At 45.8% G+C, this 240,523-nt stretch overlaps 7 protein-coding genes across 47 annotated transcripts; 1 reads left to right on the top strand and 6 right to left on the bottom strand.

The window, feature by feature from the left end:
- Window positions 1–15,940: 15,940 nt before the first annotated feature.
- TMEM275 (transmembrane protein 275) lies at window positions 15,941–27,665 on the bottom strand. Its single transcript, XM_045371622.2, has 3 exons — window positions 27,334–27,665; window positions 16,972–17,073; window positions 15,941–16,679 (listed from the first exon to the last, which is right to left on the bottom strand). Exon 3 carries the CDS (start codon window positions 16,590–16,592, stop codon window positions 16,059–16,061), a length of 534 nt encoding a protein of 177 aa, XP_045227557.2. The 5' UTR covers window positions 16,593–16,679; window positions 16,972–17,073; window positions 27,334–27,665; the 3' UTR covers window positions 15,941–16,058.
- An 878-nt stretch (window positions 27,666–28,543) lies between these two features.
- On the bottom strand, window positions 28,544–34,626 carry KNCN (kinocilin). The gene is made up of 4 exons (XM_045371628.3): window positions 34,359–34,626; window positions 33,247–33,315; window positions 32,497–32,571; window positions 28,544–31,123 (listed from the first exon to the last, which is right to left on the bottom strand). The coding sequence occupies exons 1-4, from the start codon at window positions 34,507–34,509 to the stop codon at window positions 31,044–31,046; spliced, it is 375 nt and encodes a 124-aa protein (XP_045227563.1). The 5' UTR covers window positions 34,510–34,626; the 3' UTR covers window positions 28,544–31,043.
- Window positions 34,627–40,685: 6,059 nt separating this feature from the next.
- Window positions 40,686–87,516, bottom strand: MKNK1 (MAPK interacting serine/threonine kinase 1). Of its 23 annotated transcripts, XM_074007575.1 has the most exons (15): window positions 87,450–87,516; window positions 76,992–77,159; window positions 68,659–68,759; window positions 67,274–67,625; window positions 66,042–66,143; window positions 63,332–63,429; window positions 59,357–59,436; window positions 57,716–57,789; window positions 55,008–55,112; window positions 51,384–51,439; window positions 47,976–48,071; window positions 45,919–46,113; window positions 44,755–44,919; window positions 43,529–43,572; window positions 40,686–42,080 (listed from the first exon to the last, which is right to left on the bottom strand). In XM_074007575.1, exons 5-15 carry the CDS (start codon window positions 66,139–66,141, stop codon window positions 41,849–41,851), a joined length of 1,245 nt encoding a protein of 414 aa, XP_073863676.1. In that variant the 5' UTR covers window positions 66,142–66,143; window positions 67,274–67,625; window positions 68,659–68,759; window positions 76,992–77,159; window positions 87,450–87,516; the 3' UTR covers window positions 40,686–41,848. The 23 variants fall into 23 exon arrangements, with proteins under 23 accessions (XP_073863676.1, XP_073863669.1, XP_015291945.3 ...); XM_074007568.1 differs by lacking the exon at window positions 67,274–67,625 and having other exon boundaries at window positions 86,995–87,516; XM_015436459.4 differs by lacking the exon at window positions 67,274–67,625 and having other exon boundaries at window positions 87,234–87,516.
- A 3,117-nt stretch (window positions 87,517–90,633) lies between these two features.
- MOB3C (MOB kinase activator 3C) lies at window positions 90,634–108,101 on the bottom strand. Of its 4 annotated transcripts, none has more exons than XM_045371616.3 (4): window positions 107,913–108,101; window positions 96,208–96,675; window positions 92,895–93,097; window positions 90,634–92,576 (listed from the first exon to the last, which is right to left on the bottom strand). In XM_045371616.3, exons 2-4 carry the CDS (start codon window positions 96,623–96,625, stop codon window positions 92,547–92,549), a joined length of 651 nt encoding a protein of 216 aa, XP_045227551.1. In that variant the 5' UTR covers window positions 96,626–96,675; window positions 107,913–108,101; the 3' UTR covers window positions 90,634–92,546. The 4 variants fall into 4 exon arrangements, with proteins under 4 accessions (XP_045227551.1, XP_073863761.1, XP_005543532.1 ...); XM_074007660.1 differs by lacking the exon at window positions 107,913–108,101 and adding an exon at window positions 99,991–100,141 and having other exon boundaries at window positions 96,208–98,348; XM_005543475.5 differs by lacking the exon at window positions 107,913–108,101 and adding an exon at window positions 99,991–100,141.
- ATPAF1 (ATP synthase mitochondrial F1 complex assembly factor 1) lies at window positions 101,588–150,943 on the bottom strand. 14 transcript variants are annotated; one of them, XR_010578703.2, is made up of 13 exons: window positions 150,598–150,943; window positions 147,851–147,959; window positions 141,887–141,937; window positions 141,306–141,368; window positions 136,880–136,930; window positions 135,638–135,685; window positions 128,975–129,070; window positions 127,005–127,112; window positions 119,796–119,869; window positions 110,746–110,851; window positions 109,530–109,647; window positions 107,913–108,434; window positions 101,588–102,604 (listed from the first exon to the last, which is right to left on the bottom strand). XR_010578703.2 is itself a non-coding variant. In XM_074007640.1 (11 exons), the coding sequence occupies exons 1-10, from the start codon at window positions 150,927–150,929 to the stop codon at window positions 110,776–110,778; spliced, it is 1,008 nt and encodes a 335-aa protein (XP_073863741.1). In that variant the 5' UTR covers window positions 150,930–150,943; the 3' UTR covers window positions 108,211–108,434; window positions 110,746–110,775. The 14 variants fall into 14 exon arrangements, 7 of the variants coding, with proteins under 7 accessions (XP_073863741.1, XP_045227532.2, XP_045227528.1 ...); XR_010578705.2 differs by having other exon boundaries at window positions 108,348–108,434; XR_012420547.1 differs by lacking the exon at window positions 109,530–109,647 and having other exon boundaries at window positions 108,348–108,434.
- A 3,829-nt stretch (window positions 150,944–154,772) lies between these two features.
- TEX38 (testis expressed 38) lies at window positions 154,773–157,101 on the top strand. Its single transcript, XM_074007671.1, has one exon. It carries the CDS (start codon window positions 155,520–155,522, stop codon window positions 155,976–155,978), a length of 459 nt encoding a protein of 152 aa, XP_073863772.1. The 5' UTR covers window positions 154,773–155,519; the 3' UTR covers window positions 155,979–157,101.
- A 566-nt stretch (window positions 157,102–157,667) lies between these two features.
- On the bottom strand, window positions 157,668–200,108 carry EFCAB14 (EF-hand calcium binding domain 14). Of its 3 annotated transcripts, XM_005543466.4 has the most exons (11): window positions 198,897–200,108; window positions 197,282–197,430; window positions 188,893–189,038; window positions 177,557–177,655; window positions 174,261–174,371; window positions 172,055–172,159; window positions 170,825–171,016; window positions 169,259–169,345; window positions 166,969–167,080; window positions 165,778–165,903; window positions 157,668–161,134 (listed from the first exon to the last, which is right to left on the bottom strand). In XM_005543466.4, exons 1-11 carry the CDS (start codon window positions 199,079–199,081, stop codon window positions 160,959–160,961), a joined length of 1,488 nt encoding a protein of 495 aa, XP_005543523.2. In that variant the 5' UTR covers window positions 199,082–200,108; the 3' UTR covers window positions 157,668–160,958. The 3 variants fall into 3 exon arrangements, with proteins under 3 accessions (XP_005543523.2, XP_005543524.2, XP_073863659.1); XM_005543467.4 differs by lacking the exon at window positions 170,825–171,016; XM_074007558.1 differs by lacking the exons at window positions 169,259–169,345; window positions 170,825–171,016; window positions 172,055–172,159.
- Window positions 200,109–240,523: the final 40,415 nt, after the last annotated feature.

The following is a 240,523-nucleotide window of genomic DNA, read 5'->3' as shown; positions in this document are numbered from 1 at the left end:
CTCAGTTGTGGCTGCTTTGGCTCCACCTTCTTCCCCGGTGCTCCAGAGTGCCTGTGCAGGGCAGAGAGCCAGAAGAGGTGGCGCAGGCACGCACCTGGCTGAGATTTGGGGGAGGTGACAGTCTCCTCTGTCTGCAGATTTCCTGGTAGGAGAACCCAGCAGGCCTGAATGTATGCAGGGAGCTGTCTGCTAGGCTTCCCAGGGGCGGGCCCTGACCTCCCCACTTCCCAGGTCCACCCCAGCAGACGCATTCCTCTCTCCCCAGCAGGCTGAGGATTAGGGCGGGGAGCGTCTCCCTTTCACCTTGTCCCCTGCCTCCCTGGGAGGGGCTGAGAGATCAAATATCTGCCTCAAATCTCCCACTGCTCCCTCCCCTGGCCTGAGCCATTGACTGTCTCCTATGTACTTCAGCCCCAAGGGACACACCTTCCCTGGCATAAAGGGCACTCTGGTAACACTGCAGTTCAAATCACTCATGCACTCAGCATATACAGAGCACCTGCTGTATGCCTATGCCTGTGCTGGGAGCTGACTACATAGAAACAAGTAAGGAAAACAATACAACACAGGGTGAGATGGTGTTCAAAAAATGGAGACCTTGGGACAGGCACAGTGGCTCATGCCTGTAATCCCAGCATTTCGGGAGGCCAAGGTGGGTCAGGAGTTCGAGACCAACCTGGCCAACAAGGCAAAACCCTGTCTCTACTAAAAATAACAAACATTAGCCAGGCGTGGTGGTGTGTGCCTGTAATCCCAGCTATTTAGCTACTCAGGAGGCTGCGGCACGAGAATTGCTTGAACCTGGGAGGCGGAGGTTGCAGTGAGCCACTTCACTACTGCACTCCAGCCTGGGCGACAGAGCAAGACTCTGTCTCAAAAAAAAAAAAAAAAAAAAAAAAAAAAAAAAAAAAAGAATATCTGTTTGGGAGCACAGAAGAGGACCCCTAGCTCAGTCTAGGGACATCGGAAAGGCCCCTTGAGAAGGAGACTTTTGACCTGAGTCTCATGGGTCGTGTTCACCAGGAAGTCAAAGAGAAGGGTGCCCTGAGAGAGGCATAGCTCGTAGAAAGCTGCAGGACTGAGCCAGCTTGCCAAAGCCCTGAGCCCTGAAAGAACAAGGGACCTGTCCGGGTGGGGCTTGAGGATGGTGGGGTGGTGCCAGCCGGTGAAGATGAGGAGGGAAACAAGGACCTTGGACTCAAGCCCAAGGGCCACGGCTGTGGGAGGCACTGGAAGCTATTCCCAGTGAGGGAGTGGGGTGATCAGTGTGTATTATAGTAACCCCCACTTTTGCTGCATGGTGGCTCATGAGAAGGAGCTGGGGGCAGGAGATCAGAGAGGAGGCCAGTATCTGTCATGTCCTGGTGAGAGGAGGGTGGCATCCATCTGGACTAGGAGAGGGAGTGGGGAGCAGGGGTCTGATGGATGAGAGATGTCGGACAGAAAATCGCTGTGGTGATTTTAGCAGGATGGGGAGGATTAAGGGTACTTTCGAGTCTCTGGCCAGGCAGTAGGGTAGATGGATACCCCTACTCTGTTGAGGGGAGTGAGTGTCCGAAAATGATCCTGAGCTCAGGGTAGTCTTGTTTGCCTTCGATTTACTCAAGGGAAGATGTAGGGTCTGTCTCTGCTGCTGACACACTTTCTCTGTGCCTGGCACCTTACACATAAGAAGTCTCTTGGCTGGGCATGGTGGCTCACTCCTGTAATCCCAGCACTTTGGGAGGCTGAGGTGAGCAGATCATGAGGTCAGGAGTTCAAGACCAGCCTGGCCAATATGGTGAAACCCTGACTCTATTAAAAATACAAAAATTAGCCAGGCATGGTGGCAGGCACCTGTATTCCCAGCTACTCAGGAGACTGAGGCAGAAGAATTGCTTGAACCCAGGAGGTGGAGGTTGCAGTGAGCTGAGATCCCACCACTGCACTCCAGCCTGGGCAACAGAGTGAGACTCTGTCTCAAAAAATAGTTAATAATGTTAATAATAATAAAAAGAAGTCACTTAATCCTTACACAACTCTATGAGGTAGATACTATTACTATCCTCATTTACAGATGGGAAAACTGAGGCATAGAGTGGTTAAATAACATGCCCAGGGCCACATAGCTAGTCACGGGCCAACCAAAGGATGAACCTGGCTGGCCTCAGAATCCATGCTCTTAGCCTTGATGGTTGTCACAGGGAGATGGTGAATGAAGCCACGTTGCTAAATGAGATTACACAGAGAGAAGCAGAGGATGGGACCTCAGGGAAATGCTGACTACGAAGAGAAGAGGAAGCTACTGGTGAAGCCAGGATGAGCTAAGCCTGGCTTGCTGTTTACTGATGGCAAATAACTACCCCTCTTTGGTCTGCAGTTTCCTCTTCTGTTGAATAGGAATCTTTAACCGGGTCCAGCCTGCTTCCTGGGTGGCTCAGAGGAGGTAAAGAGGAGAAGGCACTGGGGAGGCTGAGAAGCTGAGCAGTTCTGGGCCCAGCATGCCGTTGGTGCTCAGATAGCCCATGGTGGGGGAAATGGGAAAGGTTGGGGGCTCCCTGAAGCTTCTCCACAAATTCCCCAATTCCCCATTTTCTCTCTCTCTTTTTTTTTTTTTTTTGAGATGGAGTTTTGTTCTTGCTGCCCAGGCTGGAGTGCAATGATGCGGTCTCAGCTCACTGCAACCTCCACCTCCCAGGTTCAAGGGATTCTCCTGCCTCAGCCTCCCCAGTTGCTGGGACTACAGGCACTGACCACCACTCCTGGTTAATTTTTTATATTTTTGGTAGAGATGGGGTTTCACCATGTTGGCCAGACTGGTCTCGTACTCTTGACCTCGGGTGATCCACCTGCCTTGGCTTCCCAAAGTGCTGGGATTACAGGCGTGAGCCACCGCCTGGCTGAGCCACAGCACTCGGTAATTCCCCTTTCTCTTAGGCCTTGGCTGCAGTGTTCTTGCAGCTCAGGGGTCTGGTTCCTTAGGGGCTCTCGGGGAAGGGGCCCCTGCTGAGGGGGTCTGGGGGATGGACCCCTTTAGGGCTGGGCACCTCCCTCATCTCTTTCCCACAGAGCTGCTCTGGGCTGGAGCCCTCCACCCCCATCACTCATTCTCCTTTAGCTTCTGGGAAAGCCGATTAGGAGGTGGCCTTCTGCCCGCCCCCCTGACAAGTGTGTCTGAACTTCCAACAAAGGCCCTCAGAGGGTTGCAGAGGGAGGGCTCGGCACTGGGAACCTGACACCACTGGCCCAGGATCACCCCAGCAGCCTAGGAGGCAGCTCTGCGGGGCTGCCCACCCCACAGCAGGCAAGAATGGCACTCTGACTTGGCCCCACAAAGGCCTGGGGGCTGGGCTGGAGCACGTTGGAGAGGTCTTCACCTGGGATCCCCTCACAATAGGCAAAGCAGCAGGGCCAGCACCCAGGAAGGCATGTGGGAATAGGCATACACAACCACACACTGACAGTCTCTCACACACATTCCCCACACATTCACAGCACACACGCACACACACATCCTCACACCCCTGGGACATGTTGACTTCTGCACTGGACCACACAATCCCAGGGTGTCTCCCTGTCTCTCATGCCGGTGTACACAGACCTACTGCAAACCGGCAGACATACAGTCACGCTCTGTCACCTGATGCTCCACACACCTGCTCCACCCCCAGACATGCATTCTCCCCAGCTTGCTCACACTCCAGACAGCCCCCTGAATGCTCAGTGGCACCAGATCCCCTCTACAGATGGTCTCCCGAGCCACACTGCTGGCTTGGTGCCCACAGAGACTTGGTGGCAGCTACCCTATGCTTGTGGAAGATGCCACCCAAATGCCCACATGAGAGTGAGATGCTGGTCCCAGCTGCCATGTGAACACCCATGTGCACCAACCCACACATCCACCCCAAGGGCCTGCCTTGAGCCCACTTCTTCACAGCATGCTCCCTCCTGCAGCTGCCTCATGAGCGTGTGACCCATGCAGTCACACACCGTCCTGGGCTCAGAGGGCCCCATGATGTTCTGATGTCACCATCTTGAAATCTTTACTTTTTAAGCAAGGGGCCTTGCATTTTTATTTTGCCCTGGACCCCATGAAATATATAGCTGGTCTCACTCACATCCCATCTCTATTTATGTATGTATGTATGTATGTATGTATATATGTATGTATGTACGGAGTTTTGAGACGGAGTTTTGCACTTGTCACCCAGGCTGGAGTGAAATGGCGCGATCTCGGCTCAGTGCAACCTCCGCTTCCTGGGTTTAAGCAATTCTCCTGCCTCAGCCTCCCAAGTAGCTGAGATTACAGGTGCCCACCACCACACCTGGCTAATTTTTTGTATTTTTAGTAGAGACAGGGTTTCACCATGTTGGCCACGCTGGTCTCGAACTCCTGACCTCAAGTGATCTGCCTGCCTCAGCCTCCCCAAGTGCTGGGATTACAGGCGTGAGCCACCATGCCCGGCCCACCCCATCTCTTTCAGCTAAGTCACTGGCCCTTCTGTGGCTTCAGAAACCCAAGGCCTCCAGAAAGCCCTCGCTTCTCCCACCTGCCCAAGGGCCTCCACTTCCTCTTCCAGCCGGGGTTTCCCTTTCCACCCCATTCCTCACCAGGCAACTGAGTGTGAGGGGTGGAGGGAACTACCAAGAGCATCCTGTCTGTCTACATGCCTCCTCCTAGTGTTACCCTGGGGCTCAGGATTCTCCTTGGTAAAGCGGGGTGAATGGTAATGCCTACTTCAGGGTTCTTTGTGAGGAATGAAAGATAACATCTGTATAACACTTAGCACAATTTTGGCATTTAGTAAATGCTCAATACTTGCTGCTTTTTTTTTTTTAATTTGTTTTTATTTTTATTATTTGAGACGAGGTCTCACTGTGTTGCCCAAGCTGGTCTCTAGCTCCTGAGCTCAAGTGAGTCACCCGCCTTGGCCTCCCAAAGTGCCGGGATTACAGGCATGAGCCACGACGCCCGGCCAATACTTGCTTGTTATTATTGCTCTTATTACATTATGATAAGTGCCGCTAAACAAAAATAGACTCAGTTCCCAGCCCTATATATAGTCTAGTGGATAAAATGGAGATTACTCAAATAATCACACGTATATCCACGTAAAGGAACAGGGGTAAATGAGAAGTGCACATGTCTCTGACCTCGAAGGGCTCATGGCTAACAGGAGAGGCAATCTGAGGCTAGGTTCAGGATCAATCTAGGGCAAGACACAGCTCAAATAGAGGTCAGAGCTGGAGCTCAGAATGGGCCATGGCAGGACTCAGTTTGGGGCAGGGCTGGCTCAGCCTGTGACTGGTGCCAAGTCAGTCAGTTTCATTTCTAGCACTGACTCACTGTGGACCATTTGATAAGCTGCTAGGCTTCTGGGAACCTCTGTTTCATCATCTGTGAAATGGGGAGACCTCTGTCTACCCCCAGGCTTGTGGGAATTGAGTGAGGTAATAATGGAAGTGAAGGATTAAGCTTCTGTTGCCACCACTAATGACTCTAAGCCTGGCCTCCCCTCCCAGGCCAGGGAGGCTGCGTGGCCCTCACCCATGTCTCCCGCTGTGGGAAACTGCCACCTCAGCCCGGGATCCTTTCCAAGAAGAGTCTGGAGATTTCACAAAGCCCTCTGAACAACAAAGGTTGCAGAAGTGATATTTCCTCCTGGGGTTGACCGCCCCGTGGCTCCTTTATCTTGGCAGCCAGGCTTGAAGAGCTGTTCTTGGAAAGAGCCTGTGTGGGTGTGTGTGGGTGCACGTGGGTGTGAGTGTGTGCACAAGCTGCTCTGTGTTGGTCTCACCGAGCAGGACGATAGACCTGCAGGCCTGGGTCCTTCCCAGGTCACCCTGCCCATCCCCTGGCCTCTGCACAGCATGTGCTGGGCAGCCAGGAGGGGGGGAACACATTCTTTTTCACCTTAGGATTCTTCTGAAGAGAACTTCAGGACACAGGAGCCCCAGTGCTTCAGGAAGAATCTGGGTTAGCTGAGGTGGAAGCTGCACGACAGGGGGCTGAGGAGGAAGCTTGATGACAAGGGAGAGGTGAAGGGGAGATAAGGGCAGGTGCTCATCAGCCCGGGCCTCCCCCGCTCCCCCCCGCCCCCGCCGCCCTGTCTCCTCAGCCTGCACAGCCCCTGTGGAGGCGGGGCCCGCGAGACGTCTGAAAGGCTCACCTCCTTCAGGTTTACCTTCAGTCTGCCCTCAATAAGCTGCCTAGAAAGGACTGCACAGCCTGCAAGCCCCAACCTGCCTCTTGGACTGTGGGCTATTGGAAAAGCCCCTCTCTGGGCCTCAGTCCCTATTTGTTTTTTAAAAGACAGGGTCTCACTCTGTCACCCACGCTGAAATGCAGTGGTATGATCACAGCTCACCGCAGCCTCACCTTCCCGGGCTCGAGCCATCCTTCCACTTCAGCCTCCCAAGCAGCTGGGACTACAGGTACGCATCACCACGCCCAGCTAATTTTTGTATTTTTTGACAGAGGTGGGGTTTCACCATGTTGCCCAGGCTGGCCTTGAACTCCTGAGCTCAAGTGATCAGCCAGCCTCGGTCTCCCAAAGTGCTGGGATTACAGGTTTGAGCCACCATGCCCAGCCCTCAGTCCCTAATTTTTTTTAAGTGGGCTTTGGACAACTTCTGAGCCTGATTTAAGCGCCCCACCCTGCCGGGTTGGGTGGAAGCCATAGATACATAGAAGAATAACTGAAAAAGCAGTCATTCTTCTGTCTGCCTTGTCACCTCCCTCTCCCACACTCCAGCCACCAGGGGCCTGCAGAGCCCAGGAGGATGGACAAGGTGTGGAGGTGGAGGTCGCCTACTGAAGTGCCAGGCCTGTCAAAGTCTGGCCATTTCTGCTTCAGGTTCTCGGAATAGACATCCTCACGGGTCTCTAGTTCGGCCTCCATCTGGGGAGGAATCACTGATACCCAGCTCCTATCCACAAGCCTGAAGGGATGGGCAGCTCACTACCTTCCAGGGCAGACTGCGCCAGGGCTGTTGGAAAGTTCTTCCTCATGTTGTCTGAAATCTGCCACCCAGTAGCCTCCTTATCAGGCCTGGCTTGACCTGGGAGCCACACAGAACATGTCTATTCACACTGTTCTGCAGTGTGTCACCCAACTGGCGTGGCGCCTCACACACTCACTGTGCCCTCTCCCTGGGTACCTCTGCTCTGCCGGTCTCTCTTCCTCGGGAGAGGCTTCACTCTTCAGAGTCTAGCCACATGCCACCGGCTCCAGGAAGCCTTGCCAGATTATCACAGGGGAGGGAGATGCCCCTCCTTCTCTTGATGCCTCTGGTCACTATATATGGTTCTCAACCACTGCCAGATGGAGCTCCCTGGGCAGAAGCTGGCATGGCGTACAGCCTGGTGTGGAGTTTGTGTCCAATCAGTACTGAACTTGTTAAATTAACTGGGAAGAGCCTGTGAGGGACAAGCTCTGCTGAGGGCCTCAGGGAACCAGGTTTCTGTCTGGGCCTTGCCGTGGCTTTGCAGTACAGGCTTGGGAAGCCCTGGCTTTTCCTGGGCCTCTGTCTCCTGCGTAGAGGTTGGTCAGGGTGGTCCATACAGGCGCCTTTCTCAGACAGCCTTGGTTTCCGAGAGTCTTGCTGGGTTTTGTCTTCCATATGATATCATCCTGTTTCCTCAACTGTTCCATTCAGAGCTTCCTCCTATGCTGGGTCCTCCTGGCTAGGGTTGCAGATGGGGCTTAGAGGTCATCAGAGGGCAAAGGCACAGCAGCCTGGGGCAGTGGAGTGAGAGGATCTCCTGGGATAGCAGCCAAGGACAGGTGGACCCTCTGTCCTTGCAGGCCCTGTCGCTTTTCCTGCCTGCCTCCCTCATGCCAACCTTGAGATGAGACTGGGTCCAAGGCAGCGGCCATGCCACAGCCTCCTCTGTCTTCCAGAGGACATGGCCCTGTCCTGGTACAGTCTCCTAGTCCTCAGCATGAATGTCCAGAGTTTAGGGACCACGCCCCAGTCTTCGTGAGGTGGATGGGAAGTCAACATTAGCTGACTGAGCACCATCTGTGTGGAAGATGCAGCCCTGTCACTGGGAATACAATGCTGAGCAGGACAGCACCTGATGTGCGAGGGGGAAGACAGACAACAAATACAGAAGCAATGGAATGTACCTTTGGCAGGCCAATTAAAGCTTATGAAGACACTACCACTACGACCAGGAGGGAGGTGGGGGCTCAATGTATGGCTGCAGGAGACAGATGGAATGACTAGACCAAGAGTGTGGCCAAGATGACCAGGCAGCGCAACTGCCAGGTGGACAGACGTGAGGAAAGAGGCTGGCCCAGGCCTGCAGGCAGGACTGAAGGCTCCTGGGGGAAGGGATGGGGTGGGGAGGTGCGATCTATTACGCTGATGACTCTGGGCCCTAATCCTGTGCCAGGCCCGGCGGGTAATGTGTGTGTAGGGGGAGGGGAGCACCCCTGCTGGGGTGTAATTTCACGCTGAAGGGCCTGATGGGGCATCCCAGGGACTGATCCTTTCTGGATCAGAAAACCCACTTCCCTTTGTCGCATGCAGGGCGATTAGCGCCTTAACCCTTTGTGGGCTGGCCCAGGGCCGGCCTCGCCCCATCTCACCTCCAGCCCCTTGGGATCTTAGCTCAGAGCCCTTTGCCTTCAATCCAGCCAATGCCCCAACCTGGTCTTGTCTGCAGGGAGGGAGAAGCTGTTGACTGAGGAAAGCCAGGGGCTGGATTATCAACTTCTATGTCCCTGTTCCCTGGCACCTAGCTCCCCGAGGCCCTAGTGCCCCCAGAGAAGTGAGCTCACCATGCCATCTTTTCAGGTTCCTCTTCCAGCTTGGATCAAGTCCAGTTGCCTTCAGCAAGCCTGGGGTCTAGTCTAACCCTTTGCCTTGTTTGGGAATACCCCAACTCACAGCATTCCCACATACGCTTTAAGGGGAGCTCACTACCTGCTGGCAACACAGCCAATACCTTCCATTCCCACTGACCTCTCATGGCGAATGAACACTGACCCCAGGAGGCCAGGACCAGGCCTCCAGCAACATCTCAGAGACATCCCTGGCCACTTTGTCCGACAGCAGCATTCCAGGACTGGGTAGGTCATCACAGTTAGCCCCCTGCATCCATCCCCTCTTTTGCTCACGTACTCTGATTCTATTCAAAGACTCACCAGGAAGCTGTCTCAGCTTCTTTGGCTCCAATGGGTTGTCCCCTTCCTCGGGGAAGTCCTCTTGGTCCTCCCAAGGCTAACTGCAATGCATCCCTGGGGTGGCTTCCGCAGGTTCTCCCCTCGGGAGCTCCCCTAGGGTGGGGGAGAAGTCAGGGACCAGGCTGGGCCTCCCCTAAGCTCCCCGGGTCTCTCAAACCCCAGCCCCATTAAAAGAAAGCCCCTAAATGTTATTTACACTTTGGAGTCTTAAAAACCATTAACAAAAGCCACTTAATTCAATTATCTTCCCGGCTGGCTCAGTTCTCAGTTCTGAGTGCCAGCCTCCCCTTGTCGCACCCCCACCCTGCCTGTCCCCCCACCACTGTCATTGTGTCGGGCTAATGAGGTAAACTGAAGCGAGCCCTGTCCCCCCTGACAGGTTTATGAGAATTTAATAAAGCGTGGCCGGGACCAAATGAGTTGCCTCAGCCTCGGAGAGCTCATTGTCTTTAGCGTCAGCGTTTTTTGACTCGAGCCGCCCCCCTTCCCCGCCCCAGCTCCTGCCTGGCTTGGCCCCCACCCCCGCCCTCGGTGCCTCCCTAGGTGAGCCTTGAGGCTGGTGGGCCCTGCAGCGGGAGGGCACCCAGGCTGAACCCTGGGGATGGCGGAAATTAAACTGGTCAGTGTGCCCCGGGGAGGGACTGTGCTGTCCTTTGCCCTCACCTACCACACCTTCACGCGCTGCAGACTCCAGGAACATAGTGGACTTCCCACACAGCTGCCTCGTGCTCCTATGTCTTGGCGGCTGTCAACCTGAGGCCCTGCTGGAGCCGCCTTGAGCCTGATTCACCTTGTCTTGCCTGTTTGGAGCAAGCAGCCAAAGTGAGCTCCCAGAGGGAGGGGCTTCTCTTCTGGCCAGGGTACGGGTTGGGGGCATGGGGCCCTCAGTCATGGCCTGGTTCCACCCCTCGCATGGAATGTCCCTCCTCATTTTCCTGGAAAGATAGCAAGGGGTGGAGCACAGACCGTGGAGCAGAAGGGAGTTGGAAGTGCAGATGAAGAGGCTGCCAGTTGGGAGGCTCCCCAGAGGGACAGGCCGGCAGAAGAGGCCCCACACCCCCAGCTGTGGAGGGTACCTTGAAAAGGTACCTAGCTGCCTCTCAGGGGTCCAACACCGAGGAGTTTCTGGACCATTTGGAGACCCAGAGTTCCTTCTCTCCACAACAAAACTGGTTCCAGGAATCACTTCCTTCTGAGACTAAAGCTTGGCCTGACACAAGAGCCTCTTCTGGAAGGTCCTTAGCTCACTGGGGTGTTGGGAGAGCAAGTCTTAGGGATCAAGGCTCAATTTGTGACCATGATAAAAGCTCAGTTGTTGTCCAGGGTCAGGATACAATGCATATGGATCAGGGTAAGTGTTCAGGTTGGCACCAGATTCAGGGTCAGACTCAGTGATCAGAGTTCAGAGTTCAGGGTCAGGGCTCAGTCTATGGCCCGAATAAGGGCTAATATGTGTCCATGATCCAGTCTGTGTCCAAGTCAGGGTTCACTATACAGTAATGGTCAGGGTTTAGTCTATGGACCGGGGTCAGAGCTCAATCTGGGATCAAGGTCAGGGTTTGATGAATGGACAGGCAGGGTCAGAGCTCAGAGTGTGGTTAGGGTCAAGTTCAGTCTATGATTAAGGTCAGGACTCAGTATGGACTGGGGTGAGGGCTCAGTCTAAGATCAAGGTCAGGGTTTAGTCTATAAACAGACTCAGAACTTATCTGTGACCTTGATAAAGGCTAAGTTTCTGTCCAGGATCCAGGCTCTCTCTGTAATAAGGTCAGGTTCCAGGGTTGGATGAGTCACTTAGTAAATCTGAGTCACCTAATTGCCCCTCTTCCCCCAACTCCCTTGATCTCTCCATTTCGTAGGGCCTTGGACCTTAGAAGAGGAAAAGGCGAAATTGTGCTTTCTGGTTGGGATGAGTAGTGTCTATTTCCTGCTATGTGCCCGGGGTGCCCTCTGGTGGCAGTCTCCAACAGTGCCGATTTCCTCAGGCTTGGTCCCTCCATCTGGCCATCTCCTACTTTGGGGAGCCTGGCCCTCAGGCTGGTCCTTCGATGCTGATCTAGTCAACCCTTCCTTCCTGTGCCACCCCACCTCCCCACAGAGAAATAGAAAACTGTGCAGTTGGTTGGGGGAACTCCCATACATATGAGATCTTCTCCCTTCCTGCCCAGAGTTAGGCATCTTGACAAAACCATATTACTGGGGGCCTGGAATCTCAACTGTGCGATGAGATCCACACCTTTTCCTTCTTCCTTCAGTCCACAGGTGCTTAGTGAGCACCTACCTTGTGCCAGGTGGGCACCGAGGGTGCAGCAGTGAACAAAGCAGAAGTTCTGGCCTCTTGGTGCTCACATTCCACTTCTCCCTAATCCCTCACTCCTAGTCCACAGCTCTCATCAGGAAGTCTCCTGGCATCACAGAAGGCCGAGTGGGATTCAGAAGTCAGCAACACGGGCTCCCTGCTCCCCATGGAGTCTGTGGTTAGACTATTCTAGCTTCTGGGTTCTCTGTCTTCCTCTCTCCTCGGAGTTTCACCACCACCCACATGCCGACAGCTTCTACGTGTCCATCCTAGCGCCTCCTCTTCCAGAACTCAGGGCTGTGGCTCCGGCTTCTGTGGGACAGTCTCTCTGGGCTAACAGGTCTTTTGCCTTACCAGGATGTCCCTTTTTTCCCCAAAACCAGATCCTCCACCATACACCGTGGTGCTCAAACCAAAATTTTAGAACTTCCTCAGGATTATTCTCTTTCATGCCCCCAAAACTCCCCCAACAGGTGCAGAATGTGTCCACTCCGAGCAACCACCCTGGTCCCAGCGCCCGTATGTCTCACTGCTGTGACCTCCTAGCTTGCCCCTCCTAGCTTTGCTTTCCCTCTTGCACCGTGCCGCCCTGTTACTTCCACACAGCAGGTGGAGCAGTCTTTACCACCATCAATCAGATCATGTCACTTCCCTGCTTAAAACCCTCCAGTGGCTTCCATCTCACCAAGAATCAAATCCTAACTCCTCACCTGGGCTTACTAAGCCCTCCATGAGCTGAGCATTACCCCCTCCCCACCTCTCCAGCTTCATCTTCCACCTCTGTCTCAACAGCCCTTCTTTCTTGTTCTGACACACACAGGCCAGTTCATTCTCACCTTAGGGCTTTGCACTGGCTGTTTCCTGAGCTTGAAATGTTCCTGCTCTAGACCTTTGTATAGCTGACTCACCATTCAGAGCTCAGCTTAAATGCCACCTCTCAGAGAAGATCCCCCAACCATCTGACAAGTCCCTCTATCTATCACAACATCCTATGTAATTTTCTGTGTAGTGCTGTTCACTAGCTAAGCTTTTCGGTGTCACTTGCTCACTTACTTAATTCTTTATTGTCTGTCTCCTCCAAATAAAACGTGAGCTCCCTGAGAGCTTGTTCATCATTATATTCCCACATAGCAGGGAACCCAGCAGGGCTCAGGAATTCTTAATTAGTGAAAAAACGATTCTAAGGCCAGGCACAGTGGCTCACACTTATCATCACAGCACGTTGGGAGGCCCAGGTGAGAGGACTGCTTGAGCCCGGGGGTTGATGATCACCCTGGGCAACATAGTGAGACCCTGTCTCTACAAAAAATTAGCCAGGCATAGTGGGGTGTGCCGGTAGTCTCAGCTACTTGGGAGGCTGAGATGGGAAGATCACTTGAGCCTGGGAGATTGAGGCTTCAGTGAGCTGTGACTGTGCCACTGCACACCAGCCTCAGCAACACAGAGAGATCCTATCTCAAGATAATAATAAAAAAAGGTTCTTAGTGGCGGCCCTCATTTCTCCTAGAGGGAGAGAGTGGGGGAAACCTCATTTCCTGGCCCCTTAATGAGCTCCCTTGTCCGGGCCAGCAGTACTTTCCTTGGGGAGGCAGGGGCCACTCACCACCTGTAGCACCCTAGAGCCCCCCAGGCCCTGGGGAGTACCCCTCCTTTAGAAGGACCAGTCCTGTGTTCCCTACCACAGTCCGTGTGCCTCCGAGGATAGGCCCTGGTGCCTCAATTCTTAGACTTTCAGGTGCTAGGGTGGGAGTGGGAGGTTTTACCTTCATTCCAGGGCCGGTCTGCAGCATCCCTGCAGGAACTACTGGTCCCTGCTCAAATTCCCCAAGGTCAGGGAGCTTGATGCTTCTGCGCTGTCAGAATCATGTCCTCTCCTTAACAGAAACCTGCCGCCCAGAGGCCCTTTCAGGGTCTGGAGCCTGCCTGGGAGGGGCCTGCAGAGGTGTGAGACAGAGCACGCCCTCCAGCCTCACCCTGTGTAGGAGAGTGGGGCTTCCCTAGGGCCTCGCTGGCCATATTGCCTTAGAGGGGCCTGTCCCCGGGTGTCACCCAGGGAAGGGGTGTGAAGTGAGAAGTCCCCACTGTGGCAGACTGGAGCTGATGGGAAAGTGAGCCCTGGGCACTGGATGTGGAAAATCTCTTCTGGTGTGCCTGTGGAGGAAGCGGGGCACAGAAAAGACAGATGATGACCTTCAGCTGGGAGTGTAAGTGGAAGCGACTCCAGGGAGCCAATGTCCCACCTTCCCTTCCCTGACCCATTCCACCCACACCATTGATCCATGTCCCACTGCCCTGAGTCCTTATCGTAGGCTCACTCTTCCTCTGCAGCAGCCAGGCTTGCAGAACAGGATCTGGAAGTCTTGTGGGGGAAGAGGAAAGAGAATGTAATTCCAGGCATCTAACAGCAGGTGGGAGAGGGGTTGGGCTGAGCCTAGCATTGCAGGGCTAGAATCCTAAGGTGGTAGGAGAAAGGTGGCTCCAACCACACCCCAAGGCTGCACCAGCGGTGGCCCCTCTCACCTACTGCTCTACCACAGCAGCAGCTGGCATCTGAAGCTGCAGACCAATGCACCAGAAGAGACACGACTGGAGCATGGAGAAGTGGTCTTCCTACACACATACAGGGTGGGTTGGGGAGCTCAGAGAAGAGGTCAGCAGCTGTAGGTACTGGGTACTTCAAAGGTTAAGGCCCATTGACACATGCAAATTAATAGAGATGGCCTGCTCGGCACCTGCTCAGGCAGATTTGCTCTTCTTTAGGTCAGTGGGAGAGGGGGAGACAGCAGGAGAGGCAGAGGTGGAGATGGCGCCAGAGGAGGGAAGAGCCCAGGGCTGGTGGGAAGTGTCTGGGTCATGGCAGAGTAGTACCAAAGCCTGTCTTGTAAAGAGAAAGGGAGGCTGGTGATGAAGCCAGGAGTGGATGGGCAGGGAGTCATAGCCAGCTGGGGGTGGTGGGCCAGCATGTGCCCCAGTCACTGCTTGCCTAGGTACCTGCATGGAGAGGAAAGGCTGGCCCAGAGTTGCAGTGTCTTCTCCTCAGTCCCCTGACCCCTCTTCTTTTTTGCAAGGCAGCCCCTATTCCTCTACCTGGCCCCCTCACCCACCCCCTCACCTGAACAAACCACAGACTGGGCCCAAACTCAGCAAGTCCAATAAGACTGGGCAAAGTGTCTGGGCTTTGCATGGCCCCGTGGAGCACTTCTCCCCTCACCATCCCTGCTCAGTGACCATGCCCTCAACCACTACTGCTGCCCTCACACCTCCACATGCATGTGTGATGTCAGACTGTTACCCAAACGCTGCCACTCCCCACCTCTTACAGGAGCCAGGCAATCACACCCACAGTCACACTCCTATGTTCATCCAGTCCCCCAATTTGACACACCTGTTCCCACATTCACAGGCACACAGTCTTAGATACAGTCTTTTGCTCACAGTCACACACTCCTCTCTCCTGAAGCCCTCTTCTAGGTCTCCAAGAGGGGCTGGTACCAGGATGCTTGGGCACTCAGCCACAGGCTGGGAGGGCCCCAGAACCCAAGGTGCTCAGCCAGAGGCCCCACAGCCAACCCTCCCTCCCGGCCTGCACTGTCACAGAGGACTGACTCCAAAGGCGCTTTATTGAGGAGTGAGGCACCGCAGGAATGCATGGTGTGGCACAGTCATGGTGGGTGGGGGCCAGCATTGTTGGCAGTGAAGGTCACACTAGGACTTTCAGGGCTGCAGAGGCCCCCTCACCACTCACCTCTGTCAGGGGCCCAGTCTCAGCTATCCCTGCTCCTAGTCAGACAGCAAGGGTGGGGAGTGCTCACCCCAGCCTGCTTCTAAGGACCATCCTGGCTCAAGTCAGAGCCACAGTTTCTTGGCCAAATGAATCCCAAAGGTCATGTTGGGGTAGAAACAAGGAGGGTAGGGAGGGGCAGGAGAGGGGGCTGCAAGCCCTTCACTGTATGTGCAATGACAGAGACAGCCCAGGTTGACATTTGTCCCTTCTTCCTCTCTTCCTCCCACCTTCCGGGGGGGGGACTGACACTGCTGGTGGTTAGCCCCTTCAGGGTGGGTGCTCCTTGGTTCACAGTGCCCAAATGCCAGGGGGAGGTTGCAGTGTCAGGGTTCGAGGGTCCAGGGGCCTACTTTCATAAACCTGGATGGGTGAGGTTTAGTAGGGACCAGAGACCCCACCTAAGGGGCCAAGGGTCTGCTGCTCCCTTCTTCGGAGTGTGACCCCTGACACCATCACACGTTGTACCCAGGAGTTTGGGAGATGGAAACGATGAGGCCCCCTGCGCCCAGCACCAGACCCTTGTTAAAAAGAAAGAAGGAAGAAAGGAAAAGAAAGAGAGAAAGAGAGAAAGAAAGAAAGAAAGAAAGAAGAAAGAAAGAGAGAGAGAGAAAGAAAAAGAAAGAAAAAAAAGAAAGAAGAAAGAAAGAGAAAGAAAGAAAGAAAGAAAGAAGGAAAGAAAGAAAAAGAAAAGAAAGAAAGGAAAGAAAAACTTTTCTTTTTTCTTTTTCTTTTGCCCTCTTAAATGGCACGGAAGGAAGGGGAGTGAACCCGGAGAGCGGAGTCACGGCGGGGCCCTGGTCCGCTAGGGGGCGGCCCGCTCCTGGGGCGGGTTGAGCTGGACCCCTTTCGAGCGCAGCGCGCAGACGGCCACGGGCGCCGGGGCCTCCAAGGCGAGGGTGCTGGGGCCGGGGCTGGAGCGGCCGGAGGACGCGGCTGAGACTGCAGGGCTCAGCTGCACTGCTGTGGTGTCCTGTGCTGTGCGCTCGCTGCTCTCCATCTCTAGCGCCACGGGCCCGGCGCGGCCGCCCCCCTGGCCAGGGCCCACCGCGGCCGCCGAGCGCGCGCCGGGCGCGGGGCCCCGGCGGCTACACACGCAGCAGGCCGCGAAGAAGCCGAGCGCTAGCACCAGCAGCCCCGGCCCCACCACGAGCAGCGGGTTGTGCCCGGGCAGGAAGGAGGCGAAGGCGCCCGCCAGCGTCACGTTCACGCCAGCCAGCAGCGCGCACAGACCGCAGGCGCAGCACAGCGCAGGCGACTGCAGGCCCGGCCCCCGGCCCCGGGCGCGTTCCGCGGGCGCCAGGACCGGTGGTCCCTTGCTCTTTTCTGCCGGCGGCATCGGCCTGCGCACGGCGGACACGCATCAAGCTCCCTCTTGCCGCCGGCCCGGAACAGCCCAATTGCCAGGAGCCGCCTCGCGCTAGTCCTGTGGGCACACAGCAAGAGGGCGGGGTCAAGCAGTGTGTCTCGACCTCGAATCCTAGGCTCCGTCTGTAGCTACACTCAGTGCCTGGGTGGGCAGAGGTCATCTTGGTCAGCCCCCCGCCTCTGTCTCTGGAAAGCAACAACCCATCCCATATGGGAAGAGTCTGCTTGTTGTATCCCCACCTAGTTCCGGGGGTCCCTCGTGGCCAATCTTGCCATCCTCCCTCTCTCGTCACTTTTTTGTTCTCTAAACAGACACCACCCCTCCAACCCCTCTCCTCCTGGAAGCCTACCTGGACTCATTGAGTGAGAGAATGGCTGGAAAGTGCTCAGCACAGTGTCCAGTTCAGCTTAGGTGCTCATTACATGATCATCATCGTCTTCAGTAACCCTAACTAGAAGGCAAATGGCAGCTCTTGAGATTTAGACAACTCACTCCCTCAAGTGGAAGAGGCGTTGGAAATGATCTGACCTTGCCCCTCACCCCCACTCCTACCCTTTTATTCAGGTGAAGAAACTGAGGCTCCCAGAGGTCTAGCAGTTTATCCAAGATCCAGAACCAGGACCTGAATGACCATGCGACTTGGCCTCAGCATCCCCACCCTAGGCTCCGGTAGGTGTAGCAATGACACTGACTCTTCTGAATATCAGATGAGGCCCTGGAGTGAGTGGCCACGTGAGAGTGAGGAGCTCCTGATGGTTCAGATGTTCAGTGAGAGGGCACAGTTCCCACATGAGATGGGTTGGGCTGGAGCAGATCTAAGGCACCAGGACCCTTTCTAGACCAGGCATTCTATTAAATTCCAATCCTATCTCCACTCCACTCCCTATTGTTCTACTGTTGAACCTGGATTCAAAAGTCTAATTGCTGGATGCTAGAATTCCTTTCTAGGATTCTCTAGATGTCTCTGGTTCTAGGATCTATTGCTGGATTCTAGAATTCTGGAAATACATGCAGAAACAAGAGTAATAAAATTAGAGTCTAGGGATTTATGACTTCTATTTGAGAATTCTGTTCTATAATGCATAAGATCCTAGTTGGTACAAAGGCCCTCAAAGGATGAGATCTTAGCTAGTGTTAGAATTGTGGGGAAAAAATGCCAGAAAAGGGTCCTGGATGGGGATGAAAGGGAAGTAATCAGATGGTACTGCGGGTCTAAGGGGAGCATGCAGGGTGAGGAGCAGGGAGTGAGTGCCACCTTCACAGGGGGCCTGACTCTCCTGCTTCCGTCTTACCTCCTGTAACGTGGGGCTAATCATAGAACCCACCTCATAGGGTACAGTGATAATTAAATACTTTAAGCTAAATAAAGTGTTTAGAACAGTGAGAATTTAATAAATGTTAACCATGCCCTTCTGGTGGTGGTTGACAGAGAAGGGAGCCATGAAGTCTCAAATCTGGGAGGCTGGTCATGTTGGGTCTGGAAACAGAAAAGTTGGGCTGTCTCCCAGGTGGAGGTACCTTTCTGCGTGTCCAAACCCTATACCCAGTGGGGTTGGAGAAAGCTTGATGACTGACTGAAAATGAGGGCTAGTGTCAGATCCTTCACTCTCGACACACAGGATGCGCAGGTCAGAGGGCTTGAAAGGCCACCTCCAGGCCTGTCCAGAGCTGATGACTCCAGGGTTCCCTCTCCTGGCACCATGCTGAGAGGGGGCAGCCCTACTGAGATTCCAGCCAGAATCACCTTGTTGCCGTACCAAGCTGGCAGGAAGTCAGAAATCCCCAAATCTTAGCAAATAAAGCACATGTTGACTCTTGAGGGCATCTACAGACCAGTTTCCTCAGGGAGCTCCTCATCTGCATGAACATCTGCTCTCTAACCTGCTGTTGATGGTTCTGCCAGCCAGGGATAGCAACCTCTAAAAGGGTACAGCAATGTATAGTGTGAAAAGCACTTTTACATCCATGATATCACAATCTCTACTACTGCTTGATGCCTATTAATAGTCACATTTTGGCCGGGTGTGGTGGCTCACACCTGTAATCCCAGCACTTTGGGAGGCTGAGGCAGGCAGATTGCTTGAGCTTGGGAGTTTGTGACCAGCCTGGGCAACATGGCGAAACCCTGCATCTATTTTTGTTGTTGTTGTTGTTAACAAAAAGAATTAAAAAAAAAATTTTTTTAATAGCCACATTTTACAACTGAGGAGACTGAGGCTCAGAGAGGGAAGTGGATTGGGGCTCCGGTGGCTGGACTGAAAGGAAGAATAGACATTCTGAGACCAGAGTCAGAAAACAGATAAGCTGGCTCACACCCTACACAATCTTGCTTAATTTTATAGAGAAGGATTTGATCCTCAGGAGGGTCTGTGAGATTCCCACATCTTCCCCTTTTAAACCTCTCCCCAACCTCATTCATCAACATCTGACATTATCTGACAAAGGCAGGAGTTCCCTTCTGTGGGGAGGGCTCAGTATGAGGATGCCCCGATGGAGAGGAGGGAGTCTGGCTCACCTCACTTCACATCAGTCTCCTGGAAGCTGATATTGGATGAGGGTCAGGGAGGCCCTGGCCGCTGGAGAGTCCAGGGATCTTGCTTCTCTCTCTCTCTCTCTCTTTTTTTTTTTTTTTTTTTTTTTGAGATAGAGTCTTGCACTGTTGCTTGGGCTGGAGTGCAGTGGTGCAATCACAGCTCACTGTAACCTCCGACTCCTGGGTTCAAGTGATTCTCTTGCCTCAGCCTACTGAGTAGCTAGGATTACAGGCACCTAACACCATGCCCAGCTAATTTTTTTTTTTTTTTTAGTAGAGATGGGGTTTCACCATGTTGGCCAGGCTGGTCTCGAGCTCCTGACCTCGTGATCCACCTGCCTCAGCCTCCCAAAGTGCTGGGATTACAGGCATGAGCCACCGCGCCCAGCCAGGATCTTGCTTCTTTTCCCATATGGGGAAGACTCTCCTTTGCCTTAGGGTTTTAGCAGTTTTACTGTGATGTGCCTCAGTGAGTTTTTCTTTGTATTTATCCTACTCTGTAGATATTTGCTTTATATGTATCCTTCCTCATGCTTCTACAATCTGTGGCTGCATCATATCGCCCCCTAGTTCAGGAAACATTTCAGCTCTTATCTTTTCTCTGTTCGCTTTCTCCTCTCCTTCTGGGACCTTCAATGCATGTATGTTCAGCCATTTGCTATTGTCCCATATGTCTCTTTTACACTTTATTCTGTATTTTCTAGCCCTTTCCTTCCTTCCTTCTCTTTATTTCAGTCTGGATATTTTTCTACTGAAATATTTTTTTACTATCTAGTTTACTAATCCTATTTTCACATGTGTCTTCTCTGCTGCTAAATCCATCAATGGATTTCATTTGTTATAACTGTTCAGTTCTGGAATTTCCACTAGATCCTTTTTCATAGATTCCAGTTTTCTATTTAAAGATTCCCTCTTGTTATTAATTTTCTTGAACATATTAAACCTTCTAGAGTCCATGTCTGAAAACTCCAACATCTGGATCTCCAGTGGGCTTGTTTCTATTGTCTGTTTTATTGCTTTTGTTCATTTGGTCTTATCTCCTGAAATGCCAGATAATTTTTTATTGAATGTCCAACATTGTGTATAAAAAATTATAGAGCTAGCATGAGGCTTTGAATGATATTATCTTCCTCCAGAGGGGATTTGCTTTTGCTTCTGACAGGCTCCTAAAGAACCACAGGCCACTGTAACCCAATCGAAGATTATACTGATTGGAAACTTTGTTTCAGTCTTTCTGAGTCTAGTCTATATCTGGTTAGCCATTAGTCCTAGAGTGTTGCTTTGGTCTTCCCAATAAAAACTGTAGGTGTTTAACAGTACCCCTTCCCTTTTTAGGCCCGGAATTCCAATTTGACTCCCCAGTCTCATGACCTCCTACAAACTGGAAAATGCCTTTAGGGAAAAATCAAAATCTAGTATTACTTCTCTCCACAATCTTGGCCCCCTCAAGTCCTCACTGCCTTGGTAGCTCTCCCATGCCTTTAAACAGATTTCTTAAATGCTTAATCCAGCTTTTAAAGTTTTATCCTCAGCAGGTAAATTGGTCTGATAGAAGTTAGTCTACTTTAGCCAGAAACAGAAGTCTAGATGATAATCTGAAATTAGCACTTATAGATCTATAACTCAGTTATGCTATGCTAAGCACTTATAATAATATCTAATTTAATTTTTACAACATAAAATTAACAAATTTTTATTTAATTAATTTAAAATTAATACAACATTAAGTATTACTATTATACCTCTATTTTACAGATGAGGAAATTGAGACACAGAAAGATTAAGTAAACTCACCCCAAACCACTCAACTGCAGTGGTGGTGCCAGGATTTGAAATCTGGTGTACTGATCCAAAGCCTGTGCTCTCAACCTAGCACAGTGCTGGATTTGCTAAATGTTTGTTGAATGACTGAGGCACAGGCTTTTCTGAGGCCCTGTAGATAAGCTCCTGTAATTAGAACTTACACTGCTCAAATGTCAACCACAGAGGAAGACAGGTTTTCTCTGGTTCAAGGAAGGTAAAATTCACTTTGCTTCTTCCTTGGTTTAGCAAACTAGGTTCAACAGAAACTAATTCCAGCCCAGGGGCTGAGCTTCTAAGTGCTAATTGCTAATAAATGATTGATTCTTATCTACTCCTGGGAGGCACAGTGACTATAAGACAAAAGGGTCTCTGCCCTAGGCACGCAAAGGACTAAGAACATGTAGGTGTTGGGCTTATTCCTGAGGTTGCCTCCACCCCGGTTAATGGGGATCTAGGAGTGTGCAGGGATGAGGTGCTGAGGCTGCTCAGCTGTTGTAATTCAATTTGTACCACCATTTCATCTGGTGAACTGGGGGCTCCAGCTGCTGCTGTTGTAGTGTTGGTTCTGTTTTGTTGTGGGTGTTCTGGCTAGCTCTGTTGTGGGGTCCTTGGCACTGTTCAATAAATCTTTCTGGTTTTCCACTCTACTGAGCACATGTTAAGATTGCACTTTCTGGCTGATTTGTGATTAGGTGGCACTGTGTGATGTTCTGGCCAGGGAATTGTGACACGTGCCACTTCCAGGCTGGCCTATTGGATTATGGAAGCAGGACTCTGAGTTGATGCTATTGCTCTCCCCAGTCCTCTAAGCCCCTTCTACTTCATTCCAAGCCCAGCCTTCAATCCTAGTGCCTGAGCAGGAGGGAAGGGCATTGCTCTGACTCTTGAGTTGCGAGGACTGGAAGACCTTCACTTTAGTGAGTACTCCGAGTTGCTGAGCCCCTAAATCTTCAGAAGCGGGAAACTGAGGCTTGGAGTAGAGGAGGTCTATGGCCAAGCCAGGCCAGAACCAAGCCCTTTCCCATCCAACGAGGGTTCTGAACACTGCCATTCAGCTGCCCACGACCCTGGCCAAGCAATTCACCCTCCCTGCTGCCCTGCCTCTGGCTAGGGAGGCCCCATGGTCTCTACGTGAGGAATCCAGTCCACAAGCAGTTTGCGGAAGGAGCAGACACTGTTTGGGCAGCCTGGGAGAGCTGGGGTCCGTCTCTGGGCCTTAGTTGTCTGGATGTGAAGGGAGGAGTATAATGAGGTTATTGTCCCCAAACTGAGGTCCCTCGTCAATCAATCTGCTGCCCCACCCTCAACTACTTGAGGTTCATAAAGGTGGAAATGAGGACCTGTTTAGAAGTTACTGTCAGTGTATCAAAAGGTCTCATAAAATCAACATTTATGTATACGTATACATATAAATGTATATGGCTGTACCTGCGCATTGTACCAGATTATTTGCTTTAGGCTGGGATTCCGTTGTTTCCCTGGGAAGTCAGCTGCCACACAGGGGTTCTGGTTGAGGGGGAGGGACACTCATATTGAGCAGCAACTCTGTGCTAAGCACTCTCCCTACATTAGCACATTTAACCTTCAGCTCACAACCCTGTGAGCTGTTGCAGTCCTGCTCCTAGTTCATAGTGAGGACACTGAGGCTCAAAGAGGTGAAGGGACTTACTTTGGTTTATTCAGCTGCAATAGGGAAAGCTGGGATTCAAACCCAGTTTTGTCAGATTGAAAAGCTTATGTTTTTGGTTCATTAGAATTGCTGTTTACTGAAAGGTATAGAGATGTTTGCTTATTAAAAAAATTTGGGCTCAAGGGGGTGGTCCTCAGTTGGTGAAGGCAAGAGCTCCTGGAGAGGGAGTCTCTGTCCGAAGTCCCTTCAGGTCAGCAGGTCAGCCTGCACGTCCCCTGTACCCCCAACCCATGGTTCTGGGATGTTTGTGTTGCATAAGAGCAGTTGCTTGACTAGAGGTAGCTGCCAGGCCTCCTGGCTCCAGATTCCTGGTCCAAAGGCCCAAGAGCCTCTGGGCGTAGGGGCTTCAGTCCAGACTTCAGCCACTGGCCCCAGCCCCTTGTCCTCCAGGGGAGGCTGAGCCCCTCACTTGCTCAGTCTGAGCTCTTTACTGCTCACTATGAACTCCTCTGTTCCTTTTAGTCTTAGCCCTTCTGTTCCCTCTCAGTCCCTGGAAATCTGGGCCAGCCCTCTTCCCAGCACCTACATCCTCAGGAACCTCCCACATCACTCTTACTCATTGCCGGCTGGGGCTTATTCACTACCTTGGGAACTCTCCGCTTCTGCCAACTGAATTCTGCAAACCCAGAGCCCAAAGAGCTACCATCACCCTCACCCTAGCCAATCCATGGACCTGTCCTCACCATAGACACATGCATATACATGCATACTCACATGTGTGCATGTGCGTGTGTACACGTGCGTGCACACACACACACACACACACAGAGTCTTCAAGCTGGAAATAAGGTTTGAGGGTGAAGCCTGAAGGTGTGGCTTTCTAGCTCCTGTGTCTGATTCCTGGGATCTATCATCTTCCTTCCTGAGCCCATGTGCCTGCACGAACACACACACACACATATACACTACAGACACACACGCAGTGACTGGACATATCCAGAAATACAAACACAGATGCATAGATGCATTACACACACAGAGTTGCAGACACAGGCCAACATATGACACACTGTCAGTTGCCTGCCTATCTGATGGAGATGAGCTGCTGTCCTGGAGACTTCTCCTTGCCTGGAAGTGTGAGGGTGGAGGGAAGGTGGTTGAGAGTAGGAACCCCCCGGGAGAGGTGATGGGTGGATAGGAGTTCCATTGTGGCTGCTCTGATGGTGCCTACCCATTCACAATGGGTCTCCATGCTGGCAAAAGGCAAGCACTCACCATTCCCCTCACTGGGGCTCAGCTTTGCCATTGGTGAAGTGCGAGATTGATCTAGATGATCTAGATGGTCTAGCTGGCTTCCAGCACAGCTGAGAGGCCCCAGTGGCACAAGACTCCGAAAGCTTCTTTGAGCAATCACAGGTCTGTGTTGGTTAGACCGAGCCTTTGTAACAATCCAGGCAAAGATGCTCCCTTCCAGTCCTTCCTGGTGCTCTTGCACTTCCCCAACAGAATCCTCAGGCCACAGTCCCCAGCAGGGGTTATATAGGTGGCCAGACTGGGATCTCTAACCTCAACCTGGGCCTCTGCCTCTACCCTAAGCAACTCAGCTGTCTGGAGCCAGCTGGAGGGGTGGAGAGAGAGGACTTCAGACTGGCAGGAGTGGAACTGCCCTTCCTATCTGTCTCCTTCCCTTCAAGGCTCTGGAACTAGCTCCACTTCCCTCCCCAGCCTGAGGAACTTCAGCATCTTTTGCCCAACCACCCAACCCCTCTGCCCTCTTAGTTTCCTGACTTCTCATCTCCAATGCTCAATTCCTTCATTCCACCTCAGCTACACTTCCTCATACCTCATCACCTTCAGGACTTTATCACCCTTGTCATCACCCTGAAGCATTCCACCTCTGAGAAACCCTGACACCCTACTCTCGACTGTAACTCCACTGCTACCTCCATACAAACACGGCTACAGCACAAACACTGTTCTAAGCCATATATGTGTGTGTGTGTGTATATATATATATATAATTTTTTTATTTTTATTTTTTTGAGATGGAGTCTTGCTCTGTTGCCCAAGCTGGAGTGCAGTGGTGCAATCTCGGCTCACTGCAACCTCCGCCTCCCAGGTTCAAGTGATTCTCCTACCTCAGCCTCATGAGTACCTGGGACTACAGGTGCACACCACCACACCTGGCTAATTTTTGTATTTTTAATAGAGACGGGGTTTCACCATGTTGGCCAGGATAGTCTCAATCTCCTGACCTCATGATTTGCTGGCCTCAGCCTCCAAAGTGCTGGGATTACAAGCATGAGCCACCACGCCTGGCCGCCCTTTATATATATTAACTCATTTAAGTGCCATGACAACCCTTAGGTAGCACTACTGCTGCCACTAACTTATGGATTGGGAAACAGAGGCCCGAGAGGTTAGAAGAATCGCCTAAGGTCACAGACATCATGGTAATATATGGCATAGCTGTGATTCAAACCTAGGCTGTGTGTCTCCTAAATCTGTGCCTTTCATAACCCCACACTGCCACTGGCTGTAACTGTTCTTTGATCTCATGCAATCCCTGGACCTCTGCATTTTTCTCCATGATCCTCTTGCTTCCACTTCTGTCTGCATCTACCCAAGAACCCAAACTGACTTATTTCCATTACTCTCTTGCAACTTAACTTGTCCCTTTGTCCTTCTGCCAAAGCTGCCAGCAAAGCCTCAGTTGCAACAGTCTGGCTTTGTGCCACCTCAAGTCTATGCCTAAACTGCTAAGCCTTGTAGGTGAAAAAACCACGGCTGGGTGGCATGGGCTGTCTGTACATCCACATCCCTGGCATCACTGTGATCCTTAAGGATACTGGGAAACCTCCCACTTCCTAGTCTGAGCTCACCAACCCGTCACTGGACCGCACCTCCCACTGGATGCATCTAAGAAGGCCTCTCCCATCTCGAAACAAAACCCTCCTTCAACCCCACATCTGCCTCCAGCTAACACTCTGTCTCTTTCTTGAAAGCACTGTCTACAGTATATATCTCACCTCCTTGTCAAGAGCCAGTCCACTCCAGTCTGGTTTCTGCCCCATCACACCACAGACTCTGCTTTCACCAAGGCCACCAGCTGACTCCTTTTTGCTGAATTCCATGAACACTGTTCAACTCTTAGCTAACTTGACGTCTCCAGAGCTTGGGACCTACTGAAGCCTCCCTCCTGGAAACATACTCTTCCCCTGGGATACAGTTCCCTCAATTTCATCTTCACCTACAGAGCCCACAGACCCAGCCAGAAAATCTGGGCTTCATCCTCAGCTCCTCTCTCCCCAGGCTTCCCTCCACACATTTGCCATCTATCACTAAGCCCTGCAGACTCTCCCCTCCAAGCGTCCCGGAATCCATCCCTTCCTCTCTAGTCTCATCACTGCCCCATCTCTCCTCCTAGGATCCTCACAGCTGCTGCCCGGCCCTGCCACCCTCCTCATCCCTGCCTTGATTTTGCTTTTGCGGGCTGACCTCACCAGGTGTGTGAGCTCGCTGTGCCTGAGCCATGAGCCTACTTGCTCTTCCCTTGGCTGACCCCAGCTCTCCCTTCAGAGTGCAGCGGGGATGCTGCTTCCTTCCTTCCTTCTTTCAGATTTCCGAAACTCTGCAAATCAGGGCTCCTCAACTCCTGATACCCTCATGGTGCCATAACTCCTGTATCCAGGTCTGCAGGCCCTAGCCATCTTCCTTGAGGGCCAAGATTATGTCCACCTTGTTTGGGTGCCTGCCTCTCCCCAGGTGAATATGGGTTAGATAAATGGCCCAGTGAATGTTGGTTAAGTAAATGGTGGGGGGAGACATTGGTCAGAGGGGCTCGTTTTCGGCCCTCCTGGCTTCTCCTGTCTCTTGGATTTGAAGTTGTTCTGTGCTCTCTTCTCTCCCATCCCCTCCTCACTTTGGGCTTTGGGGCGGACATGGAGGGGACAGGTGAGATTCTAGGGCAGAGTCCTACCCAGTTCAGAGCAGGGTGGGGTCAGAGTGGAGCAGAGGAAGCCCCGGAGCCGCCAGTGCCTGCGGAGTGTCTCCCCTTCTCCTGCATCCGTCTCTGTCTTTCTCAGCCCTGTCCTCTCACGGCCACAGGTTTTTGACCGCTTCTCCGGGCACTACTCCTGTCCCCTGGAGCTCAGGCTGGATGGAGTCTCTTCCGCGTTCCAGTAAGTGTCCCCTCCTCAGCCCCCTCCCGCCAGCGTCCCACAGCTCCTTCACTTGCCTGAGCCGGTCCGTGGACACTCCCCTGCGGGCCTGACCCGGCTGACCCCTGAGCACCCTGGGTCAGCAGGAAGGAAGGATCCCTCCAGCGCAGGACAGCCAGGAGAGAGGCCGGGCACCCCCTCCGCCGTCCGCTGGGTTCTAGGGCCTGGGCCGGCGCACAGCACGGGGGTTGGAGTTGGGGTCGCCCTCTCCCACGCGGCTGGGTTTCCGGGCGGGCCGGGGGGTGGTCCTGGACCGAGCAGCTTGGAGACTCTGGATCAGCAGGTGGGTGGGAGAGGGCACCCCGTCCTGGACCCCTAGCCGGTGCGGGCAGGGCAGAGACGCGCAGACCCGCTCCCACTCGGCTCGGCTCCCCTGGCGCAGCCCCCGCAGCGGCGGCGGTGGACTGGGAGGGGCCAGCGCGCTGGCCTGTGCGGGTCCCCAGCCGCCTCCCGCAGCCCCCCTCCTCCAAGCGTTGGCCGCCGACCCTCAGCTCCCCTTCAACCCTGGGCGAGCGGGGTTCTTACCATACACCTCCCCTCTCCGCTCCGTTCCGTCCTTCTCCCCTTCTCCTCCAGGCTTCGCGGTCTGCAAGCACCCTTGCAAATAACTCCTAGCCCACCCACACCGTCTCGTCCGCACTTTCCGAGAGCCAGGCACGGATATATTGCAACTCACTCTAGGGCACGGATACAAGTCGAAGTGGCTCTGCCTTCAACTTCAAATGGATTCTCCACCTTTTCAGGAGCGGGGCTGGAGCTGTGGGGCAGGGGAGATGGGGAATTTTTCCAGGGATGGGCTTGTTTTCAGCATCCCTTCCAATTAACCAGCAATCCTGCACCCTAGAAAGGGGTGTGGCCACGAGCCTGTCTAGCGGGTGACTCTATCTCCTGGTGGTGTGTGTAGGAGCTTTTTGGTTTGAGGGCTGGGGAGGGAGTGCTGGGCAGCAGGCCCACCTCCAGGCTGGGCTGTGTGGGAGGGAAGACTGAGGTGCTGACTTTTCAGACCCTGGAGGAGTTCAGCTGAAAGAACATCTCTCCAGCATCTGCCTTCATTCATTCACTCATCCATTCATAAACCCTACTGCAGCCTTCATGCTGACAGCGGCCCTGTGGGGAAGGGCTACCATATCCTCCCTTTGCATCCAGGGAAAGCCAGGCTCAAGGCCCCACAGCCTCTTGCCCCAGCCCCTGGGAACCAGGATGTGAGTCTTATCTCCAAACTCCAGCCCCAGCCTAGGCAGTCCTCTTCCAGGTTGGCCCAGCAGGCATGCGACTTCAAGGAAGCTGCTTGGACCAAGCACTCTCCACCTTTGGGTCACTTGTGTGTTCTCAGCACCCAGCCCAGGGCCAGGCACAGTCATAGTCACAGTCCTGGTGTGAGAATGGCTATTGGAAAGAACCAATTTCTTTTCTTGAACAGACTACTGGAAGAGCTTGGTTCAAAGACCTGTCCCTGTCCATGCCCCTGTCCCATGCTGAAATATTGGAGGGTTCTACTTCTCCCTAATGCTACCATACTACCCATGCCAGCTGGGCCTGACCTCACCTTTTCTCAAAGTGTGAGGGGGAGAAGCCACATGTCTCCACATTGACTACTCCTGTGACTATGGGAGTGGGGAGGTTGAGGCTGGGGATGTACTTGAGGAAGATGTATTGTGACATCCACCTGGGCTGGAGGGAACATGTTTCAGGAAGCCCACAGCAAGGAAAAAGAGGAACTAGAGGACCAGGCTCAAGAATTTCCACTCAGTTTAAGGGTCCTTTGAAGCCTCACCCAGTTCTTCCCCAGTGGACATAGCTCTTGCTGTTGTATGTTTTCATTCCTTGATTTATTGCACCTGGCCCCCAGCATCTGTCTGTGCCTGGCCCTGCCAGGCACTGGGGATTCCGTAGCTCCATCCTGGGGAGAGCTTGGCTGAGAGGGGTTGATGGGCAGGGGGTAGGGAACCACCGTCTCCACAGCTCAGGCTCCACATCCCTCACTCCCATCCCCTCCACCCTGGGGCATCTCTAGGGCACTGAGGTGAGGATCGAAAAGATGGATAGGAGGAAGGGTCACCTCCTGATTGAGGAGGGACCAGCAGCCTGAGCTATTGTTGATGATAATGAAGGAAAAGAGAAGGGGCAGGGAATAGGCAGCAATCGGGTGGAGAGGAGAGAAATTCAAGGAGAGAAAGTTGCTTCTCTCAGCTGAAGGAACCGAAGTCTCTACACCTGGCCAGCATTTGTGGAAGGCAGCCCCTTTGTGGAGGTCTGTCACGCTGTGGTCAGAGAGCTGATCCCTGCCGCCCGTGCAGAGGACAGCAGAAGATAGAGCCTTGGATAGGGAGAGATAGGAGACCTGGCTGCAGGCCTGGCCCCGTGACCTTTCACCATGGGACTTGATGAGTCCTTTTTCCAGTGGGGCCTCAGCTTTCCCGTCTGAGATGGACTCTGCTGCTTCAGAAAACTTTGGTTTTCCCACATCCACTGGGGTGTCTTCTGGGTGCCTGGCCCTCTGCTCCCACTCTCAGGAGGGGAAACAGACAAAGGCCACTCAGAGTGATTGGGCTGTGAAGGAGGGAAACCCTGGGGCTGGGAAGCACAGTAAAGTCAGGGGAGGCGTCTAAGAGGAAGTGCCATCTCCACTGATCCTGGGAGAAGGACACTATTTCTTATTTTTTTTTTTTTTTTTGAGATGGAGTCTCGCTCTGTCGCCCAGGCTGGAGTGCAGTGGCACGATCTCAGCTCACTGCAAGCTCCGCCTCCCGGGTTTACGCCATTCTCCTGCCTCAGCCTCCCGAGTAGCTGGGACTACAGGCGCCCGCCACCGCGCCCGGCTAGTTTTTTGTATTTTTTAGTAGAGACGGGGTTTCACCGTGTTAGCCAGGATGGTCTCGATCTCCTGACCTCATGATCCGCCCGTCTCGGCCTCCCAAAGTGCTGGAATTACAGGCTTGAGCCACTGCGCCCGGCCAAGAAGGACACTATTTCTAGCTTGTCTTCTGCTCACTAAACCAGGCCAGAGGCCATATGGACAGGGCATCTCTGTAGAGGTTACACAACTCTGCCTGGAGGGTGCAGGTGTGGAGGGAGGAGCAGGGTTTTCTGTGAGGCCACACCTGGGCCTCCTTGCTCCACACTTGCTCTACCCATGGTAGATGGGACTTTGAAGTGGCTTCCCGGGGAAAGCCTAGGAAATTGTTTTTACATTAAATTGAAGCCATTGGCATTTATTAAGCACCTACTGGTCTGGTGCTAGGCACTAGAGCAGGGGCAATGTTCAGTAGACTTAAGTTGGCTTAATAGTTGTTTTGTGAAAAGGAAGACTTCAGCCCTGCCTGAAAGGTGGCAGCAAGACAGAGATTGGCAGAAGAGAATGAGGAGAGCACGTGGGTAGGAGATTTTTTGAATGGGGCCTTTAAAAGTGGGGAGTCTGATAGGCAGAGAGAAGCAGGGAGGGCCCTGGAGAACACAGGGCAAAGCTTGGAGACAGGAATATGTTTCGCTTCTTCAGGGAGCAGTGAGAAGATCGGGGGAAGAGAGAAGTCAGATCACAAAAAGTCTTGAGTGGTGGAGTTAGACACCAGGGGTCACAGGGCCGGGCTCAGCTGAGAAGTCGCCTCCTCTGACCCCCAGGCAAGGTTGTTTGTACCTGTCCCTTTGTGAGCCCCCCAGAATCCCCCATCTGATTTGCTGCTGCCCAGAGCCTGTCCCTGAGGAACTGCCAGGAGATTTGATATTTGAAAAAGAATCTTGTCTAGCCCCTCTATTGGGCTAGTGAGCTCTAGAGCTCCTGGGCTAGACCGTGGGGGTGGAGGGTCCTTGTCTGTGGTTCTTGTGGGCCTGTGGTTCACTTCTGAAGCCAGGTTAGAGCAAGGGACTGGGGCATCCTGGTCATAGTCAGGGCCTTGGACCCCAAATTCCAGAGAAACCAATCAGTAGATCGAACAGGCAACAAAGCTGAGCTGTAGTCCAGAAAGAAAGGTCAGGGCAGGAGCCTGAAACACGGGAACCCTGTGAGGGCATCCAGCAACACCTTGCTCCAGGCCCCAGCCCACACCAGTGGAATCCATTTTCGAGAGCCTTGGCCAGGCGAGTGCAAAAGGCTCCATTCCAGACGCTGTTCCCAGCTGCTCTGGGGTCTGCAGGGCCTGGCGTGTCTCCGGTTTGGGTTTTCTAACCCAGGAGGGCACTGAGATGGGGCAGCAGGCAGGACGGGAGGGCAGGGAAGGGGCAGCCCCTCAGACTTAGCCTCAGCATTCCTCAGCCCCCCGGGTCCCTGGCTTCAGCTTCTCCAGGGTCCTGCTCACGGTAGACAGGCTGCTGCGGGCTCCTGGGGGAGATACCAGGGACAAGAACTGCCTCAGTAGACAGGTCCCCATGGAGTTGTCAAGGTCAGAGGAACTCAAAGGGACCCAAGGCGGGGGTGCCCGGTGAACCTAGGCAAAGCTGGGATAGAATGGGGAGAGGGGAACATCCCAGGTGACAGTTTCAGCCCAGTTTAAAGAGGTACCTCCAGTCAGGATGGCTTTCAAGAGGACAGCAGCATGGGCTGGGGGTAGAGGCAGGACCCTGGAGCCCACTGCCTGGTTTGAGCTTCGGCTGCAGAACTTCCTGGCTGCGTGGTCTTGGGCATGTCATTTAATCTCCCTGTGCCTCGGTTACCCCATATGTAAAATGAAACTAATGACAGTACCGCCCTCATGTGGTTGTTGTGAGACTTAAAAGAGTGAATAATAGATGAACATGGCTCAGAGCAGTGTCTGGAATGGGCCCTTTTGCTGAGTATTAGCCATCCTGCCACTGGTGGCAGAGACTGGGCTGGGGCCATCGTTGAGAAACTCCTGCCCTGGAATTTTTCCAGGTGTGGGGTGGAGGAACAAGGAGATGCCCAGTTTGGGGTACGAACTTTAAACTGGGGTGGTTAAAACTAGTACCCAAAGCTGGTATGCATGGGTGCCCCTTTAAACTGGGCTGCAACTGTCCCCTGGCACATCTCCCCCTCCCCATTCTATCCCAGCTCTGCCCTGGGCACTGGGCACCCCAGCCTTGGGTCCCTTTGAGCTCCTCTGACCCTGGGGGAGTTGGGAGAGGGGAGTGGGAAAATAAACTGAGGCATGGGACCTGGGGGAGGGGGAGGGGAGGGAGGGGAAGAAGCAGGGAGGTGCCCTCATCCCAGTGTCCATGCTGGGCAAGACAGAAGCCCTCAGGATAAGCAAGAGAAGATCAGTTCAGCTTGGAGCAGCAAGGGTCTGACTGCGCACATGGGGAAACTGCCAGCAGTACCATCCCCCTGCACCGAGGAAGCCCCTTCAGGATGCCGCTCAAGGCTCCCAGGCCCCACAGAGCTGCTCAGTCAGGGAGGGGAGATGAAAGACAGATTCAGGCTGGGTGTGGTTGCTCACGCCTGTAATCCCAGCACTTTAGGAGGCTGAGGCGGGTGGATCACCTGAGGTCGGGAGTTCAAGACCAGCCTGACCAACATGGAGAAACCCCGTCTCTACTAAAAATACAAAAATTAGCCAGGTGTGGTGGCACATGCCTTTAATCCCAGCTACTTGGGAGGCTGAGGCAAGAGAATCGCTTGAACCCGGGAGGCAGAGGTTACAGTGAGCCGAGATTGTGACATTGCACGCCAGCCTGGGCAACAAGAGCAAAACTCTGTCTCAAAAAAGAAAGATGGACTTGGGAATTTCTGAAACTTACCTTCCTTGTTGCCATTGGTGCTGGATCTTCCTTCTCCATGGTCTGGCCCTGGATGGGGATGGATTCTTAGGCTTCCTGCAGGATGAGAACACCCCAAGCCCTCCCTGGTTACTGAGCCATTCCCCAAATCAAGCCCAGGTTGGGAAGGGAAGTCCTTCTTGCTGTCTAGTTTCCATCCCTGATGCTGTCTTTGCTCCACTGCATTCCTTTAGATCTCACATGATCTGGGCTGATTTGGGCAGGAGAAAAAGAACTGGGCCCTTGAAGGAGAAAATGGCAGATCTTTTAGGGAAGTGAGGTCCTGGGGAGAACTGGGGCCATGGAGAGCCCCATAGGATTGGTGGAGATGGCAGCCTGTATTTGGGGAGCTGAAATGAGGTGGGAGCTATGCAGAAGCCATGGGGTCTTAGGGGAAATAAAGGATCTTTCATGGGGGCTCAGGGATGAAGAGGGAGTTATTTAGAGATATTGGACGCTTTGGGGAGTCATAAAATCTCTCAAGGGAGATGGACTTCCCGGCTCTGAGCTGGTTCAGGCACCTTTGTTGCAGGCACCGGGCTGGATTCTGCTGTGCTGTAGTCATGGCAACGCCTGCACAACACACACACACACAGCAGCTCTAACACAGACAACTAGAGCGGTCTCATATATGGGCTCAGCCTAGCCGCACAGTGGATCACAGACGAACACACAAAGGGTCTGGAACAGTCCTTGGCAGAGGGGTCTGCTGGGGTCAGGGAGAGGCCTCACCTATGGTAGGCAGGATGTGGTCCAGGTTGAACCGAGCCTTCAGGAAGGGGTAGGCCAAGATGAGGAACCCTGAGAAGAGACACAGGGGGTTCTGTGATGGGGAGGGTCTGGTGAATGTTGAGGCTGTGGGTGGGCTGGGAGCCTGAGGGGCGGTTTGTGAGATATGGGTGTGCATGGGAGGAGCACAGTGTGCAGAGTTGGGACTGTGAGTGTGTAAATGTGAGCCCGTGGGTGTGTGCATCTGGATTGTGGGGGGCAGTGCCTATCTGGGGAAGGGGCTACAGTCTGTGAAGGCCCCAGCTGCCTGGCTCCACCGTGCCTAGGTGAAGAGCAGGTTGCTGGAATGAGCCTGGCTGACAGCACTGCTGCCTCTCTGCCGTCCCCATGCTCCCCCAGGGCCCCCAGGGCCAGACTGGGCGCTTGTCCTCATCATGCTGCTCTCTACCCAGACCTGGGGAGCAGGAGCAGCAGAGCCAGTCCTGCGTTGCCTGCCCCGACTTCATCCCTCAATGAGCATCTGTGCCAGAACCTGCAGGTGTAGACACCCAAAGTCCCCTAGCCTGGTGCTTCTGGTCCTGCTTTTGGCCTGGGAGGGTGGGGTGGGGTAAGGGATGGCATTCAGCGTCACTGAGGGGCCATCAGTGTGCCTCGCCCACACAGACAGATAGATGGACACAGCTGCTGTGGAGGCAAACAGGGAAAGAAGAGGAAACCCTTTTTCTGAGCTGGAGCCTGTCTTGGCTCAGAGTCCTCAGGAGCTCTGTCCTTTTACCTGCCGCCATCAACCCCCTGTTCTGCCCAGATAGGCTGATGAATCCCACCACAAATCCAAGAGCCTAGAACTTGGGGCTGGAGAGCCAGTGGGAGCTGCCAGAAAGGAGTGTGACAGCCAGCTCCCCTTCTTGTCTCCTCCCCGTGGCTGGAAGGAGCCCCAGCGCATCCCTCCTCTCCCACCTGTGCCCCTGATGGCGGTCTTGCTCACACCTCTAGCTTCCATTCTCCCCAACTGATTCCTGCTGACCCAGCCCTTCCCTGTTCCTTGTTTACCTGACCATGCCCCTGCCCCCACCTCCAGAATCTCCCCTCCCTATCCCAACCCAGCCCCTGCTCACCCAGAACAGCAGCCCCGATAAAGACACCGCCCATGGCAGCTGCAGCCTTGGATACGGAGATGCCGATGATGACGCTGCCAGCCACCAGCCCGAGAGCCACGCAGGCCAGCTGCAGGCAGTGGAAATCTCTGCTGCTGATGGGGATGTCCATGCAGGCCCACAGGGGCACTGCCTCCGGCCGGTGCAGTCTGGACCCAGAAAAATCCTGGAAGTTTCTGGGCTCTTGGATGTCCCCTTGTTGGCACTCCAACTTCAGGGTGGGAGTTTCTGGGCAGTAAGATTATGGGCGGGGAACCCTGGGATTTATCTGAAGTCCTATCCCACTGCTCCACTAGGGGCCCCCCAGTCCCACCTTGACCAGGGATCTGTACCAGGTCACCCAGCTTACTCTTCCTCTCTTAAAGCCCTCTGAAGCTGAAGCCCACCCTTGGGACTCCTGTCTGGCTACATTTCTGCTTTGGCTGCCAGAGTTCTAGGGAGCTGGGCCTGCTCCATAGGATCCTTCCCTGCCAGCTTCCACCCAGGAGAGTTCAAGCTCCCCTGCCCAGGACATCCTGCCCCATCTTCCTAGAGCCACTCACTTGCCACTGGGCCTCAGCCTATGAAAATTTAAAGCAATGAGAGGCGGGGTGAAGGGGGAGTTGGTCCAGGGGCCACAGGCTCCTCAGAGATGTAGGCAGCAGGGAGGTGCTGAGTTATTCATGAGGTTGCAATGTGAGCGGCTGTCTGGGTCCCGGGGCCCAGCAGGCAGTCAGCCCAGGTTCCACTGCTGGTTCCTGAGGGAGAAGAATGAGCTGGTGGCTTTGCATGTCATTCAGAAGCCAGGGATGTGAGGAGACTCCTGGTCACATACTCAGGGCCCACTCTGCTGTGCTCTGCCCTTTGGCCTGGAGGTGCACCTGGGGTCTCTGCTTGGAGTCTGAGATAGACACACGGCAGGAGGCTCAAGAGACAGGAACTGCACCTGGGACAGAAAGCAGGCCCGGAGAGGCATCTCTCCAAGTCTGCTCCCTACCCCTGCCCATCACATCCCTATCCTGTTCACCTCTGGGCTCCCAGGCAGGGCTGAGGGCATCCTAGTTTGAAGCTTGATCTCACGGGACTTCCTTGTCCTCAGGTGTGGGCCTGGTCCCCACCCCCCTTTTAGTGGCCAGTGGAATGGAGGGTGAACCCTTCTAGCCACCTTGGGGATCCCTGACTGGGAATGACAGGGAAGAGCAGTGGTGGCGCTGGTATGGGCAGGAGGAAAACACCTAAGGGGTAGGGTAGGGAAGAGGACTTGGTAGGGGCTGGGTCATGGTTGGTGCCTTCCCACCCGCTGAACTGAACTGAGCATCTGCACCCAGCCCGTCTGAGCTACTTGCAGGATCCCCCAACCCAGCCCAGCCCTGAGCCCTGCCCCGGCCCCTAATTCCAGCCTTCATCATTCATTGCATTATTTGACTCTTTATGGATCGGGGCCTTCCCAATCCCAGAATATGGCCCTGGCCTGGCCCTGCACCTGGGCACAATTCCTAGGGTCCCATAATCCTACTCAGAGTCCCGTCGCCAGCCTCCCTGGCGTCTCTTTGGATGCCCCCTCTCTGCACCGCATATGCAGTCTCATGTCACCAGGCTCAACTTCTCGTCCCTCCACCTGTTCTTGTTCTATCTCTTCTGTAGACTGACAGCCCCTTGAGGGCAGGTTCCAGGAGTGAGCTCCCCAGAATGCTATGGCTGGGAGGGAGCTGAGCTAGTCTTCTGGACACAAGGACAGAGTTCAGGGAGAGGCCTTGGACTGCATGACCACCTCCAGTCATCAAACAGGAGGGCTGTGGACACATGGGAACCTCTGTCTCTAGCAAGAGGCATTCCTTGTATGTGGAGAAGGGGGCCTGAGAAGGCCCAGGGTCACCTAAGCGGAGCTTCAGCTCACCAAGAGTCTGTAGAGAGGGGTGACTGCAGCGCCAAGATGGGCCTGGACTGTGTTCCTGGCCCCCACAGAGGGAAAGCCCCTGGAGCTGGGCACTCCCCAGCCACAGAGCTGCTGCCAGCATCCGCTGTGCCTCCTGCCTGGATGAGATCTGATTATTCCTCTAATTAGGCATCAAATCATAGCCCATGTCTCTGTCACACATAATTGATCCCCCACTGACTTAGTTTTAGAAGGAGCCTCCAAAATAATTGTCCATGAAACGTGTTTCTGGCTCCTTTCAAAGTCTAAGGCTGAGGGCGACTCTCTCACACCCTCACCAAGACAGAAGCTCCTGGGGCCGTGTTTTCTACCTTGCACTATGGGGCTCGGGCCAGCCATTCCACTTCCCCGAGCCCACTGCCTTGTCTGGTGATGGGGACGGGGGTGGCAGAGGCACCTGTGCACTGCTTCAGATCTCAGAAAACACTCTGACCTCAAAGGAGAGGCACGTTGAGCCTTTATCAGTTCCAAGATCACAGAACCAGGGCCGTCCCAGCTCTTTATAAAACAGGTGGGGAATCTAAGACATGGGGAGACAGGAGAATTGCCCCAGAGTCCTCATGGATCCTGCCCTGCTGGGAAGTACTCTGGCCTATCTGCCCCTGAATTTCAACACTGTTTTATTTGAGGTCAGAGGAATTGGCAGCCCCACCTTCAGAGGGAGACATTGTGTTAAAAAATTAGCCAAGGGAGCAGGCATGGTGGGGTTACAATCCCAGCACTTTGGGAGGCTGAGGCAGGGGATTGCTTGAGGCCAGGAGTGTAAGACCAACCTGGGCAACATGGCAAAACCCTGTCTCTACAAAAACAAAAATTATCCGGGCACAGTGGTGCATGCTTGTAGTCCCAGCTACTTGGGAGGCTGAGGTGGGAGGATCGATTGAGCCCAAGGAGGCTCAAGGCTGAGGTGGCAGGATCGCTTGAGGAGGAAGTTGCAGTGAGTCGAGATCACACCACTGCACTCCAGCCTGGGCGATGGGTGTGAAATCCAGTCTCAAAACAAGCAAACAGAAAACAAAACAAAACAGAACAAAAACAACAAAAATCAGTCAAGGCCTGCCTCTTTCCCTCAGGACCAGGAGTGTGTCATTGAAGGCTTCCAAAACAGTTGTGATGTAGAGAGGGAGGCCTGCCAATTCTTCCCTCAATTTGGGCTCTGAAAAAGTAAAGGTAAGTGTGTCCTTGAGTGATGTGCTCACAGCAATAGGTAAATGAGTTCAGGAACCTCTCTGTGAGTCATGCTGAGAGGGAGGCCCAAGGCACCAGGGCTCCATCTCCCCACCAACCCTCCACCCCTCCCAAGCATCGGAGCCTCCCCGCTGAACCTGGGTGCTCTTGGAGGCCACAGTTCTCAGGCACGGCAAGGCCACGGGCACGCTGCTGAATTCCATCACCCAGTCTCTTCTCTCTGTCTCCTGCTGAGGCAAGGGCTGGAGAGCGTCTGCCCATGCTCTTTCCTTCTCAGTGCACCAAGTCCAAGTGTGGCGTGGGGGTGGGGAGGAACAGTGGGCGAAAAGGCCCCAGTCTGGTTTGGTTCTGTTTATTTTCCTTGAGGGGTGAGAACCCTGGAAAAGAGCATGATTAATTCACCAATACCCCAGAGGACGGGTAGCTTTCTTGGACCATTTGGAAGCTGAAGTCAGGGAAGCGGCTTCCAAGGCAACGGCTACCATGGCAACAAGAGTGCCAGCCTTGGGGGGACCTTGCTCCTCAGCCCCCTCCAGACCTGAAGCAGCTGGAGTGCTGGCATGGGACCAAGGCACCACTGTTCATGGAGCTGGGTCTGGGAGGGGCAGTCGGCCAGGAGGGAGGAGGGGCCCCCAGAGCCCGGGCAGGTAGACATACAGAGGGACAAAGACTGGACGGTCCCTGTGCCCAGAGGCCCTCAGACAGGAGTCCTCAGGGTCCAGCTGAATCAGGGCTGGGGCTGGGGCCAAGGCCTGATCATTAGGTTTTAGAAGAGAGGTCTGAGGCTTGAGACGCTCCAACTGGCTGGGACCAGCTCTCTCCTTCTAGGCCCCGCCCACACGAGAGCTCTGGAGCTGGGGAGCTGCCTTCCATCACCGCAGGTCCCATGCCTGGAAGGGGCTCTGCGGTCTCAGAGCCTCCTCAGTGCGTCTGCTGGATCTGCCTCTGTCCAGCAGAGCCAGAACTTCCAAGGTCACCAGTGAATAGTGGCAGTACTGGAACCCAGGGCTCTGGTCCCCACTTCAGGCTCTTCCCCTTGTGCCACAGCTGCCCCTCTGGGCCAGGGACTGCATCCCGGAGGGACGGAGCAGCCTGTCCGCAGGAGGATCCCACAGAGGGACAGAGGCCTGGCTCATCTGAAGAGGCCTAGATCTATCTCCACAGCACACAGTGCTTCTGTAGAGTGCTCCCGGAGCCAAGGACCAGGGAGGGCTCGTCTCCCGCACTGGGACCGTGAGTTGTGTAATTCTGCCCTGGCAGACAACAGTAAATACAGGAGTCCCCCATTATCCCTAGGGGACACGTTCTAAGACCCTTGGTGGATATCTCAAACCATGGACAGTACCAAACTCTATATATTATGATTTTTCCTATACATACATATCTGTGATAAAGCTTAATTTCTAAATTAAGTACAGTAAGTGATTAACAAAATAGAATAATTGTAATAATATATTGTAATAAAAGTTATATGGATGTGGTCTCTCTCTCAAAATATCCTATTGTGTTGTACTCATCTATTTTGACCACAGGTAACTGAAATTATGGAATTAAGCGAAACTGTGGATCAATGGGGACTACTCGATTAGCTAAAACTATCATAGCTAACATTTATGGAGTACTTACTATGTGGGCCTGGAACTGCTCTCAATGCTTCACATTTATTAATTTGTAACTTTCACAGTTCCATGAAGTAAGCACTATCATCCACATTTATAGTTGAAGAAACTCTCAGAGATTAAGTAACTGGCCCAAGCCCCAGAGCTAGTAAGTGGCAGAGCAGGGATTTGAATGCAGGCAGCACAGCGCTGGGTCCCAAGCCTTCCTGGAGGGAATTCCAGTTCCACCATTCCTAGCTGTATAGCCCTGGGCAAGCTATTTTTCCTTTCTCTGCTTGGTTTTTCATGTCAAGTGGGATAAAATAATAGTACCTACCTCATAGGACTGCTGAGAATTAAATGCTAATGCCCGTAAACTTCTTAGAAAGTACCTGTTACTTAGTAAGTGGACGACAATGCTGGCAAAACCAAGGTCATGGCATTTAAGCAGAGCCATGCAGGATGAGAGGGGCCTTGCCAGGTGGGCCAGGCTGGGGAGGTGGGCTGGGACAGGGCACAGCTTGAGCCAAGGCACAAAGGCCTGAGAGTCTGGGGGATTTGCAGCTGGGCAGGGTGTGTGCCAGGGGTGGAGAGTGCTTGACCTAGGAAGCCCCCTTGAAGTCACATTCCTGTTGGGCCTCCCACTAGGCCGGGCTGGAGTTCAGGGATAGAACTTGTATCCTGGTTCTGGGTCTCCAGGGGCTGGGAGTCTGTGGGCCAAAAGGGTCAGACTTTGCAGGTCTGTTTTCCTCACCAAGCCCACTCCAGGTAGATGAAAAAGGGATGTGAGGGTGTCAGGGTTACTGTCAAGGGAAGACTGTCAACAAACAGTATGTATTGTCAACGGGGAGGCATTCATGGCACAGGACAGCTGGGAGCCTGGCCTGTCACCTGTCCCAAGTGAAGAGCCCTAATCCCATCTCCCCTCTCTGCCCTCCCGAGGGAAAGCAGCTGTCACCAGCACCTAGGCCACCGCCCAGACTCTCAGACCTCCCTTGCCACCTCCTTGGGAACTTATAAAGGTCCTTTCCACCCCAGTCCTCTCCTGTCCGGCTCTGAGGATCGCCTGGGACAATGGACAACAAGGTCCTTTGCATGATGTACATGAGGGCTGTGGATGGGAGACACCATTTTTCTTTGTTGCATAGTCCTGGGTACATGACACCCCCTTGATAAAGGCTTAGTAATGCTTTAGACAGAGGGGAAATCTGTTTCCTGCTTATGGGCTGCTGGGCACAGAGGACATCTATCAAAGTACATTCTGAAGTCTCCTGTGTCATGGTCGCTAACACCACCTCTACCACTTGATGGGGAGCTCCTAGAAAGCAGAGGCTGTTTCTTACTCATTTCTGGGTCCTGGCACAGAAGAAGCAATTGATAAATGTTTGATGAATTTCATTTCCTCACCTAGGAAAAAAAAAAAGCAATTTCTCCTTCACCTTGTTTTTTGGGTCCAATGTGGTTTTTATTCAGGGGTCCTGGTAAGAGATACCTTCTCCCCACCTGGCTGGACTTAGCCCCAGTTTAGAAGGCCAGTCTCCTTCTCAGGTCTGCAGGTAAAAAAAGGACCCCCAAATAGGCCACAGCTAGAATTTCAGTTTTATTAAAATAAGCACAATGTATAAAAGCACCATGGTGTTGTATAAACGTCTGCCTGACAAATGCAAATCTATTTTCTTTATGTAACTCAACAGTTCAGCTTATCTGAATGGCTGTACCTTCACGAACTCGGGCAGCAGGCACTGCGTCGCTCAAACAGGGCAGTGAGGCTTCACCCCAGTGTGGCTTCACCTCAGGCACAGAGCTCCATCTAACTGCCCAGATCTGTGCCACCCACACAAGACCTGGGGACACAGCAGCAGACACCGACGCTGTCTCTAAGCTTGTCATAGGAACAGCTTAAAATCAGTTAGAATAGGGCACTGCTGATTAAAACCCAAATGCATGGACATTCCAGAAAGAGCAAGCCGTTACACTCTGGGAAGTTCATGGGCTTGCAGTGGGAGATTAAGGTCCCATCTTTGCTGGAACAGCATGGTTAAAAAAAAACCAAACTTTAAAAAAAAAAAAAAAAAACAAAATACAACTGACTTTAGCAGCAATCACAATCAAAGGGGATGATAAATGAGGGACACATTTCAGTCACGGCAAAGAAAGATTATGTGCTTCTCCGTGCTGCAGACCGGAAGACTGATCTGATTTCCTGAATGAGGAAGGCTCCTTGCCCTTCCCTGAATTGAGGGGATGGCTTTGCTCAGCCAAGGGAGAAGACGGGCAAAGAGGACATCCGGAGGACAGAGGAAGGTGGAAGGACCGCCAGAGGAGGGTGACAGAGCTGAGAGGGAAGAGGCACGTGTCGGCAGCCTCTGTCAACTGATGCTTCTTGCTTCTCCCTGCAGGCTGCAGCCGCAGCCGCCGCCGCCGCTACAGCGGTGAGAGCAGGCCGGATCCCAGATCTGCAGGCGGTGAGCAGGTGGAGCCCAGCGAAGAGCTGTTCCTGCTGCAGGCAATTATGCAAAGTGACAAGTGATTGCTTTCCTTTCAAAGACAACCCCTTTGGAAAAAGCTTTTTCCTCTAGGACCCTAGGGAAATGGGGGTTGGTGGGAACTTTAGGGCCTTCTAGATGAAAAAGCCTGAGTGAAGCCACAGAGCAGACGCTGTCACCTGCTCAGCAGACTTTAGCCACACAGGTTTCCAGGGGGACAACGCCTGGCCAGGCCTAGGGTCTATAAGGTGTGACTGGAGCATTTCAGAGTGCTGTGGGCGGGCTCCTGTCTTCACCACGGCCTGCCTGGGCCTGGGCCTGGGCCCGCCTCCGGGCCAGGCGTGACTTGCAGGGAGGGGAAAGCTTCATGGAGCAGAGGCCATCGGCCAGTGCCTCTGGCTCCTCCGCTAGTTCATTCTCTTCGTGCTGAGATAGCTGGCGGTTAAGGGCGATGGCCTCAGCTGCGAAGAGCGTCAGGTCCATTGTGCTGCTGTTCCTGCAGGGCCGGGGCAAAGCGCAGAAAAGAGGATCAGGACTCTGGGGTCAGCCAGGCCAGCTCCGGGACACTCCCACTCGCTGCTGTGGCGCTGCACTCCCACCAGATTTCCCAGAGCCGGGACGGGCTGCTCTCTCCAAAGTAGTTCTTGCCTAGGTTTGGAATCTGGCTTGACTGAGGGATTGTAATTTGAGCCCCAAGTACCATCCCTGGACTTGATGGTAAGGGCAAGCTCCCCCTTCTCCTCAGGGCACCCTCCTCTGAGCTCCCACAATGCTACATACAGGTCTACCAGGGGCAGAGACCGGGCACATTAAACGCACCTGTCCCTCCCTCGCCTGGCCCGGGTGGGGAAAAAGCTCCCCCAGCAAGGCCTGCGCTGCTTATGTCACGTCCCCAGCACCTAGCTCAGGACTAGCAGGGACAGGCACTTCGGGTTTGCAGAATAAATCTTCTAAGGTGGATCTGAGGTTTGGCACCTAAAGGCATCTGGAGGCTGCTCTAGAGAGTCAGGTAGGAACTCAAATTGGGCAATAGCAACTGGGTCACACGAATTGAGATTACGGAGGTGTACGACTTCCTTGTGTAGCTCCTAAAAGCTGGCCATGAGGCTGGTGCCAAAACGGTTTCCCACACTGCTTAGCCCTGGCTCTTTGGGAACAGGGCAATCCAGCTGTGAAAGGGCTCCAGAGTCAAACAGCCCAGGGCTGCTGTGTGGCCTTAGGCAAGTTAACTTGATTGCCACTCCTCACCTCTCTCATCCGGAACACCTCTCTTAAATTCATCGTGAAGATTATGGATATAATTGTATCCAGCCCTTAGCACCACGTCTGACATGTGGTAAGGACTTATTATTTTTTTGAGACGGATTCTTGCTCTGTCGCCCAGGCTGGAGTGCAGTGGCGCCATCGCGGCTCACTACAACCTCCGCCTCCTGAGTTCAAGCGATTCTCCTGCCTCAGCCTCCCAAGTAGGTGGCATTACAGGCACCTGCCACCATGCCTGGCCATGGTAAGGCCTTAATCCTAGTGGCCACTATTATCACCGTCCGTCTAGTACTGTACGTGCCCCTCACTCTTGCTCCTTTCACCACATGCAAGGGCAGAGGGAAGCCGCATGTGAATAACCCATGGGTAAGGTCTGTCTTTGGGCTGTAAGTTACATTTCAATGGGAAAAACAGATTTTTTTTTTTTTTTTTCCTGCCAACAGTGCTAGGAGGGGCCTTTAAGGTGCTGGAGGGCAGAGGAAGCAATCTAGGTGAAGGCAGGGAAGGGTGAGAGATAGATCCAGAGTAGAGGAGAAGAGAGTGAGGAGGGGAAATGGGCAGGGAGCCCCTTTGGAGAAGGCTACTTGAGCCTAGAGATGGGCTCCCCGGGCCCCACCTCCACCCCCATGGTGGCGGAGAGCTTGAGGAAGAGCAGGGCGTGGGGGTGGTCAGAGCATTTACCTCTGGAGGACTTGCGGCGTGGGGAGTCCCTTTTCTGGAGCTTGCTAGAATGGGAAGGACAGATGTGTAGGTAAAGCACTGCTCCCTCCTTCCAAGAGCTGCCCCGCCCAAGCCAGCAGTGGGGAGGTGACTCTAGGCTGCTGGCCTGGCACAGGGACTCGGCTCTGCTTGCTTGCAGGGTCAGGCCTTCCAAGCAGAGCAAGGAAGGTACAATCTGCAGGCGCAGCCCCCACACAGCTGCTTCTGCATGGAAAGCCCCTCTTTCCCTTTGCCTGGCAAAGTCCTAACCATCCCCCAGGACCCAGCTCAAGGGTCACTTCACCTGTGACACACATTTCCCCTTCCCTGCCACCTTCCTGCCTCAGTCTCAGGCTTGGGGTGGGGAGTGGGGTCCTGCTCCCTTTGTGCCCCTAGCACTGTTTAGAAGCCTTTATCACGCTGTAACTTATCCCCTTGTCTATTCTCTCCACTAGAGCGTCGACACAGGGACTGGGTCTCACTTGTCCCTCTGGCATGTGGTAGGTGCTCACTTATGGGTCTGGGAATGAGCCACTTAGACACTCCAACTGGGTCCCCGACTGTAACACAGGCTGCCAATGCTTGCCTCCTTCCACTGGTAGGGTCGCTGAGGCTGGCCAGGGCCCGGCACACCAAGGAGACCAGTAAGTCATGGGAGCATCTGGCAGACCCCTTGGAGGGCAGAGGTCAGGTATTGTGAGTAGCCAAGGAGGATTCTAAAAAATGTTTTCTAGTGAAAACATGAATTCTAAGCTTAGGGAAAAAATACCATCACTTGCCTTTCAGGCCAGCTGTACCCAGACTCCCAGACCATGAGGAGAACCTATGTGCCCCAACTCGGCCACACACCAATCAGCGCAGCAAGGCCTTGCTCGCTTCTGGGTGCTCTCAGCTAATGATGCTTCTATATAAGGGGAGGATGCTACAGACTTCAAATGACAACAGGATGCTTGCAGGTAACAAATCCCCAGAGGACTCTGTTGGGGCTCAGTCTGTGGCCAAGGTTAGAGCCAAGTCTACGGCCTGTAAGGGGCTCAGTCTGGGGTAACAGGAGGAGTTGATTCGCTCTACACACACAGGGATAGACGCTGTCCGCTTCAGCTGTGCCAGCCACAAGGCTGGTGCTCAGCACTCGCTGGCGTGACAGCTTCCTTGTGGCCATGCCACAGCCTGGAACGGTGGAAAACACCCCTCCCAGAGTCACTCACCCCCTGCACCCATGGGTGCTGCAGAACTTGGGCGGCGCTAAGTCTCTGCTTCGCATCTCGCACCAGGAGCTTGGAGATGAGGTCTTTGGCCTCACTGGAGATGTGTGCCCAGTCCTTGTCAGGAAACTCATACTTGCCTTCCTGGATGCTTTCAAACAGCTTGTTCTAGGTACAAAAGATTCCTCCTGAGGCCACACTGCCAGGGATGGGCAGGATGTGCCTGTCATTGTTTTGATCAACCAGCTTCAGTTGAGCTCAACTGTAGCTGCAGCTCATGGCTTGGGGATGCCACAGACTGGGGCCTCTTCCCAGACTCACCCCGCACTATCCCCTAGATGAGCAAACTATACAGAATGCCCTTGGCAGGCCAGGATGGCTATACCCTTGGTGGGCTGGACGGGTGATGAGTGGAGATCGCCCACAAAACAAAGCCCAAATTCCTTGGCTCTTCCTAGAGGACTCTCTGTGAACCTCTCAGGCCTCATCTCCCACTACCACCAACCTACTACTCCACTTTTCCTTCCTAGACACTCCAGCTATTTCATGTGTCCACGTCTGTGCCTGTGCGGTTCCTTCTACTTGTGATTCTTGTCCCTCTTCCCCAGGGCAGGATGCACCCTTTAAGAGTCAGTTCAGGGCCGGGCGTGGTGGCTCACGCCCGTAATGCCAGCACTTTGGGAGGCCGAGGCAGGCGGATCACAAGGTCAGGAGATTGAGACCATCCTGGCTAACACAGCGAAACCCTGTCTCTACCGAAAATACCAAAAATTAGCCAGATGTGGTGGCGGACACCTGTAGTCCCAGCTACTCAGGAGGCTGAGACAGGAGAATCACTTGAACCCAGGAGGCAGAGGTTGCAGTGAGTCAAGATCGTGCCATTGCACCCCAGCCTGGGCGACAGAGTGAGACTCTGTCTCAGAGAAAAAAAAAAAAAGAGTCAGTTCAGGCATGATCTTCTCTAACAATCCTGCCCTGAGCTCCCAGCTGGGCAGAGTGTCTGATTATCTCTATTTTACCTCGTGGCCACCCTGACAAGACGGGGAGAGGGCACTATGAGCCCCCATCCTGATCAGGAACGCTCTCCCAGCCCAGTCCTGCTTGGCATCCCCCAACCACACTGACCCCAAGCAGGGTCTACGCAGTGCTTCCTGGGGCCGCACTCACCTGGCACACCCTGCAGACCTCGCCCCGATCCCAGCCACAGTCGGCCCCGCAGTGGCCCACGAAGGGTGGGTAGCCGCTCAGCATGATGTAGAGGACCACGCCCAGGCTCCACAGGTCGCAGCGCTTGTCGTAGAATGTGGCCTGGTCCGTGAAGACCTCCACCACCTCAGGGGCCATGTATTCTGCTGAGCCACACTGTGGGGGCCAGGGTTGGGGGAGAGGGAGATGGCAGAGAACAGAGAGGCTTAGTTACAGCAGAGGGGATGGCAGAGAGCAGACTGTGATGGGACTGGAGCAGGAGGCTGGAAGGACGGGAGACAGAGCAGGAAGTCATCAGGAAGGCCAGCCAGTGAGCCGCCTGATGCCACCAAGGCACCTGCAGACTGAGCCCCATCATTCCCCAGTATCCAGAGGAGCAGTTCAGGTCACCTTATCCTTCCAGCTCCTCCTCCAGTAGGCAAAGACCCTTGGCCAAGAAGTTCCAGGAATCTCTCCCTGCCTCAGCTTCCTATAAACAGATATTTCATGTACAGGTACTTAAATGCACCAAGAATATGGCTCTGGGAGGGAGATCCAGTTCCACACAGCATGATTTCTTAAAGTGAATCCTGTCAAGCTCCCCTGCTAGCTCAGAGCAGGAAGTGTAAGAATTTAGAATTAAGAGACCATCAAAGCTAGAAAAGCTCTTAGAACAAATCCAACCTTCCCACCCCTCCCATTTATAGATGGCAAAGGTGAGGCCGAGAACAGGACAGGGATTTGTTTGAGCACATCAATGGCACACCTAGGACCAGAATCCAATATTCCTTTCTCTCACCCTTGTGTAGAAAACGGCTGATAGGAATCAAACACATTCTTTTTGCTCCACTCTTCACTATTTCAGGCTCACCAAGAAAGAACCACCTCCCCGCTCCACATACCCTGCAAAACTAATTTGACTGAAAGACGGTAAGTGTTCTCAAGAAAGAGTATTTTCTTTGTTATTGGCATTTAGTGTTAATGACTTTGAAAACAAGGTAGCCCGGTGTGTTAGAAACTAATAAAGATTCCTGATAATGTTGGTTAGAATAAGATACAACACAGGCATATTAAGGGCATGTCTTAAAAGGGTTATTAGGAAAATTTACTTGTGAAGCATACAAATCTCAAAAGAATCAGAATTATACTCTATTAGTTGTACAAGAGATGTCTTGGGAAGAAGTAGCTCCAAGCAGCACCATCTGGTCATGAAATGTGAAATCAGAGAAGCAAACAGGCTAACTTGGCCAAGCGATCCCACGTGCACATAGACTGAGACCTCACAGTTCCCACCACAGAGAGACTATCCTGTCCAGTCAGGGAGGACTGCTCCCCATCCCCCATCACAAGGGGGCTGCGCTGTGCCTTCAGCAGTGGGAATGGAGCTTACAGAACTCCCAAATGCTCATAGGCAAAAGGGCTGGCCTGGGAGTAGGGTCTGTCTTCTCCTGGGTCAGGAGTCAGGGTTCAGCCTGTGCTTTTTTTTTTTTGAGACGGAGTTTCGCTCTTGTTGCCCAGGCTGGAGTGCAATGGTGCGATCTCGGCTCACCGCAACCTCTGCCCCTCGGGTTCAAGCGATTCTCCTGCCTCAGCTGCCCAAGTAGCTGGGATTATAGGTATACACCACCACGCCTGGCTAATTTTGCATTTTTAGTAGAAACGGAGTTTCTCCATGTTGGTCAGGCTGGTCTCAAACTCCCAACCTCAGGTGATCCGCCCACCTCAGCCTCCCAAAGTGCTAGGATTACAGGCATGAGCCACTGCAAATGGCCAGCCTGTGCTTATAGATATAATCTGTCTCTTCATCAGCAGAGAGGGCTCACCCCAAACTAACAGTCCAAGTGTCAGTTTCATTAGCAACTAAGGGGTCAGGGGAGGCTTGAGAGCCACGAACACAGAGCAGTAAGCAAAATGACCACTCAGGCAGCAGGAAGATAGGTCCAGTTGGTTTGCCATCCTTAACCCTCTGTTCTGGACCTCCCAGCTCTGGGTCAGGGAAACACTCCAAATACTTAGGAGCCCAGAGGAAGCATACATACTGGCGTGGTCAGCTCCGGTGTGGTTATGGGGGTGCAGGAGTTGTTCAGTTTCACCCCACTGCCCAAGTCAAAGTCACAGATTTTCACTGGAGACACCTGAAAAGGAAAACAGAAGCCAGCGTCACAGACATAAGAAACTACAGGGCAAGAGGAGCCAGGCATGGCCGTATGGGTGCATGGCTGAGTGGCTGTCACGCCGCAGCTGGTTTTATTAGGTCATGTTTGCTCTCCGGAGGTTAACAAGAAGTCCTCTGAGGATTTCTTCCCAAGTGTCTTATTCCCTGTGCTCTCTTATTTCCCAACTAAGGGAAAAATGGGTGGACTATTTGGTGTCGGATTATTGTGAACTCAGACCAAAGTAAGAATGGAACTCTTGCTGGCAAACAATGGTACAGGTTGCAGCACAGCAGCTAGGGAAGTTACTATGTACTCCTGAGAGACAGACTTCTTGCAGCCCATTCAGTGGAGTGCAAAGGAGCTTGCAGTAAAACCCCTGACCGCCTCAGGTGGCTTAGGGTGACCAACTTGTCTGGGGTGGCTTGCTTGGGACTTGATCAGTTTAAACACAGAAAGTCCCATGTTCCAGGAAACCCCTCAAACCTGGGAAAACTGGGATGGTTGGTCACTGTAGGTGGCATCAACACAGTAACCAAGTCCACCAGAACTGGATGCTGCGCCTGAGACCACAGACAGGTGCCTCATCTCTGGAGCCAATCAGGAGGGGCAGTTTGGGTGCACACATGAGAATGGATGAGAATGGCCTACATGGTGTGTAAGCAGCACAGCGAGTGAACTAAATGCTTGTTCTCTGAGACCCATGTCCTCGCCGGGAAGCCTGGGCAAGTCCCTCAACTTCTTTCTCTCCTTCCTTCCTCCCTCCCCTGTTCTCTATTTTTCTTCTTTTCTTTTTCATTTAGCCTCATTCTCATTAGTGGTAAAATATAAAGCATAAAATATGAGATTTTAGCCATTTTTAAGTAGACAGTTTAGTGGCATTAACTACGTACATTCACACGGTTGTGCAACCATCACCACGATCTGTTGCTAAAACTTTTCCATCACTCCAAACAGAAACTCTATACGCATTAAGCCATAACTCCCATTCTTTCTTCCCCTAGCCCTGGGTAACTTCCAATCTGACTTTATTAATTAATAAAGACTTTCTGTCTTTATTAATTTGCCAATTCAAGATATTTCATATAAGTAGATTTACACAATATTTGTCCTTTTATGTTTGGCTTATTTCACTTAGCATAATGTTTTTGAGGTTCATTCATGTATCAAAACCTCATTCCATTTTATGGCTGACTAGTATTCATTGAATGTATGTCCCACATTTTGTTTATCTGTTCAGCTGCTGATGACCACTTGAGTTGTTTCTACCTTTTGGCTGTTGTGAATAATACTGTAATGAATACTGGTATACAAGTGTCCGTTTTCAATTGTTTTGGGTAATACCTAGGAGTGGAATTGCTGGGTCATATGGTAATTCTGTGTTTAGCCTTTGAGGAACCGCCAAACTTTTCCACAGAAGTTGCACCATTATATAATCTCACCAGCAATGTATAAGGGTTACAATTTTTCCATATCCTCAACAACACTTACTATTTTCCATTTTTTAAATTACAGCCTACCTAGTAGTATGTGGTGGTATCTCATTGTGGTTTTGACTTGCATTTCCCTAATGACTAAGGATGTTGAGGATCTTTTCATGTACTTGTTGGACATTTGTGTACCTTATTTGGAGAAATGTCTGTTTAAGTCCCGTGTCCATTTCTAAATTGGTTTGTCTTTTTGTTGTAGCGTTTTAGGAATCCTTTATATATTTTGGATATTAAACCTCGACCAGATATATGATCTGCAAATATTTTCTTGCATTCTGTAGATTGTCTTTTCACTTTCTTGATAGATAATGTCCTTTGAAACTTAACCTCTCTTTTTCTTAAGAGACAGGGCTCTCACTATATCACCCAGGCTGGCCTCAAACTCCAGGCTCAAGCAATTCTCCTACCTCAGCCTCCTGAGTAGCTGCGACTACAGGCATGCAACCACTGTGACCAGCTAATTTTTTAATTTTTTGTGGAGATGGGGTCTCGCTTTGTTGCCCAGGTTCTTAAGCTCCTGGCCTCAAGTGATACTCCCGCCTCAGCCTTCCAAAGTGTTGGGATTACAGGCGTGAGCCACTGCCTGGCCCCAATTATTCCTCTCTTTCTCCTTCCCCCCTTTTGCCTTTCCTTTCCTCACTTTCTTGTTTTGAGGCAGGGTCTCTGCTGTACAGGCTGGAGTGCAGTGGTGTGATCATGGCTCACTGGCTATACATGTTTCCTGTTTCAGTTTCCTTGTCCATAAAATGAAGGTAATAATAGTAACTACCTCATATTTTATAAACACTAAATAAATATAAGTGCCTGGCACAATGTAAACACTCAAGAAGTGTTCACTGTAATTATCAGTAGTAATCATAATAATAAATTATAAAGTTCTATGACAGAACCAATGATAGGAAGTCACAAGATCTTATTTGAGCGAATCCATTATTATTCCCCATAAAAGAGTTGTGAGTAGCAGACTGACTCATTCATTCAAGGCCACCTCTTATTTATGAGCCATGGCTTCATCCAGACCACAATATATATGCTCTTGAATACACACATATATATACACGCAGAGCTGTGAACATGGGCCCCAGCACCACCAGGGCCTAAATCTCTCCTACTAAACACAGAATTTGTCAAATTCATACACTTCCGTTTACTTAAAGAGATCTGCTTCATATAAGATTAAGTTGTTTGGCTGGGCGTGTTGGCTCACATTTGTAATCCCAGTACTCTGGAAAGCCGAGGCAGGTGGACTGCTCGAGCTCAGGAGTTTGAGACCAGCCTGGTCAACATGGTGAAACCCCCGTCTCTACTAAAAATACAAAAATTAGCCAGGTGTGGTGGCACATGCCTGTTGTCTCAGCTACTTGGGAGGCAGAGGCGGGAGGACCACTTGAGCTTGGGAAGTCGAGGCTGCAGTGAGCTGTGATCATGCTGCTGCATTCCAGCCTGGGTGACAAAGTAAGACCCCATCTCAAAACAAAACAAAACAAAACAAAACAAAGGTCTTCACTACTTACATCAACTGAATAAAAGTAGGTGCATTGGACTAGAAAATATTAATTTTGTGTAGGTCTCATATATTTTCCAAACTCTCAGGCTTACATCAATCACACTGATGATCAAGAGCGAAGAAAGGATGAGGATGGGCAGAAACATCACACAGCAAGTGTAACATTCTCACATGTCCAAGATGATCAGTTCAAGTTGGTGCCTGAGGCCAACGGAACTGCTAACAATCCATCCTGAAAGCAAGGATGGCTTCCTCGGTAGGTATAAACTATAACATTCCAAACCAGGCCCAAAGTACCTTTTCTGGAGATTCACACAATATATTTTCTGGTTTCAGATCACGATGAGCAATGCCTGACATGACAAAGAGCAAAAAAATGGTTAACATATGCACATAATTATCCAACATTCCACACACAATTAATTTTTTCCAAATGCTGTTGTTCGCAGATTAATTCCCAATTATGGTACATTAAAAAATCAACGAGCTGCAGGAGGCAGAAGTAACCAGAGACACAAACCAAAAGCACAGTTGATTCTGCAGGTTCTTTTGAAGAGGTTTAGAAGTCTGGCAGGGATAAGAAGGGCTAAATGAATCCCAGCCAGCCTACCCCTCAGCACCACAGTGACCACCAAGAAGAAGGCCTAATGCAGAGCAGAGAGCTCTGCAAACGGCAATGCTTGGAACAGCAATGCAGAAATAATTAGTGCCTTGTTTAAGAGCATCTCAGGGGCTTAACTGCTCTACCTCATTTCTTCTTGTGTGGCCGATTAAAAAAAAAAAATTCCTTCAGTGCGAGTCTCTGAATGTTCAGAGGAGCAAGTATTAGTTACCAAATCTCCCAAAGCGACCGATTCCCTTCTCACCTGCTTTGCATGTCCAAGGCAGCCCTGCCAGCAGCACAGCAAAGACTGCTTTGCCCCTAGGATGCTGTTATTTTTGTTTTTTAAAATAGAGATGGGGTCTCGCTATAGCCCAGGCTGTTCTTGAAATCCTGGCCTCAAGCAGTCCTCCTGCCTTGGCCTCCCTAAGCATGGGGATTACAGGTGTGAGCCGCCACGCCGGGCCCACCGGGGTTGCTGTTTTTAAGAGAAAACCCCTGCACTTTGGCCAGGACTCCTGACGGAGACTGGAGATAGCAGCTTAGTCCATGAGGGGTTAACCTGCTGACCTGGCCAAGAAGGCACCTGGGGGAGAGCCCTCTTCCAACCACAGAAAGGGACAAAGAACTAACTCAGGGCCATGGTGTTTTGGTGGAGGACACAGAAACCCCCCTTTCCTCTTTCCTTCCACAGCACATGCAGCACAGAGACAGGGCTGGAAGGCTCAGCAAGAGTCAGAGCTACAGCTTGGAAGTACTGGAAAGCGGCAGCGGATTCTCGGGGTGATGGGAAAAGCAAAATCTACTTCACTAAAACTCCCTCAGTGATCAACTTTTTCAGCAGTCCTCCAGTTCCCGACTAGAAGGCAAAGGCCTGGCCCAGGCCACGGGAGGCACTTCACTAAAGAAGAAAAACCTGAGCTCCAGCAAGCTCAGTAACTTCATCAGTCACCTAATTGAACAAGAACCCAGAGCAACTCAGTCCAGGCTGCACAAATTGAGTAGCACTGCTCTGCAGCTCGCCGTACTAAAAGTGAAAGATATTTTCCATTACAGCAAGTGCTCCCACAGAAGGATCACGAGCCGCACATGGAGCCTTACTCTCCAAATAGGCGCCCATGGCCCAGTCGTCCCTCAGCCTGAGAACTCAGAGAGCCAGGCTGTAATAATGGGGCTGCCGTGTGAGCACAGCAGTCATCGAGCTGCTCCGGTCCATTTCCCAGAGGTTGAGCTGCAATGTGTCCAGTATTTAAAAGTATGGAACTTGTTTCAGGGCTGACCCATTCTTGCCCAATTCATCTTCCCCGTGTGAAGTTATTTAGCAAACAGCCAAGTTCAGCTGGAAATCGTTTTTCATCCCCTCCAACTTCGAGTCACATGGGCAGCTGGCCAGCTACATGTTAACAAGCGCCTCAGAACTCCAAAGACACCACCGGCCTCTGTTCCCTTCAGTGCATTCTTGTAAATAAATAAATAAATAAATAAATAATAAAACCTGCCTTTACCACCCCCTCCAAGGGGTGGATCTTGTAAAAAGCATGACCCAGTTTTCCCGTCTACAGAGGCAGCTTGGGGAGCAGCTGTAAATCTTTGTCAGGCAGGTGGCACCTCTATGCAGCCCAGCTTTCAGAAACAGAGCTGCTGCTATTCATCATGCTGCGGAAGGCACACACACCCCCTTCCAGTTTTCATCCTAGGTGCAAGTCAGGGCCCCAACATGGGCGCTGTTGGTATGCAGACCTCCTTCAGCCACCGGAGGAGGGAGGTGGGCTCCGCGAACCTGAACCTCCTGGACACACGCCACACTCGTCTGCACCGGATTGTGGGCACCAGGTGGAACGTGTGAGTAGCATGCCTCCCACTGGTCCCGGGCACCCACAACCAATGTGGCTGGCCAACATCCACAACAGAGAGGGGGCAGACCTAAGTCACAAGTTATTTACTTCACTCCCACCCCCACCAGGCAGAATGCTTTAACGGAATATTAGGAATAAAAATGCTTTCTTCCTGGTGGGGGGGTGAGGATGGAGGAAATAAATCGTATTCATTGAAGAACTATGACATACCAGGAACTATACTCCATCTATGCTGCACATATACAATACAAACACAAGGTACACATTTTTCATCTATAAAAGGCTTAGAATAGTGCCTAGCACATACCAAGTGCTATACAGTGTTAACTACAGTCTATGATGCTATTATCTCAAATTCTCACCATAGGGTAGGCATTATTACTGATAGAACACATAGCTAGAAGACACGTGAAACCAGAATTCATTTTTTCCAGGGTACTGCTGTTAGGCAAATTTAAAAAAAAAGTATGGAATAGTCAAACGGATTTATGGAAATGTAAAAACAATGTGTGGAAAGATTTAAATCACTACAAAAGTTCCTAAATAATCAGTCATAGGAAAGGGACTGTAACCTGAAGTGTAAATCAAATCTAGTAACCTGTGAGTTACCAATGTGCTCTTCAACAGATACCTCAAATGTACATGTTAATAGAAAAGTATAAGATAGGCACCGTGACTCACACCTGTAATCCCAGCAATTTGGGAGGTTGAGGCAGGAGGACTGCTTGAGCCCAGGAGTTTGAGACCAGCCTGGGCAACATAGGGAAACTCCATCTCTACAAAAAAATACAAAAATTAGCTGGTCGTGGTGGCACACACCTGTAGTCCCAGCTACTTGGGAGGCTGAGGTGGGAGGATTACTGGAGCCCAGGGAGGCTGGGGCTGCAGTGAGCCCTGATGGCGCCCCTGCACTCCAGCCTAGGTGACAGACTGAGACCTTGTCTAAAAAAGAAAAAAACGAAAAAGAAAAATATATTTTTCATTTACTGTGAACAAGATATATTAAACTATGTATATCCTATCGTGCCAATTTTGAAAAGAGACAGAGGTGATGTATTTTAAAAGACTAGAAAGAATAACACCAAGATATTCACATTAAGAAGGTCATATTGTGTATGAGCTTTATATTCCTCACATGGTAAGAATCTAAGAAAAGAAACATCATCCACACACAGTCACACATACCCTGTTCAATGTGAAATTTATGCTTTCTCCTCCCTGCTCTTTCTCCTGTATCCCTATGCTGCTCAGCAGCTCTACCACCCACCCACCGTTCGCAGCAGAAGCCTCGGAGCCATCTTGGACTGTTTCTCCCCCAACTCCCATGGGTGAGCATGTTCAAACCTCAAGCTGCCTTCCAGCCACACCATCTCCTGCACCAGCCCTCTGCCTGGCCTACCACCTCCCTTGGTACCTACAGGCTGGCCAGCCCAACCCACCCACCAAGGCAAAGGCTGGGTTCACCTTTGGTATGCAGGAAGTCAAGGGCAGCAGCAACGTCCCGCACCACTCGGCTGGCTTCTCGCTCATTGAAGTGCTTTTGCTTCTGGATGTGGGCTAAGATGGAACCTGGGGAGCAGAGGGGACACAGAAGAATGCCTTTTTGGGCTCTAGTAAGTATAACTTCCTTTTTTTTTTTGAGACGAAGTCTCGCTCTGTCACCCAGGCTGGAGTGCAGTGGTGCAATCTCGGCTCACTCTTGAACTCCTGACCAAGGGATCCGCCCGCCTCAGCCTCCCACACTGCTGGGATTACAGGCGTGAGCCACTGCACCTGGCCGTATAACTTCTTAGAGGCCATGTTTTCCCAAGTTTGGAAAACTTGGCGTGGGGACATGGGGATTCATCGCTTATTCATCACTACCTGTCCAGCTCCAAGTGTGGGGCCTGGCACAGAGGAGGTACCAGCTTGTATGTCTGTTAAACAAAACTGCACTGCTCTCTTCTGTACCTGTCTATGAGGAGCTCAGAAGCGAGAGCCAAAAAATATTAACAATGCTGGGGCTGATTTGGCTTCTGCAATCAAAAGGAATAAAACTGAAGGCACTTGGAGCTGAGGGGGACTCTCTGTAGCAGCATTTTCTCCCCTGCATCTGATCTCTGATCCAAACAAGAGCACAAACTTTCAAATGGAAATGCCACACCCTTGCCAGACATGTAAAGGCCTGGGAAAAGGGGGAAAAAATGGGTTTTCCTCCTGAGTGTTCCCATTTATTATTGTTTTGTTGGCAATGGCTAACATTTACTGAGTAGTTACTAGTGCCATGTGCTATGGAATACTCTTGAAATAAACTGTCTTATTCTCACAATTGGACAAAATGGGTAGTATACTTATCCTCGTTTTACAGAGGGGGATCCTGAAGCCAAAAAGAAAAATGGTCGAGGAACGTGCCCAAGATTATGCACCAGTAAGGGGTGACGCCAGGACTTAGGCCCAGGGCAGTTAGGCTTCAGAGTCTGTGCAGACAGCCCCCAGCAGGACTTGTGGTCTGACTGCTGCAGGGATGGACTCTCTTGAGCCAACCACACTGGGTCTGGCCTCAATAAGCTACATTAAGTTTACTGATAGGGCGACGGAGGATCCCATCTGCATGCAGCATTTCAAACATGTACTTTACAGTCAGTCATGTGTTGTTGGGTGGTGCAGGGGCAGACACAGGCAGGAACATGCGGCTTGGCTTCATGTGGTCTACGTTTACTACTAGAAGCCAGTATTTCTGGGCTGCAGGTATTATCTCTGTGTCCTAAAGATGGCACGTGTCTACTGTTTTTTTTGGGGGGGATGGGGAGAGCATGAGAGAAGGGGAAGAACTGCCAAAGCCTGTTCATTTGCCAGATTAAACAACGGATCCCAATGTGCTAGGGAACATTCCCAGAAAACCGGCTCCTGACTAGGTCCTAGCTTGCTCTGCTATAGTGAGCCTCGTTTTCAAATTTGCTAAAAGGAAAAGCAGAGAGTAATGCTCTACATTCTTTTTCTTTTTTTTGAGACGGAGTCTCGCGCTGTTGCCCAGGTTGGAGTGCAGCGGTGTGATCTCGGCTCACTGCAACCTCTGCCTCCCAGGTTCAAGCGATTCTCCTGCCTCAGCCTCCTGAGTAGCTGGGATTATAGGCATGTGCCAGCACGCCCAGCTAATTTTTGTATTTTTAGTAGAGACGGGTTTCACCATGTTGGCCAGGCTGGTATTGAACTCCTGACCTCAAGTGATCTGCCCGCCTTGGCATCCCAAGGTGCTGGGATTACAGGTGTGAGCCACCGCACCTGGTCTACTCTACATAATTCTAAGACAGCCTCCAGCATACCAAATTGTTTTAATAATATTAGCAGCCAACATTTATTGGGCCCTCGGTGCCTACCAGACACTGTGCTAAGCATTTCACATGAATTATCTCGTTTAATATTCATAGCAACCCAGTGAGGTAGGTGCTATCAATATCTCTATTTTATAGAAGGGGATATTGTTTGGAAAAGGTTAAGTGACTTGCCCAGGATCACATATGGCTGGTAAGTGATGGAGCGAGACTTAAGCCATAGCTGTGTTGGTTTCTAAAGCATGCTCCCTCAGCCACCAAGTCCCTTCATGTGGCCCTCCATGCAGCTCCAGACATCCTTGCAAGTGTGCCCTAAGATTGGGGGAGTGCTGGGAAGGGAAAGGGCTTCTCTGCCCCACCTCATTATGTCAGAAAAGCAACTTAAGTATACACCCCAGTGATTGTGTGTGATGGCATCTTTCTATCTGAAGGATGGCACATTCTCAGGCTTCCCTTCTATCCTGGGTCTGTGTCCCAAACAATAGGACCCTCCTCTCCTCTGTTTTAGCCTTTCTAGACTTCACAATGTATTTGAGAGCTTCCACCCCATAATTAATGTAGTTAAATAGTGAACATGTCAAAATGGGATTGATAAATCGATTACTAAGTGTATCTATATATGACTCCTATTATAATGAAAAGGCATTTATAAAATACCCACACAGGTGACATTCTAAGCTCTGCAAAATGCTAATTATCATCCTTCCCTCCGGCCTCCCTTCTCCCAAATCAAGGGCAGTTTTTAAGTCCTTCATCCTTTTTATTAGCTTGACTCGTTTTGGAAGTCTCTGGGATTCATGATGGATGATCACCACCCTGGGTCTTAATCAGAAGTCCACACACATACTCAACGGTAAGTACCTCCTTGCAATTTCTCAAAGACCAAGTAAAACCTTGTGTCATCTTCAAAGAACTCAATCAGCTCCAAAATGTTCCTTAAATAGGGAAAATAGGAGGAGAGGGAAAAGGGGGGAAATGGTATTATATATTAAAGTCTACTTACAAATATACAATGAAAAAAATATACAACACCTGGCAGTGGGGCAGAAATCAACTTGAAATCAGAATGCTTATTAAAGACCCGCGTGTGGAAGCAGCCAATGGTGTTAGCAAGATTCAGGTCACCTTATCTTTCCATAATGTTTAGTCTCTGGTGTTTTCACCAAGTCTGTGCTGTCAAACCCCAGCCCTAAAACCCACTAGGTAGAGTTATAAAAAAGTCCCGGTCACATTAAACTGAATAAAATCTGCAGCCGACTGGAAGCAATTGCGGCTAATAACACTGAATAGTAGGTGTGTGTCCTGGAGGCAAGCAGCAAATAATTACTTGCCCTCCCTCTTGCCCATAAATCACGGGGCAGTATTTACATTGCCTGGAGAAAATGGAAACATCTGTCAAATAGACTTGGGGCCTAACGTGGGCACCGCTAGACCCTAACTGCTAAGCGCTGCTTAATGAAACGGCCGCGTTCCCGGCCACCGTAGCGCTTGTGGCCTTCCCCGGTGAGCACTCTCTGTCTGCCCGAGTATTTCAGTGCTCCGCCAACAAGGTCGTCTTGTAACTCAGTAGGGAAGCCACCAGCCTGGATATTGGAGGTGTTGGGGGCTTTTTTTCTTTTAAAGAATAAAATAAACCAAGTAGAGTCTCTAATGCTGAACTAAGAAGCTGCAGGGCTGAAAATAAAAATCTGTCCCTCATAAAAAAAATGCTGACTACTTTGGGAGATACCAGGCTTTTACTAGTGTGAAGGCGTCCAAATAAGATGGGCAAAATGGCCTCATTTGAAAGAAGATTGTGAAGGCAGTGCCTGGAGTTAAATCAACAGCAGCCCCCATCCTCCAAGCTTAATGACAAAGCCATCAATACCAGGCCACTGGCTCCCTGCTGACCCTGCCATGGAGGGAAAGAGGGGGAAGTGGAGTCTTAGAGGTGACCCTGATTTAAAGCCACGCTGGGAGAGCTGCTCATTTGGAGCTGGTGGTGGGCAGAATGAACTGAGGCCAGAGATGACCTGGACCCAGCTATCTAGAAGGAGTGCTAGATAAGGTTCCAGAATCTTAGTGGTATCTGCACATACGTAAATATTCTGGGAGTAGAAACTGCAGCAAATATTCTTAACAGTTCTCCTCATCTTGGTATTAAGGGCAAGTCCTTAAAGATTTCTACCAGGCAACACTCAGTCAACACTCAGTCAACCTAGTTTCCACAGGTACCAAAAGAAAGAAAACCCCATTTCCCGCCAACAACCACTGATTCAGATGGTTCGTTCTTCTAACTTGCCCGAACTGCTGATTATTTACAGTATTTCAGAAGACACAACAGCTCCTTAGATGTTACTGCTGCTTTTCCTTTCTCTCCCTAATACTGAAAGGTGGAAGGAGGTACCTGCCTTGTGGGGACAGGAGAGCTAAATGCTGGGGTCAGGAGATAGTAAGAAATAGCCTCCGCTTCTGTGGCCAAGCGTCCCCCCAGCGAAGCAGCGAGAATCACACGATACTCACTTGTTTCCCTGACACTGATACAGCGTCTCCACCTCTCGAAACACCCTACTTCGACTGTGCCCTGCTTGTTTTTCAATGATCTGTGGGAAGAATAAAATCTGTCATGTACACCCGCCTGACTTCAAAACAGCCCCCTGGCAGGAGCCCTCTGGGAGAATGCAAGGCCATCCTCAGGCCAAATCCAGTGTCCAGCAGAAGTCTGGCCTAGGCCATGGTGACACCAGCACTGTGGCTCTGTTGGCAAAGCAGCAGACTGGCCTCAGGGCTTTCCAGCCCAGCTGAGCCCGTTCCACTCTGGCCAAGCACAACACCAAGGAAGTGAATGAGGCTGCCGCCCCCAGCTGCCCAGGGGAGACTGAGGCAGCCGGCTAGACAAAGAGCTACCTTACTCAGCTCCTCCTCCTGTGGGCATCTCTTATCCGCCTTAAGGGTAAGCATTTACTGCGTCTACTGAAGGATCTTCTCATGCTGGAGGGAGAAAGGCTGATGGAGGACACCATGGGGAGGAGCTAAAGCTTTGACACCCAGCTCAGAGGCTGCCTCCATGATCCCCCTGGCAGAAGTAGGCTCTTCCTCTTCTGAGAACTTACTCTTTGGCAGACACTGTGTTAAATGATTTATTTATGGCCGGGTGCGGAGGCTCATGCCTGTAATCCCAGCACTTTGGGAGGCCGAGGTGGGTGGATCACCTGAGGTCAGGAGTTCTAGACCAGCCTGGCCAACACGGTGAAACCCCGTCTCTACTAAAAATACCAAAAAATTAGCTGGACATGGTGGTGGGTGCTTGTAATCCCAGTTACTCAGGAGGCTGAGGCAGGAGAATCACTTGAACTAGGGAGGTGGAAGTTGCAGTGAGCCGAGATTGTGCCATTGCACTCCAGCCTGAGTAACAGAGTGAGACTCCATCTCAAAATAAATAAATAAATAAATAAATAACAATAATAATAATTCATTAACACAATCTCAGTTGACCTTTATGACAACATCAAAAGATAGGGAGGTATGAAACATTTGCCCTCAGTCCAGAGCTGACTCCGAAGCCCTTGCTATTCCACACCTGCTCAGATGCTCTAACTTCTTCGAGGACCTGGAGGCTTTGTCTCTCCTGTGACACCGTGGGCTGCTCCCCCTCCACACCTTTACCTGAGATGCTTGGTAAATGCTGACTGAAGGAACAGATAAGCCAACAGATGGGAGGGTGGTTTCCAAAGGGACTGGCTGCCTCTGCAAAGCTCTCTGGACCCATCTGGAGCCTCAAACCACTGCACACCGAGCCTGTGGGCAAATCTGCAGAGCCTAGCCCTGCCTTACAGCTCCAACGTGCACAGTGGGCAGCACAATGACATCCTCTTCCTTGAGACTTCAGACTTCTCCAAAACGATGTGGCACAGACATCCATGATCAACTGTACTTTTCTAAAAAAGTCTTTGACTGTAAACCACAGTGGGCCCATTTTCTGGGTAGAGAGGTGTAGTGCTGGGGAACAGAAGTGATTCAACTTCATTCCCCAAGCATTTCAGATCAAAGTTATGAAGAACTTTCTAGCAGGCAAGTTTTCCACAGCAGTCTTCTCTGAGGAGGTAATGAGCTCTTGCTACTAGAGATGGGGGAGTGGAAAATGGACAACTATCTGGGCAGTCATAGAGGAAATTCAGGGTTAGGTTATCTTGAAATTCCATTCCAACCCTGAGACTCTAGGATCAGTTGGGTGCCTGTAGGAAAAGCTGTAATAAGCTAAGTATTGTAGAGCCGTGTTGGGAGAAGTAGCCCATCTCTAGGGAGCTTTGAAAGAGTAGAGGAGAGAAGAAACATGGGCAGAACTGCTGAAACCAAGGAATTGCCAAGCCAGAGTCCAGTGTTTGCCCCAAAGATGCCGGGGGGATGTGGAGGAAGGGCCAGGTTTTCCTCCCATTATCCAACCTTGAAGAAATAAACCTCTCATCCATAAACGTATTTAAACCTTTGAAAATCAGTTTATGTTTGTGGTTTTTACCACATTTAGACAGATATATCAATTTTTTTTTTTTTGAGACAGTGTCTCCCTCTGTTGTTCAGAGTGGAGTGCAGTGGCGCAATCCTGGCTCCCCTTTGCCTCCTGGGCTCAAGTGATCCTCCCACCTCAGCCTCCCAGGTAGCTGGAATTAGAAGCACATGCCACCACGCCCAGCTTACATATATATATATATATATATATTTTTTTTTTTTTTTTTTTTTTTTTGAGACAGAGTCTTGCTCTGTCACCCAGGCTGGAGTGCAGTGGTGTGATCTTGGCTCACTGTGCAACCTCTACCTCCTGGGTTCATGGGATTCTCCTGCCTCAGCCTCCCGAGTAGCTGGGATTACAGGCATGCACCACGCCCGGCTAATTTTTTGTATTTTTAGTAGAGATGGGTTTCACCATGTTGGCCAGGCTGGTCTTGAACTCCTGACCTCAGGTGATCAGCCCGCCTCAGCCTCCCAAAGTGCTGGGATTACAGGTGTGAGCCACCACGCCTGTCCTAATTTTTCTATTTACACTTAGGCATATGTTTTAAAAATCACTTGTAATTTATACTGATCTGTTTCCCAAAAGAAATTGAGATAGTGCTCTTGTTACCATGTGAAGCAATACTCCAGCTGGAAGGAACGTGGCTTAGCAGACTTGCTCACCCTTCTAACCCGCAGCTGGGACTGTGGAAAGTTGGTTCAAAGAAGAGAAAACATTTCCTTCAGGATCCCATTGGGCTGGGATTGCCAGTGTGAGGTGGCACTTGACCTGGTGGCTCAGGTGGGTGATTTGAAATCAGCTTGGATTTAAAAAGACCCTTTCTCTAGGTGAGTTGTCCTCAAACTTTGGTGGCTATGAGACTCACATGGGGAAGCTGGTCAAGCCACAGAGATCCAGGCCCTATCCTACATCTGGAAACCTGGATCTCTGTGTGCTTTGTTAGAGCTCTAAGGGCTTCTAATACACAGTAGCGTTCACAGCTGCCCTTCCTACATCAGTAGTCCTCAAGGGTTAGTGAGTGTCAGAGTCACTAGGAGAGTTTGTTAACATGTGTATTGCTGGGCCCACCCCTGTTTCTGAGTTGGTACTTCTCAGGTGGGGCCAGGTAGCTTCTATTTCTAACAAGTTCCCAAGTGATGCTGAGGCTGGTCCAGGGCACACATTTTGAGAACCAATGCTCAAGATCCAGCTGTTCTTCCATGTGGAGAGGGCAAGCGGAGGCACAGAGGGGTGACACGAGCCACTCCAAGGCCTTGCAGCTAATTAAAGGCAGCAATGAGGCCAGAGGCCACTTCTCCTGCCCCAAAACTGAGCGCTCAGTCACTTTAGTTTTTTTTCTTTTCATTATTTTTTCTGAGATAACATTCAGATGTTACCAAATCAGTCACCTTAGTTTTTAATTCTCACTATCATGCTAACATCTAATACTTGTATAGCATTTTGTGATGTGTAAAGTGTTTCCACCTCTCCCAGGATATTTTAATTTTCATCTTCATAACTGCCTCAGGAGACAGAAGGGAAGGTATCATCATTTAGAGATGTAGGAACTGAGGCTTACAGACATTTGATGACTTACCCAAAGTCAAACAGTTATAGTTTGTCAAAATAGAAATTCAGGTAGGCCTTCTAATTCCAAATCTGATTGTCCACTCCCTGAAGTTGACTTCATTTGTCAGAATAATGAGAAACTTACTATAAGCCAAGCATTGTGCTAAGCACTTTACCTGTATTAACTTATTTAATCCTCACAACAATTCTACATAGGTTCTAGTGTTACACCCATTTTACAGATGAGAAAACTGAAGGACACAGAGGTTAAGTAACTTGCCCAAGGTAACACAGTAAGTAAGTAGAGAAACCAAGATTTGAATCCAGTGAATACAGCTTCAGAGCCCCCATTCTTATGGAAAATAACATTTATTTGGTTCAGGATGAGCTAGAAATGACTATTTGCAAAGTAAAGCCTGGCATTTAGCTGAGACACTCACTTTGACGGCATACTCTTTGCCATTCTGTAGGCTCACGGCACCTTGAACTTTGGCATAGGCTCCCTCTCCAAGCAATTCAGAGGTCAGCTTGTACATATCTAGAGGTGAAATGGATGAGAGGAATAACAAGATGAGTCACCCTACTGCAAGCTCAGATGGGAAGAACTTCTGTGGCTCAGCTTCCCTGATCAGACGACACAGGCACCCGATGACTCTAGCACTCAGTGACAAGGAAGACAAGTAGCTTTCCCAACCACCTCAGGACCCATTTTCTCAACAACAAGACCACGTACAAGGCATCCTGTTCCTCATTTTAGAAATGAGGTCAGCAAAAGGGTCTCAATTCAGCACATACTTCCTGAACATCTACTATGTGCCAGACAGCATAACAGAGTAAGGAATAAAATAAAGGCCAGGTGCAGGGGCTTACACCCGTAATCTGAGCATTTTGGGAGGCCAAGTCGGGAGGATTGCTTGAGGCCAGGAGTTCAGAACCAATCTGGCCAAACACAGCAAGACCCCATCTCTAAAATATATATATTTATGATCCCTCTCCTCTAAGGGTTGCAGTCCAGTGGGGAAGACAGACACATACACAGGTGACCCCAGAATAAACCAGGCATTGGTAAACACTATCACAGAGGGACAAGGTACAGTAAAAAAAAAAAAAAAAAAAGTTGAGGGAGGAAAGGGTTAAATACGTTCAGAGAGGCTGGGCACGGTGGCTCACGCCTGTAATCCCAGCACTTTGGGAGGCCAAGGTGGGCGGATCAAGAGGTGAAGCGATCGAGACCATCCTGGCCAACGTGGTGAAACCCTGTCTCTACTAAAAATACAAAAATTAGCTGGGTGTAGTGGCACATGCCTAAAGTCCCAGCTACTTAGAGGGGCTGAGGCAGGAGAATCACCTGAAGCTGAGAGGTGGAGGTTGTAGTGAGCCAAGTTAGCGCCACTGCACTCCAGCCTGGCAACAGAGCGAGACTCCATCTCAAAAAAAAAAAAAAAAAAAAAAATTTGTTCAGAGAATCTGGAGGATCCTCAGAGAAGGGGTATGATTTGAATGAATATTCATGTACTCATTTACTGACCACCTATTATGTGCCAAGCTCTGTGTAAGCACTGGCTATACAAAGGAGAATAAAACACTGTTCTATTTTATACCCCATACAATGGAAGTCATTGGAGGCTTCTGAGAAGTCTCCAGAAGTCACCCACAGGAAATAGACAGAAGTAGGATGCAAAGGATGCCTTGAGGTTTTTAGGGTACTGAGTCATAGCTGTTCTAACAGAGTAATAGATCTGGGTTAAAGGAACATCTAGATGACCTGCCCAAGCTTACAAAGGGCACAGCTCTTTGAGCCGCTTCCAAAGGACGCCACATCTCCATCATAGCACTAGCTGCCTGACCTCACCCCACTCAGCCTCCACTCTTCAGCCTTTTCCTCTTGAGGCACCTAGCATTGAAACCACAGCCAGAGCTGAAGACATTGCACCCATGAATTAGATTTTATCACTTTCAGTCAGGAGAAGTCCTGTCATTGCACAAACTGTCCTTAAAAAACAGGAAGTACTCTCTCGTGTTAACTGAAAGAGCAAAAGAGCTGTTGTTTAGGAAACTATTTGAAAACCCTTGGGATCTTTGTCTCTCCCCGATCCCCATCCCCGACACATACATACACACACACACACACACACACCCCTGCTGTTTGAGTTAAAGGCAAACAAAAAAAACCCTGCTGAAAGTACTTTCTTGGTTCCATCATAGTTTGGTCTTTCAGTTGTTTATAAGAGCAGATGGCACACTGTTATTTGTAAGTGTTTTAAATGATGTGCTTCTCACAATGGACACGTTGGCATTAGCCCTTTACACATACCAGGATAGGTGGGTGACTGGAGGTCCCATATTCCCAACCCATAAAGTGCTTGTTATTGGAACTACTCTGCAGAACAGCCAATTCACTAGTGTGTCTGGAAGGCTGGAAGGAGGGACCATGAGGGGAAGCTACTTCAGACCTCACAATGAAAGAAAACAAAACAGATGAAGTGGGGCATGTTACTCCTAGGAGTAGCTACTGATGCTTTTGGTGCTTTGCACAAGTGTCCAATCACCCCATCACATGGCCATTGATAACAGGACCCACACTGAGCCTAGTGCCTTGCACATAGAGAGTGTCAAAAAATGTCTGATGACCCAGTATCGTGTCTACGGAACACAGTATGTACTCTATAAAATGTAGTCAAACACATACAGCATAAGTAGCTATAATCTGAGAGACAAACTCTCTGCTTATAGGAGACTCAAGTTTCATTTGCGGCCATGGCCTTTGGTATTTCTCTCTTCCTCTTACATGGTTCTATCTCTCAGCAGCCCCTCCAGGAATAGCTGAGGGAAGAATCACACCTGAAAAAAGGATGGAAGACCCCAGGCAATGTCACTGATAGATAGGTCTTCCTGTTCCCTGAAAAGGAAGCAGTACCTGAGCCATTCACAGGAGGCCAGTGCATCATCTGAGAGCTTTTTCCATCCCCGCTCTCTTTCTGTAATGCCCTGTGTAAACTCCCTCATCCCCATCTTATCTCCCTACCACACAGATAACCACCAGCCGGCTCTAACTTGACACATTCTGTGATCTGGATCTGTGGCTCCCGGAATGCTCCTCCCATACTTGGGGAGCTGCAGGCCCAGATATAGGGGAGTTGTGTGACCAACCTTCAAACTTTCCTGGCAAGGAGTCAGTGGCCCGGGCCCTCCGCTTCTTCTTCCTCCTCCTGTCACCATCTGCGATGGGAAGGGGTTCGCTGCTGCCCATCTCTGGGAGATATGAGGAGAAGGAAGGGAAACATCACTGTACTGATCAAGCTGTAAATTTACCCAGAAGGAAAAAAAAAAAGGTAGTCGGGGGAGGACCCAGGAGGCTTACACTGATGGTTTTTAAATATCTGTGAAGACTATTGATTTGTTTTGACCTAGGAGGAAAAACTAAAGGCAAAGCCATTATGGGAGATCATTAACTGTGGAAAGGAGCTCAGACAGGCAGGCTAGATTAAAAGAAGCCAGCGGAAGCCTGCTTTAACCAAGCTCATTAGCGCATGGATTTAGATCTGCCACTGGTCAAACCATATTCTCCAAACAGAACAATGACTCCATAGGCAGAACATGACCTGTGACATCCTCCAGCCTCAGCATCAGAAAGGCAAAACCGAGGGAGCTAGGCAAGAAGGGGGTTGCAAGCAGGGGTCCATGCAGATGAGTCACAGGCTCAGCAACATCGCTATGGATGCGCACAGGGCACAAATGGCCTGGAGTGGAGACAGTCTCTGTGAAGGTAGCAATAGGGCTGGGGTTCAAAATGGCCCCAAATTACTTCATGTCCAAGAGCACCGACTTGAGTGCCTATGGAGCCTACGGCATCCTCTCCTCCCATAGCTCCTCCACCAGAAGGGCTGCAGGTAAGGCCCATTCAGAAGTCGGCAGTTGACAGGTCTGCGCCAGGCTGCTGGATGAGGTCACTTATTGCAAAAAACCTTATTATCTCTCATTGGCAAGCACCTGGCTCCCCATCTTAAAGGGAGGATTTGTCAGGCAGGCATTCAGACACTGCACAGATTGGGCAGAAACAGGTCAGATGGAAAGAAGAAGCAGGACACTGAGATGGGAAAGAGAAAAGGAGGAACAGTGAACCAGTGCCCAATCACAGTCCTGTTTCTAAGACACTCTAGTATGGGCCTTTCCCTGTTAAAGATAAATTACTTATAGAACATGTCATGCCCCTGATCCAGAGTGGAGCCTTAATACTCTTTGCCTGCAGTTAGAAATAATAAGATTTCTCTGAAGTCTCTGGGTCTAAATCCCCACCAGGGTGATTAAACCTTTACATCCTTCTAAAATAGAGGCACTCGAGTGCTGATGGGGTATACAACGTGAGAGACTTTTAGACCAACCTTCAATAAACACAGGCTCTCGGTTGTTGGTGTTGTTTTTTTTTTTTTTTTCCTTCTTTTTTTTTTCTGAGAGCTTTTAAAATGGAAGCTGGCTCTTCGCCCATTGAGGGGAAAGGCCCACTCTCTTCTCAGAGGATCCGGCGGCATACGACCAGAGAAAGAGCAAGTCTGCTAGGAAGACTGGTTAGTGCCCAGGCAGGTCCATACACTGTTCTCAGAGGCAAGTACATGCCAGCCATCAGGAGAAAGCACACAGGACGGCACTTTCAACACCACAATCCAGACAGCACGGTTACGCAGCCAAGTGTCTGATAGCTCAATTTAGGCGCATTCTTCCATCCATTTTGGGGATCTGATGACAGCACATTTTTAATTATAGTTTAGAATGGGGAACAGATAAACACATGGATAAAAGAAATCCACAGAGGATCTCAAAATATAACCGTAGCCAAGAGCTTCAAACACAAGATATATCTGGGGACGGCAACACCCTATGAATTCAAAGAATTAAACATCTGGCTGGGCACCGTGGCTCACGCCTGTAATCCCAGCACTTTGGGAGGCCAATGCGGGCAGATCACTTGAGGTCAGAACTTCGAAACCATCCTGGCCAACATGGTGAAACCCTGTCTCTACTAAAAATACAAAAATTAGCCAGGCGTGGTGGCGGGTGCCTGTACAGTGCCAGCTACTTGGGAGGCTGAGGCAGGAGAATCGCTTGAACCTGGGACGCGGAGGTTGCAGTGAGCCAAGATCACGCCATTGCACCCCAGCCTGGGTGACAGAGCGAGATTCTGTCTCAAAAAAAAAAAAAATCAGCACCTCAACACCCACCCTCACCAAGGTAAATTAAAAGGAAAAAAGCTGCCCAAATGTATGACACAGTGGGAAATTCAGCAGAAATAAAACGCAGGGTCACTTATCTTCAGGAGCTCAGGGAGGGGGTGCTGGCCATCGGGGCAGCAGGCTGAGAAGGAGGAACCACTGTCTCTCTCTCTTGCCCTGACCTTGAGTGCAGTCCAGAGGCAACCCGTGTCTGCATCTATTTTCTCATCAGCACCGCAGGCCCAGTGCAGAGGAAACAGATTTGGATTTCGGCTCTTTCTCCTTCCCCTGTCCACACTCTGATGGAGGGCCCCAGGACAAGCAAAACAGCCGAAAGGCAGGCAGAGCAGAGGAGCAGCAAGAGGACTGGAGGCGTTATAATTCACAGGGGACACTCAGGCACATGACTTTAATGAGAAAACCCTGTTAGCGACAATTTATACTTGGTCTTTACCACAGCAGGGCTGAGGGAGCCTCTTGTGCGAGAAGCATACCTCAGAGCACTGCCACACACGTAATATTAGATTTTATGGCTTCACACACACACAAAGATAGAGTACCTGGTATATTCTGCATGGATTTCAATGAAAGAGGGTACGCCAGAAGGGACAAATGGTTAAGACTTTCCTTGGAAACGGAACTTGGAGAGTTGTTTCTGAAACTAGGAAGGAAAAAATGTAGGAAGATGGGTGAAGTGAAAGAAACATGCTTAGTTTCCCTGGTTACAAAGGGGGAAGAGAGAGGTGTCATAATCTCACCAAAGCGTTGCTAGTTGCCCATGTGGAGCCTGGCCACACACTGTTTTCATCACAGAGTCCACTAGCAGGTTTGTGGGGCCTTAATTCACCAGGCACACACTCACGGGATAAATGCTGCCTCAGGGAGTGGGACCCCCCCACAGTAAAGCTGCACCTCGGCTCACCTGCTTCCCTTGGCCTAGGAATTCTTCTTGGTCACCAAAACCCAGCTCAATAGTCCCCACCCTTTTGCAGCTCCCTGATAACCCCAGATGAGTTAAGGTTTCTACAAAGACTTTGGAAGTCTGTTAGGCGCTATGCAAATGGAGGGTGTTACTGAGCAGAACTAGTAGTTGGTGCTCCATCCTCTGCTCCCAAACACCCTGTGAGAAGCTCCATGAGGGCACTGATTTTATTTGGCCTTGAGTGCTCCCCTGTGTTCCTAAAGGCCGAGATTGTCCCCTGTTCACTTGTTTCTCCTACAGATCATGGCACAGTGTCAGACACATAGCAGCCATCAGAAATTGCACTGAAATGGAAATGATATGAAATGACGTGCATACTGTTAGGTGCGGGGTATGTCACACTGGCCCTTTAGGTACCAAGTGCACATCCTGAAAGAAACATGGGTACAACTTTGCCCTGCAGACAATGCAGAGTAAGGCTACTTAGTTCTATGAATCCAGTTCAGGAATTCTACTAATTCCTGGATAAACCCCCTTTCGAAAAAGGGTCTAGGACACAAGAGGTCCTTCACTTTCTTTTCTTTTTTTTTTTTTTTTTGAGATAGAATCTTGCTCTGTCATCCAGGCTGGAGTGCAGTGGCACGATTTTGACTTACTGCAACCTCCACTTCCTGGGTTCAAGCGATTCTCCTGCCTCAGCCTCCCGAGTAGCTGGGACTACAGGCGCGTGCCACCATGGTGCCTGTCTAATTTTTTGTATTTTTTAGTAGAGATGGGGTTTCGCCATGTTGCCCAGGCTGGTCTTGAACTCCTGACCTCAGGTGATCCACCTGCCTTGGCCTCCCAAAGTGCTGGGATTACAGACATGAGCCACCGCACCCGGCCAGGTCCTTCACTTTCTAAACAGAAGCCTGGTTCTTGCTACAGGATTGAGCAATGTGTCCGTTATGATAGAGGAGGAAGTGGGCACTTCTCAGTTTTCAGGCAGATCCCAGCTGGTCTGGAGGCTCCCAGCACTTCCGCTGCCTTCAGCCCTTGCCTTCCTCTTGGGAATGGCTCAGCGGTCCACCACGTGTCTATTAGTGGAGGTGGAAGTGGAACTGAAGCAGCAGCAGGCTGCTTGCTGACAGGGAAGGCACACAGGCTTGGCATCAGGCGAGCAAGGCAGAAGCCCTGGTTCAGATATTACAACAGAACCAAGGCCAAGTTACTGTGCCTCTTAGAGTCTCAGTTTCCTCATCTATCGAATAGGTTTAAAAACACACCCACCCTGTCTATCTCACAGGTTGTTGTAAAGACCCAATGATGGCCAGGTGCGGTGGCTCACACCTGTAATCCCAGCACTTTGGGAGGCCGAGGTGGGCGGATCACCTGAGGTCCTGACCAGCCTGACCAACATGGAGAAACCCCGTCTCTACTAAAAGTATAAAATTAGCCAGGCATGGTGGTGTATGCCTGTAATCCCAGGTACTTGGGAGGCTGAGGCAGGAGAATCACTTGAACCCAGGAGGCGGAGGTTGAGGTGAACCGAGATCACGCCTTTGCACTCCAGCCTGGGCAACAAGAGCGAAACTCTGTCTCAAACAACAACAACGACGACAAAAATACCCAAAGATATACTTCATATGTTTCCAAAAACATATGCATATGCACAGGTATGTATGCATACATACGAACCCAATAGAGTAGAAAGACTAGACGGAAATACACAAAACTGCTAATACACACAGAATTTTAAAAAGCGCCAACTATGTGGATATTTTGTACACATTATCTCTAATTCTTATCATAATCTCAAAAGGTAAATATTTTTGCCATATTTCAGGTAAGGAAAGCTCAGAGCAGGCAGCTGGTAGATTAAATAACCTACCCAATGCTAAACATCTAGTTAGTGGTTTAACTGGGATTCAAACTCAATGCTGCTCTTTCAAGTCCAGACCATTTCGAATATATAATAGTTTTATCTATGTGATGGGGTGATTTTTATTTTCTTCTTTATATTTGCAATATTCTCTTAACTTGTATACAGTGAAATTTATTTTTTACGCAATTCTTGTTTAACTCACGTTTTATTTTTAAATAAAGTACACCATAATCTTTCTCTAACACATATTGAATTTGGTATCTGATTTTAGTTTTTAAAAATGTGTCTGGATTTCTCTGTATTAAAATTCAACATTCAGTGATGAAAGAAACATTTTAGGAATAATGGTGCCTTGAAGATACTAATTTCACAATCATTCAAAACAACCAATGTTATTTTTTTAAAAATGCTACTTTTTAAAAGTAAATATTTTATAAAAACAAATGAAAAAATGTGCTGAACATTGGAGCCTGAGAGCTACAGCTCTCCTCCACTGCACGAACTGCAGCAAGCTGCTTAGCTTCTTTGAGGATCAGTTTCCTTGTATATGAAATGAGGTAAGCAGAAGGCCTGGGCTGTCCACGTCACAAGGCTGCTGTGAGGATCGAATATGAGACTAGAAGTGAAAGCGCCACTGACTTACTCTTCAGTAATACTCTATTTATTGGACACCTACTGATCATCTGCTGCTAGACAATGAGAGTACAAGAGAAGACCCAGTCTCTTCCCTGATGGGCGTTTAAATCTGCTGCTGACACTTAAAACAATTTCAACACAGTAGGACAAGTGCTGGGACAGGGAGGCACTAGGTGCTGTGGAGCAGGCGAGAGGAAGCTAACCCAGTTGGGTAACTAGAGGAAGAGACAGGTAAGCCTCAATACCTGAGGGATGAGTGGGCTGGTCAGGCTGGGGCCTGGGAGAGAGTGTCCCAGACCAAGGAAGGGCTGGTCAGGCTGAGGCCCTCCTGGAGGAGGGCCAGAGGGCCAGTGGGGGCCACTGGTGATCGCTCTGGCTGGCAGGGGCACAGAGCACATGGGAGGAGGGATGACATTAGCTCACGAGCAGTCTCATCGTCATCGATGACAATGTCTCCATTCCTAGGCATATGTTTATCTTGTTTTCTCCATTAAAATAGGAATGCATATTTCATTTCTTTTTTTTTTTTTTGAGACGGAGTCTCGCTCTGTCGCCCAGGCTGGAGTGCAGTGGCCAGATCTCAGCTCACTGCAAGCTCCGCCTCCCAGATTTACACCATTCTCCTGCCTCAGCCTCCCGAGTAGCCGGGACTACAGGCGCCCGCCACCGCGCCCGGCTAGTTTTTTGTATTTTTTAGTAGAGACGGGGTTTCACCATGTTAGCCAGGATGGTCTCGATCTCCTGACCTCGTGATCCGCCTGTCTCGGCCTCCCAAAGTACAGGGATTACAGGCTTGAGCCACTGCGCCCGGCCATATTTCATTTCTTTGTAAAACCTGTTAGTGAACAAGCACTGATGGAACTGAAAGGATGTTAAGTGTTAAGGATACAGATCCAAGAATCATCCTGGTTCCTGCAGGGGAGAGGTACAGAGAACTCACAGAGCAGATGAGGAGGGGTTGGGGAGGCTTCCTAGAAGGACTACTACAGCACAGACATTCCTGACATGCAAGTACCCATCCATGGTTCTGCCCCAGAAGGTGACCTCGAGGCCCACCTTCTGAAAGAACTGTGTTACTTCTCCACAGTCTTATGAGCCACACTGTCCCCAAAGGAATCAGATCTGTACTCCAAATTTTGAAGAGCCTGCAGAGAACTCATCAGCTTTCATATCTGTGCGTGAAACCAGAGACGATCCTCTCCCCACTAAGAATCCGACTTTGCTGGCTAGCTCAGCTCTGCAAACTTAGCTCACACTCCTCTCCCAAGCACTTCAGAATTCTTTTCAAGGTCTCCCCAACCTTTAAGAGCGATTTCCCTCAGCCAAAAGAGCTTAGAAGAAATAGTGGTGAGAGCAAGCAGAGGAGTGTAATTACCGACCCTTCTCGGGCATCAGCTAGCTGAGCATTCCACAACAAATGGAGAATGCAGAAAATGATCAGGAACTGAGGGACGCTGAAAGGAAGTGTCATGGGCACTCTAAGGAAGTGGCCAAGACCAAGAAATGTGAAACAGAGGAGGCAATGAGGGGGTGCCTGGGGAGACTGACCCCAGAACACTTACATCTTTGAAGTAGCAGCCGGAGCAGTATTAGAGTCCACATGACTACTCCTAGTAGTGACATTACTCACACGCGCACACGCTGCTTTACTGTAGGCCAGGCAGCATTCTTTTTATTTTTTCTCTTTTTTTTTTAAAAATTATTATTATACTTTAAGTTCTAGGGTACACGTGCATAACGTGTAGGTTTGTTACATATGTATGCTTGTGCCATGTTGGTGTGCTGCACCCATCAACTCGTCAGCACCCATCAACTTCACCAATGCTACACTTTACATATACTAACGTATTTAATTACCACAACTTTATGAGCTAAGTGTCCAGATTTTACAGATGAAGAAACTGAAGTACAAAGAGATTAAATGATTTGTTCAAGGTTGCATACATTGTAAGTGGCAGAGCTGAGATCTAAATCTAGTCTGGCTCAGAATTCAAGCTTTTAACCATTACACTGTATTTAAATCTTAATGCTGAAAGGCAGAAGGGGGTAGCTAGTAAAAGTAGCCAGGCACCAATGAGAATGCTTTTGTTTATAAACCTTAGCACAGAGCTTCCCTGCTGATGTGCTGTGAATGAGATGTTGATCCCCTCATCAGGCCTCCAGTCACTCGCTGTTACTCAGGTGTACAGCATGTGCTATGATGTGAAAAGGTTGGGCAGCACTGCCCCAGCTTCCAGAAATATGAAGGCATTATTACCACATTATTATCATCCTATTCATCGAAAACCTCATTCATCAGAAGTTTCTTCTTCCTGTTCTGAGCTTGCCTTGTATTTTGTGTTTTGTCATCTTATGAAAGATGAGTTACCAACCAAAGTCCACCCACATTATTTCATGGCAGTTCTGGTGTCAGGTACAGGCTACGTTCTTCTGCCTGACCCATTAGTGGGAAGATTGCTTTTGTGGCATCATTATTATGCGGGGACAAGGAGAGGGTACACTCAAACACTAGTCAGATTTAACACATGATGGATGAAAGGAGTCACTTGTAAAGTCAGCTCAATCAAAGGACAGTCTGTTCACGGTGATACTGCAAGGGGCTAAGGTATTCTTCCCCAAGAGTCTGGTGTGAGGGGAGGCTGGGCCGCAGCATGCAGGTGGCAGCGTCTCGCTCCGCTGCAATGAAACTGGCAGGTGAGGCCTGCTAGGGTGCCAGCAAGGAATCCCCCACAGGCCTCAGACAGGACTGGGGGCCTGAGAATCCCAGAGACAAAAGGTCACAACTCTAGTCCATCTTCTCCCTCTGTTCTGATTCTGGGATCACAAGCAGCCTTCAGAGCTGTCACTGCATCTCCTGGTGGAAGGAACAGCAAGAGGAAGGACATGGAAGGGGAGAAGGAAGTGTGTGCTGAAGAAACAGCAAGCAGGAGGAAAGGGCTGGATGCAAGTGGGGAGCAGCGTGTAAAAAGCTGACGAAGGTGGGCTGCGCTCAGGCCCCCAGGCACAAACACAGCCCACGAGGCTCTCCAACCCCCAGCCCCTGTCTACCTTCCAGCCTCAGCACCCAACACAGCCATTGTTTCACGGAAAAATGAAACTAGCGGCTAGTTCCGCTTGCAATTCAAGGGATCCCACACGTGCTTTTCCTTGAGTCAAGTGCTGTACTTTGGTTTGCCGCAGAAGTGCTTTATGAATATTTCAATTTTGTTACACAGAATATTAAAGAGATCTGTACTCAGGGTTGGAATTCAATAAAACTGATAATTTTTGCTACTTCATCAAGGACATTCTTGTGTGAAAATGGCATTTAAAAAAAGCCAGGTGCGGTGGCTCATGCCTGTAATCCCAGCACTTTGGGAGGCTGAGGTGGGCATACCACCTGAGGTCAGGAGTTCGAGACCAGCCTGGCCAACATGGCAAAACTCTGTCTCTATTAAAAATACAAAAATTAGCCGGGTGTGGTGGCAGGTGTCTCTAATCTCAGTTACTCAGGAGGCTGAGGCAGGAGAATCACTTGAACCTGGGAGGCGGAGGTTGCAGTGAGCCGAAGTCGTGCTGCTGCCCTCCAGCCTGGGCCACAAAGTGAGACTCCATCTCAAAACAGAAACAAGAACAAAAAACTGGGAGTACAGAGCAGTGGAGAATACAATGGCTACTAGCACAGTTCAGCATCACCACCTGGACCAAGGCACCAATAGTATTACCCATTGTTGCTCTGCAACAACAGAACATCTTAGTACTATTACAAAAATCATTTTGACTGCACAGATTCCTGGAAGAGTTTTGGGGACCCCCCCATGGTCTGCAGTGTATGCTGCGAACCACTGGCCTAGGTGATGGGGAGGGACTGGGTGTGACTGGAGCTGTGCCTGGGGGCCACGGAATTGACTGTGATGCGAAGAACAAACTGGAGGCTAGAGAGTGAGGGCTGAAAGAGGCGGCTGTAACAGCCCTGGGCAGGGCGACAAAGGCCTACGATGGAGACAGGGAGAGCAGGGAGAGCAAGGAAGAGGAGGTGAGGTGTGTAACAGAGTGAGGGAATGAAACCATTGAGGCAGAACTGATCCTAGTCCTACCAAATGACTGAAGAAGGTGAAGGGAGCAAAGACCATGGCTCTTCTTGAAGGAAGGGACAGTGTCTAATTCCTCTCCATCCCCACTGCCTAGTATGCAGTCAGGAAGAGGCGGGCCTCATATACTTATGATTACATGTTTATTAACCAAAGTCAGGTCACCATAAGAACAGCAGGACCATCAAAGAGGGGGAGAATTCAGGAAGCGGAGCTGGCTGGGAATGGGGAGCAGGGAAAGACAATGGCACCACTGGGGAGCTTCAGATGAAGAGGGGTGACATAGCCACCAGGGACTACGAAACTCACTGATCAGGCTAAAACCACTCTCACTCAGCCCTCGTCTGACCCAAATCTGCAAGTGAGGCATTATTCACAATCTCCCAGGCATGACAAACCTCCGGTGACAGTGTAACACAGAACACTTCAAAATGTCATCATATATATCACATATACGTTTAAAAAAAAACCTGAAAAGATACATCTCAAATTATTATTATTTTTTGAGCTAGGGTCTCGCTGTCACTCAGGCTGGAGTGCAGTGGCACCATCTCGGCTCACTGCAGCCTCCGCCTCCCGGGTTCAAACAATCCTCTTGCCTCAGCCTCCCAAGTAGCTGGGACTACAGGCATGTACCACCATGCTTGGCCAATTTTTGAATTCTTCATAGAGACAGTCTTGCTATGTTGCCCAGGCTGGCCAAATTATTAGCAATGGTTATTCGGGGAGGGACAGTGTCTAATTCCTCTCTATCCCCACTGCTTAGTATGGAGCCAGGCAGAGCGGAGCTTCATATACTTCATATACTGTGTTTTAGCTTGTTTTGTTATGAAGTAGTTTTAATTTCATAATTAAATAGATCTGGCCAGGTGCAGTGGCTCACACCTGTAATCCCAGCACTTTGAGAGGCCGAGGCAGGCAGATCACTTGAGGTCAGGAGTTTAAGGCCAGCCTGGCTAACATGGTGAAACCCCACCTCTACTAAAAACAAAAATTAGCTGGATGTGGTGGTGCAATCCCAGCTACTCAAGAAGCTGAGGCAGGAGAATCGCTTGAACCCGGGAGGCAGAGGTTGCCATGGGCCGAGATTGCACCACTGCACTCCGGCCTGGGTGACAGAGGGAGGCTGTCACAGAAAAAAAAAAAAAAAAAAGTAAATAAATATGTTTTAGTTATATGTTTTCCTTATGACCCCTGCCATGTCATTCTGTAGAAATGTGTTCCTCCTACTAAGCGTTATCTGAGTTGTACCAGGGCAGCTCCGCTAATCCTAGCTAACCAACTAAGTGCTGAAAACCACGATCTGCTAGACGGTCTCTTACCTGCCCCTTCCTCTGGATGTATCAGATCATTTCAATTTGAAGTAATCTAAGGAGAACTGAAATGTACACCCAATCTTACCTATAGGTTTTTCCAACTTTTGGGAAGATACTGTCTGTAAACTTGAAATCCCAAATGAAATAAAGCCCCTGTCAGGGAGTTGGTGTCTTCCAGCTACACGAAGCGTCTCAATGGCCTTTGTACGTAGCTGGCAATCTTCGGTTCTCCACTGGCCTCTGACATGGAAACCTTGAAAAAGCAGAACTAGAAAGGAAATAAAAATGCTGACTTCTTTAAAAGGACCAGAAAAGAGAAAGATCAATCTGAACATGCCCCAAACCTATGAGTTACACCACTAAGTAGATATACACACGGCAATCACAGATTTCTCATCTTTAAAATCAGACATTTGAATTAAATTTTTTATAGAGATAGAGTCTTGTTATGTTGCCCAGGCTGGCCAGATTATCAACAATGATTATTTGGGAGGGGGCAGCGTCTAATTCCTCTCTATCCCTACTACCATTAAGCATTGGAAGATTTAACAAAGGGCTGAGTGAAATTTTTCAGATTCTGTTTCCATTATGGGATTCCAGACCCAAAAAGATGTAACTGGACCTGGGTGATAGAAAGAGACACCTCTGCTCTGAGGAGTCTCAGGCAAAAGGCAAAAGTTGACAGGCCGGGCATGGTGGCTCATGCCTGTAATCCCAGCACTTTGGGAGGCTGAGGCAGATGGATTGACTGAGCTCAGAAGTTCGAGACCAGCCTGGGCAACATGGTGAAACCCATCCCTACAAAAATACTAAAATTAGCCAGGCGTGGTGGCACGCACCTGTAGCTGCTTGGGAGGCTGAGGCAGGAGGATTGCTTGAGCCCAGGAGGTTGAGGCTACAATAAGCCAAGATCATGCCACTGCACTCCAGCCAGGGTGACAGAGTGAGGCACTCCTCTGCTATCCACATTTTTAGAGAAAAATGTGGCCAAGTCCAAGTCTCACAGGCAAGAGGTAACAGAGCCCGAAAGATAAAGTAGACGCTGAGAGCAGCAAGTGGCATGAATGGGAACAAGGTTTTGTGTTGAATACATAATTATTGCTAGTTTTCAATCTGATGACTTCATTTTCTCTGTGTTCACTGTTATTTTAATATCATGGCTCTAGCTATCACAAGTCAAAGTTGCTTTGTCAACTTCCCTATGAAATAAATATGCATTTCCCCTTTTCTCAGTGGGAAAGCCCTGAAAACGCAACTTAACTCTGAATTCTGAGCCTTTATGCCAAAATTTCTACAAAGGCTTTCTAACCGGAAGTTGGGTGTGTTTCACCATGACCTCAACCACATGTCCCAAGCAGGACTTGTGTCCAACCCCCACCCACTGCCTCCTTCCTCCGATTTCTCTTCTTCCCTATCAGATCATGTCACCCTGCCAGTTACTCCTCAAAGGCAAGCACATATCTTTTTCATCTTTGCATTACCAGCATCTAACGTAGTATCTGGCAAAAATGGGCTCTAGTGAATCTGAATGAATTACTTCATACACAAAATATCTCTTTACTGTCCAGTAAAGATGTTAGCACAGTGGATAGTCCTTCCTACTATGCTCTTCATTCCCAAACAAAACTGAAACCCAGTGAAACTATTTCCAGGGCCTAAGGAAACTCAGGGTATGCTCTCTCTCTTCATTTCTACTACCACACTTCCAGGGACAGCCTTGAACACCTTTCAGTGACAGGATCTGGCTCTATTAGCCAGGCTGGAGTGCAGTGGCATGATCTTGGCTCACTGCAGCCTCCACCTGCCAGGCTCAAGTGATCCTCCCACCTCAGTCTCCCAAGTAGCTGAGACTACAGGCACGAGCCACCACGCCTGTCTAATTTTTGTATTTTTTTGTAGATACAGGGTCTCGCCATGCTGCCCAGGCTGGTCTTGAGGTCCCGAGCTCAAGTGATTTGCCTTTCTCAGCCTCCCAAAGTGCTAGGATTATGGGCATGAGCCACCACACCTGGCCTTGAGCTTTCATTCTGTCTTTAGTCTTGTCATAGGTTTAGATCCCCACCTGGTCCCTTCTTGTTACCTATGGTAGGAGTTGGCAATTTTTTTTCTGCAAAGTGCCAAATGGTAAATATTTTAAGCTTTGTGTGTCACATGGTCTTTGTTATGACTCAATTTTGCATTTGTAGAGAGAAAGCAGCAGACAATATATAAATGAATGATTGTAGCTATATGTCAATAAAACTTTATTTTTGGACACTGAAATTTAAATTTCATATGATTTTCATGTGTCATAAAATATTGACCTTTTCTTGATTTCTCCCCAACCATGTCAAAATGTAAAAAGTACTCTTAGTTTGCATCCACACAAAAACAGGCGGTGAGTCAAATATGGCCTGTGGGCCATAGTTTGCGAACCCTTGGCCTACAGTAGAAAAAAAACCCCTCAGAATTCCTTACGGACTTCGTGTATTTCGCCACATGGAGCCACCTTAGGCTGGGGAAGTAGAAAGCGCAGGGCTTTTGGGCATTAGGTGCTAGGTTCCAGTTCTGGCCCTACCACCTACCATCCCGGTAGCCTTGCACATAAAATTCAACCTCTGTGAGCTTTACTACCATCATCTATAAAATGGGGGAAATAACGCCTACAACACAGAGTTGTCATGGCAATTAAGTGAGCTAATATATATAGAGCTCATGGCACCAGTATCTGGCATACAGTAGACACTCAATAGTAACTCTTATTCCAGCTTCTGACATGGCTTCCCCAGATCAACTGCGGCTCTGGAAAGCAACCCAGCCACTCTGTGAACCACAATTGGCTGCAGGAGGGAATAAATTGACAGCAAATACAAAGGCAGAGAGAGAATTTGGAGGTTTTCAGATACATGCCACAGGATTCTAAGTGCCTGGTTAGCCCTAATTCCTTCTGGCACCATGTAAAATTTCTCTAGTCCCTTTTTCCTCCTCAAAAATTACTTCTCACAGTCCTTAAAGATTCTTGGCATTCTTTACCAACTACCCAGATGGACCCTGCAGCCCTCTCCTCATTCCTGTACCTTCTGCTGGTATAGGGCTGCAGTGGGGAAGGGTGACCATGGTCAGACCAAACCTACACGGATTGATCGGCCTTCAGCTGGGTCTTAAGTAGGCTGGGCCTGGTGAGGCACCCAATTCTCTCTCAATTGTTCATGAATTTCTTGCTGTACTGGGAATTAAATTTCTTCAGCGCTTAAGAACTAGACTTTCGCCGGGCGCGGTGGCTCAAGCCTGTAATCCCAGCACTTTGGGAGGCCAAGACGGGTGGATCACGAGGTCAGGAGATCGAGACCATCCTGGCTAACACGGTGAAACCCCGTCTCTACTAAAAAATACAAAAAACTAGCCGGGCGAGGTGGCGGGCGCCTGTAGTCCCAGCTACTCGGGAGGCTGAGGCAGGAGAATGGCGTAAACTCGGGAGGCGGAGCTTGCAGTGAGCTGAGATCCGCCACTGCACTCCATCCAGCCTGGGCGACAGAGCGAGACTCCGTCTCAGAAAAACAAAAAACAAAACAAAGAACTAGACTTTCTACAAAAGTTTTAGAGCCAAAAAAAAAAAAAAAAAAATCACCCTGTATACCAACAAAAGATCCATCACATTACTTTCAAGTAAGAAAACATCAGTGAGGCACAGGTAAGGCTAAGATTTATGGTATCTCTACCCTTGGTCGAAAAAGCCAGATTTATGGTATCTCTACCCTTGGTTGAAAAAGCCAGATCTCAGCAAGAAGTTTTCCTTGCTCTAAAACTTCTAATGGGTGTCCACTGCCCCTGGAGTAACCAAGCTTCTGTGCTGTCACTCAGGGCCTCCATCATCTTGTCCCAGACCAACCCTCTATGGGAGTCTTAATCTGCAGTCTAGTCAAAAGGGACTGAATTTCCACCTGATCGCTCTAACCAATTCCCAGCTTCCCACACTTGTGCATAATTAAATCACCTGTAACATTTTATTACATGTCTTCCCCTAGACTGTGAGCTAGGGACAGGGTACAGACTATGTCTCCTTTATCTCTGGGTCCCCTACACCTAGCAGAGGCTCTGACATGGGGCAACCACTTCATAATTGTTAATGAATGGATGGAAACAGCTGAAGTTATTCTTCCCTTAAGCTGTTTTAGCTGGACTCTTATTAGAAGACCGAGTACAGTCTGGGTCACTGCCACAAAGCAGAAAAACCGAAGAGAAAGAAAAGAGGCATGACCAATGTGATCCAAGCAATGGAAAATAGGTTTTAAGAGTGAGGTTAAAGAGACCAAGGCTGTTTAGCCAGGAGAAGAGAAGATGAGGCCTAACTGGATTCTGACTTTAAGTACAGAAAAGGTTATCATGAGAAAATCTTGATCTCATCCTCCCTTTATAATCAGAAGAAACTTTTCCATATTTATGGAAAATGGAACAAGAAGAAATGACTTAAGGCCCGAAGGGTTTAAGCTGGACAGAAAGAAGAACCAAATTAGGCACCACTTTTCCAGAGATACTGTTATTGTACTTTTGGCAAGTGAATTGGAGGAGTCTTGCTTGGCACTTTTGTTGAAGGCTGTGCAAAAAGGAATACATATGCTGCTCTGTTCCTGTTTACTGTGGAGAGAGGTGGGTGAAAACACAAGTCAGGTAAGATTTTCTAAAGAGGCACTGATTTTTATTGACCCATTTCCTACAGGCACTTTCTGCCAGGTTATGCATTGCAACCATGTGCTGGAACAATCTAGTATCTCAAAGGTTCCTGATAGGGCAATGGAAAGAAAGAGAAGGTAACAATGCCGGGGAAGGGAAGATGGCCCTAATAAATACACTTTCTATAAAAACAGTACCAAACTGGGCATTCATATATTTGTTAATATTATTACAATTAAAGCTCACATTCACTGAGCACCTACTATGTGCCAGGCACTGTGCTGTCTTATCTCAATTCTCTTAACAACCCCATGAGGTAAGTAATATTTGTATTCTCATTTTACAGATGAAGAAACAGAAACTCAGGCAGATTAAATAACTTGCCCAAGTCACACAGGTAGCAAGTGGCAGAGCCAGGACTCAAACTCAGGTGGTCTGACTCTAGAGTCCATAAACCTAACTACTGTCTCCCTGTAAGGATGAGACGCTGGAATATAAACTTTAGTCTCTCTGAATCCTGTTCATATTCTCAGCTCTTCCTCATATAGTCCCAAGTCAGGACATTAGCAAGAGTTGAGGCCTCAGAAGTGAACCGAAATACTCCTTTGATTATCAGCATCTATAAAATGGGGGCACTAACACCCACATCACAGAGTTGTCATGGGAATGAAGTGAGCTAATGTATACAGAGCTCATGGCACCAGTGCCTGGCATACAGTAGGCACTCAATAACTAGGAACTGTTATTCCAGCTTCTGACACGGCTTCCCCAGATCAACTGTGGCTCTGGAAAGCAACCCAACCACTCTGTGAACCACAACTGGCTGCAGGAGGGAATAATCTGACAGCAAAAACAAAGGAAAGAAACAGACTGAGGAGTCTCAGATGAAAATGAGCACATGCAGGACTTGAACGCCAGCCTCTGGACTCCAAGTTAGTGCTCTTTCCTACTTACAGACTCTTGCTGAATTTGAGGGTGAGAAAATGAAGAGATAGGATGTGCCAAATGGGCTGCCTCCCGCAACAGACCCTTTTGTAATGAACTGTCAATCTCCCATCAGAACCCATGCCTGAAATACCAGGGTCCTGCAGCCTCTGTAAACTGGTTCGAAGATTCTACTAGCTAAGGATGGCAATGCACTGATTTATGGCATTGTGGGTGCTGCCAAAATGCTCACCTATTAAACCTATCAAGCAGACCTAGTCCATGCAGCTTCCAAACTAGGCCAGTGATTCACCGTTTTAAGCCTCTTCACTGATGTCCCCATTCTGGGACCATCTTTGCTCCAGTCTAACCTCCGTCCGGCTGCCAGAGAAAACAGAGCGCCAGTCAGGGCATTTGGAGTCTCGCAGCATAAGGAAGATAACATGGGCCTTTGAACTCAGCACTGCTAGTTTTGAACCAAGCTGTGCCCTTACCAACTATCTAACCTTGGGGAAGTCACTTTAATCTTTCTGAGGTCTGGTTTCTTCATCTTTAGATTGGAGATAAATAGGCCTATATTACAGAATTAAATATAGTATGTAAAGCATCCAGCATACTGCAAGCCACAAAGCAAAGGAGACACTTGATAAATGCCAGTGCTCTGCTCCCTACTCTGCTCTCTACATTTTAGCCAAAACCTGCCACTTCGGCTTATTTCTTCTTCTCACTAACTCCTCTCCCTTCCCACAACACACACACACACACACACACACCCCCTTACACCTGTGCATTTCTGCCTCTCAACCATTGCTCAAGCTGTTCCTTCTCCCAGGAATAAACTCCCTCCAAGGCCCAGCATAAATTCTCCACCTTCAGGAATCCTCTGATCATGCTGGGATTGATTTCTCCTTCTCCCAGACTCCCACTTTGTTTACATTCCTTACTACATTTACCATAGTCAGTCTGATTTCAGTTATTTATGTACTTATCTATCTTCCAAACTACACTGGAGGGAGAAGGTTCTGAGAAGACAATTATTTATAGGAGGGCAGGAAATGTGTTGTTTTCCTCTGTGTGTATTTCTCAATACCAGGGTCTTGTACATAGCAAGAGCTCAATATGTGCTTATTGAATTGAATCTTTCCATCCTATACTGGGAATCTTTACAGAAAGATCCTGGACTGAGTTCATTCTAAAACTGCATTTACTGCCTGACTTGATAAATAGGGAATTTTTGAAGTACATGAATATTCCTAAAGTAAGATCCACTAATACTCATGTGGGCTTGTTTCATTCCTTCATCCATTCTTCCAATACACTCTGGACTCTTCTTGGGATCTCTCTCCAACACACAAGGAGACATTGCTGGGACAACATTTCTCACTCACGGAGATCTGGGAGCAAGCTCTTGGAGAACTGCTCCACCCCGCTGCGTAGGAGGTGACTGTCATTAAAACCATACTAAAACCCAGAGTTGTGGAATTGGAAAAGAGATCTGAATGATCTGCCTTAGTTTCCAAGCTATAACATACAGTTAAAAACACTTAAAACAGTGTCTGGAACACAGCAAGTGTACAATAAATGTTAGATGTTGTTTTAACGACGAAGTAGACTGGAAAAAACAGAGTCATGACATTTCACTTCTAGAACTATCTCCACTACTGACTGATTCCTTGTGCAATCTCTTTTTTTTTTTTTTTTTTTGAGACAGAGTCTTGCTCTGTCGCCCAGGCTGGAGTGCAATGGTGCAATCTCAGCTCACTGCAACCTCTGCCTCCTGGGTTCAAGCGATTCTCCTGCCTCAGCCTCCCAAATAGTTGAGATTACAGGTGCTCGCCACCACGCACAGCTAATTTTTGTATTTTTAGTAGAGATGGGGTTTCACCATGTTGGTTAGGCTGGTCTCGAACTTCTGACCTCAGGTGATCCACCTGCCTCGGCCTCCCAAAGTGCTGGGATTACAGGTGTGAGCCACACACCTGGACTCCTTGTGCAATCTTGATCAAGTCCTTTCCCCATCTATAAAATGAAAGTGGCAGAACCAGATGGTTGGTTCCCAAGCTCCTTCTACCTTCGACCATGTATATTTTTTCTGTGATCAAGAAATAACTTTCTCTTCCACATGCTGAGGCTGTTGGCAAGGGAAAATGTGCATTTATAGCTGCTGGTCCCCAGATGGGAGGAACCACTGTTTCCCAAGGCCAAGGGCAGAGTAACTGATTAGAAAACCACCTGTGAGTTTTCCCCTGTTTAAACTGTACTATTAATATACCCAGTGCAGGTCTCTGAACAGAGCATTACCTACCTTCCAACAAAACTCACAGTCAAGGCAAGACAAGAGCCTGAAAACAATGGCTGCAATGAAGAATCCTTGCTTGTGCAGAACTATTGTACTTTCCTGCTTTTGATGCCTGTAATTAGGGCATCAATCTAAACTAGGGCCCTCCTTAGGCCCAAAGAGGAGGAAAAACACAAAGTCCCATTCTGAACCTGACAGCTCATAAAACAAGGGCCAAAGCTAGTAAATAAAAAATGTCACTGACTCATTTAACCACAAACACTGCAGAGGCCTACTATGTGCTGGCCCTATTCTGGGCAGAGGAGGAAGGAAAGAGACATGGTGCCTTGCCACCTACCTACTCAGAGTACATATGGAGTGTACATACCCCTAGGTAGACTATGATGAGAGTTACATTAGAGGGTCAGCCTCTGCCACAGAAGACAGAAAGGGGAACAAGTAATCCAGCAGAAGGCTCAGAAAAGCTTCACCATGGAGGCCACATGAGATGTAAACCTTGAAAGATGAGGAGGAGGACGGAAATCCAGGAAGAGGGAATATAAGCAAAAGCTTGAGCAGGAACATGCAGGGAGTGTTTCAGAAGCAGAGACTTGGCTGGGCACGGTGGCTCACACCTGTAATCCCAGCACTTTGGGAGGCACAGGCAGGCAGATCACCTGAGGTCAGAAGTTTGAAACCAGCCTGGCCAACATGGCGAAACCCCATCTCTACTAAAAATACAAAAATTAGCCAGGTGTGGTGGTTCATGCCTGTAATCTCAGCTACTCAGGAGGCTGAGGCAGAGAATCGCTTGAACCTGGGAAGCAGAGGTTGCAGTGAGCCGAGATTGCGCTGCTGCACTCCAGCCTGGGTGACAAAGTGAGACTCCAACTCAAAAAAAGGAGAAACAGAGACAACTAGTTTATTTTGACTGGACCACAGGTTGCAGGTTTGGGAAAACCAAGGGAAACAGGGAGGGGAGAAGTTTGGGAACAAATGGTGGAGGAACTTGTCTGAGGCTGGAGTCTAAACTCTACATCAAGCTTGTCCAACCCACGGCCCTGGATGGCTTTGAATGTGGTCCAACACAAATTCGTAAATGTTCTTAAAACACTGAGATTTTTTTTTTTTTTTTTGCAATTTTTTAAAAAGCTCATCAGCTATTGTTAGTGTTAGCGTATTTTATGTGTGGCCCAAGACAATTCTTCTTCTTCCAATGTGGCCCAGGGAAGCCAAAAGATTGGATACCACTGCTCTATAAAGTAAGCAGTGATGCCCACCAAGGTTTCCGAGCAGTGTCTCAGGAAGAGCGCAGGGGCACCCATGAAGATGATGCAAAAGGAACCAAGTAATTAAATTACTCTGGGACCACATTACAGGAGACCACATGCACTTCCTAAACACGTGCTGGGCTCTGACAGCTCGTGCTCACAGAGCTTCCCTCTCCCATGGCTTGGCTTCATGCAATCTGAGCTGCCATCTCCCACAACTGTCAATATCTGCAAAATACCAGAGTAACAGAACTCCTGACCAACTCTCTGGATTACAGACAGAGAAGCGTTGAGGTGGGAGCAGATGGGCAGAGGGGGCACCAAAGCCTCTAGCTGGCTCAGTTCCATATAAAACCCAACCCTCGATTTCCTCTTCACATTACTTCCAGCCGCCCTCTAATGAAGGGCTGAAGCTAAGGAGAGTGGGCTGAAATCACCCGGCTGATGGGTGGTGATCCAGTGAGACACTACACCTACTGTCCAGCATGTGCCTGGCACATGGACAGTGGTGCCCTTCCCATTCTGCAGGGTCAGTTCCATCTGTAAATCCCACTGAGGCTTCAAGGCCCAGGTCACGTCAACTCTTTTCTCAGAGCCTTTCTAAAGTACCCCAATCCAAAATGACTGAGCTCCTAGAAATCACAGCTACCATGTATTCAGCACCCATTACATAACAGGTGCCGTACTAGGTGACTTCCATATAATCCTATTCAACCTTCACAATGGACCCTATTATGGCCATTTCCTAGGGAAGAAAGTGAAGCTCTGTGAGGGGAAGCGGACTTGCCCCAGGACACACAGCTAAGAGGTGGAAGAGATGAGATCTGAACCCAGGACTCCCTGACCCTGAAGTTGAGCACTTCTAACAACACTTCATTCCTGTGAGCTTGCCTGCCTCTGATCTGCCACTGACAGGGAGCTTGGGGCTCTCTAGGAAGACAGGGTGCACCTGACACTCTTATTACCTTTCCCTGTGGACAGCCACCCACACAGGCAGGAGCCTTCACATACTGAAAATAAACGAAAACAATTTAAAAATAACGCAGTACACAGATTTCTCAAATTCCTCACGTGAAAAACTTCATGACACTGGACTGCCTGAGCCCTGTGCCCAGCCATAGCCTCGGTCCTGATCCCTGGGAGAGACTGAGTCTCAAACGGGCCACAGAGTAAGCGCCATCTCGGACACCGGCCGCGCCCCTACCCCAGGCACAGACGGAGCCCCGACAGGTCGTAGACAGCTCGAGACAGTCCTGAAAAGCGTCCCCTTAGGCTGTCCCTCCGCAGCTGAATCGGGTCGTGACCTCGGGCCGCCGTGAAGGCCTGACTGCCCCCTTCCGGGCACACGAACTCACAGACCCCGGCCCCACTTAGCTCGGAGGAATAGCTCGGAGGAATACCTCGCAGGTCTCGCTTTTACCTTCGCTGGCTCCCGCCGGGGAGCGGTCGCGCGCACCCCTATCTGCTGATCGCTCCTCCGAGAACGCGGAAGAGGCGGTGCTAGATCCAGGGGGTGGACCCGACCAGAGAGGGGCGTGAGGGGGCGGAGTTGCGCCTGTGCCCTGATGGCTACGCGGGGCCGCCTGGGGGAAGGGGACTCGAGCTGAGCGAACTGCGCAGGCGTGACAGAGAAGAGGCGGGGAGAGGGAAGATTACTCCCAAGTGGGTGGGGCTTAGCTCCTCCGGCGCTTTCTTTTCCGAATGGAGGGTGGAGAAGCCCGGGAACGAAGGAGGCTGCGTCCGGCAGGTGTAATTAACATGCACTGAGCGCTTCTGCAGGCCAGGAAGGAATTTTAAAATGCTTTTTATATGTAGGGAAACGCTGCTAGTCTTTTCTAAAACGGGGGCCAATTCTGCACAATTTCTTTAAAGGTCTGAGTGCCTAGAATTTCACCATAAGAGTTTCTACTTGAGTACATTATCCCCAGTAGTTCAAAATTTTTAAAACTTTTAAAAGTTCATTTATTGGGGAAAAACAATTGTAAATGGGTTAATGCCTCAACCAGCCTCCCCACATCCCCTTCCCAAGTCTGCAGCTGCGATGAGAAAGGATGAGAGTGTGGGCTGGGATTTAATTCAGGTGCTGACTCTGAGTGATGGAGGTAAACATGCCTTCTCCGCCTGTCTCAGGATTATTGTGAGAATTTGGTAAGCAAGGCTAGTTAAAGAGCCCCAGGATTTGCTTCCCATCATCCACCTGACAAACATTTGTTCCCTGTCTTGTCAGGGCTGTCCCGATTGGGAATATTAGCGAACATTCAGGACTTTGCTAGATTTCCCAATCTGGGTGAAGGCTGGAGAGGGGGAAGATCAAGCTTCTGTGTTCACTCCCTTCTGGAATCCTGCGGTCCAACCTGAGGGCCCCTATGTATCCTGACTTCTCCCACTCATCACCTTCCGTGGAGGCCCACCCAAGTTTCAAGTCTTCAGAGGCCCTGCTTGCCTGTTCCCTTCCCTGTTCCCTGTCTCAACAGCTTAAGAGACTCAGGACCTATGTTCCAGGTTCTCAAAGTTGCTATGTCCCTCACATGGCAACCAAGTTCAGTTAACATCTTTGAGGACTCTGGAGGTGCTCAGAGAAAGGAGGGCTCTCCCAAAGCAGGTGGAGCTCTAGTCATGCCTGTGGCTCATTTCACCACATATTCCACAGCTTGCTGTGGGGTAGGGAGGAGAGTGGCAACAGGAAACCTCAGAGGCTGCAGTGTTTATGGGAGCCGGGGGTGATGCAGCATCCTTTACTCAATAGGTGGATGCTCTGCCCTAGGCTGGAGAGGATGGCTTACTATCTAGGTCCCTGCTCCAAATATTGTTATGGAATTTATTTATTTATTTTTTTTGAGACAGGGTCTCGCTGTGTTCCCCAGGCTGGAGTGCAGTGGCACCATCTTTGCTCACTGCAACCTCTGCTTCTTGAGCTCAAGTGATCCTCCTGCTTCAGCCTCCCGAGTAGCTGGGACTATAGGCATGCACTACCATGGCTGGCTAATTTTTGCAGTTTTTTTTTTTTAGAGGCAGTGTTTTGCCATGTTGCCCAGGCTGGTCTCGCACTCCTGAGCTCAATGATCCTCCCACCTTGGCATCCCAAAGTGCTGGGATTACAGGCAAGAGCCACTATGCCCAGCTTTGTTATGGATCTTGAGCCAACAGGAAAACAAAGCCCCGCCTGACTTCTCAACCAAGCTGCCACTCCCAATATGTTACCTCTCCCAGGACCCTTTGTTACCAGGTGGGAGTGTGCTCTTTTCTCTGCAACGTTGAGGCCCCATCTCTTTCTTTTCCCCGCTCTTCCTTTCTGTCTATTCTTCTTTAAGCATCCCTCTGTGAATCTCTCAAAGAAATTTTGTGTCAGCTTCCTGATGTATTTACAGATATTCCCATGTAAGGGGCAGGTCTTGGGTCACAGAGTTCTAAGATAAATCTACTCTCACTGCCATGGTCATATTTAAAAATGACTGTGAACCCAAAGCATGGGCCTTGTAACAGTCTGAGCTGTCCAGTGACTGAGGAGGTAGTGAGCGATCTGTCATAGGAGGTGTGCAAACAGCACCCTTTTAGAATGCTGGGATTGGGCCTCCTGTGGTGAGCCAGAGGAAGAGGCAGCAGAATGGAGGGCCTTCCAGATTCTAGAGTGAATAAAGGGAGGGATATTGAGGGCTGGAAGGGAAGCAAGACAGCTGGCCAAAGACACACTTGATTCAACAAGCTATTATATATCAAGCACTTAGAAATGTACCTGATACATAATGAACATTAGCTATTATGATGACTGTGAATGATTCATAGACTATATAATGAAGGAGCTGAGATCAATCAGTCCTTCACTCCCATCACTGATAACAAAATAGATGGGGAATTGGGGTCTAGAGGGGGAATGGGCTTGCAATGGAACTTTAGGAGCTGCGCTGGGACTACAACCTACGCCTCTGCCTCCCAGGAGGAGAGCCTCTGCACAAAGCCAGGCTGGCTCCTTTGCAGGAAGAGGCAAGAGCTCTAGGTGGGCCTTTGTTGATGCTTAAGAACCAAGCTGCTTTTTAATTCCTGTCCAGGCAGCTTGTGGGTTATTGGCAGTGGAATGACAGCAAGACCTGAGGAAGTAGATGCAGGTATCTTCTGGGGAGTAAGCTCAGGAGTCAGGCCCATGTCCTGCCACCCCCACTGTAGCTCCAGCCAGCAACAAGTATCTTCCTCTTCAGGATGGCCTCCTGTCCTGTAATTAGTGTTGGGATTATATTTCCACTCTGTCCTTTTATCCACTACCTCAAAAAAACCACCCAGATTAAGGGAGTGGAGTGAGAAGAGCCAATGCCTGGCCACGTGAGATGAAACAAGGAACGATTCCTATCAGACTGAGTTCCTGGAAGGCAAGGGCCAGCCTTCTCCACCCCAAGTGTCCCAGTCTAGCCTGGTTTAGAATTCCCAGAGCCTCAGGAGAATCTTGGTGTCCCCACCCTAGAGAGCTGGGCCAGACATGACCACACCAGCCAGCCCTCCACATGGTCCAGTATCTCAGGACAAAAAGCCTTCCCAGCCCCATTCTGGCTCAGTTCCTTCCATGGTCTGCCAAGAGCCATGTGGCACCCAGATCACCACTTCCCACCAGTGGCTGCTTTAGTTTGCCTTTTATTTTACCAAAAATAACAACAATAAAGTCTTCCCTCTGTTTCATAAAAATACATTTTCCCACCCTCCCCCCAACCCAGAAATCAGCCCTTGCCGCAGCCTAGAATCCATCATGCAAGTCACAGCACTCTGGGGAAAGCTCCTACTACCCTCGCTCCACAGCTCCGGCAAAGCTGCTGGGCCACTCGGGAGGCGGCAGAGGCAGAAGTCCCAGGCCCAGCTGGCTGGCCCCAAGAGCTCCATCTGTTTCCCCAAAGTGCAGGCAGCTTCTAGGCCATTTAGTGGGGCATGATATTGGATGTTTGGCTCAGGAAACAACCCCAGCCAACCCAAGGGCAGTGGGGCATGTTGGCATCAGGTTAGAAATTATTGCTCAAAGCAGAAACAGTTATGTCCTAGAGAAGGTCTGTTAAACCCTCTTTCCATGTGCACCTCTGTGTAGCAATAGATGGGTCAGGATCCCTGGTTTCTCCAGCTCTGTGAACGCCTCCCTGTGAGGCCTTGGACAGTTTCTCCCTCTTCTTCTCCTGGCTTCAGTTTCCTCGTATGTACATTGAGACATGAGACTGGATGATCCTCAGGTCCCTTCTGGCTTTCATTCTGGCCTCCCAGAGTGGAGGCTCTGGGAGGGCAGAACCCGGTTCCTGCCTCAGTTTCCCCACCTGTGGGTCTGAGCATAGTGCTGGGTATGGAGGTACTGAGTAATGGAGAATGAACATCCCAGTCTCCCTGTGGATAGCTGTGCTCTGAGATCCAACTGTCTGGGATGCCTGAGGGATGGCTGGGAAGGAGGCAGGTAGTTTTAGGATGGAGGATCTCCATACCTGGAAGAGTCCATTCACCAACTATATCCTCGATGTCCTGGGATGGGAGAGAAGACTCCAAAGTTCCCAGCTGAAGTTCCACAAGCTCCTTGGACTGGGGGATTATTCTGTGCTGGGCTTCAGATCCGAGGAGCCAGGTCTGTAGATTCTGGGAGCTAGACTGGAGTATATGATTCCCAGATGAAGGGCCAGGGGACCTTTGTGTACTTGAGGGATCATCTCCAACCCCCAGGCTACCTATAATACAGGCCTTCTTGGAGGCAGAGGGATGAGTATAATGTCAGCTTATGGGCATCTGTGGGTAAGAGAATCAGAGCCTGTGGCTGTGGTGGGTCAGGGTTTAGGAACTCAAGGCAAGGCTCCTCTTCCTACCTTCCCCCAGCTCTCCAGGACTCATGCTGATGGAAGAATGTAGCCTGGAAGGTTTGAATGTAGAGCAACATCTACAACCACATTTTGGGCACTTAGTCACATGGTCAGATATACTGAGTGGGGACGCTGAGCTGTCATCACTCCTACAGTGGCCGTGGTCTGATGGTCCCATGGTCTGATGGTCCCAATCTATTTATCCATCCATCCAACGTTTATGGAAGGCCTATTATGTGCCAAGGAGGGGTAAGGCAGCTAGCTCTCACAGACACATCCCACAGTGAAAATCACACACGCACACACCCCGGCATCTGTGCTCACTCACAGGCAGACTGCTCACTCTCTTGCACCTTTCTTGCCATCACCTTGGCCACACCCACATTCCTCCAATAGGCTTGGGAACCAGCATGGAAGGGTCAAGTGTCATAGAAGAAACCCCCTAGCCTACCCTACTCCCACACTTCATGCCAGAGGTTTAACTCCACTTCCCTTCTGTTTGCCCGCCTAGATGCTCTCCCCTTCTCCATCCACAAGCGGTCAGGGCGACAGGTAGGCAGACTCCTGAGAACCAGAAGTCCAGAGGCTTTGGGTGTGTGGAGTGGTTCCAGTGCCTTCAGATTCCTTCAGGCTCCTGGGGGTCCCCTCTGCCAGCCATCCTGTGTTCAGATTGTCCATCTGATGGCCAAAAAAGTCCAGACCTGGGCTCAGTGGCAGATCCGCTCTGTCATCTCCCTCTGTAGAGACACAAGGTAGGGAAGGGTCAGTCAGTGCTCAGCCTACTAGGCAATCCCTTCCCAAACCATAGGGCCTAGCTGCTCTTCTGTCTGAGCCTGGCCCGTTCCCCCAGCAACCCCAACTCTTAGGCTGCAGATCTGGGTTTGTAAACCAACACTTGAAAGAATTCTCTATTGAAGTAGATAATTCACAGTTAAATGAATTGCCTTCCCTAATTTATCTACTTGGGCATTGGAATTACTTAAAGCAGGCAGCTTTTGGACATGAAAACTCAGAGGCTAGCCTTGGTAGGGGAGGGTGGTAGGGCTTGGCCTCACCAGTGGCTCCAGCTCCCGCTGGTCCACCAGACTGAACTCGCGGATGAAGTAGTAGAAGTGCTTGTAGCAGGTGTTGACGTGCGCCTCTGCCCCCATGCTGAGGATGCTATCGAAGTGGTGGATGTAGACATGGACAAAGACTCGGAAGAGGCGGGTCAGGATCTTGGTGCAGACCTGCTGGAAGTTCTTAGGGAAGGGAACTCCTAGAGGGCAGGGGAGGGCAGAAGAAGGGGATCAGTATCCTGGTGCCAATGCTCTGTTCAACTTTTCCCTCCCACACACAGGCAACCAGGATGGCTTTTTCCCCAGCATACTTCTTAGTACACTTCCCTTTGGGAAATAGAGAGTGGTTTGACTTTCTCCCACAATTTTTTTCTTTTCCTTTCTTTTCTTTCTCTCTCTTTCTTTCCCTTCTTCCCTTCTTCTCTTCCTTCCCCCTCCCTCCCTCCCTCCCTCCCTTCCTTCTTTCCTTCCTTCCTCTCTTTCTCTCTTTCTTTCTGATGGAGTTTCCCTCTTGCTCAGGCTGAAGTGCAATGGCGCGATCTCAGCTCACTACAACCTCTACCTTCCGGTTTCAAGCTATTATCTTGCCTCAGCCTCCCAAGTAGCTGGGATTACAGGCATGTGCCATCATGCCCAGCTAATTTTCCATTTTTAGTGGAGACAGGATTTCTCCATGTTGGTCAGGCTGGTCTGGAACTCCTGACCTCAAGTGATCCACCTGCCTCGGCCTCCTAAATGCTGGGATTACAGGCAAGAACCACGGTGCCTGGCCATACTTTTCTTTTTAATGAAGCACAAATCTGACTGTGGCTCTCCCCTGCTGGAATATACATCATCTCCCACATTTTCCCATCACCTAAAGCAGGGCTTTGCAAACTTGTGGGGGTCACTGACCAACCCTTCTTAGACTATGATAAAAGTTACGACCTAAACTCTCCCCAGAAATATGTGCAATTGCAGAGATGCTCACATCACACTTTGGTATACAACTCCAAGGAGAGTTCAACAACTGGATCCATTTAAAAAAATCTCTGGGTCTTCAGGATTAAGTCCTAACTTCCCAGCAGGATGCTGCTCAAGGCCTTTCATGATCTCATCCTGACCTCCCTCTCTAGCCCCACCCCGTGTCCCTCCTCTTTTCAACATTCACACGGAAGTCCTCAGACCCCCAATCCTGGAAATGATGAATTCTGCAAGAATTAGTTCAGACAGCCTTCATTCCTTCAAATATTCAACAACACGGAGAACCTTCCATTCATGAGCCAGGTCCTGTGCTGGGTCCTTCACACCATTAGCTCTAATCCTTAGAACAATTAGCCTTATGTGTCTGATTGTCATTTTAGATATGATAAAACCGAAGTGCTTATAGAGGTGAAGCTGCTAGCCCAAGGCCACATAACTATTAATCAGTGCAGAATGGAGACAGGATTCAAACACTCTTTGCACTGCACTGCAGCGACCCTCACAGATATGGGACCCATAAGAAAGGCCCTGTTTCTGCATAGTCCCCCCCCTGCTCAAGGCAGAGATCTTGGTGGCTTATGCCCTCTTCTCTGTGTGGCAGTCACCCAGGGTTTTAGGCATCTATACCTGGAGTCCCACAGGCCCAGGGAGGTATGGCCAGCAGGGAATATGAGTCTACCTACATTCAGGTCCCCCCGGCTCCATAGACCCCCTCCTCTTCCTCACCGTTCCCAAGTGGGGTCGAGCCTTTCCTCCCTCTGAGACCCTCCAGCCCAGCCCAGATCACTCAGACATATCCTGCCCATCTAGACTCGGAGTCCTGAGCTCCCACAGACCTGAGCCCCAGTTTGAATTCCTCCCAGTTCAGTGCACTTTCCCTCAGCCTCAGTTTCCTCCTATGTAAAATGAAGGTGCTCACTGTCAGGCATGACAGCGCAGGAAATGGCAGGTCACTGGCTGGGGAGGAGCCGTGGGCATTGAATTGTGACTCAGAACCCAGCTTCCTTCAGCATTCAGACTTCTCCCCTCAGGGCTTGACCACCCTGCCCCACCCACCGCTGAGCCACACAGCCTCTGTGGAGATGAGCTCCAGGTTGGGGCTGGGCCAGGCTACAGGTGGGGCCGGTGTGATGAACACAGTGTCATGCCTGCTCAGCTCCTGGACCAACACCCCCCTCCTGCTGCCTTTGGGTGGGTAAGCAGTGCCTGGGTGACATCACTCATCTCCCCTCCCTACCGTCACCCACCCAGGCTGCCCAGCTGAGATAAGAAAAGGCCCCACAGCCTGTGCCTGGCAAGGGAAAATTCTGCCCTCAGAGCCCCAATCTGAGGTGATGATACCATCAGGGTCCACCAACCACCAACTCCCTCCTTTTCCTGAGGCCAGGAGTCAGAGGGAACCCCGGGAGGCTGGAGGTCAGATCAGCTATGACCTCGGGGCACCTGTTCTGGAAGGTTCTGAGAATCATAGCATCTGTGGTCTTGCCAGAGTGGTCTTTGGTGGGACCACTTATGCTTTAGAAAAGAAAAGCCCTCTGAAGTGAGTGGATCCGGAGTTCGAGATCAGCCTGGCCAACGTGGTGAAACCCTGTTTCTACTAAAAATACAAAAATTGCCGGGCGCGGTGGCTCAAGCCTGTAATCCCAGCACTTTGGGAGGCCGAGACGGGCGGATCACGAGGTCAGGAGATCAAGACCATCCTGGCTAACACGGTGAAACCCCGTCTCTACTAAAAATACAAAAAATTAGCCGGGCGTGGTGGCAGGCGCCTGTAGTCCCAGCTACTCGGAGGCTGAGGCGGGAGAATGGCGTGAACCCGGGAGGCGGAGCTTGCAGTGAGCCGAGATCGCACCACTGCACTCCAGCCTGGGAGACACAGCGAGACTCCGTCTCAAAAAAACAAACAAACAAACAAACAAACAAAATACAAAAATTATCCAGGCGTGGTGGTGGGTGCCTGTAATCTCAGCTACTCAGAAGGCTGAGGCAGCAGAATTGCTTGAACCCCGGTTGAGGGGGAGGCGGGGGCAGAGGTTGCAGTAAGCTGAGATCACACCACTGGGCGAAAGAGTGAAACTCCATTTCAGAAAAGAAGAGAAGAAAAGAAGAAAGGAAGGAAGGAAAGGAAGGAAAGGAAAAGAAAGGCTCCAAATTGGGAGTCAGGAAGTCCTAGTCAAATGCCTGACCTTGAGCAAGACACTTTTAACCTGTTTCAACCTCGCTTTCCTCTTCCACAAAATGGGGATGAAAATCATCCCCCAACCCTGCACAGAGTGTCTATATCAAACCAAATCCTCATCTGTGGAATAGGCTCCCAGTGGCTCCCTCCCCACCAGGTGACGCTCACCAACACGCGTGGGAAAGACCTCTTCGTCGTTGATGAGGCCTTCGATCCAGTCCATGAGCAATGCCATATAGCGCGGTGCAGAGAGCTTGGCCGGCCGCCGGTACTGGCGCTCATCTTGCCAGCGGTACTCGTAGCGGGGCCCACCGGCCATGACCGGGCAGCTGGTCTCACTGCAGCGCTCGGCCATGGTACCGTAGATGAGGTTGATGCGGTTGAAGAAGTCCACCACATGCACAGCGATCCAGTCGTCGATGTTCTCCCCGGGTGGCAGCCTCACCACACTGCGCAGGTCCAGGCCCGACTTGAGAGAGGCCTGTGCCTTCTTGTACAGCTCAAAGCGCTGTGTGCCCGGCTCAAAGCGCTTCCGCGGCCGGAACGTCTTGTCCTTGGCGAACACCTGCTTCAGGCACAGGGCCATGGCCAGCTGGGCCTGGGGCTGCTGTCCAGGGGCTCAGACCTGAGGATACCCTGCCAGGGACAAGGGCATGGGGGAGCTGGCGGTCAGGGCCTTATCATCTGGAGTCTGACTTCCCAATTCATCATTTCCCTGTCATCTCTCAGACTTTGCTCAACCTCTGCATCCCCTGCCTGGGAATCTAAATCCTCAACCCCTAGGTCCAGTGCCCCACCCTCTTTCCAGGCTACATTAGTCCCCCTTGCTAAGCCCCACAGCCCTCCCATCTTGTTTGTCTCTTTTCTGCTTTCATTGCAGAGCTGGGCCTGGGCTCTAAACAGGTGCCCCTCGGACTTGCTGTTAGTCATGACAGAGGTAGCAGAGGCTCCCTGCAGGCCCACCAGCAGACAGGGGCTTGGACGAGATGACCTCTAGGAGCCCCCTTGGCCAGCTGGTGCAGCGTGGGAAAGCCTCACAGCATTGTGCTGGGGGCAGGGTGGAGGGGGTGGGGGATGGCTTTCGGCTTCCTCTGGGATATCCCGTAGTCTATCCGGCCACCGGGGATTCCCAGGGAGCAGCAGGGAACTTTTCTACCAAAAATGTCCTTTCCTTTTTTTTCACCCTGAAAGAGGAAAGGGCCCTCCGGCTGCCAGCGGGGCGGCTTCTGAGTGTGGCTGCAAGCACTGGAGGAGGGGGAGGGCGGCAGATAAATGAGGGCATCGCTTCCTCTGACAACAGCTGGAGATCCTTCCCCCGAAGCCAGCCTCCTCTGGCCCCAATTCTGAACAAGCCACTGGCCCCTCCCCTTGCACCTGACACTCAGTAGACATTCCTAGAGCAACTACTATGTGCCTGGCACTGGGAGGTAGAAGAGTATAATCAGATTTATCCAGGAGGGCCCATGTAGACCTCAGGCAAATTTGCTTTGCCTCCTAGAATTTAAGGATCCCAGATTCAGAGCAGACTTCGGGAGACAGTGATCAGGGCCCTAGGCTCAGAGGCAGGATTCCTGGGTTCTAGTCGCAGCTCTACCATTGGCTTACTGGGTGACCCCTGTATCACCATGGATTTGGCCCATCCAGGTCCTGGGTCACTCTGCTATAGCTAGGTTTCTAAGACCTGAGTCATCTCATCTCACCTGTGAGTGTGTGAGCTACTGGGAAATGCAGACCCATGTACCTACCAAAACTAGAATTTAGCCACAAACTAAGCACTGACCCTGCCCCTAGACTGAGCACTAAGGCTGAGTATAAGCTAAGAATTGCCTTCTTTTTCCAGGCTGACCTCTGACCTAGGCTCTGGCAAGTGTGAGCCCTGACTCTAGCCTTTAGCCCTACTCTGAGGCTTGCTTATGGCCAAAGCCTGGGCTTGACCTCTGACTGATGCTAGAGCACTGTCCTTTCTCACATCTCTGGTAACCCTGGGACAGGATTGGGGAAGGGAGGGTGGGAACCAGGTGACAATTGGGTAAAAGCAAAGGGAAGGCACATATTGCGGGAGGGGTATTCTGGCAAGAAGTCAAACTAGCAGGGGAGATGTTTGAGACAAAGGTCCTTCCTTGAACCCACAAAGGCAGGCCAGGATGGGGGCAGTCTGGTAAAATGAGAGCAGCTTGGAGGGTAGAAACAGGCCATTCAGCAGGAACTTGTTCTCTTGAAAAAAACTCACAGATGTGAAAGGTCATCTCATCCATCCTGACTCTTCAACTTCTCACCCAAAGAAGTCCCCAGGGTGGGACCCCAGTTTCCTGAGCAAAGAGGAGATTTCTGCGCTTCACTTGCCATCTCCATTTTAAACTCTGCTTGGGGCAAGTGCTTCCCAAATCCCTCACACTGCAATTAGGCGGGGCTCCTGGGCTCCCCACATTGCATGACCCCCTTTATGACAGTTAGAAATAGGCCCCCACCTTGGCATTCAGCACCTTGTCCTACCTTTCCTGCCCCACTTCCCACCTCCCCACACCAACCACCCTGGGCTTCTTCCTGATTCCCGAACACGCCCCCACTCTCTTGCCTCTGCATGTTTTCTTATACCTCCACCTGCCTGACCATACATCCTCAGATTGGCTGCTACCTCCTCCCACAGCCTCCTCTCCTGAACTCAGATCTCCTTCTCCTTGGGTAGAGGCTGCTTTTGGTCATCGCAGTCTCCATTCCATCCCCAACCCAGCCCCAGCTTAGGAAAAGGCCTGGCACAAAGTCAGTGTTCAGACTTGAAGGAAAGCTTAGACTAGAATCTTAGAGTTAAAATAGCCCTGATAGATCAACTGGCCCAGCTCACTTGTACACATGGGAAAACTGAGGCCAAGATGAGGAAACTGAGGCCTAAAAATAGGACTTGAGGAGCCTGTGTTCACACAGCAAGTTACAAGCAGAATTGGGAACTGAGAGGAGGTGGGGCTCAGCTCATGACCAAGGGTAAAACACCATTTTCCTACACTGGCTTATCAATGGTCTGGTGCAGACAGAGAAGAGGAGGGGAGTGGAGGGACAGTGGAAGCATCTTCTCCACCAAACAGCCCAACCTGCTTCCTGTCCCCAACACACTGACTCCGCACAGCAACTGGGATGTCCTGACCAGTGAGCTAGAGTTCCACCTTACTCCTGTGGAACTTCAAGGCCTGGGTCTCTTTCCAGGAAAACGTAAGCTCAGGGGGTGGGTGCAAGGCAGGTACTCTTCTAGCCACAGGGTTAACTCCCTTCACTCTCCACCCCCATGCCCTCACTGAGTTTCTGTCACAAAACCTCTGTCCCTCCCTGAACCATTGCTGTTCCCCCTCCTAGCCCCCATTTCCCAGTGCTGGCTATCCTTTCACTCCTGGAGTGGCAGTGGCTTGCTCATTCCCTGGGTGGGGATGTGGGCTTCTCAGATGAAGACAGCAGGGTGACCCTCCCTGTTTCTGATATTTAGCTCCCTGCTAGGCTACATCTACCACTCCTTGGGCCTGGGCCAGAGGATGGCCCCAGTTTGAACCCAGAATCCAGCCTGGGACGCTCTTCAGGACAGAAGTCGAAGAGAAAAAGTAGAGGCGAAGACTCCACGCTCTCCTTGAGGTGCGCAGCCACCCACGCCCACCCCCGGCTTCCCTGCCCCCCCAACCAGCTCCCAGGGCCAGGCAGGTCGTAGGACCCAGAGGAGCCCGCCTGACATTTCCGCTCCCCGAAAACACGCCCCCCAACCCCTCCCCTCTGCCCCGTACCGCCCCCTCCAACCCCACCCCAACTTTCGAAGCTCTGAGCCTTGGACCCCAGCCCCAAGACAGCGGCCAGTCTGCCTTCGGGCGGGACTCTCCTCCAGACCGTGCCACGCCGAGACAGCCGAAGAAATGAAAGTGGAAGCCAGGCGGGCGGGGTGCGCGGCGAGGCCGCAGGGGCACGGCGCACACTCACGGGTCCTCCTCTGGCCGCGGGGTCACATTCCCAGCCACAGGGTCGCCCTTCCCTTGCCGGTCCCGCAGTGCCTGTTCTCTCGCCTGTCAGCCTGTCCGTCTGCCTGTCCTGCCGGCTGCGGCCGCCCTCCTGCCCGGGTGACGCCAGCTCCGCCCCGGGCCCGCCACGCCGCGGCCACGGGGCGGGGAGGGGCGGAGAAAGGGGACTCCCCTCCACCCCAGTACACAGACGCACTCGCCCCCACCCTCCCGGAAAGTCCATATCGGGCTCCCAGCTTCCCCCTGGACAAAGGACTGAGCTGCCCGCCCCCTCAGTGCTTCCTTGGACCTCCACCAAGGAGGCAGCCTCAGGTTCCCAGACGGTAAAATGGGGAAAAACTCGGCTTCTTCTGGAGCAGAAACAAGAGCTGCTAGATAGGGTGGTTTCTTTGCCCTCCTAGAATCGTCTGCGTCACACTTGTCCCGGGACCCGATAAGGGATCAGGACTGGCCTATCCACTCCCATATCCTCAGCTCCTGGCACATAGCAGGAACTCAAAACCCACTTGATGGATGAATGAATGAATGATTGAGTGAAGGAATGAATGAACGCCTTGGGAATCATGAGCTGAGTCCTTCACCCCTGAGGGACAGGCCCAGAAGAGCCTCAAATCACAAACTTCATCTCCTCACCAGGGAGGGGGCCTGGCTCAGGCTGGGCTGATTCTCCTTGCTCCTCACCCAGAGTCACCCCATTTCTTACCTCCAGACCTGTATCCCAGCTGTTCCATTTTAGAATACCTTCTCTCCCTCCTTCCTTCCGACCAAATCCAAACCACTCAAGATCCGATCTGCTCTCCCTATCACCTGGGTTCCTTCGAAGACAGAGAGATATCTCACCAGCATTCAGTGCACACTGTGGCCCCCAGGCCCAGGGACCAGTTGGCTGCTCTGTCTGGGATGGGAGGGAAGATTGGAGGCCTTCTAGGTAAGAAGACCAAAGCAGAGAGCTTAGCTGTAAAAGCCACTCTGGAGGGGTAGGGGAGAGCTAGAGGCCAGAGGTGGGCATTTACTATGGCACACTGGACACTCCTTGTGTCTGGACCTTCTGTTTGCTGGATGACATGAGAACACGCTAGATCCTTAACCCAGATCATATCCTTTGCAGCAACATGGGCTGGAGCTGGAGGCCATTATCCTAAGCAGACTAACACAGGAATAGAAAACCAAATACTGCATATTCTCACTTATAAGTAGGAGCTAAACAATGAGACTACGTGGATACTAGGAGGGGAACCGCAGACACTGGGGCCTGCTTGGGGGGAGGGCGGGAGGAGGGAGGATGAGACAAAAATACCCATCAGGTACTATGCTGCTTACCTGGGTGATGAAATTATCTGTACACCAAATCCCCATGACACAGAGTTTACTTATATAACAAACCTACACATGTACCCTTGAACCTAAAATAAAAATAAAAAATGAATCCCAGCTCATAGAACTGTGGATATGTTCTTTTGTTGAGCACCAATTTTTGCCCCAGTCTAAAGTTCTCTGTATTTTTATGTCTGACTCTTAACTCTCTGCCCTGAATCCCCTATAAACAAACACTTGCTTATGGAGCAAATTAAAATATGCTTCTTTATTTGATATCCTAATCAATATCTTTTATTAAGTATAACTCTCCACTCATATCAGATCAGGGGATTGGGTGATGAAGCTGACCTGGTTGCTGACCTCAGGTGCTGACAGGTCAGTAGAGGGGACAACACAGAGAGATACACAAGGTCAGAGCTCAGTCACCCAGAGGTGAGAATGTGGTTGTGGACTAATGGACTTTGTAAGAGTAGGGGTATTTGCAGGAAGTACATAGAACACCCAGAACGGGTATGTTTAACAAAGACTTATTTACAGGTAGGGTCAAGGTGTAGGGAAACCACACAGACAGTGTATCACCAAAGGACTCACAAGAGCAGAGGCTGTCAACCCTAGGCTGCAGGAGTGTAGGAAAGGAGTGGTGAAAGTGGGAGCTCTGAGGAGGGGGCAGCTGTGGCCTAAGGTGGAGGGGTATACCCAGCCCACAGCAATCATATAGGGAAGGACGGGGGGCAAGTAAGAGACCTCACTCTCCTCCCTCTCTCCCTCCCTCTGATCTCTGGCCAGGTTTCCCCCACTAGCTGAATCCTCCCAGAAGCTAAGAACAAGGGAACCTGTCGCTGCAGCCTGTAGATGTCAGCCTCCTAGGGTGTAGAAATGGGTGGAGGGTGGAGAGCCATCTGAGGAACCATGTGGGGTCAGGGCCGACTTCACAGGGGAAATGATTTGGAAACTGCTTGTGTTTTCCTTATCATTCAGTTCTAAATAGTTCATAAATTTCAATGTAATTTCCTCTTTAACTCTTGAATGATTTCGAAGTGTGTTTTTCAGTTTCTTAGCCTATGGGAGGTTTATGTTTTTCTTGTTGAGTTCTAATTATATTGCGTTGTGGTCAGAGATCATGGTCTGGAAGATTCTTCGGAATTTGATGTGACTTCCTCTGTGGCTTTGTGCAGGGTCATTTTCTGGACTTCTGAGCTGGGTTTTATAGGATAGGGAGGAGTTTTTCTGGTGAAGAGTGAACAGCACAGAACCTTACACTGTGGGAAATAGAAATGATCCATTTTGAAGGAATATCAGAAGTTCCCAGCTTATCCTCAGAGTCCCTGGGTGTCTGTGGGATGGGAAGCAGGTGGAAGGTTTGGGGGAAGCCAGAAAGCCCAGATCTCTCAACTACCTGTACCCTCTTCCTGCCCTTCTCAGTCCTGGTTAGAGAGACTAGTTCTTCTAGGAGGCTCTGCTGGGGCTGAAAAGACCCAGACCTTGGAGAACAGTGTCCTGGCTTTACCATAATTTCGCTGTGTGGCCTTGGGATGGTTTTGCCCTCTCTGATGGCACACTGCAACCCTACAGCACTGGATACCTACACAAGACAGGCTCTGTTCCCTGCCACTGTGCCCTGAGTATGATAAATGGCTCCAGAAGAGTTTAAACAAGGCTCATCTCTGAAGCTTGGCGTGAGCCAGTGAGGACCTACGATAGGACGTGACCTTTTCCACTACTCAGCCTGGGCACAGGCCCCCCTTGCAGTGGGAACTCTGAGTGGCAGCAGGGTGGTGTCTGCCTGCTGTGTGCCTTTGGGAAAGCCCTTGCCCCTCTCTGGGCCTCAGTTTCTACACCTGTACCATGAAAGCATCTTCTAGCCACACCAAGTACCACTCCAAGTACCGTATCAGAACCAGCTTCCTGTGCCTTCCCACTGGAGGCCTGTATCCAGTGACTCCACTGATACAGAGTGGCCACTTCCTGGGGACTCCACAGCCCTTCCTATGCCAAGAAAGTTCCCCCTCCCTCCCTGCCCCACACAATGAGCTACTGCACCCTCAGTTCACCTTACCAGATGTCTGGCAGCTACTATAGCCTGATGGGGCCCACCCTCTCCTCACTCTCTCCCAAGAAAGAGTTTCCATTTCAGCTTCTGCCCCTCCCTGCCCAGGAGGCAGGCTCATCTATCCTGGATTTTCCATCCTGGCCCACTGAGGAGAATGCCATGGGCACCCTTATGGCATTCAGAGGAATTGAGGTTAGACTTCCTTTCACTTGAAGGAGACAAGGTTCAAGGGAAGATGGCAGGGTAAGACAAGGTTGACAAGGATATGCACTAAAATTCTGTGTGACTATGGACAAGGCACTTGTTCTCTGAGCCTATTTCCCCTTCTCTAAAGTAAAGACAACAACAACAACATCTGCCCCACAGAAGAGCTGAGAGAATCAAATGTGATAGCCCTTGGAAACAGTAGAAGGCTGTGGTCAGTCTGTTTCAGGGGTGCTGCCTTCAAACACCCAGCAGGTGTTTGTGTGGAAGAGGGACTGAGCTTGCTCCAGGGTCCTGGAGAGCAGTGGGCAGACACCCAGGACAATATGAAGGGGCGCTTGGCATATCAGAGCTGTCCAACCATGCAGCCTGGATGGCTGTGCTGTTCTCTCGGGAGGGAGCGGTGTAAGCAGAAGTTACCAGCCCCTGGTGACATGGACTTCAGAGGGTTTCAGTCCCTCCAGAGAAGGGGAGGGCCCTCTTGCTTCTAAGAACCTCAGGCTCCAGTGTTCTCTGCTCCAAGCTACTCCTCCTTCCCAGCCCTCTCCCCTTAAGGTAGAGGCATTGCTCTCATCTCTTCCATCTTGGGAAGGGGACCTCTGGAGACTGGGGTGGAAGCCTGGTATGCATAAGTGCCTGAAGACAATTTCACAGCCCTCAGACCTCACCCTCAACATGGTCCCAGTAGGCATTGTCCCCTCCAACCATTTGGGTTAGTTCCCAGCCTGGGGTGCCCCGGGAGTGGAGGTGATAGTTGTGGGGGAGGGGTGGTTTCACCAGTGTTCCAGGCTCAGCCTTCCATAGAACCCACCATGAAGGCTGCCCAGGAAATTCTGTCCAACCCTGGCCCCTCCTCTGCTGCTGGGGTGCCTCCATTTCAGCCTCTGGGGCTGCCTGCATAGAGCAACCCCTACTTAGTTCAAAACTTTTCTACAGAAAGCCCTCAGATTGCCCCAGTCTGGATGCACCCTCCTCCTTTCTCCACAGCACAGCATCCCTTCTCCAAGTGAGTTCAGTAACACCTGCCTCCCTGCCTCAGAGTTGCCAGCAGGGATGGGGGTTTTTATGGTCCCCAGAGGCCTGGGTGTTATCTTTTAGCAATAATGGTAGTAAATTATGGCCGGGCGCAGTGACTCATGCCTGTAATCCCAGCACTTTGGGAGGCCAAGGCAGGCGAATCACAAGAGGTCAGGAGTTTGAGACCAGCTTGGCCAACATAGCGAAACCCCACCTCTACTAAAAACACAAAAATTAGCCAGGCATGGTGGCTTGCACCTGTAATCCCAGATACTCAGGAGGCTGAGGCAGGAGAATCACTTGAACCCAGGAGGCAGAGGTTGCAGTGAGCCAAGATCCAGCTTTGGTGATACAGCGAGACTCCATCTCAAAAAAATAAAAATAAAAAAATAATGGTGGTAAATTATGCTTTAAATTATTATGGTGGTGTGAAAACACATCACTTTCTTCTATTTGTTCATTCATTCTTACATTCCACAAGTGTTTACTGAGGGCCCATTAGATGTCAGGCACTGTATGTTGGCCAGTTGTAGACCTTCCCCTTGCTTTGTGGGTGGTGACAAAGGCCTCGGTCTTCTAAGGAAGTTCCACTGGGCCCACGTGTCCTATTGGCTACAGAGGAATATTATTGAACAACAAGTCAGGGAGGGGGTGGCTTGTAAAAGGGAAAGGTTCTTGGATATCACTTAGTGTGATCTCCTCGAAGTATGTGGAAAATTGAGACATAGAGAGAGAAAGAGATCAGCCCAATGATGAATCATGACAATAAAAACCATTAAGTGAACCTTACATATGCCTCTCCCTGAAAGGCATATTCTCATTTCTTCTTCTCAGCAACCCTGGGAGAGAGGGAGGTTTATCTTTCTAGAGCTTTTAAATTGTTCTTCCCTTCAGAGAGGGATGGAGGGGCTGGAGAGAAAGTTCCACTAAGTAGGGAGAAGGGATTGGCCATGTTTAGATGATGTTCCAAACCCTACACTGCGGCTCTCTCTGGGTCCCATCTTGGCTTCATGTCCAGGAGATGGGAAAGCTGTGTCTGCTGCAGCGGGAAGCAGCAATTCGGTGGGTGGAGTCCACTTCTTGGTGGAGACTCATGCTGCACCCTGTAGAGTCTGGATTCCACACAAGTACAGCTTGTGACTTCCAGCAGTTGTTAATCCAGTATGTCATCAAATTGCATTTGGGGCCTTTTCAAGAAGCAGCTGTAGGAGCTCTGCTTTGCCTAAGGCTAAGTAGACTAAGGGTATGCTCTTCTTTCCCAGGAAGTTTTCCTAAATTACACCAGTTGCCTGGAACCAACCCTCCTCAGGGGGGAGCCCTTGACACAAAAAGTTCTCAGTGGTTTGTAGTTGTGCTCCTTGGTTAAGCCCATGGAGGTTGCGTCTTCCCTTTTGGACTGTAAGCCCTCAGAATTGGGGTTTTATTTATTTTGCCTCCTCCCATATTACCTTGTAGCAGCAACCGACAGTTGTAAGGAATGTTGTGGTGGTTTACAAAGTGCTTTTACTAACTATTTTTTTTTTTTTTTTTTAGATGGAGTCTCGTTCTGTCACCCAGACTGAAGTACAATGGCGTGATCTCGGTTTACTGCAACCTCCGCCTCCCAGGTTCAAGCGATTCTCCTTCCTCAGCCTCCTGAGTAGCTGGAATTACAGGCACACACCACCATGCCCAGCTAATTTTTGTAGAGACAGGGTTTCGCCATAGTTGGCCAGGCTTGTCTTGAACGCCTTACCTCAGGTGATCCACCGCCTCGGCCTCCCAAAGTGCTGGGATTACACATGTGAGCCACTGCGCCTGGCCTACTCTGGTCATTCTTGAGTCCTGCAACAACCTTGGAATGCGAGTATTGGCTCCAAAAGGTGAAATGACTTGGTCAAGAAGTACAGCTTGAAATGGCAGAGCTGGGCCGCGTGAGGTGGCTCATGCCTGTAATCTTAGCACTTTGGGAGGCTGAGGTGGCAGATTGCTTGAGCTCAGGAGTTAGAGACCAGCCTGGGCAACATGGCGAAACCCCATCTCTACTAAGAAAATACAAAAATTAGCCAGGTGCAGTGGTGAGTGCCCATGGTCCCAGCTATTCAGGAGGCTGAGGCAGGAGGATTGTTTGAGCCTGGGAGGCGGAGGTTGCCGTGAGCCAAGACTGCTCCAAGGCACTCTAGTCAGGGTGACAGAACAAGACTTTTATCTTAAAAAAGAAAGAAAGATGGCCGGGCGCGGTGGCTCAAGCCTGTAATCCCAGCACTTTGGGAGGCTGAGACGGGTGGATCACGAGGTCAGGAGATAGAGATCATCCTGGCTAACACGGTGAAACCCCGTCTCTACTAAAAAGTACAAAAAACTAGCTGGGTGAGGTGGCGGGCACCTGTAGTCCCAGCTACTTGGGAGGCTGAGGCAGGAGAATGGCATAAACCTGGGAGGCGGAGCTTGAAGTGAGCTAAGATCCGGCCACTGCACTCCAGCTTGGGCGACAGAACGAGACTCCGTCTCAGAAAAAAAAGAAAAAGAAAAAGAAAAAAAAAAAGAAAGAAAGAGAGAAAGAGCAAGCAAGCAGAGCTGAGACTCAAAAACAGGTCCAGTCACAGGGTCTATCCTTCTGCCCGACACTGCCTGAGCACTTAGCAAATATAAGTTAGGCAAAGAACAAGTCAGTTTGAATGGGGGTTAGACACTTTCAAAAAAATGCTCTCCTGGGAAAGTAAATGATAAGACATCTGTGCCTGGATCCATGTTAAAGCAATTGGCAGCATTAAGTACATCGACCATCCTCCATAACCTTGACATCACCTTAGACTTCTCACTCACTCTTTTGATACTCTTGCAAAATCTGCCGGGGCAGGTCATATTCCACACATTCTACAGATAGCACCCAATGGAGGAAGTCATTTAGTGTGAGCTGAGAGTTGAAAAACAGATAAGAAGGAGGCCAAGTACAGAGAGAAGAAAGGGAAACAGAAGGCTGTCTGAAGGTCACTCGGCTTCTAGAGTGCCGAGTTGCCTGCCTCTGGGAAGAGGGCATGAGGTAGACCATCACTGACAGACTGGAGCTTCCCTGACTTTGAGAGCAATTCCCTCTCCGCAGGGGTGCCCAGAGGACACAGTGCAGGTTGCTGGCTCTGAGACAAACTGAGAAGGGTGAGAAAGTTCCAGCAATCAATCCTAGCTCCAATGGGGTGTGAGTCTCCCAACTGAGCTCTGTAGCTGAGTTCCCATCAATCCCTCACACCCCTCAACCCCCTCCCCTGACACTGCTGCCTGCCTGGATTTCCATATATCATCCCCCTCTGCTCACTCACCATAGGCGAGTACAAAATGCATGCAGGATGGATGGAGAGCTTCAGCCTGTGCAGGCAACACACAATTCTCTATGTAGCTGCAGGGGCCAGGCACAGATAGTCCAGCGCAACAGATAATCCAGAATTTGTTTCCAGGGGTCACGAGCCAGGGAAATTCTCAGCTTTCAAAATCAAACAAGGAAAACATCTGAACTCCAAGCATCTGGGAAGGCTTTCCTCTCTTGCCCCATAGGGGTCTTACCTAAGGGCATGCTGGGAACAGCTAGTCTCATCCAAGAAATCTTTACCAGAGGCAGACAATAATAAAATCTTTGTCTTTTTCAGATATTTTCCAGTTGGGTTGCCTTGGACTGAAGTGCAAAGAAAATTTGGAACAAAGAGATAGAAGGAATGCTGCTACCGATACCCTGTGTGACCTTGGGGAAGTCACTTCACCTGGTCTGGAGCCTTTTTCCTCAGGTGCAAAGTAAAAGTAAAAACTTATTGCAGGGGTTCCCAAATCAGGCTGAGTTTCAGAATTACCTGGAGAGAGTTAAAGAAAAGAAAAGAAAAATATTAAGTTGGTGCGAAAGTAATTGCGTTTTTGACATAAATGGCAAAAACTGTAATTACTTTCGCACCAACCTAATAGTTTCTCAGGCCCCACCCCAGGCCAACAGAATCTATGTCTCAATGGTGAAGCTCAAGAATGGACAGCTCTGACAAGTGCATCAGGTGTTTCTGATGCCCAGCCAGGTAGGAAAATGACAAGGTTAGATAGATTTGGTCTCTTTAAACTGTAAACAGTTATGTTTAATAAGTTGCCAAGGAACTAAATACATAGACATCTGTAACCAGGAATAACTTTGTCTCAGATAAGCCATCTACAAATAATCAGGCAGGCCTGCACCTTGGCCCAAAACTCCAGATGTTACCTGGCTTCCGACCTAGATGTTAGCTGCCAGGCTTTGGGTCTGCCTGCTCGCCTGCCCACCTCCCAGATTCCTGATGCCTGTGCCCTGGTCTGGTATGATTACCACTGCTCAAGCCTCTCTAAATTCCTGGAAGAGACTTTCTGAAAATTGAAACATGGTGTAGAAAAATAGTACAAAAGAAATATGTTCTATAAATGAAAGGTCTAGTTCTAGGAGAAGATTTATGTTCCAGAAACAGAAATTCCTCCTCCTCTGTATAGATGTGCACCTTGAAAAGGTACTTAACCAGCTACCGTTTTGCACTTTTATTATAGTGCTAAGCACTCTGTGTTTGCTACATCATTTAATCCTTTCTTATATTTTGAGATAGGTCCATTATTATGTTATTTACAGATGAGAACACAAAGGCTCAGAGAGACTGAATAACTCGTCTAAGGCCAGACAGTGAACGAAAGGCAGAACTGGGATTCTAATTTAGTCCTGACTCTTCACATCTATGATGCTGTTTCCCCAGTGTCCTCATTTGTAAAATAGGGAATAATATTGGCCGGGTGTGGTGGCTCATGCCTGTAATCCCAGCACTTTGGGAGGCCGAGGCAGGTGGATCACCAGAGGTCAGGAGTTTGAGACCAGCCTGGCCAACATGGCAAAACCCCATCTCTACTAAAAATACAAAAAGTTAGCTGGGCGTGGTGGCACACACCTGTAGTCTCAGCTACTCGGAAGGCTAAGGCAGGAGAATCCCTTGAACCAGGAGGCAGAGGTTGCAGTGAGCCGAGATTGCGCCACTGCACTCCAGCGTGGGCAACAAGAGTGAGACTCTGTCCAAAAAAAAAAAAAAAAGGAATCATATTACTCTTAAGGTATTGTTGCAAAGATCAAATGAAAGAAACTTAGGCATCTCAGAGAGTCTTTTGGGGGTCACACACCAAGTGAGATTCAGCAAAATACCTCCCTGCTCCCTCTCTTCCCCTGCAAAATTAGTGCCAAAATGTAAGACATGTCTGCTACTTCTTACTTGACCAGAGGCAAGGTCAAAATGGGAGAATTAATGTGGGTTGAAGAAATGAGAGTGCAAGATGGGGATCCATACCATATTGTTAGTGTGGTAAAAATAGCAGTAACAAACATGATGTGGGGTCACAGTGGACCACATATCAAGCATGACCTAGTAGTGATTGTTTCAAACCATGGCAAATATTTTTTGGGTAAACGAAGATCTTGAGAGGACATCACTAATCTATGGTTACTGCCATGGCAGATGTAGAAGAGGACCAAGGTCACGTGAATATCATATCTATTGGGAGGGACATGGGTTCTGGGCAGTAGAGTGAAGATTCAAGTCAAGATGTGATGGGAGCACTGGACTGAAACCAGCCAGATGGAATGGGGCTATGTGTGGAGGTCCAAAGGACTAAAGTTCCAGGCAGGAAAAGCAATGTTTGACAACAGATTATGGGAAGATAGCAAGGTGGGAATAAAGACAAAGGCCAGGAAAGGTGGAGTCAGTGAGATGACTTCAGTAAGTGGCTATGTGGGGAAATGACTTCCAGGTGGACCATGCCAACTCTCAAGGGATGGCCACCCAGAATCCACTCTGAATACCCCACAAGAGCATCTTGGGCTCAACTCCGGGCTCCAACTGTGAGGCAGACACTGGTGACACTGGCTAGTCTGTCCAGATGCAGGTGAGCCAGAGGGTGAGGGGCTGGGGTTTTGGGTCATATAACTAAAGACAGACAGTTCTGCTGAAGAGATGCCAAAGCAACTTGAGAGTTATTTTTGCTTATCAGCAGGAGAGGTGGTTAGGTGGAAAAGTGAAGACTCTCCTGGGAGGTTCCATCTACAACAGGCAGAAGGAGGTGAGGGTAGTGAGAAGAGGCCAGATTTTGGCTAGGGGTGGGGAAGAACTGACTTACTCAGAGCTGTCTCAGCATGGTGCAGGTCAGTTAGCAGGTAGAGAGTTCCAGTCCCCGGGAAAATTTTAAACAGTTGTCCAACGGCTTAGTGGTGCTGTAGGGAGGCCTACAATGGTAGGTGGGAGAATTAGACTAGACCAGGGTTTTTTTTCAGTCTTTCTTGAAAACTGTTTCTTCAGATGACAGCTTATGAGAAGCCCCATAAATAAAACACAGATTCTCTGGTTGAGTTGGGGGGTCAGACTCCCAAGGTCCCCAGCTCTGGACTTTGGGGATTTCTCGAAGCACAGTTTGAAAACTGGTGATTGGATAGTCTGTACGGTCTTTTTTTTTTTGAGATGGAATCTTGCTCTGTCGCCAGGCTTTGGCTCACTGCAACCTCTGACTCCCTGGCTCAAGCCAGTCTCCTGCCTCAGCCTCCCGAGTAGCTGGGATTATAGGCACCAAACCCAGCTAATTTTTATATTTTTAGGAGAGACAGGGTTTCACCATGTTGGCCAGGATGGTCTCAATCTCCTGACTTGGTGATCTGCCCTCCTTGGCCTCCCAAAGTGCTGGGATTACAGGTGTGAGCCACCGCGCCCGGCCGTCCCTCAACCTTTTTTTTTTTGAGACAGAGTCTCACTTTGTTGACCAGGCTGGAGTGCAATAGCGCGATCTTGGCTCACTGCAACCTCCCCTCCCGGGTTCAAGCAGTTTTCCTGCCTCAGCCTCCTGAGTAGCTGGGATTACAGGCTCCTGTCACCATGCCTGGCTAATTTTTGTATTTTTAGTAGAGATGGGGTTTCACCATGTCGGCCAGGCTGGTCTCGAACTCCTGACTTCAGGTGATCCGCCCACCTCGTGCTAGGATTACAGGCATGAGCCACCACACTTAGCCTGTAAGGTCTTTTTTGTTTTTTTGGAGACTGAGCCTTGCTCTGTCCCCCAGGTTGGAGTGCAGTGGTGCAATCTTGGCTCACTGCAAACTCCGCCTCCCGGGTTCACACCATTCTCCTGCCTCAGCCTCCTGAGTAGCTGGGACTACAGGTGCCCGCCACCATGCCTGGCTAATTTTTTGTATTTTTAGTAGAGATGGGGCTTCACCATGTTAGCCAGGATGGTCTCGATCTCCTGACCTCGTGATCCGCCCGCCTCAGCCTCCCAAGGTGCTGGGATTACAGGCGTGAGCCACCGCGCCCAACCAGGTCTTTTTTAATGTTAAGGTTTGGCAAGGCAAGACAAGAATTTGAAAGTGACAGCCTGGTACTTAATTGTTTTGCTCCAAAAGTTTGTTCATCATCATCTCTCAGTTCTTTCTGCTTACAAACCCTGGACCTGACTGCCTTCTCTGTTCGCCCCTTGGCTTGGTTTTCCACATGTAGCCTCTGCAATAAGAGCAAGCAAAATGACCACTGTCTTGGGCTGGGACATAACCACAATGTGTTTGTCAGAGCTGGATCTCACTTTGCAAGCAATATTTGTAGACTTGGGTGGTCTGAGTTTAGTGGTCACTCAAACGGAGTTTATTCAGCATCCACAGAGTATCTTATCCCTCTCTACCAGGTCTCGTGTTGGACACTTGGAATATAATGTCCAGTAAGATATGATCCCAGTCTCCAAGGGCTATTCAGTCTGGTGGGGAAGCCAGGCTTGCAGGGGGGCCATGTGGAAGGGAATAGGTCTCAGGGAAGGCTTCTCATAGAGATACTACAGTGAAGCTTTGAATTAACTTAAGGAGGAATAGGTATTTGAAGCAGGCAAATGTATTTGAAAAGAGCAGAACAGAGGTAGGAAGAGCACAATGTGTTTAGGGAACTGCAAGTCATCCAGAATGGCTGGAGCCAAAGGAGTGGGTAGGAGAGGCACAAAATGAGCCTGGAGAAGACACCATGCACTGGATCCTGAAGCTCCTGTGAGCTGATCTAAAAGGACTTTGTCCTGAAAGCTCTGGGGAACCTGTCACGATTCATAAGTGGTTTGAACTAATTTTTCTTGTAGATATTCCAGTTCCTAAAGCCTGAAGACCTCAGAAGTAGCCCTGTTCAAGTGAATGTGAAGAATGAGCCAGCTCAGTGGACATTACAAATGATCCTATTAAGTGTGGAGCATGGGCAGTCATCTATTCCTGGGTTGGCTCCTGATGCAGACAGCAACCTTGAAGTCATCTCTTCCCTTTCTGTGCTCCAGCTCTCCCTTTTAGCAGAACAAGGATAAAGATGTTGTTATCAATCTGTCACATCAGAAGAATTGACAAGACCAAAGTTCTCCAAAAGAAGTCCTCCCTAGTTAGAACATGATGTCTTGCAAAATTGTCTGGAGGAATCAGAGGTACATAATGCATGCATTTTGTTCTTTAGTTACCAGCAAGAAAATTGGAAGACATGTTTCTCAGGGCTGGTTCCAGAGCCAACCATGACTTTTTTTTTTTTTTTTTTTTTTTGAGAAAGGGGCTCACTCTATCACCCAGGCTGAAGTGCAGTGGCACAGTCTGGGCTCACTGCAACCTCTACCTCCCAGGTTCAAGTGATTCTTGTACCTCAGCCTGAGTAGCTGGGATTACAGGTGTGTGCCACCATGCCCAGCTAATTTTTGTATTTTTAGTAGAGACGGGGTTTCGTTACGTTGACCAGGCTGGTCTCTAACTCCTGGTCTCAAGCGATCCGCCCACCTTGGCCTCCCAAAGTGTTGGGATTACAGGTATGAGCCACTGCGCCTGGCTGGTTGCTTTCTTTTCTGAGCTGGAGTTGGGGCAGAAGGGTACAAGGAGAGAGCAGCACATGTCACCGACCAGCAGGTTCCTGCCAACCTCATAGGGTTGGTAGGATTGAGATAAGCCATGTAAGGACTTAGCACAGTGCCTGGTATACGGTCAGCCCTTAGTAAATGCTACTGGTTATTGTGTTTTGTTTTTGGTTTTTTTTAGTGGTTACTGTTAATGTGTATACAGTCAAGCGTTGCTTAACAGTGGGGACTACACTGAGAAATGTATCATTAGGTGATTTGGTTGTTGTGCAAACATCATAGGATGTATTTACACAAACCTAGATGGTATATAGCCTATTGCTCCTAGGCTGCAAACCTGTACAGAATATTACTGTGCTGAATACTGTGGGCAACTGTAATATAATGGTAAATACTTATCTATACATATCTAAACATAGAAAAGGTACAGTAAAAATACAGTATAAGATAAAAAATGATCCTGCTGTATAAGACATTTACAATGAATGGAGTCTGCAGGACTGGAAGTTGTTCTGGGTGAGTCAGTGAGTGAGTTTTGAGTGAATGTGAAGACTGAGGAGGACATTACTGTACACTACAGTAGGCTTTATAAACACTATACACAAATCTATAAAAATATTTTTCTTTCTTCAATAACCTTAGGTTACTATAACTTTTTAACTTTATAAACCTTTTAATTTTTAAAACTTTTCGACTATTTTATAATTACACTTAGCTTAAAACAAACACACTGCATAGCTATACGAAATATTTTCTATCTTTATTCTATAAGCTTTTTTCTATTAAAAAATTTTATTTTTCACTTTTTAAATGTTTTGGTTAAAAGCTAAGACAAAAACACGTACATTAGCCTAGGCCTACACAGGGTCAGGATCATCAACATTACTGACTTCCATCTCTACAGCTTGTCCCACTGGAAGGTACCCAGGGGCAATAACACACATGGAGCTGTCCTCTCCTATAAGAACAAGGCCTTCTTCTGGAATAATTCCTGAGAGACCTGCCTGAGGCTGTTTTGCAATTGACTTAGTATTTTTTATATGTAGAAGGAGCACACTCTAAATGATAAAGTGTAGTAAATACATAAACCAGTAATAATCATTTACTACTATCAAGCATTATGTACTGTACATAATTTTATGCACTATACCTTTTTATTTTTTGAGATAGGGTCTTGCTCTGTCGTCCAGGCTGGAGTGTAGTAGTGTGATCCCAGCTCACTGTAGCCTCAACCTCCTGGGCTCAAGTGAACCTCCCACCTTAGCCTCCTGAGTAGCTGGGACTACAGGTGTGCACCACGACGCTCAGTTAATTTTTAAATTTTTTTGTAGAAATGAGGTCTTGCTATGCTGTCCAGGCTGGTCTCGAACTTCTAAACTCAAGGGATCCACCTGCCTCAGCCTTCCATAGTGTTGGGATTACAGGTGTGAGCCACTGTACCCGGCCCCTATACACTATACTTTTATAGGACTTGAAGTACAGATTTACACCAGCATCACCACAAATACGTAATGCATTGTGCTATAACATTACTACAGCCATGATGTCACTAGGCAATAGGAATTTTTCAGCTCCATTATAATCTCATGGGACCGCAGTTGCATATGCAATCCAACTTGACCAAAACATTGTTATGTAGTACGTGACTGCAGCTTGGGAGGCCAGCACCGAACCCAGAGTACCTCTTGTCTCTTGCAAGAAACACATGGCCTTTGAGATTTTAACACTGTCTACCCATTATTCCCCATTAAGCCATAAGTGCCTCTTGGGTGGGTACCAGAGACTGGCAAGCTTTGCATCCTCCATAGCATGTGGGAGAGTTCCTTAAATCTCTTTGCCTCTTCTGAGATGGCATTGATCGATATGTCTTGTATTGTAATCATTCATGTCAGGTCATGCCGCTGAACTGTGGGCTCCTAAAGGGTAGATACTGAATCTTTGTATCTGTCCAGAAACAAGTTTTTTTTTTTTTTTTTTTTTTTTTTTTTTTTTTTTTTTTTTGAGACGGAGTCTCGCTCTGCCGCCCAGGCTGGAGTGCAGTGGCCGGATCTCAGCTCACTGCAAGCTCCGCCTCCCGGGTTCACGCCATTCTCCTGCCTCAGCCTCCCGAGTAGCTGGGACTACAGGCGCCCGCCACCGCGCCCGGCTAGTTTTTTGTATTTTTTAGTAGAGACGGGGTTTCACCGTGTTAGCCAGGATGGTCTTGATCTCCTGACCTCGTGATCCGCCCGTCTCGGCCTCCCAAAGTGCTGGGATTACAGGCTTGAGCCACCGCGCCCGGCCACAGAAACAAGCATTCTTAGCTTGGCTCTGCTCCAGGGTGTTTAACACTTGCTGTTCTCTTTACCTGGTTCTCTTTCCCCAGCTCATGTATCAGCTGCCACTGCTGCAGAGATGACTCTCCTGACCATTAAGTCATTGCCTCCACTCCATAGTCTATAATATTATTTTTTAATTTTCATAACACTACCAGTAAGTGAAATAATTTTATTGGTTTACTTGTCTTCTTTACAAGAATATAAACTACATGAGAACAGGGGCCTTATTTGCCATGTTCATTGCTATATTATCCAGTTTCTAATAACAGTGCTTGGCAAACAGGTGCTCAGTAAGTGTGAATGAATGCTGACTCAATGCCAAATCAAATGACTAGGAAGTGGGCATTAGTACCTCTTCTCCAAGACTGAACAAAAGGTCAGTATGGAGAGTGCAAAACCAAATATGTGGCTCCAGCTTCCAAACTGGTTGGAGAAGAAAGAAGTACCAGTATGAACATCCAAGAACTAGACAAAGCAAACTATAATCAGGTGTTGGTGTGAGGCATTGAATCAGAGGCAAGAGAGAAACAGGCAGTGGCTAAAACAGAGCTTGAGAGCAGGAATCATACCTACTCATCTTTCTGTGTCCAGCACTTAACATAGTGGCTGCAGAATAGATGCTCTGTGAGCAACTGTTAAGTTGTACTGTGTAATGGTCCAGCGAGGTAATGCCAGTGGATTGTGAGGTACAGAGACTGTGTATAACTTGGTATCTTGGTTTACAAATATTCCTACTCAACAAATTCTCGATCTATGTGTATTAAGAGATTCTTTTAAATCTAGAGTATTTACATGTAGGTACATACACAAGACAATGTTTTGGTTGAAATCCGTATTACCTATTTATTCAACAAAAAACTGAGTATCTTCTATGGTCCAGGCCATGTCCTTGGCACTGGGAACAGAGATAAATCCTGGCCCTCAAGGAGCTCACAGTCTAGTGGGGGAAAAAAGACACAAGAATAAATAAATATAATGTATTTGGAGTTTGCAAAGGGGGCCACTATGGGAGACAAAGAACAGAGGAACCTAAATATCCTATAATTAGCATCCACAGGAAAGAAAGACCTGACAATGTACATTTTTGTAAAGAATAAATAAGGCAATGGTTCTCAAAGTGTGGCTGGCTAATTACCTACATCAGAATCATCTGGAGCACATATTAACAAGTAGACTCCCAGTGCCTTCTGCACAGATTCTTGATTTTGTGTGTGTGTGTGTGTGTGTGTGTGTGTGTGTGTGTGTGTGTGGTGGCGGGTGTACGGTTGATGCCTGAGAATCTGCATTTTAAAAGCATTCTAGGTGATGCTACTGCATCTTAAAGTTTCAGAACTGATGAGATAAAGTTTGTTCTTTTAACTGGAATAAAGAATGATCTACACATCTGAAATGCTAACTTGTGTTAGTCTTTAATGAGGGACAGGGGAAGTAGAGAAAAGGATGGTAGTTGCTATTTTCTACTGTAGTGAAGTCAGTTTATTTCTCACAATAATCCTATGAGAATAATATCTATGAGGTAGATATTATTATCCCTATTTTAGATGGAACCCCCCCCGAATTAGATAGTTTAAGCAATTTGTTCAACAGTAGAGAGCTAATGAATAACAACACTAACATATGAACCCAGATTCACTTAACTCTAAAGCCTGTCCACTTTCTATAACACCATGCTAGCACCAGGGGACAAATTTATTGATTAAATGGTACAATTTTCTTTGAGTTCTTTGCTAGATCTTTCTATGTAAATAAATATAAAGAACAGCTACATGGTACTTTAGTCAGGCCAACATAATTATCCATGGACACATCCTACTTGGCAGTTAGGGACTGAGGGCAAATCCAGGAGGAATGATTAAAACGAGTAGCCATTTCTTACTCCTTTTTCCATCATTTCCTCACCCGCTGGTGGAGGTGTAACAATGTATTATATATGGCTAATAACTGGGTCCATCTGGAAAGACAGGCAAACATAACTGGATACCCATAAAAATGACCCCATCTGATGTCAAAAATTCTTGGGACCCAAAACATTCAGAAGGTCAGAAGGCATTTAATGAAAATGGCAGGGCAGATAAGACTCAAGTTTCTCAAAAGATAAACTGCCAGGACCAGAAGCAGGTCCAGAATTTGCATTAGTTAACAGCTCAACCTTTAGAGAAATAGTGAAAGGATAGCAGCTTCCCCAGTTTAAAAAAAATACTGTCTCTCTCAATACAGAGACTCAAAGGTGCAACAAAATAGACACAGCTCAGAGAACAGTGGGAGGTCTATCCTATTTTAAGAGCTTAGGGACAGGCTCCACCTATAAAAATTCTTCTGGAAGGAAGAAAACACACAGACACAAGCTGCAAATACTGCTTAAATTCCCACTCATCACATTCAGTGTCATACAACCAGATCTTAGGCAGGAACAGCAGAGTGGAGCACGTTAGATCAATAAAAAAATGTCAGGCCAGGCACGGTGGCTCACACCTGTAATCCCAGCACTTTGGGAGAGCAAGGTGGTGGATCACTTGAGGCCAGGAGTTCGAGACCAGCCTGGCCAACATAGTGAAACCCTGTCTCTACAACAATACAAAAATAAGCCAGGTATGGTGGCATGCGCCTGTAATCCTAGCTCCCCAGGAGGCTGAGGCAGGAGAATTGCTAGAACCAGGGAGGTAGAGGTTGCAGCGAGCTGAGATTGTGCCACTGTACTCCAGCCTGGGCAAGACAGAGTGAGACTTCATCTCAGGAAACAAAGAAAGAGAAAGAAATGCCACAGTAAAGGCAGCTGACAACAATACTGGGGGCCTTGGGTTCAGAAGGCTGGTGTGTAACCACCGTCCTTTCCTATCACTGAGCTTGGAGCCACAACAGTGACATTACAAACAAAAGATGGGTTTCCAGCTCTGGAGAACAACTTTCTTATTTCTGGTATTCCAAGCAATTGTTCAGTCCCAAGATGAGTTTTGATAAAATCAGCCCATAGCCCTGATACTACAGACAGTACATAACTTAGATTTCATTATTTTGTATAACAAACATTGTAAGCCAAACTTTAAAAAAAAAATTATTGCTATATTTTCCCCACATCCATTCTGGGAACATTTACTTTCACCCACTTTTTTGTATCATGTTTAGAGTTGTTTTTAAAAAAATCATGCAAACCTGGATTAATCTTCTCCTTACAAAAGCATTTTATTTACACTGCACTGATTTATTCCTTCAAACACATAGCTTCTAACAGGTGGAGTTAGAGAAGCGGGTGCCACAAACTATGGTTTAACAGTATGCAGACCCTGTACCGTTTATCTAACTATACCTCAAATATGCTGATACCCCAAGCCAGCTACACTAAAGGCATCTCTGAGGGGCATCATCTAGATGAAGTCTTTATCCTGATGGGACTATCTGGTTATTCTACAGTTTAAACAGGATGTTTGGCTTATGCTTTTGTCCAGATGACCGGTGCATGGGAAGCATTAAAGCCCCTATCTAACTACAGCAGGTCTTCAACCTTATTATCCTGTCATGAGTTCATAAAAATGACAAACTCATCATTTAGGAGCTATGAGGTCAAAGTGGCCAGAATGCAACTGCGCTGTTACACTGTGCAAAACCAAGTCAACTGTCTTATAGGTCCTTGTCTGTCTCTTGTTATAACCTCGAACACTTAATAAAGGAAACCTCAAGTATGCTGAGATAATTATCAGAATGTTTAGGTACCTTCGTTCCTGAACATCAATTAATAGGGCTCATCTCCATGACTGCTTGCGATAAGCACACAGGGCAACTCATTACCAATTGCTCATTATAAATGCTGAGCTCTTGAGTTCCTGAGGAGGGGGTGGGCTCTAGACTATCCAGGGCTGAGTCTACTAGGTGAAGGGCCAACCTGTACAGTTCTAAGTCTTATTTTGGTTCTGGGAACATTTCAGTTCTGCTCCAAGCCCGCTTTGCTCCAATTCAGCGATGACAGACATATATTTGAACTCATTTGGTCTGAGGTTAAAGGTCTCCACTAACCCGTAGGTCTCTTTCCGATCAGTAGCATAGAAGAGCTGAACTTGGTTGGCAATGCACTGTGCCTCAGCAACATTCTGTAAGGTAAAAAGAATAATGAGGTCTTTTCTTGCACAGGGTCACAAAGCTCTTGTCTGAGTTGTGTGGTGGGTGGGGGCCCTCGCCCAGGAGTCACCACTTCCAGAAAGTTTCCCTAACTTCTTGACGTCCCTAGTCTTGGCTAGGTGCCCCTTCTCTGTGTACCAAATCATCCTGTGCTTACCACTATCATAGTATTTATCACACTGTATTGTATTTTTCCTCTTCTTTTTTTGTCTATTTTCCCTAGTACAAATTCCTCAAAGACATAGACTGGTTTGTTTTATATCTCTGCAGAGTGACATCTGGTAAATGTTTACTGAATAAATTAATGTGCATGTTCACATTATTTCTCTTCATCCAGTTCCTTAATAACTGTTAAATATATCTCAAGGGGGAAATAGAGAGCAATAGTTACCCAGCTCTAAGGACCAGTTTGTGAGTGAGAACTGAGTTCTTGACTAACCAGATATACACTTGAATAAAACCTGTTATGATACTACCTTGGTCAGAAAAGTACTCCCAGAGCCAGCTGTGATGGTTTTAAAATTTGCCCACAAATTTTATGATACTCCTCCCTTTGATGGAGCCTAATTTCCCTTTCCTTGAGTGAGGGCTATACTCAATGACTTCCCTCTAACAAGTAGACTATGACAAAATGGTTGGGGGCATTGGTGTGAGCCTGTAGTCCAAGCTACTTAGGAGGCTGAGGTAGGAGGATTGCTTGAGCCTGTCTGGGTAATGTAGTGAGTCCCTCTCTCTTAAAAAAAAAAAGAAAGGACTTTGAAAAAATGAAAAATGATGGACAATGATTTCTGCTATCAAGCCATAAAGGTTGTAACTTCTCTCTTGCTAATTTTCTTGCTCTGGGAAAAGTCAGTTGCCATGTAGTGAGGACACTCAGGCAGCCCTATGGAGAAACATGATGAAAACATGAGGCCTCTGCCAAGAGCCATATGAGTGGGGCTGGATGTGGATGCTCAAGCCCAATCAGCCTTCAGATGACTGTACCCCTAGATAACATCTTGACAGCAACCTTGTGAGACTCTGAGCCAGAACCACTCAGCTAAGCTGCTACTCTAGAAACTGTGAGGTAATAAATGTTTCTTGTTTTAAGCCACTAGGTTTTGTAGTAATTTGTTATGCAGCCATTTATAACTAATACATCAGCAAAGGCTCAGGGAAGAGAATGGGCCACCTTCTTTAAAGCTCAGTAGCAGAGAAATGGTGAGCAGGCCACTCTACATGACAGAGGCAGAGAAATTAGCCAGATGTGGTGGCACGAGCCTGTAGTCCTAGCTACTCGGGAGGCTGAGGCAGGAAGATCGCTTGAGCCCAGGAGTTGGAGGCCGCACTGAGCTATGGTCATGCCAGTACACTCTAGCCTGGGTAACAGAGCAAGACTCTATCTCTAAAACAAAATTAAATAAAAATAAAAATTAAAAAATGACAGAGATGGGGGTTAGAACATAGGCTACACTCTCAAACTTTGCAAATGAGTCACCTCAGACATCTCCTACTTTTGCTATACATTCTGCAGTTCTAGTTGGCCAGAGGTACTTGTCCATTATCACCGTGTTCATATGGCCAAAATTAAACCTCAAAAGGTCATGGAAAATCCCCACTAAAAACTTACTGCCAAAAGTATGCTATGTCTAGCTAGAGAATGATGAAGACGGGTTTATAAATAAAATAGGCTGTGCTCCACCTCTGTTCCCTCTGTGGGACTTTCAGGACATTTCTCATGAGCAGGCACTAATCTCTGAGACTGCATCTTCAATCAAAAATCTTTTCCCAAAAAGCTGGCTACTTCAAATTAATAGAATTTTAGAGCTAGAAGGGACCTCAGAGATCACCCAGTTCTCATTTAATAGGCTAGGAAACCAAGGCAGATGAAGTTCAGGGATGGGCTCAAGGTCAAGTGGCCAGCCAAGGTCACAGCCAGGACTAGACCTCTAGACTCCCTGGTTGGTATTCCCCCCAATTCATCCTGCTGTTTCTGGTACGGCAAGATAATTAAGATTGATTAAGGCCAATAAATACTTCATCTATTTTACCTTTCTTAAATTCACACATGCCTCAAGAGCAAATCATTTCTAAAGCAAGTGCACTGCTATAATCTGAGGATACCACCACTCTCTCAGTCCCTGGGCTACAGGGCCTCTGACATCAACTTTTATCTGAAGCTTGGGGTGGTGAAGGCAGGAGTAAGTTCAGCTGTGTTCACCTAGAACACTGGTGTTCAAACTATTCTGTAGAGTCCTTGGGGCTCTGTGGAAGTGCCTCAGGTCCCTTCACCTCTGTTTTAGCTGTCATATCCTGGGGTTTTACATAGTAAGATTTTGTTTGGATAAAGGGGTCTTCCTACTACTTTAAAAAGAAGTTTGGGCTGAGCGTGGTGGCTCACGCCTATAATCCCAGCACTTTGGGAGGCCAAGGCAGGCGGATCACGAGGTCAGGAGATTGAGACCATCTTGGCTAACATGGTGAAACCCTGTCTCTATGAAAAATACAGAAACAAAATTAGCCGGGCGTGGTGGTGGGCACCTGTAGTCCCAGCTACTCGGGAGGCTGAGGCAGCAGGAACCCAGGAGGCAGAGCTTGCAGTGAGCTGAGATCTAGCCACTGCACTCCAGCCTGGATGAAAGAAAAAAAAAAAGAAGTTTGAAGACCACTAGTACAGTGAGTAGGAAAGTAAGACACAGGGAGAGATGTCTATCTCTCATGGAGGGTTATAGAAAGGCAACCCCCACCAGCCCTTATTCTCCCCCTGCCTTTTATTCTCTTGGCTCTCAACATGAAGCAACAGTCTCCTCCTTTTCCAAGACCCAATAAGATAAATATACTAACTCCCTGTGCTGCTCAATAAAGAGGTATTTTAACAAACTTGATTCCTCCCTTTCAATTTTCAAATCTACAATCAACACACCAAGTCCTGCCTATTTTATTCCCTACATATTCCTGGGGTCATTCTCTTTCCTCCGTCTCTACTACCACTGCTGTAGTTCAAGTTTTCACCACTTCTTGTGCAGACTATTGCAACTGACTTCTAAATTATCATACTGACTAGACTTGAACTACAGAATGTTTAGGAAGCAAATAATTAAGGTTAATAATTAATAGGCTAGGTCTTAAAATCCAACTCTTTATGGGTTCTTTTCTGTTCAAACCCTTTAATGACTCTTTTCATGCCCTCAGGGTAAAGCCAAATCTCTAAACGCAAACCACCAAACCTTATATACAGACACATACATACACACACAAGTGATACCAAACTCTTTACAATACTCCAAGTCATTTTATGTCTCTTAGTGTTTCCTTTTGCTATTCCCTCTGTCTGAAACATTTCTCTCCTTCTTTATCAGGCTAAACTCCTGCTATTTGAAGGTTCAGTCCGGTGTCATCCTCAGGAAATATTACTCCCTTTGGCCCAGGGATACTGCCCCACTCTCTATCCCTAGAACCTTCTGCATGTCTATCCTAGCACTTACTGCATTTCAATGAAATCATCCATTGACATAGATGTGGAGGCAAATAAAGCTAGATTTTTAAATATTCCATTAGTTTTTAGCATTAAAGTTAGTTAGTTTGGAAGAAATCTCTAGTCTCCATGTATGTCGATTCATTTGACATTAACGCTTTACCACAGTTGGAAATACTATGCCTAAAGTGCACAGTTCATGTGTGAGTATACAGGGGATCATATATTCATGTTATACTTCTAAGTTTCTCTAAGTCATGTACAACAAGTTCTAACATGTCTAGTTCTATACTACATTGGAACCTCACAGTCAAGCTGATTTATACAAGGCAAATATGTATTGTCTTATATGCTGTCAAATGTTAAAAGGCCAGGAAGCAAATTTTAACAATTGCAGCAGTTTGAGACCACCAGAGTGAGGTGGTAAAAATGGCAAACAGCAGAATGGGCCTCCTCTGACCTCTAGGATCCACTTTTAATATGATTAGATGCTGTGCTCTGCCGAAGACCAAAAAATATAGTACAATCTCTATATTGTCACTCACTCGCATGGTCAAATTATGTCCTATCTTTCCAGCTCACTTCCAACTGCCACAACCCATTAGGACTCATAATTCTTACTGTCTCTAACCTCCCTTATATTTTCACTTTCCTCATTATCCAGCTTCCATTCCATGGTCAATAATCATTTCTTTGCATTCACCTTTAACTTCCTTCAGACCATAGATAATACGTAAATAAATGAACATGGCTGTGTTCTAATAAAACTTGAAATACTATTTTTCTTTAATAATAGCTTTTATTATTAAACAATTTCTGTATTTCTTTAAGAATAAAGAGATTTTGGCCCGGCGTGGTGGCTTACGCCTGTAATCCCAGCACTTCTGAAGGCTGAGGTGGGTGGATTACCTGAGGTCAGGAGTTCGAGACCAGCTTGGCCAACATGGTGAAACCCTGTCTCTACTAAAAATACAAAAATTAGCCGGGCGTGGTGGCACACGCCTGTAATCTCAGCTACTCAGGAGGCTGAGGCAGGAAAACTGCTTGAGCCTGGGAGGTGGAGGTTGCAGTGAGCCGAGATTGTGCCACTGCACTCCAGCCTGGTCAAAAAAAAAAAAAAAAAAAGGTTTTCCCCCTAATCATTTAAAGAGGCAGAAAACACTCTTAACTCGTGGGCGTTATAACAACAAGCAGTGGGCTGGATTTGGCCCATAGGCTGTATAGTTTGCTGACGCTTGTCCTAGACAACAATTTTGTACTTCCTTTTTTTGACTCAAATGTCCAACACTTTTCCAACCTTGCTTTCAACTGATAACTTTTCTTTCTTCTCACTGAGCAATCTGCAGGAAACTCATACCACTACCTCTATCCATCTAATTGTACAGTGTCCTTACACTCTGGCTTCTCTCCTGCTATCTTATTCCTGGTAAATATCAACCCCTCATTACCAGACTTGCCCACTCAAAAATATCACTTCTCCCTGCTTTCTCCTGTATCATCAACATTTCCCTCTCTACTGGATCTGTCTTTTTTTTTTTTTTGAGACAGGGTCTGGGTCTGTCGCTCAGGCTGGAGTGCAATGGTGCAATCTCGGCTCACTGCAACCTTTCCTGCTGGGGCGTAAATGATCCTACTACTTCAGCCTTCCGAGCAGCTGAGATTACAAGTGCATGCCACCATGCCTGGCTCATTTTTGTATTTTTTGTAGACACAGGGCTTCATCATGTTGGCCAGACTGGTCTCAAACTCCTGAGCTCAAGTGATCCACCCACCTTGGCCTCTCAAAATGCTGGGATTACAAGCATGAGCCACTGTGCCCAGCCTCAACTGGACCTTTCCCATCAGCATACAAATATGTTATCTTTCTCATATTTGAAACAAAAGATACTCTTGGGTGCACTTCTCCACCTCCAGCTAATACCCCATTCTCTCCTTCCCTTTATAGAAATGCCCCTTGAGTTTCTATGCTGATTCTTCAGTTTGTCTTTCTATCTTCTCTTAAATCTACTCCAATCACACTTTTATGAAACTGCTCTTATAAGGCCCCCAGTGACTTCCGTGTTTGTGAAATCAGTAAATTCTCAGTCCTCATCTCATTTGCCCTAATAAACAAGGGAGATTTGGTGAGTTGAGCAGTCCCTATTCCTTGAAACATTCACTTTTATCTTCCAGGGCATTCTACCATCTTAATTTTCCTTCTACCTCACGGCCATTCCTTCTTAATCTTTGCTGATGCTTCTTCATCTCTCCAGGGATGGAGACCCTTCTCTCAGTTCTTAGATCTCTTCTCTTCTCTATTTTTACTTACATCCTTGGTTGATTTCATTCAGTCCCATGGTTTTAAGTACAATCTGTATGCTGACAACTCCCATATTTACATCTCCAGCCTGGACCTCTCCCATGAAGTCCAGGCTCATATATCTAATTGTCTACTACTTGGGTACTAATAGGCATCTCAGATTTAACACATCCAAAAGTGAGCTCCTGATTTTCCTGTCAAGCCTATTCCTCCTGCAATCTTACCTATCTCAGTTAATGGCAATTCCATATTCTCAGGCAGAATTGTGGCTAACTTTCAGTTGAATGTGATGAATGGAAGGATTAACATGGAAGGAAGAATGGGAGAGATGGAACTGAATAGCTTCAAGAATAACAGGGAAGTAGAAGCCTCATTGTGTCCTAGTTTTGTGGGTCACTGCTACTGTGAGATATCAGCTGAGTGATATCACTTCTTTCTCCCTATGCAGCTGGTAAGAGAAAGAGAAAAAATAAGTGGGTGCTGTAATGAAGACTGTTAGGGGAAAGTGTCCACTGTTTGGGGACATTCTGAACTTAACCTCTGCCAGATAAATGTGGCTGAAATGAGCAAGGACTAGATAAACAATATACAGTAATCACAACACTGCTCCTGGCACCTGGATGTGCAGAGAGAACACAATGGGCACCATCAGCTATGAGCATATGGTCAATGCTCTATCTCAGTGATTCTCATCTAGGAATGGGAAAAGGAGGAAAGAAAAACCCTATAAATGATGAATGTTGTACAAATGAACAGTATGAAGGAAGATAAAATATTGAGAGCTATCCCAGGCTTCCATACAACTCTTCCCTATAATTAAGAAGCCGTAATTTACTTGTCTACAATCCCTTATCTGAAACCTTTAGGGCCTGATGTGTCTTAGATTCAGAATTATTGAATTTTAGAAAGATAATAGGTATAGATACTGTATAACTGTATATTATGTGACTCCCCATATTCAAACACATTAATATTTCCCTAGTAAAATGCATAATACACCACACCAAGTGGGATTAGTTATATAAGTAGTTTCACATCAGTTTAAAGATTCAGTTACCAAATGAGTTCAAGTTTTGTGATCAGATGAGAACAAAAACATTTTGTGATCAAATGAGAACAAAAACATTTTGTTCTCAGAGCCCATGGGTTTCAGAATTGTGAATAAATGATTGAGGATCTGTACTAACTTCAGATTGGAAGATCTTGAGCAAGACAACTTTACTGTCAACTTTAAAATAAGTAAGAAACAATGTATATGTAGCTCTCTGAAATTCTCTCTCACCAGCTTTGGCAGAATAGTAATACCTTCAGTGCCACGAGGTAAATCCAAAGAGTTTTACAAATTAATTCTTACCAGAAATGTGGAATCCATTTCTGCAGTCATCAGCACTATGCCCTTTTCTTCCTTAAGTTCAGGATAGTGATATAAAATCAGCTGACTGGCTGCAGCTTCCCCTCGGGTCTGCAAGGTGGAACACTTATCAAGGCACAATAAGGTACCCTCACAACAAACTGCAATTTCAAAGCAATAGACAGTCTAGAGGAAATTCTGGCTCTTAACAGCCCCTTGGGTGGCTAGTGAGTTGGAGGACTGGTATGTGGCGGTAAGGTCAGCCTGCAAAGGCACAGTGAAACTGACAGTTTGCACAGTGTTATTTGTGTCTTCAACTGGAAAAGCTTTGGCTTTTTTCCCAGAAAATGTTTACAGTAGGCAGTGAATCTGTCATTGTGACCATACATTTAAAAACAAAATGGCACAAGCAGCTACCAAATCAAGTTCTAAAGAAAGCAATGTGCTTGTGTAATTGCCACTTTTATGGACTAGTGCATTTCACAGCTGAAATCTACTCCCTTGGCTGGCTCTGAAGACTGAGCTCTTTTAAGCTGTAGCAGTAGCTGGAGAGTTTGCACATGAGCCAGATTTGTAATGTGCAGTTCTAAAATATAATCTGGGTTGGGGGGTGAAGGGGAGAAGGATGGAAACACCATAATTTTATGAAGAATGATCAGGGCAGTAGTGGTTATTAAATCTCAAGTCTAGACTAGGTAGAGAGGATGGGTTCAAAGCTAAAGCCCCTGTATAGCACAGGAGGAAACAATTACATTCAAAAGAAGATTCCTGGACTTTATCTCTAAAATTTCAGCGAGTCTTTTTAATTATAAATATCTAACTATCACTAGGGTACTTGTAATAGTTCAGCATCTCATTTTTCTTGAACATACTTCTAATGTTACACTGATCATTTTGGTCGTCATCCTAATATTGTATTAATCACTTTTATTGTAATTATGTTTCTGGCTCTTTCTCCTATACCTGAATATTAGCTCCATGAAGGCAGGAACCTTGTCTCATAGATCTCCAAGTCTCAGCACAGTTCCCAACACAGTCGCATAATGATTAAGTTCACAGAGTTTGTAGTCTCATAACCTGGGCTCAAACCTGGCTCTATCACTTATTAGACAGTGTGAACTAACTTCTCTGAGGCCACTTTCTTCTTTGTAATTACAAATAATAACAGTAAGTATCTCATGGCGTATTTGTGAGGATTAAAGGACATAATGTATATAAAACATGTGGCACATAGTAAGTACATCAAATGTCGGTTATTAAAGTATGTGCTCAATAAAAGGTTGTTAGATGTATTACAAAATAGCAAAGTAAAAAGCTGCTCCTTCATTTTTGCATTCTTTACCCCAACTTCAAAGCAAATATAACTCATGCTTGTTTTTTGCCACATTTGGCCTCCAAATATAGAATGCCAATCCTAGTTATGATTTAAAATATTGACTTTTATTTTAAAAGTTTTAAATGTTTTGAATCTAACATTTAAATATAATTAAAGTTAATATTGTTTTGTTGGAAATAAAACAAAGAAAAAAGGAAGAAAGCAAACAAAATAACATTTATTAAACAGAAACTATTCACTTAGCATGTTGGAAGGTGTTGACTTAGTTAATAAAACACATTTAAGACTTGGAGCTTTCCTCAAGGGGCTTCTAGCTTGGGTTGAAAATATAACCATCATAACTCAGGCATGTTTGTTAAATGAGGCACATGCAGTATGTGCAACTAGAGGTCTGGGGAAGAGACAAAAGAGAACCAGAAGTAGTCAGAGAAGGTGTTTTGGAGTCTTTTCCAATTTCCAGGTATTGAGGAGGGCCTAGAAAACTAGTCCACCACAAAAAGTATGACAATTCAAGTGTGCCACAATAATACATGCTTGGAGTAAGTAGATATTCTGTGTCCTTGAGCCTCAGCAAGGGTTTCTAGTCCCACCAAGGGATAGTCCTCTTTCCTCTAGAGGAAGGGCACAAGCCACCTACCTGAATATTTATAAGTGCAGTGAAGTGGAGTTCAGTACCTGTCCATTGTCCTACAAAGAACTCATAACCTTCCCTTCTTGGCAGAGCACACAGAAACTGAAAAACAGATATACAAGGAGACGGATGAATAAATGAAATCATTTGCTCTATATCCAACCACCTATAACATTCATTCCATTTCCTCCATATTTAGTTTTTAAAACATTTTTAAATTTTTTTTTTTTTTTTTTTGAGACGGAGTCTCACTCTGTCGCCCAGGCTGGAGTGCAGTGGCCGGATCTCAGCTCACTGCAAGCTCCGCCTCCCGGGTTCACGCCATTCTCCTGCCTCAGCCTCCCGAGTAGCTGGGACTACAGGCGCCCGCCACCTCGCCCGGCTAGTTTTTTGTATTTTTTAGTAGAGATGGGGTTTCACCGTGTTAGCCAGGATGGTCTCGATCTCCTGACCTCGTGATCCACCCGTCTCGGCCTCCCAAAGTGCTGGGATTATAGGCTTGAGCCACCGCGCCCGGCCTTAAATTTTTTTGAGACAGGTTCTTGCTCTGTTGTCCAGGCTGCAGTGCAGGCATGATCATAGCTCATTGCAGTCTTGACCTGCTGGGCTCAGGTGATCTTCCCACTCAGCCTCCCAAGTAGCTGGAACTACAGGTGTGCACCACTAAGCCTGACTACTTTTTTTTTTTTTTTTTTTTGGGTAGAGATGGGGTTTTGCCATGTTGCCTAAGCTGGTCTTGAACTCCTGGGCGCAAGCAATCCGCCTCCCTCGGCCTCTCAAAGTGATGGGATTATAGGCGTGAGCCACTTGCTCCCAGCCTAAAACATTTTTTTAAAATTAAGAAATTCATATGAGGCAATAAACACTCATGTACTTATCAATCCACCTAAGACAGCATCAGAAATACAACTGAGGTTCCCTCTGCATTCCCTCTAATCCCATCCGAGTTAACATCTATCCTGCATTTGGTGTCTATCCTTCTTTTTCATATTTTAATACTTTAAATGTATATGTACATAACTGTAAGTAAGAAGTAGTAGTTTACAGGCTGGGCATGGTGGCTCACACCTATAATTCCAGCACTTTCGAAGGCCAAGGTGGGAGGATCACTTGAGCTCAGGAGTTTGAGGCCAACCTGGGCAATATAGTGAGACCCCGTCTCTACAAAAAAATAAAAAGATTGCCGGGTGTGGTGGCATGCGCCTGTTGTCCCAGCTACTCGGCAGGCTGAGGCAGGAGGACCGCTTGAGCCCAAGAGTTTGAGACCAGCCTGGGCAACATAGTGAGACCCTGTCTTTAGACATTTTTTTTTAAAGTAGTAGTTTATATGTTTAAAAACTTAAATCTTATCAAAGTGTATGTATCCTTTTGTAACTTTTTTACTTCACATTATGCTTCTGAGATTTATCCATGTTGATATCTATAACTCTTAATTCATAAATATCTCACTGTTGTATGGAATTCTACTGTAGAAATTTATCACTATTTATCCTTCTTTTGATGGGTGTTTCAATTTCCAAACTTTCTAATGCTGCTGAATTAGCTCTTGTTCCAATTGCTGTAATTACTTCACATTCTATTAGGTGAGGTTGATATTGGAGCATGGCTCCAGACTAAACACCGAAAAATAAGTTTTACGCTCAAGATGTTTAGAATTGGGGATGAGTAGCAGAGAAAAGAATGGTGCCAGAACAAAACAAAAGTAGAAAGCAGCCCAATACACATTAGTCACAAATTATCTTCTTATTGCCAACCACTCAGGCTCCAATTTTTATTATTAGATGAGATAAACTTAGTGCCTACCTGACAGATGATCCCTTGCTAGGGAAAATACTTTTTTAGAGCTTTATTGAGGTACACTTGAAATACAACAAATTGCACATATTTAAAGTATACATTTGATGAATTTGACATATGTGTATTGTGAAACCATAATCAAAATCAACATAATGAACATAGTTATTACTTCCAAGTTTTCTTTGCCCTTTGTAGTTCATACTTCCCTGTCCCTCACTGTCCCTAAGCAACCACTGATTTGCTTTCTGCCACTATGGGTTAGTGTGCATTTGTAGAAATTTGTAAAAATGGAACCACAGAATAAGTACTTTTTTGGTTTGGTTACTTTCACTAAGCATGATTGTTTCATGATCTATCCATGTGTGGGAACAAGAGTGACTTTATTTTAAATGCTAGTCCAACATGTGACTTCTGATTAACCCCAAGTCCAGGAATGCCTCCCAAATGTCTAGCTGATGTATTACTCTTTATGTAGAAACATCTATTCACTGTAAGTTTCTTCCAAAACAATCCTTGATGCTGTTGCAGAAATCACAGACGGTGATGACTGTATCCACCTACACGTTCCTTCCAGAGCATGTATACTTTCCCCAAGATATAAGATATATTGGGTCTGTCTGGTTGTGGCGTGGAGATCTACCTGTCTTGCAGCAACTCAATACCACACTTCTGTCTGTAAGTTCCCCCAGTAAATCAACCTGTACCCACAAATTGGATTTGTCTGCCTCCTTCTTTGGTTTCTCAGCTCCTTCAGCATTTGGGGGTCGTTTCGCACATATGGCCCCTTTGCAAAACACCATGTTGTTGAATGTATCAATAGTTCATTCCTTTTTACTGCTGAATATTATTCCATTGTGTATGTACACACACACACACACACACACACATGCACACATTCTCTCTTTCCACAATTCCTGTGCACTAGTGACAGACATTTGAATTGTTTCTAGCATTGGTTGTTACAAATAAAGCTGCTTGAACATTTGTGCACAAGTCATTCTATGGACATATTCTTTGAGTTCTCGGGAAAATATCTAGAAATGGAATGGCTAGTTAGTATGGCAGGTGTATGCTTAATTTTTAAAGAAACCACCAAACTATTTTCTAAAGTGGTTGTACCATTTTGCAATATGACCAGCAGTATAGGAGAGTTCCAGGTGTGCCACATTCTTACCAACACTTGGTATGATCAGTTTTTGAAATTTTAGTCATTCTAATGGTATCTCACTGTGGTTGTAATTTGGATTCCCATTATGACTAATGCTGTCAAGTATATTTTCAGGTGCTTATCTGCCATTGTTTGATAAAATGTTCAAATCTTTTGTCCATTTGTCTGTCCTCTTATTATTGAGTTATTAGAGTTTCTGATATAACTTGAGCTGCTTATGCTTTTTGGCTATTGTGACTAATGTTGCTATGAATGTAGAAGCTATTTGGGTATGCAAATAGAATGCTTTAATTTTGATGAAATCTAATTTATTTATTATTATTTTTTTGAGACAGAGTCTCACTCTGTCACCCAGCCTGGAGTGCAGTGGTGTGACCTTGGCTCACTGCAGTCTCTACCTCCCAGGTTCAAGCGATTCTCATGCCTCAGCTTCTGGAGTAGCTGAGATTACAGGCACACACCACCATGCCTAGCTAATTTTTGTATTTTTAGTAGAGATGGGGTTTCACCATATTGGTCAGGCTGGTCTTGAACTCCTGACCTCAACTGATGCACCCACCTTGGCCTCCCAAAGTGCCGGGGTTACAAGGGTGAGCCACCACACCTGGCCTATTTTTATTGTTTAGAGACATGGTCTTGCTCTGTCGTCCAGTCTGGGCTCACTATAACCTCCACCTCCAGGGCTCAAGTGATCCTTCCACCTCAGCCTCTTGAGCAGCTGGGATGACAGGTGCTTGAAAATTTTTTTTTGTAGAGGCAAAGTCTCACTATATTGCCCAAGGTGATTTTTTCCTTTTATAGTTTGTGCTTTTTGTAATGTACTTATGACATCTTTGTCAAACCCAAGGTAATTTAGATTTCTTCTTTTTATTTTCCTTTACAACTTACATTTATGGGCCAGGTGCGGTGACTCATGCCTGTAATTTTAGCATTTTGGGAGGCTGAGGCAGGCGGATCAATTGAGGTCAGGAGTTTTGAGACCAGCCTGGCCAACATGGTGAAACCCTGTCTCTACTAAAAATATAAAAATTAGCTGGGTGTGGTGGTGGGCTCATGTAACTTCAGCTACTCAGGAGGCTGAGGCTCAAGAATTGCTTGAACCTGGGAGGCAGAGACTGCAGTGAGCAGGGATCACGCCACTGCACTATAGCCTGGGCAACAGAAGACTCTGACTCAAAAAAAAAAAAATTGTCTCTACTAAAAACAGAAGAATTAGCCCAGAGTGGTGGCTAATCCCAGCTACTTGGGAGGCTAAGGCAGGAGAATAGCTTGAACCTGGGAGGTGGAGGTTGCCGTGAGCTGAGATCATACCACATTGCACCCTGGGTGACAAAGGAAGCGCCATCTCCAAAAAACAAAACAACAACAGTTACATTTACTTCTATGATCTACTTTAATTTTTGTATACACTGTGAGGTAAAAGTAGAGGTTCTTTTTTTGTGTGTGCACGATCTTCAATTGTTTTAGCAGCATTTGTTGAAAAGATTATCCTTTCTCTAATTTATTGACACCTTTGTTGAAAAACAACTAACCACATACATGTTTGTCTATTTCAGGACTCTACTCTGTTCCATTAATCTACATGTCTATCTTTGTGCCAATATCATACTGTTTTAATTACTGTATCTTTGTAATAAGTCTTGAAATCAGGAAATGTAAGTCCTCAAGCTTTGTTCTTTTTCAAAATTGTTTTAGCTATCTCAGGTCCTTTAAATATCCAAGTAAAATTTTAAAACCAGCTCATCAATTTCTTAAATGCCTAGTGGGGTTTTGAATGGTATTGTATTTCATCTAGAGACCAATTAGGAGAGAAGTGACACCTTAACAATACCAAAGGCTAGGCACAGTGGCTCACACCTGTAATCCCAGCACGTTGGGAGGCTGAGGCAGGAGGATTGCTTGAGCTGAGGAATTTGAGACCAGCCTTGGCAACATAAGTGAGATCTTGTCTCTACTAAACATAAAAAAAAATTAGCTGAGCATGGGGATGCATGTTTGTAATCCCAGCAACTTAGAAGGCTGAGGTGGGGGTATTGCTTGAGCCCAAGAGATTGAGGCTGCAGTAAGCTATGATCACACCACTGCACTCCAGCCTGGGCAACAATGTAACATCCTGTCTCAAAAAACAAAACAAAACAAAATATAACAAGCTGAGCCATCCAATCCATGAATATGGTATATATCATTTCCACTTACTTAGGTATTCTCTGTTTTCAGCGATGTTTCCAAAAATGTTTTGAAAACCTGAGAAATCATTACTGATACCAAGTTAGCTGGTCCATCCCACCTACTCCTTTTCCCTTAGGCCTTCTGACAGCTCAGTATTTCAGCTACAACCTCTTAATTCCTTTTAGGCACATATTACCAGGATAGCATAGCCAAAACGGTGAAGAAAACTGCCAATAAAACTGGCATCTCAGCCCAGTTTGAATAGCTATTATGAAAAAAAAAAAAGACAACCTGTAATCCCAGCACTTTGGGAGTCTGAGTTGGGAGGGTCATTTGAGGCCAGGAGTTGAAGGCCATCCTGGGCAACACAGTAAGACCTCATCTCTAAATGAAAAAAAAAAAAAAAAAAAAAAAAAGCTGGTGAAGATGTGGAGAAAAAAGAACTTTTATACACTGTTGGTGGAACATAAATTAGTATAGCCATTATGGAAAACATTATAAAGATTCCTCAAAAAAACGAAAAAGAGAATTACCACATGATCCATCATTCCCACTACTGGATATATATCCAAAGGAAAGGAAATCAGTATGTTGAAGAGATATCTGCACTCCCATATTTACTACAGCACTATTCACAATAGCCAAGATATGGAATCAACCTAACTGTCCATCAACAAATGAAAGGATAAAGAAAATGTGGTGTCTATACACAATGGGATACTATTTAGCCATACACAAAAAAAACAAATTCTGTCATTTGTGACAACATGGATGAGCTTGAAGAACATTACGTTAAGTGAAATAAGCCAGGCACAGAAAGACAAATACCACATGTTCTCACTCGTATGCTGGAAGCTAAAAAAAAAAAAACAAAAAAAAAAACCTAATCTCATAGAAGTAGAGAGCAGAACAGTGGTTACTAGAGGAGGGAATAGCCAAAGGTTGGTTAAGGGATACAAAAGTAGAGCTAGATGGGAGAAATATGTTCTAGTAGTCTATGGTGCTATAGATTACTATAATTAACAACAGTTTATTGTATATTTTCAAGTAGCTAGAAGAATGGATTCTGAATGTTACCAATACAATGAAATGATAAATGTTTGAGGTGACAGATGTGCTAATTATTCTTATTTGATCATTACACACTGCACACATGTATTGAAATATCACACTGTACCCCATAAATATGTATAATTATGTCAATTAAAAATAATAATAAAAGCAAAAAAAAAAAAGTTGAAAAGATTAAGGTCTCAGATATCTTCCAAAATGCACTTGTACTGATAGATTAAGATCTGCATCAGAAAGGGCTGATGTGGTAGGGAGCTAAAAAGCCAGAGGCTTACTGGGCCAAACCCACATGATTTCATAAGGCTGAAAATGTCACTTACTAGTACAATCAACATGTGAGCATCTTTATTAAGTAAACAGAGCACTAAAACATGTGAGACAGTATGGAATATGATGTGATTGGTTGGAAAATACTTGTTTGGCAACATTGATAAGCAACCCTTACATGACCACCAGAAACTTACTGTTGGACAGGACTGAGCCCGGTTCCAGATCAAATCAAACTTTTCTGCCTGCAGGTTGGAAAAGAATAAAGTTAACCTACACAAAAACACAAAAGGCCACAATCACATGTAAATTCATCAAGACTGAATTCTAGAATTATAATACAACTAAAACGGTCTTTTAAGTGTCATTATTTTCAAATCACTCTTATGACAGAAAGACAGGAAAAACCAGACGTCTGTTTTGCTGTTCATTGTCAGAATTATGTGTAAAGACTAGGTGCACCAATGCTCCAAATGCTCCAGGGAACTTTAACAAGTGTCAGAGACATCAAGTCACCAAGTCAGTTTGAGGGAGAGCTGAGAAGGCCTGTTCAAACAATGAGTCAGTATCAGAGATCTAAAACATCACAAAAGAGAAGACTCTTCTTCTGGCTGTTGAATTCATGTAGGATAAGGGTATACATATATGAGAGATTAAAAAAAAAGATAGTGATACCATCATAACTACCAAAAAGCCTGGCTTTATCCTCCATCTATGTTTTCCTCCTTAATCTTACATTTACTCATGTAATCTCTGTATACCTTTGTGTGCTTGATAGAAACTTAACCTAAGCCCCCACCCCTCCTTCAGGGAAAAGCAATTAAAAAACTAGCTGATAATCCATTACTTCAAATGCTTTATTATAGTGGAGGCCAGCAAAACATTAAACCAGAGAAGCCAGCAGCATCCCTTCTCTGTCACAGACCTTAATGGTCAAGCAGTAGATGGTGACCATCTCTAAGAATAATTTCAAGAAGGGAAAGACCAAGAAAATGCCACTTGCTAAGGGGAATATTCGCCAGAGAAAGACTAGGAAGAGGCTCCAACTCAGCTCAGGCATAGGTCGCTTATAGGCAAGAAGGGAAAAAAGCTATGCTACAGGCCCTGTCTTAAATTCCAACAGCTTGGTTGGAAAACATCAGTAAGAAAAAAAAGACATCTGGAAATTACTCAGCAACATGAACTTATACCACGCTCCCTTGTCAGAGACTTGACTCAGAGACATTTCTAAAGTAGAAAGAAGGAAAACAAGAGCCATAAATATACCATATGGAGCTTCCAATCTCTGGTGCTCAGGGCATAATAAAAACTCTCAGGGCTGTAAAATGCAGCTTCTCAAGAGGCAATAAACATAGGAAAAGTAAAGGCAACTGCCTGCTAAGGTTAGAGAACTGACTTTCATGTTGTAACACTTTCATTTCCCCCTCCAAACTACTTACAGGAATAACTGCGTAGACTGTATCTTTTGCTGCAAAATATTGCTGCCAAATCTGTACAGAAAAGAGAGGGGTGTCTGTGACATGTGGGTAATCTTTTCAACATGTGCCAAGAAATGGTGACAGCTTTCATTGTTCAGAGGAATATGCTATTTGATAACAGAGAGGAAAAACCCAATGTAACGCTTTCATTACTAGCACATTACAAAAAAGATTTAATACAACCCACTCTTATAGATGATTAAACTGTAACTCTTAATAACAAATTCCTGACAGAGAAACTGATTCTATGACTTTAAAAATCATTCCTTTTAATAAGTTGTGTGTGATAGACAACTTCTTTTTTTTCACATTTTTATTTCCTCCCCAAACCCACACTTCCCCAGCTAACTGTGAGCCTTCCCAGAGAGTCAGGACTGGGGCTCAGGGTTCAGAGTCAGGCAGACCTGGATGTGAATCTCAGCTCCAGTCATTTACTAGCTATACTACCTTGGGCAAATTACTGAAAACTCCCTAAATAACATCAATAAAATAGCATTAATAACCTCACACAATTGTCACGACTAGCTGAAATAATGTAGGTCTGTGCTTAGCTCAGCACCTGTCACAGAACAAACACGACAAATAATGTTAGCTTTTGTTAGATATTGTATTAGTCCATTCTCACACTGCTAATAAAGATATACCCGAGATTGGGCAATTTATTTATCATTTTTATTATTATACTTTAAGTTCTAGGGTACATGTGCACAACGTGCAGGTTTGTTACATAGGTATACATGTGCCATGGTGGTTTGCTGAACCCATCAACTTGTCATTTACATTAGGTATTTCTCCCAGTGCTATCCCTCTCCCAACCCTCCACCCCGCGACAGGCCCCAGTGTGTGATGTTCCCCACTCTGTGTCCATGTGTTTTCATTGTTCAACTCCCACTTATGAGTGAGAACATGTGGTGTTTGGTTTTCTGTCCTTGTGATAGTTTGCTGAGAATGATGGTTTCCAGCTTCATCCATGTCCCTGCAAAGGACATGAAATCATCCTTTCTTATGATTGCATAGTATTCCATGGTGTAAATGTGCCACATTTTCTTAATCCAGAGACTGAGTAATTTATAATGGAAAGAGGTTTAATTGACTCACGTTACACAAGGCTGGGAAGGCCTCAAGAATCTTACAATCATGGCGGAAGGAGAAGCAAATGCGTCCTTCACATGGTGACAGGAAGAAGAAGGAGCAAAAGGGGGAAAGGCCCTCTATAAAACCATCAGATCTCATGAGAACTCACCATCATGGGAACAGCATGGAGGTAACTGCCCCTATGATTCAATTACCTCCCACTGAGTCCCTCCCATGACATGTGGGGATTATGGGAACTACAATTCAAGATGAGATTTGGGTGGGGACACAGCAAAACCATGTTAGATATTGTTGGCATGTTACAGGCAGCTCTTAAAATCCTGCTTCCAGAAAGTCTTCTACATGTGGAAGAGATAAGGTCTGTTGGATCTATGGTATGCACCAGTCAGAAGTCCTACCTCTGCTTGGCACTAAAGAACAAGGAAGGTACAGTTGACCTTCATGATGCAAATACCAAAAAGTAGGGAATAAAAAAATTATATAATAAAATTTGAAAATTAGAAAATAGGGAAAAGGAAAAAATGCCCATAGTCGTACCACCCTAACAAAGACCACTGTTATTTTCTTTCCAGTATGTCTTAAGAATTTTTCTTTTACAGTATACATAGATGTAGCATATATGCAATATTGTCTTTTTATTATTTACCATTATCATATAGATGCTCCGTATTCTTATTTTTTACTACCATTTTATTTTTGCCTTCCCATGCCTTTTTACATGTTATTGGCTCTGACTAGAAAGCCTTTCTTTCCTACCTCTGACCTCCCAAATTCTTCCTGTCCTCTGAAGCTTAGCCTATATATGCTTCTTCTTCCATGTAGTCTCCCTTGATATTACAGTCAGAAGTTTTCCTATGAGTTGCTTTTCTATGTTATTTATTTCCTCCCCCTTGCTTTCATATTTTATACCTCTCTTAAGATGTCTACGATATGCTACTTCATAATAAGATCATTTGCATCTGGATCTATTTCCCTCACTAGTTTGCAAGCCCCCTGTAGGCAGGTATCTGCTGTGTTGTCACCAATGCCTTGCAACCCAAAAAGTACTAAAAAATGTTGGTTGAATGACAGATGATTGTGACATAATAAGAAACATGTAATATAAAAGAGGCACTTAACCCAGGGCAGGGAAAAGTGCCAGAGGAAGGGACACTTGAACTGTATCCTGAAGAATGATTAGGAGTTAGTAGGGAAATAAGGATGCTGGGAAGATAACAGGTAAGGCAGGAGAAGGAGATAAGAGACACATTTGAAGCAGAGAATGACAACACTAACAAAGGCATAGAAGTAGAGGAGGGTATCATAACCAAGGTGACACCACAGTGAGCTAGTGTTGAAGAATGGGTCAACTTCCTTTAGAGTTGGTCTGCTTTGGTCAACATTTCTGTTAAAATATGGGGCCCCAGTAGAAGATACTAATCAAAGTGTGATCCATCTAATCAACACAGAGCACAAAAGGACTATTAACTCCTAGGACCTATGGAAACTACTTTCAATGTGGCATAAGGTTGCTTTACCTTTTCTTTTTTTGCATGTCAAAACACTGTCTTCTCATTTTAAGGACAGCATATTCTGATTATTTATTTATTTATTTATTTTTTGAAACAGAGTCTTACTCTGTTGCCCAGGCTGGAGTGCAATAGTGAAATCTTGGCTCACTGCAAGCTCCGCCTCCCGGGTTCATGCCATTCTCCTGCCTCAGCCTCCTGAGTAACTGGGACTACAGGCACCTGCCACCATGCCCGGCTAATTTTTTGTAGAGACGGGGTTTCACTGTGTTAGCCAGGATGGTCTCAATCTCCTGACCTCATGATCCACCCGCCTCGGCCTCCAAAAGTGCTGGGATTACAGGCGTGAGCCACTGTGCCCAGCCCATATTCTGATTACTTCTATTTAATTTTCCCCTAAAGTGTCCATGTTCCTTTGGCACTTCTTCCCAAAGTGCCAAAGGCACAGCCTGAGTTCTCCCTGACACTTTGCATATGCCTCTATTAACAGAAAGAACCCTGTGCTGATCTGATCCGTTTTGTGGAGGCTAAAACTCTTTGGGGATGAGGATTCTCTCATTTATCTCTGTATCTGGCACAAAGTCTGACATTTAATTGGTATGCATTAAATGTGTGCTAAAATAAATGATACAGCATCCCAAGGAAACCCATGGTAACTAGCACAACTTCCAGTTGTGGGAATATGATGCAGAGTCAAATAGACATGGGTTTGAGTCTCAGCTCTACCACTGACTAAGTTACATAATCTCTTTAAGTCACAGTTTCCTCAATTGTAAACTGGGAATAATGGCACCCACTTCACGGGGTGGTTAAAAGAATTTAATGAAATAATGCATATGAAGCATTAGGCATTGTACCTGATACAGAGTATGCTGCTTTTATTATTCTTTTGATCCTTTCAATCTACCTAATATATAATTCATGGAACTATAAGGAATGCTGGAAAAAAATAGCTTATTAGAGAGAAAAGAATCACAGGTATAAAAATATAAATGACCAAACAGGCAGGATAGCTCTTGAGTGCTTTGAAGGAAAGTGTTCAGGAAGCTTCCTGCAGAAAGTCCTTTGATAATGGAGAGCTATGAATGCCAAGAAAAGGAATACAGGAAGTCATTGAACATTTGTGACCAGGTTCCTAATATATTTTTTTCCCACTTATTTAAAAACATAAATATAGCACTTACTCTGTGCCAGGGACTGTTCTAAGTGATAAAAAATGTTAACTCACTTAATTATCCAAATAACTCTATGAGGTAAGTACTATTATTTGCTCCACTTTAATTAAATAGGAAAACTAGGGCCCAGATAAGTTAACTTGTCCAAGTCCTATAGCTAGTAAGTGGCAGAGCTAGGACTTAAAACCAGCAGCTTGGTTCTAGAGTCTGTATTTTTAAACCAATACACTATACTTCTCCATAATGAAAGAAGAAGTTTCAGAGGACTCAGTTGATGAGCATATTATGGGTGGAGTGGAAAAAATAGGAGCAGGGAAACCTATTTGGAAAGGTAGTGCAGTAATCCAGGTATAAAGTACTGAAGAGGGTTACAGGAGATGTGGATTATAGGAAGGAAAAAGAAAGTAGAAATACAAGTTGATTAGACATATAAGAGTCACAAAGAAGACAAGTTTTCTTATGACATTGTTCTTCAAGTAATTCATCACTTTTGCCTTTTATTATCACCTTTCATTATGGCTAGAAAGAGGTGTCAGAAGATGTACTCTCAGATTTGGTTCACAGAATTCACATTTTCATAGAGCATGCCAGCCCATTTTCATTCATTACCTGTTTTATTTCTTCTGCAGTCTTTTCTTTTACCATCTCAATGTTAAAGATTGAACTGAGAGTCTTCAAAGAGAAAATAAAAACCAATTAACACATAATTAAAACAAAACAAAACAAAACAAAACAAAACAAAACAGCTTAACTCTTATCTCTAAGCCCGTGGCAAACACATCAAGGCAGTGAAACAGATTTCCAAAAGCAGAAAACAAGTATAAGAAAGCCCACATGCTCAGAGAAAGTGAGCCCCCAAGCCCAGACAGGTTTTCACAGTTCTGTTCCTGAAGAGTTTCTATTAGGTTGCCATGTACTTCCCAAATGCTTCACCCTTACCAATGAGTCCTGCGGCACTTTGCAGCTGGTAAGAGGAGAAAGTTTGGTTGTTATTTTTAATTAAACTGCTATGCTAGGGGTCATGGTCAAGGACACAAAAGTTCATAGAAATATTTCTCACTTTTACAGATGGAAAATCACCTTACACAAAATAATTGAACCACAGTACTTATGTTCAAATTTGCAGCCTCTTGTTCTAGATGTACCATATGACTTCAAGCTTTTTTTCCTCTGTTTAATTAGAAACCTACCTTGTCCTTAGTGAATCCTCTCTTCACAGACTGTTTCCCCAAGGCATCTGTCTGAAATATATAAGACAAGATATTAATCTACACTTTACTCATAAGAACAAAGGTCACTAAACTAGGTGAGTTACCCAATCTCATTAAATAATTTTGCATGTGAGAACTCACTTCTTTCCACTTTTTATAATAATTGTTCTAAAAATTTAACACTACTTTAAAAATTATTGTTGGCTGGGCGCAGTGGCTCACGCCTGTAATCCCAGCACTTTGGGAGGCCGAGGCGGGAGAATCACAAGGTCAGGAGTTTGAGACCAGCCTGGCCAACATGATGAAACCCCGCCTCAACTAAAAATACAAAAAATAAGCTGGGCATAGTGGCGGGTGCTTATAATCCCAGCTACTTGGGAGGCTGAGGCAGGAGAACTGCTTGAACCAGGGAGGCGGAGGATGCAGGGAGCTGAGATCACGCCACTGCACTCTAGCCCAGGCAACAGAGTGAGACTCTGTCTCATAAAATAAAATAAAATAAATAAATAAAAAGAAATAAAAATAAAAATTATCGTTTATAAGACAACAACTTTCCTCTAAGATTCTGACATTCAGAGATAAGATTTCTCTGTCAGTAAACTATCATCTACTAGTACTGACAGTCCATTCTCCACCTGCCACTGTGGATATGAGGGATTTCTTCCCAGGATTAGGCCTGCTTGGGATTACTATGCTCTGTTCTGACCTATTCCACACTGAACTATAGAAGTGGTAAGAAATGGAAAGATGTGTTATCCAAGGATACTGCTTATCTCTGACAACACTTTGATGGTAGGCATCCTCAGCAGACTAGAGTCTTTTTGAGTGTTCAATCTTAATGTTTCCTCCATCAAATTAGACTCCCTTCAAAAAAGGCCAAAAACAACTGAAAGTGATTATTTTGTCTCTTAGCCATTATCTCTCATAAAGGTCATAGCCAGTAAATCCTGTTTTGAGTTGTTTCTGATAGTAGGGATGGGTTGTTCTGAGTCTTCCACTCAAGGCTGTGCTTCTCAGAAGTACATTCTACACCTGGGATTCTGAGGCTGAAAAACACTTTCTGCATAAAACCTTGCCTTTAGTCACTCTGTGCTTTAATTAATCCACACTTTTCATAAATGATGGTCACAGAACCTGTACCCACAGATCAGAGAAAAGCCTGTTGAACACACTTTAGTTTTTTTGGTTATGCACCTATACACTGACAACATCCGGGTGTAACCGTTCCTTCATATGTAAGCCATCTGAAAAGGAGTTAATTTCATTTTCTGTCTTTCTTTTTTTCTTTTGAGACAGGGTCTTGCTCTGTTGCCTAGGTTGGAGTGCAGTGGCTCAATGTCAGCTCACTGCAACCTCTGCCTCCCAGGTTCAAGTGATTCTCCCACCTCAGCCTCCCAAGTAGCTGGGTCTACAGGCATGTGCCACCATGCCTGGCTAAATTTTTTGTATTTTCAGTAGAGATGGGGTTTCACCATGTTGGCCAGGCTGGTCTTGACTACTGGCCTCAAGTGATCTGCCTGCTTCGGCCTCCCAAAGTGTTGGGACTACAGGCGTGAGCCACCGTGCCCGACGAGAATTTCATTTCCATACCACTCATTCTCAGGTGTACCATGAAAACAAAACAAAAACAAAACAAAACCTCCACTTGCACAGCTGCTTTCACCTTTCAATCATGAAGCCTCACGTATTGGTTTTTACACAATGTCTCTCCAATCCATTATTTGTACCCATTTTCACTTACAGAAATAAAAAATTTAAGCCCTAAGTATAAGCGTATTGCATTTTATCAAATCTAAGACATCATATCTTAAGATGCACCATTATTTTATGCATCAGAAAATGATGCCAATTAAATAGCACAATACTTTCCTGTCACATCAATTATAAGACAATTTTAGTGATGTTAAAATGAGAAAAATAAGAGTGAGCTTTAGAATTGATGAAATAAGGTAATTAAAGCAGTTGAAGCTACATGCCAAAAATCAGAAACATTTAATACGAACTTTAAATGGGTGCTTTACTTCCCTACTATGCATGCTTTGGAAATCTGTGCGGATAATTTTATGGTTATCATAGAAGTTTACTGGATATTGATATCTGCATTATGGGAAGGGTGCCAAATGAGATGGGTCCTACATAATAAAAAACTTTCCCTCATCCTGTACAACTTTTTAATGTCTAGCCAGACATTCTTGCAGGTGAAAATACCTATAATATTTCAATATTTATAATTACTTGGGCCTAGAACCTTTTTTTTAAATACAGCTTTAATAAATACTAAAATTTCCAGAAATGCAACTACTATATAACTTGAAAGATTCTACATTGTGATTGTGGAATCATAGGTCACTGATAACAACACTGCTCGTGGTTTTGGAGGTTTTCTTTTTTTTTTTTGAGTTGGAGTCTCACTTTGTCACCTGGGCTGGAGTGCAGTGGTGCGATCTCGGCTCACTGTAAGCTCTGCCTCCCAGGTTCATGCCATTCTCCTGCCTCAGCCTCCTGAGTAGCTGGGACTACAGGTGCCCGCCACCATGCCCGGCTAAGTTTTTGTATTTTTTTAGTAGAGATGGGATTTCACAGTGTTAGCTGGGATGGTCTCGATCTCCTGACTTTGTGATCCACCTGCCTTGACCTCCCAAAGTGCTGGGATTACAGGCGTGAGCCACCGTGCCTGGCCTGGAATTTTTTTTTTTTTTTGGAGACGAAGTCTTGCTCTGTCACCCAGGTTGGAGTGCAGTAGCACAATCTCCGCTCACTGCAACCTCCGCCTCCTGGGTTCAAGCAATTCTCCTACCTCAGCCTCCTGAGTAGCTGGGATTACAGCTACCACGCCCAGCTAATTTTTCTTTTGCATTTTAGTAGGGATGGGGTTTCACCATGTTGCCCAGGCTGGTCTTGAACTCCTGACCTCAAGTGATCTGCCGCCTCAGCCTCCCAAAGTGCTAGGATTACACGTGTGAGCCAACATGCCCGGTGGTTTTAGAGTTTTTATAATTATCAACATAACACCCATTTGCCAGTCAGTATTTGCTGCTTACATGTTCATGGTTATTTCACAAATAGGTGGAAGCACCTCATGACTACATTAGGTCTCACAGTGTAGTCGTGCCCTAATATTTACATGCTAAAATATGTATTTTGTTAAAAAATGCTTTCCTTTATATTATGGTTAGGGCATTATATTGATTTTCCCACCTGAGGTTATACATACAGGTAGGTTATATTTTTACATATCTATTGTTTTATTTCAGGGTAGAAAAGGGAGAATTTTTAAAAAATGTATTATCAAGGGGGATGTTGAGTCCCATGTGGTTGGGAACCAATGACTCAAAGTAGTAAAGACAAGACTGTGGGAATGGAGAACATGTGTTAGCTGTTAGCATTCCTCTATCTAGCTAGATAAAGAAGATAGCAAGTGAATATTTACCTAAGAGCTGCCATAATTTAAATTAAATCTTTACATATTCTGCATTTTATCATAAAGCCAATTTTTTTTTTTTTTTTTTAATTTTAAGACGGAGTCTTGCTCTGTCGCCCAGGCTGGAGTGCAGTGGCGCAATCTTGGCTCACTGCAAGCTCCGCCTCCCGGGTTCACGCCATTCTCCTGCCTCAGCCTCCCCAGTTGCTGGGATTACAGGCACCCGCCACCATGCCCAGCTAATTTTTTGTATTTTTAGTAGAGACGGGGTTTCACCATGTTAGCCAGGATGGTCTCAATTTCCTGACCTCGTGATCTGCCCGCCTTGGCCTCCCAAAGTGCTGGGATTACAGGCATGAGCCACTGCACCTGGCCTCATAAAGCTAAATTTCTAAGTCTGCTTGCCAAAAAGGGGCAAAGAACATTCCTATCTAATATTTAAAGTTTATAATACAGTAATATTTCCAAGAGCTATTGACTTGTAACCTTGCTACTATAAATGTTTATTATAGGAAATGACAATTGTTAAAATATTTGTAGAAAGAATTGTTTGTTCATATAAAGTTGTAAACTATTTGTCACAGGAGTTGAATTTGCTCCCCAACCTTGTTATAATTAACCCATCTACTATTTTTTTTTTTTTTTTTGCCCAGGCTGGAATGCAGTGGCATGACCTCAGCTCACTGTGCCCTCAGCTCACTGTAACCTCCGCCTCCCAGGTTCAAGCAATTCTCTGGCCTCAGCCTCCCAAGTAGATGGGATTACAGGCATCTGCTACTACATCCAGCTAAGTTATGTATTTGTATTTTTAGTAGAGACAGGGTTTCACCCTGTTGGCCAGGCTGGTCTTGAACTCCTGACCTCAAGTGATCTGCCCACCTCGACCTCCCAAAGTGCTGGGATTATAGGCGTGAGCCACCGTGCCTGGCAACCCATCTACTATTAATCCTGTTCTAATTAACTAAACTAGTTACTAAGACTGAGTAGATTCACTTAAAATTTAGGCAAAGAAAGTATTTTCCAAGTAAAATAAACACTTCTAATTTGACTTTAAAACACAACGTAGAATCCCAGTTTTCTACTGTAACTACCTTAATTCAGGCTTCTACAGCCCACACCTGGATTACTCCATATTTTCCCTGGTCCTGGCCTCTCCTACACCAGTTTGTTCTGTGCACCACCCTAGGTTAGAATTTTTCAAATAATAGGTTGTGAAATACATTTAGTGGATTGTGATCAGAGTTTTTCAAAAGATGAAAAAGAATAAAAATTAATAAGAATGGACTGCATGTTGTAAAAGTAAGCATTATTTCGTAAATTTTTTTTTTTTCAGTCACAATCATATACATATGTGTGTACTGAACTGCAATGTAAAATATATTTCTTACTGTGGGTCATGGTCAAAAAGTTTGAAAAACACTGCATTAGAATAATCTTCCCAGACACAGTTTTCAACATGCTTTTCCTCAGCTTTGATTCCTATTTAAGGATAATAATGGCTAATATATATTAAGTACTTATTATGCCAGGGATGGGGCTAAAGAGTTTTAAATGGTATTATCTCTTCAGCACAACTCTGTGAAGTAGGTACTGTTATTATTCCTGTTTTACAGATAAGCAAACTGAGGCATGGAGAAGTAACAATTTGCTGAAGAGTCACCCAGCTAGTAACTGGAAGGGTTAGGATTCAGTCCTTGGCATCTGGCCCCAGAGCTCACCCTCTTAGCAGCTAAATTAACCTGCCTGTACTCCTTAAGCCCAAAGAGTTTAATGCCTAACTTACTTATTTAGCCTTAACACTTCCCTCTCCATTTTAATTGGGTACGGTACCATGCTGTCTCCTGAAACCCCTTTTACTTTCAAAGCTCTTCCTCTGTTTAAGCTAATTCCTCAACATGGGAATGGATGGGGGTGGGTTGGCAGGGGTGGCTGGTTGTCAGGAAACTAAATCTAGTCTGCCAAATATTTTTGTAAATTAAGTTTTATTGGAACAGAACCATACCCATTCATTTACGTGCGGTCTAGGCCTGCTTTTGCACTATAATGGTAGAGCTGAGTAGTCACAAAGAAGACCATATGGCCCACAATGCCTAAAATATTTAACATCTAGTCCTTTACAGAAAAAATGTGATGACCCCTGCTCTACATCAAAGTCCCATTCCCTCCTCTCTACTTAATTTAAATCCCCCACAATGTTCCTAGCCTAGGTCAAGTTCCATCTCCCATGGGAAATTTTCTCTGATACCTCTAGCCCGCTGCCAAGTGTGCCTTGCCTTGACCACTAGACTGCTCCTCTTGGGAGCAGGAAGTACCCCTCTCATACTTCTATATCTCCACCACGACCACAGTACTTTGCCTAGAAAGAGCAGGATAAACATTTATGGATGGAAACGGAGTTGGGAGAGACTATGTTTAGTTCACCCAGTTGACCCATCAATAGACCAACTTTAAGGATAAGGGCCAGGGTAAGGAGGTTAAAGGAGTGCTGGTAAGCAAACACCACCAATGGGGGCAGGTCTTACCTTCTGTTCCACACATTTGATAAAATCACCTTGCCTGGAACGCCCCACTGGCTGCTTCCGAAATTCACTGCGTTTCTCCAGACGGGACTCAAAAGCAGCTGGGTCAGACCTGATCAGAGGTAAACCAAAGGGTAAACCAACTGGGCCTTTTTGGATTCTAAAATAATAAAGCATCACTTTCCACCTCTACAGAGAAAGGACACTGCCATTCAGAGAGGTTGAAAAATTTGCCTTCAGTTAGTAAGAACTGGGCATAGGCCTAGAAATAAAGAAACCGGAAAAAGAAATCCTGTTATTCAACTGTTGTTAATCCTCAAGGGGCCTGTGTAACATTTTTCTTTTGCAGGCTGTTCCCTAGGTTTACACAGGGCTTAGTCCCTCAGATACTTACATTTAGGGTACTTAGAATTTTGAGGTCATCTTGCTGGATCACCTCTTCAGGCAAGAATCCTACAGCCTCTTTACTAGGTGTCAAGCTTTTACTTGAATACATCCAGTTCTTGAAAATATGTCCCCCCAACTAGGTTAAACATCTGTTTTATTCAGATCCTGGTGATTCAGAGGCTTTAGGCAGCCTAGTTTGCAGAAGATTTAGCATCTTAGTGTCTCCCTGACCCACCCTCCAAAGAAGCTGCTCTTGGAGGTGAAACATCAGAACACATTCTTTATGTCAAAATGGAGGTGGTCTTCAGGTTTGAAATGCAGGCTGGGGTGCTGTCCCTATTAAGAATTCTTCAGGCTGTGTAGCTAACCATGGGATATTTGGTTTTGTACACTGTGGTGAAGATATCATTCAGGGATTCCAGCTCTTTGGCCATGAGACCCAGAGTTTCATAGGTGAGGTCTGTAGGACCCAGGGACATCTTGGCTATCCCTCTGGTGGACTTTCCTGGTCAAGGCATTATAGGTGGCCCCTTCTTCCATAAAATTCCTTTCTGGAGGTGACATAAAACACCACTGCCTTCACTGTCATGTAGATGGGCTGTTTCTCTTCTCTCTGTAGTGGGCCAGCTCCTCCTCAATAAAGAGCCACACCAGGGGTTTCTGCTTAGTAGGGCATGGCACCTGCCTGGCCAGAGCTGCAAGCAGCCCTGGGGGCTGTACCAGGACCAGGGTCAACCCTGCTAGTGGCCACAGCTGCAACTGGGCCTGCCATAGTGAAGGGGTAAAGAGGGCAAGGGACAGCCTGGGCAGTGAAGCTCTTGCTGGGATCTGAGGATATAGAAATAAATGAGTCAGACTCCCTACCTCAAGGAGCTCACTATCTAGTGGGAGAGACAGGCATAAAAGTAAACAAATGGAAGTGCAACAGGTATTATGATGAAAATTTGCTCAAACATCCCCAAATGTTAAGGTGGGTTCATGCCTCTGTACCTTTGTTTATGCTGCTGCTCCCCTTACCTGGAACATCCCCTCCTCTCCATTTTTTTTCAAAGGAAGTTTGCTAATAGATAAAGCTAGAGAGAGACTGGCAGGGACTAGGGTGCGAGGAACTTGTGTGGAACATTAAGGAGTTTGGATGTTATTTAGAGGTCAGTGGGGGATAACAGTATGTATAAATGTTGATGGGAATGATCCAGTAGGAAAGGAGGGCAAAACCAGTTATTCATTTGTTCATGAGTGGGTAAGAATGAATGGATGCTGATAAAGTATTCAAAGTATGAGTAGACAACTCTTCAGAGATGCTTGTGTGTAAAAGAGATCAAATACAGATCAACGAGAGAAGCTCGTTGGGGAATGTACATCAAGGAAAGGTTTTTAAGATGACAAATACTTGAGACTATCTCAATGCTGCTGGAAGGAGAGCAAGAATACTCATTCATTTACTGCATAACTGTTTCAAATGGCAAGAAAGATCACTATAGTAGCAGTGAGAGGAACTGGGGTAAAGGGGTCCAGGAATGGAAGTAGGGAACACTAGAGGATAATGGCAACAGCCCAAGTGACGATGATGGAGTAAATTAAGGCAGTGGAAGTAGAGACGGGACAGAACTCAAAGAATTTACCGTACTCTTTGGTTTCCTTTCATAACTCTTTGGTTTCCTTCTTACCCTGCTAAATTCTCTCCCAAGACCCTTTAATTTTCACCTCTGTTCTCCTTTAGCTCTTCCCGCTTGAACTCTTCAGACTCTCCTATAGCCCCTCACATGCACCTCAAGCCCCTCTAAGCTCCAGGGCCTTCCCTCTGGAAGCTAAGGGGTGGTGTTAGGGACCCTGGACTCAGAGTCAGACAAATCCCAAAGAGCTGTGTGACCTTTGGCAAGTCTCCTACTCTCGCTGATCCTCAGTCCCCTTATCTTAAGAGGGTTCAATGGGTGATCCGACTGTGACACTACCAGTCTTTGATGCCCTCCTCCTATCCCCAATCGCCTTTCCTTGCAGACAAGGGCCTCAGCTGTCTTAATATGTGACCTTGAGCAAGTCAAGTCCCTTCTCTAGAAGGCGTTTTCCCATTTCTATAATGAGGACAGGTGTCTGAGCTGCCTGCCTCAGGGCTGTCATAAGAGTCTACCTTAGCGTTTGGAGAACCAAAACACAGACAAAGCCAGGGCTTTGCAGACTCCCAGCTCTGACACCAACTAGCTGTGTGATCTTGGGCAAGTGACCTAGCCACGTGGAGCCTGGCTACATCATCTGAAGAGTGGGGACAGTACCAGTGCCCACCTCACAGGGCTGTCCTAAGGCCCAGCAGCCCGGGCCGCCCCTCCTCCCGCCTCCTGCCCGCTCCAGCCAGCCGGGGCCCGCACCTGCGCAGCTGCTGGATCTTGTCGCGGTAGCGGTCGTAGAAAGGGTTGGCCTGGAGCTCGGCCTCGGCCCCGACCCCGCTGCAGTCGGCGCCCCGCTCGGGCCGGCCGGAGCCGCGGCGCACTGGGAACACGCGCAGCTGCGCGGGTGACACAAGCCCCAGGCCCAGGGCGCGGCTGCGCACCGCGCACAGGCCCCGGTAGAGACCGGCCACCTGCAGGACCGCCGGTCCCGCGCCACCTGCAGCCGCCACCACCACAGCAGCCATGGCCGCCCCCGCCTCCTCCTCCTCAGGCGCGTCGGCCTCGGCCCGCGGCCCGCGCGCCCTCTCCATCCCGCTCCGAGTGCGCCGCGCCCGCGCTCCGGCACCGAGGTTCCGCGCGCCCAACGTTCCGGGCGCAGGAGAGCGGCTAGGCGGGGCGGGAAGGAGGGGGCCCGCCGCTCTGGCCCCGGCACTGCGCGCTCTCGCCGCCCTGTGTAAGCCACGGCCCGCCTCCTGCAGGGAGGCTGCCCAAATTCAACGCCCTTCCTCCCTCTGGGACCAGCAGCCTCTGCGCGCCAAGTCCGCTCTCTAAAGCCAGCGGACCTCCGGGTCCTGGCGGTGCTTGCCCCTGGCACTTGCTGTAGTGCCAGGTACTCGCTGTAGTAGTCCGTCCTTCAGCATCGAAGGTCCTTAATCAACTGTAATCACAGCAGCAAGCTTCTCTTTACTGAGGTTGCTATGTGCAGGACACTGATCGGCTTCATACTCTGTGTGGCAGGTATTATCTTCATCTAACAAATCAGGAAACCGAGGCCGAGAGTAATTATGTGACTTGTTCAAGTTCTACCCGAGAGCTGAGCTCTTTTCAAGATGACAGCTGCCTCTTAAGCCTCCTTTTCCTCTGCTTCCTGACATCCTCCTTGAACTCCAGCCACACTGACCTATTCTCTCCCAAAGAAACACCAGGATTACTCCTTGAAGAGTCCTTATTCAGGCCCTTTTTGACCCCTGGAATCCTCTCTCTTTCCATTCTCTCAACCCAAATGCCACAATCTTCCTTACCGTGTGAACCAGGTGCGAGGTCCTGGGGTCAGGGATAGTGACATCAACATCTCTGTGTCCCACCTGCTCACAGAACGGGGCCAGTCCTGGAGTGGGCTCTCTGGGACAGTACTCATCATCAGGTCCTTCTTGTCTGGGTTTTGTCGGATTGAAACCCTTCCTGGGACAAGGGCAGAGCCTTCAACTCTGCTCAATCCAACCTATGCTCATGGAGATCAGCCCTGAGCCCTGCCCTGTGCGACGAACAGTGTAATGGAAGATGAGTAAGTCCTTCAAGTATGCCAGCCCATACCTGGCTCACACTCCTCACACTTACTGTTTTCTCTGTGGATTTGCATGTGGCTGCCTCCTCATCATCTAAGGGCTCAGTTCACATGTAAGCACCTTCAAGGGACCTAAATGACAAAACCCCCATCTCTTTATAGTCTTTATCCCATTGCTCTGTTTCATTCTCTTTATAGCAGTTATCATTATCTGAAGTTCTTAGATCCTTGTTTATATTAATTCATTGAGCTTACATTCTGGAGGAGTGAAACAGACAATAAATAAACATAGAATGTTAGGTGATGCTACATGCTGTGCTGAAAAACAGCAGGCTAAGAGAGAGTGAGATAAGGGGGCACTTGAGCAGAGACCTGAAGGTAATGTGGGAATGCGGGGGGAGGAGCCTTCCAGGTAGAGGAACAGCAAGTGCAAAGGCCCTGATGAGGAGGTTATTGAGTCTGAATGAGTGAGGGCACAGCGGTAGAAATGAGACCAAGAAGGTATAGGGAGGGTTAGTTAGATTGCTCATGCCTTGGTTAAGGACTGATTTTAAATCTAATGAGATCGGAAGTTACTATATGTTTTAAGCAGTGGAGCAACATGATCCTTTTTAAAAGGATCATGCTGGCTGCTGGTGGAATTTAGGGTATGTGGAGGCAAGGATGGAAACTCTCCCAAGGGTGACTAATTTGTCCTAGTTTGCCTAGGACTTTCTTGGCTCTAGCATTGAAAGCCCCATGTCCTGAGAACCACCCCAGTCTTGGGCAAACCAGGATGTTGGTCACCCTACAGGGAGAACAGTAATCTAAGTGAGAGATGGTGGTACTTGGACTAAAGTGAGAAAGAAAAAAGTGGCCAGATTTTGGTTGTATTTTGAAATAAAAGCCTACAGATCTTGCTGGTGGAGTCAGTGTGGGTGTGACAGAATGAAAGGAGTCAAGGATGACTTGCAGGTTTTTGGCCTGAACAACTCGAAGGACAGAGATGCTACTTATGAAGAGGAGGAAGGCTGTAGGTAAAGTAGACTTTGGAGGATGGATAATCAGAGTTTGGTTTTGGACATACTGGTTTGGGATAATTTAACAGACTGGCAAGGAGGGATGTCAACCAAGTATTTGGGTATGAGTCTAAAAGTTCTGAGGAGCATTCCAGGCTGGAGAGATACAGTTGTATGCTGTCAGTGTATAGTGATATTTAAAGCCAGGGGTCTGGGTGAGATAACTGATGGAATGAATGTAGATAGAGCACTAAGAACTGAGCCCTAGACATGCCTATATTTAGCAATCAGGGGAAAAGGGGGAAACCAGCAAAGGAGAATGATAAGTAGGGGCCAGTGATATAGGAGGAGAGCAAGGGTAAGTGGATCCTGGAGAGAATTCTGTGCTGAATAGTTCCCTAAGTCACACACTGGAGGACTATAAAGAGGGGAGTCATTAAAATGGTGCCAAGAAGCTGAGCTACAAGCAGTGGTGCAACCTACTGGGAAGGCTGACTTAAGCTTAATTAGGGAAGGGCTTTCTAACTGAGCTGCCCATAAATGCATCAAGCTGCTTCAGGAGGTGGTGAGCAAGTTCCTGACTCAAGTGAGTACTGAGTCCAAGGGGATTAGTTGCTGTGTAGGGAAAAATCTACCCCCAGGAGTCAAGCATGGTCCTGATGGTAGGACCAGATGGTGTGAGATGAACTAGACAACTCTCAAAGTTCCTTCAAATGGGAGATGATATGATTCTGGGCAGTTTGTCACAGAGTAGGGGAGCTGAGCTGAGTCCTGAAGGATGAGTAGGTGTTCAGTGGTGGGAAAGTAGGCAGGGGCACTCCTGGGTGAAGGAGCAGCATGAGCACACCTCCAGAGATGTGAATGAGCAGGGTCTGTTCAGGAGTATGGACTAGGCAGAAGGGAAAGGTGTGTGGAGGATGAGGAGGGAAGTAAGGCTAGCAGGAGATGCAGGCCAGATGGTGGGGAGCCTCACAGGGCCTGGTGCCTGGGAAACACTTGTCAGCACTTGAAGGAAGGTAACTAAATAAAAGACAGTTTGTTGGAGCCAAAGAAGGAGGTATTGACCACTTGGTTCCCTTGAGCAGGTTTTTCCTGCAACTTGGTTAGGTACTTTTTGAGAACAGGGCTGCCCAATGCTGTGTGTTCCTTGTTACATTCCTCACTGGGGACAGGTATCCCATCAACTGTTCCCTAAAGATCAGCAACATCAGTAAATCCCTGAGGGATGATGGCCCTTTCCTGGGGTCTGCTCTGTGGGTTCACCATAAGGGGTAGGGGCAGACAATTCAATAGGTGAACCAGTCTCTGATAGAAGTAGTAGAGACAATCCACCCAAAAAATGCCACTGGATGATGTTCCCTCCTTCCATTAACCCAGGACCACTTCACAAGCACTACCCCTAGAATGCCCAATGCTCAGAACCCAGTGACCTCTCCTTTAGAGAACAAAGGGCCTGGGCATTCTGGAGACTCTGACTGGCTGGGCAGATAGGCTGACTGGCTGGGCAGATGGGTGGGTGAGTTCCCTCTCCCCAGAGCCATCGGCCAGGTACCAAAGCTCAACCATATGGATTCCCAACAGGAGGACCTGCGCTTCCCTGGGAGTAAGTGCTCCTCCAGTCCCTGTCACTGGACTTGTGCCTTAGGGCTTGGGGACAAACACTTTGCATGGATGGGACAGTGCCTGGCTGCATGGAAGAGAGCTAAGCAGTTAGGAGATAGTCTACTCTAGAAAACTAAGGATTCTTTTAAGGCAAAGACCGTGCTCTGATCAACCAGAGAAGATACTATCAATAGCCCAGGACCATCACAGCTGAATGGAGTGGGATGGGACATTGGTGGCTCTGTCAACTGATGAACTTTCACTTTTTTTTTTTTTTTTTTGAGATGAAGTTTTGCTCTGTTGCCCAGGCTGGAGTGCAGTGGTGCAATCAAGGCTCACTGCAACCTCCACCTCCTGGATTCAAGTTATTCTCCTGCTTCAGCCTCTCAAGTAGCTGGGACTGCAGGCGTGCACCACCACACCTGGGTATTTTTAAAATTTTTAGTAGAGATGGGGTTTCACCATGTTGGCCAGGCTGGACTCAAACTCCTGACCTCAGGTGATCTGCCCGCCTGGGCCTTACAAAGTGCTGGTGAACTTTTACTTCTTGATGGACTTGCCCATAGTGAAACTTCTCAGTCTGATGGATTGGATGGGTCCTGGCTTAGGAATCAGAGGCTTGACTGAGCCTGGGCAGCACATGGCCCCTCTAGACATAGCTTTTCTGATCTGTAAAGAGTTAAAGGTGGTGCTTAAGCTTCCTGGAAATCTAGCTTTGACTGAATAAGAGAATGATGAGGCAAGTCAACGAGGGAGGGAAGGAATGGTGAGAGTAGTTAAGTGGATGGAGTGATTGATGAATGGGTTAAGTGAAAGAGGAATGAGAAACAGTTCAGGCCCCAAGCTACAGCTATCAGCCAGCATGCCTCTTTTTCTTTCTTGTTGCCTTAGTGTGGGTCTCATTGTACTTTGGATTCCTGGGGCTGTGTTCTGTGATAACTGGAGGGTGCATTATCTTTCTGCACTGGAGGAAGAACTTGAGGCGGGAAGAGCGTGCCCAGCAGTGGGTGGAGGTGATGAGAGCTGCCACATTCACCTACAGCCCACTGTTGTACTGGATTAATAAGCGACGGCGCTACGGCATGAATGCAGCCATCAACACGGGCCCTCCCCCTGCTGTCACCAAGACTGAGACTGAGGTCCAGAATCCAGATGTTCTGTGGGAGTTGGACATCCCCGAAGGCAGGAGCTATGCTGACCAAGTCAGTAACCCCAAGGCGGAAGACCCCGCTCCCCTGCAACCTGCACTGCAGGGGGCTCCACAGCAGCCCCAGGCCAGCTCCCCATTTCCACTTCCCATCTTTCAGGAGGTGCCCTTTGCCCCACCCTTGTGCAACCTACCCCCGCTGCTGAACCACTCTGTCTCCTATCCTTCAGCCACCTGTCCTGAAAGGAATGTTCTCTTCCATTCCCTCCCGAATCTGGCCCACGAAGACCACAGCTTCAATGCCAAGCCTTTCGCTTCAGAATTGTAGCCTCCTCTCACTGAGGGTGGGAGCTGCAGGAATCAGGTGCAGAGTAGGAAATGGAACTAACCTCAAAAAGGTGGTATTGACAGAGGTCAGGACCCACCTGGATGTCATGCTATGAAATTAAAAAAAAAAAAAAAAAAACAAAAACGTCCAAGGCTCCCTCGTGTCTCATTTGCTGTTAGGAAGGCAATGTCCTTCCTGTCTGATGGGGTCACTTTGCAAACCAAGTTGGTTGCTGAGTCTCACCAATATGAACTGGCACTGGAGGTTGGCTGTGGGGAGACGCACTGAACCAGTACTTGTGGATGGACTCAATATCCCTCTGTTCAGTATTTAAAACAAAAACGTGTGCCAGGCCCTGGCCTGGGTACCCCAAGGCACTGGTGTTCTGTGGGATGTGAAGCACAGTTGCCACAAGAGTGATAGCTGCTGAGGGTGTGAGCTATGATGATTTACAGTGGCTATGGCACAGGCAAAACGAGTCATCACGAGCCCTGTGAGCCACACTGCACTACGGGATGAAATACATTCTTTGTTATTATCTATGATGTATGTAGCTCTTACGTGGTTGCCTCTGTACATTATTTCTAACAATTCACAAGAACACTGCCAAATGGATATCATGATCCTCCTCTTATGGATAAGAGACAGGTTCCAAGGGCATATGCCATACCTTTCTTAGTTGCAGAGCCAGTTCTCAAATCTACATCTGCCTTTCATCAAAGTTACTGGTATGAAAGTCATTGATCATCAAAGGTACTGATCTTCCCACCATACACCATAGTGCCCCTTCCCTAATGACATGTTGTGTTAGAAAATGCTTGGTGAATGCTTTGGATTGTACGTAGGGTGTCATTAAGTTGGTCCATGAATTGGCTTGGAGGAAGGGCTGGTCAGTGAACTGCCTAACATTATAAGTAGACATATATCCATAGACATAGAATCCATGTCCCCTTTCCAAAAATTAAGATCCATCACATGGGAATATTAATAATGTTTGTACTTCTGGAAATGGTTCTAAAAGGTGAGACAAAGATAATACTGGCCATTTGGCTCCAGTTTTGAGGTAAGAAAGCCCAGCTCTATCACAGGATATGTGTTTCTCCCTTTCCTTTTGGAAATGAACAAATCCTCTCATTGTATTTTTAAGTAATAAAAGCTTTATGTATAGTCATTTACATAATGACTAAGGGGGAAGGTCACCAGATTCTGTGTGCGGGGAAGGGGAGGAGGTATCCAGAATCTAGCAAACAAACATGTCGAGTTAATTTATTTTTTTTCTGTGTGTGAAAAAGCTTTAGCTCCTGTATGACCCCTCTTTAGCAACAGATTTTAAACTTTTTTTTTTTTTAAAGGTGGTGGAACATTTATGGCAAACACGCTTTTATATTGATTCTCAAAATATAAAACAGGCCTAAGTGGAGCATCTTGGGTAGACACAGGGGCAGGGCTCACTCCTGCCTCACCTTGCCCCTCCCATCCTCCGGATGCATAACGCCTGAACCTTGCGGCCTTTGCTTCTTCAGGCCAAATATCACAGTCCTTAAGGCAGATTCTTAATTACTTTGGGCCCACCATGTGTTACTCTTTGCTTTCAAAAGGCGTAAGGCGTCCATAAAAATAGAAATCAAAGCAGATTTTTTTTTCCCTTAGAAATCGCAGGGGAGTGAGAGAGGCTTTAGTCAAGACACATTGAGAGAAAAAAATTTTTTTATTTAGCTAAATTAAAATGGCTGTGTTACTTATATGAAATATGCAAAGCTCAAATCAAGTCATGGAAACCCTGAATTCTCCCTAAACAGAACCAAAATTGCTTATATGTTACCAAAATAGCTCCACTAAAACAAAGTAGATTTAAATTTCTTAATATGAGAAAACAACAAGGTAGGTTAGGTTCGTATAACAAACAATACACGCTCTATAAAGTCTCAGGAATACCCAAATGTGTTCCGGTTTGGATATGAAAGAGGGACCACATCTAGCTGGTGCTGGTAAGCAAGCCAATGAGGTGTGCAGCAAACAAAACCTGTCACTAAAAACAACTCAACAGGCCATTATAAGTATGAGCCCATCACAGCCAAAATCCTCAACTGTGACCGGCAGGACCAGCAAGCGGGGGTGTTGAAGGGGTTATGAACAGCAACCATAAAGAAAGGAATCTCCAACAGAAGGGACAATGGCCAGCAGTAGGTGACAGGAACCCACTCTTCAGCTCTGTTGCATCACACACCTTCCTGAGGGTCAGGCACCTCTCTGCCTTTTAGATGACACCACAGTCATCTCGAAGTCAGGTATTCTCTTCTTTTGGTTCTTCTTTTTCTATGCTACCTTTTTGCCTCTCTGATTTATGGGGAGGCTCTTTTAGTAAACATTATACGAGATAGTACAAGGCAAAAGAAAACAAGGACCAAGAAGCAGTGAGTAACTTAGGAAAGCAGCAGTAGGAGCTGCCAGACTGAAAAGGTAAAAGGATTTAAAACCAAAACCCAAACCAAATTCACTATCCAATCTTCCTCTCAGAGATGAGATATGGCTGGTGAGGCTTGACTACAGCTGAATACAAGTCACAGGCTCAGTAAGTTAAGACAACATACAAATAAAAGTACCATATTCACACTAAATAATAGGCTTATGGGACGCTTAAGCCAGTGAGTCTGCTCAACTCAGGAGTTCAAGATACCCTACTTTTGCCTGGAAGATATAGTACTTTCTCAGGCAGGATGACAAAAATATTCATAGATCTGAGAATGCAGCATAAACACCTCTGCCAAACTTGGTAGGGGGAGCGGATGGTACTATATACTGGCTCAGGGATGATACTAGTCAGACAAGCACAAGGTAGGAAGAACAGAAGATAAATCAAAAAACAAAATGGATTTCTCCACATATAGCTATCTGATGCAAGGGAAAAGTACACACAACAAAGAGTTAAGGTGTCTTCAAAGTATCTGCCTATGAATAAGAATCTGAAACTAAAAAGGACAAGCTACATTACCCTCAAGTATATTTCATATAAATCAGTTTTCAAAAAAATACCTTCCAGGTACAGACATACTATTTATGGTACAGTATATACAAATATAGCAGTATAATTCAATTTATTGCTAGAATTTTATTTGGTTGTTAGAAAATCTGTAAGGGTGTATATATATTAAAAAAAGGTGGAGGGTGAGAGTGGATGGAAGGCAGCCAGAAGGGTGAGAGTTATTTTCAAGTTACCTAAAGTGCCAGGCTAATTTGTTTTAACCTTTCCAAGAAAGTGAAACTGAGCATAAGCTATAATGAGATAAGGGGACACATTCATGGGAAAAGACTTCATTTTGCTTTAACTAAATTTTAATACTTCTAGAAAAAAAAATTTAAGGTTAGTCAACACCAAGCTGAACATCATGTAAAGAAAAAAACAGCCCTTAAATGTTTAAGGGTACCGGACTGTATCCATGGCTGAAGGGCAACCTGAACAAAATTAAAAAGGAAATGACCTCCACTAAAGAAGTCTGTGGCATGAAAGCTTCTCTACTTTCTCCCTGACTTGGCCTATAGCAATGTTAAGTTTTCGTAGTTTTTTTTCCTTTCGAGTTGTTGCCCCAAGACTGCTTCTAAGAACAACACAGCAACTCTAAACTCAACATACAGGAGACATGGAGGTATTATTTCTTTCAATCTAGGGATCTTTCATGCCAGGTCCACAGAAGCATTAATAGGAAGTATTGTACTTGCTTGTATTAGATTTGAGATACTTGCTACCACCATGTGAAGGCCCCAGCTCCAGGCCTGCCCTGCTATACTTTGGCATCCTTTGGATAGAAAGCCTCTAGCTACTTCTGAGCTGATAATTGTAAGGAAACGGAATATTATTTCACATGTTTCATCTCACAACCTTTTTGGCTTTAGTCATCCCCCAGAGAAACATATCAGGCTCTTGATTAGCCTCTAGGTAAAATCTCAAGGGGTATGGTTTTCTGGGTCAAAATTAGAAGCACAGCTCTCTTCTAAAGCTCTGGGTGGTCAGTGTGAGACAGTGGCTGGGGAATTTAGCCCTGCCATTCAGAATGGAGATTGTACTGGTGGTGGGAGCCAGCTACGGCTTTAAGACAGACTTAAGTGGGTGGGTGGGGGAAGGCAATCTAGCTTACTCAGCGGGGAAAATGGAGCTCCCCAGTGGATAACTTTTTATGCTCATAAACCCTGAAATAGTACTAAAAATGAGAAAAATCCCCAAGACCTCTCTGATTCCCAAGTTGGGTTTAGCTGAGGGAATAGGAACAAAGAACCAGAATCCTACTTCCATGAGCCATGCCTGGAGTCAGTACTGTCTCCAGTGTCTACTCCCTGAAATCGGTTCCTCCAGCTACCAGGACAAACCCCCTGGCAGCGCCTGGGCCTTTGAGAGATGCCTTATGGAGACATGGATGCAGTTTCAGCTGCCACCCACACCAGATCAGCAATTTTTAATAAGTCATTTGTTCACATCCTGTTCAAAACCATTCTTCCTACTTTCCACACAATATGCACAATGCTTTCTTTCATTTAAGTATTTACACACAGAAAAGGCCTATCTTTTAAAGAAAAGACATTTTCTGAGTCTCTATAAAGTGCAGCTAATTTAAGGCAAATTTAAGTGAAATATAAAAGGTGGCTTATTCTCTCTCTATATACATTTCCCAGCTTTAAAAGATAAGGTCTCCTCCCCTCAAAAAAAGGAAAGAGAAAAAAAGAGGGCTTTAATTTTTTTTTCTGGCAATTTTAAAATGTAAGATCTTACTAGTTTTAGGAAATCATAGATTTCTGAACATCATAAGTAAAATGGTCTTCTTCTTTAAAAAAATAACTTTTATATAGCTTCTTCAAACAAGTTAAAAGGTGGCAAAGTATCTGCTACAGTAGTTTGGAGGACTAGAGGACTGATGGGTAAGTAAGGGTTGTTTTGTTGTTAGGTAAGTAGATATTAGGCAGTCCATTTCTAAAATATGCCTGATGAGGCTAGATACCTAAAGCTACCCTTAGCTCGAGGAATGAGTATCTTCCATCTCCATCGGAATCAAATGCTCCCAAGCTCTCTGGTTCTGGCATAGCAGAACCTAGGGAGGTCCAGATTTCCTGGTAGGTCAGCTTCCCATCCACGTCCTGGCCAGCCTTGTGGAATAAATCCTGAAGATCTGTCAAAAATGAATTAAAAAAATGTATATGTCTAAACATACAGCTAAATTTAGTTAAAAGTAGTCTCAACTGAATTTAAAACACTAAAAGAAAAGCTACTCCGCAAATTTTGTTTCCATATGGTAAAGTTTAGGATTTCACTAAATCAGAAAGACTAATTTTTGATTCCTTAAGAATATTTAAAAAAAAAAAAAAAAAAAAAAAAAGGCTGGGTGCAGTGGCTTACACCTATAATCCCAACACTCTGGAAGGCTGAGGCAGGAGGATTGCTTGAGGCCAGGAATTTGAGACCAGCCTGGGCAACACAGTGAAACACTGCCAAAGTAGAAGCAGTGACAGATAATCGCAGAAGAATGAACAGTCTCATCTTCTCTCTGTCCAGTGTCTTCCCTTTAGATTTTCCTGATGTTATTCTTATGTTGAAGGGGTGAAAAGGAATGCAGAGGCCTAATGAGTTATATGATAGGAGCTAGCCCATAAAACAGACTGTGGCATATCGTGAGATTTCTTGTTGGATGGCTGAGTGGAGACTGGAGGAATGACTTGGAAGCCCATAAAACAATCCCAAACTCTCATAGCTTTCTCGGTTTTGACAGGAAATCTAAAGCTCAAAGAGGAAAGTAACTTGCCTACGGTCATGTAACTCTTAAGTGGAATAGAATACAAATTTCTTTTTTTTTTTTTTTTTTTGAAGCTAAAGTCTCGCTCTGTCACCCAGGATGGAGTGCAGTGGCGCGATCCTGGCTCACTGCAACCTCTGCCTCCCGGGTTCAAGTGATTCTTGTGCTTCAGCCTCCTGAGTAGCTGGGATTACAGGCACCCGCCACCACACCCAGCTAATTTTTTTGTATATTTAGTAAAGATGGGGTTTCACCATGTTGGTCAGGCTGGTCTCGAATTCCTGACCTCAGGTGATACACCCCCCCTCGGCCTCCCAGAGTGCTGGGATTACAGGTGTGAACCACCAGGCCTGACTTTTTTTTTTTTTTTTTGAGGTGGAGTCTTGCTCTGTCATCCAGGCTGGAGTGCAGTGGCGTGATCTTGGCTCACTGCAACCTCTGCCTCCTGGGTTCAAGCAATTCTCCTGCCTCAGCCTCCTTAGTAGCTGGGATAACAGGTGTGCACCACCATGCCTGGCTCATTTTTGTATTTTTAGTAGAGGTGAGTTTTCACCATGTTGGCCAGGTCTCGAACTCTTGGCCTCAAATGATCTGCCCACCTCAGCCTCCCAAAGTGCTAGGCCACCACACCTGGCCTAGAATACAAATTTCTTATTAGCTAGTCCAGTGCTCTTTCCACTATGTGACACTGTCTCTCTGGATCCAGAAATTAAGCAGCTCAAGAACCAGTGACTCAAAAGTGTAATGAGATACCATGTCATAATCACTAGGATGGCTATAATAAAAAAAGACAGGCCTTAACAAGTGTTAGGGAGGATGTGGAGAAAGTGAATTGAACCCTCATAAAGTGCTGCTGGGAATGTAAAATGGTACAGCCACTCTGGAAAAGTAAAGGAGTTCCTCAAAAAGTTAGGGCTACCATATGACCTATTAATTCCATTCCTAGATATACACTCAAGGGAAATGAAAACGTACGTTTACATAAAAACTTCCACATGAATGTTCATGGCAGCATTATTCTTAATAGCCCAAAAGTGAGAACAATCGAAATGTCCATCAATGGATGAACAGACCAAAATGTGTTAGGTCAACAGAATGGAATATTCTTCAGCCATAAAAAGGAATGAAGTACTGGTACATGCTCTAACATGAATAGACCATAAAAACATTATGCTAAGTGAAAGAATCATATTGAAAGAAAAAGCACACACAAGGCCACATGCTGTATGACTCCATTTATGTGAAACACCCCAAATAGGCAAATCCATAGAGATAGTGGTTAAGAGACTAGTGGTTGCTGGAGATTGGTGGGAGAGGTGACTGGGAGTGACTGTTTAATGGGTACAGAGATTCTGTGCGGGGTGATGAAAATGTTTTGGAATTAGATAGCGGTGATGGTTGCACAACCTTGTGAATATACTAAAAAACACTGGATTAAATGCATTTTAAAAAGGTGAATGTTATGGTATGTGAATTGTATTTCAATTAAAAAAGAAGAACCAGAGGACTATATATCTCTCCAAAGTGCACGCTCTCTACTTTTAAAAAATCAGTAAACAAGAAAAACAGCAGTATTACTAGTTGTTCTGTATCTTCTTTTTTATTTCAATGGCAATATTGAGCCAAAATAGTTAGAGAATGTTTATCAATAGTTTCTTCTGGTATTTTCTCAAGGGCCTCATCACAAACACTTAGGAAGGTCAGTTATATACATAACTTTTTTATTTTTTATTTTTGAGACAGGGCCTCCCTCTGTCACCCAGGCTGGAGTGCAGTGGCATGATCACAGCTCAAAAACACAAACTTCCAGGCTCAGGCTATTCTCCTGAGCAGCTGGGATTACAGGGTGTGCGATACCATGCCTAGCTAATTTTTGTATTTTTTGTACAGATGGGATTTCATTGTGTTGCCCAGGCTGGTCTCGAACTCCTGAGCTCAAGCCAACTGCCTGCCTTGGCCTCCCAAAATGCTGGAATTACAGGCATGAGCCACTGCACCTGGCCATATATATATATAACATTTAAAAAAGACTTGTGTGCCCATAATCAAATAGAAGATTTAATCTCTAATACCAAAGAAGGTCAATGAGCTTTATGTTTCTTTAAAAATCTTCCCAAATTCCTTTAATTTCATCATTTATTCCACACCATACCTAGGTTCAATAGGCCTCTTGCTGTTTGGTATTCAGGAAGAAAAAAAATAACTTGAAGGGAGGGAAAACAGTTGCAGTGCAAGGTCCAGTCCATCAAGGAGCTCCTATAAACAAGCATCTGAATAGGGCCCTACTCTCACTCCTACAATAGGTGCAGCAATGCAGCTAATAAAATGTCAAAAGCTCTCTGAAACGCAGGAAAGCAGTGGGACACTTGTTCCCAACGTCTTACACCAAGTGGCTAGCTGAAGAATCCTGTTTCTTTTTTTTTTCTTTTTTTGTGGCATGAATTTACACAACATGCCACACTACGCATTTGGTTAGCAGTATTCAAATAAAAATATGATTGCTGCCTCAGGTCATTCCAAAAGTGTAGTCATTCAAAAGTATCTAAGGCCTATGCTGAGGACTCAAGCACGAATGTTAAAACTGCTATTCCTTAATCTGACCTAATAGCTTTCCCCCATTCATTCTCATCAAATCTTGATGTAACAATGGAAAGTGGCAGGAAGCTTGCGTTCCCATTAAACACAACACTTTCCCTCCTCCCCAAAAAACAGAAAAAAAAAAAAAAAAAAAAAAAGGAACAGGGAAGAAAAGTAATCACATTTAAATGGTGATACAAAAATTTAAGTCTTCTATGCTTTAAGCATTTAATTGCAATGTGTAGGTAACTCATTCATTTATTTAACAAATATTCAGGAGTACCAGGTACTGTGCTAGGGGCTGGGAGTAAACAAGACATAGTCCCATAGGAAGTTATATTTTGTATCTCCCCAGGAAATTACAACAGAGTGACATATGCTAAACAGGGGCAAACAAAATTTAAGAGCACACAGGAGGAGCCTAATTCAGTCACGGGAGGTAAGGAAATGTTCCTGGTAGAATGGTATAGAGAAGAGCCAGAGCAGGTGGGGTGGACAGGAGCAAGTGATTTACCAGGCAGCCAGCTAATACAAAATCAGGAGGCACTAAATAACACCATGAGGGATAGAACACACACTGTTGGAAGCAATGCAAACACATTTTTCTGTGAATCATATCCTTTCTACTAATATTTTGCTGATTTTCAGTAAAAGGGCTCTTCATTTTTGGAGGGCCCTGACAAACAGGGTCAACTTTTACTTTATTTTACTAATCTCATGGTATTGTATTTGCTTTCATGCCTTCTCCATTAGACTGTAATATCCTTGAAGAAAGAAAATGAGACCATATCTTACACTGTATTCTTATTGCTTAGCACTAGGTTTAATGAGGCACTCAGTGAATGAAGATCCTAAAAAACAATAACAGAAAGACAACATAGTACACTGGTTAAAAGTGCAAGCTTTGGCCAGGTGAGGTGGTTCATGCTTGTAATCCCAGCACTTTGGTAGGCCGAGGCAGGCAGATCACCCTATCTTTACTAAAAATACAAAAAATTAGCCAGGCATGGTGGTGCACACCTGTCATTCCAGCTACTTGGGAGGCTGAGGCATGAGAATTGCTTAACCCTGGGAGGCGGAGGTTGCAGTGAGCCCAGATTGTGCCACTGCACTCCAGCCTGGGGGTCTAAAAAAAAAAAAAAAAAAAAAAAAAAAGAAAGTACAAGCTTTGGCATCAGACTGTCTCGGTTTGCGTTCTGTTTCAACCAATTATTTGCTGTGTGGACTTAGGCAGTTTCCCTATCAGTAACATGAGTATAATACATAAATACTTATGTTCGTGGAGTGGTTATCAGGATTATATGACATAATGCATATCAAGTATCTGGCACTTGATATCTGCTCAATAAATGTTAGATCATATATATTTTTGACAAGTGAAAATAAACATAAAAAAGTTATTACTTGGAACATTCCCATTACTACCCCATGGTATAAAAATTTACCTTCAATGCTAGAAACTCCTGGTAGAGAGACAGGTCTTAGTTGGGCAGCTTTCTCAACTGGATCTCCAAGAAACTGTGAAAATTTTGGCAATGCTGATGGCTTTGATGTGAAACTCTCTACTTGCTCTGTAACAAATACATATAGTTTTATTTAGTATTATTGAATCTAACACCAAAGTAAACAAGTATCGAAGGTCACCTTTTAGGAAAATTGGATATACAATTAATTTAGAGAAACATTTGAGAATTAAGTAGCATAGTGACTACGTGAAGTTAAAGGCTTGGATTGAGACATTTGTGGGCAAGGGAGGACCAATCAGTATTATACTACATTAAGGTTTGCAGTAGCAGTCCCATTAGAAGATCTTACAGTACAAGCTAGCATTATACATGTTTAGATGGTAAGAGTTTAAGCTGTCAAGTGACAAGAACATAGAGGCTGGATATCAAAGATCTTGACATCCTGGGAGATGTGCTTTAAACCTAGTCTAGGGGTATGTGTCACCCACTAAGCTAGTGCTAAGAGTGCGACCGTAAGATGATGTAGCACAATGTTAGGACAAGGCATCTCACCACAATTCTGTCTCCTATCTAAAAGAGAATTCAAGAGAGGTTGTACTGCTTTTCTAAAACAGAAAAATACTTGTGTGCAGAAAGGGTCAAAGCCAACACAGTCCGGTGCCTTGATTATGTCCTCACAGGGTCTAAATCAGTGGAGGCTAATGTATCTGCTAATATTGATCAGACAGGTCCATACCTAAAGCCAAAGACCCTTCCAACCCAAAGATGCCATCATTATTTTTGTTAACGATTTTCAGAAGGACGAACATTTATTTTTAAATACATGTTATGCACTTACAGAAGGGAAAAGACTCCCATAAACAACTTTCAGGGCTGGTTTAATATACGCTATGACAGTAACATTTTTGCCTATAATTGGATGCAGACAGCATGGAGAAGTCTATTTCCAGCTAAACATTACCGATTCTTCCCTTAATAGACTAGAGTACAAATCATGTACAAAATGGGCCTTTTCTAAATGAAAGCAAAGTGTATCAGCTTCATCTCGGTGCGTTCAGGCATCACTCGCTTGGTGCGATCAGTACTGCTGGAACACCTTCCCTGCTCCCCGTGTGGCAGGCAAGCTGCTCAAGCCTCCATGAAATATTAAGAAGCTGGCTCTGCTCTCACCTTCATCGGCGGTCTCTGGAGGCCTGTTGCTCTCAGGTTTGTTTGTAAGAGCACTGATCAGCTGGAGTTTCTCTCTTAGCTTGGATACCTGAGAATTTGAACTATCTTCTTTCTGCCCAAAACAAAGATTACAGAAGGTTTAAGGTGGTAGTAAGACTTCATCTAAATGTCCACTGTATTCCCAGAGCCTGTTTAGCTTGTACTGCTTGACCCTCAGTAGGTTCCCTATAAAGACAATAAAAGAATGAATCAACATATACTGGTGATGTCTTTGGTCCTCAGTGCTGATAAGTATCTTGCTGGATTTGAGACCATTAAGGGAACATTATGCTACAGTTGATCTGATTCACTGTGAACATTTGGCTGATGGGGGAAGGAATGCATGTGTCAGCAGTAAAGGAAATGTACTCTTGCTCAGGTGCCTATCTAACACCCATTTCCTAAATGAGCAGGATCTTGTTTTCTAGGAGCTATTTCACACTAACTAAATAACTTGCCGAAATATCTTGCTTCACCTTGTGACTAGACCACTTCAGGCAGAATTTCATGCTCTTACCACCTTACAAAAAGAAGCAACTGAACAAAAACAAATTACAAGTTTTCCCCTGATCTCCCCTGGAGATGATTCAACTGGTGGCAGAAACTGTTAGGACACAAAGAAGGAGCTGTAATATTTCTAATTCAAAGTCTTGCTTGCTCATATCTTTTAAAGTTTTTTCCCCCATACCCTGCCTCATTCCCAGGAGTATTAAGAGTGGCATAAACAAATACATTTAATTATAAAAAGAGAGACATCTGGTTTCTATGAGGCTTGTTTCTAACTGCTTAGACAAGTGTGAAAGGTCCTGAGCCTATGCTTAATTAGAACACCAACTCATTACACATTTTTTATTAATTATGATGATTTACTTATCTTGTATAATTATTATGTATTTACTTATCTTGCCCCTATCTTATTTCTACTCTAATAGTTACTGTACAGTAGTTCACTTAGTTTATTTAGGGAGCTAAAATATGAACATATGTAGTGAAAACTAGGTACTAAATGCTTGAATAATTAATGGTAAGGAGAAATTGTATCTGGTTAGGATGTCTGGATAAGGCAGGACAAAGGAACTGATACACTGAGATGACAGTTAAAAACAACAAGGGCCTGAAAGCAAAGCCAAGATGAAGTTTATGTACATGTGTGTACTAGTGTGTTCTGCCATTTATTGTTAAAATGTGTACTGTGGCTGAAATTGCTACTATTTTCTGATAGTAACTCCCTGTTAGTTTTTTGTGCTCAACATTTATATCTGGCTCTTAAGTTTTTCTGTCTTCTGTAGGTGAGGTTTAAAAAAAAATTTGCAGAAGCAGTTAGAAAACTCAACAAAAGCTTAGCTTATGATGCATTAAAACCTTAATATATTGTGACTTTATCTAGATAATATAAAACTATTAAGGAAGTAAAAATAAAGATGGAAAGCATTACATCAAAAGCTGCCTGTACTGTGGTTCCAGTTCAAGTTCATTTCCTCTGAACCTCAGATCTTCCCAACTTCTCAAACATAATATGCATCTGAGATGGTAATTTAGTACTTGGTCATAATCTTCCTGGCTTTTCCTTTAACTTAGCCCATGGTTTAACTCTCTAATCAGAGAATACTGTAATCACACTTTCTTTCCTGGAATATCAAAGCATATCATAGATTGTTTGTCTTGACAGTATATCTATCTGGGAAGAACAAAAAAGGGGAAGGTACAAGGTGAAGGGAACTGGCTGAGATATAAATGGACTATGAATAAAATGAGATTGCGATATAAAAATAGGATATAATTTTTAGATGAGACACCATTTTCAGATTATCTGTGCCTCTGTCCCCCATCATCAGTACAGATAACTTACTGTCTTAGCATAAAAGTCATTTCCTTAGGGAAGCCTTCTTGATCTTATCATATCCTGTATTTGTCCTTTATAATACTTATCATACTCATGATTCATGACCTGTTCAATTATGTGTTAACGATTTTCTGACTGACAGGACTTTGAGCTCCACCAGAGCAGGGGTCACATGTCTGCCTTGCTCACTATGGTCACCCCAGCTCCTATTAAAGTGTTTGGCACAGGGTAGGTGCCTAAAAAAATATTCATTTATTCACTAATAGTAAATACTAATTTACTAATTGCTTTGTTTTGAAGTTTCAACACATGAGACCAAAAGTACTCCCTTTGAAAAAGCAGGAGATCAAAACCACAGAGATGCTGCTGCATTTACTTTTACTTCAGGGTAAGCCTCCCATTATTTACCTTTATGTTTTGGATTTTTACTGTATTTGTTTTGTTGGTGACTTGATCCAAAGACGCTCTTTTCAGAGTGGCAGATCTATCACCCATCTTAAAGGGCAAAACAAAAACAAACAAACAAACAAAAAGGGAAGATTAAAGGCAAACATTAAAACTTGAACATCTAGCACTTTTAAATAAATTGGTCAAACTTATTTAAAGGATCTCAGAACACTCTCAACAGAAATTGCAGAGGAGTGGGAGATGGGAGGAGAGAGGGAGAAAGGCCAGAGAGACAAAGTTGAAACTAGTGCTTCTAGCTGTTTCAGTCACAAACTTTAAGACTTCGAAGGATAAAAGGTGGTAGAACTTTTACCCAAAATATCATACTGAGTATGATGCTGCTCTAAGAAACAGTAGGACAGATGGATACTATTACCTATTTTCTCTGCTGGAGAAATATAAAGCAGGGGGAGAGGGCAGAGACAGTAAAGAGAGTTTAGGAGTGGTAAGTTTTCACAATAAGCTTTGAAAACTTTCAAGGCATAACACTCATCAACCAAAATTCTTAGCCAACCTAGTTTAGCTGAGTTCAAAAGGCTTTGTAAAATAAAGCTTCTTTAATCTTCACAGCTTTGTAGTAAATTATACACCCCTGTAAAGCAGGAGGGGGAATAGGTCTTCCCACTCCACCCTTCAAAGCCAAGTCCAGGCAACCTGCCAAGGCTCCACTGTGGCAGAGCCAGTTCAAATGCTGCTTTCCATGAACCAGGGTTCGACTTTATTTGTGGGCTTGTTTCCAGCTTTGGTGGTTACTTGAATTTATGGCACAATTTCCTGTATTTGGTTTCTATTTTTAAATATATGCCTGTGTCTTCACTGTACAAAATCTTTAAGGGTGGGGGCTGCAGTTATTAAACAAAGAATCCACGCGGATCCCTGCACAATGTTTATGTGAAACTGCACATTTTATTCACAACAATATGAAAACCAGTAAACTGTGCACAGTCTGCCAGCATGAGCGACTTAGCAGGTCAGTTTCCTTACATGTAAAATAAGGAGGTGAACTCAACGACCTCTTAAGCTGGGGAGCTGGTCTGACCTGATCTGTTTCCTGACATATGCAAAAGGTTCCCCTTAATATATCAACAGCAGGATAAATATGAAAGCCAAGTTCAGGCTTATAGAAATGGTAAAAGATTTTTGGTTACCATCATTTTCATGGCTCCCACCCCTAACAACTTCGAAAAGAAAAGATCCAGAAGGCTCTTGGAAATACGTGCTAGCGCTTCCCTACCAGATGGCTCACTGGTAACATGACAGTAGCCTTGTCATCTCTGCCAACAACTTGTGGTGAGGCCTTGGTAAGCGACTTGACCTCTCCACATCTCCCTCTCCAAATCAGGACAAACACTGCCTGGCCATTCACATCACACAGCTAGTGTGAGCATTAAAGGAGACACGGATTAAGCACAATACAAATGCGTAGCCTCTCAAATATGCCAGAAGGCTGTTCTCCAAAGGTGGTGGAATGTCATCCATGCACAGACAAAACACACTGCATGTCACAAAAGATCAGAAAAGGCTTACCATGCTGAAGGACAGGTTTGCTTTCTTTTCTACCTTGCTCATAGCAACCACATCGCTTTCTATCAGGTTGACTCTCTGGGTAAGATTACTGACTGTCTCGTTCATTCCCTCGAGTTTAAGATCATTCTGTCTCTGGTACCCCACTAGGGCACTGTTTACCTCCTCTAAAGAGCTGTGAAGGTACAGGATATCCTAGAGTGGAAATAAATAAAGTTATGGAATCCACTAAAGATGCAAATTAGACAAGCAGGCCAGCAGCACTGAACAACCATTACTATGTCAAGTACTGAAGTAAACTCCTTTTCCTGGTTTTGACCATCAATCATCTGTGTCTGCTTTGTCCCTCCCACTCTAAATTGTTCCTTTTGGAATTGTTTGGCCTCAGCTAGACAGGAGGGGGAAAGAGGGAAGAGCTACCTACATGATTCACTCTTTGGTCCCAGAAAGCTGAGAGCTTGGGAATTGATTTCCCCAATGTTTACCTCACCTTCTGGCGGAAAGGCTTGCTGGGTTATTAACTGAAAGGTCCATTAACCTAATTTGTCAGAACGAACCTACCTTAGGAACAATACCAATTACTGAATTGGCTCATGTAACAAAACCATAACAAGTAGTACATTATTTAGTATAAGATTCAATTATTTTTATTGACATCCTCCAGTACTGATTGCTACTTAAAAAAGAATGATAACTATAGGTTTTAAAGGGCATTAAACTCAGGACAGGAATTCTTCTTAGTGAAGATTTCCTCTATTCTCTTTAATGTGATTCTGAACTCAATAGTCTTTTTTCTCCCCTCTTGCCTCTTCGTCTTTACACTTCAGAAAATCCTGATTTTCAAGGATATGCTTTCTAACATTCTTAGAATTTACTGTGGCTCAAAATAGCCATCACTCTGGATTAATTTGCTATCCATTCATCTTTAACCTGCCCAGATAGCTATTTTTCATAGTTTCAGGATAATCTGCTCATTCTAGGTCTTTCAAGGTAAGAAAAGGAATTTACTCCACTGATTGACATGCGGGGAAAAACTGCAAAGTGCCAAAGAAGGGATGGACAGCAATATGGATCCCCGAGATACCAACACACATTCCTCTCTGCTCAGCTCCAAGGCAGGCAAATAAATATAGGAGGCACCTGCTGAGACACCAAACACTAAGCCCAAACTATCTGGCTGCCTCTGAAGTGCACTGTGATCCCCCAGGGAGTTAAGCCAGAGATAAAAAGCACCTGTTTCAAATTCTCACTATGGGTTTTATTGTCAAGTTCTGATGTGGCTGAAGGTGATGGAATGATCTGGTTGCTTCCAGGAGTCTCCTTCAAGAAGTGCTGATTCTGTTAAGAGGAAAGGTTAGTGTAGGCAACAAGGAATTATTAGGTCTACTTAACTATCTGAAATTGTCCTAGAACATTCTAGCCTCCCCCAGAATACATCCACAGATTAATCAGTAAGAATTGCCTGGGAACATACAGGCTAACCAGTCCTGTGCTAGGTTCTAAGAGAACCCAGCTTGAGCAGGCACTAGGCCAGCAGCACCTAGATTACATCAGGGAACTGAGATCCTCCTCGTCTATTTCTCAATCTCTTAAGGAATGAACTCTCTAGAAACCATTTCTCCTTTGCCCCATTGCCTGTACTCCCAGAGAAACTATAGCATCACCGTAACTTTCCAGGGACCAACTCAGTCTCAACCTGGGACAGTGTCATAGTTTCCACTGGACTCAAGAGCTTTGACATTAAAAGCTCTAAAAGCCTGGCTTTGGGCATTTAGCATAACCACCAATCATGTGCATTATTAGTTTTTCCCCATAGCATTATGCTAGGTAAGACTTACATTTGCGGGTTATTTTTCCTTTCCCATTCCCTTCCCACTGCTCAAGTTTCTTTCCAGAGACTGAAGTATAACATGTTTATATACACTTTTCCTTTAGTGAGGAAAACTGCATGGCTTAATCCTTCAGAGTCTATAACTATGACTTATCTAGCATAAAGAATGACAGTAGGAGGATTACTATTGGCAGCTATGGAAATTTAAAAGAGACAGATTTAATTATAACACAATGCAACTGGTGAAAATAAATTGTTTTCCTTGAAATCTGAAATCAACCCTGTTTTTAATAAGAAAACCAAAAGGCAACAATAAAGAGAAAAGGAGGAGAGAAGGACGGGGGAATCCATGGTTCTAGAAAGCAGGAAGATTTTAGTTAGGTAAAATTATTTTAGAAAATACTGAATTACTTGAGAGCATAATCAAGATATTAAAATAATAAAAGAATTGCTGAATTAGAGGGGTCTTTGTTACTATGGGTCACAGAGTTACTCAGCGGCAGTTAGAACCAGAACCAGGGGTCTGGACACCCAGATCAATGTTTTTCCTCTGGGTTAGCCCCACTAAGTAACACAGTGAGGTGTGCCAGTCCTGAAGAAAATGGAAAAAACTCCCTTCTAGAGCTAATACAGCCCAGGTCTCCTTGGTACAGACTTCTCAATTTAAACTTGGAATCTGAAGCTTGCAAAGAGCAGGTGGGGGTGGGGGGCAGATCCAGAAATTGGCAGAGAGACTAGGGAACTTTTGTGCGCCTTGAATAGTCCTGATTTCAGATGAGTTGCACATAACTCATCTCCCCAGCAAGATGGCAAGGGCTGCACCATCCTTTTTTACCCTTCATAAATTCTTCCTGGGACTGTCACCCGTTAAGTGACTGATTGAGGCCTCTGAATGACTGCGGACAGCTTACATCTGCAGCAGCACTAAGTGATCCAGAGATGTGAAAAGAATTCCTGGGCACTGGAGTGAGGTTTGCTTCTGTCAGTTACCTGTTGCTGCCTAACAAATTATCCCAAAGCTTTGTGGCTTAAAACAACAACACTTAAGTATTTCTCATGATTCTGTGGGTTGACTGGGCTCAGCTGGGGGTTGAGGGATGGGGGTGGTGCTGTTCCATGTGTTGTAGGCTGCATTTAACTGACAGCCTGGCTGGAGCTGGAACATGCTAGACAGCCTGCCTGTCATCCAGGAGCACACGTTTCAGCATTTGGGAGTCTAAGAGCCTTGCTCAAATTCCCGATGCACAGAATAGTGAGAAATAACTACTTGTTTTAAGTCACAAACTTCTGGGGGTGCTTTGTTATGTAGTAATAAACAATGAGACACTTTTCCACTTTCCATTTTCTCTCCTACCCATTCCATCCTCAGGAACTGTGTCTTATTACCTTACTTTCTTCAGTAATATGTTTGCAAAAGATTTGGCTTTTAATTCTATCTACCACAATTGCTTTATTAACAAATTATAAAATAATCAATGTATACTGTGTATTAGATCTTTTGAACAGATGCCTAGCAGGGCCTTTTCAGATTAGTGGAAAGTTGGCATCATGACTCTTACACAAAAAAGGGTGAGAGTAGGAGCATGCTGACTTGCTGGGTCTCCTTACCATATCACTCTGCAGTAATTCCATCGTTGTCTTCTGTTCATCCACAGTTTTCTGTAGTGCTTCCACAGCAAGATGGACACTGTTTAAAGTATTGCCAATGGAAGCTACGCTCTGAAGGGAAACACATAGGAAGGTATAAAAAAGCTTTAAGAGACAACTGACATGCAATACACTGTACATATCCAAAAGGTATAATTTGAATGTTTTGACACATATACAATTGTGAAACCAGTACCACAATCAAGATAATAAACACTCATCACCTCTAAAAGTTTCCTCCTGACCCTCTGTAATCACTCCCTTGCCGCTCGTTCCCAGGCAACCACTGATCCACTTTCTGTCACAATAAATCAGTCTTCATTTTCTAGATTTTATATAAGTAGAACCAGTGAGTAAGTCGTGCTTTTTAAAGTGTGACTTCTTCCACTCAGCAGAACTGAGATTCATCCATGTTGAGCCTGCTTGGCAGGCTGATGAGCAGCACTCCATTGTGTGGCTCTGTCACAGTTTATCTCTCCCCCTGCTCATGGACATTCAGTCCGTATTCAATATTTGACTATTACAAATGAAGCTGCTATAAACATTCATGTTCAGGTCTTTATGTGTGGACTTACGGTCATTCCCCTTTATCATGTGCGTTCTAATCGCCATAATACCTAGCAGGTGAATGGCTGATCATATGGCAGATCCATGCTTCACTTGTTAAAAAACTGCCCAACTGTGTTCTAAAATGGTTATGTCATTTTACATTCCCACCAGCAGGGAATGAGAATTCTTGTTACTCCATATCCTCATCAATATTGGTACAGTCATTCTTTTCAACTTTAGCCATTCTAATGGAAGTGTATACTGTGAATTTAATTTACATTGCCCTAATGAAACACTGCCCTAATGAAAATCAGTGTTTCTAATTCTTTCAAATATCTTCAAACTATGATTCCATGTAGTGTATACTGAGTTAATTCATAGGACTATCTCTCTCTATATATCAATCAATCAATTTTCTTAATTTAAATGATTTTTCCTAGAGGAAAACCAAATCTTCCCTAAAGAAAAAATATTAGTTTATAAATCTGGAACCCAGGGATAAGGTTCTCTCACAAACTGCCTCTGTCAATCCCTGCTGTGGGCAGGCAGATGGCCAAGCTAACACAGTAGACTGTCACTTGTTAGGAGCAAAGGACACTTCAAGCAAAAGTGGGAGGGAACCATTTCTGGCTTTGGGAAACTCAACATTGCAGAGATGAAAGAAAAATTCATTTGGCAGTGTTTGTTCTTCCTTTACTGTACAATCCTGTCAGCAACCATTGAATAGAGATATGAGTAGTGGCTTACTTTGCTTTCATTAGCCCTAAGGAGCCGAAGTGGACAGGGACCTTGGAGATATAATTCAGAAGCCATGTTTTAAAAAAGGCCTGTCCTAAGGAAACATCTAAAAAGGTGTTACTATTCAGTGAGTTTTGGCCTTTTCAAGACATGCTGACAGTTTTATAGTGCCACATTAGTATTTTTAACCAAGGTCATTTTTATTACACTGATATCCAAGAATCCAAGAGAACAGGAGATGATGTTAAAAAACATTACATGAGATACAATAAAGTTAGGCATTTGGGATGACCTGCCACTTCAAAACTGAGCCACTTGAAAGAAACACAGCGCCTGGCATTATAAACACACATATTTGCAAAGAGACAACACACTGCGTAAAAGTCTCTAAGTTGGTTTGCTATCTATGTAAGCTCTGAATGCCTGTTACAAAAGCTACAGGCATTCAAAGACACCTACTGTTTGTGAATCCAATCCTCACTGGCTGGATGTATCAGCCCATTAGGATGCCAGAAGATAGTAAGCTCTTGTTTATGGATTTTTTTCTTTTTTTTTTCCCTGAAGGAAGCAGCTGACAGAGCCATGTCAACTCTGCAGCAAAACTCTGAAACCAGTATTCCCATCAACTGCAAAGTGCCTGGTACATACTGGAGGAAGTTCCACAAATGTTTATTGAATGAATAAATTCAAGAATAAACCAGTTTCCTTTTCTAATGCAAGACTGAGAGTTGCTTCTGTACTAATGGCTACAGAAGCCTACCATTTCCTGACTTGGCCCTAGGAACAATGGCAAGAATCTGGCCTCATCAACGTTGTCCCTACCTTTTGTTTTTTCCCCAAAGTTGTAAGTGGATGGTCACATTAGCCAAGTAGCAAATTATGGAGATTGAGCACACACAGATGGTGTGGCTATAAAATAGTAAATTTTGTTTTTGCTTATGGCTTAGAAATTTCTTGTTCCTTTGTGGAAAGAATTCATATGCTCATAGACCCTGGCACATAATCTGATCAAACTTAGCACGTATTTTTAGAATTCAAAGATCCTAGATTTGATATCCATTGTTTGGGGAATCCCTTCTTCCACTTCCTGTGTCAGGGGATGATGTTCTTTGTGTTTGAATTAGTCACCTTCTTCTCCCTTCCTACCCCTATCCACTCTTCCCATCCAGCTCTAAAGATCTCTGAGTACTATTCATCTTGTTGGTCACAGCTCACTGTAGCCTCAAACTCCCAGGCTCAAGTGATCTTCCTACCTCAGCCTCCTGTGTAGCTGGGACAACAGGTGTGTGCCACCATGCCCAGCTAACTTTAAAATTTTTTGTAAAGACGAGGTCTCCCTATGATGCCCAGGCTGGTCTCTAATTCCCAAGTTCAAGTGATCCTCCTGGCTCAGCCTCCCAAAGTGTTGGGATTATAGTCATGAGCTACCATACCCAGCCTCCAAAGTGATTTTTACCAATTTATACTCCTAGCAGGAGCAGGAGTGTTTGAAAATTTCCTTTGTTCCAAATATCCTTGCCAATGTTTGTTTCCTGAAGTTTTAATTTTTGCATTTCCCCGGGTCATCTTTCTTTTTTTTCTTTTTTAAAGTTTCTTAATCATGGAAAATAATAGAGATTTAGGGCAACTATCACGTACAATTGGTCTGCTTTCATGAAGACACTGTGAATGGTGAACTGAAAAAGCAAGTTGAAAAGCAAACCCACATATGCTAAGAGAGCCAGCAGAGCAATTCTGGGACTCAGAGAGCCAAATAAAAAGGTATGAACCCATATAAACCACAGCTAATGTAACCCATTGCAAATTAAAGGCCTAACCAGATCAAAACAAAATTGTTCTGAATTCTTTAGGACATAATGATACACTCCATTACTGCTCTCTTGGAGCAGCTGATTTCAAATGCTAGGCTTTCAATGAAAACTTGTAAGAAGCTAGAATTATGGCAAATAGTACCCACACATGGCACCTACCTTCTGAAGTCCCTCTACAGTGGCAGGCAGGCTAATCAAGTCTGCAGCTGACTTAACATTGGCTTTGAGGTGGTTCACTGCAGAAGTCAACAGAGAAATCTGAACAAAAAAGAGTAACAAACAGTGAACACAAATGAGAATTTGTAAAGTACATGTTACCTTCACAAACTCTATGGTTGGTGATGTCAAGACAGTCTAGGATTTTATGTGTTTCTGCAACCCTGTCAGCTCACAGGAGTAAAGGAGATAGTACTTTGGATAGAGCTGGGATCTGGGAGGCAACAATAATACCCCTTCTTTCCCTGCCCAATTTGAACACTAGTGCCAAAGAGTAAAGGCAAATGTTATTCTTTACCCTGTCCTGGCAGCACAAGATTCCAAAATCTTAAATTACCCAAAAGATGCTGTAATTGTCACACACTCCTTCAACAATTGGACAGGAAGAAAGCTAATGATGAAGGATCACTTCAAAATTTCATTTTGGTAAAATGTAACACCTCAGTCATTTACCAAACTTTTGTTCCTGCCCAGGTGGGAACATATAAAGTAAAAGCCCATCTCACAAAATACAGTCTACAGGAACTGCACTCTGACAATCTGAACAGCACTTTCAACTAGTTGGGGATTTGGTTTTGGTTTAATAATGTGACTAATATTTCAAACTCAATAGCTCAACCAGAGCACTACTTTGTATCCTGAAGGGGCTCAATAAATGCCCATTGACTCACTGACTGATGCAATGTATTAAAATAGGAATTGAATCAAAATAAAATGGGACCTCCCTTCTGCCATTTAGGCATAGAATTCTAAATATCTAGACTTCGCTCTTGAACGGGAACTGGGGGAACCTGTGTAATAGTTTCAGGCTGCAGAGACAATATTCTAAAAGCTTTGCAGTTTGGCTCAAAACACTCTTGAAAGATTCTTAGTTCTAAACTGCTTTCCCATTCCAAATTCTAGGATAAGAACACAGATCTACCAATAGCAATTATATTCAGAGTGGCCTCATAGGGTACCCACCAGTTTCTGGGTACTTGTTACGGATCAAGCACAGTGGTAGGCACTGGGGGATGTAAAACAAAACAGAACCTGACTCCCTACTCATTCCTTTAGCAAATGTTTGGCATCTCTGTGCCAGACACTGCTGCAGTCATTGTGGAGACAGCAGAGAGGCAAACAAGACCATGAAGCTCTGCTCTCATGGAGAGTACATCCTAGTAAAAGGTGACAGAAAAAACAAAGAAAAGAATCCAGATTGGAATAAGTACTATGCTAAGAACGTTTTCTTTTCTTTTCTTTTTTTTGAGACAGTCTTGTTCTGTTGCCCCAGGCTGGAGTGCAGTGGAGTGATCTCGGCTCACTGCAGCCTCTGCCTCCTGGGTTCAAGTGATTCTCGTGCCTCAGCCTCCTGAGTAGCCCGGGATTACAGGTGCATGCCACTACGCCTGGCAATTTTTTGTATTTTTAGTAGAGATGGGGGCTTCGCCACGTTGGCCAGGCTGGCCTCGAACTCGTGGCCTCAAGTGATCCGCCTGCCTTGGTCTCCCAAAGTGCTAGGATTACAGGCCTGAGCCACCATGTCCGGCTATGCAAATAATTTAATTTAAACAAAGCTCCCTGAGTAAGTAGTAGTAGCTTGGTCTGAGACAGGGAGTCCAGTAAGGAGCCTGGGAACTTGGGAACTCAGGTTCTCTTTTCCCTCTTTTCTTTTAGGAGGGAAAAGTTCAGAGGCTTAAGACAAATTTTCAGCCATTCACTAATATAACAAATACTATTGGACCCTATTATACACCAGGGGTGAACAACACAGATGTCAGGGATCCTGTGGTGTTTACATTTTAGTGCAAGGAGACAGATACTTTTTATACAGAAAAATATCAGATAGTGGGAAGCACTAGAAAAAAATTAAAATAAGGTAACTTGATAAGAGTGACTGGGTAGCAACTTTTAGATTGGTCGATCTGAGGAGGCCTCTGTAAGGAGATAAAATTTAAACTAAGATCTAAATAATAATAAGGAATTAATCATATGAAGATTGGAAGAAGCATATTTCAGGGAAGAGGGAACTGCTAGACCAAAAGCCCCAGTAGAGGAAAGAGCTTGGCATATTCAGAGAATAGAAGTTTAGGTGGCAGGATCTCATAATGTGTGTGTATATGTGAGAGAGACAGACAGACAGAGAAGTAGGCGGCGAGGCCAGTTGTGCAGTAAAGGGCCAGAAGAGGCAGGACTCTGTAAACCAGAACAAGCACATGGGTTTTATTCGAGGTGTGATAGGAAGGGGTGTGTAAGCGGGGTAATTACATGAATGGAGACACCTTGTAGGAAGACTACTATGGCTCTCAGTAGAAATGGAGAGACCAGTAAGAAGGCAATCTGTGTAGTCTTGGCAAGAGATAATGGTGGTTTAGACTTGAGTGGTAGTAGAGGTAGTAGCAGAAGTAGAGACGATATGATTTGCTGGGACTGGGTGGAAACAGTGAGGAAGGTAGAAGAATTAAGGGAAACTTAGGGCTGTCACCTCAAGGAGCTTTCAATATAACTGAGAGATAGGGCAAGAGTACATTAAAGAAACAAGCATTAAACGTGATACTGAATAAAGTTCTGAGAAAAGGACATCAATGCAAGCTGAAAGAAACAGGCTTCGCCGAAGTAGGACTCAAATTAGACTCTGACAGAGAAGTTAGAATTTTATACACAAAAACAAAGCAGACATTCTTTCCAGGTTAGAAGGGTGAGGGTGGCATCAGGGGATAGGGAACACAGTATGAATAGGCTCAGGAGTACTTTCTTTTCACAACACTTCTCAAAGTGACAATGATTTGTTTATGTGGTTATTTGATTGAGGTTTCTCTCTTCCATAAGACTATAAGCTCCATGTGATCAAGGGCGTCTGTTTTACTTTTCACAATATGTGTGACACAAAGACTGGAATTTTTTGAATGAATGGCTGAGAATGAACACTCTGTGTCTGGGATGGACAATGAGAAGGCTAGTCTATGCAGAGTAGAAGACAGAGGCCAGCGGGTAGGAAGTAAGGCTAGATAGGTAGTGAACTTATTCTTTTCATCAGTAAATGGGTATAACAATAATAACAACAACAACTGTTTAACAACTATCTTATAGGGATGTGTGATGGTTTCAAAACATGTCTACAAATTCTTTGATAGTCTTCTTCCCTTCAACAGGTGAAAAACCTAATTCCCTTTCCCTAGAGTGTAGCCTGACTTAAGTAACTTGCTTCTAGAGAACAAAATAAAGTGGAAGTAATGACTGGCAACTTCAGAAATTAGGTCACAAAAGGTCCTATGTCTTCTTCTTTGCTCTCCCTTGGATTAGTCACTCTGGGAAAAGGTAGCTGCCATGCTGTGAGGACACTCGAGTAGCCCTAGAATGGAGAAGTCCATGTTGGGAGGAACTGAGGCCTCCTACCAAAAGCCATATGAGTGAGGAACCTCCAGCCCCAGTCAGACCTTCAGATTATAAAGACCTGGCTGACATCTTAATTGCAGCCTTAGAGATCTTGGCCAGAACCAGTCTGCTAAGCTGCTCCCAAATTCCTGACATATAGAAACTATAAGATAATAAATGACTGTTGTTTTAGGCCACTAAGTGTTGGGGTAATTTGTAACCAAGGAACAGATGACCAATACAGGCTAGGAGAATTAAAAGATATATAATCAAAGCTCTTAGCATAGTACCTGGTACAGATGAAATATCAAATAAGTGACAGTTCTTTAATAGTGAAACACTCAAACATGCAATTCTCCATAAGGACTCCAGAATAACCAGACTAATCATCAACATTGTAAATCTGTTCATTTAAAAACAAGATGGGTGAGAAATCTCAGCTCAAAGAGACACTCTCAGCAAACCATAAACTTCCTGAGATAAGCAATTACACTAAGGAGGTTTTCACTCATGCCTTTAAAAAGATATGAATGATATCCAGGTTTGAAAAGGACATATAGAAACAGGCATTTTCATGCACTGTTTATGGGAGTATAAATTAGAGAAGCCTTGTAAGAAGGAATATCCATCAAAATTTGAAATGTTTATATTCTTTATTTTAGTAGTTTCATTTCTAGAAATCTTACAAATTAGTAGCTCATATGCATGATACATTTTAAAAAACAATTTTTCCTTATTTGTAACAGCAAAATAGTAGAAACAATTTAAATGTATATCACTAAGAATGTGGATATATTCAGTGGAAAAGCAAGTTGTAGAACACATATTGAATGACCTTATTTATTTACAAATACACACACATGTTAACCCATAGGCTAATTCATATTAAAAACTATTATGATTTTGTAAACAGAAAGAGAACTAGAAGGATGCAGCCCACATTACTGACCCATTACCTATGGGAGTATAAAAGAGAGAGAGAGAGAGAAAGAGAGAGAGAGAGAGAAAGAGAGAGAGAGAGTGTGTGTGTGTGTGTGCACGCATGTGCATGTGAGATGGGAGCACAGAGATGGGAATTGAAGGAAAATTTTCATAGGATTTCTATACGTGTTTTATAGTTTAAATCTTATATAAGAATCCACTCACAAATTACTTACATTTTTAAAAGACAAAAGATGAGAAAGAAATATACACATAGGAAAAAGATAGCACATAACTTTGGAAAGGGTTTGATGGGTTTTCTTGGCTGACCCTTTCTTTTATGCCCTCACTGGGCTTTCTGAGACCACTGTAACATGCCCAATCATAAAATGCTAGGAAGGGGTCCTGCCCCAGATATGTTTTCCTTAGTGCCCCAAAGTATGTACACAGTTGGCTCAAGATCAGTTTGAAGGGCAAGACTATAGTTACTCCTAAACCCCTATCAATGATGTGGTTACCTTTCAGCCATCTGAGGGGACAAACTCCTTCCTCCACTGACAACTGGCCAGATCCTAAAGAGACAAGCTGTTCTTGGGTAAAAACTCTTCTTCCAGGTACTGAAAGTTCCAACCTCCTGAGGCTATGGCAGAGTGCATGGCTAATCAGAAGTATCTTGGGAATGATAGTGGTCTCACAAAAAGTCAGGTAACTGGTTGGCAGCTGCCATTTCACCCAAAGTCAAGGAGCAGCTGAAAGCCAACGCCAGTAGGATCAGTGAGATGCTGCTGCACTTTTCTCCACGCCACAAACACTCTATGCCTGGTGTATCAGCTGCCTCACAGCAAAAGCATGCTTTGGAGAGGTGACCATTAACTTTCCAGGTAACAAACATCACTTAGGTCTTCTTACTCACTTATAAAACCTGGATCACACATTGTTCCCTAGGACTTGGCTATTTACCCATAAATTACAAAGCTGGAGTCCATCTTCTAGCATTCCTCTCTTCAGTAAAATAATGTCAAAATCTGTGGAAAACTATAGCAAAGCTTATACATGTAACTGAAATGGAGACAAGGTACCCTCCCATTACTTTCTCTGGAATTGCTCTGGCCTCTAATAGATGCATTCTAGAATGTCAGATCAGACTCAGGCATTAGAGAACTTACACCTAAAAGTCACACTTTGGAATTCAAAGAGTCTAAAAGTTGAATTAAATAGAATCCATTAAGAAAAATCCATATTCCAGCCAAAATATGAGTCATGCATATTACATGACTTTTCATTAGAAAAATTAAAAATAGCTACTGTAGACCATTTGCTTAACACATCATTTTATACTATAAAGTTGGAAATACTGCTTTTCTGCTTTGGGGTTGAAGTTAAGTGTCCTTTAAATAGTAAAGAAAAAGTTATTAAAACAGATAATCATCAATGATGAGTGATTATTAGCCCTAGTAGGCACTCAGCATCATATCCTTTCAACGTTATCTACTGAACACCTACTGAATCCTACAGGGGCTACAAACATGTAACGCAGCATGGGAAGCTGGAAAGAAAAGAGACTTCCAGGAATTGAATATTTTACTTTTAGTATTGCTACACAGCTGAGTGACTGTGGGCAAGCTACTTAACTTCTTTGAACCTCAGTGTTCTTATCTGTAAAATGGAGAGAACATCTCCTACTTCATAGGACTGTAGAAGCCAAGAAAGGAGATCACATGTGCAGTGCACCTAATAATGGCTGGCACAAAGAAAGCATTTAATGAATGGCAGTTACTGTCAATACCATCATCGTCATCATTGTCGCTGCCATCATTTTCTTTATCATCATGCTTAAGGCTCAGAGAATAGTGTATGCCTTTCTAGTGCAATTAGAAGTATATGCAAATAAGCATCACATAAGGTATTTGGACTGAGTGCTAAGAGAGAGCTAAACAGAGTGCTATAGGAGAACGGCACTCAAGGTCCTTCTTGATGTGGCTCTTGCTGACTTACTTATCTCTGGCCTTTTTAACCAAACTATACTGCAGCTATAATGAGTGACTAAAATTCCCTGAACACACCATGTTTTCATTCATCTATACTTTTGCACATATAGTCAATTCTCATTATTAGTAGTAGTTATTCCTAGAAAACTTGCAACAAACATTCAATTAGTGAATACCGAACCACTGCTCCTTGGGGAAACACAGGTTAGGTTTCTGTGAGCCCTCTGCTCATACTTTTTTTTTTTTTTTCTGAGACAGAGTCTTGCTCTTGTCACCCCGGCTGGAGTGCAATGGCATGATCTCGGCTCGCTGCAACCTCCAGCTCCTGGGTTCAAGCGATTCTCCTGCTTTAGCCTCTTGAGTAGCTGGGATTACAGGCGCTTGCCACCATGCCCGGCTACTTTTTGTATTTTTAGTAGAGATGGGGTTTCACCATGTTGGCCAGGCTGGTCTCAAACTCCTGACCTCGTGATCCTCCCACCTTGGCCTCCCAAAGTGCTGGGATTACAGGCATGAGCCACCGTGCCCGGCCTGCTCACGCTTTTTTTTAACTGATCAATACAATACACAACCTTGTTGTATGTGTATTTCTGTTTAAAGATATCTTATTTAATGCATATTGTTGACTCATTAGCATTGAACCCACAGCCTGCACAACCATAACTCATGCCTGAAAGAAGCCTATCTAACACAGGTATTTTTTCCATAGGGCACATCACAGTCTCCTTGCACTTCAGAACAATAGATAACACTTTAGCACTAAACCTGGGGAACATTTTTGAACACGGAAATCACCAAAAACATCACAAAAATATAAAAAATATGGCATTAAATATACTGTGAAAAAGACACTGTTTACAGTATGAGAGGTGAACCAAGAAGGCAGTATGTCACCTTGTTCAAACTCAGCTGTAAATATGCATGCTGGGTGACTCAAATTCCTTGCGGCTATGTGTGTGTTGGTGAATGACTGCAAAAGTGCCACAAGTATAGATTTTGAGATTACATATAAATTTAGCAAGTATAGAATTCATAAATTATGAGGATCAACTGCACTAATGTTCTAAGTAAAACATTCTTCTCTCTTTCTGTAGAATTCAGCTGGCCAACTCCTATTTGCCCTTCAGGACTCAGTTCAAATCTCTAGGAAATCTCACCTGGCCCCAGTCTAGGTGAGATACATACTTAAAAATGCCCTCACAATACTCATTTGGACCTATTTCTTTTTGCTTATCAGGCTGCTTTACAATTGTTTACTTTTCTGTTTCCTCCATCTGATTATAAGATCCTTGAGGGAACTGAGGGCAGTGGTTCACATGTGTAATCCCAGCACTTTGGGAAGCTAAGGTGGGAGGATTATTTGATCGCAGGAGTTCGCAACTAGCCTGGGAAATAGTGAGACCCTGTCTCTACAAAAAAAAAAAAAAAAGAAAGAAAAAATTAGCCAGGCATGGTGGTGCGTGCCTATAGTCCTGGCTACTCCGGAGACTTAGGTGGGAGGATCACTTGAGCCCAGGAGGTCGAGGCTGCACTGAGCTGTGCTTGCGTCACTGCATCCCAGTCTGGGTGACAGAGTGAGATCCTGTCTCCAAAAAAAAAAAAAGTCAGAGGGAGTTTGTTTGCCCATTCTGTTCTGCCATGTGAGGACACAGCAAGAAAATGCCAAGTATGAAATAATGAGCCTTCATCAGACACCAAATCTGCTTGTGCCTTATCTTGGACTTCCCAGCCCCTGTTGTTTTTAAGTTACATAGTCTAAGATATTTTGTTAGAGTAGCCCAAATGGATTGAGACAGTATCCAAACCTAGCTCCATAAAAGCAGCTAGGTAAATGTTTGTTGAATAATGTCCTCAAGGAAGTAGGAGGAGACTCCCTGTAACAGTCAAGAGGGAATGAGTATAAAACCAGAGGTTTCATCAATAAAACAGCAAAGTAAATTAGATTTCAACCACTAATTTAAAGCTTTTTCAAGGGAAGATTTGATTTTAACTTTTTTTCAAACTAATGGCTTTTTTTTCAGATTATATTAACTTCAACTTACATTGTGATAAGAACAGTTCCTGTTAAGTGATATAATAAACTTCTTGTTTGAGCCAGTTTGAACTGCTTCTAAAACCACTGCCACTAAAAGCATCTTAAGTGACAGTTATGTTTAGATATAGAAACATAGTTAAATATTCTTTTATTTTTCTGTCTACTTTGGTTTAGGACAGATGCCTCTGACTTCAACAGACCATCAGAGATATGTAACATTAATTTTAGAAAACCACTCAGACAGAGAATACTGAGCTCCCTTTGGAAACAGTGCAAGTCTCTGCTTTCCCATCACCAATGCTTCTGGGCCTGCGCTCACAGAGAAGTCCTCTGTTATCAGGCTGGCTTCGTAAGTCAGTCCCAGCATCTTTGAAGGCATATTGATGCTGAAATGGAAAGGGTTTCAGGGCAATCTCTTCCACCTTCATAGATGAAGCCCTAGGACAGAAGCAAACTTTCCTATTTATAGCAGATCCTTGAATAATATTTTGTTCAACGTCATTTGGTTATAACGTTGATGAAAAAAAACAGTCTGACTCCTGGCTGGGGCCACTGTCTGTTTGCATGTTCTCCTCACGTCGGCGTGGGTTTTTTCTGGGTACTCCCACATCACAAAGCTGTGCATGTTAGGTTAGTTGGCATGTATAAACAGACCCAGTCTGAGTGTGAGCATGTGTATGAGTAAGCCCTGTGATGGGGATGGTGTCCTGTACAGGGTTGGTTCCTGCTTTGCACCCTAAGCTGCCAAGATAGGCTCTGGCCACTCAGGACCTGACCCTGCACTGAAATAAATGGGTAAATAATTATTTTACTTGCTTTTATTAATCTTTTGTAAATGTATGTATTGCTCACATTTATTTCAATGCTGAATATTAGAAGTGTTTTGGTCTTTATCTAGAAGTTTAGTGATTTTTTTTGTGTGACCAGAAATGTGCCCTAGGAATTTAACTTTTTTTTTTTTTTTGAGACAGGGTCTTGCTGTGTTGCCCAGGCTAGAGTGCAGTGACACGATCATAGCTCACTGCAGCTTCAAACTCCAAGGCTCAAGCAATTCTCCTGCTCCAGACTCCTCAGTCGTTGGGACTAAAGGTGTACGCCACCATGCCTGGCTAATTATTTTTTGTAGAGACAGGGTCTTGCTTTGTTGCCCAGGCTGATCTGGAACTCCTGGGATCAAGTGATTCTCCCACCTTGGCCTCCCAAAGTGTTGGGATTACAGGTGTGAGCCACCACACCTGGCCTTAAGTCCTGTTTATATTAATTAGCCTATGATAAAACTAGTTTCATTGTGTGCCATTTACTTAAGTTCACAGTTTCCAAAAACCTATCAATGACATTGAGATCTACCTTATCTGCATTCTCAGGTGCTTCTTGCATTAAAAATAATGGCAGGCTAAGAATAAAATGATTCTTTTGTGTCTAGCTTCCTGGTTAAAGAGAACTCAGAAATCAATATATGTACCAAAAATTTGAAAATCTATCTGTGTTCTCTCACCATGTACCAATATCCCCTTTGACTCTTCCTATAATGTCAGTTTACAAGACTGAGATGAAAAATAGACAGCTGACTTCACCTTTTCATGCTGAACAGTATCATCCTCCTCTCAGAACGGCAAACTGTATGACTGGCTACTTACATGGAATCCCCAGTCTGCCCCAGGAGAGATGCTGACTATCTTTCAGTGCTTCAATGTGGTCTACTTTTACCTGATGTAATTTGCTGTATGAATGTAGGCAAGGCCAATTTCTCCTACCCTTTTTGCAAAAAAGGGGTGAATACCTGCTTTTCTCTAATTACTTAGAGTCCAAGAGTAAAGGACAGATAGTAAATACCAGGGGCTGTAACTCATGAATTATTTCATGAATAATTTTGAAAGATTAAATAGAACTGAATGGAAAGTAGCATAAGGCACCATACATATTAAGGGTGAGCTACTGTTTCAGAAACGTTTATGCCAGTTACAAATAGGTATGTATGCTTTTACTGGGTAATGATATAAAACATTTTTTACTGCAGGTTCCAGGCAAAAGTTTGGAAGCCACTGCCCCACACTATTTATCACTGGTCTTAAGTGCTGAACTGCCCCACTCCTGGACCATTGCTGAAAGGTGTGGCTTCAGACATATTTGCAAGCGCTTTCTTCTAGCACAGCGCTCCTTGTCACTACTGGCTCATTCTGAACTTTGTGATTCTACTCTGAAGAAGACAATAACTTCCTAGCCCCAAGAAAAATGATATCTAGTTTTAAGCACTTTGCATGTGTGTCATTCATCTGGTACTTGACTTTTCTTTTCTACATATATACATTTCCTAACTAAACTGGAAAAACTAGGGATGGGACTATAGTTACCCTGTGACAAATACAGTATCCTAATCCATACAAGATGCTTGATCAACCTCCTTAGAATAAGCCCCTTTTCTCCGGCAGAGTCCCACTTCTGGAATCAATGTCTATTCAACTCTGGTCAATTTAGGGACTGGAAAAGTTTATGCTCTATCTAGGCTTATTTGACTGGCCAAGGTATTTAACCAACTCCATCACCCACTCCTAAGCTATTCTTAGAATGACTACTGCTGATCATTTCCAGATTTTGTAAACTCAAATGAAATAAGCTCTCATTAGCAAATAAAAATGGGTTATCCACTTTTCTTGGGGGTTAGATGACACTCCTGTTTTATTTGACACGTACTCTACTCTGTAGGAAAGGGTGACTCAAGAAACTTCCAACTTTCTCTCAACTGCTATATTTAGTAGAATTATTTTCTTTTGCAGAAAGGATTAACATTTTAAATATTTGGTAAATTCATAACTATTTTACCTGACTTTAACATGCTGGGATTACAGTATGCAAAACCCCATTTCAAAAAGTAAAACAATCTGAAATGAATTCCCTATACCTACAATTCCCTATACCTTATTCATACTAAACAACCAAACAAATATTCATAGCTTACACAGAAAAAATCAAACTTTTCCTACCTGCTTATTCATTTCTGTGATGTTTATCCAGACTTTGTTCAAACCCATCTCTCCAGATTCAATCTTCTCAAGCTGTTTCTGCTTGCTGAGTAGTTCTTCATTAAGTTTGGGGATTTCTTGGAATGAGCTTTTCTGATTAGATTCCACTAAAAAGACAAAATAAGAACAATCATAACTAGCATAAAGTGCCCTCATGGTCCTAAGATGAAAAAAATCATCAAGCACTAGGAAAGAAGATGGATTAATAAAAGTTAATTCTGACACTGTTCTTTGGTTTATGTGAATATATATCTTTTACACTAAAGCTCTCATTTTAACTGGGGCTATTTCACTACTGGCAATGCAACTTTTAAAGTTAGCCAACTAAAACTCATAACAGAATGTGAGCAGAAAGAGTTGCCTTTGAATCTCAACTCCGTGACTTACTATGATCTTGAGCAAATTACTCAAATTCTTAGAGCTCAGTTTCCTCATCTGTAATACAGTGATAAAATATACTTCACAGGATTGTTAATATTAAGTGAGAGAATGGCTGCAAAGCACTTAACACAGCTAGCCAGGCATATAATAGATGATAAATGCTAAGTACTACTGACCAGCTCAATTAAGGAGCTTTTAGATTAGTCAATTAAGATTTATAAATCTTATTCTATTAATGCCCAAGGTGAGATTGTAAGTTATATTTCTAAATGCTTAAATCTATTTTTTCCACCTTAGTAAACTGCAAGAGGGAGGTCCTGCCACCTTTTGAAAGCTGTGATGAGGACTAAGATTTTTAATCTTTTTCATAAATAGTAAACAGTATTTTCTTAAGTCTTAAATCACCCCAAAACTCAAAATGAAATAGAAGATAAAAGAATATGCTAGGTGAAGTAGTGTGATATTTGGCCTTTTTTTGGGGGAAACAATAGCTCCTGAATGGTTTAGGGATTTGCCAGCCTGAAGGTAGAGGCCTGAAACAATGCTTTCTCTTCTTTCTTTAAAGAGCATTTTCCCTTTTCATAGAGAATAAAATATTAATAGTGGCTGGTCCTCCAGAATAAAATCTACATCCCTTTTTTTTTTTTAAAGCCACAGACTGCCTTAGTTATTATATGCTGCCTTAAAACTAGAAACTGACATAAAAGAGCCATATAAAATAACTTCCTAAAATATAAGCTCCAAGACTCTTTTGTTCATTTCTGCACGGTTAGCTACATTTTGTTCATCTGCTCATGTAGTATTTTGTTCATTTCTACACTTAGAATACTCCTGACACATTTTACGCACTCAATCAATATTTACCACCTGAATAAATATCTGGCCTTTGCTTAACTTCCAATTACATTTCTCATCACTTTACCTACCTCTTCAACCTACTTGTGGTCAAGCAGATCTTCCTGAGACACTAACCTCTGAAGCCTCGTGACCCTTGCACATGCTATGGTTTCTGCCTAGATGCCCTTGGTTTGTCTCTTCTTGATTTCTACCACTTTGGCCTAGTTAATTCCTTTTAAGATTCAGCGCCAACAGCCAGGACCCTCGGACCACTAAACTTCTTTCCACTCCAAATTCTACCAAGCACTTAACATGTGGTGCTGTAACTTTACTCATCTGTCTCCTCTACCAAATGGCGAGAGGCTTGAGGACAAAGACTAGATCTAACTTGGGTATGCATTTCCAGCAGCCAGCACAGAGCCAGGTATACAGAAGGGTTCAAATGCTTGCTCTGTGAAATAATTGTAGGGTATGAAATGGAGTTAATGTTATACTATTAAGTTAAACAAAAAAACCCTCAACACATAACCCAGGCTGGGTGCAGTGGCTCACGCCTGTAACCCTAGCACTTTGGGAGGCTGAGGTGGGTGGATCACCTGAGGTAAGGAGTTTGAGACCAGCCTGGTCAACATAGCGAAACCCCCTCTCTACTAAAAATACAAAAATTAGCCAGGTGTGGTGGCACACTTGTAATCCCAGCTACCCGGGAGACTGAGGAAGGAGAATCATTTGAACCTGGGAGGAGTTTGCGGTGAGCCAAGATCTCGCCACTGCACTCCAGCCTACGCGGCCGGAGCTAGATTCCATCTCAAAAACAAACAAACAAACAAACAAACAAACAAACAAACAAATCAACCAACCAACCAAATAAAAACCCAAACACATTGAACAGCAACTAAGATCCCCCACAAAATGAGGAGTGATGGTGGTATCCTTATTTTAAGTAAGCTCACTACTGAAAATTCAGAATAATTAAAAGAAATGAGATATATTTCCTCATTTTCCAAACACGTTTGCCAAAGGGTTTCATTATAATGACAGACTTCCTATATGCTTTAACATTTAAAAAAACTGATATTTGGTAATTGTACATGCTTACAGGGTACACAGCAATGTTTCCATACATATAAGGTATAGTGATCAGATCAGAGTAATTAGCATATCCATCATCTCAAACATTTATCATTTCTTTGTGTCGAGAATATTTGATATCCTCCTTATAGCTATTTGGAACTATCTAGTGTTAACTCTAGTCATGCTACAGTGGTACATAACACTAGAACTTTCTCCTTCTATCTAGCTGTAATTTTTCATCCTTTAACCAATCTCTCCCTATCCTTTCTTCCCCTACTCTTCTCAGCCTCTAGTATCCTGTTGTATTTTTTTACTTCTATAGAATCAAATTATTTGAAATATATTTTTATTTTGTTTAGACATGAGGTCTCTCTCTGTTACCCAGGCTGAAGGGCAGTGGCATGATCGCAGCTCACTGCAGCCTCAAACTCCCGGGCTCAAGCGATCCTTCTCCCTCAGCCTCCTGAATAGCTGGGACTACAAGCTTGCACCACCATGCCTTAATTTTTTAAGAGATGGTGTCTTGCTATGCTTCCCTGGACTGGTCTCAAATCCCTGGGCTCAAGTGATCCTTCCGCCTCAGCCTCCTTAGTTGCTGGGATTACAGGCGTGAGTCACCACACCCAGTGAGATAAACTTTTCTTATCTTCCACATATGAGTGAGAACATGCAGTGTTTAACTTTCCGTTCCCAGCTCATTTCACTTAACAATGTCCTTCAGTTCCATCCATATTGCCGAGAACGACAAGATTTCACTCTTTTTTAAGGCTGAATAGTATTCTACTGTGTATATCTACTACATTTTCTTCATCCATCTGCTGTTGAACACCTAGGTTATTCCATATATTGGCTATTGTGAATAATGCTATAATAAACATGGAGGTGTGGATGTCTCTTCCACATACGGATGTCCTTTTGCCCAGTAGTTTCCAGCAGGTGCTTTTAATATAGCACTTGATTTACACACGGTTTACAGGAATATATCTATCTCATACAGTAAAAACATTTTACCAGCCAGTCTAAATTCATTTCACTGATTTTCCTATACATTTTCAGTTAGGTTATAAAGAAGAACTCATCCAACAAACATCTGCCATACTCAGGTACCCCAAAGGGGCAAGGGGCGAAGTCTCTCTTTCCTGCAGTCTATATGCACGAACTAGGAGGCAGGAGAGGAAATAGACAAATACATAAATAACCTGGGTTACAATTATTAACTAATCAACATATAAAGCTCACCAGCCCTGAAAATATTCTGGATCCTGAGGATTGTATGAGCCAAGAGGGGATCACAGTGATTATCTGGTTTGGAGCTTTTTAGGAGAGACAAGCCAAGTAGAGGTACGTTTATTACATACATGGGAGGAAGTGTAGCAAACAAATAACTTATGACTACTAATTCATGTTTTTCCAAGATAGGAAGCAAATAATTTAAAATTTTGTATGTTAATGCTCAAAATAATGTACCTAGTTCTTTTGATTCCCTAATCTTTAAGATGAGGAAATGGAAAAATGTCAACATATACCAAATAGTAAACATAATGTTGACAGGATTAAATATAAAATAAACTATATTTTATAGTTATACAATGTCTTTCCAGTTTGCAATAAACTTTTATGTATTAATTATTCAACAACTTGCTATTAAGCCCCCACCATGTGCCCAGCCCTGCATGGGTACCAGTATATACAAAAGACCCTGAAGCTCTCAGTCTAGTGGGGAGCCAGGCATGGTCACAGAATTACTATACAGTGTGACTGATGTTATGACAGAGGAATGCCCAAAGTGCTCTGGTAGCACAAATACATCTCTATATTTTATAGATGAGAAAATGAAGGCCCATAAGTGACTTGTCTAAGTTTTACAGCTAGTTTTGCAAAGCCAGAATTCAAAAAGTCAAACCTGCTGCTCCTAGGACCACTACTTTTTCTACTATACTTCAGAGGTCACAGATACCTATATCTCCTAATGCCCTCGTTAGCACAAGACCATTTTTAAGTTCTGCGCTAAATGACCAAGTCACTACTTTGTCTGTATGGACAGAAAAGGAGGTGCCTGATTTATTTACACTTTCCACATTTATTTATACTCTTTCAAATTTCTTTTCATTTATTCAAATGTTCCATAGTTGAGTGACAGAAAAGGATGGTTGAGAATAGAATCTTCCTAACTGTGGAGGTCTTTTGAAGTATCTGGTTTTGGAAAAAAGAGCACTGAGCTAAGAGTTTCGGGGCCAGTCAGTACTTTTAGCTTAAGGATCAAGTTTCTCTTTGACTGAAAAAAAAAAAAAGAAAAAGAAAAAGCCTATCTGCTTTGCTTTCTATTTCAGGTATTTTAGTAATCCTTCTTCCTTTCCTTGCAAGTGTCTTGGAAAATTTATAGAAATAAAATCAAGAAGTTCTGGATTTCTCAAAAAGGTATTAAAGCCAGACAAGCAGGTGGTCTTATCCAAATTCGTGAATCCCACTGTCTTCTTGAAAAACAAGAAAAAAAAATTAACCTTAAAAAATATATTTAGGCAGGGTGTGGTGGCTCAGGCCTGTAATCCCAGCACTTTGGGAGGCTGAGATGAGTGAATTACCTGAGGTCAGGAGTTTCGAGACCAGCCTGGCCAACAAGGTGAAACCCTGTCTCTACTAAAAAAAAATTAGCTGTGTGTGGTGGCATGTGCCTGTAATCCCAACTACTCGGGAGGCTGTGGCAGGAGAATCACTTGAACCTGGGAGGCAGAAGTTGTAGTGAGCCGAGATCGTGCCATTGCACTCCAGTCTTGGTGACAAGAGCAAAACTCCACCTCAAAAACAACCAACCAACCAACTAACCAACCAAAAAAAAAAAAAAAAAAAAAAAGCATAATTCAAAGAAAGATTATTTAAACCTAACAAGATTGGTTCCATTTAGTCAAGATACGGGTTATCACAAAAAAACTCTCAAGTAGTCTACAACGGTTTAGCCTATGGACTGACTACACCCCATCCCCTACCCTCCCTCAGGAAGTCCTGTTTTGCAATGTCAGGAAGACACTGCAGGTGCTGGCATTTCTATTGTAGCAAATCAAAGCCAACAAAGCAGCTGGACTGACAATTCCAAATGTGCTTCATTCAGCTTGCTGACAAATGTTGTCAAGGTCCTAGGAGAATGTGGCTCAGTGGTAGAAAGCAGGGTCTGCAGTCCAGGGTATAATTCTTGACATCTCCTGAAGACAGTATAATATTTCCAGGGATTGGTATTAACAAGTATTCAATAAATATTTGTTGACTGACTGCCAGGTCTATTATATGTACCTGGTCTATTTTTAAAATGTAGTACTTTGTTTGCATTCCCAAAGAAATTACCTGAAAAGCTCAGCTAACCCTATAAATTACATAAGTATCCCGTAAACACAGGTGCAGAGCAGTCAGAAAAAGGAATCCCTGGATGCATGAACTGAGCAATGTTTTGAAATATATAAATAAATAATTGCTATATGTGATCAAAGCAAGCTACAGCACAAGCCTATAGCTCAACTACAAGCCTAACTCACTACAAGGCTGTAGTTAGGAGACCCAATTAACTAGCTACAGAGAGATGATGGCACAGACAGATGACTTCGGTGGTTATTTATGGTTGAACACTGTTTCTGAGAACCTAGTTTCCAAGTTATGCTTACTACCTACATACAAAGAAAAAATTGGCCTTAGAGACACTGTGGAATATTGCAAGGACAACTATAAAGGAGGAAAAATAACTATGGGGTACATATCTCATTGTTTCTTATACCATACTCCAAAAATTGGTAATCCAGGTTAGGATTCTGGCAGAGAATTGTGGCATACCGAATCCCCATCCCCAGAATCAGAAACTCAGAAGAAAACCAAAGTTAGCATTTTAACTTTTGTTTGTTTGTTTCAAAGCAACATCACTAGAAATATCATTAACACACCAAAACTTAGCTGTTCTTAGGCTGGGTTCAAAACTTGAGTAACTGTAGGCAGCCAACAGAAGTTGGGATATGGTAATCTTCTAGGTTTCAGATGGGAAAGTGAGGATATTGTAATCTTCTAGGCTTAAGCTGGAAAGTAAGAACTGTAGTTCTGGAGCCAGATTTCTTTATGACCTTGAGAAAGCCTTGTGGTCAGTTTCCTGGTGTGCTCATGCTATTAAGGTTAGGGTATTTGTGATTAAGTTGAAACTGGTGCCTTTGCTTAGAAGATTAACCCTTGAAACCTAGAGCCAAAAATTTCAGTGTTGCTAAAAAAAAAAAAAAAAAAATCTGTCAAATCCAGTCAAAGCTACTGTGCCAACGTACCTTTTGGAAAAAGTAATTTGGGCCGAGCACAGTGGCTCACAGTTGTAATTCCAGCACTTCGGGAGGCTGAGGCAGGCAGATCACTTGAGCCCAGGAGTTTGAGACCAGTCTGGGCAACATAGCAAAACCCTGTCTTTTACAAACATACGAAAATTAGCAGAGGGTGGCGCGTGCTTGTAGTTTCAGCTACTGGGGTTGGGGGTGTGGGGTGCTGACGCGGGAGGACTGCTTGAGTCCATGAGGTCAAGGCTGCAATAAGCCAGATGCCACTGCACTCCAGCTTGGGTGATAGGGCAAGACCTTATCTCAAAAAAAAAAAAAAGAAAAGAAATGAAAAAGTAATTTGGATGTGTAAAATACAACTTTACAATTTAGAATATACAAAACTCTGTGACTTGAAAACCTCCTTAAACTTTAAAACTCATTCATGAGATAAACATTTCTGACAGTTGGATAGTGTTCAAAGTAGGTATGGTTGTTGTAAGCCCTTCATGAATATGTAAATTAGTGCAAGTTTCCTAAAACTTTAAAATGATAACACTCATTAATGGTATTTAAATTTTTTTTCTTGAAACAGATCATGTTACTAGTATAAGCACAGCTAAGGAGAGAAATCTATGTCCTTGCTCTAAGCTTGAAAACTGGTAAGTGTGCAGAAAACCAGTTCTTCCTGTTTCTTCTACTAAACTTCTTTTAGATTACTGACCAAGTTGATATCCAAGAGATTTGCAGGCCCTTGAATAAATGTGCGTAGGCTTACAAGGCCACCGGGAACAGTGGTGCAGATAGTAGTGTTGTAAATGTGAAGTTGGGCAGCAAGGGGCAAGAGGATGCTCAGCTCTTTCATACTTAATCACTGAACAAATTACTTAATCCTTCCAAGAGCACAAGATAATAAAAATAATAGCCATCTCACAGGATTATTTTGTAAAGAAAATGATATGAGACTTGGCACACAGTAGGCCTTCCACAGATGTTAGCTACTCTTATTATTGCCCATTCCTATGCTCTTATTTGGTCTTTCTAAAGAGGCAATCCTTTGACAGATGCTCCCACATTCTTTCTCAAATGGCCCTGTGAGGTAGAAGGAATAGCTCAGTGTTGTCATTGTCACTTTATACTCGGGGAGATGCAAGCTATAAGTAGAGGTTAAACGAAGTTCTAGATTCCTATCCTGGGGGTAGGAGTCTCTTGCCTTCTGCACGCTAAGCATTTACTGCAATGCCATTATTTCAGATATTACTTCTCCTGCTGGTGCATAAGCACTGCCTTTTATTTGTGAGTTTAAAAACAAATAAGTATTACAACATTCAAGCAGACAGCTCAAAAAGAGTATAAAAATACTGAAAGGAATGTATAATTGCTTCACTAGAATGAGCAAAACTCTTCATTCAGCATGGTTGACTTTGTCCCAGAACCTGGAAAGGAGTCCAAGATGACACCCTGAAGAGAGTGACCACTGCCGGGCATGGTGGCTCACGCCTGTAATCCTAGCACTTTGGGAGGCCGAGGTGGGTGGACCAACTGAGGTCAGGAGTTTGAGACCAGCCTGGCCAACATGGTGAAACTCTGTCTCTACTAAAAATACAAAACAATTAGCTGGGCGTGGTGGCATACACCTGTAATCCCAGTTACTCAGAAGGCTGACCACAAGAATCACTTGAACCTGCAGTGAGCCGAGATTGCACCACTGTACTCCAGCCTGGGCAACAGAGCAAGACCCTGTCTCAAAAAAAGAAAAAAAAAAAAAAAAAGGAGTAACCACTTACTTGTTCGAAATTTTTCCTTGAGGGCATCCAGATCCTCCTTGAGAGCAACCTGCATCCACACCAAGCCAACACAGGCCACAACACAGGCAGCAAGGATGACAAAACCACAGAGCGGATAACAGATCTTGCAGCATCGTAAATAGTCTCCCCTGCTCAAGAGAACAAATTCAACCATGAGTACAGAAGTGATTATGGGGTATAGCTTCATTAGAAACAGTACACGTTTTGCCATGCAATTATCTCCTCTAAATGAATAACCAGTGAATTAACCAGGGAAGGTAGGGTAAAGCACTTAAATGAATAAATAATACGACCTATTAAGGGTTCATCTACTGGGTACAAAAGTTTCAAACGTCACATAAAACAGAGGGAGCTCCTGCAGGTAAAAGGAAGATCGTAAAGGCACTGCAGCTGTCATCATCAGGAGAGAGGTCTTTGAATACAAGCTCAGGTCACAAAAGTGTAAAGATCAATGTTTCTCTGCAATTCCATCTCTGCACTGTAATTTCCCTATTGATTTCTCTCTCTCAAATGCATACTCACTCACTCCGGGGAATCTTGTTTCAGTTTCCTGAAACTTTATAAACTTTTGAGCAAGTTTTACTGCAAAAGAAATGAAAGAAACAGAATCTGTAGTTTTAAGTGGACACCTGGTGTATTCTAGCTTATTGGCTCAGAAGTAAGGAAACACAGAAGGGGCTAGATTTCACACAAAACATCAACCAACTTTCAAGGTCTAAACTAACCTAGCAGGGTAACTACTCCAGGTATCTTCTGATGAAGGTAACACTTCATCAGACCTTCATAACCCAAACCCAGGATTGCCCTTAACAGCCTAAGTTGACAAAGCTCATTAGAAATCAAACTCTTCCTTTAACAAAACAAGACATTTTAAACCAACCAACCACTCAATGTCAGCACCCTGACCTTCTGCCTAGCCATTGTTTACACATCTTCAGCAGAATCCTCTTTTCTTTTAGTGTGCGCCCAGAGAGTTCAAGGGCATTTTTAAAGTTCGCTTTGGTCCTTTCCCACCCTGAGCCCCATTCCCAATGTTCTCAAATCTTACTACTTGATTTGCCTAGTGGTCTCTACACCTATGAATGACGAGGGAAAATGATGCCTCTTCTTTTGCCCCCCCCACCCCACCTACTCTCAAGGCTCCTACTTCCTACTATATCTCTCACCATATTTCCCCATCACCAATATTCAGAATCATCAAGAGTGCAAAAACGAAATAATTTGCAGTCTTAAAGTCTCTGTTTCTCCTTTGTTCTCCACTGTTTCAAAAGGTCTAGTCTCCAAAGCTTCTCTGCTCCTCTGTCTCCATTCTTCGCTTCTTTAGGACTCCCTGGGCTCTTGGCACATTCGCCCAACTCCATATTTCCACCTCGGATTTGGAGATTTTCTTTCTACACCTAAAGACAGGTCTCTAACTTATTCTTCATTCAGGATCTGAACTTACCTTTTCCCTAAAACCGTTTTTCCCTCTTTGACTTCCAAGGTCTACACCCTTTTTTCTTCCTAAGGAATTCCTTTCTCCTTCCTGTCAATGTGGCCCCTTGGTAGTGCAAGGAGATGCCTTCTTCCCATTCCACCTTTCACCACTACTCACTTGGCAAAGCGAGAGCGATTTCCAACCACACCGAATTCCTCTTCCTCTTCGGAGCTGGACTCAGAGTCTGAGTCGGGAGGCTCAGTGCGAAGCAGGCGGTGACTGCTTGGGCCTTTCTTGGGCTTCTTTCTCCGGCTGTCCCCAGCCAAACCAATCAGTGCATTGAGCTCTTTGCGCTTTTTCATCTTTTTGTGTGGGGTAAGTGGAGCCCCGACTCCTGAGCTGCCAGGTTCGTACCCGACGCCCAATTCTCTTCCTGCCTTGGAGCTGCCTTCCAGGGTTGGAGATCCTGGGCCAGAGCCCCCTGGTCACTCCCACCTAGGGGTGGGACTGACCAGATCCGCCAGGGACTGGAGATTGGAGCCCAGAGGAAACTGGAACTCAGATGGGTGGGGGAAATCACATAGAAATGGCCAAGGAGCTGGTGACCCCAAAGGATAAGGCCTTGGGCGCAGAGTGTTAGTACAGGGTGGAAAGGGGCCTTTATCTTCCAAAGGGCGAAAAAAAGCCAAGTCAAAAATGAAGGATTCTCAGCCCGGATAAGTAGGCAATACTTCTAAGAGTGCTCCAGGAGCTGAGGAAGGGCACGCTTAAAATAGGTGTTTTGTACCTCCGGGGGAGGATTTCCAACGGAGAGGGAAGAGAAACCTGTTCTTGAATGGGAAGAGAGCGGGGAGGTGCAGAGCAAGAACGTGGGAACGCGTCAGTCCCTTCCTGGCAGGACAGGTGGCGGCAGGAGGCGGCTCCCAGCAGTTACAATCCCAACACTGCTTGGCCGCAGAGAAAATGCCCGGCCCAGGAAGCCGGCTGGGGTGTGTGATGATCACCGTTCTCCGGCCTCCGTCCTGAACGTGAAGGAGGCCCGAGGCCGAGGAAGATCCGGATCCCGGCTCGAAGGGTCGGCCTGAGAGAAGCCAGTCCCGCGCCTGCTAGACCCCCGCCCCGCTGTCTGGGCCTTGGGGACACGGTGCCGCGGGCTACGGCGGCTTGGCCGACAGAAAGCGCTCCCGCCCGTAGTTTGAGGTCTCCGGCACGGGCAACTCTCGGCCACTCACACGCGCAGGCCCCACTCCAGCCGCGACTCCGGCCCCTGCTCCGGCTTCGGCCGCGGCTGCTCCCGACACTTTGTTGTTGGTGTTGGTGGCGGTGGCGGCGGCGGCGGCGGCCGCGGGCTCCAGACCCGGGCCATCGCTCCAGCCCCAGATGACTTCCCCTTTGGCAGCGGCCACCGGCGCCGCCTGCCAGTAAGCCGTGCTCCCATTGGTCGCCCGCCTGGGTGACGTCACGCCGGGGCGAAAGTCGTGGCGGAGAGGTGGGGCGTTAAAGGGGCCCTGCCCCTGCTGGGGCTGGGTCCCACCCGCCGGTTAGGGGGGCCCCGCCCCCAGGAGGGCTTCCGGGACCTGCTGCTCATCTGAGCCGGGTGGAGTTCTGCATCCTGCGGAGCGCGGGCGGGGCAGGCAAAGTACCCAGCTGCTCGACCTACCTGGAAAGTTTATCAGCCGCCCAGGCACCCAGTTGTGAACTGGACTAACCAAGTCTGAAGGCTCCGCCCCTCTGACTCTCACACAGGCTATTAAAAGTTTAGGCGCGTTTCAGATTAATGAACACATTCATTCAGTCAATAAATATTTATTGAGAGCTTACTTACTACGTGTCAGGAGCTGTTCTAGCGCTGGGGATACAGCCATGAACAAAATAACCAGGGTGCTTGTCTTCCTGTGTAGGGTTGCCAGATTTAGCAAATGAAAATGTAGGACACCCAGTAAAGTTTGAATTTCAGATAAACAGCAAACAATTTTTTAGCGTTAAGACGTCCCATGCAACATCTAGGACATCCTCATACTAAAAAATTATTCATTGTGTATGTGAAATGCAAGTTTAGCTGAGCATCCTGTATCTTATCTGCCAATCTATTCCTGCAGTTTATTTATACTCTAGTGGGAGGAGAGCAACAATAGGCAAGCATGTTAAATGTCAGGAGGTTATAAGTGTTATTAGGAAAATTGAAACACGGTCAGGTGATGGGGAGTGCCTCTGTGAAAAGGGAACATTCAGCGAGATTATCAGAGGAGGTGAGGGAGTGAGCTGTGCAGTGTTTGCAGGAAGGAGTGACCAGGAAGACCTGTTGTGGCTGGACCAGAAGAGCAAGGAACAGAGTGATAGGAAATGAGATCAGAGAAGCATGAGAGGCCAAAGCTTTAGGGCCTTATGGATCACTGAAAGGACTTTGGGAAAGCACTGGGGGCTTTAAGCTAAGAGGTGGCATACTCTGGCTTTTCCGTTTAAAAAAAAATCACTCTGGGCCGGGCGTGGTGGCTCACGCCTATAATCCCAGCATTTTGGGAGGCTGAGGCGGGCAGATCGTGAGGTCAGGGGATGGAGACTATCCTGGCCAATATGGTGAAACCCTGTCTCTACTGAAAATACAAAAATCAGCTGGGCGTGGTGGTGTGCGCTTTTAATCCCAGCTACTTGGGAGGCTGAGGCAGGGGTTCAACTGGCTTGAACCCCGGGAGGCGGAGGTTGCAAGGAGCTGAGATCGTGCCACTGCACTTCAGTCTGGTGACAGAGCGAGACTCCGTGTCAAAAAAATAAAATAAAATAAAATAAAATAAAAATAAAAAGAAGAAAAAAAATCACTCTGGCTACTTTGTAGAAAAAAGTAGGAGAGAGTGAGGAACACAGGAGAGCAGTTTGTTACAGTCCAGCTAGAGATGATGCTGATAGATTAGAGAGGCAGTAGCAGAGATGGAGAGCATTCTGGATGCTTCCTGAAGACAGAACTGACAATTTTTGCTGATAGATTAGATGAAAGGTGTGAAGAGAAGAGAGGGTTTGGAGGTGGAAACACTGGAAGCAGGGAATTGTTATTTATTGAGATGGGGAAGAGCAGGTTTGGGATAAGTTTGAGAAGCCAATTCAATATTCAAATGGAGGCTGTTTGGTATACCCATTGAGAGTTCTCTGGGCACAGGTTGGGGCCTGAAGTATCAATTGGGAAGTCATCAGATATAAATGGAATTTAAAGCAAAGTGCTTTGAGCTACTTGGAAGAAAGTCACTTAAGATAATTTTTATGCCTATATTCTTATTGTGGCAAGTACACTGCTTTTGTTTAAGGATTCTTGCAAAGCCTGGGCCTGTATCTGATTTGTTTTTAAGTGTCTAGCCCAGAAGTATGCTCCTAAATAACAATGACCCAATAGATTTGTGATGACTACGTAAGTGGGCAGTGTTGCAAAGAGGTATGAGTGCAATTTTGGAATCAAAATCAAGAAACCTGGGACTCAGTCATGTCTCTACTTCTTCCTGGCTCCATCAGCATGGAAGCCGTTTAGTTTCTCTGAGCTTCAGTGTTCTCCTCTGTAAAATGGGATAAACACCTATTTCACAGGACAATGAGATGACTGTGAAAGTGTTTTTGAAGCCCCAAGTCATGGTGTATTGTCCCCTTTTGTTTCTAGAGCTGCATTGTCCAATACAGTAGCCACTGGCCACATATAATAATTTAAATCTCCATTTAACATAATTAAAACAAAATACAAATTTTAAATTAGTTCCTCAGTATCATTGGCCCCTGTGTCCAGTAGCCATATGTGGCAAGTGGCTACCAGGCAGCAAGGAGTAGTACAATTCCACCACCACAGAAAATTTTATTGGAGAGTTCTTCACTAGTGCTTCCCTGAAGGACTGGGGATAGACAGGTGAGGCTCTTGACTTCAAGAACCGTTTCTGAAACACATCCTGCGGTCATCAGAAGCCCCAGGCAGGAGAGGTGGCTGGCCCAAGGATGGGGTAGCCCTCCTTTGTTGTAGATGATACAGGTTCCCAGGGAACCAGGGACTGAGGAACCCAGGGGAGTAGGGCAGGGCTGAGGACACACCACCCCAGCTTCAGGGACTTCTGGTCAGCCAGAACCTGTGCACTCTGCAGGTGGAGATTTCTCCCAGGACTGGTCAGTGGGCTGGACATGGGTGGGGAGGCTGCAGAAGTAGAATTGACAAACAGGGGGATGCTTCTGCTGGATCTGCCTCTTGGTCCTTCTGTCTGCCTGTTTGCTTATGATCTGTAGATAACACCCCTCCTATGTTGGGTAAACATCGCACAGGATACTGTCACCCTTTGAAAGTTACTGGCCAGGTGTTCCTTTTCCTTCAGGAGCTCTTGGATACCTCTCTGGCCTCCTTCCTCAGACCTGGGACTGTCAAGGCCAGGGATTAAGCCACCCCTCTCAGAGTAGGGGCTCCTGCTGCCCTCCCACACCAAGACTCACAAGGTTGTGATCCATCTTCTCCTTTGGGGATGTTCATATTATGATCCTGGGGAGTCCTGTTAACCTATTCAAAACTTGCCTGAAATGCAGTGAGTTTGGGGAAGTCACTTTAGAGTTCTGGTGCTTCAAAGTTTCTGTCTGTGATATGGGGATGATAATATTCCTAGCCCAGCCTTCTGCTTCATGTTATTTGCAGCAGGGAGTAGCATGGGTGTGCTTTATATGCTGTGAAGTGTCATGCAGAGTGGGTATGTGTCTGTTGAATGCTCCTGGCAACTCTATGGGGAAGGTAGGCAAAGATGATTTCCCTGTGCTCAAAATCACAGCCCATGTAACTGGCAAAGTCAAATTTTGAGACCCTGTGCTACTTTGGAAGACTCAATAGAGTGCTTTCACTTGGGTAAGCTGAGGCACAGAGTAGGGGCAAACTTGCCGAGGTCATGGTCAAAAATTGGATCCAGCTCTCCTAATTCCTGGGCTGAAAGCTCTTTAAGATCTTGGAGTCCTCTCTTACCTGGGATCTAAGTCTGTGTCTGAACATTGCCACTTGGCAGCTGTGTGATCCTGGACAAACTACTGAGCCTCTCTGAGCTTCAGTGTCCACTATGATTGCCACCTCAGTGAAATGGAGGCAATCATAGTACCCAGGACTGGCTACATAATTTATGAGGACCAATGCAAATGCAAATGCAAATGCAAATGCAAATGCAGGGTTCCTTTTCTGTCTCTGCTGTCTCTCTCAATCTGTCATGCTGTTTATTATTCACTATTTAATGTTGTATTCCCTTAGGTCTGGTGATACAAGGCGAGTGTAGACCCTCATATGAGACAGGCAAGAGGCCTGTTTCATGACTTGGCATGCAAACTCTCTCTTCCTCTCCCTGTGCCGACACCCAGGCCCCTGCCTGGGATAGAGTTGTGGTGGCGATAGGCGTGTGGGGTGTGTAGGGGGAACAGACAGCTGAGAATCCATCTCAGGGAGGAGGAGGTGGGGAGGTGACAGGAGGCAGGACCATGTATGAACCAAGGCTCCAAATACCCAGGGTGTGCTCCAGTGCTCCACCCAACTTTACTTATAAGACACAAATTAAAAGATAGAATGATTAAGAATTTCAAGGTGGTGACCACAGAAAATTAAACCCCAAGTATAGGGCACCCTTCTGAGTGGGGGGCCCTGTGCAGCTGCTCTGGTCATACACCCATGAAATTAACCCTACAGTACTTAACTCACAGAGTATCTGTGCAGAAGTGATGTGTCTGACACATAGTAAGTACTCAATAAACGTTAGCTGTTCCATTAATGTGATTGTAAATTACTAAATGGGACTTATTATAGATTTATTCAACGTGATTTTTCAGATAACCCAGTTGTGGGAAAACATCTTCATTTATTTAAGAGAAAGCACTGCTTCTACTTGTCACAAGAGCCCTCTTTGACATAATCTTTTTTGATACTTTGCTATGGCTGAGGTAGGGGGAAGGAACAGAAATGAACATTTAAAAATATTTAGGTATCATGCATTTTTGTGTTATTCCTCAATTCGGTAAGTCATTCTTCACTGAGCAAGCATCTTATTCTTCCTCTAACCAAGAAGGAAACTGTTGCTCAGAGATCGAAAGAGACTTGCCCAGGGACACACAGTATGTCAGTGGCAGATACTGGGGCTTGAATCGGGATCTCTCTGCCTCTGAAGCCTGAGTTCTGCACCCAGTGCCCAGTGCCATGCTGGCAGAGACCGCTGCCTGGGGCCTTTGTCAGCAGCTCTTCTGAAAGGGACCACCAGCTGAAGCCTCTCAACTCTCCTGGGGTGGCCTCATCTACTTCTCCCAGCCCCTTCCCATTCTTTTTGCTGCTGTGCCGGCAGCTGCATCCTGTACCCTGATGAGGGGCCTAAGGACAATGGGAAGGGGAAGGATTGGGTGGTAGGAAACGGGCCGAGCAACAAGCTAAACAATGGCTTCTCTGCTGGTGGGTCCCGAACAGCCGGAAGCAGCAATAGGTTCACAGCATTATTGTGGGCAGGAGTGAGGACTGCCCCTGCTGAGATTCTCCTTCTATTCCAGGCACATCCTCCTCTGAATCGCTGCAAACTTTTGTGTCTCTGCCAAGTAGTGGCCTCAGTTTCCCCATCTATGTGTCTTTAGCATCCAAAACAGGGCTCAGTGCTGGGGGAGGGATGGGAATCTTCTCGAGCTGTTTGCTGAATTAAAAGATGAGACTCTAAAGACTCTAAAGAGTTCGCAGGCATTGCCCTTCATCTCGATGATCCTATTTACCCATCCATCCATCAAACCTGCCCTGGGTGAGCTCCTACTGTGTGTGAGGTCCTGGACAACACCAGTAATACTCAGGCTCTGCCCTTTAAGAGTTCCCAGGAAGCAGGCAATGCTGTTTCCCCCTACTGCCCATGCCCCCCACCCTGTAAAGGTCATAGAAAGGTTTATAGTGGGGGTGGGGTGGGGGGAGGAGAAGCAAGCCTGGAGCAACTAGCTTTATTTTAGGGTGATAATAATAATCCTGGGAGTAAAGAATCTGTACTGTGACCTCCCGCCCTCCTGCCCATGGCTCCACTCCTGTCCTTTCCCCTGGGGCTTGAGCAGGAATGGAGGCTGCAGCTGGCCATGGAGGGAGCCCGAGGCCAGCACCCCTGGGTTTGAATCTGAGCCTCTCCACTCACTAGCTCTGTGACCTTAGGCCAGTTCCTTTTCCTCTCTGAGTCTGTTCCTCATCTGTAAATTGGATCTAACAGTGCTGACCTCCTGGTAGTTCCTGTGGTAAGAATTAAATTTAAATGGTGAGCATTAAAAGGCTTCAGGGGAATTGCTAAGTGTACTGAGTGGACGGGGAGGCTGGGAATGGAACCTCTGAGGAATCCATTTGAACTAGAAAACCTAAACAGCACAGGCTGGGAGAGAAGGTGATTGGATCGTGAAGGCAGGGCTCTTCTGACTGAGGAGGGGTCTGTGTGCATGTGCATGTGTGTGCTCGTGGGCCTGTGCTCCCACTATCAAGGCTGGGTGTTTGTGTATGGAATACACAGTGGGACATGCTGAGTCAGCAAGGCCGTGTGAGAGACCCCCTAGAGAAGGCTGTCTGGGCCCTCCTGAGTTCTATTCTGAGGGAATAACACTGGCTCTGTTTTCTAAGTCTAGCTGCAGCTCCAGTTCCATCTGCTACCAGGCCCTCTCTACTTAAAACTGGCACTAGGGAGGCGAAAAGAGAGGCACAGCTTTGTGCTGCCCTCTGCTGGTTTCTTGGACTCTGTGCTTCTTAGATGGGGTCAATTTCCACGCACACAACTCACCTATGTTAATCCCTGTGTTGGATGGTGGGGACACACAGACAAGGTCCATTTCTGCTGTGTGTGTGTGCGAGTGTGTGTGTGAGAGAGGGGAACAAAGTGTGATCAACAATATGATACAAGATGCAGAAAAGATAGGAATAGCATGAAGGAAAGTTTTCAAAAGGTAATGATCCTTTATTCATTCAGTCATTTGTCATATATTTATTGTATCCCAAGACCTAAGCTTTGTGCTGGAGCTAAACATGGAACAAAATACACAAAAATTCCTGCCTGCATGGACCTTGCCTTCTAATGAAGAGAAACAGTTAGTAAGTAAGACAGACAGGTAAATAGATAGTGTTGGATGATGAGTACTATGGAGAAAAACGAAGCAGGAATGGAGGACAGGGAGAATTGTTGGGATGATTGCAACTCTTGTGTAACATTTGAGTAAAGATCCAAAGGAAAGGAACTTTATCTTCTGAACATGACTGAGTAACTGGCACTCGACTTTCTGGCCTGTATAAATAACTAGACAACTGGATAAGTGTATGAAACAACTATTTAGACATCGGACAATAGTTAGCATGGAACTATGATCCCTGAGAGAAGAAAAACAAGCAAAGTGAGCCTGATGATCACTCTAGCTTTCTGTCTGAAGGCACTTTTGGGCAGAGCAGGGAGGGGAAATCCAAGTAGATCATAGGGGTCTTTTTGTGTTGAAGGTAGAGATCTTGACATTAGGAAACTCTGTGGCACTATAATTTGCAGGGAAGAGTACCAGAGAGGAAGAAGCTACTCAGAAAAAGAGCTCCGGAAATCTGTATAGGGGTCTCCCTTGAGTCTTTGTCTAAATACTGAGTTGTGCATGCATATAATAAAACTCCATGAGTGTGGGCAAATGAAAACTACTGGGGAGCTACAAGCTGAACAATTTTCAGAGTTCAGACATGGCTGAGAGACATTCACATTACAGCTGAAGAGTGAAGAGAACTTATTGAACACCCATAACATTCAGTAGAGGCCTCAAAAGGGTATTGGTAGTAGGGCTAAACTAGCCCTAGAGTAAAGTCTACTCTAGCCCCATCCTAATAAATCTTAAACACAAGCCTTACAAGGAGCAAGCTAAGGAGCAAGTAAGTTAACTTCTACCAAAACAAAACAAAATTCAACATTATTGAAAGGAAGGAAACAAAAATTCAGACCCTCAACAATAGAATATTCACAATGTCCAATATCCAATAAAATTAGGTATGTAAAAAAGCAGGAAAATATAGCCAGGAGAAAAATCACTCTATAGAAATAGACTCAGAAATGACAGGAATGATGGAATTAGCAGACACAGATTTTGAAGCAACTGTTTTAAATATACATTAAAAGATTTAAATGAAAACATGAACATAATGAGGAAAGAAGTGGAAGTTATCAAATGGAACTTCTAGAATTTAAAAGTATAGTATCTGAACTAAAAATGCACCATATAGCTTAACAGCAGATTATATAGTATATATAGCAATACAATATATATAGCAGTTATATACTAAAGAATAAAAGATCAATGAACTCGAAGACATAACAATAGAAAATATCCAAACTATAGCACAGAAAGAAAAAAGACTTTACAAAAAGAATAGAGCCTCAGTATTTGCAGAACATTATCAAATGGTCTAATATATGTGTAACTGGGTCTCAGAAAGGCTAAGGGCAGAAAAATATTTAAAGAAATAATAGTCCAAAGTTTCCAAACTTGAAGATCAAAAACAATTGTCCCAAGAAGCTCAACAAATCCTAAACAGGATATACACACAGAAAACCATACCAAAGTACATTGTAATCAATTTACCAAAAGACAAACGATAAAGATAAGACATTAAAAGGAGACAGAAAAGGAGGCATATATTATATACAAGGGAATAAAGATAAGAATGATCATTGATTTATCATTGACCAAAAGACAATGGGATAATAACTTTAAAGGAACTGAAAGGAAAAAAAAAAGAAGTCAAACTAGAATTCTACATTCAGTGACAATACCCTTCAAAATGAAGGTAAAGACATTTTTGAGAGTATGTACCCAAAGGAATAGAAATTGTTCTATCATAAAGACACATGCATGCATATGTTCATTGCAGCACTATTCACAATAGCAAGGAGATGGAATCAACCTAAATGCCCATCAGTGGTAGACTGGATAAAGAAAATGGTGGTACATATATACCGTGGGATACTATACAGCTGTAAAAAACGAGATCATGTCTTTTGCAGAAACATGATGGAGCTGGAGGCCATTATCCTTAGCAAATGAATGCAGGAACAGAAAACCAAATACTGCATGTGCTCACTTATAAGTGGGAACTTAAAGTTGAGAACAGATGGACACATAGAGGGGAACAACAGACACTGGGGACTACTGGAGAGTAGAGAGTGGGAGAGGGAGAGGATCAGGAAGAATAACTAATGGGTGCTAGACTTAATATTATACTTATTAATAATCTATACAACAACCCCCCATCACATGGGTTTACCTATAAAACAAATCTGCACATATACCCCTGAACTTAAAATAAAAGTTAAAAAAGGAAAAGAAATAAAAAAGTAATCCCATTTATAATAGCCACACATAAAATTAAATACCTGGTGGCCGGCAAGATGGCTGAATAGAAACAGCTCTGGTCTGCATCTCCCAGTGAGATCAACGCAAAATGTGATTTCTGCATTTCCAGCAAGGTACCCAGCTTATCTCATTGGGACTGTTTAGACAGTGGGTGCAGCCTACAAAGGGTGAGCTGAAGCAGGGTGGGGTGTCACCTCACCTGGGAAGCGCAAGGGGTCAGGGAACTCCCTCCCCTAGCCAAGGGAATCCATGAGGGACTGTGCCTTGAGGAATGGTGCATTCTGACCCAGATACCATGCTTTTTCCGTGGTCTTCACAACCTGCAGACCAGGAGATTCCCTAGGGTACCTATGTCACCCAGGCCCTGGGTTTCAAGCACAAAACTGGGTGGCCATTTGGGCAGATACGAACCTAGTTGCAGGAGTTTTTTTTCATACCCCAGTGGTGCCTGGAATGCCAGTGAGACAGAACCATTTACTCCCCTGGAAAGGAGGCTGAAGCCAGGGAGTCAAGTGGTCTAGCTCAGTGGATTCCCCACAGAACCCAGTGAGCTAAGATCCACTGGCCTGAAATTCTCACTGCCAGCACAGCAGTCAAGTCCACCTGGGAGACTCCAGCTTGGTGGGGGAGGCGTGTCCACTTTTACTGAGTCTCGAGTAGGCGGTTTTCCCCTCACAGTGTAAACAAAGCCTCCGGGAAGTTCAAACTGCATGGAGAGCACCGCAGCTTGGCAAAGCCGCTGTAACCAGACTGCCTCTCTAAATTCCTCCTCAGATGCCTCCTTCAGGCAAGGCATCTCTGAAAATAAGGCAACAGCCCCAGTCAGGGGCTTTTAGATCAAAATCCCATCTCCCTGGGACAGAGCACCTCCGGGAAGGGGCAGCTGTGGGCGCAGCTTCAGCAGACTTAAACGTTCCTGCCTGCCAGTTCTGCAGAGAGCAGCAGATCTCCCAGCACAGTGCTTGAGCTCTCCTAAGGGACAGACTGCCTCTTTGAGTGGGTCCCTGACCCCCGTGCCACCTGACTGGTAGACACCTCCCAGCAGGGGTCGACAGACACCTCATACAGGAGAGCTCCAGCTGGCCTCTGGCAGGTGCCCCTCTGGGACGAAGCTTCCAGAGGAAGGAGCAGGCAGCAATCTTTGCTGTTCTGCAGACTCTGCTGGTGATACCCAGGCAAACAGGGTCTGGAGTGGACTTTCAGCAAACTCCAGCAGACCTGCAGCAGAGGGGCCTGACTGTCAGAAGGAAAACTAACAAACAGAAAGGAATAGCATCAACATCAACAAAAAGGACACCCACACCAAAACCCCATCCAAAGGTCACCAACATCAAAGACCAAAGGTAGATAAATCCATGAAGATGAGGAAAAGCTAGCGCAAAAAGCCTGAAAATTCCAAAAACCAGAATGACTCTTCTCCTCCCAAGGATCACAACTCCTTGCCAGCAAGGTAACGAAAGTGGACGGAGAATGAGTTTGATGAATTGACAGAAGTAGGCTTCAGGAGGTGGGTAATAACAAACTCCTCTGAGATAAAGGAGCATGTTCTAACCCAATGTAAGGAAGTTAAGAAACTTGAAAACAATTAGAGGAATTGCTAACTAGAATAGCCAGTTGAGAGAAGAATATAAATGACCTGATGGAGCTGAAAAACTCAGCACAAGAACTTCATGAAGCATACAAAAGTATCAACAGCCGAATTGATCAAGTGGAAGAAAGGATATCAGAGATTGAAGATCAACTTACTGAAATGAAGCATGAAGACAAGATTAGAGAAAAAAGAATGAAAAGGAATGAACAAAGTGTCCAAGAAATATGGGACTATGTAAAAAGACCAAACCTATGTTTGATTGGTTTGATTGGTGTACCTGAAAGTTATGGGGAGAATGGAACCAAACTGGAAAACACCCTTCAGGATATCATCCAGGAGAACTTCCCCAACATAGCAAGATAGGCCAACATTCAAATTCAGGAAATATAGAGAACACCACAAAGATACTCCTCAAGAAGCGCAACCCCAAGACATATAATCATCAGATGCATCAAGGTTGAAATGAAAGAAAAATGTTAAGTGCAGCCAGAGAGAAAGGTACACTTACCCACAAAGGGAAGCCCATCAGACTAAGAGTGGATCTCTCTGCAGAAACCCTACATGCCAGAAGAGAATGGGCACCAATATTCAATATTCTTAAAAGAATTTTCAACTCAGAATTTCATATCTGGCCAAACTAAGTGTCATAAGTGAAGGAAGAATGAAATCCTTTACAGACAAGCAAATGCTGAGAGATTTTGTCACCACCAGGCCTGCCTGACAAGAGCTCCTGTAGGAAGCACTAAATATGGAGAGGAAAAACCAGTACCAGCCATTGTAAAAACATACCAAATTGTAAAGACCATCGACAATATGAGGAAACTACATCAACTAACAGGCAAAATAACCAGCTAGCATCATAATGACAGGATCAAATTCACACATAATAATATTAACCTTAAATGTAAATGGGCTAAGTGCCCTAATTAAAAGACACAGACTGGCAAATTGAATAAAGAGTCAAGACCCATCTCACGTGCAAAGACACACAGGCTCAAAATAAAGGGATGGAGGAATATTTACCAAGCAAATGGAAAGCATAAAAAAGCAGGGGTTGCAATCCTAGCCTCTGATAAAACAGACTTTAAACCAACAAAGATCAAAAAAGACAAAGAAAGGCATTACTTTACGGTAAAGGGATCAAGGTAACAAGAAGGACTAACTATCCTAAGTATATGTGCACCTAATACAGGAGCACCCAGATTCATAAAGCAAGTTCTTAGAGACCTACAAAGAGACTTAGACTCCCACACAATAACAGTGGTAGACTTTAACACCACTGTCAATATTAGACAGATCAACAAGAGAGATAGTTAACAAGGATATCCAGGACTTGAACGCAGCTCTGCACCAAGCAGACCTAATAGACATTTACAGAACTCTTCACCCCAAATCAACAGAATATAGATTCTTCTCAGCACCACATCACACTTATTCTAAAATTGACCACATAATTGGAAGTAAAACACTCCTCAGCAAATGTAAAAGAACAGAAATAACAACAAATTGTCTCCCAGACCAGAGTGCAATCAAATTAGAACTCAGGATTAAGAAACTCACTCAAACCCACACAACTACATGGAAACTGAACAACCTGCTCCCAAATGACTAGTGGGTACAAAACAAAATTAAGGCAGAAATAAATAAGTTCTCTGAAACCAATGAGAACAAAGACACAACATACCAAAATCTCTGGGATACAGCTAAAGCAGTGTTTTAGTAACTTTATAGTACTAAATTTTAGTAAATTTATAGTACTAAATGCCCACAGGAGAAAGCAAGAAAGATCTAAAATTGATGCCCTAACTTCACAATTAAAAGAACTAGAGAAGGGAAGGATAGCATTAGGATAAATACCCAATGTAAATGACGAGTTAATGGGTGCAGCAAACCAACATAGCACATGTATACATATGTAACAAACCTGCACATTGTACACATGTACCATAGAACTTAAAGTATAATAAAAAATTGCAAAAAGAAAAAAAAAAAAGAACTAGAGAAGCAAGAGCAAGCAAATTCAAAAGCTGGCAGAAGACAACAAATAATTAAGATCAGAGCAGAGCTGAAGGAGATAGAGACATGAAAAAACCTTCAAAAAATTAATAAGTCCAGGAGGTGGTTTTTTGAAAAGATTAACAAAATAGACCACTAGCCAGACTAGTAAAGAAGAAAAGAGAGAAGAACCAAATGGACACAATAAAAAATGGCAAAGGGGATATCACTGCTGATCCCGCAGAAATACAAACTACCATCAGAGAATACTATAAACACCTCTACACAAATAAACTAGAAAATCTAGAAGAAATAGATAAATTCTGGAACACATACACCCTCCTATACACCCTCCCAAGACTAAACCAGGAAGAAGTCAAATCCCTGAATAGACCAATAACAAGTTCTGAAATTGAGGCACTAATTAATAGCCTACCAACCAGAAAAAGGCCAGGACCAGATGGATTCACAGCTGAATTTTACCAGAGGTACAAAGAGGAGCTGGTAGCATTCCATCTGAAACTATTACAAACAATAGAAAAAGAGGGAATCCTCCCTAACTCATTTTATGAGGCCAGTGTCATCCTGATACCCAAACCTGGCAAAGACACAACAACAACAACAAAATTTCAGGCCGATGTCCCTGATGAACATCAATGCAAAAATCCTCAATAAAATACTGACAAACCAAACCTAGCAGCACATCAGAAAGTGTATCCACCAAGATCAAGTTGGCTTCATCCCCAGGATGCAAGGCTGGTTCAACATACGCAAATGAATAAACATAATCCATCACATAAACAGAACCAATGACAAAAAAGACATGATTATCTCAATAGATGCAGAAAAGGCCTTCGACAAAATTCAACAGCCCTTCATGCTAAAAACTTTCAATAAACTAGGTATCGATGGAACATATTTCAAAATAATAAGACCTATTTATGACAAACCCCCAGGCAATATCATACTGCATGGGAAAAAGCCGGCAGCATTCCCTTTTTAAACTGGTACAGACAAGGATGGCCTCTCACCACTCCTGTTCAACATAGTATTGGAAGTTCTGGCCAGGGCAATCAGGCAGGAGAAAGAAATAAAGCATATTCAAATAGGAAGACAGGAAGTCAAACTGTCTCTGTTTGCAGATGACATGATTGCATATTTAGAAAACCCATACTCTCAGCCCAAAATCTCCTTAAGCTGATAAGAAACCTCAGAAAAGTCTTAGGATACAAAATCAAGGTGCAAAAATCACAAGCATTCCTATACACCAATAATAGACAAACAGAGAGCCAAATCATGAGTAAAATCCCATTCAGAATTGCTACAAGGAGAATAAAATACCTAGGAATCCAACTTTCAAGGGATGTGAAGGACCTCTTCAAGGAAAACTACAAACCACTGCTCCAGGAAATAAGAGAGGACACAAACAAATGGAAGAACATTCCATGCTCATGAATAGGAAAATCAATATTGTGAAAATGGCCATACTGCCCAAAGTAATTTATAGATTCAATGCTATCCCCATCAAGCTACCATTGACTTTCTTCACAGAATTAGAAAAAACTACTTTGAATTTCATATGGAACCAAAAAAGAGACCATATATCTAAGACAATCCTAAGTAAAAAGAACAAAGCTAAAGGCATCATGCTACCTGACTTCAAACTATACTACAAGGCTGCAGTAACCAAAACAGCATGGTACTGGTACCAAAACAGATATATAGACCAATGGAATAGAACAGAGGCCTCAGAAATAATGTCACACATCTACAATCCTCTGATCTTTGACAAACCTGACAAAAATGAGCAATGGGGAAATGATTTCCTATTTAATAAATGGTATTGGGAAAACTGGCTATCCATATGCAGAAAACTGAAACTGGATCCCTTTCTTACACCTTATACAAAAATTAACTCAAGATGTATTAAAGACTTAAACATAAGACCTAAAACCATAAAAACCCAAGAAGAAAACCTAGAAACCTAGGCAATACCATTCAGGATATAGGCATGGGTGAAGATTTGATGACTAAAACACCAAAAACAATGGCAACAAAAGTCAAACTTGATAAATGGGATCTAATTAAACCAAAGAGCTTCTACACACCAAAAGAAACTATCATCAGAGTGAACAGGCAACCTACAGAATGGGAGAAAATTTTTGTAATCTATCCCATCTAACGAAGGGCTAATATCCAGAATCTACAAGGAACTTAAACAAATTTACAAGAAAAAAACAAATAACCCCATCAAAAAGTGGGTGAAGGATATGAACAGACACTTCTCAAAAGAAGACATTTATGTGGCCAACAAACATAAGAAAAAAAGCTCATCATCAGTGGCCATTAGAGAAATGCAAATCAAAACCACAATGAGATACCATCTCATGCCAGTTAGAATGGCAATCATTAAAAAGTCGGGAAGCAATAGATGCTGGAGAGAATGTGGAGAAATAGGAATGCTTTTATACTGTTGGTGGAACTGTAAATTAGTTCAACCATTGTGGAAGATAGTATGGTGATTCCTTAAGGATCCAGAACCAGAAATACCATTTGACCCAGCAATCCCATTACTGGGTATATACCCAAAGGATTATAAATCATTCTACTATAAAGACACATGCACACATATGTTTGTCGCGGCACTGTTCACAATAGCAAAGACTTGGAACCAACCCAAATGCCTATCAATGATAGACCGGATAAAGAAGATGTGGCACACATACACCATGGAATACTATGCAGCCATAAAAAAAGGATGGGTTTATGTCCTTTGCAGGGACCTGGATGAAGCTGGAAACCATCATTTTCAGCAAACTAACACAGGAACGAAAAACCAAACACTGCACATTCTCACTCATAAATGAGAGTTGAACAATGAGAACACATGGACACAGGGAGGGGAGTATCCCACACTGGGGCCTGTCAAGAGTTGGGGAGCTGGCCGGGCGCGGTGGCTCAAGCCTGTAATCCCAGCACTTTGGGAGGCCAAGGCGGGCGGATCACGAGGTCAGGAGATCGAGACCATCCTGGCTAACACGGTGAAACCCCGTCTCTACTAAAAATACAAAAAGAAATTAGCCGGGCGCGGTGGCGGGCGCCTGTAGTCCCAGCTACTCTGGAGGCTGAGGCAGGAGAATGGCGTGAACCCGGGAGGCGGAGCTTGCAGTGAGCCGAGATCGCGCCACTGCACTCCAGTCTGGGCGACAGAGCGAGACTCCGTCTCAAAAAAAAAAAAAAAAAAAAAAAAAGAGTTGGGGAGCTAGGGAAGGGATAGAATTAGGAGAAATATCTAATGTAGATGATGGATTGATGGGTGCAGCAAACCACCATGGCATGTGTATACCTATGTAACAAACCTGCAAGTTCTGCACGTGGATCCCAGAACTTAAAATATAATAAAAAAATTAAATACTTAGAAATTAACCAAACAGTGAAAGCCCATTATGATGAAAACTATAAAACATGTATGAAGGAAATTGAAGAGGACACCAAAAAATGGAAAAACATTCCATGTTAATAGATTGGAAGAATCTATATTGTTAAAATGTCCATAATTCTCAAAGCAATCTATAGAATTGCAACCCCTATCAAAATACCAACGACATTCCTCACAGAAATAGAAAGAAAGTCTTAAAATTTATGCGGAAACACAGAAGATCCAGAATAGCCAAAGCTATCCTAAGCAAAAAAGAATAAAACTGGAAAAATCACATTATCTGACTTCAAATTATACTACACAACTTAAGTAACTGAAACAGCATGGTACTGACATCAAAACAGACACACAGACTAATGGAACAGAATGGAGAACCCAGAAACAAATCCATACACCTGCAGTGAACTCATTTTTGACAAAGGTGCCAAGAACATACACTGGGGAAAAACAACCTCTTCAATAAATGGTGCTGGGAAAACCGGATATCCATATGCAGAAGAATGAAACTAGACCCCTATCTTTTACCATACAAAAAATCAAATCAAATCAAATGAGTTAAACACTTAAATCTTAGACTTCAACCTATAAAACAACTACCAAAAAAACAAAACAAAACAAAACAAAGCAAAAAAACCATTGAGGAAAGCCGTGGGACTGGATTAGATCACTAGTGGGATGAGTGGTGAGTGGAAATGAAAGGACAAGGGTTTCAAGAGTTGAACCCTGGTGATCCTTCAATCCCCAGCTTGAGGGCATGGGGGGAATAATTAGAGAAATGGGAGGGAATCTTTGTTATGAGCAAAGTTGTGTAGGAACAAAGGCTACCAATAATGTTAGAAATAAGGGCAGGGAAGGTCATGAAGGGCCTTGAATGCCAAGCTAAGGTGATCATTGGAGGTTTACTAAAAATACAGAGTCATGGTCAGATTCATGATTAGAAGGATTGCGCTTGCAGCACTGAAGAGATGAAATGAAAGTTAGGGTGGGGTAAGCCTATAGGCAAGGAGACCAGGAAAGAATCAAGGCAAGCATGTGGCCATTATATCAGTCTATATCAGGGCCAGTAGTTTCCTGATACAGATTTTTTTTTTTTTTTTTTGTCTTTTTGTCCCTGGGCTCCTCTAGCCCAGAATGTCAAAGTCTCCAAGGAATTGTTGGCCAAAGATTCCACTGGACTTCCCTGGCTTGGCCTGAACTCAGAAAAAAAGGGAATTGCTGAGGTCTCTGTCCGTGGTGCTGACATGTAAATCCTCCATTTCCACCTCTAGAAGGCACGCTTGCATTCCTGTCTCAACTCTCAGGATTGGCACAGAATTAACAATCCCAGCATCACCCCACATATGGCCAGAGGCTCAGAGGCCTTGGGCCTGGTGAAAGGATGGTTTTGGGATGTGTGTCTGGTTCTACTTCTGTTTAAGTGCCCCAGGTCATATTTGCTTTGAGGGAGTCTTGGTGGCCAGACTGAGAAAAGCTTCGTATCTAGGAAACAGGAGGGCTCTGACCCCACCACTTTCCTAGGCTCCACCCCACACTATAGTTGAGGTTGTTAGAGGTGGCCAGAGTTTGGCTAACCCTTAGTCTTGTTTCTCATAGTGGCCTAATTTCCACTCTGCTCAGCAGTTATCCTGAGCAGCCAGTAGGCACAAACTTTCTGGCATTTTGTCTTTGCCTGTTACCTCTTCCTGAAAGGTCCCTTTATGATTCCTTCATCTAGATAAATTCTCAGTGCTATTAAATGCTCAACTTGGGTATACAGGCATACCTCAGGGATATTGCAGGTTTGGTTCCAGAAAACCACAATAAAGCAAATATTGCTGTAAAGTGAGTTACACACATTTTTGGTTTTCCAGTGCATATAAAAGTTATGTTTACATTATACTGTAGTCTATTAAATGTGAAATAGCATTATGACTAAAAAGTGTATATACTTAAAGTTAAAAATACCTTAGTGCTAAAAAATGCTACTGCTTCTCTGAGCCTTCAGTGAGTCATAATCTTTTGTCTGCTTGAGGGTCTTGCCCCCATGTTGCTGACTGCTGACTGATGGCTGCTGACTGATCGAGTAGTTGCTGAAAGCTAGGTTGGCTGTGACAGTTTCTTAAAATAAGACAACAGTGAAGTTTTCCACATCAGTAGACTCTTCCCTTCATGAAATATTTTTCTGTTCTATTCTATGTTTTTGATAGTATTTTTATGACAGTCAAACTTTTCAAAATTGGAGTCAATTCTCCCAAGCCCTGCTGCTGGTTTATCAACTAAGTTGACGTAATATTCTAAATCCTTTGTTGTCACTTCAACAATGTTCACAGCATCTTCACTAGAGGTAAATTCCTAAGAAATCACTTTCTTTGTGCATCCATAAGAAGCAACTCCTCACCCATTAAAATTTTATCATGAGATTGCAGAAATTCAATCACATCTTTAAGTTCCACTACTAATTTTACCTCTCTTGCTACTTCCACCATATCTGCAGTTACTTCTTCCACTGAAGTCTTGAAGCCCTCAAAGTTGTCCATGAGGGTTGGAATCAACTTCTTCCAAACTCCTGTTAATATTTATATTTTGACCTCCTCTCATGAAATATAAATGTTCTTAATGGCATCTAGAATGTTGATTCCTTTTCAGAAAGTTTTTTATTTACTTTGCTTAGATGTAACTGAGGAACCACTATCTTCGGCACTTTTAGCCTTACAAAATGTATTTCTTTTTTCTCCTTCTTTTTTTTTTGAGACAGGGTCTTGCTCTGTTACCCAGGCTGGAGTGCAGTGGCATGATCTTGACTCACTGCAACCTCTGCCTCCTAGGTTCAGGCAATCCTCTCACTTCAGCCTCCTGAGTAGCTGGGACTACAGGCAAACTTGACCAGGCCCAGCTAAGTTTTGAATATTTTTGTAGGGATGGGGTTTCTCTATGTTTCCTAGGCTGGCCTCAAACTTCTGGGCTCAAGTGATCCACCTACCTTGGCCTCCCAAACTGCTGGGACTACAGGTGTGAGTGACCACACCTGGCTGTATTTCTTAAATAATATTTAAAAGTCAAAATTACTTCTTGATCCATGCCTACAGAATGAATGTTGTGTTAGCAGGCATGAAAATGTTAATCTCCTTGTATATCTCCATCAGAGCTCTTGGGTGACCAGATGCATTGTCAATGAGATGTAATATCTTGAAAGGAATCTTTTTTTTTTTTTCCTGAGTAGTAGGTCTGAACAGTGGGCTTAAACCATGCTGTAAGCAAATGTGCTGTCATCCAGGTTCTGTTGTTTCATTCATATATCACAAACAGAGTAGATTTAGTATAAATTTAGCCCTAGGATTTTAGAAATGGCAAAGGAGCATTTGCTTCAACTTTAGAGTTACTAGCCCATTAGCCCCTAACAGGAGAGCCAGCTTGTCCTTTGAAGCTTTGAATACAGGCATTGACTTCTCTTATCTAGCTAAGGAAGTCCTAGATGACATCTTCCAATAGAAGGCTGTTTTATCTACGTTGAAAATCTGTTGTTTAGTGTCATCATCTTTATCAATGATCTTACCTAGATCTTTTGGTTAACTTGCTGCAGCTTCTACATCAGCATTTGCTGCTTTGACTAGTATTTTTATGTTATGGAGATGGCTTCTTTCCTTAAACCTTCCAAACCAACTTCTGCTAGCATCAAACGTTTCTTCTGCAGCTTCCTCACCTCTCTCAGCCTTCATGAAATTGAATAGAGTTAGGGCCTTGCTCTGGATTAGGTTTTTGCTTCAGGGAATGTTGTGGCTGGTTTGATCTAGCCAGACCACTAAAATTTTCTCCATGACAGCAATAAGGCAATTTTGATTTCTTAACATTTGGGTCTTTACTGAATTAGCACTTCAAGAACTTTTCCTTTGCACTTATAACTTGTGTAAGTGTTTGGTGCAAGAGGCCTAGCTCTTTGCCTGTCTTGGCTTTCAACATGCCTTCGTCACTAAGAGTAATCATTTATAGCTTTTGATTTAAAGTGAGAGATGTGCGACTCTGACTCTTTCACTTGAACGCTTAGAGGCCATTGTAGGATAATTATTATTATTTTTTGAGACAGTTTCACTCTGTCACCCAGGCTGAAGTGCAGTGGTGTGATCTCAGCTGACTGCAACCTCTACCTCCTGAGTTGAAGCAATTCTTGTGCCTCAACCTCCCCAGTAACTGGGATTGTAGGCTTGCACCACCATACCCAGATAATTTTTATATTATCAGTAGAGACGGGGTTTCACCATGTCGGCTGGGCTGGTCTTGAACTCCTAACCTCAAGTGATCCACCTGCCTCGGCCTCCCAAAGTGCTGGGGTTACAGGTGTAAGCTACTACGTCTGGTCTAGGATTATTAATTGGTCTAATTTCAATATTATTGTGTTCAGGGAATAGACAGGCTCAAGGAGAGGGAGAGAGATTGGGGGTGGCTAGTTGGTGGAGTGGTCAGAACACACACAACATTTATCGATTAAGTTTGCCATCTTATATGGGTGTGGTTCCTGGCTCCCTAAAACAATTACAATGGTAACATCAAAGATCACTGATCACCGTAACAGATACAATAATAATAAAGTTTGAAATATTGCAAAATTACAGAAATGTGACACAGAGACACGAAATGAGCACGTGCTGTTAAAAAAATGGCACAGATAGACTTGCTTGTTGCAGGGTTGCCACAAAACTTCAATTAAAAAAAATACTCAGTATCGGTGGGGTGCAATAAAGTGAAGCACAATAAAACAAGATAGTCCTGTACCTGGTTCCAGAAAGCCTTCCCTAATTTCTCTTAGGGTGCTTAAGTGTCTCTTCCTTTTCTTCCTTCTCTTTTGCTTGACACTATGCACAAAATCAGCTGATTTGCAATCTTGTCTCCTGACACTGTCGTCTTTGGCTCTTGCATAGACCTCTTTCCCTTCTTCCCTCCTTCCCCCTTTTCCTCCTTTCTTTTTCATCTCTCCCTTCTTCCTTTCTTTTTCTTCTTTTCCTCTCTCTCATCTCTCTCTCCACATCCACACCTACTGTCCAACTCACAACCCAACTCAATCCAAGAAGTAACATCAACAACAATAATTTATATTTAAGTGTTCATCACCCTTTCCCATCCCTGGGTAAACATCATCCTGAAATTTATATTCATAATATTTTTAATTAAAACTATGTACCTGATGTATATTTTTAGTTTTAGTTTTTATTAAAATTTATGAAAAAGGGTATCATGCTGTACACAATCTTCTAAGGCTTGCTTTTTTTTCTTTCAACATAATGTTACCAAGATTTGTTCAAGTTGCTATGCAGGCTACAGTTCATTCAATTTTGCAATATATACAAAATATTCTTTTGTGCAAATGTATTACAATTTATTTATCAATTTTCCTGTCAATGAGCATTGGAGTTGTTGCCATTATTTTGCTACTACAAGTAGTACTACTGAAAATATTGTCGTATGTGTATCTTGGTGCATTTCTTTTTGTACAAACACACACATACACAAGTACGCACACATTTTGAAGTGAAATTTCTGGGTTGTAGAGTATGTGAAAATTCAACTTTACAAGATAATATTTTTTTTTTTCAGAACGGTTGTGTCAAATAACTCTCCCACCAACAATGTATAGTAGAATGGTTGACCCACATTCTCTCCAAAACTTGCTGTTGCCAGACTTCTTAATTTTTGAAAATTAAATGAAGGTAACTTGAATTTCATCTTTGTCTTTATCTTGCCTTATCAGTAATGAGATTGAACCAACATTTATTGAAGATGTGATTCCCTTTCCTGCGAAATGTCTAATCATGATTTTTGTTCATTTTTCCTACTCTGAATGTCTGAGACATTTTATAGTTTGTTTGTTTGTTTGTTTTAGATGGAGTCTCACTCTGTTGTCCAGGCTGGAGTGCAATGGTGCAGTCGTGGCTCACTGCAACCTCCGCCTTCCAGGTTCAAGCAATTCTCCTGCCTCAGCCTCCTGAGTAGCTGGGATTACAGGCCCACCACACCTGGCTAATATTTGTATTTTTAGTAGAGACGGGGTTTCACTGTGTTAACCAGGCTGGTCTTGAACTCCTGACCTCGTGATCCTCCCACCTTGGCCTCCCAAAGTGTTGGGATTACAGGCATGAGCCACCATGCCTGGGCTCTATAGTTTTTGATATAAATCCTTTGCTGGTTATTTGTTACAATTATTTTCTCCCAGTTTGTAAATTATCTGTTTTCTTTCTTTAAAATGTCTTTCATCAACAGAAGTAATTATTTTAATATAGTTCAGTTTATTAATCTTTTCTTATACAATTTGTTCCTTTTTGGGTAGATTTTTAAAGGAATTGTTCCCTAGATCAAAGTGATAAAGATATTAGCCTACATTTTATATTAAATATTTTGAAGTTTTTTATTTTCCCTTTTGGTTTTTAGTCCATTTTGAGTGGATTTTTTTGTGTATGTATAGGCAAAAATAGGAATCCAATTTCACCTTTTCCATTTCTATAATATCATGTGATAGGTCTATTTTGGGGCTGTCTATTCTAATCCACATTGACCAGTTTGTACCACCACACTGTCTTAATTACCGTGATTTCATAATATGTTCTGATAGCTTGTAAGACGAGTCCTTCCTCCCTCTTTTTCTTCTTCAGAAATACCTGGGATATTCTTGGTCCTTTCCTCTTCCATATTAATTTACAATATGTTTGTCAAGTTTTATTTTAAAAAGCCTGTGGAGATTTTAATTGCGGTTGCAGTCAATCTAAAATTAATCTTTTAACTATATTGAGTATTTCTATTTACGAACATGAGATAAATGTTGCCTTCATTTGTTTAGGTCTCTTTAATATCTTTCAGTAAAGTTTTTTTCTGAACTGTTTATTTTGCAAAAATTGTCAGAGCTACAGAATATTCATAAGAGCAGTAAATCAATACCTATTTACCCTTACCACATTTGCCTCAGCTGCCTATGTAAGTATTAATATGTTTTCTATTCTAACCTCTTTGAGGTTAATTTTCTCCTAAATTATGAAATTTCCCCCTTCCAAATATTTCTACACGTAACTCCTAAGTACAAGGACATTCTTCTGAATGAATGCAGCATAATTATCACACTGAGGAAATTTAATACTGATACATTGTTACCCTTTAATATATGATCCATTTAAAAAACTCTATACCTTTGATGTCCTTCACAGCTAATTATTTAGCAGATCAGGATCCAATTAAAGATCTCAGATTATGTTTTGCTGTCTTGTCTCTTTTTTCTCCTTTAATCTGGAACAGTTCTCTAGCCTGTTATTAACCTATGTGAATTTTTTCTTTTATGATGTTCTTGGAAGTATAGGCCAGTTGTTTGGACAATGTTCTAAAGTATAGATTCAAAAGGGTTGGGCCAATTTACAGTCCCATTAGCAATTGTTATATAACTGACCCAATCATACAACGATTGGTAATTGAATAGGCCAAGTTACAATTCCACCAGCAATTGTATGATTGGCCAGCCTGCACAGTCATGGTTAAGTGAAGCTGGAGAACCCACGCTGGATAGTGGAGGAGTGGGAGGACGGGACTAATGTGAACAGCTGGCACTGAGTGGGATGCCACCAGCTGGTCCAAAGAGAAGCTCCAGGAGTTCCCGGCGGTCATCGTCATGGAGGATGAGGCTGGCCGCTAAGAGATCAGCAAGCTGAAGCAGGCAGAAAGTAAGGCTTCTTGCAGCATCCGCAAAGGAAAGCTGATTTTCTTGTATGAGTGGAACATCAAACTGGCCTGGAAAGGTATCATTAAAGAATCTGATGCAAAGCACAAGGCATTGATTAAAATACCCAATCTTTCTGAAGAAAATGAAGTAGATGACACTGAGGTGAACATGAGTAAAAAGAAAGGAGATGGGGATATACTGAATGATCTTATGAAAACTGCAGGCACTGCCAAGGTCAGGGAGGAGGTCCTTGGAGATTACCTGAAGGCATTCAAGACAGAATTTACAATGGGAATGGTTTTACCAATGAAAACTATGGCAACCTAGGAATTGATTTTTAAAAGAAAATGGAGTGAGAATATCTTGCAGGTTCAGGCCTCATCTCCAGTGCCACTGGGTATAAGAATTCCCACTATGGCTCGTCCCATGAGGGAACAGTTCGACACAACTGTAGAACAGCTGTACAGCATCTTCACTGTGAAGGATTTGGCGCAAAAATTTTCCAAATCTCCTGCTGTATTAGAAGCTGAAAAGGGAGGGAAATTCCAAATGTTTGATGGGAACATCACTGATGAATATATAGAATTGTTAAGAAAAGGGAGGGAAATTCCAAATGTTTGATGGGAACATCACTGATGAATATATAGAATTGTTAACAGATAAAAAAGTCATAATAAAATGGAGATGTAGGAACTGGCCAGAAGGGCACATAAAATTACAATTGGACTGTAAAGGAGTTCCTATCTCTAAAAAAGAGAACATGAAATTCTGTTAGCAGAAGCAGCATTTTGAAGAAATAAAAGGTTTACTGTGCTGACCACCCTAAATGGTTGAATTAGTTAAATTTTTATAAGGCATTACTTTTTCTAAGCAGAAAACATGTCACATTTACCTTTTCCCTATCCTTCCTTTTCCTTTTAAAAGAGGAAAAAAATCCATGAACGTATAACTAATTTAAAGCATTGTTTGACTCTTTATTATAACCAGACTCTGCATTGGGTTAAAAGTAGCCAACAACCTGAAATTAGGTATTAGCCTGACCTTCCATAGATGTTCCCCTGGAAATTGATCAAGTTCCTGAGTGCAGATAGTTGATGTTTCCTAAGCTAAAGCTTTGTCCTAGAGCAAGCTTGCTTGCAACTGTCCTTTTAGTTCAAGATGACAAAAATAAATGACATGTTGATACTATTCCTTTCACTTTAGTTAAGGTGTGCAGATTTTTGGTAGTGAGACAGTGGCATGTTGCATTTAAAAACCTGTTGAGGCCGAGTGTGGGGTGGCTCATGCCTGTAATCCCAGCACTTTGGGAGGCCGAGGTGGGTGGATCACCTGCGGTCAGAAGTTAGAGACCAGCCCGGCCAACATAGTGAAACCCTGTCTCTACTAAAAATACAAAATTAGTGGACGTGGTGGTACATGCCTGTACTCCCAGCTATTTGGGAGGCTGAGGCAAGAGAATCACTTGAACCCGTGAGGCGGAGTTTGCAGTGAGCCAAGATCGCGCCATTGCACAGCCTGGGCAACAAGAACAAAACTCCATCTCAAAAAAAAAAAAAAAAAAAATCATGTTGAAGTGAGGGCTAATTGGCTAATTGGCTATGTTGTGCTCCACTTCTCCCTGCTGTGGTTTTGCACTTTGGGCTGGAGAGGATTGAGAAGTCTGTGGGTATAAGTTAATTTTGTGGGCTGCCAGTAACACTTCTAATGAAATAGCATATAGTGGATAAGTGTTTCTCCTCACTCACGGTTTTCTCAATACTTTCACCTGAGAAGACTGAAGCAATGTATGTAAACTAATGAAAAGTGATCACAATCAGTTTAATTAAGTGCACAGAATAGCAATCAGTCATGTCAATAAAAAATTATTTAAAAAATTGTCATGTAGTTGTTTCCTCATGATAGATTTAGGGTAAACATTTTTTCTTTTGGCAGGAATGATATTATAGATCAGTGATATGCGTGTCACATCTGAGGGCATACAATGTCATTTGTCTAAATATTGGTTATGTTAGCTTTAATCACTTTATTGAGGAGATATCTCTCAGTAATGTGTTATACTTATTTGTACATAGATCCTACACAACTTTGTGTTACATTTATGCCCTAATACCTTATAATTTTGTTACTATTAGTGATAGTATCTTTTAAATATTGTTTTCTACAGTAATTTTTTTGTTGCTGGTATATAGAACTGCACTGACCTCTGTATATCAACCCTCCATCCAGTTGCCTTGCTATACTCTCCTAATAATTCTAATAATTTGTCTATGGATTTTTTGTTTTATTTCATTTTATGCAGACAATTATATTATTTGTGCATAGTAACAGCCTTATCTCTCCCTTTCCAATCATTTGTTGCCGAATGTCTTTTTCACTTATTAGGGCTGAAGTTTTTCCTTTGTGCTCTCTAAGCCTGTGGGCTTCCCTCAGCCACAGCACGGATAGTTCTGTATAATTATTGTCTGATCACTTGCCTATCTCCTTTACTAGCCTGAGAATCCTTTGACACATAGATTGATTGGTATCTGAATCTATGTTGCTCAGTACTGTCTTTGGGGGCTGTCCTTGGGGGCAGTAATATGCTAGGGGTTCATGGTAGAGCAGGGTCATCACAGCTCCCCATGGCAGGGATGGCCATCTCTATTTTCCAGATGGGGAGGCTGGTTCAGAGATTTAGTCATTTACCTGAAACCATTGAGTTGGTAACTGGTTTGCCTGGGATTTGAACCAGGTCTGCTGGTTCCAACTCTCTCACCAGGCCGAGAACAAATGCCTGTTGAAGGAAGTCAGGGTCCAGAGTGGAAGCTTGGGAATAATAACAGCCACTTATTGAGCTCTGTGCTATGTTACACAAATAATTTATTTTTAATTTTTATTTATTTCTTTTATTTCACCATACTACAGATGTGGTCTATTTCTTTTATTTATTTTTGAAATTAAACATTTCATCATACCATAGTAAAGTTTATATAAATAATTTCATTTAATCCTCCTAACAACACTATAAGATGGGTACAGTATTATCTGTCTTTTTCTTCAAGAGACAGGGTCTTGCTCTGTCGCTCAGGCTGGAGTGCAGTGGCATGATCATGGCTCACTGCAGCCTTGGCCTCCTGGCTCAAACAATCCTCCTACCTCAGCCTCCCAAAATACTGGAATTACAGGTGTGAGCCACTGCGCCCAGTTTATTATCTCCTTTTTGAAATGAGCAAAGTGAGACTCAGAGAAGTTAAGCAATTTACCAGAGTAGCTAAAAAGAGGAAAAACTTGGATTTGAACTCAGATTTAACTCCTAATACTTTTGTTTCAATAATTATTCTGTACTGCTTCTCCAGTGAACTGACAATTGAATGGGTCGGAGGAAGAATCGAGGTGGCTTCCTCAGTCTCCAGGGGGATTAGGAAGATCTCAGGGTTTTTTTCTTTCCCTGGAGAGGTTTGAGCATGAGGCTTCTGGTTTTGGTTAACTCAGGAAGTCCTAGCGGTCTCTCCTGCAACACGCTGAGGCCCATTTTACATTCCCAGGCTCCTCCAGCTGTCCTTGGGGGCAGTAATATGCTAGGGGTTCATAGAAGAGCAGGGGCATCACAGTGGCTACTCTCCTGGGCCAGCCCTTATCAATTCAGGCAATTTTGGAGGTAGACTAAGAGTTTTCTTTGGGTCCAAGGAATGAGCAGGCAGCTCTGATTTCTCAGGGATTATGAGGTCACTGTCTACCCTAGCGACTTCCCCAGACTTGGCAGCAGATGGTCTGTAAGCCTTCACCTTGAGAATTCGCAAGAGACTGTCCCTCAAGGGACAGTCTTTGGCTCCTAGTTTTGTGCTGCATCCTTAAGGGGCTGGGAACAACCAGACCTAAGATTCAGGGGATCACATTAATGAGTCTGGAACAGAGCCTAAGGGTAGTCAGGGTGGGAGGAAATGTTATACTCTCTGTAGCAACATATGTCCTATAATGCTATGGAATAATAGCTACGTCTTGTCCAGGAATCCTAAAATATTACTAGGGGAGATAATTCCATCTCAGACCTGAGCTATATGTTTCCTGCCATATAAGCATTATGGTTAACACTGAGCTCCCTGGAAGCCGGGGCACAAAGGGAACCACAATAGATGTCAGCATTTAACTTCATGAAATTCTTGAAGTCCCCTAAGATGTTAACAAGGGTGCCCGGAATAAGCAGTTCCTTAGTCAAATAAACCTAGGAAATACTGCATATACTACACTCCATTCTGTTTGAGGATTCCTAATACCATTAAATAATGAAGGCTCTGACACATCTTGCAGCAAAATTTATTTTTTACTCAGTTTCCCAAGTTTAATTGATCATGGAGCCCCTTTCCCATGGAAAATTTGTCGATGTCTAGCAAGAAATCAGCATTTTGAATAGTTCATTTTAGAAAATGCTTATTTATAAGTTTTCCTTGTCAGACAAAAATTTTTCTTTCCTGATTTTAAATTCTAAGGAAGGGCTAAGTATATCTTGGTTTCCCTGCCAGCTTATTCCTGTTTGACTATGTGAACCTCCCTCTATACCTGTAATTTTTTGTCCATACCCATGTCCTCAGGAATTTCTACAGATTTAGGAAGCCAGGGTAAGTTTCCTTGGTGGAAACTCACCTATGGTAATCTAACAAGTTTAGTGAGGTGAGGTCAAAATAAAGCTTTGGAGGTGAGGGTAATTGTGAAGCCCATTAGGAGTTGGCCCAGGAAATCTGGTGAGAAGGTATTATAATGTACAGCAGTCTCTTGAGAGTCTTACCCCAATATGAAGTGGTTTCTATACTTGGAGACAGCTGTGGTTTTAGCCTGTGGACTCTGGCGACCCCTTTCCATATTTCCCTGTTCTCTGCTTTGGGGAAGATGGCCTTGAGGGGCAGAAAGGAGGATTACACTAAGATATGCAATAGTTGGAAACCTATTGGTCATTCTGGACATGGCTTTAGCCTCTGCACTTTTAGGGATGAAAAACTGGGGGTCTTGGAACAGGCCAACAGAGTAGCAGGTCTTTTCTTGTTTCCTCTGGGCACACAGAGTCCCCATCCCATAGCATCAATACCTGCCTGAAGCATGACTTGTCTCCCTGACTGGATTGGAGCTCCTCAAGAATGGGGGCAGATTCTTATATTTCCGATGCCCCTTCCCCACCACACTAGCTGCTCAAGCTGGGTGCTCATGAGCACATACCCAGCCAGCATGAGCACCTAGCGTGGTGGGGAAGGTATATCAGAAAGTGCCTGATCACTAACATTTATGGGTAGCTCAGGTTTTCTAAAAAGTTCCATAGACATAATCTTATTTGGGATTCACAGCAACACTGTGAAACATGTCAGAGATTATCACCCCATTTTATAGCCAAGGAAACAAAGTCTCAAAGAGAGGTGAAGTGATGCATCCAACTTCACACTGTTGGTAAGTAGCTCGTGTTCTATACGCTACATCACATCTGCTGCCTTTGGAAGGATTCACCCTGAGGTTCAATGTAAGAGGATTCCTCGTCTCGGTAGGGGGCAGGGAGCTGTGTCTGGTCTTAGCATCCTGAGATTCTCTCCTCAGTGGAGCCTGCCTCTTTTGACCAGCAGAGGGAAGCATGGAAACACAGAACCTTCCAAAGCCTAGGACTGTTTAGGTTCACCCTCACAGTATGTGATCACAGCCTCAGCAGAATTCTAGGCAAATAATACTGACTGCCATTTAATGCACACCCACTCTGTGCCCAATAACTATAATATATATTATTTATAATCCTTAAAGCAGCTCTCCATGGCAGGGATGGCCATCTCTATTTTCCAGATGGGGAGACTGGCTCAGAGATTTAGTCATTTACCTGAAGCCATTGAGTTGGTAAATGGTTTGCCTGGGATTTGAATCAGGTCTGCTGGTTCCAACTCTCTTAGTAGGCCCAGGACAAATGTCTGTTGAAGGAAGTCAGGGGAGGGTCCTCTTCCTTCCCAGACATACTACTTCTCCCAGCCATCCTACTTCTCCAAGTTGATGGTGCACAGGGCTGAGTGCAGCTCCCTAGCTCAAGGAAAAGGTCATGCTGCTCTCCACCCTCTACCTCCCAATTCTGTCACTGCTCAGCATCTCATACCTTCCTCTCCTTTTTTTTTTTCTGCACCTCCCTCTAATATTTGTTTTCCATCCAAAGCTGGGACAAGCAGCAGGTGTATGGGACCAGAGGCTGGAACACTGGACTGGGCTGAATCTGGATCTCTGGTCTCTGACCTTGTCGATTATCCTGGTTTTGCTTCTGTTCCCTCTGCTCCCCCAATCCCCTGCATCCAGGAGCTCCTCCATGGTCACTGCCCTAATATAAGCCTCCATCATCTCTTGCCAGCCTTTCTCACTGATCTCCCACCCTCTGGTCCACCTGCATAAAGTAATATCCCCATAATAATCATATTAATGAGGATCTAACTCCTCACGTCAATCCCCACATAGCAGCCAGAGTGGACTTTACTGCCAATGCCTTAATTCCCTTAAAACCTTCTGATGCTCCCCAAGGCTTGTAGGGTAAAGCCCCAACCCTGCTCCATCCCTGCAAGGTCAGGGATGACCTGGGCTGGCCTGCCCCTCCAGCCTCCTCCCTCAGCCTGCCCCATCCTCATGCTCACCACCCCAGCTTTATCCAACAACTGGCCAGCTGTCTTCTGCCTCGATGGCCTGGTTCACCCACACCATGTCCCCTGCTAGGGAGTGCTCGTTTATCTTTCCACACTCATTTCTAATGGCCCCTCTTCTAGGAAGGCTTCCATGACTTTCCTTTCCATCCCAGTTGGAATAAATTTCTTCTCCACTCCCCTCCCTTTACTCCCAGTACCAAAAATGCATGACTGCCTTGATCTGTTCTGTGTCCTTTTTTTCCACTCATCTGTGAGTTACTGGAGGGCAGGGATCATGTCCAAGACACCTGTGTGTTCCCATCCCTTGTGTTGGGCTAGCACACAGTAATAGCTTAATGGGTGAACTTGACCTCAGATGGCTTTACTGCTCAGGCCTGTGGCTTTGGGTTCCTGCTGCTTCAATCTGCTCCTGGGTGATGGGAAAACTTTGCAAAGATGCATGAAGAAAGAACTAGCCTCAATGTCCCTGCTGGTCAGGCTCCTCCTTCCTCCACAACCCCTCACATAGGGCACACCTCCTCCCACCCTCCTCACCCTGCCATAGCCTGAGGGAGATCCTGTCTTTGAATTCCACCTTGGTATAAGCTTTGAGGTCTATTCCCTCCTCCCTCCTTCCTCAACCACTTTCCTTTCCAAAACTCTGCTCACAAGTCTTTATAAAATTTCTGTGTAGCTCCTGGCCTCTTGCATTACTCATCATCTGTTGCTGTCATTTATCAGGAGAGAGGGAGAGGAACAAGATTATAGTGGGCTCTGGCCAGCAGCCCACCATGCAACTGGGCTCCTTCTTTGTTCCCAGGTGGATCGGCAGGTCAAGAAATAATAGACACACACAAGATAGTGAAAGCTGGGTCAAGGGGGGTCACTGCCTTCTGGTCCTGCGGTGCCAACAATGCACTGGATATACCCGCATTTATTATTAAGTTTAGGGAGGGTGGGGGTAGGTTAGTAAGGGATTTAGGGTCATTTGATTATGAGGTGAGATGGTCACATGGGGATGAAGTAATTCTTTAACACAACATCTGTATGCAGAAGTACAGTATACAGAGATAAGAATTTACAATGTAGTGTGTGCATCAGTAATTTCTAACAGAGCCTTAAAACGGAAAAAGTCTTTTCATAACCTATGATTAGCAAGATATTAATCAGCAGTAACAGTTGCAGCAAAAACTGGTTACAAACAATCCACAGAAATAGGACGTGAAGCTAGACAACCGGTTAGACCAAATATTCTCAGAAGGGAGTATGCCTTAACCCTAAAGAGGCCTAGAAGAGCCGTGGCAAGATGAGGGCGTTTATAGCCCTGTCTTATCCATATGGACAGGCGCCCTCATGCATCCGTTTATAGGCTCTCCACAAGGGTCTCATTCCATTCCCAGAGCTATGAACATCTGCTTTTCTGGGATAGGAATCTTGGATGTGAAACCTCCCTGACTGCACATCCGTTCATAGCCTCTCTGCAGGGGAAGCACATCACACGCTGTCGACTCATTCTGGTAGTCCAACCTGGCATTGTCTTTACACAATCCTGCATGCAATTTTGTATTTACAATAATCAGGAACATTTCATCTTTTATTCTGTAGCAATAGTTTCAGGGGGTCTCCCTACACAAGATGAAGTTGGAGATAGAAGAAGGTGAATAATACCTTTATGTTCCAGGGCTTCCATCTTTTCAGTGAAGTGGAGAGCACTGATAAGCAAATGTAATTCCTCCTCTTCTGCACTTGCTGCTGGAAAGAGGATGAATGATTTACTGTTGGGAATCTCAGTATCTTCCTAAGGGAGGGTCCTCACAGGCAGCTTGCTAGAATAGCCAAGTCCCAGGCTTTTTCTGGGGATCTTGCCTTGGCAGAATCTAATTCACATTTTCTGCCCTTGTTGTGTCCTCTCCCACTCACAGACACGTTTGTACTATGTATGGTTTGATTGTTTTATTATTAGGCACTAACCATGTTGTAGAGGAACCCACTTCACAATCCATCTGTGCTGATTTTAACTGCCTGACTTCGTTTAGCAGTTTTGATCACTGAAGAAACCATCACCCACTTCTGGGTGTGTCTGGCAGAGCTCTAGTCTGTACCAATGCCAATTCCAGATACTCATTCCAAAATCTGCAAACTTCTGTATCCTTTCTTGTAGTGACGCTCCCTCGAGCATCACAGATTTTACACATTTGTTAGGTTTAAAGCAAGCACATGCACCCTGTGGAAACAGAAACTCTGAAGAGTTCCAGTTGCCCTATGTTACTCCATCGCCCACATAGTCAAATGCCTGGTGCATAGAGTAGTGAGTTCACCGTGTACTGAGAGTGTCAGGCAGGCAAAATGCCATTGCTGTCCTGGGTTCCCCAGAGATTTCCAGCCCCTAGGATCACTCTGCCCTTTGGTACTCAGAATCATCTAGGATCTCGTTCCACACATGGTGGGAAGACTAGCACAACCCTCACAATCAATATTTTCAGAGATTCTCGGAGGTTTGTGTTTCTCCTGGTGATCTTTTGCTTTTTTGTAGTGCATTTAAACATGTCTGCAAATTCTTTGATACCCTTTCTATCAAAAGATGGAGTTTAATTCTCCTCCCCTTGAATCTGGACTGGATCTCATAATTTGCTTCTAATAAACGGAAGAAAGAGGAAGTGATGCTGCTTGACTTTTGAGGTTGGTCAAAAAAGATGATTGAACATCTGTTAGGCTCCCTCTCTTTGGATGCTTGCTTTGGAACCCAGCTGCCATGCCGTAAGGAAGCCCAGGTCACATGGAGAAGCCTTGTGTAGGTGTTCTGGCCAATGGCTGCAGCTGAGATCACAGGTAACATGTGAGTTACATGTAAGCGAGGGAACCTTTGAGAGGACTCCATCTCCAGCCACCATCTAACTGCAAACTCTCTACATCCTGGGAGTCTTTTACTCTTCTTTTGCTGCTTGGTTCCATACACATCATTTCCCCACTTTTTTGCTCTGGCAAAGCATCACCAATGCAAGGCAAGTGTCTACAGTGGGTGATGTTGAAGATCTGGAGCCAGGCGGGGGCGGGGTGGTTGCAGCAAAGGCCCGAACAAATGAGAATTTAAATTTGAGTATTACTCTTAACTTGAATGAAAATTCATAGGCACTCTGCATCACAGGTAATTTTGCAGGTCCTGTCCACCCTTGGGTGGCAGCTTTCTGCCATCATCTTGGGCCTCTCTTTCACCTATTCCCTTCAATCCTCTTCTCCTTTGTCAGTTGCATTAATTTTTATTTTCATATGCAGAGTCATCCAATGTTAGATTCTTAGTCCATAAACTTAGGGCTGAAAGAAATGAAATGTTATCTCTCCACATTTAAACTCATCTTCTTTTCCCAACTCCCTTTCTTTTTTTTTTTTTTTTTGAGACGGAGTCTTGCTGTGTCGCCCAGGCTGGAGTGCAGTGGCCGGATCTCAGCTCATTGCAAGCTCCGCCTCCCGGGTTTTTACGCCATTCTCCTGCCTCAGCCTCCCGAGTAGCTGGGATTACAGGCGCCCACCACCTCGCCCGGCTAGTTTTTTGTATTTTTTAGTAGAGACGGGGTTTCACCATGTTAGCCAGGATGGTCTCGAACTCCTGACGTCGTGATCCGCCCGTCTCGGCCCCCCAAAGTGCTGGGATTACAGGCTTGAGCCACCGCGCCCGGCCTCCCAACTCCCTTTCTATAGGTGACAGAAACAAATTTCAGTCGCTCTCTAGGGCACTGGTCTCTTTCCAAGTTGATTCTAGGTTCTATGCCTCTAGCTCTGGTCTGAGTCAGCAGATTTGTGTTCTAACCCAGCACCAATATTAATTTGCTGTGTGACCCTGGCAAGTCCCTTCCCTTGACTCTCAGTTTCCTTACCTGTGATAGATATTATCAGCATGGTATAGATATTCTTATCTATATAATTAAAGGATTGGACTAGATGACCTGTCTCTATATTCTCCTCCACAAATATTCCCCGTAAGTACCATTCTGGGTCTGCTGGTGGAGATGGACGTGGACTCCATTCCTATGTGGTTCTAACACAGTGGCAAAGTGGAAAGGATGGGCTTTGTGGCTAGGGTCACCCAGGTAAGTCCTGGCTGAATTGCCTTGGACAACTGTCTTTAATTCTTTGAGGCTCAGTTTCCCCCTTTGGTAAATGAGGATGATAATTCCTGTCTATGGAGAGTGTGTTATGATGGTTAAAGTGAAAAAAAATCAACATATCTAAATACCTTGGTGATCCAGGCATTATTGTAGTTGTGGGATATGATGAGGGTTCTCTTCAAATAATCTGGTCAATCTTTTATTCTTTAATTCCTAGTAACCCCCTCCCTTTTTTTTCTCCTTTTTCCTTTTCGCCTTTGTTAGATGCCTGGGCACGCCTCAGTACCAAGCATTATCAGTACCAGCTCACATTCCTTTCCTTATTTGGAAAGAGGACTAACTTTCTAGCTCATTACAGACACCCCTTCCCCTTCCTCTCCAGTTTCTTTTATGTGCCCACCTTATCTAAAAAAAAAAATCGGTTTAGCCAACTGGGATTAGTTCAGATTGTATGAACTGACCCTGGCCAATGGGGAAAGGGTACAGGGGCAGGACTTGCATCAGGAATAAAGGTTCTCGTGCCCTTTGTTCAGGTGTGCTCTCATGGCAACTGGCCAAGGAGGCACCCCTCCGTGCAGAAGTAAAATTGCTTTGCTAGGAATCCTTTGTTTGAGTGTTCAGTTTCCTTAGGATTTTGAGCGTTATTCCTAACCTAGCGATTGCGATGATCAAGAGAGGCCTGTGGGGGCTCTCAGGAGGCAGGGGTTCACTCTGCTTTGGGTGGAGGTGGACTGGGAAGGCTTCCCAGGCTGGGCCTTGAAGGATGAAGAGGAGCCCCTGATGGAGGCTCAGACTCTCCGTCACTGGTCGCTGGGCTGAGCTTTCCATCCAGGTTCGATCGTGGCAGGCCAGGTCTCACTAATAGCTAAGCAGGCAGGCCTCCATGACAACTGTTTCAGCACTGACCGAGTGGTTAAGTTAAATATTAAAAGCTGATAGAGCCGGTGCCCTCATACCAAGGCTGGAATGTAACCAAAGCCCACAAAGAGTTTTGCCTAGGCCTTCCCTGGATCTTGAAGCATCACAAGATAATGAAGGAATTCTTCACAGGACCTGTTTAGGATTCAACAAGTTTTATTAGGGGTCTGAAGGAACTCCCTGGACCACCAAAAACAAGCTTTATTGGGGACTAAAGGAACTCCCCAAACCTCCATGATTTAACAGGAGACATAAGGGTAACTAACCTGACACCTGGACCCATTAGATTAAGTAAATTTACTGAGGCTCCAGAGGAAGGTCTTCAGGACTCAGATTTCAGTTATAGATGAGAAGAAGTTAATCACTTATGTCTTCAGATGAATGCACACTTACATGTAGACATATAGCTTAGAAGGTATATGAGCTTTGGAAAACTTTGTAATTTTGAGTTGGTCTGGTGATATTTTCCTGGCCTTCTCCCTGTACTCAGTTACAGAAATAAACTCCCTTCTTTCCCAGTTCGCCCGCATCTTGTTATTAGGCCATGAGAATAAGCAGCCCGACCTTTGGTTCAGTCTGGGAACACTATGAGAATCCTCACAGGCTCTGCCCGTCTGCTACGGGTGACTTCTCTTCCCCTGAATATGGCCAGCCCCCAGCGCCTACTCTGCTCTGTGTCCCTTCTCTTGATTGTCCCTAGGCTTCTCCGGCTGCTACCATTTCCTAGTCACTTCTCCCACTCAGGGCAGCCTCCCCTCTGCCCAAGGCCTGTCTCCTTTCACCCTGAGGAGCATTCTCAGAGCCCAGTCCTCACCTACCCCACTCTCCTGCCTCTGCTCCACCTGGGCTTGGCTAGTTTCGCACCATAGTTCTCCTGTTCTCCTGCATGTTGGGACCTGGATCCATCTCTTATTTTCACCTCCGTCCTGTACTCACACCTTATTCCTTTCAGCATGTAAAAATGCTCAGGTCTCTCCATTTTTAAAGTAGAGAAGCCTTCCCTGGACCCTTGGTGCCCCTCAGTTACTCCCCTTCACAGCCATACTCAGAAGAGTTTGTTGTTGATGTTCACATTCCTTACTGTTCACATTCCCTACCTCTCACTCACATTCCTTACCACTGTTCACATTCCTTACCTCCCACTCACTCCTCTATCCACTCACTCCTCTATCCACTCACTCCTCTATCCACTCACTCCTCTATCCACTCACTTCTCTATCTACTCACTCCTCTATCCACTCACTCCTCTATCCACTGTTTTCTAATTTCTGGCCCCAGAGTCATTCCACTGGTGTGGTTCTGATCCAGGTCGCCAAAAGAGCCTCACTCCTCCTGCTTAACAGGACGTTGAGTGAAAACAAGTGCTTAATATAATTAAGCAGTTTGTCAGAGCAAACAAGGCTCTGAGCACAGCCCTTTTTCTAAAGGTGCTCAGCTTCTGTCACGAAGTCTGAGGGCCAGGCAGTGTTTCCTGACCACAAAAAGAGAGCTGTTCCCAGGGTGGGGTGGGAGATGAAACAAAGGGACAAAGGTACTTAGCAAGCCTTTGCAGTTTTGAAATTCATCCTAAGCCTGATTGCTAATTGCCTGAGCTGCCAAAGGGCAGGGGCAGAACCCACAGGATAGTATTACTGTAACCTGAGCTCTGTTAACTTGATCACATGCTCTGACCTGCACCTGTGCCAGCAATTCTTGGTTGTCCTTGAGGGAGATTGTGTCACCTACCACTGTTTGGCCCAAAAGTGCGTCTTGTTCCCTGAACTAGAGAGGAAGGAGCTTCTGAAAGCATTGACTTAGTTGCCTTCCTCTCCCCTACTGATGGGATCCCAGGCCCCTGCTTGCTATGAGATAGTGGGGAGCTCACTCATAGCTCAGAGATACCTCCCTGGCAGGTTGTTTATGTAATGGTCATGGCATGCTGAGAGTTTTTAAACTGCTAGCTCTTGTTCTCTTGTCCCTTCTGTGTCTCCAGGCAGTGTGGCATGTTGACATTTTTCTTTTGCATCTGATAACAAGCCTGTTATATTTTTGATGAATCCCTACAGTTGGCTGAGCTCTGTCTTGTAGTTCAGGGAAACCCAGTGGAATTTCCACTAATGTGCCCAGAGCACCTTCTATCTATGCACTTGCAAATTAGATGATAGCATTTAATCTTCACGAGAACCCTGGTTGGAATGGGTGGTATGTTTTGGAAGTGGCATGGGGAATACCTAGAGCACTTGTTTTCTACATTTTTATAACAAGTACTATGCTTTTCTTAAATTGTATTTCTGAGGGAGGTATTGGTGGGAGGCTCTTGAAGATTAATGGGGGTGGGCTGACACACCATGATTGTATGCATCTGTAGTCCTTTTCTGCTACTCTCCCCTTACTCAGCTGAGTCCAACATTGCCCCCTCACCCTCCACCCCCTTCACCAGGGGTCCTATCATCTTTCTTCCATTTTATTTTGTGCTATTTGCCCCTGTATTTCTGTGTTTCTTTTTCTTACTTTTCTTGCTTTCTTTTGGATTGATTGAAATATTTTCTCAATCCATTTAATACCTACAAGTTTGGAAGTTTCAAAATCATACTTTCAAGTGGCTACTTAGGAGTTTTAACGTGCATACCTCACATATCAAAGTCTAAAGTTAAAGTTTACTTAGTTAGATAAATTAAATAAATTAAATTTGAATTATTTATACTTTGTTCCCTTCTGAAAATTCAAGGACCTTTGAACGCTTTAACTCTCCCCCTATATAAGATTACTGTTGGCTATTTTAGTTCTCTCTTTAAAAAAAATTCCACAGACCTTATTATTGTTGTTTTACACAGTCAATGTTTATTTAAATTTACCTGTGCATTTGCCACTTTCTCTACTCACCATTGCAATTCAGACTTTCCTTTCTGGGACTGGCTTTCTTTTTTGAATTATATTCTTTAGACTTTTCTTTGGTGGGGGTCTGCTGGTGACAAACTCTCAGCTTAATGTTTACCTGAAAATGTCTTTGTTTCTTCCTTATTCTTGAAAGATAATTTTTCTCCATATACAAATCTAGGCTGACAGTTACTTTCTTTTAGACTTTGAAGTTATTCTACATCTTCTGGTTACACTGTTGCTGTTGATAAGAAAGTCACTACTCTAATTGTTCTTGCTTTGGCTACGCCCAGTGGCTCATGCCTTTAATTCCAGCACTTTGGGAGGCCAAGGTTGGAGGATTGCTTGAGCCCAGGAGTTTGAGACCAGCCTGGCAACATAGCGAGACCTTGTCTCTACGAAAAATAGGGAAAGAAGACATAGTGAGGCTTTGTCTCTACGAAAAATAGGGAAAGAAGTCAGGGTGGTACCTGTAGTCCCACCTGCTCAGGAAGGCCGAGGTGGGAGGATCGTTTGAGCCTGGAAGGTCAAGACTGCAGTGAGCTGTGATCATACCACTGCACTCCAGCCTGGGTAACAGAGTAAGATCTTGTCTCCAGAAAAATTTGTTCTTCTTGTATCGGTGATCATCTTTTGTTCTTCAGACTCACTATGATGTATTGAGATGTGGATTTCTTTTTCGATTTAATTCATTTAGAATTTATTAAAGACTTGAATCTGAAGATTGTCGTCTTTTATTAGTTCTGAAAATTCTCACTTACTGTTTCTTCAAATTGTCTCTTTTCCTTTCACTCTCTCCACTTATTCTAGAACTCTGATCAAATGTAGATTAGCTCCTTTTACTTTTTCTGCGTGCATATTAGTTAATTTCCTGTATTTAGAAAACCTCTGTGCTATATTATAGAACATTTTCTTATATTTCTCTTCTAATTTATAATTCTCCCTTTAGCTTAGTTTTATCTGTTATTAAAATTATCAGTTCAATTTTTAATTTTAATTGGCATGTTTTTCATTTTTAGAAGTTGTATTTGATTCCTTTTCAAATACACATTGCTACTCTTTAGTGTCTTGCTCCTTACTGTTAAATAAAATTTACAGGAGCCTGTTGATTTGGACTGAGCTCCTACGCTAGGTTCAACATACAAAAGCAAAATGGATTTATTTATGCTGAAGTTCCATGTTGCCAAGCTAAAACTAAGCTGTTTGTCTGACCATTCAATAAATCAGGAGAGAGGTACTATAATAGCTAAATTCCAAAGAGGCCGGTTTTAGCCAATGTAACAAGGAAGTTCCCTTATGCTAATTGGGAAATTCCATGTAGAATTGTGTGGTTCTGACTCAATGGTTTAAGAAGGGAGGCTGTAATGGTGCTGGGAGAGGAAGCCTCTCTGTAGCTGGTCCTGGAGGATGAATAAGAAGGGAGGGATGTCAGAGTGAGTCAGGGCATAGAGACTGGAAGGAGCCTGAGGAAAGGGGCAGAGAAGGCAGCCTTGTTGAGCAGAGGGCTTAAATCACTCCCTGGGACACATGCTTAGAAGTGAGATGGGGCTGGACTGTCAGGTGGGAGAGGCCACACTGGGTGGGAAGTTTTGCTTTGTTTTGTTTGAGAAAATGTTGGGAGAGGTATTATTCTGAGGAGCACCGAATATCTGTGGATAGACCTTGGGCAAGTCTCTGCTGCTCTGGTGTTCTGACAACCACCCATGGCTGTATGGGTTGCTTCCTGGTCACGTCTGATGTTGAGAAGTAGTGGAAGGCTGAGAATGGTTCCTGCCATCAGCAAGGAAGCCAGGAGCACAGCCACAGGGTCATGGTAGAGGAAGGTGTCCTGAGGTGGGAGCAGCTGGCCTTTTACCTGAGCTATTGCAAGAGCAGCTGGAAATCAGGCTCCTCAAGTTGTGTCCCAGAAGGTCAAGCTGAGGTGCTGAATCCAAACAGAGTGGCCCACCCAAGAGGTACAGGAGCTGAACTGAGAGGGAGAGAGGAACTAGGAAAGATAAATGTGAGGGGAGCAGGCCAGCAGGAAAGGGTGGGCTCCAGAGTACAGGCCTGCTTGGGTGAGAAAAGTCCATTTAAAGAAGTAGCAATGGGATGGAGCAGAGAAAGCCAGGAGACCCAAGGAAGGTGAGGGATTTTGCAATAGGAAGATTGGGTGGGCTATATCCTGAGCAATGATAGAGGAATGGTTTTGTAAAGCAGAGGGGTGAAGGCAAAGATCCTCTTTGACTTCCTTTCATCTTCTCTGTCCAGAATCGGGCTTTAATTTGGAATGGATCCAATG

Source organism: Macaca fascicularis, chromosome 1 (genome assembly GCF_037993035.2).
Source record: "Macaca fascicularis isolate 582-1 chromosome 1, T2T-MFA8v1.1".
Lineage (NCBI taxonomy): Eukaryota > Metazoa > Chordata > Mammalia > Primates > Cercopithecidae > Macaca > Macaca fascicularis.
This window is presented reverse-complemented; position numbering and strand designations above follow the sequence as displayed.

Bases quoted from the DNA above. Each gene is read 5' to 3' on its own strand.
- MOB3C (XM_045371616.3), bottom strand. From the start codon at position 96,625: ATGGCCCTGTGCCTGAAGCAGGTGTTCGCCAAGGACAAGACGTTCCGG. The intron at 93,098-96,207 runs GTGAGCGTCACC...CCTGCCCTCTAG, and splicing joins GGTCTTTCCCACGCGTGTTG to GAGTTCCCTTCCCTAAGAAC. The intron at 92,577-92,894 runs GTGAGGCCAAGC...GTGTCTCTACAG, and splicing joins AGCGGGAGCTGGAGCCACTG to AGGGAGATGACAGAGCGGAT.
- KNCN (XM_045371628.3), bottom strand. From the start codon at position 34,509: ATGGACATCCCCATCAGCAGCAGAGATTTCCACTGCCTGCAGCTGGCC. The intron at 33,316-34,358 runs GTGAGCAGGGGC...GTCTCTTCTCAG, and splicing joins TATCGGGGCTGCTGTTCTGG to GGTTCCTCATCTTGGCCTAC. The intron at 32,572-33,246 runs GTGAGGCCTCTC...CTCATCCTGCAG, and splicing joins CCACATCCTGCCTACCATAG to GAAGCCTAAGAATCCATCCC.
- EFCAB14 (XM_005543466.4), bottom strand. From the start codon at position 199,081: ATGAAAAAGCGCAAAGAGCTCAATGCACTGATTGGTTTGGCTGGGGAC. The intron at 189,039-197,281 runs GTAAGTGGTTAC...TTGTCTTTTTAG, and splicing joins CAAGGAAAAATTTCGAACAA to TGGAATCTAATCAGAAAAGC. The intron at 172,160-174,260 runs GTAAGGAGACCC...TCCTCTTAACAG, and splicing joins AATTACTGCAGAGTGATATG to AATCAGCACTTCTTGAAGGA.
- ATPAF1 (XM_045371593.3), bottom strand. From the start codon at position 150,929: ATGGAGAGGGCGCGCGGGCCGCGGGCCGAGGCCGACGCGCCTGAGGAG. The intron at 136,931-141,305 runs GTAATGAATGAA...TTTTCTGTACAG, and splicing joins CTGCAGAAGAAATAAAACAG to ATTTGGCAGCAATATTTTGC. The intron at 135,686-136,879 runs GTAAGTAGTTTG...TCCAACCTGCAG, and splicing joins CAGTCTACGCAGTTATTCCT to GCAGAAAAGTTTGATTTGAT.
- TMEM275 (XM_045371622.2), bottom strand. From the start codon at position 16,592: ATGCCGCCGGCAGAAAAGAGCAAGGGACCACCGGTCCTGGCGCCCGCG.
- MKNK1 (XM_074007568.1), bottom strand. The intron at 51,440-55,007 runs GTGAACCCAGCC...TTGTCATGTCAG, and splicing joins TGACTTCCTGCATACCAAAG to GCATTGCTCATCGTGATCTG. The intron at 48,072-51,383 runs GTACTTTGGGCC...TTTCCTTTTCAG, and splicing joins TGTGTGAATCTCCAGAAAAG to GTGTCTCCAGTGAAAATCTG.
- TEX38 (XM_074007671.1), top strand. From the start codon at position 155,520: ATGAGAGCTGCCACATTCACCTACAGCCCACTGTTGTACTGGATTAAT.